The sequence below is a fragment of the Anabrus simplex genome, chromosome 1 (genome assembly GCF_040414725.1).
Source record: "Anabrus simplex isolate iqAnaSimp1 chromosome 1, ASM4041472v1, whole genome shotgun sequence".
NCBI lineage: Eukaryota > Metazoa > Arthropoda > Insecta > Orthoptera > Tettigoniidae > Anabrus > Anabrus simplex.
In genome coordinates, this window is record NC_090265.1 from 785,325,035 (window position 1) to 785,613,392 (window position 288,358).

The 288,358-nt window shown below is 39.6% G+C and overlaps 1 protein-coding gene across 1 annotated transcript; it reads right to left on the reverse strand.

Moving 5' to 3' along the window:
* Nucleotides 1-54,316: 54,316 nt before the first annotated feature.
* On the reverse strand, nucleotides 54,317-222,811 carry LOC137500885 (brachyurin-like). The gene is made up of 7 exons (XM_068227558.1): nucleotides 222,741-222,811; nucleotides 211,522-211,604; nucleotides 143,278-143,375; nucleotides 143,047-143,176; nucleotides 119,944-120,057; nucleotides 108,113-108,259; nucleotides 54,317-54,582 (listed from the first exon to the last, which is right to left on the reverse strand). The coding sequence occupies exons 1-7, from the start codon at nucleotides 222,808-222,810 to the stop codon at nucleotides 54,424-54,426; spliced, it is 801 nt and encodes a 266-aa protein (XP_068083659.1). The 5' UTR covers nucleotide 222,811; the 3' UTR covers nucleotides 54,317-54,423.
* Nucleotides 222,812-288,358: the final 65,547 nt, after the last annotated feature.

Sequence of the window (288,358 nt, forward strand, 5' to 3'; positions counted from 1 at the left end):
ACAGACTAAACACCTGCCTACATTTCCAGCGATTACCCTCACCTAAGTCATTCTTCTGTAGTATATAGCCGATCGAGTAGCTATATCAGTATAGATTATATTCCAACATTCTCCCCTCCTTAGGGTGTTAACTCCGCCTCTAGATGTAGATCCGGTCTCAAGTTCGGATAAAGAGAGGAGATGCACTCTAGCCCATTAGCCCTTTATCCCTAGGAGGAGGGCGCGGTAAGGAGGAGGTGGAAGAGTCTTTTCGTCCTTTTGCCCCTTTCTAGTCTTGTAAACGTTACAGTATAACCATGAAATAACTCTAGTGTTTAAATCAGTATTCATAAAATGTTTCAATCAGACAATCAGAGTTCTAAACACAAAAGCACCTGTTGTGTCAGCATTCCAACCTACTATGTGGTACTTTATGAGGCTGAGGGTTCGATTCGTAGAAGTAAATCCTTCGAGGTTACATACGTTCAAAACACCTGTAGACTTAAAAATGGAATAGAATAGAATATATTTATTTATCACCTACAGGATGTCCCAATTACAGATGATGTAATAGAAAAATGAAATAAAAATTTAATAAAAAAATTAAATAATTAAATAAAAAATAAATTAAATAATATACATACAAATATACATAAGCTGTATATACAAACATATAAATCTTCACATTTTTTTTACAGATTATTTACATAATTTACAAAATTATCACTTTCCATCCTTGAGAAGAACTTTCTGAATTGCAGTGGAAAGGTGGTGAAAATGTCGAGTGACCCTTCCATCTGATTCATGAGCCAAGAATTCTCATGTGCAACCGTCGTACATTTGGTCACGTGGAATGTACATTTCGTTGTTCGTCTGCTTGGAATATGAAGTGGGATCAACCCCAGTATAGCCGGGCAGTCCACTTTATTCTTTAAGCATTTAATCGCTAACATTGCGTTCGCACATTTTCGGCGCGTTGCCAGCGTATTCATTCCAAGAATGTTTACAAATTCTGTGCTTGAAGAGAGTGGCATGCCCAGGAATCCGAAACTAATCCACTTCATGAACGTTATTTGTACTCTCTCGAGATGGTGTATGTGGCCTTTCTGATACGGGAGCCACACCTCACAACCATACTCGATACATCGTCTCACCAGGGAACAAAAAGAGTTTTTACACATGCAATATTACTGAAATCTTTACAATTCCTTTTGACAAACCCCAGGAGTCTGAAAGATTTCTTTATAATACCATCGATGTGTTTCTAAAAGGATAAGCCATTCCTGTTACTAAGAATTACGCCTAGATCATTAAACTCCTTCACACGATTTAAACTTCTCCACTGATTTTATAACTGTAAAATACAGGTGTTAATTTCCGAGTAAATGACATGACACCACACTCGAATTTATTTACTTTAAGGGACAACTTATCACACCACTCGCATATTTGCTTCAGATCCTCTTGTAGATAATCGCCATCACTGTCTTCTTCTATGATTGTGTTTAGTTTCAAGTCATCAGCGTACAAGAGACATTCACTGCTCTGAACAACTGTAGTAATATCATTTAGGAAGTCAAGTAGCTCTTTAGCCACTCGAAAATACTCCCGGTCACTCCATACGCTAACACCTTTCTGAACAAGGCTTCGTGTTGTAAAGAGTCGAAGGCTTTGGAGAAATCAGTATATATCACATCAACCTGTTTACCTTTGTCCAATGCATCGGAAACTGAAGATAAATAAACGGCCAGATTGGTAACAGTTGACCTGCCTTTAACAAATCCTTGCTTTGATGGGTCTATGTTACAACCATTCTATTGTTATGGATGTCCTAGTAGAGAGTCTAAAATTCTTATCCGATTTGTCTTTAAAATCAAATTTTATGTACTGCCTTTTTCTTTTTTTTTACATGTAGGATATTAGTTTTAAGAATTTACTCCTTTTTATATCTGATATTTAATCTTAATTTAATCTGAATTTATTCATTTAATCTTAATTCATTTCATCTTAATGTAATCTCACCATTCTTGTATTATTATTAATTTAATTTGTATTAGATCTAGTTATTGTAAGTAATACAATGCAATATATGTATATTTCAGTTTCTGGTTAGATGGAAGAGAAGGCCTGAAGGCCTTAATCTTGCCAGAAAAAATAAAACATAAACATTACTATGTACTGACTGAAAGAATCATACAGGCGATTTTAAATGACTTTCTCTGCCACCTTCGATAAAAGTGAGAGCAGCATTACTGGTCTATAATTATCGAACAACTCCTTATCACATTTCTTAAAGATAGGGATGACGTAACACTTTTTCCACTCAGCTGGAAAACACACACACTTAAATGATTTATTTATAATTTCACATAGTGGAATTGCCAGTTGGGAAGCACATTCACGGAAGACGATGTCAGGTATCTCAACAGGGCTACATGATTTGTTGATATCCACCGATGACAAGATCTGTCTCACTTCTACCACAGAACTTTGAATAGACACTGGATCAATGGAAAATGGGGAAGAAAAAGTTGAATTGCAGGGCTCGGAAGGAGAATGGTACTTCGCGAAAGTTTGCGCAAATGTGTTTAGAAGTTTATATTTTTCGTGGATTTCAGTTCCGTTTATTAGCATAGTGGGAGGCAGACGGGAAGATTTTATTTTATTAATGAAATTCCAAAAGCGCTTAGGGCGTGTGATGACGTCATCTTCTACCGACCTGACGTAGTCCCTGTACTTAACACGCTGCCGTTTTTTACATTCACTTCGTAATGTGGAAAACTGCACATAGTCGCACTCTTGGCCTGATCTTTTGTATTTCCTTCTCACCCTTTCTTTTTCCTTCAGTTTCTGGATTAGTTCTGAGTCGTACCAAGAAGGATATTTTCTGATGTTAATTTTTCGAAATGGTGCGCTGTCTTTTATGAACACATACAGTAAGTCATAAAAAGTGCTCATAGCTTCATCCACAGAGTGGGACTCTTTAATCATATCCCAGAGGCACAGGGATAAAAGGTCCCTCATTAAAGAAAAAACAGCTTTCTTCCATACAAATATGACTTGGTTTGAGTTTTGAAGCGAAATGTCCTTGGTATAGGCAGGAAGATTTCGATGGCTTGGTGATCAGAGTGAATTATATTTTCAGTTTTGACGCACTCTCCACTCCGAGGTAATTCGTTTGAGACTAAAATTAAGTCTAGAAAATTATCATTCCTAGTAGGGAAATCACAAATCTGTCTGAGATCGAATTCATTAATAATTTCTAGAAATAAGAATACCTCCTCGATTCTCTGTTTGATAATGTGTTGTACTTTCGACGACTCATCAGTCGCGTAAGTAGTCGTCCCTAAAATCAAGGTAAGTTAACAGTATACATTTCCGATCCTCTTACAACTCATTTTATCTGCACAATAGTAGCGATTATTGATTTAAGAGGAAGTACACTTCTATTCCTCTCCCTTGTAAACAAAGTTTCAATCCTGTAATTTTTATTGTGTTAAAACAGGGTTTGAATCCACGATTTTTCTCCTTAACACAATATGATGTAGGACAAAGGTATCCCCTGCTAAGTAGTAAAAATTTTTTATCTGCACAGTAGTATAATATTTTATTTTGTTACAGTAACTGATTTTTTCTCTGCTGCATATGTTTGAATCCCGCAATATTATCTCCTTAGGACAAAGGTATCCCCTGCTAAGTAGCAACTAAATTTTTTTACTGCAGTGAATAAGAAGAAGTATGTCGAATAGAGACATACAACATTTGCAATTCTATGTGTGCGCGCTGATTGCATAGACGTGCGTTTGTAACAACAGAGAGATTAATCTTATAATGTTTTGAGTTATAAGTGTTTCTGTTCTGAACACTAATAGCCAACATGTTTTGTCTTGTTCTACAATCAATTCTAGTGTGTACTAATTGTAACTGGTCCTGACGAATAGAAACATACAGCACATGAACGTAAAAAGTTTTTCTGTTTAATTGTCAACATTTTTGTCTTGTTGGATAAAGACATACAGCATTGGCTTATTCTACAATCAATTCTAGTGTGTGCTAATTGTGACAGGATTGAACCTCTTTTGCCTTGTCGAATAGAGACATACAGCACAGTAGCGTTAAATTTTTTTCTGTTTAATAGTTAATGTGCTTTGTCTTGTCGGATAAAGACATACAGCATTAGATTATTCTACGATCAATTATAGAGTGTGCTAATTGTATCATGAATGAACCTGTTCATTCTCGTCGAATAGAGACATACAGCACAGTAGCGATAACTTTTTCTGTTTAATAGTCAACATGTTTTGTCTTGTCGGATAAAAATATTCAGCATGTCAATTCTATATATTAGCAATTGCATTCTGTTACTAGATTGAACCCATTTTGCCTAGTCGGATACAGCATTTGCTTATCCTACAATATTTTTGCGTTCTGATTGTAATTGGAAACAGTGTTACCTTCTCCTTACCGCATCGTCCTCCTACCGCTCCTTCCTCAATTGAAAAACTAATATGACGAGGACACCGCTACATAACGTAAGTATATTTGTTTGTGATGTAACGTTCAATTCAGGAAGGCATCTGTCCGTAGGAGGAGGGATTGAACTAACCTCAGTAACTGTAAGGAGGAGTCCTTTTGCCCTTTTTCCAGGAAGAGGAGGAACCCTTTTTCCAGGAGGAGGAGGAGGAGGAGGAGGAGGAGAAGCCATTTTGCCAGGAAGAGGAGCCCTTTTGCCCTTTTGCCATACGGATAAGGAGGAGCCCCTTTGCCCTTTTGCCCGGAAGAGGAGCCATTTTGCCCTTTTGCTAGGAGGAGGTGCCCTTTTGCAAAACGGACAAGGAGAAGCTCTTTGGCCCTTTTGCCAGGAACAGGAGCCCTTTTGCCCTTTTGCTATACAGATGAGGAGGAGGAGGAGGTGGAGGAGGGCGGCTGTCCCATCGGAGGAGGAAGAGGCCTGAAAACCTATGTATAGCCACCATCTTGCGCAGTAGCCCCTAGACCAGCTTTCTTCATAAGAGCTTGTGTATAGCTGCCATCTTGCGCAAGCGCCCCTAGGCCGTCTCATAAGAACTTATGTATAGCCACTATCTTGTACAGTAAACTCTGGAATTAGTCTCATAAGAGCCTGTGTATAGCCGCCATCTTGTGCAATCGCCCATGTCCGTCATCTTTCTCCATAAGAGCCCGTGTATAGCCGTCTACTTGTGCGATCGCCCATAGTCGTCATCTTTCTCCATAAGAGCCCGTATATAGCAGCCATCTTGTACAACCGCCCATTGACGTCATCAATCTCCGTAGGAGTCTATGTGTAGCCGCCATCTTGTGCACTCGCCCTTGGTCGGAATGTTTCTAAATAAGAGCCTGTGTATAGCCACCATCTTGCGCAAGCACTCCTAGGCCGTCTCATAAGAGCCTGTGAATAGCCGCCATCTTGTACAATCGCCATGGCCATTATCTTTCTCGATAAGAGCCCGTGCGTAGCCACCATCATGTGCAATCGCCCATGGCCGTCAACTTTCTCTATAAGAGGCCGTGTATAGCCCTTATCTTGCGCAATCGCCGATGCCCGTTATCTTTCTGCATAAGAGTCCATGGATAGCCGCCATCTTGTGCAATCACCCATACCGGTCATCTTTCTCCATAAGAGCCTACGTATAGCCACCGTATTGCGCAAGCGCCCCTAGGCCGTCTCATAAGAGCAACCACCATCTTGCGCAAGCGCCCCCAGGCCATCTCATGAGAGCAACCGCCATCTTGCGCAAGCGCTCCTGGGCCGTCTCATAATAGCCTATATATAGCTGCCAGTTTGTGCAAGCGCCCCTAGGCCCTCTCATAAAAGTCTATGTATAGCCGCCATCTTACGCAATCGCCCTTATGGGTCTTTGAATAGCCGCCATTATGCGCAAGCGCCCCTGGGCCGTCTCGTAAGAGCAGCCGCCATCTTGCGCAAGCGCTTCTAGGCTGTCACATAAGGGCCTATGTATAGTCGCCATATTGCGGAAGCGCCCCTAGGACGTCTCATAAGAGCCTGTGTATAGTCGCCATCTTGTGCAATCGCCCACAGACGCTATCTTTCTCTATAAGAGCATACGTATAGCCGCCATCTTGCGCAAGCGCCCCTAGGCCGTCTGATAAGAGCAGTCGTCATCTTGCGCAAGCGCCCCTAGGTCCTATCATAAGAGCAGCCGCCATCTTGCCCAAGCGCTCCTAGGCTGTCTCACAAGAGCAACCCCCATCTTGCGCAAGCGCCCTTAGGCCGTCTCATAAGAGGTACCGCCATCTTGCGGAAGCGCTCCTAGGCCGCCTCATAAGAGCCTATGTATAGCCGCCATCTTGCGCAATCGCCCTTAAGCCTTCTTTGTATAAGCGCCATCTTGTGCAAGCGCCCTTCGGCTGTCTCATAAGAGCCTATGTGTAGCCGCCACCTTGCGCAAGCGCTGCTAGGCCGTCTCATTAGAGCCTATGTATAGCCGCCATCTTGCGCAAGCGCCCCTTGGCCGTCTCGTAAGAGCAGCCGCCATCTTGCGCAAGTGCTCCTAGGCCGTGTCATAAGAGCCTATGTGTAGCCGCCAACTTGCGCAAGCGCCCCTAGGCCGTCAAATGATTGCCTATGTATAGCCGCCATATTGAGCAAGCGCCCTTAGGCTGTCTTTGTATAGCCGCCATCTTGCGCAAGCGCCCATCGTCCGTCTCATAAGAGCCTATGTATAGCCGCCATCTTTCGCAAGCGCCCCTAGGCCGTCTCATAAGGAGCTGTGTATAGCCGCTATCTTGTGCAATTGCATCGGGAAAGGCATCTTGCCGTTAAAGAAAGGTTTAGCCTTCAGGCTGGCGGATGCGATGTTAGGCTCACTCTCTTAAGCGTCGGGAAGGGCAACTAGCCGTTAAAGTGAGGTTAGGCCCCTCTCGATAGCGACACTAAGGTTAGGCTCGCTCTCTTATGCAAAATCCGCAAATCGATATTTCACACCTATTGTACTAGGGGTCAATGACCTCGAGTCAGAACCCGCATTGCTAAACTACTAGACCTCGTGTGCTGATTCAGTAAAGAAAATGCTGACTAAGGATTTGGAATCCCCACTGCTCTACTACTGATTCGCAAGCAGCGTTGAGCTCCACGCCAAGTACAATATGAATCCGGTAGCCGCTAGTACAAGGGCAGAAGCTGAAGAATATCCTCACATCTGTATGTCTTCGGTTCATGGTCATATAGGATTTGATGGAAATGAAAGAGCAGGTTCTTTAGCAAAATTAGCCGCCACATCAAACATCGGAATTACAATGACCTCCCGTGTTCTATGTTAAGCGACAAATCAAGAAATATATTATACATTGATGGAACAATAGCTGGACTTCTAGCTTGAAAGGATCTGTTACAAGAGAACTATTCTTCCCGGAAGTTAAAGATTAACTTCAGAGTTAAGTATTAGTGCCTAACTTTGTCCTAACACAATTTCTGTCGGGACATTGAAGATTTAAATCTTACCGAGAGAGATTTAAAATCCAAATTACAGATGGATGTTTATGATTTTGTGGTTCTGCTTAGCCGGTGGATCATCCGCTTTTCTCCTGCCCCGTGTCTTTTGACTTATATTTGAGTACCACCTGAACAGATGTCTATCTATACTAATATTATAAAGAGGAAAAATTTGTTTGTTTGTAACGAATAGTCTCAAAAACGACTGAACCGATTTTAAAGATTTCTTCACCTATAGAAAGCTACATTGCGAGTAACATGAGCTGTATTTTATTTTCAACAAAATTCGAAGTGGGGGGCACGGGGTGGTGGGGAGATATAAAATACTAGACTAATATAGGCAAAATATCGAATTTGTTGTATAAGGACGAGACAAAGCTCAATTTAATCCTCTTGAGGCAAAGAACAAAACTCGGTAAGCCCTACGTCCCGAAAACCATGTTTTAAGGCCCTAAAACCAGCCGTTACGGAGATATTGGCACCAATCTACCCCTGCTATAGGAATCGGATAGTCGTATAATTGGATGGTTCTGGCGCCACCACCTCTTCCGGGCTCCCAGGGCTCCCTCCACAACCCGCGGGAAATTTGAATTTTGGCGGGAAATTTGAATTTTGGCGCGAGATTTGAATTTGTAAACAAAGCCACGTGCTTTTTGACAGAGGTCATCGACAACAACGCATCGCTAACCTCACTGCTGCCATCGTGACGGGCCTAAACCTCAGTGGTACCAACTTAACCTAACTAGCGCGAGGTAAACAAAGCCACGTGTTTTTTGACAGCCACGTGCTTTTTGACAGACAACAACGCATCGCTAACCTCAGTACTGCCATCTTGACTGGCCTAAAACTCAGTAGTACCAACTTAACCTCACTAGCGCGAGATAAACAAAGCCACGTGCTTTTTTGACAGCTGTCATCCGCCATCTTTAAACTACAGAGCACCGTGCTGCCCTCTTTATCGCAGTAGCTGCGAATTCGTCACCTGTCATCGGCAGTGCTGCTATCTTGGCGGGCCTAAACCTCAGTGCCACCAACTTAACCTCACTAGCGTGAGATAAACAAATCCACGTGCTTTTTTGACAACTGTCATCCGCCATCTTTATTCCATAGAGCACAGTGCTGCCCTCTTTAGCTACTTACCTTTGAAATGTGGTACGTCACAGCTGTCATCCGCCATCTTGCATCGCAAACCTCAGTGCTGCACTCTTTAGCTAGATACCTTTGAAATGTAGTGGCGGCAATTTCAGAAATTCTTTATGCTCTTGTCTGGAAACAAAGCCACGTGCTTTTTTGACAGCTGTCATCCGCCATCTTTAATCCAGAGAGCACCGTGCTGCCCTCTTTAGCTACTTACCTTTGAAATAAAGTACGTCACAGCTGTCATCCGCCATCTTGCATCGCAAACCTCAGTGCTGCACTCTTTAGCTAGATACCTTTGAAATGTAGTGGGGGCAATTTGAAAAATTCTTTATGTTCTTGTTTGGAAAGAAAGCCACGTGCTTTTTTGACAGCTGTCATCTGCCATCTTTAATCCAGAGAGCACCGTGCTGCCCTCTTTAGCTACTTACCTTTGAAGATACCTTTGAAATGTAGTGGCGACAATTTGAAAAATTCTTTATGCTCTTGTTTGGAAACAAACCTATGCGCTTTCTTGTCAGCTATCATCCGCCATCTTTAATCCAGAGAGCACGGTGCTGCCCTCTATGTGGTGGTAGTAAATTCTACACGCTCTTGTTTGGAAACAAACCCATGTGCTTTTCTGACAGCAGTCAGAGAGCACCGTGCTGCCCTCTTTGTACCGGTGGCAAATTCCACGTGCATTACAAACTCACGTGCTTTTTGACAGCTGTCATCCGCCATCTTGCATCACAAACCTCAGTGCTGTACTCTTTAGCTAGATACCTTTGAAATGTGGTGGCGGCAAATTCCACGTGCTCTTGTTTGGAAACAAAGCCACGTGCTTTTTTGATAGCTGTCATCCGCCATCTTTAATCAATAGAGCACTGTGCTGCGGGTAATTTCGTCAGCTGTCATCCGCCATCTTTAATCCACAGAGCACCGTGCTGCTCTCTGTAGTAGCGGGTAATTTGAAAAGTTCTCTTAGCTGTCATCCACCATCTTTAATCAAGAGAGCACCGTGCTGCCATCTTTAGCTAGATACCTTTGAAATGTGGTGGCGGCAAATTCCACGTGCTCTTGTTTAGTAAACAAAGCCACGTGCTTTTTTGACAGCTACCATCCGCCATCTTTAATCAACAGAGCACTGTGCTGCTATCATGCGGGTAATTTCGTCAGCTGTCATCTGCCATCTTTAATCTACAGAGCGCCGTGCTGCTCTCTGTAGTAGCGGGCAATTTGAAAAGTTCTGTTACTTGTCATCCGTCATCTTTAATCAACAAAGCATCGTACTGCTATCTTTAGCTACATACATTTAACATGTGGTGGCGGATAATTTGAAAAAAAACTTCCGTTAGCTATCATCCACCATCTTTATTCAACAGAGCATCGTGCTGCTATCTCTAGCTACATACATTTAACATGTGGTGGCGGCAATTTGGAATTCTATCTAGATCCCATCTTTAATCAACAGAGCACCGTGCTGCTACCCCTTTGAATTGTGGTGACGGATAATTTGAAATTCCGTTAGCTATCATCATTAAAAATTAGTGCATTCGCTAACCTAACCTCTCATCTACTATCTTGAAGGAGACCATACGACACCTCCTCTACCTCCTGCTCTTCCCCCACCTCCTCCTCCCCTACTACCTCCCCCTCCTCCTCCTCCTCCTCCTCTGTCAAGGCATAGCTTTATCGAACACGCATCGCGAAGGCAAGAGTGTGCAGCGATATGCATGTTTAGAGTCGCGGATTACGAAAGAAACATAACAAGACTTGAATCGAACACCGCACTCGATGTCGTTAACTTCAACATGTGATTAAAACATTGTCTGGTGTGTTCAGAACACTACATAAGTAGAATCGAACCCTGTACTTAATACAACATGTTAGGGGATACCTTTGTTCTAAGAAGATCAGATTGAAACATAACAAGACTAGAATTGAACACTGCACTCGATGTCGTTAACCTTAACATATGATCAGAACATTGATTGACGTGTTCAGATCACTAAACAAGTAGAACCGAACACTGTACTCGATACAACATGTTAGGGGATACCTTTGTTCTAAGAAAATTAGATTGAAACATAACAAGACTAGAATCGAACACTGCACTCGATGTCGTTAACCTTAACATGTGATCAGAACATTGATTGATGTGTTCAGATCACTAAACAAGTAGAACCGAACACTGTACAACATGTCAGGGGATACCTTCGTTCTAAGAAAATTAGATTGAAACATAACAAGACTAGAACCAAACACTGTACTCGATACAACATGTTAGGGGATACCTTTGTTCTAAGAAAATTAGATTGAAACATAACAAGACTAGAATCGAACACTGCACTCGATGTCGTTAACCTTAACATGTGATCAGAACATTGATTGATGTGTTCAGATCACTAAACAAGTAGAACCGAACACTGTACAACATGTCAGGGGATACCTTTGTTCTAAGAAAATTAGATTGAAACATAACAAGACTAGAATCGAACACTCGATGTCGTTAACCTTAATATGTGATCCGATACAACATGTTAGGGGATACCTTTGTTCTGAGAACATTAGATTGAAACATAGCAAGACTAGAATCGAACACTGTAAGAACATTGTTTGATGCGTTCAGAGCAAAAGTACAACTTCAATGATTTACCTAGCGTAAAAATCAAAAACACACACTGTGCACATATCGCATAGCTATCTCGCCTATCACTTGCCTAGTACGAAAATCAAAAACACACTGTGCACATATCGCATAGCTAACTCGGCAACACTTCAAATGATTTGCTTAGTGCGAAAATAAAAAAATCTATACCGCGTAGCTAACTCGTTCACCGCACTGCTAAGACGCTTAGTAATTGCAAATACACTGATATATGTCATGCGAAAATCAAGAAAGCACACTGAGTAGCCAACTCGCTCGGTCACTCGCTTAGTAATTGCAACACGACTAGAACACTGATACACGTTACTCTTTTTTTTCTCGAAAAACACACACACACACACACACACACACACACACACACGCGCGGATAAGAATGTTGTGAGATACTACATACTTACATGTTTTTTTACAAAAATAGGGGGATGAAAGATCATAAATTATATGTACACATGTCGTCTCCTCCAAGTTGTAAGACGAAATAGATGCAGTACTGCGAGTTTCCGCTATAGCTGGCGAACGGAAGTAGCATGATATCTCAGCCAAAAATTTACGCGTGAGCTTGCATACACGCAAGTCAGACACAATGATGTATACCGCGATTCAAATCCTGGCAACTTATGTCGTCAGGAAGGGCATCCGGCTAGATCATGTTATGACGATCGTGCAGGTCCCTCGCCTAGCATTTGCTATTTTTTACGGCTTCCGACAGTGTGAGTATAAGATGTTGATGGTGATTCATTTGTCGGATGGAGGTGATAAGCCTTGAGCAGGCTTCTTCGGTAGGAGTAGGCTATGTGCTGGTACCGGGACATCTAGTTATAAAACCCGCTAAAAACTGATTTGTCGCGTATACTGCGATTTAAAATCCTAGTCAGGAAGGGTAACCGGCTGTAAAACTATGGTGTATGATCTAAGAGGCGGGGTGTGCAAAAAAGCCAGCATTAAGTAAGGGCTGTTGATAGGCGGCGTTAAACCTTGTGCAGACTCCTTCGAAAATGATTGTGAGTACAAGACGTTGATGGTGATTCATCTGTCGGATGGAGGCAATAAGCCTTGTGTAGGCTTCTTCGGTAGGAGTAGGCTATGTACCGGTACCGGGATATCTAGTTATAAAACCCGCTATAACAAATTTATCGCGTATACTGCGATTTAAACTCCTAGTCAGGAAGGGTAACCGGTCGTAAAACTATGGTGTATGATCTAAGAGGCGGGGTGTGCAAAAAACACGCATTAAGTAAGGGCTGTTGATGGGGGGGGGGGCGTTAAACCTTGTGCAGGCTTCCCCGAAGCTGATTGTGAGTACAAGATGTTGAGGGTGATTCATCTGTCGGATGGAGGCGTTTAGCTGTATGCAGGCTTCTTCGGTAGGAGTAGGCTATGTGCCGGTACCTGGATATCTAGTTATAAAACCGGCTATAAAAAAATTTATCGCGTATACTGCGATTTAAAATCCTAGTCAGGAATTGTAACCGGTCGTAAAACTATGGTGTATGATCTAAGAGGCGGGGTGTGCAAAAAGCCAGCATTAAGTAAGGGCTGTTGATGGGGGGGGGGGTGTTAAACCTTGTGCAGGCTTCCCCGAAACTGATTGTGATTACAAGATGTTGAGGGTCATTCATCTGTCGGATGGAGGCGTTAAGCTGTGTGCAGGCTTCTTCGGTAGGAGTAGGCTATGTGCTGGTACCGAGTTTTACCCTCTCCCTACGGTAGTATATTACATTCTTAGGCAGTTTCGAGGGTGTGCGAAAAAGCCAGTATTAAGTAAGGGCTGTTGATGGCGGGTGTTATACCTTGTACAGGCTCCTTCAACAGGAGAAGCCTACATGCCGGCGCCGTGCAGGCTCTTTCGATAGGAGTGGGCTATATGCTGGTACTGTGTTTTAACCTCTCCGTACAATCATAATATTTTATGTTAGGTACTTACACGAGCTAAATGGTACACAGCTAAGAAGACGTTCTGTGAGTTACAAGTGACTTATCAGCACGCAGTGTCCCCGTTCAAGGTTAGTGCAGCCGGAAGATGCGTGTACAATTTCAGTCAACACATGCATTCCGCACCTCGCTCTGAATGACTGCGCCGATACAACTTCAAAGATAGTGTTCGATGCGGTAGAACAAAAAATGTAACCCATAGCATGCTACTAAAGCTTAACACTGTAAATGTTTGGAGCTCCTCTTTTACAGCTACATGTAGTTCCTAACGTAACAGGACCGGGATTAACAAATATGTTTTACAGCCGAGTACCCCCTTCCATAACATGAGATTTTAAATCGCAAGTATCTGTTTTACGGCCGGTTGCCCTTCCTGACGTGAGATTTTAAATCACAAGAATCTGTTTTTACAACTGGATGCCCTTCTAGGATTTAAAAAAGCAGTATCTAGCCTCTTACATCATACACTATTGTTTTACGGTCGGTTGCCCTTCCTGACGTGAGATTTTAAATCACAAGGATCTGTTTTACAACTGAATGCCCTTCTAGGATTTTAAATAGCAGTATCTAGCCTCTTACATCATACGCTATTGTTTTCGACCGGTTGCCCTTCCTGACGTCAAAGAACTGGGATTAAGAATCTGTTTTACAACTAGTTGCTCTTTTTAACACGAGAATCGGGGTTTTACAGCTAGATGCTCAAAGCAGTATCTAGCCTCTTACATCATACACTATTGTTTCACGGTATGGCCGGTTGCCCTTCCTGACGCGAGAATCTGCTTTGCAACTGAATGCCCTTCTAGGATTTTAAATAGCGGTATCTAGCCTCTTACATCATACACTATTGTTTTCGACCGGATGCCCTTCCTGACGTCAAAGAACTGGGATTAAGAATCTGTTTTACAACTTGTTGCCCTTTCTAACACGAGAATCGGGGTTTTACAGCTAGATGCTCAAAGCAGTATCTAGCCTCTTACATCATACACTATTGTTTCACGGTATGGCCGGTTGCCCTTCCTGACGCGAGAATCTGTTTTACGACTGGTTACCCTTCCTGACGCAAAACTGGCAGTATCTAGCCTCTTACATCATACACTATTGTTTTCGACCGGTTGCCTTTCCTGACGTGAAAGAACTGGGATTAAGAATCTGTTTTACAACTAGATGCTCTTTTTAACACGAGAATCGGGGTTTTACAGCTAGGTGCACTTCTTAGATTTTAAATCGCAGTATCTAGTGTTACACTTCACAAGAATCTGTTTTACGACTGGTTGCCCTTCCTGACACAAAACTGGCAGTATCTAGCCTCTTACATCATACACTATTGTTTTCGACCGGGTGCCCTTCCTGACGTCAAAGAACTGGGATTAAGAATCTGTTTTACAACTAGATGCTCTTTTTAACACGAGAATCGGGGTTTTACAGCTAGGTGCACTTCTTAGATTTTAAATCGCAGTATCTAGTGTTACACTTCACAAGAATCTGTTTTACGACTGGTTGCCCTTCCTGACACCAAACTAGCAGTATCTAGCCTCTTACATCATACACTATTGTTTTCGACCGGTTGCCCTTCCTGACGTCAAAGAACTGGGATTAAGAATCTGTTTTACAACTAGATGCTCTTTTTAACACGAGAATCGGGGTTTTACAGCTAGATGCACTTCGTAGATTTTAAATCGCAGTATCTAGTGTTACACTTCACAAGAATCTGTTTTACGACTGGTTGCCCTTCCTGACACCAAACTAGCAGTATTTAGCCTCTTACATCATACACTATGGTTTTCGACCGGTTGCCCTTCCTGACGTCAAAGAACTGGGATTAAGAATCTGTTTTACAACTAGATGCTCTTTTTAACACGAGAATCGGGGTTTTACAGCAAGATGCACTTCTTAGATTTTAAATCGCTGTATACAGTGTTACACTTCACAAGAATCTGTTTTACGACTGGTTGCCCTTCCTGACACCAAACTAGCAGTATCTAGCCTCTTACATCATACACTATTGTTTTCGACCGGTTGCCCTTCCTGACGTCAAAGAACTGGGATTAAGAATCTGTTTTACAACTAGATGCTCTTTTTAACACGAGAATCGGGGTTTTACAGCTAGATGCACTTCGTAGATTTTAAATCGCAGTATCTAGTGTTACACTTCACAAGAATCTGTTTTACGACTGGTTGCCCTTCCTGACACCAAACTAGCAGTATTTAGCCTCTTACATCATACACTATGGTTTTCGACCGGTTGCCCTTCCTGACGTCAAAGAACTGGGATTAAGAATCTGTTTTACAACTAGATGCTCTTTTTAACACGAGAATCGGGGTTTTACAGCAAGATGCACTTCTTAGATTTTAAATCGCTGTATACAGTGTTACACTTCACAAGAATCTGTTTTACGACTGGTTGCCCTTCCTGACACCAAACTAGCAGTATCTAGCCTCTTACATCATACACTATTGTTTTCGACCGGTTGCCCTTCCTGACGTCAAAGAACTGGGATTAAGAATCTGTTTTACAACTAGATGCTCTTTTTAACTCGAGAATCGGGGTTTTACAGCTAGATGCACTTCTTAGATTTTAAATCACAGTATCTAGTGTTACACTTCACAAGAATCTGTTTTACGACTGGTTGCCCTTCCTGACACAAAACTAGCAGTATTTATCCTCATACATCATACACTATTGTTTTACGGTCGGTTGCCCTTCCTGACGTCAAAGAACTGGGATTAAGAATCTGTTTTACAACTAGTTACCCTTTCTAACACCAGAATCGGGGTTTTGCAGCTAGATGCTCTTCTTGGAGCAGGAACTAAGATTTTAAATCGCTGTATCACGAACTATTGTTTTACGGCCGTATGTCCTTCCTGACGCGAGATTTTAAATCGCAAGTGTTTGTTTTAAAACTAGGTACCCTTCGTGATGCGAGAAATAAGGTTTTAAATTACAGTATCTTGCCTCTTACATCATACACCATAGTTTTACGGCTATTTACCCTCCTTGACGCTAGGACTAAGATTTTAACTCGCGATAATCTGTTTTACTGCTAGATACCCTTCCTAACGCGAGAACTAAAATTTTAAATCACGAGAATTAATTTTACAGCTGGTTGTTATTTTTGATGAGAGAAACAAGATTTTAAATTGTGTCCCACACCACAAACTATTGTTTAATAGCTAGATGCCCTTCTTGACGCATAAACTATTAGTATCTAGCCTCTTACATCATACACCATAGTTTTACAGCCGGTTACCCTTCCTGACTAGGATTTTAAATCGCAGTATACGCGACAAATCAGTTTTTAGCGGGTTTTATAACTAGATGTCCCGGTACCGGCACATAGCCTACTCCTACTGAAGAAGCCTGCACAAGGCTTATCACCTCCATCCGACAAATGAATCACCATCAACATCTTATACTCACACTGTCGGAAGCCGTAAAAAATAGCAAATGCTAGGCGAGGGACCTGCACGATCGTCATAACATGATCTAGCCGGATGCCCTTCCTGACGACATAAGTTGCCAGGATTTGAATCGCGGTATCCATCATTGTGTCTGACTTGCGTGTATGCAAGCTCACGCGTAAATTTTTTGCTGAGATATCATGCTACTTCCGTTCGCCAGCTATAGCGGAAACTCGCAGTACTGCGTCTATTTCGTCTTACAACTTGGAGGAGACGACATGTGTACATATAATTTATGATCTTTCATCCCCCTATTTTTGTAAAAAAACATGTAAGTATGTAGTATCTCACAACATTCTTATCCGCGTGTGTGTGTGTGTGTTTCGAGAAAAAAAAGAGTAACGTTGCAACGTTCCAGACGTTACAGTGTGATTATGTTAATTTTATTATGTGTAATTAATTCAGGAAGTTAACGTCATGATATTTATTTTGGTATGTAATTGTATTATAATTCATGTTTAATCATTTGCTCACTATCATTTCATTACTTTGTAACTACGACCTGTAAACGAGGGCTGAATATCCTAATATTCACTTAGATTCTTGCGACAGTTGGTTAAAATTAACTTGCAGTAGATTTCAGTTATCTTGCCACATCACCGAGGAGGAAGGGAGGACAAATTTAGACATCAAGTTCTGGGAAAGCGAGCACGTGTTCACGCGTCCTAACGAAAGCTACCGTATTTCGACCAGAATTATTCGAACTGATCAACGCCTATATTTTCAAAGGAGCGTCATGTTGCCATGGATACTGAGTGAAAGGACGAATAGAAGAACAGTTGATATCATGGTTTTGGCCCGTCAACTCTAATATCTGGAGTGGGGAGAGACGTGTCATCTGATTGGACCACGTGTAAGCGACCTGTAATTAGCGCGAGAGAAGGTTATAAAAGGACGTGTTGGAGCTCGTGGCATCACTTATTCATTCTTATTCGCTCTCTACATTATTCTACGAGTTATTCTACAGCTTCTACTTGATTTTCTACTTGATTCTTCGTCTCGATACTTAGAAATTCTGAATGAGGGGTGTATAGCCACTCTTATCAGGAAGTACGTACAGCACGGCTATAAGACCGGTTTGAACCAGTCTAAGTCAATAGATAGTTTTAATCTAGATAGAAATGAAACTTCAGAGAACATTTTCAGTAAAGTTGGAAGGATTCTTAATTGAGTATCCTCTCCATATAACCCAAGGTGGTTCTTCTAACTATGACTTAGGGCTTATCTCCAATATATGGGATAGAGCATAATAGGGAGTGTTAGTTTTGAAGTCATCTTCCAATTAGTGGTGGGTGCAATTGGCAAGGCAGGAATGGTACTGAGCTGCAGATGAAGAGATCTCAAAGACGAACGGTGATGTTCCCGCTACAAGGAGGGAAGCTTTCCAAGGACCAGCAGAACAAGACGACATGGTGAGCAAGCGAGTTAAAGATATTGCAAGTTTTCGCGAAGTAGAGTCATTCAATTTTCTGTTAAATTCATTTTTTAATTTAAATTCAGTTCTCGTTACACCGTCGTCATTTATATTAAATATAATAAATAGTATTTTTCTAGTTTACTTTAATCAATTTGCCTTAATTAGCCTTTTAATTTCTAATTCTCCTGCTTAATGATTAGTGCACTATCACCCCACCCCTGTGATAAGAGTCTGTCCAAGCTTGATTATAAATTTTATCTTTAAGTCCTCAACTTAAAGAATGGCGCCCTTTGCTTGCTTGGTTGCATTTCTCATTTGATGATTGTTCTCCGAGAGGGGAAGTCACATAAATGCCGCTCCAACGTGTGGCGAGAAAATCATTAAGTACGGAGCAGTTAATAACAGTAACAATATCAGAATTCGTATTATGGGCAAAATTTGGATATCCACGTTTCATTAAGAGTGTTTGATTGTGGGAAGGGTCATGGCTGATCAGACGAAAGAGGAGAGGATGTTGCGCAGTGGACGGGCGATAAAAGGCAATAATGTATTGAGTTCAGAGGAAGAGCTGTGTAGTCTTGTAGAGGAAATTGAAGATAGAAGTGTAAGTAGTATGGAGAGTGAAGGCAAGCAGAAAGAAGTCAGTATGGAGTCAGATGATAGTAGGATGGGGGGCGAAGCGGAAGTGAACACTAACAATAAAAGTAATAATAATGATCAGTTAATGGGAATGATGCAATTAATGTTAAGTAAGATAGAGGACAGTAAAACTGAAATAAAAAGTGAATTGGAACAAACTAAATCTGAGCTTAAAGGTGAATTAGAACAAACTAAATCTGAACTTAAAGAACAATTAGAGCAAACTAAAGCTGAATTAAGTAGGGAGATGAAGGAAAATAAGGAGGAAGCGAATCGGAGAATGGACGAACACAGTAGGCAGTTACGCGATCTGGTGGTAAAAAATGAACATTTTAATAAGCGATTAGAGGACCAGAAATGTGAATATGTACGACAAGGGAAAGAGGTAGAAGAAAAGTTTGCGGAACAGAGAAGTGAATTCTTGGAATTAATGGGGAAGGAAAACAACTCTACTAGGGAGGAAGTAATGAGGCAGGTCACTAGTATTGATAAGAGAGTTGAGACTCAAAGAGGGGAAATACGGATATTTAAAGACCACGTCCAACAAGAGATTGACACGGTAAAGCTTAGAATAGAAGATGAGACCCGGGCAAGTGAAGAAAGGTTTGCGATAGCTGAAGAGAATAAGATTGAAATTAGGACATTGAAAGAGAAGCAGGTTAATTTGGAGAGAGAAATTGATAGGAGAGACAGAGATGTAGAATGCCGGATGGAGAAAGCAGAAAATAAGTTAAAACAGGTGGCAAAGGATAAACAGGTTTTCACGGGAAGGCAATGTCTAGGAACTAGCTACATTAGGGAAATTGAACTACCTAAATTTAATGGGAAACAAACGAACCCGCTAGATTTCCTTAAGATGATAGAGAAACGGTTTGAAAAGCGTCTAGAGGAAGGGTCTATGGACTGGGAAGACGTTATGGAAAATATTGACCATGCTTTTGTAGGAGAAACTCGGTCTTGGTTCATGGTATATAGGCAGACGATGACGAACCTGAAAGAATTCAGAAATAAATTTAGAGATAAATTCTGGAATGAAGCGATACAAGCTAGGGAGAGAGAAAGGGTGGTATTTGGGAGGTACAAACAGCATGAGGGAGTTACTATGACCGAGTACTTCCTGGCACATGTCATGATTTGTCAGAACTTAGATGGTATAACCGAGGGGTCTGATGTAGTAAGACTACTTTTGAGACATTTTCCGGACAGGGTGAGAGAAGCGGCCTGTATGCAAAAAGTTGGTACTATTCAGGAGATGGAGAACCTACTAGGCAGTTTTGATGCGTTAGGTAACCTTAGGAGTAGAACGGAGAATATTCAGAACTTTAGTCATCACAACGGAATGAGACATAACGGTAGTACACAGAATCACGAAACTCGCAATCAGTTCAGACCTCAGCAGAACAGCAGGAGAGGAGCATCTGAATATAGGACAGGAAATTCCCAACGGAGGCCAGAGCAATGTACTAATGAGTCCAACGTCAATACACAAAGGGAACCTTTAAACTAACGAGAGGCTGTAATGTTAGGTCAGAATTCCAGCCTAGTAAGAAGGTAGCGAAGTGTCTTGCCATGAAAGTGTTACCATATGACCTCGATGTTAGAGACGATTTGTTGTATGAACCCGAGCAGAATAATGGAGATTCAAGTAATAAAGTAGTCAATCCCGTGGTTAAATTGAAAGTTTGGGGGGCGTGGGTTAAAGTTTTGATTGATTCTGGTAGCCAAATATCATGTATTAGTTCTCAGTGGTATGAGTCATTAGTGAAACAGGGTATTCAGTTGGAGGAAATGCCTGTTAAGTCTACTTTCATCATTACGGCTGTTGGAAAGAGGTCTAAGCAAATTTGTAAACAAGTAGCTGTCCCGATCTGCATTAATAATTCTATTAGCGTTCAGATATGTTTGGTAATTCCGCATTTGATATTTGATCTTATCTTGGGATCTGACTGGTTAACGTTAAAATTGGCTCAGTTAAATTACAATGATCTTGTGCTAAATTTGAGGTGGAATAATGAGGATATCAAAGTCAAGTTTGAGGAGGAAATTCAGAGGAAAACGGAAGTTAGTACAGTGTGGAGAATGAAAGAGGTTTCTAAAGTAAATGAAGAGGCTAGTGAGGGCTTGAAGTTGTGTCAGTTGTGGATTCATGAGGATAAAATATGTGGCTTGAAAGAAGCCGTAAGTAGAAATGAGTTGAATGAAGTCCAGAAGGACAAGTTATTTGAAGTGTTATGTGAACACGTGGAGATTTTCTCCGAGAAACCTGGTGTTACCCATCTGTATGAACATTCTTTTTCTGTGCTGGATAAGACTCCATTCAGCGGACCGCGGTATCCGATACCACACAAATATGCAAAAGCTGTAGAGGATCAAATTCAAGCTATGTTAGCAGACGATGTGATTGAATTATCAAACAGTCAATATGTTAATCCCTTAATTGTCGTGCCTAAGTCTGATGGATCAATACGTTTGTGTATTGATGGCAGGGAGATGAACAGACGCATTGGTGCTGATCAGTTGAGATCACAAACCATTGAAGAGTTGATACAGAGTTTTCAGGGTAAGAGTTGGTTTTCTACGTTAGATCTTAGGAGTAGTTTTTGGCAGATACCTTTAAGATCAGAAGACAGGCCTCTTACTGCTTTCAGCTATAAGCATAGTTTGTACCAATTTAGGCGTGTTCCTTTTGGGACCCGTACGAGTTCGGCAGCTCTTATTCGCGCACTTAGTATTGCCTTGGGAGATGATACTGGAGATTATGCTACTATTTATATCGATGATTTGGTTATAGGATCTAGTACCTTTGAAGAGCACTTGGACCACTTGGAGAGGGTTTTTTCTAAATTAGAGTATGCTGGTTTTACTCTGAAACTTGACAAATGTGTTTTCAGTAGACGAGAGGTGACTTTTTTGGGGCACCGTGTATCGGCAATGGGAGTGACGCCTGAGAGCACAAGAATTGAAAAAATATTGAATACTACGACACCTAGAAATATTAAGGAGCTCAGATCGTATATTGGTGTATGTAATTTTTTCAGACGATTCGTAGTGAGAGTGTTAGGTTTGCCTGAAGAACCACCTCGTAATGCTGAATTTTACGTCCGACTGGCACGGGAGAACCTGATTAAATCTGGAGAGAAACGTAAGAGGCAACAGAAACGTAATGTACTGGATAACTTTGAGGTAGGTGAGATGGTTTTGGTGAGAGTTCCCATGTTGTCAAACAGTGAGGATAAGGTAACTAAGAAATTTTTTCTGTTATATCAAGGCCCTTATAAAGTACATCGTAAACTAGGACCCTGTGCTTACAAGTTAGCGGATGGTGAGAGCGTAATGAATGGTTCGTATAACATTAGTAATTTACGGAGATACCTGTCGTGTGAGGTGGCTGAACCGGATTGTGAGATATAGGTCAGTAACTCGGGGAAGTTGCTACTTGTTATGTCAGACTACGAGTGGATGTGTTGACGTCTCAATTGTGGTGGTATTTCCTAGTTGTGTTTGTAAACAAGGGAGATGTTTTGTGTGGCGGTAGATTTACGCTCGTTCATTGACGATAGATCATCTGTTTTCCGTATGTGAGGCCATGAAATTTTATATATATTTGTTTTCTGAGATGTTACAGAAGGCTAATTAAAGCTGACGACGGCAAATAATTAATTTTCCCGTATGTGCATTTCTAACTTGCAATAATTTTACCGTGAGCTTAAATCACGTGTGTATTCGAGTGAAGTGTATTACATCCTGCTTCAAGATAAGGTTGAAACATTCGAAAGAGTGATAAAAGTGTAAATTGTTTGTATCATATGTTTTCCATTTTTTTAAATGTAAAAGATTAGAAGAGAACGTGTTATTGCTATCTAGCAAAGAATGTCTGAGAGATGGGGAGTAAAAGGACAGATAGACACTCGGCAGAGTCTATAATCTGAAATTGTATATATTATGTTATATTCTCTAGGATAATCTTGTTTTTTTTTTACAAAAGTGAAAAGTTGCTTATGATGGGCATAATTTAGCATCTAAACCTCAAGATGAACTGAAATAACAGACAGTCGCAATGGGAAGCAGTCTAAGAGAGATATGGAAAGAGTGAGATATAATTAATTGTATGAAAATAATGTCGCTCGTTATGGGCAAATAATAGAGGTATTTCAAGTCAATGTGGGAGTAAGTGTGTGAGTTCTCAACTCATGTGATATTTGTTAAGAACTCATGGGGGCGTATGTAACGTTCCAGACGTTACAGTGTGATTATGTTAATTTTATTATGTGTAATTAATTCAGGAAGTTAACGTCATGATATTTATTTTGGTATGTAATTGTATTATAATTCATGTTTAATCATTTGCTCACTATCATTTCATTACTTTGTAACTACGACCTGTAAACGAGGGCTGAATATCCTAATATTCACTTAGATTCTTGCGACAGTTGGTTAAAATTAACTTGCAGTAGATTTCAGTTATCTTGCCACATCACCGAGGAGGAAGGGAGGACAAATTTAGACATCAAGTTCTGGGAAAGCGAGCACGTGTTCACGCGTCCTAACGAAAGCTACCGTATTTCGACCAGAATTATTCGAACTGATCAACGCCTATATTTTCAAAGGAGCGTCATGTTGCCATGGATACTGAGTGAAAGGACGAATAGAAGAACAGTTGATATCATGGTTTTGGCCCGTCAACTCTAATATCTGGAGTGGGGAGAGACGTGTCATCTGATTGGACCACGTGTAAGCGACCTGTAATTAGCGCGAGAGAAGGTTATAAAAGGACGTGTTGGAGCTCGTGGCATCACTTATTCATTCTTATTCGCTCTCTACATTATTCTACGAGTTATTCTACAGCTTCTACTTGATTTTCTACTTGATTCTTCGTCTCGATACTTAGAAATTCTGAATGAGGGGTGTATAGCCACTCTTATCAGGAAGTACGTACAGCACGGCTATAAGACCGGTTTGAACCAGTCTAAGTCAATAGATAGTTTTAATCTAGATAGAAATGAAACTTCAGAGAACATTTTCAGTAAAGTTGGAAGGATTCTTAATTGAGTATCCTCTCCATATAACCCAAGGTGGTTCTTCTAACTATGACTTAGGGCTTATCTCCAATATATGGGATAGAGCATAATAGGGAGTGTTAGTTTTGAAGTCATCTTCCAATTAGTGGTGGGTGCAATTGGCAAGGCAGGAATGGTACTGAGCTGCAGATGAAGAGATCTCAAAGACGAACGGTGATGTTCCCGCTACAAGGAGGGAAGCTTTCCAAGGACCAGCAGAACAAGACGACATGGTGAGCAAGCGAGTTAAAGATATTGCAAGTTTTCGCGAAGTAGAGTCATTCAATTTTCTGTTAAATTCATTTTTTAATTTAAATTCAGTTCTCGTTACACCGTCGTCATTTATATTAAATATAATAAATAGTATTTTTCTAGTTTACTTTAATCAATTTGCCTTAATTAGCCTTTTAATTTCTAATTCTCCTGCTTAATGATTAGTGCACTATCACCCCACCCCTGTGATAAGAGTCTGTCCAAGCTTGATTATAAATTTTATCTTTAAGTCCTCAACTTAAAGAATGGCGCCCTTTGCTTGCTTGGTTGCATTTCTCATTTGATGATTGTTCTCCGAGAGGGGAAGTCACAACGTGTATCAGTGTTCTAGTCGTGTTGCAATTACTAAGCGAGTGACCGAGCGAGTTGGCTACGCAGTGTGCTTTCTTGATTTTCGCATGACATATATCAGTGTATTTGCAATTACTAAGCGTCTTAGCAGTGCGGTGAACGAGTTAGCTACGCGGTATAGATTTTTTTATTTTCGCACTAAGCAAATCATTTGAAGTGTTGCCGAGTTAGCTATGCGATATGTGCACAGTGTGTTTTTGATTTTCGTACTAGGCAAGTGATAGGCGAGATAGCTATGCGATATGTGCACAGTGTGTGTTTTTGATTTTTACGCTAGGTAAATCATTGAAGTTGTACTTTTGCTCTGAACGCATCAAACAATGTTCTTACAGTGTTCGATTCTAGTCTTGCTATGTTTCAATCTAATGTTCTCAGAACAAAGGTATCCCCTAACATGTTGTATCGGATCACATGTTAAGGTTAACGACATCGAGTGCAGTGTTCGATTCTAGTCTTGTTATGTTTCAATCTAATTTTCTTAGAACAAAGGTATCCCCTAACATGTTGTATCGAGTACAGTGTTTGGTTCTAGTCTTGTTATGTTTCAATCTAATTTTCTTAGAACGAAGGTATCCCCTGACATGTTGTACAGTGTTCGGTTCTACTTGTTTAGTGATCTGAACACATCAATCAATGTTCTGATCACATGTTAAGGTTAACGACATCGAGTGCAGTGTTCGATTCTAGTCTTGTTATGTTTCAATCTAATTTTCTTAGAACAAAGGTATCCCCTAACATGTTGTATCGAGTACAGTGTTCGGTTCTACTTGTTTAGTGATCTGAACACGTCAATCAATGTTCTGATCATATGTTAAGGTTAACGACATCGAGTGCAGTGTTCAATTCTAGTCTTGTTATGTTTCAATCTGATCTTCTTAGAACAAAGGTATCCCCTAACATGTTGTATTAAGTACAGGGTTCGATTCTACTTATGTAGTGTTCTGAACACACCAGACAATGTTTTAATCACATGTTGAAGTTAACGACATCGAGTGCGGTGTTCGATTCAAGTCTTGTTATGTTTCTTTCGTAATCCGCGACTCTAAACATGCATATCGCTGCACACTCTTGCCTTCGCGATGCGTGTTCGATAAAGCTATGCCTTGACAGAGGAGGAGGAGGAGGAGGAGGGGGAGGTAGTAGGGGAGGAGGAGGTGGGGGAAGAGCAGGAGGTAGAGGAGGTGTCGTATGGTCTCCTTCAAGATAGTAGATGAGAGGTTAGGTTAGCGAATGCACTAATTTTTAATGATGATAGCTAACGGAATTTCAAATTATCCGTCACCACAATTCAAAGGGGTAGCAGCACGGTGCTCTGTTGATTAAAGATGGGATCTAGATAGAATTTCAAATTGCCGCCACCACATGTTAAATGTATGTAGCTAGAGATAGCAGCACGATGCTCTGTTGAATAAAGATGGTGGATGATAGCTAACGGAAGTTTTTTTTCAAATTATCCGCCACCACATGTTAAATGTATGTAGCTAAAGATAGCAGTACGATGCTTTGTTGATTAAAGATGACGGATGACAAGTAACAGAACTTTTCAAATTGCCCGCTACTACAGAGAGCAGCACGGCGCTCTGTAGATTAAAGATGGCAGATGACAGCTGACGAAATTACCCGCATGATAGCAGCACAGTGCTCTGTTGATTAAAGATGGCGGATGGTAGCTGTCAAAAAAGCACGTGGCTTTGTTTACTAAACAAGAGCACGTGGAATTTGCCGCCACCACATTTCAAAGGTATCTAGCTAAAGATGGCAGCACGGTGCTCTCTTGATTAAAGATGGTGAATGACAGCTAAGAGAACTTTTCAAATTACCCGCTACTACAGAGAGCAGCACGGTGCTCTGTGGATTAAAGGTGGCAGATGACAGCTGACGAAATTACCCGCAGCACAGTGCTCTATTGATTAAAGATGGCGGATGACAGCTATCAAAAAAGCACGTGGCTTTGTTTCCAAACAAGAGCACGTGGAATTTGCCGCCACCACATTTCAAAGGTATCTAGCTAAAGAGTACAGCACTGAGGTTTGTGATGCAGGATGGCGGATGACAGCTGTCAAAAAGCACGTGTGCTTGTAAGGAACGTGGAATTTGCCACCGGTACAAAGAGGGCAGCACGGTGCTCTCTGACAGCTGTCAGAAAAGCACATGTATTTGTTTCCAAACAAGAGCGTGTAGAATTTACTACCACCACATAGAGGGCAGCACGGTGCTCTCTGAATTAAAGATGGCGGATGATAGCTGACAAAAAAAGCGCATAGGTTTGTTTCCAAACAAGAGCATAAAGAATTTTTCAAATTGTCGCCACTACATTTCAAAGGTATCTTCAAAGGTAAGTAGCTAAAGAGGGCAGCACGGTGCTCTCTGGATTAAAGATGGCGGATGACAGCTGTCAAAAAAGCACGTTGCTTTGTTTCCAAACAAGAGCATAACGAATTTCTCAAATTGCCGCCACTACATTTCAAAGGTATCTAGCTAAAGAGTGCAGCACTGAGGTTTGCGATGCAAGATGGCGGATGACAGCTGACGAAATTACCCGCAGTACAGTGCTCTATTGATTAAAGATGGCGGATGACAGCTGTCAAAAAAGCACGTGGCTTTGTTTATCTCGCGCTAGTGAGGTTAAGCTGGTACTACTGAGGTTTAGGCCCGTCAAGATGGCAGTACTGAGGTTAGCGATGCGTTGTGGTCTGTCAAAAAGCACGTGGCTGTCAAAACACACGTGGCTTTGTTTACCTAGCGCTAGTTAGGTTAAGTTGGTACCACTGAGGTTTAGGCCCGTCAAGATGGCAGCAGTGAGGTTAGCGATGCGTTGTTGTCGATGACAGCTGTCAAAAAGCACGTGGCTTTGTTTACAAATTCAAATCTCGCGCCAAAATTCAAATCTCCCGCCGAAATTCAAATTTCCCGCCAAAATTCAAATTTCCCGCGGGTGGTGGAGGGAGCCCTGGGAGCCCGGGGGAGGTGGTGGCGCCAGAACCATCCAATTATACTACTTCGGATAAAGTAATGAACTGCCGTAACCATGGCAACGTCTGCTCCAGGATTCTACAGCAGCAAAATTATCTACAATAAATCACAAAAACTTAACATTTTACATTCATGAAAATTGATATTTGGAATGCTCTTTAAAAACAAAAGAACACAAATATTCGTTTTCAGATAATCCACTTAAGGGGGGGGGGGGTTGAAAGAAAGTGAGGAAGGAGTTGTATTACTTATATGAGGATACATATATCTCAAAAAATAAGATGTTACAGACTTTAAAATTTGTACTTGGAATCTCCTTTAAAAATGAACACACTCTTTTTGGAAAATCCACTTAAGGGGGTGAAAAGAATAAAAAAGCGGGTGATTTTTTTTAAAATGAGTATCTTCCTCTTCTATCGCTTTACCCACACCTGTGAAGTTGCGAGTGCGAACACTGTCGCACATGTAGATTGAACCCTGTTTTACGGTTGGAGGCCCTTCCTGACGGCAACCGTATGCGTAGGGATGTAATTTATACTTCTATACTAATATTATAAAGAGTAAACATTTGTATATTTGTTTGTAACAGATAGACTCAAACACTACTGAACCGATTTTAAAAATTACTTCACCTGTAGAAAGCTACGTTGCCAGTGAGTAATATAGGCTGTATTTTATGTTCAGAACAATTTGAGGGGGAAGGCGACGGGGGAGATATAAAAATATTAAAATAATAGGCTAATACAGGCGAAATCGAATTTGTCGTACAAGGACGGGACAAAGCTCATTTTAAGACCCTTGACGCAAAGAACAAAACTCGGTAAACCCTTTGGATTCGAAAACCATGTTTTAAGGCCCTAAAACCAACCATTATGGAGATATTGTAACCACACTACCCCTGCTCTAGGAATCGGATAAAGGAACGAACGGCCGCAACCATGGCAACGTCAGCTCCAGGATTCTACAGTAGCGAGATTATGCATGTAGGTTTAGACATAGCTGCCAACCATACACATATGACCATACACTGTTGTGTAAGACGCTCATATAACTTCTTTGGGGGGGGGATGGAAAGGGAGTGAAGTATAAAAATAATAGCCCCGGAGATCTCCGTAGTACAGCGACCAGCGGTTGCAGACGGGCCTCCGTTTTTACGTACTGGCTTAGGTTTCAGCATTTTTCGGAGTCTATTACCTATAGTTTAAAGTACTTTCTATCAAATCATGGAGTAGTAGCATCACTGATGTTATTAGGGCCGATATTTTGGTCCACTTTTACGATCATTGTAACGATGAAACCTATATACTGTACACAGTTGTCAAGATGGTGCGCCCATAACTTGAAAAAATTTCTCACCATTTACACTCAGATTCATTATATGATGTGCGACATGAGTGACAAGCCCTGAGAATTATAATTCTCGATAATTATAGTAGTTTCTTTTATGCATCGCGTATTTCCTTTATCATTTGTAATAGTTATGAAATGTCGGATCAAACAATTACATTCAATAATATTTATATTTGTGGTACTATCTCGCGAAAGTATATCTACACTGAACCTGCAGCTTTGTGAAGAGAGCAGGTATATCTAGGTGGGAATTAAGGAAAAACATGGTAGCATAAGATCTTAGAGGTCGACGCTAATTAGGAATTACTATTTAGAGGCCCCATGTAGAAAAGAAGAAGAAGATACACTATAATTCCAAACATGACAAATAATTTCTACGTAGTTAAGTAAATACACCAGTGATATAAATATCTAATGAAGTCAGTCACACCGATAGTATGAGTAACTAAAGCCAGTTTCTGATAACCCGTACGAAGAACGGGTACTTCTGCTAGTGATCTTATATTTTTTAAACCATTGCGTGATATTTTAAAGAAGCCTTGTTGTTATAAGCAATTCTTAACATTCATTTTGCACATCCTTAAAAAAATGGAACTCTTAATCATTCGTTTCAAAATATTTGTGAAACATGGCTCCATACTGTACTGGATTTTCATTATTATTATTATTATTATTATTATTTAGTTAGTTTGTTTCGACCCATAAAGGATCACATAAAGTAAATTATGATTTGTTGTTGTTATTTATCTTGTTCTTCCAGAATTCTTTCCTTGACGTTCTTCAACCCATTTTCTGCTAGATCTGCAGAGCTTATCTTCTGAAGCAACTTCCTAAGTGCAGATCTTATGTCTGAAAGTTTCGCGGTCTTCGATATATGTAGGTGTGATGTTGGTGCTATTGAGATCAGTTTGGACTTGTTTGATCCACGCCGTTGTCCTCTTTAATGTTTGTGAGTACATCAATATTTTCTTTGCTAGTCACTTGTCATCTAGTCTCATAATATGTCCATAAAATTTCAATTGTCGTTTACGGAAATCGGTTTCAAAGTTTGAGTTTTTTTATGTGATCTTGTGCTATTGTAGACGATATACTTCATCTGTAAATTTTGGGCCAAGGATTTTTCGGATGATTTTCTTTTCAGCTTTCTTGATATTTTTGAGATCCCCTTTATAATTGATGTTTAATGTCTCACTGGCATAAAGATGACCGTCGTGTAATATCGAATTTTTGTGTTAATACTCATGCATTTTTTGTTGTAGATGTTTGTCGTTTTTCCATATGCTCTCCGCATTTTCAGTTCACGTGTTTTATGTGCTATTCTTCTGTAAATGTAGGTTCAATGATTTCACCTAAATATTTGAAATGATTAACCTTCTTTATTGTGCCGTATTTTGTTACCAAGGCTTGTGGTTCGTTGTGTTTTGTACCCATGCATGCAGTTTTCGTGAAAGAGATGTGTAAACCAACTTTCCAAGCACATTCCTTGAGGACTTCAAGATGGTGAATTGGCGTCTGCTCATCTCCGGAGGGGATTGCCAAATAATCAGCAAAGGCTAAGCAAGAAACGTTGATATTATTCTGTTTTCTTCCTAACATGGCAGTGTGACGTACACACTATTGCCCAAAGATGTGCGACAATATATGGCGTGGCGGGTCACCTTAATTTTAATAAAAATAAATGCTCGCTCATTTACTTCTCCATAAACAATATCCCATGGGCGCCAACCTTCAAACTTATGGCTTGAAGACGATAGTTGATAATTAATAATAATAACGATAATAATAATGATAATAATACGTAATGAGACTCTAAATACTCCTAGAAGTGGGGTGAAAGAGCACTAAACATTAAGTACACACTAAATTTGAATTTAAGGATGATTAATAAGAATTTCCTGAAAGTTCCAATTAAAATAACAATTTATTAGGATGAAAAACGTGACGGCGTATTTACGAAATCTGAACTTACGGAAATTGAAGAAAAATTGAATGAAATAAAATTTAAGAAAATGAATTGTTATGCGAAGACTTGCAGTAATTTATGCCATTAGCTCACCATATGTAGACTCTGTTATCTGGACACGTTCGATGTAGCAGCTGATGTTTGATGGACCTCTCGTACAGGCGTCGTCATCTCTCATTGTAGGTATCAGTCCTCTTTCTGATTCGTGCATTGCCCACTAATTGGACTACGACTTTCCTGACTTTAACATTTCCTATGATACTCCTTACATAATGTTGTAATGAGCCCTAATTTCAATATCAAAACCACATTGGGTTACGTTCATGGAGAGAATACACTTGTATTCTTCCGTATTACAGAATTGTATTGCAGCGTAACTAAAAACATGACAAAGACATCTCCTGTTCTGGACAATTAAAAACCGGTCTCCCGCTGACTTTATCTCTCGTCATTGGGATAACCAGGTCTCAATGAGAGTAACTTTGAGTAGTGCTCTACTCAGATGCGAAGTGAACTACGCAGTTAAGACCTTCTCCGATATCAAGACTTTCTCCGATGTACAAGAAAGACGTACAGCCCTCATCCGATATAATTATAGAATCACCAGATATATAGACCGATATACGCTCTAAAGCTCTTGTCGTTGATGTGTATAGACTCCAAAATCTCCCTCCACGTACCATTTCACATGGTCCAGTAAGATCCCTTCTCCTATCCATCGCTGTATATCCATTATGTAGTTTCACAACGTTCAATCACATACTGTAGGTGGAACTTCCGCGGGCAAACAAAACTTCATGTAGCGAACTTCGAAAAGTAGGCGTTAACAAGTTGTAACTGTCCGTTTAGCATATGGAGTGGGGTATACAATATTGCAAGCTTGCTGACGTCTTTTCCTGGTAAATGGCTAATATTAGCATGTCGTGTCCGGTCGCCTGACCTCGGCTACTTAAAATTTACTGCAATCTATAAACATGGGTGATGTAATACCTTACTGAAGAATTAGTTCTTTCAAAATAGGTTATTGCCGTGATACAAAGAAATGATAATGTGAAATGGATGACTAAAACCCTATATATATATAAACATAATAATTTAAAATGACCTACCACAAATTAAATACATACATCTTTCTAATTAATTACACAGTTTGATAATTTTGTACATGCTGTTATGTTCAAAACTTTACATTCGCTCCTCTGAACCCGAAACAAGTGGCACTTCAGTTGAGGGCTCACACCTACACTCTGCCCCTTACATTTCACTTATGCCTACGCTTGTGTGCCGGTGTAGGGGTAGCGTGCCTGCCTCCCGCCCGGAGGCCCCGAGTTCGATTCCCGGCCAGGTCAGGGATTTTTCTCTCGACCTGAGAGCTGGTTCGAGGTCCACTCAGCCTATGTGATTAGAATTGAGGAGCTATCTGACGGTGAGATGGCAGCCCCGGTCTCGAAAGCCCAAAATAACGGCCGAGAGGATGCGTCGTGCTGACCACACGACCCCTCATAATCTGCAGACCTTCGAGCTGAGCAGCGGTCGCTGGTCAGGTCAAAGCCTTTTCAAAGGCGTTAAGTGCCGTGGGGTTTTGTTTTTTTTGGTTTCTACGCTTGTGTGTAAAGCAACTCAAAATTCCCTTATTTTACATCATTATACACATGAAACAATATTAAAAAAATACATCTTGGCATCTCCTTCGACTGACTGTTTGTCGTCTTGATGATTCCACATACAACTCAATTACAACAGATAAAATTTAACACTTCAAGCGAGCTTTTGATGTCTCACTTTTCAAAAATGTTGATCATATCTTGCTGATTTCTTGAATCCAATGTTTGCAACACTCGACAATTCAATTTACACCTGTACAAAAATAACATAACAAAATATATTGTATTACTCTTTCAAGTGTTTATAAATTCTTGCTGTGTAACTTCCACTTCACACACGCTAAAACTTTCACGTGGCTTTACCCTAGGGTAATATTATTGCAAGTCTTTAGGATGACTTCATTACGTCTACGGGGAATCTACAAATCTTAATCTCCGATATTAATAATCCTGGTTTTCGCAAATCAAATTCTAGGTTGCATTATACATGGCATTACGTAAGGAAAACGGACGTAACCTTGGTTAATGAACTCGTGTCTAGCGTATACACTCACACTCACATTGCCTGACAGCAAAACAAATATCGGGAAAATCCAGCTTCCAGAGCGCGGCCACTCTTCTCCACGACGGGTACATTATGTAAGAGATAAGAGTAGCGTACCCTACTGATCCACATACCATATCTACGGAAAATCCACCTTACTCGTAATATACTTACGCAGACGCTAATTTGCACGACCCAAGCAAAATGCTATCTTCGTCAGCTAATTTATAAGCACAAGTTTCTAGTTTCATAATCGATAGGGTCCTTAATATGAATTTGTTTACACGATGGTCCTCGAAGATTGGTATAGGTTGATCGGAATCATAACGTACGTTCGGTGTGGGCTCTCTTGGTGAACATCCAATCGAATCAGGCTGTGAATTGAAGTCAATCTTGAATGATGAATCAATGACACATTAATGTGTGATGGTGCTCACAGTAATTGAAAACGTGTAATTATTATTACTCTCAACAGCTTACTGTTCATTCAACACAGTTTCAATGTAGTCATAAATATCATCTACTGAAGGTAGCATTAATACATTCTCATCGTAATAGAACTTGTTTACGCCATCACGCACATTATAGATTTTATTGTAGCTTTGAAACGACACAAGTCCAAGACTATGTGGCTGATGACCGAGTTCGATCGGTGGATTAAAGTAGACAGTTGTTTCAGGTCCTTCTCCACGTACAGCAAACGTTCTTACACTGTTGGTCACCACGTGCATACTGATGCTCTTTGTCTACTGTCTGGGTTTGATATAAGAACGTAAGACATAATCGCCCGCACGTGCATGTATTGAACTTTTGCACACGGTTTTTATTGTAAACAATGTCTGTACTACTTCCGAAATAACGTATGAGCACAAATAGAGGTAAATCTCCATAGCTATCGAAATACCATACTTCAGATTTACGTTTTACGTAGGCAACGTAATGAGTTCCAGGTCCGCGACTGTTGTCTAAGTTAATTACACGATTATCACTTTCACGTGGGCATGCTGGTAGTTGATCGCGCTAATACACACCGCGAAAATAATTAATTCCTTGTTGTTTAGGAAACGTAAAAGCTTCTTCGTGGGTTAGAGCTCGATGTGGCAGTGCATTCAGTAGACTTTTTTTGGTGATATGCATGTGCAAGCCTTTTTTGATGGCGCTATCGTCATGTGTACGCCTTTCGCTCGTAATGCAATTGCCTCCATTGTTTTGTTATGACGTTCATTCCCTTTCAACTGTTTCTTCGCTTCTTTTACAGCCTTAACAGTTCTTGCTACAGCACTAGCACCACCCAGCAAACGCCCTAAAGCTGCTAGTCCAGCAAACAGTGCAGGAAGAAATCCTCCTTATTTTGGTACAGGAATAATTCGTGCACGTTTACAAAATATTGCTCTGCACTTTGTAGGCATTCTCGCTCTTGTTGCGCGTAGTGCCTTAGTAATGGCTACTCGCAGATTGTATTCCCCTCGAGTAGCTTTTCGTGCAGTCTATAGAACTTCTTTCCATCCAACAGTTTTAGTTTTTTCTTCATAACGTTTGGATATCGTTGTTTCACCATTCTGTACACGACTTTACTCGTCAAGAGCGATTTATGAACTGACAGTTACTTGTAGCAATTGAGTCTTTCGCTGCTATCGAAGTCAGTCGGAACCCTTGACAATGCAGTGTTCGGTGAAACGTCGGAACATTCACTCGCTCCTGGACCACGGCCTACACGCCCGGTAAACGCTGACATGATTTGACAGTTACTTGTTGTTCCGTTCGATATATATATACATGCATACCGGTACATGTATTTTACTATGGGCTACTTTATTATTCAGTTACCATGAACATTATAAAGCAGCAAGACTGACTGACTACCTGTTAGTGATATAGTGCCACATTTCTTACCTAGTTCTGGTACAACTACAAAAAGACGTCATGGAACGTTGTTTCCATTTACTATTCGATGTATTATAACAGGCCCATCGGGATGCGGGAAGATAAATCTTTTACTCACACTCATTACCTCTTCGAATGGCATACCCTTCGAGAATATTTACGTTTTCGCAAAGTCACTCTATCAACCACTATATACTATTCTACAAATCGTAATGCGCGATCTGGTTAAAGATGGTTTGAAATGTTTTTAATTTAATGGACATGAGCAAGTACCATCACCGGATGAAGTGCTTCCCAATTCTCTTATGATCTTTGGCGATGTCGCTACAGAGCAGCAAAACGTTATTCGTGGGACGATATAAATAGGTAGAATGAATCTATTTGTCAAACCTATTCTCGTGTGTCTAAGCAATTGATACGCGACAACGCAAGATGAGCGCAACATGCGATATGTGTATGATGATCATGTTAACACTGATATGACATTCAACGACTATAAACGTATGTGAGTTACATGCTGGTCATCATATCGTTGCGGCTTTTTAGTTATTGATAAAGAAAGTGATGTTCATTATGGACGGTATCGCAGTGGTTTTGATCATTATATATATGCATCATCACAGAGTTACAGACTGTCCGACACGTTGGCTGAATGGTCAGCGTACTGGCCTTCAGTTCAGAGGGTCCTGGGTTCGATTCCCGGCCGGGTCGGGGATTTTAATCGCTTCTGATTAATTCTTCTGGCTCGGGGACTGGGTGTATATGTCCGTCCCAACACTCTCCTCATCATATTCAGACAACATACTACACTACCAACCACCACAGAAACACGCAATAGTGCTTACATACCTCCATAGAGGGTTGGCGTCAGGAAGGGCATCCGGCCGTAAAACAGGGCCAAATCCACATGTGCGACGCAGTTCGCACCCGCGACCCCACAGGTGTGGGAAAAGCGGCAGGAAAAGAAGAAGAAGAAGACAGAGTTACAGACTCCACTTGATTGAAAACCGCTATCATGACAACATCCAGCAAAAATATTACATAACATATAATACGAGTTCGAAATAATATTCGACGAAGATTTCAAGAGCTTAAACGTGTCCAAGCAGACACTGACTTATTTTTGAAAACGCAACTAGGTACACTGAAAGAAATTTTTAATTCTACTTCATTGCCCACGTCTACTACAAGTTCTGTATTTATGCAAACATCTCATGATAAAGAGAAGCAAGAACGAGAGAAGCCTGAAGAAGAAGGAGAAGAATAATAAGAAGAAGAGAGGGATGAGGAAGCGGATCAGGAAGAAGAACTTAACGATGCTTCACCATCTAACCGAGTTAAGTTTTTTACTACAGATGTTATTGCTGAAAAAACTACTACAACACAAGATCTACCTTCTTTGTCTGAGGTCATGATCACACCAGAGTATCGTAATCATTTTAAGACTTTTATTCTTAATACCTATTGATCACTCTTTGCTCCGTATGTAGAAAACTCTTTACAGGACAAACTGAAACAACCTACGGTAATCCCTTTGAAAACGACTGCTTCTGGATAGATAATGCAAATGTTACGATTAATGGCAACAGACTCATCGTAAAAGGTGTTACCTATAAACCTACTAAAGGTCTCTTGGAGCTTCTTTCCTTACGAATACCTGACAAGTATATAATTTCACAAGATGATCTTAAAAATATAAAGCAAATCTTTTGCTACTGACGCAACACGATGTAATTTCAAGAGAACAGAATCTGTAAATGCAAATACGAGTCGCAATTATCGAGAGTTTATTTCTAAGCTGTTTCCGTCACATCAATCGACAGCACGTGGTCTTAATGTTATCTACAAGCCTTTGTTGCCGCATGTAGTTTAAAGATACTGAAATGACCCTAACTTACTCGTAGAACGATTACAACTTCTACGAGCTTCGCTGGATGCTGGTCGCACAGGTCACCAATCAGAAATTGTAGAAATAGAGAGAGAATTACGCCATGCGGGTATTATTCAGTAATGGCTCGTCAAGATAAGACCTCACCTGTAAAGATAAGCATCGAACATGAGTTACATAAACCAGCACGTCGCACCTGCTGTCGCAGACGCCTTATTGCACGCGGAAAAGATGATCTCTGGCAAGTAGACTTGATAGAAATGATTCCATATGCCTCTAGCAATAAGGGCTATAAGTGTCTACTTACTTTCATCGATGTGTACTTTGAGCTTGCTTTTCCACACTCTGTGCGTTCTAAGACAGCAGCTCAAGTCAAAGACTCATTTAAACATATTGTTGAACAATCAGAACGCTGCTCAAGGCTTCTTCAAACCGATCAAGGTAAAGAGTTTTACAGTAAGGATTTCTCTACTTACCTCAAGTTACTTGGCATTCATCACTACTCTACGTACGGTAATCTCAAGGCAAGTGTTGTAGAACGCTTTAATCGTACACTCAAAACTATGATGTGGGAAGAATTTACAGCTCAAGGTTCTTATCGTTGGACTGAACTGCTACCTAGACTCGTCTCTACCTACAACGATACACCTCATCGCACTATCAGCACAAAACCACGTCTTGTTACTAAGAATACAGCACGCGTAGATGCCATTCATCTTGTATTCAAAACTGCTGATCCGCGCCGCCATCGCTTTAAAATAGGTGGTTTCGTTCGCATCAGCAAACACAAGTCTATCTTTGCAAGATGACACACACCTAACTGGAGCACATACATTTTCCAAATCAGGAGTGTTAAGCTTACTAATCCAGTTACGTATTTACTTCGCGATCTTTCAGGACAGCCTATTGAAGGAGGTTTATAGATCGAAGAACTGCAGAAAACAAACTATCCTGATCACTATTTAATCGGACGTGTTATTCGGCGTTGTGGTAATTAACTGTATGTCAAATGGCTTGGTTTAAATAACATTTTCAATTCATGGATTAATTAAGAGGATGTACTTTAAAACTTGATTTTTTATTCTAGAACCTCTACCTCTCATTTCTTCTACTGCAAAAGACAAGTTCAAATTTGCAAGTCAACGTTATTATTACTAGTTAATTTAAGACATGGTGTAGGGTAAGATTAATATTAAAAATAAATGAACACCTGCATTATGTTTCACAAATCGATTATATTTTTATTTACATTTTTCTTCAAGTTAATCTGTTCTGTCCTTTCTTACATAGATTATTTCTACTGTCTTCGCTCTTTAATGCCACAACCCAGTAACAGTTTTCCTTTCATTGCACCGGCAGCGGCAAGTGCTGCTATCTTCTCAGCAACTGTAGCATTAGGTGACGACACACGCTGCATTGCGTTACGAAGAAAATTTTCATGGGCTGCACGTGTTAGTTCAGGTTTGTTTTGACGATAACCAATGTCATGCTCTTTGCCGACAGCAACTAACATATTAATACCAGGATCACCATAGGCCAAGCGGACGTCAAGTCGAGTTCCAGGGTCACAGTGCTGGTAACTAGGAAGATGAAGCTCAAAAGGAAGAAGATCAATCACCTTATTGATGAGTCCATTCCCAGCATGCTTTCTAACATTTCTCCCAGCACGTTTCTTCACGTTTTTCTGCAACAGCTTGCTTACTCATTTTCCAGCCGTGATTAGTGTTTATAAGGCAAGACAACTCGTTAGTTTTAGGTCCGTGATGCAGTGTTATGAGTTGACATGTGCGGCACTGTCTCACTGAAGGTTTCCTAGCTACTCACTTGTTCATGATGTAAACTACTCGTCTGAAGCTCTGACAAAACAGGATGTTGAGTCCACTCATGAGGCACCTTATCTCAGTTATTCTGTACAGCATTCGCAGCTACATTGATCAAAATGCCTTTGGTAATGCTTTCAACTCTTATCTAGAAAAGTGTTTAGTTTATTTTTTCATGCATCAAACTTTACGATTGCCTTTTCAACTGCGTTACCCTTAGTATCAGATAGAAATCAGATGTACTGTACAAATGTTTCTTTCACACTGTCGTCATTTCGATACTGCAATTTACATATGTTGTTCACCTCCCGGCATGCACTGCAACACAATCAATCAAAGAGCATGTAAACATGGCGTGAAGACTGTTTAATTGCTCCTCCACTATGCTCCTTGTGAAGAGCTTTAAATGATGGACATCCTAATTCATGTATGTTGATAATTTCACATGTTGATGGTAGATACTCACGCAACCATTCCTTCTTTTCACAACCCTTAATAAAGCAAGATCTGTTCTTGACAAATGAGCGTTCATTATCATAACTAGAAAGCGATAAGGTGTTCCTTTTTCTTCCCACTGCAAACCAAACTTTTTTCTATCAATTGTTTCTGCTTTTTGTCTTCGTCTGTTTGCAAACAGTAAGGGAAAGTTGGGCTAAATTATGAACTGATGTGTTTTGGTGCCCACAACACACTGCAATTCAGCACAGCCACCTCTTTGAACACAAATTTGTTTCCGTTCACTTTAAAGCCTTGTACATTAACTATTAATGTTCTTGTCATGATGGAATAAAGCGCTCTACTCTCTATCACAGTATCTTATAGATTAACGAAAATATTCTCACTTACAGCATATATAAGGGCTTGAGTTTACTAGAGAGTGACGTTGATAACGAAGAAGTCCAAACATGCATAGCGATGTTGACGTGATCGCTGCATGTTAAAACAGTATGTCCTTAGTATGGCACATGCTCAGTCCCGCTATTATAAAACTACGTATAAGTATTGTATCAGGAATGCCTAGGCCCTGGCACATATGGATTAAAATTTTATTTCAGCATACAATTCCCTTCCGATACGTGAACAGCTGAGCGAAGGAACATTCCAGTAACTACCAGACTCCATGAGCAAGCCAGGCAAGGTCAAGTGACGTCACCTGCCGCTTGTAACTTGCCTCCCCTAGAGACGTTTCTCGAAGATTTTTCTTTCATGAAATTTTTAACGCCTTAACCGATTGCAACAGGACCAACGCTAAATTGTAGCAGACGTTATAAAAGTAAAACCCAGCAAATTTCAAGTCAATCTGTCAAGTAGTTTTTGAATTATTACAATTTAAAATTTGAGAAGAATGTGCACTCTCAGTCACATGATTCATAGCGCCACCCCTCCTGGCGGGGATATATATGCCACTATGTCAAGGCCGGCAAGCAGTGTGTGTGTGTGTGTGTGTGTGTGTGTGTGTGTGTGTGTGTGTGTGTGTGTGTGTGACAGAGCAGTCTGACCCTCGTACAGTCTGTCAGTGCAGTCTCGTTCGCGAAGGAAGTACACTCTGTCGCGTTTCGTGAGTCCGTAATTATGGCCATAGTCGATCGCCAGCGAACTTGTAAAAGACGTTGCACCGTGCTTATTCTATCGTGCCGCGACTACGATAAAATTCAGGACATTTTGGAAGATCACACTTGTGAACTTAATGAAGTGAGAAGTCAAGTATTTGATATTCACAGACTAGCGCATGACATGTGAACTTTGTTAATTTCGCATAATAGTGAACTACTACGATATCTCAAACTGTCGTGTGTGATAAACAGAAAGCATCAGTTACGATAATCCTAATTATTCTAGGACTCATTTCTTTTAAAACAGTACATCCTTGAATTGTCTCTCTTTATTTACTCAGTGTTCGTGCCATATCAGGACACGACTTTCTCCAGTAATAAACTTGGTGAATATTAAGAACTTTTTATTAGACAATTCATGCTAATATAATATAATCACGATCAGAAAATCAGTTTTATCTGTTTACAATATTGGTTCAGAGACTGTGATCAGAGACTGTGATAAAAATTATTACACGTTGCATTTTTCAAGTGTTTGAACTGTGTATTTATAGACGTTATCAGTGACGATTTTAAATAGTGTCTTATGCAGCAAGGACTGTAATTATTCACTTAGCATCATAAAATTAGAATACGAGCTAAACTGTGTTTTACGACAGTGAATGATAATATCTGTGATTACTAATCGCGCCAATTGAACTTTCCGTGTTCAAATATCACCTCCCAGAGCAGCGGAAGTCTTGGTGAAATACTTCAAGATCCAGTTACATCAGACATCATTTCATCTATGGTAGCCATCGAGGGACGTCAACGTGGTCTCTTCATGGAACATCGCCGAGTTCGAGTCTCCGTCCGCACTCCGCGGAATGTTCCAACATTTGTAAGCAAAATCTTCTCTTCTAAGTGAGTAGTCATAAACTGACTGACTTTCTTTTCATTAATCCTGAGCAGTGATATTCTCAGTGCTACGTGTGAACAATATTTCATAACTTTTCATCATTACCAAGAAGTTCATATTTAGTGATAGATTTATTTTTCAAATTTAATAACTAATTCATGTTCACATTCCGTAGAACAACTGTAGGGTTTTGAAGTGTTTTATGATCCTTAATTTCAATGCTAACGAACTGAGAAACATTCATACATACATACATACATACATACATTATACATTATCATTATAGACTGTTATGCCTTTCAGCGTTCAGTCTGCAAGCCTCTGAGAATTTACTAAACGCCGCCACAATCCTTGATTTGCAACTAGTGTTGTGGCCTCATTTAGTTCTATACCTCTTATCTTTAAATCGTTAGAAACAGAGTCTAACCATCGTCGTCTTGGTCTCCCTCTACTTCTCTTACCCTCCATAACAGAGTCCATTATTCTCCTAGGTAACCTATCCTCCTCCATTCGCCTCACATGACCCCACCACCGAAGCCGGTTTATGCGTACAGCTTCATCCATCGAGTTCATTCCTAAATTAGCCTTTATCTCCTCATTCCGAGTACCCTCCTGCCATTGTTCCCACCTGTTTGTACCAGCAATCATTCTTGCTACTTTCATGTCTGTTACTTCTAACTTATGAATAAGATATCCTGAATCCACCCAGTTTTCGCTCCCGTAAAGCAAAGTTGGTCTGAAAACAGACCGATGTAAAGATAGTTTCGTCTGGGAGCTGACTTCCTTCTTACAGAATACTGCTGATCGTAACTGCGAGCTCACTGCATTAGCTTTACTACACCTTGATTCAATCTCGCTTACTATATTACCATCCTGGGAAAAAACACAACCTAAATACTTGAAATTATCGACCTGTTCTAGATTTGTATCACCAATCTGACATTCAATTCTGTTGAATTTCTTACCTACTGACATCAATTTAGTCTTCGGGAGGCTAATTTTCATACCATACTCATTGCACCTATTTTCAAGTTCCAAGATGTTAGACTGCAGGCTTTCGGCACAGTCTGCCATTAAGACCAAGTCGTCAGCATAGGCCAAACTACTTAATACATTTCCACCTAACTGAATCCCTCCCTGCCATTTTATACCTTTCAGCATATGATCCATGTAAACTACAAACAGCAAAGGTGAAAGATGACAGCCTTGTCTAACTCCTGTAAGTACCCTGAACCAAGAACTCATTCTACCATCAATTCTCACTGAAGCCCAATTGTCAACATAAATGCCTTTGATTGATTTTAATAATCTACGTTTAATTCCATAGTCCCCCAGTATAGCGAACATCTTTTCCCTCGGTACCCTGTCATATGCTTTCTCTAGATCTACGAAACATAAACACAACTGCCTATTCCTCTCGTAGCATTTTTCAATTACCTGGCGCATACTGAAAATCTGATCCTGACAGCCTCTCTGTGGTCTGAAACCACACTGGTTTTCATCCAACTTCCTCTCAACGACTGATCGCACCCTCCCTTCCAAGATGCCAGTGAATACTTTGCCTGGTATACTAATCAATGAGATACCTCGATAGTTATTGCAATCCTTCCTGTTCCCTTGCTTATAGATAGGTGCAATTACTGCTTTTGTCCAATCTGAAGGTACCTTACCAACACTCCACGCTAATTTTACTACTCTATGAAGCCATTTCATCCCTGCCTTCCCACTATACTTCACCATTTCAGGTTTAATTTCATCTATTCCTGCTGCCTTATGACAATGGAGTTTATTTACTATCCTTTCCACTTCCTCAAGCATAATTTCACCAACATCATTTTCCTCCTCCCCATGAGCTTGGCTGTTTGCAACACCACCATGATGATTTCCTTTTACATTGAGAAGATGTTCAAAATATTCCCTCCACCTCTCCAGTGATTCCCTGGGATCTATTATGAGTTCACCTGAATTACTCAAAACACTGTTCATTTCCTTCTTCCCTCCCTTCCTAAGATTCTTTATTACTGTCCAGAAAGGTTTCCCTGCTGCTTGACCTAGCCTTTCCAGGTTTTTACCAAAATCTTCCCATGACTTCTTTTTGGATTCAACAACTATTTGTTTTGCTCTGTTTCTTTCATCTACGTACAAATCCCTGTCTGCCTCGGCCCTTGTTTGGAGCCATTTCTGATAAGCCTTCTTTTTACGTTTACAGGCTGCTCTCACTTCATCATTCCACTAAGATGTTCGCCTTTTCCCATCTTTACAGACAGTTGTTCCTAGGCATTCCCTTGCTGTTTCTACTACAGCATCCCTGTATGCCACCCATTCACTTTCTATATCCTGAACCTGCTTACTGTCTACTGTTCGAAACTTCTCACTAACCATATCCATGTACTTCTGTCTAATTTCCTCGTCCTGGAGATTTTCTACCCTTATTCGTTTGCAGACAGATTTCACTTTCTCTACCCTAGGCCTAGAGATACTTAGTTCACTACAGATCAGATAGTGGTCTGTATCATCGAAAAATCCCCGAAAAACTCGTACATTCCTAAAAGATTTCCTGAATTCAAAGTCTGTTAAGATATAGTCTATTATGGATCTGGTACCCCTAGCCTCCCATGTGTAACGGTGAATAGCCTTATGCTTGAAGAATGTATTCGTAACAGCTAAACCCATACTAGCACAGAAGTCCAGCAAACGCTTCCCATTTCCATTAGCTTCCATATCTTCCCCACATTTACCAATCACCCTTTCGTATCCTTCAGTTCTATTCCCAACTCTCGCATTGAAATCGCCCATTAGCACTATCCTATCCTTGCTGTTGACCCTGACCACAATGTCACTCAATGCTTCATAAAACTTGTCAACTTCATCCTCATCTGCACCCTCACATGGTGAATACACAGACACAATTCTTGTCCTAATTCCTCCCACTGACAAATCTACCCACATCATTCGCTCATTTACGTGCCTAACCGAAACTATGTTGCGTGCAATGGTATTCCTGATAAAGAGCCCTACCCCAGACTCTGCCCTTCCCTTTCTAACACCCGTCAAGTACACTTTATAATCTCCTATCTCTTCCTCCTTATCTCCCCTTACCCGAATATCACTTACTCCTAGCACATCCAGATGCATCCTCTTTGCTGACTCAGCAAGTTCTACCTTCTTTCTTCCATAAGCCCCATTAATATTGATAGCTCCCCATCGAATTCCATTTCGTTCGCCAAGTTGTTTCCAAGGAGTCCCTCGCCTGTCAAATGGGAGTGGGACTCCATTACTCCCATAGGTCCGAGGCTTGCTTAAAGTGTTCTGAGCTCGGTAAATTCATGAAGCAGGATGCTACCCTACTTGCACATAGTCCAAGTGAGGATCTCTCCTCTAACGTGTTATGGACCACCGGTGAATTGTATAGTCCTAACCGCCTGAGCACAAGGAGGGCCACGACTCAGAATATGTCCGAGATGCCCACTCCCATTCCATAGCAACTGGTATCCCGACTCTCAGGACCACTTACTAGGCCACTCAGCCGTTGCCCATGGTACACGAACTAGGACGTGACTACAGTAACCCACAAAGTGTGTTTATTATTTTGGATTTAATACTTAGAAAGAATCTAGGTTCAAGACAAATACTTAGTGTTTTCATAAAAGTTAAAAAGACTATAGGATCAGTGATATTCATTTATTTTTTCTCGAACTGACTTCAAGAAGATCTTCGTTTAAACCTTTGATTTTGATGAAAGATTTGAGTCCTATATTAATATTGCAAGGCGATGAATCTTTGAACATTATAAATAAATTGTTAACAGAAGTATAACCATCTATTATTCGCCCTGCGGTTCTATCTTGCTCTGTATCGGCTCCAAAAATCATTTTCCACTACCCGAGGTCCTTCTCATGCCCAATACCCAAGAAGGTTTCCTGGTACAGTATGTACAATGTGTTTAATTCGCAGCTTTGTTACGAAATTTGAAAAGTGGTACAAGGCATGAAACGAAGTCAAATCTGGCACAGGTGCTCAACTACAGTAAGTAGAGATGCGTTTTGGGAGGAGGAGGAAGAGGAGGTGGAGTTTTGATAGTTATTTGTCCGTCGGATGGTGCCGTAAAACCTTCAGCAGACTCGACAGGAGAAGCATATGTGCCACTACCGGGATTTACCGTCTCCCTTCCTACTTTCATGTATCATGTCATGTATTGCATATTACTATCTTCCCTGATGAGGTTGGTACCCGGCAGGGTATCCGGTTATAAAAATCGATCTTAACATTTCCAACCCTTGTCTCGATTCTCTACAATGTCGTGTATGGTGAACCTGCAAAGTTTGCGACGGAAGGCCAGCGTCTCAACCGTATGAGCCATTAAGCCTGGTTGGGTAATGTAGGTGGTGCTATACAATTTCTAACTACTAGATTGTGTATCCAAAAAAGCTTTGATTAAATTCCAATCCTGTCAGGAGTGTTCATATGTAGTATAACCTTTCAATGATCTCGAGGTCAAGTGCAAAGGAGCCATTGTAAGTTATAAGTAAAATAGATCAACAGAAACGCGGCATAAGTACAACCAGCCGGAATACGCCCAGTCTATGCGTCCATTTACGTACGTAAACCCAGACAATTCGCTCATTAAAGGACATCTAATGGAATGAAATCAGAAAAATCACTAGCTCAGAACCCCGTGGTATTCGGATGATTGAATTAAGAACATGAGTTGGGATAAAAATGGAGAACAGTAGATGAAATATCGTATTAACAGTTGTGAAGGAGAAATCTCATATGTAACATTCAGGTCCAGAAACGTCACGTGGCGGAGGCCATGGAACAGTTTGGAGCAATGCCAGGTCAATCATCAAGAAGGCGTATACGGAGTGACGGATCGTATGCATTGAGAAAATAAATGAATGGCAGAATGTGTTCCTTTGTGCAGTTCCGTGAATGAAGAGAGTGACTGTGTTAGGCAATGTTCCTCAAATGTCAAAAACATATGTAACGGAGATTACGACATAGTAATTTTAATGTGAATCATAAAATGCGAACCCAAGTATTATTGTGATGCTATTAAAATGAGATTTTGTTTTATGACAATGTATGAAGGAAAAACATCGTAGAAGGTTGATTCGAGAATAGCTCTGATGCATATTGAAAGTAATTGGGGAGATTATAAGAGTTTTTAAGATATTACAAGGTTTAAAAGAGCTCAGTAACCAATTATACAACGTCAATATACGAAGGCGAGTTTAGTAAACGAAATTGAGAATTTTAAACTCTGCTTAGCACTATTCTAATCTGGTCTGTACAAGTTTCAGGGTGGAAGAACAACGAAATTGGTTATGATGAAGGATACAACTAAGACGGAGATGTGTGCCTAAGTCGAAACTGGGATCCTAATGGGCCGGAGTTCTGCTGGAGTGGCCACAACAACATGAAAACAGATGTCCATATCTACCACAACCTAATGGATGGGATGAACAACAGAGTCTTCGGACGTTAAGTACCCAAGCATTGTCACTTTTGTCTAGCGCCTGACATTCAGGAGCCATCATCGGCTAAGTTCGTGCATGGTCGTCGTCGCCCGATATTTAGCCACATCCTCCCTCTGCTTGAGCGTTTCAAAACTAAGGATTAACACTTCCCTCGAACTGAGTGTATTGTGAACAGAATCCAGTTTAAAACGGGTTCTAATGCTACTTGTTATTTCTAACATATTAAGAGAAAATTAGAGGCTAATATTATTATGAAAGGCATACCTATTTACAAAGATCCATATCATATCGTTATGATGGAGGCCCATATAATATTGTAAGGGGAGCGAGCTGATAAAACTTTTAACTTTTCTTTGCTAGGATGAGACGTCTCCCTCTTACAATTGTATATGGACTGTATATATACTGGACAATTATTTATCATAAAAGCAGGCTTACCAAATTCGTTCTACATCTCCAGAAGCGCCTGGAATAAGATTGTTGAAACTCATTTTATAGTTCCTGTCGAACGATCTTTACCACAGTTTCAGCACTTATAGTTTAGTTCCTAATATCACTTGACATATTTTGCACAGATTCTGTAAATAACTTATTGTTTACGCTCAATCCTGTCGAACGACTTATGACCACAGTTTCAACACTTAGAGTTCAATTTTTAATGTCACTTGTCATATTGCACAGATTCTGTAAATAACTTATTGTTCACACTCAAAATGTTAACTAATAAAATACAGTAAACAAAGAAATTTCAATTTATATTATCTGAAAGATGAGAAACATATCAATGTGGAACAAACTAGGGAAGATACAACTACACATATTTATTACATGGCTGTGGTATGTAGTTTAGCGGAGTAATAAATTTGCACAGATTACTTCTTGCCCGTCTACAGTAGGTCTTGACAATGATGAGGCTGTTCTTTGATAAGGTATTTTTTAAGTGGAGAATAGTCTTCTTTGCGGTTCGAAATTTATTCTTTTAGAAGAAGATGGCATGTGTGTAGACGATATGTTGTGTGCCGTCATGGATTTCCGGGCCCGTATTGTAGGTATTATAGGTTGAAGGTGTTTCTGAGCAATTTCAGAATCTTCAATATCCTCAACTTCTGCAAGAATTTGTTCGAACATTTCTCTAAGTTTTCTTTTTCTTTGTTGTACATCGTTATCCGAATTTTTCTTCAGCGGATTGCGAATCTCATTTATGAGTCTTTCTTCTTCCTCTTTAGATGGGAGTTCCTGAATAACAAGGTCATTTTCTGTGCTGGAATTGTCTATAGTTTTTCTTCAGCAGACTGCATTGCTATCAGATGGATATGCTTACACATATTGAATTTGATGGTTGACTCGTGACAGCTACATATATAGGCATGAATGCAGACTTTACATTCACTGCATGTTAAATTACACTTGCAGTCTCTTTCAACTGTTTTCCTAATTTCGTATATTTCATGTCTATTGGCAGATGGTACTCTCCACAAGTCACCATCGTAGATAACATTTTCTGATGAAAGAGACAGTGCGCGTCTTATCTCAGACAGTTTACTTGTTACTTTACCTCTGTGTGAGTAAATGAGACGCTCTCTTATGAACCGCATCAGGATATCGATGGTTATCGGGTTCTTCCCGCCCATATAAATGTGCTTGATAACTCCATGCATTCGCTCCAAATGCATGTTGGTATTGAGACCTGCATGGAGGCGATAGCAATACGCCCAACTAGAAGCACAGTGTTTATAATGCAGCTCGAAATACAGGGCAAATTCCAGAGTGTCCTGGTCACTTTTTAAATCAGTTAATGCCTGATTTAACATCCTCGAAAATGCATCCGAATCTTTCTCTTCTAGCAGAATCCTTAATATCTTGTAAGTTTCAGCCTACTTTTCCCTTCCTTTAATTTTACTAAGATTTTTTCTCCACGCGCGGTCAACATGCCAGGAACAGAAAAGTCGAAACTTGGGAGGAAGCATTACTTTCATCCAGGCATTGTAGAATGATTCCGCCATGTCCGACATGAAAACTTTAGGTTCAAGTTTTTGAGACATAGCCTCTCTCAAAACCGACATGAATATTTCCATGACTGTCGTGTCAGACCTGTTACTGGCATAAAAGCACACGGAAAACCTTGGCATTTTTCGTCGATAACTAGCAGTGTAGTCAGTTCAAATCCATATGAATTCATCCCGTGTGTGCTATCAAGGAAAATGCAGTTAGAACCATATTTTTCAAGCATTTCCCTTTGTGATTCGTTCATAAGAATCAACACGAAATCCTCTATGTTCAACGGAGGATTCGAGGAAGGAATGCTTTGTGCCTTGTAGAAACGCACTACATCTCCTAGTGTATCCACTTCACGTATCCAAGCTTCGACACTCGTGCAGTCATTTCGATGCCGTACTGCCTCAGATTTTAAATTATACTGTTGTTCGATGTTAAACAGGTCTTTCCTGGTGAGAAGATGTATGCGATCTATATCTGAACAGCCTATAGAAAACCGAACATCATCAAGAATTTTATCAAAGGGAATTTTCATGGCTATTTTACTTGCTATATCTTCCCTCTCTTTGTCAGCCTCAGACGACCCAGTTCTGGTTGGTGACCTACATGGGTTTTGCATAAATTAGCAACTGTTTTTCCTGATGAGCTGAATGAAACATCTATTTTCGATGGACAATGGCCGTTTATTTTATTTGTTCCCAAAATTTTATCATGCCGTATGTTCTGCCCCTTAGTCTTAAAATAACCATCGCGATGACAAACAAAAGACATTTTTGTAGAACCATCAGTTTTACTTACATATTTAGAGCGCCGTACTCACAGACATGGTCTTTCTCAGTGTTCGCCTTCCAGCTGTAAAACTCCTCACTACTGGAGAATTCTAGAGTCTCGTGTGAAATAGAAATGTCATGATTGTTCGTATAATGTTGCACCGCACCCGTTCTTGAGTCCAGTAACTCTGAACAAATTGGACATCTTACTTTCACTAATACACTGTCTGTGCGTGGATTTACGTGCTTCGCACTTAGATGACACTTTAAATTGTACTTATTATGAGTGCTGAAACTGCAGAAGTCACATGTAAATTTCACTGCATCACCTGAATGTTTCGTCTGAAAATGACGATTCAAGTTTTTTCTATAATTAAAAGATGTAGAATATACTGAGCACACAAAGTTATTCATGACTACTGACTAGCTTAATAATTTCACTCCAAAATTCTCAAAGAAAAAACTTCAATCCACGTTTTTACAAACTTCATCTGACTAGCGCACGCTACATATTGGGAGCGAGCATCTTTCCGCGCGGGATCTTCGGGAATGCATACACTGCAAGAAAAGACAGAAAGACTTGTGTATAATTATAGAATGTACCGGTAGAAGATACTGCACACACGATGTTATTCATCACTATTTTAGAATTAAATTTCATACACTACCTTAATTAATGACTTGTGACGACACGATATATATTAAATAATACACTAGCCAAATTATTTCACTCAAAGATTTTCAAAGAATGAAAGATGAGCGGGACTTGTGACGACACGATGCGTTCGGCACTACGAGTCGAGTGACACCGAATATAACCGTTGACGGCTCCTGAGTGTCAGGCGCTAGACAAAAGTAGCATTGTCTTCCCTTATTCTATTTGTAGAAGTTTATAGTAGTGTTAGATTTGTCATCATAATGTGGGTGACTTTTTAAGAATACGGCTTGAGTAACCTAACGTGTCTGTCATTATGTATCTATGTGAGGTGTTGATCTAATCGTTGGTAAGAGTGAAATTCGGTCTATCGTCAATATCAAGTAGTAAAGGTATACATTATTATATTTCATCTAATTTCCTGATACTGTCTGAATAATCGTGCGAATCTATTTGCAATGAGATAATATCGAGTGCTGTGTAGGTAAGTTCAGTGAGTGATTGTACGTAATTTATGTCAGTGTTGAGATCTTCTTAGAATAACTTGTGCCGCAGAATAATTTATTGAAGTGCGTATATGCTGTAAATTATATGATGATTTTATATGCGTATAGTTGAGGTTCTTCGATACTTGTGCTTGTATATTTGAATAATGATGTAGACATGGTGCACATTTTTGATGATATATGGTAAATATTTGGGTCGTCGAATGTGTTATGATAAGACAGTGCGATTATTATAAGAATGTAGTTTGTTGAGATTGACGCTACGGTAACGTGGTAAATCTTCGAGAATGTCAATGGACCTAGGGTAGTAATGTTAAGTAAGATGTTCATCATGTGATTTTATAGATTTTGAATAGGCAAGCGGAATAATGTGATGCTAGTATTTTCAAAGGTATCCCGGATAGATTCAATGTTAAGCGAATTTATGGCACAGCGTGAAGGTAAAACGGATATATTAGTGGATGAGTTGTTAGGATCTTCGGGATGACATATCTAAACAATAAAATAAGTTGTTTTATGAGGTTAATGTCAAGGTAATTGCTTGCTGTAGTTATTTAGGCACTAGAATTATTTTCTGGAAACACTGGAGGAGAGCAGATGCACGACAGACCTTCCGATATTATCGTTTCATTAAATATGCCAGTAGTTAGATGTTGTTGATTTCAGGTACGACAAAGCCGAGTGTTCCAGATGAGTGTGACATCACCGTGATTGTTCATTTATTGAATTTATTTGGGTCCATTTGGATGATTGACACATGATAATATTTTCTCTTGCAACGTTAGGGAGACTAACCGTCAGGATATTCAAGTTGTATATTAGATAGCTAGACAGTTAAATGATAAGACAGATAGAACTGGGGAAGGCAGACTAGGGCAAATATTGACTCAGATGAATGAACAAAGTGAATGACTTCATGATTGGCAGATTTTCGGAACTGTTAATAATTTCATTGTTTGTGTAAAATGTTTCAGATATTGTGATGAAGTATTTAAGAGTTTAAAAGTTAACGTCAGGTAATGTTTTAATGGGTTTGCGGAACCAACAAAGATTGATAAGACTTGTAAGTCTCCGTCATGTTGTCTAGTCAGATGATGATGATGATGATGATGATGATTATTATTATCATTATTATAATATTTTTCTTCATGATTACTTAATTAAATGGAATATCCTTCCAAAACTTTATTGCGATCTTTCATTCTTAAATTGTCCAAATCGTTGGCTGAACGGTCAACGTACTGGCCTTCGGTTCAGAGGGTCCCGGATTCGATTCCCGGCCGGGTCGGGGATTTTAACCTTAATTGGTTAATTCCAATGGCACGGGGGCTGGGTGTACGTGTTGTCTTCATCATCATTTCATCCTCATCACGACGCGCAGGTCACCTACGGGTGCCAAATAGAAAGACCTGCACCTGGCGAGCCGAACCCTTCTTGGGATATCCCGGCACTAAAAGAAAGCCATACGGCATTTCATTTCATTCTTAAATTACAATTTAAGAGCCTTTACATAGTTAGGTAGGACGTGGAAATACTCTATTTGAGCTGATGTTGGAAGAGATTTGACCGGTACTCGCCGAATGACCATGCCCATGAGTGGAGTTTCTTGCGAACCGTTGATAATAGCCGAGGTTTAACAGAAGAAAATCATATCATTTCGAACCACCCACATCCACGAATGGCCAAAGTAGATAGGGCATATAACGCTGTTGATGGTTATTTGTCCGTCGGATGCAGGCGTAAAGCCTTGAGAAGATCTCTCGGTGCTATTCGACAGAAGAAAGCTATGTGCCACTACCGGGTTTTACCCTCCCCTTCCTACTATCATATATCATGTCATTCATTTCATCTTATTATCTTCCCTGATGAGGTTGACGTTAGGAAGGGCATGCGGTTATGAAAAATCCATCTTAGCAGATTCATCTGATCACAAACCCAACACTGTAGAGAAATGGGACAAGAAATGGACACACGTTAGGTTATAACGTCATGCACCCTTAGCCAGCAGTCCGCATTTCAAATCACCCACCCTGTGACGTCACAGCTCTGTCAGGGGAAGGCCTGCGCGTTCGGTTGTGTGAAGATAAGCATGCATTTTTAAATCGCCCGGTAACTCACAAAGTCGCCGCGAGAGCGCACTGATATATCTGTGGCGGGATCTGATAGTCTTTTGTCATTCTGTGACGTCACAGCTCTGTGAGGCGAAGGCCTGCGCGTTCGGTTCTGTAAAGATAAGCATGCGTTTTAAAATCGCCCGATCTTATTACGTCACAGCTCCGTCACTACTCCAATGGGGATACGGGCAAAGAGCCTGTGAGTGCGTGAGTAATCCGTTTTACAGTAACTTGCAAACTAACCGTCAAGCTGATGTACATGCGCACATGCGCAATAGCTACTTCCCTCTGTTATGTCTCCAGTGGGATCTAATAGGTATTTGTTTACAGTATCTCACGAAGCCGCGGCTAGAGTGCACTGTTATGTCTCTAGCGGGATCTGATAGTCTTTTGATTACAGTAACTCACGAAGTCGCAGCAAGAGTGCATCTGATCGTCTTTTGTCACGCTGTGACGTCACAGCTCTGTCAGGAGAAGGCGTGCGCTTTCGGTTATATAAAGATAAGCATGCATTTTAAATCCCCCGCGCTTATTAAGTCCAGCTCCGTCAGTACTCCAGGGGGGGGGGGGGGGGAGACGACAAAGAGACTGTGTGATGTTAGGTTACCGTTCGTGGCCAAGGTTAGGTTAACACACGTGTTAAGTTTAGGTTAAAACGTCATAATGGCGTCATAACCGATTTGTGACTCCTCCATGGGCGCCTGATCGATTCGGCTCCTCCAAAGGAGTCCACGACATTTTCAACTCGTCACCTCCAAAGCCGTCGGTGACGTTTCCGACTCGGCTCCTTCAAGGGGGCCCATCCGATTCGGCTCCTCCAAAGTTCCTCGTGAGGTTAGCATTGCCCTCGTACGTAAGGGTCTGACTTCATAAGCTCACCTAGCGGTCAAACACTTCAGGTTGGCCGCTGAGGTTAGCATTGCCCTCGTAGGTATGTGTATTACCTCATAACTTCAGCTAGGGGGATGAAAACACCCCAGATCATTCTCTGACCAATTAGACCCCTCCAGTTGAGTCTGTGAGGTTAGGCTTGCTTTCGTACGCAAGGTTGTAGTGTTATTCTGCCTTCAATGGTTTAGAACCTACATAGCCTTACTATTCAACTAGGGGTCAATGGCCTCGCGTTAGAATGAGCATAGTCTTACTACTCAACTATGGGTCAATGACCTGTTGGGAAAATGCTCTTGGCAGATTCGATCCTGGCTGAGTCCGGTGGTATTTGAAGGTGCTCAAATACGACAGCCTCGTGTCGGTAGATTTACTGGCACGTAAAAGAGCTCCTGCGGGACTAAATCCGGCACCTCGGCGTCTTCGAAGACCGTAAAAGTAGTTAGTGGGACGTAAAGCAAATAACATTATTATTAAAATGCTGACTCAGCACCCATTATTTTAGAACATACATGGCTCATCTACTGATGTGTGAAATACATTCCGTAAAAACGGACCTTTCCTAATGTTGGGGTTCGTTAGAAGGGGGTTTAAATAACATTGTTCTTATGGCGATTTGACTGTCTTACGAAAATCTTCGTTATAAGCAGGAATTCGTTAAAAGCGGGCACGTTAAAACGGGGTTCTGCTGTAGTCCCAGCCATTTTCATGGTATCATGCCTCGTTCCCTACTTCCCGGGTTCGATTAGGGATTACGCCAGAGGTTGGTAGACTGTGTGATAGAACGGGCTGTACTGAGTAGACAAGAATGAACTGAAGTACCCTAGGGAACTCTTCTGAGACTCAGTATGCCCAACTCTGAAACTGAGGTACTGTGGTGAAGTCCCCGACCCAGGCTAAATTCAGAGAGTAGATGATAACAAAAAGTGTTAAAATCTAAAACAGACATGGTCATGAACAGGTCTGTGGCTGTTCACACATTAACACTGCACAACATTCAGCACTTGAGGATTTTGGTGAGACTTATATGCTATTAGGAAATGCATGTGTTGTAAGAGAAGAATTAGAGATGCTCATATTATAATCTTAAACCAAGGCACATTACATTCCTTTTATGATTTTACCAATTGTAATTTGCACACTTTATTCTAATGTTGTCTCTAAAGCTGCTTAGTAGGTGTTTATCTTGGCATCAATCCAGTTTCTGTAGCCAGAAAGACGTATGTCAGTGTGTAAAATCCATTCAAAAGATCCTTGTCTCACTTTCATTGCTTGACTCACAATTCCGATCATTTGTCCGTCCATGTAGATAGGTCCTCCAGAATCACCCTGGAAGAAAAGAACGTTATGGTAAAGGCAAGTGCGCTGAATACTCGAAGATCCCTTAAATTATGTACATGAGTGTAAGTAAATACAAACTGATTCACTGATTTTAACTTAATGGTTATTTTCCAGAACAAGTAATTTTTTTTAGGATATTTCCAGTGTATATAGAAGAAACTGCTAGGTCGGATTGTAGCAGATATCGTCAAGTCTCTCTCGTTCCGATTCTCTCAACATTTTTGGAATATGTGATGCTAATACACATTTATGCATAGTATGTATCTAATAAATAGGGCTCGGAAGTTGAGAAAAAATCCTTTTGTTCTCGATTGTCTGAAGACGAGGTCCAACACAGTATATGTTCATTCTGGGTCACCGGGCGAGGTGGCCGTGCGGTTAGGGGCGCGCGGCTGTGAGCTTGCATCTGGGAGATAGTGGGTTCGAATCCCACTCTCGGCAGCCCTAAAGATGGTTTTCTGTGGTTTCCCATTTTCACACCAAGCAAATACTGGGGCTGTACCTTAATTAAGACCACGGCCGCTTCGTTCCAACTCCTAGGCCTTCCCTACCCCATCGTCGCCATAAGACCTATCTGTGTCGGTGCGACGTAAAGCTGCTAGCAAAAAAAAAAAAAAAAGCTTTATGGGTCAATGTAGGGCAGAAAATCGTGGGTTTTATTTGACCTTTTTTGGCCTTTTCGGTGTTTCATGGCTTATTGGTCCTTTTTAAAGCTTTTTTAGGCCTAACATCTTCTATCGCAACCTCACTTTCTTTTGACTAAATTTTTACTGCCCATTCTCTGTTCGAATCATCATTTCTTTCCAATAAATATAAGAGAGAAAATGAAATTAAATGAAATGAAAAATGAAACTAGTGCTTAAAAACAGGGGTGTCAAATTATATGCAAGGTAAGTGAAATATTGAAAGAAGAAAATTTTGATGCGCGTGTTTTTGAAGATCTCACTTGCTTCAGGTATGAACCCTTAACACCTGTTGATGTGCAGAGGGTTCCTCGAAGTTTTGAAATGTGCTACCTGAAAACCTACGATCCTTTACACCTAAGAATCTGGAGATGATTTTTGAGATATACTGCAAAGCGAACTGATGTAAAGTTTCGGAATTCCAATTTCTGTAACCCTAGTGTGGTTAAGCCAAATATGATTCCAGGTATAGTAATTTCAATTTCTTTCTCCACAATGTCTATTCTGGGTTGGCTGAATTCGTTCTAGGTGAAAAATCCATTCTAAATTCTGCAAATACTTTTCTTAACCAACACGGAATTCCTTTAAAAAAATAAATTCTACCTGAAAGAAAAAGTATTCAACTCATATTTGTGCACTGTGTGTTGTGCATCAAGAGAATGTTGCATTTTTAAACATTATGTTTCAATAAATATGTACCGATAATTAAAACTGAAGCTACTGTATGAATGAATTTCGATCACATTTTACACCTTTTTTCTGTTTTTTATGTCTTTTTGTTCATATTTTACGTTTTTATATAGGTCTTCTTAGACAAAATATAGGTCTTCATCTTCCGAGCCCTACTAAAAAACTTCTATCAAAATCTTAGGATAGCTTTATACCAAGAAAATCAACAATACAATAGTGTACTGGATGATGTTATATATAATGAGTTTTATCTGTACATGCTCAGAATTTGAGAAGAACGTTATTTCTGTATCGGTCATGTCCACAGTAACAAGGAAATGCATTTTTTACTTTTCCGTAACTTCTATCTGTCTGTATGTATTTACATGCATCACAAGAAAACGGCCGAGGAGAACTTAATGAAAATCGGTATGGAAAGTCGGGGGAAGACCCACTACAATCTAGGCTATAAATCATTTCATTCACGCTGAGTGAACTGGTAGTTTAGGGGAAATAAATACTGCTTAACTAAGGTTATATAGAATTATATTTTCGATCATTTATATCTCATAAATTTTTACCGTACTGGCTACGATAACACAGATATTCATGAATTTCGATTTTTGTTACTAAGTCCATATCAACGCCGAGCCACGAGAAAATAGGTTATCACAATTTAATGAAAATGGTGTATAGAGTCAAAGAACAAGAAACTACAGTCTAAGTTGTAAGCAATTCTATTCACCGCGGGGTGAAATCGTAGTTTAGGGAAAGGCGCCTAAAATTTAATTTTTAAATACTTATGTTATTGGTCCTATCGAAAAGTGCTACATAACGAAAGTTATAGAGAATACCATTTCCGATTAATTAGGCCTATGTGTTATTCATTTTTACCGTACTGACTATGATAAGAGTGGTATTTCAGAGTCGGAGGGAAACTAAATGTGAAGGCCTACAATATGGAAAGCGCATAACATTGATCAAGAATAACATTACTTTGACCATTGTTCGTTGTGATGTTCTTTGTCTCTTATTCAACTCAACTCCGATAGATGGGATTACTGCTGCCTACCGCGTATAACAGCCTGACTGAATTTTGGCGGGAAATAACTGGGGAGTTTGAAAACTTTCTTCTTTAGCATGCCATTCCTCTGGCTCGTACATTTTCTCATACTGCTGGTACGTAACACACTGATTCATCATAGTATTCCAGCTATTCGATCCCTAATCTACCGCGCTGTTTTGAATGAGCAGTGTGCACACTTCGACCTAAGGCAGAGGCTTACTTAGTAGTGGTAGTAGTATGACTTGGTGTAGAAGTACAGTTTAGGCCTATTCCAAATTATAGCACCGCAATTCACTAAATAACTCAAAATTTAACCCTGAAAAGAGCCGTTTCGTAAGAAATTCTTATTCATCTTCACTTTTATTAAATTCTACATTAATTTTATTCCTATTTAGCAGTGAAGAGGGGGTTTCTCCTCTGGCTTGGAGGAAAAATTTGCCTCCAAGTCAGATAGATTTTTCCGCCGCCAGTGTAGTGAATTGAGATTTTCTGACTCATCGGGTACTCCTAGGAAACAGATTAGTAAAAGTGCATAGTTTTTGCCCTGGGACTCTCCACTATTCAACCCCTCGGCCGAAAAAGGACGAAGAGTGTTCACGGATCACGGCTGTCTGCAGCCTGGTCATTCCAGCTCTGGAACTTTGGACTGTTATGTCGGCAGCGCTGTACTGTTCGTTAAAAGCGAGAAAATGTGTGGTTTTTGATTTGATCGAGTATTTCATATAAAAGCATTGCTTTTAATCGCGCCATTGCTACTGACGTCATTGTAATGACCTATGTTCATTTCAATCGGGAAAACCACTAATGCAGGATTTAAAAAGGCAGGTGAAAAGTGAGTGCCTGCCATTATAATGAAAACTCCCCTACCTGATTATGACTGATGGTAGGCAAGCGGGCCTGCCATTAAAATGAAAATTCTCTAACACAGTCTTCATATGAGAAAAGACGTTTGGTGATTTCCCCGCCGCGTTTCTAGGGTAACGTTAACAGCTATGCAGTTTAGTACAATCTTGCTCACAACGTGTACACTACCTAACCTATAATTTTGTATACAATGTAGAATTCCGTAGCGAAGCACGGGTACCTCAGCTAGTTCGTTACAGAATGTGTAATTTTAAGGAAGGAAATTACAGTATGTTAAGGTTTCCCTATGTCACCTTAGATTTGTGATTGTCTACCGCAAAATATTCTACTTGATATATTAGTATATTATGGCATTTCTGGAATTAACTGAAAGTTTTAGTTAGGTAAATGGAGCGTCTTCGAAAGAATCTGTGGTGAAAAATGGGGTGCTTTATGGGCCCATCCTTGATTCCTTTCTCTGATCATGATAAATGACTTAGATGAGAATGTACAAAGAAATACTTTCCTATATGCAGACAACTCTATCTGATCTCATGTAAAATTCTTGATGAACTATTGTTGTCCTCTGAACACACATTGGAGGAAACTAAGTCATTGTTTTAAAACATTGTTTTCTCCTTAATGAAGGGAAATTTCAAAACAAGTTTTAACCTCGAAAACCAAGAGGATGAATTAACCCTACGCGAGTGGAAGCGCTGTACGCAGACTGAAAATAGGCCAAACTGAAACTCATCCAGAATTATCGAGCACTAGCTATAAAAGTGCATATGTACGTAAATATTAATCAATTACCTTGAATATTGGATGTACTCCATCGCAGAGGTCCGTACGATATTATCGAATTAATTCGTGGCAGTATGTTAGTGCAAGAAAGGCCTAAGAATCATTCCACAAATCAGTTATTACGCCAGTCTTTGATTCTACATCTTCTAATGGAGGTGTTGCCTGTTCTTCAATCAATCAATCAATCAATCAATCAATCAATCAATCAATCAATCAATCAATCAATCAATCAATCAATCAATCAATCAATCAATCAATCAATCAATCAATCAATCAATCAATCAATCAATCAATCAATCAATCAATCAATCAATCAATCAATCAATCAATCAATCAATCAATCAATCAATCAATCAATCAATCAATCAATCAATCAATCAATCAATCAATCAATCAATCAATCAATCAATCAATCAATCAATCAATCAATCAATCAATCAATCAATCAATCAATCAATCAATCAATCAATCAATCAATCAATCAATCAATCAATCAATCAATCAATCAATCAATCAATCAATCAATCAATCAATCAATCAATCAATCAATCAATCAATCAATCAATCAATCAATCAATCAATCAATCAATACTGATTTGCATTTTGGGTTGTTGCCCAGGTGGTATATTCCCTATCTTTTGTTTTCCTAGCCTTTTCTTAAATGATTGCAAAGAAATTGGAAATTTATTGAACATGTCCCTTGGTAAGTTATTCCAATCCCTAACTGAAAATGAAAACCTACAACCTGTTTTCCAGTCATTGACCGGGTCAGGGATGTAATGAATGAAGCATATGTAGGCTGTTAGTACGATGGGGTCGCCACTCCCAAAGTGATTTATTAATGAATGATAGATGCAATGAAATGAGAATGGAGAGTATTGCTGGAATGAAAGATGAAGGGACAACCGGAGTACCCGGAGAAAAACCTGTCCCGCCTCCGCTTTGTCCAGCACAAATCTCACATGGAGTGACCGGGATTTGAACCACGGTATCCAGCGGTGAGAGGCCGACGCGCTGCCGTCTGAGCTACGGGGGCTCCTCCAATCCCTAACTCCTCTTCCTAAAAGAGAATATTTGCCCCAATTTTTCCTTTCATATTGTGATCTTTCCTACTTTTAAATACACCACTCAAACTTATTCGTCTACTGATGTCATTCCAAGCCATCTCACCACTGACAGCTCGTAATATACCACTTAGTCGAGAAGCTCGTCTCCTTTCTCCCTAGTCTTCCCAGCCCAAAACTTTGCAACATATGTGTAACGCTACTATTTTGTCGAAAATCACCCAGAACAAATCGGGATGCTTTTCTTTGGATTTTTTCCAGTTCTTGATTCAAGTAATCTTGGTGAGGATCCTATACACTGGAACCATACTCTAGTTGGGTCTTACCAGAGACTTATAAGCCCTCTCCTTTGTATCCTTACTTGTTTCCATTTGTTTCCATGAATTACTGTTTCCTGGTGAATTGTGAAAAAATTTCTGTATCAAAAAGTAGTGAAAATTACTCTGTAAGGTCGGTCGCCATGTCAAAATACGAGTGTGAAAAGGTTCCTTGATTAATGTTATATATCGGAATGGTACTTTAATGTACTGGGTCGGGGTTACTCACGTCAGTCCTTCCGTCAGCTCTTTTGCTCTTGCACAGAGAACATTCACTACTTGAATTTCCACCTTCAGACTCTTCAGATGAAAAGTAATTTTCAACTACATCCGTAGAGTCCAATATTAAGGCAATCTATTGCTCACTGACTGTCTTCTTACTGATCATGTCACAAAATAGCTACGGTATATTAACTGCAAAATGCCAATCTCAAAACTCATGACGTACACTTGACTGAACATGGTAGCCTCTCACAGCTTGTAAAATGCTAGCAGGGAGATATTGCAACTCTATTAGAGGATTCCCCTTTCAGCCAGTTTTTCTTTCAGGATATACCAATGTAGCAATTTGTGTGTGTTTTCTTTCTTGAGATCATAATTCAATTTTAGGGAATGTGAATGAGGTAGTAGGTTCATCCAGAATGAGTAAACGTACAGAAGGATGTTAATCTTCAACCACAAGTCATGAATACCTTTAAAAAAAATTCTTATCATATTCAGTTTGGGATTATTTATTGCGTTCATCAGATCAACTGAATAACTATGTTATGCTCACTTATTTAACACATGTATATTTACATTCTAAGACGGAACGTTAGTTTAGGGATCTTTTGTAACACAGCCTTGGGGCACAAAGTCATCTTCATTAATAGTTACATGTATGTATGTTTGCTTGTAATTTGTATTAATTTTATAAAGTGTAGGATCATTTGTGTAGAGTAGTGTTATGAAGGTTAAGATGTTGTTCATATCTTCGTGGAGTCACATAATTTGAGATGTGAGTTGATAATGTAGAGTCTTCGTAATTGATGATAATATGAATGTGCAAGTATAGATGTATGTTGAGAATAGTGTCTTCGTATGAAAAGAGTTATAGGCTGTTATATCGGTGACAAATATGAACGGTATGAATAATAGATTAAATCTTCGATATAAACCCAAGGAAATGAGATAGTGCAGGAAACGATATGTTGATGTTCTGCCAGAGCCTACTTATTTGTAAATTGCAGGTAGTCATGTTTTGTGGCTGCCTGATCCAGAGATTCCGAGATCTACTGTGCTGTTGTGTGTAGATTGGTGCATGGTAGTATTGACAATTTCAGCTTTAAACGAAAGAGTGATGCTGAGGTACCCCGTTATTATGAATGTGACTTTGGAGTTGAATATGATTGTTTTGGGATGCCTTTTTATCCAATCTAGGAAGATGTTGGTTCACGCCACTTGGTTTGATTGTGTTCTGCAGGCATACCGATGGTATGGAGTTTTGTTGTCTTTGTTGATATGGTGATTTCTGCACTCATTTATCTTTGAAATGATTTCGTATGAGATTACGGAATTCATCTTGGTTATTTTGATGTTCATTGATCTGTAACCCTGACTACGAGGCAATTAGAAATCTGTTTCACATTTTGGTAAATTCTTTACGTTGCTACCGTGTATATATTTTAATTTTGTTCCTGTAAGGAAGGCTACTTAATTATTTCCATCACTCATATGTGAAACCGTACGGGAAAAAATGTAAATGGATAATATCTACCAACCTAGTGAAAAATTCCAATTCTAATTTTGTAAACTAACTTTTGGATGGTTTTGAACTGTCATTTAATACTGAAATGGGAATGCCCTGTGAGCATTCGCGTTCATGTATTTCTTGAGGAGAACGCGCTAACACCCGACTGTATGGATTCAAAAAGGGTGCCCAGCGCGCAGGCATCATGGGAGACAGCATGCAAGCGAGCGCTGGTACGGAGTGCCAGCCAAGGCCAAGTGACGTCACACCGAAAGTTCTATTCGATTCGATGGCATTTCATCACGAACAAAAGGTCAGAACGTTATTTGGAGAACGTCTCGTTGTAGGCTTGGACAACAAATGTTAATGGCCAAAATTTCATTAAAATCGGCGGAAGGATGGACGAGATATGCATTTTTTTAAGATGATCATATTTGCAGCCTCGCCGTCCGACCTTGAGCAATATAAGTGGTCGCCAGCATTGAGGAGAACGGTGTGTGAGTGAGTACTTCGTCGTGAACTAGCCACCTCGCTGTCCAGGCCCGCTGATGTGATACATTTCGTTACTCTCTCCGGCTAAGGACCGGCGATTGAAAGTGCGTGATACGAATGTTGAAAGCGTTCTCCGCGGACTTAAACTTCGCCTGTAAGCGGAAAGCTTATTCTCTAATAATATCGGTCTGTCGAGCCGACTAACATTATTTCGTTTTGTGAATTTTACATTGAAGAGACTGTACCGTAATCACTAGATATTCTGAAACTGTGCTTAAAGGACTTAGGGCATAAAGACTGTGCTTTAGTTGTTTCCTCTCCAAGAGACTGTGTTAGGCTATTGCGTGAAATAGTGCCCTAGTGAAAGTACAATTCTTTTAGGGACAGTGTTAATTTGTTTTATAAAGGACAGTGCCAACCTTTTTTTAAAGTCTGTGTTAATTCACTCCGTGAGAAAAACAGTGTCAACATTTCCTTTTCATGAGATTGTGCGAACGTTCGTTTTCAAATGACTGTGTTAATTCACTTCGCAGAACCGTGCTAATTTCTTTCATAAGACTGTGCCGATATTTCCTTTCAAAGCCTGTGCTGATTCGATTCGTGAAATACGGTACCTTTATTTCTTTTCAAGGGACTATGAAAGACTGTGTCTACATTTATTGCCGAGAAGTTGTATTAAGTTACGTGTAATACGGTGCCTCAGGGGAAATATATCTCTGAGAAACTATGCGAATTTTTGTTAAGACTGTGTCGTAATAGAACTTGGTTCTTTTTCACGAGACCGTGTCATAAACCGTTTCTTTTCTGTCTTCGCAGAAACTTTAATTTATTTCTACATGTGCGTGTGCTAGAACATTGCATGTGCTTCTCCGTACTCATTACAAACAGTACAAAGACTGAGTCGTAGGACTTAAGTTATTTTCTTTTCGCACTGAGATTAAGTGAAGTGATAAACCGTTGTATCTCAGAAAGTGGCAGATTATTTTCATTGCCTATCACTTGGAGTTCGACAGTGACTATTGCACGAACAACAGTAATTATTTTCACAGAACTGTGATTTTGAATTCTTCTCTTTTTCCAAAAGTAATGTGCGTCCAACACCATTCACAGTGGAACTTGTTCGGCCAGTAAACAGTGTCTCGCCACAATTTGCAGTGCAGAGCGGTAGAGAAGTGTCGTATCAGATTCTATTGACATTCTGTGCGAAAGTATTACATTTCTCTACTCTCTTCATGGGACTTAGTGGAATACAAAGCTAAACAACTATTCCACGCTGCACCATCATCAGACGACCGCCGCAGGTTCGAGTCTCCTTCAACATCAAGGGCTAACAACCGCCGTGGGACGACGCCGACGACGACGACGTGGGACGACGCCGATGCCTACACCGCAGGACGACGCCTTCTGGACATCTTTGAGGACATTCAAACCATTCGTCTGTAAAGCGTGATGTAATTTCTATGCATTTTTTTTAATAAACTGCAAGTTCCTCTTTAAATATGAACTCATTTCACTAGTCTTCTCTCGTACTCTCTAAAGCATGAACCGTACACGCCTTGGCGTTAATTCATGCTCTCCACAAAGCTGAAGTACTTGCGTTCCTGTTTCAATATATTTACATCGAATATTTTACAGCGGAAAGATGTGATATAACTGATTTTATTGTCAATTCTGTATTTTAAATATGTATATTACGCGATTCAGTCTCTATGGTTCGTTTTCAACTTGAATCTCTGCATTTTATCCCAGGTTGGAGGAATAGGATGATACGTCAGAAGAGGGGCTGGGAGGGTTTAAAAAAATGGAATCTGCGTCAGCATTTCCCACGAGGTCAATGACCCCGGCCAAGGTCACTGACACCATGACGCCATGACTAAGTGACCGTGACGTCCCATTGTTTGTAAACAAAGCCACGTGCTTTTGACAGACCCTAACCTCACTTTTTTGAAACTTACTGCTGCCTTCTTGACAGATCCTAACATCACAGCTGCCATCGTGACCACCTGGGCGCGGAATTCGAATTAGTTACAGCTGTGAAGATGACAGCTGTTATGTTGTCAGACCCTAACCTCACTTTCTGAACAGGAGAACGTCGCTAACCTTACTGCTGCAATCTTAACAAGTCCTAACCGCACTGCTCCATCTTAACGACGTGGGCGCGGAATTTGAATAATTGACAACTGTCAAGATGGTAGAACCTTTCTTTTTGGGCCATCTGGGCGCGGAATTTGAACCAGTGAACGTGGCTAACAAAACTGTTGCCATCTTGACAAGTCCTAACCACGTGTATTTACTTGGCGCGGAATTTGAACAAATGAATGTGGCTAGCGTGACAGCCGTCTTCTTGTCAGGTCCTAACCTCGTGCACTTGTTTTGGCACGGATTTCGAAAAAGTGTGCATGGCTAACCTCACAGCTGTCATCTTGACGGGACTTAGCCACATGCTTTTTATGGCGCGGAATTTTGAACGATCGCTATCATGACAGGGTTATCTTGACGGGACTTAGCCACGTGCTTTTGTGTGGCGCGGAATTTTGAATGACCCTAACCTCAAAGCTGTTATCTTGACGGGACTTAACCATGTCGACTAGGCGCCTAACTACACAGAAAATGGTTTTACGGTTAGATGGCCTTCCCAACGCCATCTTCTCTAGGAGGGGGCGTAACCTTACAGGGTCCTAGTTTTAAGGCTTGATGCCCTTTCCGACACTATCTTGGAGGGGCCTAACCTTAGAGAACCCTAGTTTATAGCTTGCTGCCCTTCTCGACATGCCCCTTCCCTATTTGAGGGGCCTAAGGACCCTATTTCCAAGGCTAGCTGCACTCCTCGTCATGCCCCTTGCCGAAACCAAATTAGAGGGGCCTAAACCCAGATAATTATAGTTTTAAGTCTAGCAGCCCTTCTCGACAGCGTAACGTTACGGAGGTAAGCTGAATCCCTCCTTCTCCTCCGCACAATTCTGTATTCGACAGCGCGACGTCACGGAGGTCAGCACAATCCCTCCTCCTCCTCACAGTTTTACGGACAGGTGCCCTCCTGCACTAGACGGCCTTCCGCCTAAACTATTTTTGGAGGAGGACCATCTACACCATCGCTAAGGCTTTACATCTCCATCCGACACGTGACCTCCCCCCTGAACAAGATAAAACATGTTGTTAATCAATCCTGTTACAGAAGACCGGAAGTGATGTGCCCTTAACAGAAGCAATATATATATATAGTCTGTTGTTATTGTAACGTGTTGTCGGGGTAGATGAATAAATAAATGAGTACAGCAACTGGTAGCGTCCTATTTCTAAGATTTATTAGCACTACAATTACAGATTTACACACACACACACACACATACACACGGAGTCATCGACTATGTACACTACACTCACTCAGCCACTCAGTCACACTCGCTAGCGCTGTCACGGTCCACAGCCTACACATCAGTCTCGCAGGTCAGGATAGTACCCGTTCGCAGTCTACACACGTCGTCACCCAGTGTACCCTTCTTCGCTGCTCCAGAACACCCAAGGTGGTTCTCTAGCAGCCGGCCACAAGGGACTCACACACACACGACGTCAGGGGAACAGGAACGAGTCCTCGGCTCCAACAGGCAGACACTCCATCAGGCTGAACTCTCCCAGGCCATCACTGACTGCGCTCCAGCGAACTCAATCTCGCTCTCACTCACTCTTACTCACTAACTCCGTCTCTCACTGACTGACTGACTCCAAGTTACTCCTCTCCTTATATACCTGCTCTGAGCCTTCCAGAACAGTCCGGATGCTAGATGTATCCAGGAACCTCGCGAGATAGAAGACTCCAGATTAATCTTCCAGTCGTTTCCGTAGTCCTCTGCGGCGGGTTGGCCTAGCACTAAAGTGCTGCACGTGATTGGCGCGGCTGAAGTAAGGGGGTGAGCCGAATACGGTGACGAGGCGGGCCCGTAGCAAGTTGGCATTGCGGACACTATAACCATTACATTATCTTGCAGTAAGGATTTGAATAGTCAGCATATATTCCCATCGTGTTCTGAACACAAAACTTCTCTTGGTTATAAATATATGTTAGAAGGAGGGCGCGTGGTATCTTGTTGACAAAACAAGAGAAATTGACACGCAGGCAGATGGTGATTACATGAAATAAAACTACCTCTCTCTCTATCTCTCTTTCGTTTGCGAATATAACATAAATTTTATGGCCCAAACATAACAGTCACCCTACACAAAATAAAAAATCATGGATTCCAACTCTGATCTCCCTCTGTTCAGCATCAGAATAAAAAGTCTCTAATACTTGCATCACATGGCTTTCGAACCCTGAAAATCATGGATTCGAACCCTCTTCTCTCAGTTCATCGTCAGAATAAAAAATTTCGAATGCAGGCAACGCATGGAATCGAACCCTGTTTTTACTGCTGTAATAAAAAAACCATACACTTAACTACTATAAAAATCTCTCTCTCTATTACTGTGTTGGATTCGAACACTGATCTGTCTGTTGAATGTTAGATTAAAAAGAAAATCTCCAACACATGCAACAGAAAAAATGTGTATTGCAGATATTGGTTCGAACTCTGATTTAGTCACCGTGACAGAATAAAAAAAATCACTGGCACAGTGTGGGATTCTGCCAGCACATCGCTCGCTGTTATAACCGGATGCAACAGCTCAGCATACTCGGTAGTATCTGACCTTGTCGAGAACACTAGTAAGGCAGACCCTCTCTTCCATTAGTATTATTATTATTATTATTATTATTATTATTATTATTATTATTATTATTATTATTATTATTATTATTATTATTATTATTAGAGATTTCTCTCATCGGTTGTGATATCTTCAATGGGTGGCGACAGTGGATTTGAACCTAGCCGCGTGCTGCTAACCGCATGGCGAATGCAATTATTATGATTTTTAAATTATTATTATTGTTATTATTATTATTATTATTTTGGAAGTAACGCTATCTATTGATAGTTGCAATACATAAATCACCGGGCGTGTTGTTTATCCTTAGACGATCTGCGCGTTGTAATGGCAAACTCCATAGAACGTTGCCCCTTGATTAGCCTTACCCCTACCAGGAATTTCGAACAAGGCACACTGCAAGATCCTGCCTTACATTGTTCGCTGATGTGACCGGATGTGATAGCTCAGCAATACACGGGTAGTACCTGACCTTGTCGGGACACTAGCAAGGCAGACCCTCTATTCTATTATCAGAAACCGGGGTCGCTATTTCATTATCAGTAGATAAATCTATTGCTGTGTAGTCACTGTTATGTACTCCTGTGCGACAACATTCCGATACCTCGGATAATAATAATAATAATAATAATAATAATAATAATAATAATAATAATAATAATAATAATAATAATAATAATAATAATTGTACCGGGCGATACACCTCTACGCGACGCAAGTTCATATCTTGCGCCAATTGAAACTTCTCTACTGGAGAAACCCGGAACTTTAACCACCGAACTAACTCTACTAGTTATCAGAAGATGTCACTGAGTGTTTTTGATTTGCTTTTGTTTTTCATTGATCAAGAAGTGTGGACATTCTCTAACAGATGTCTCTACCAAAAACTATGGTAATACACTCTGGCGCAATGGAATGAAATCTCTTGAAGAAATTTTGTATTCATAAGTTTTGTCTTTACTAAATTTTGTTCTGTGGTTTGTGTGTTGGCATATTAATCCTTTCTTTCCGTCTGTTTTGAATTTATCCAATCAGTAATTTCTGTAATTAATTATCCTCCAATCATAGCTTTCTTCTTCAAATTTCCATGTGTAATTCTTTGTCTACCAATAAAAATTGAGGGGGTGTGTCTACTCATTCTTGAAAGGTCTCGAATTTTCCACGAGGGTATAAAAACTGCTGATTTTCTTGTCTCGGGGCCACTAGTATAACATCTAACTCAGTGTGTGAATATGTAGCAGGGGGCGGGAAGCGCCTCGTTCTTCAGACAGCAGTTCTTGAACAAGGTAATGGCCTTTTAACAACTTTATTTCTTGCTAGCTCAGCAGTCTAACTCTCGGGGAGGGTTCGAAACCTTTAATATGTAACCCATCTCTTTAAAATGTAAATTCCTTTTCAGTCTACGTAAAAACTACAAATCTCTTTTACTGTAAAGCTAGGATAGAGAGTGCTTTACCCTCTCGAGCTCCCCTTCATATCTGAAATTGAGGTGACTACGTTTTCATAACCTTTCTTCTCTTCCTTAATGTATTAAAGTTTTCTGATACGAGTCACCTCTCTAGCTTGGGATTAGCCCCTGTGTATCGGCCTAGAGCCACTTAGGTTTTAAAATGTGTATTTAGGAGTGCAAGTTCACGCCTCCAGTCCTCTCTGTAATTGGGGCCAGTAATTTAACCTGTTGTTTTTTTTCTTTTCCTTCATGCGAAGGCCCTGTAGGTTGGGTATTAAATACCCCTGTTTCTTTGTGTGTCTTGAGGGCAGTAGAAGTAAAGTTTGTTGTGGCCTTTGATAGGCTTGTAAAACTGAGAGCAGGTCAGCTCTTTCTGGTATTTTGGAAGGTGCCTCTAGGAGGCTTGGTATTTCTAAGCGGGAGCAAGAGCTCCATGTAATGAAGGGGTTTTCTGCCCTTTGGTAATTTGTGGTTGTGAGCTGTGCGATCGGACTTTGGGGCTCATAGCCCAGAATTTGTAAAGTTGCATTGTACCTGATTTAACTGGTTGTTATTTGTTGTACGCTCAAAATTCTATGTCACCATTGTTAAGTTTTGAAAATATAACCTTTATTGAAATTTTAATTCATCTTTCGAACTCGTAGTTATACCCATTCCAGCCAGCACCTTCTTTCACCTCTGACTTCCACGGATAACTCCATAACAACAACAATAATAATAATAATAATAATAATAATAATAATAATAATAATAATAATAATAATAATGCGAAACCACGGAAAACTATCTTCAGCTGCTGACGACAGTGGGATTCGAATCCACTATCTCCTGGCTGAGGACTACTCAGCCTATGTAATTACAATTAAAGAACTATCCTACTGTAAGACAGAGAACAACAGCCGTAAGGATTTATCATCCTGACCATTGATACTGTTATTATTATTGTTAATATTATTATAATTAATAATAATATTGCATGCCTCTTACCCGGTGGCCATGTCATTAATTAAGGTACAGCCCCTAGCATTTGCCTGGAGGAAACTACAGAAAACTATCTTCAGCTGCTGACGACAGTGGGATTCAAACCCACTATCTCCTCGATAAGGACTACTCAGTCTGCGTAATTACAATTAAAGTACCATCTAACTATAAAATACCAGCCTCGGTCTAGAGAATAACAGCCGTAAGGATTTATCATGCTGACCACACATTACCTTGTAATCTGCAGGCCTTCGGGCTGAGCAACTGGCCCGCTAGTACGAAAATTAATAGTCATTCTAGACCTCGCAAATGTATTATTATTATTATTATTATTATTATTATTATTATTATTGCATGCTTCTTACCCGGTGGACATGTCATTAATTAAGGTACAGCCCCTAGCATTTTCCTGGAGGAAACTACGGAAAATTATCTTCAGCGGCTGCCGGCAGTGGGATTCAAACCTATTATCTCCTGGATGAGGACTACTCAGCCTACGTAATTACAATTAAAGAAATATCTAACTGTAAGATAGAGAATAACAGCCGTAAGGATTTATCATGCTAACTACACATTACCTCATCTGCAGGCCTTCGAGCTGAGCAGCAACGAACAATCCCTTAGATGCAGGTTAAAAATTCTAACCTGGTCGGGAATCGACCACCCGAGCCCTCTAGATAATAATCTCAATCCACTAACTACACGGCCGGTGCTATATTTTTATCTGATTAATTTTATAATTCCCCATTTCTACTTTATGTTAGAAACTGTTACACAGTGAACAAGCAGCGGACTGTAGGCGCTGTCTCCGCAGAAAATTTAAATTTCCTTTCCTGTTGTGGACAGCAGAGAGATACGCGCAAGCAAGGGGTAACGCGCATTTACTTGATAAGACAACGCACACACAAGACCATCTCAATGCAGAGATTACATTTATCATTTCAAAACATGAATAAAACCTTTTTATTTTTACATGTAAGTATATATTATGCTATTATAAGGTAAGGACAAAAAATGTGAACGAAGAGAATGTACAGAAGTAAAATAGGTATATAAAACTATAAAAATGTGTGTATTTTTCCGTTCATTTCTTCACTACGTTAGAAGGTGATTTTACGTAGTCCAATGCGGGTGCTATTGCGTGTGCTATGTAATGTGTTTACTTTATGTGATTATTATTGTTCGTACCGTAAATAGGAGCAAATCCATCTCCTTAACACAATACGACGTAGAAAAACAGTAGAATAATTTTTATTGCACATGACTGTGGTTGTTGCAAATAGCTGCCAGTCACAAGCTGCGTAAGTAAAAGGCTTTTTTATTGCGTAGGCAAAACAGAAGAGGCATACAAAGAAAAATCAGTAAGGTAGTTTCCCTTTGTTTCCTTCGAAGAGAGTTCAAGTTTCTGTGATAGAGATTTTTATTCAAGTTCAGTGGCTATGTTATTGTGTAGACGAAAGATATTTTATACTTATTAGAGAGAGGGAGCGCAGAGCGTTTACAGACAAACGTCCCCAGCAGTTGCATAGTAACATCGCTGATCATTTTACCAGGAGATGGAACAATATTGTCGGGGTGCTGTGTCATACAGTCCTAGCATTTGCTTGGTATTTACTATGGGCTAGTTCGTGAGGCTGCGTTCGATTCCTAGCCAGGTTACCTGCACACAAACAACCCTCTTGCCATTGATTACAGCGTTGTGGCTGCACAACTAAATAAGATACTATTCACGTGTTTGATTCCGAGTCAGAACAGGGATGGTTTTTTAAAATTGCATTTAGTTACGTTGAAAAATAAAATGTCGTATGGCTTTTAGTGCCGGGATATCCCAGGACGGGTTCGGCTCGCCAGGTGCAGGTCTTTCTATTTGACTCCCGCAGGCGACCTGCGTGTCGTGATGAGGATGAAATGATGATGAAGACAACACACACACCCAGCCCCGTGCCGCGGGAATTATCCAATTAAGGTTAAAATCCCCGACCCGGCAGGGAATCGAACCCGGGACCCTCTGAACTGAAGGCCAGTACGCTGACCGTTCAGCCAACGAGTCGGACTCAGTTACGTTAAAAAGTGGAATAATTGTTTAACTGACTAATTCTTTACTGTGACAGAAAATGCTATTTATTGTCTTGTAACAATATTCGTCAGAAGATGGTATGTATCATTACGCAAATAAATAATAAGACAATAGGCTGTTGTGTTCGGCATTTTGAGTGATGGCATGCTATGAAAACTTTCAAGGCCTTGGTTCGAGTCTAACTCCTTGCCACCTTCAAACTGATTAAGATTAATTGATTTTAGTGCTGAACACTTGGTGATGTGGACTGAGCCTAAACATTGTCAAACAGAACTTTCTCAACCTTAGATGATTCTGGAAAACATCTATTGGCAGATCAAACATTCTCCAGCATTACGCAGTCGGAGTTTCCTTTCTTTTCATCCTCACTTATCCTTATTGTACTGATCCTCCTTTTTACCCTACCCTTTTCTCCTTTATTAGGTGTACATGTTTTTTATATTAGGGCGCCCTGGAGGCGTATTCCTTTTTTTGTGGCCAAATATTTCTTGATCTTCATGGTAAAAGTGTACTTGTTCCCTCCAAATTTGATCAGATAATAATATTAATAATTATCACTTGAGGTGATTGTGTGTGTGACACCTCTCTTTTCAAAATAATAATAATAATAATAATAATTGAGAAAACTGGTTTTGTGATCTAGTTCCATCATATGGTCGAGACTCACGCTGACACAGTGTTCTATGTCACGATTTTTTGTAATTTTGTCCAAACTTATCTGTGGGTTAGTCCCCTTTCGAAAACTTTTCCTCTTAAACGGGGACCCGAGCTATTTTGCCTTTATAATCAATGTCTGGGATTTTTGCTCAGACTATATCTTCTTGCTTAACAAGGTGTATATTGTGATAAACTTTATTCACCAATTTTATTGAAGAAAAAGAGCTGTTCTTTCAAAGGTTTTGAAACTCTACTTAAGAAATATATCATCTGAGATGATTATCCGTATAACTTTGGAAAAACTGTTAAAGCACGGACCTTGCATGGCAGTTCCTTTTTAATCTATATATATATAAAGTAGCTTGTCCTGACTGACTGACTGATTCATCATCGCCGAGCCAAAACTACTGGACATAAAGAAATGAAATTTTGGGCATAGATTCATATTAAGATGTAGGTGCTCGCTAAGAGAGGATTTTTGGATATTCCGTCGCTAAGGGGGTGAAAAGGGGGGTGAAATTTTAAAATGAGTGTGTCTATATCTCAAAACTTTAAAAGTTTACAGATGTGCAAAATTGAAATTTAGAATCTTCTTTCAAAATAAGGAAACACGTATTTTTTTGTTTTCAGACAATCCCAATAGGAGGGGTGAAAAAGGGTGAAAAAGGCGTTGAATGCCTTTAATCCGGATACGCTACTTATATATCAGAAACTGAAGATATTACAGACCGCAAAATTGGTACTTTTGATCGCTGTGAAAAATAAAGAAACACAATTTTTTTTGTTTTTGGAAAATCCAATTAATGCGAGGGTGAAAGGGGGGGGGGGTGAATTTTTAAAATGAGTGCATCTATATCTCAAAAGTTTTAAAGTTTAGAGATGTAAAAATTGGTATTTAGAATCTTCATTAAAAATAAAGGAACACGTATTTTTTTTGTTTTCGGAAAATCCCAATAGGAGGGGTGAAAAGGGGTGAAAAATATGTTGAATGACTTTAAAGAGAATACATATATCTCAGAAACTGAAGATATTACAGACCTCAAAATTGGTACTTTTGATCGCTTTCAAAAATAAAGAAACACAAATTTTTTGTTTTTGGAAAATCCAATTAATGCGAGGGTGAAAAGGGGGGTGAATTTTTAAAATGAGTGCATCTATATCTCAAAAGTTTTAAAGTATAGAGATGTAAAAATTGGTATTTAGAATCTTCATTAAAAATAAAGGAACGCGTATTTTTTTGTTTTCGGAAAATCCCAATAGGAGGGGTGAAAAGGGGTGAAAAATCGGTTCGGATGCCTTTAAAGAGAATACTTATATCTTAGAAACTGAATATATTACAGACCTGAAAATTGGTATTTGGGATCTAATTTAAAATAAAGAAACAGGTATTTTTTCGTTTTGGGAAAATCCAAATAATGGGGGGTGAAAAGGGGGATGAAATTTTTAAAATGAGTGTATCTATATCTCAAAACTTTTAAAGTTTATAGATGTAAAATTTGGTATTTAGAAATCTCCTTTAAAAATAAAGAAATACGTACTTTTTTGTTTTCGAAAAATCCTAATAGGAAGGGTGAAAAAGGGTGAAAAATAGGTTGAATGCCTTTAATGAAGCTACTTATATTTCAGAACCTGAAGATATTAAAGACCTGAAAATTGGTATTTGGGATCTACTTTAAAAATAAAGAAACAGGTATTTTTTCGTTTTTGGAAAAACCAAATAATGGGGGGGGGGGGGGGTGAAAAGGGGGGTGAATTTTTAAAATGAGTGTGCCTACATCTTAAAACGTTAAACGTTTACAGATGTAAAAATTGGTGTTTAGAATCTCCCTTAAAAATAAAGGGACACGTATTTCTTTGTTTTCTCTAAATCCCAATAGGAGGGGTGTAAAAGGGTGAATAATTGGTTGAATGCCTTTAATGAGGATACATATATCCCAGAAACTGAAGATATTACAGAACTGAAAATTTGTAAATGGGATATCGTTAAAAAATATAGAAACACGTATATTTTTGCTTTTGGAAAATTCAATTAATGGCGGTTAAACAGGAGTGGCAAATTGGGGTGAATTGTTTGAAAGACTATATCTACAGAATATTTGAGAAGCGTAAAATGTTACAGACGTAAATAGTGGGTATTTGGAATCTCCTGTAAATGTAAAGAAACATAGGTGATTTGTCTTTGGAAACTCCACTTAAGGGGAACTAAAATGGGGTGAAATTTCAAAATGAGAATTTCTACAGTATATCTCAAAAAACTTAACATGTACAGAAGTGAAAAATGGTCATTTTTTTCCTATTAAAAATAAAGAAAAGTGTATTTTTAGTTTTCGGAAATACAACTTGGGTAGTGTGGGGGGGGGGGGGTAAAAGTGACTGAAAATGGTGTTGAATTCTTTTAATTAGGCTACTGATATCTCAAAAATGAAGATGTTACACACGTGAAATTTTATTTTTGGAATCTGCTTTAAAAGTAAACAAACACGTATTGTCGGAAAATCCAATGAAAGGGATTTGGAGTGTTAAAGGATAGAAAAAATTAATTGACTTAATTGTATGAGAATACATACATCTAATAAAAACTAAAGTTGTTACAGACGTGAAAATTGGTATTTTGATCTCCTTTAAAAACAAAGAAAAGCGCGTTTTGGGGGGAAACAATCTTTTGGGGGGAGGGGGGGGAGTGAAGAGGAGTTGAGTTCCTTTCATGAGGACAATTAAATCAAAAACTGAAGAGGTTAGAGTGGTGATAATTGGTATTTAGAAGATCCTTTACTATTAAAGGAACAAGTATTTTTTGCTTTAATATCACTTTGTGAGGGAGGTGGGGGGGGAGTGTGGAAGGAAGTTAAAAACGTGAATTATTATTAAGGGGATACTTATATCTCAAAACTGAAGGTAATAAACGTGAACATTGGTATTTGGAATCTCCTTTAAACATAAAGAAACACGCCTTCTTTTAATTTTTTGGAGGGTGGGGGTAAATAAACTTAACGGCGATGGGGTGTAAAAGGAGGTGAGACCAATGATTTTACTGTTGGTAATGTACTTATAAGGAGCCTCCGTTGCTCAGTAGGCAGCGCGCCGGCCTCTCACAGCTGGGTTCCGTGTTTCAAATCCCGGTCACTCCATGTGACATTCGTGCTGGACAAAATGGAGGCGGACAGGTTTTTCTGCGGATACTCCCGCATTCCCTGTCATCATTCATTCCAGCAACACTGTCCAATATTTCATTTCATTTGTCACTCATCGATCATTGCCCCAGAGGGGAGCTTCGGCAGCCGGCACAATTCCTATTGTCGCCGCTAGATGGGGCTTTATTCATTCCATCACTGATCATGTCGAATGATAGGAAACAGGCTGTAGACTTGCGATGTACTTATTCTGATCATAAACCGATCATTTTTAATCTTTCCTGGGTTCTTTTCCAACAGCCATATTTTCCTTCGGAGAACGTTCTTAGATTAGAGTAGATTCTCCTGGCATATAAATAAAAATTTAAACACATTTGAAATAAACGATAGGAATGAGATTGGCCGTCAAATTGTTCACCTCTATAATAAGGCCAATAACACACGGAGGTATGTCATTCGTATCGCCAGAAATTCCGCACACTTGCCTACGCGCAACAATGGTGCTGGTCACATTGTTAGCAATGACAATGGCAGCAGATGTATTTTACCGCCAAGTAGCGGTCTTGCATATTGCTGTGGGGTCCAGAACATCAATAATAATAATAATAATAATAATAATAATAATAATAATAATAATAATAATAATAATAATAATAATAATAATAATAATAATAATGTCCTGGACCGTCGTCAACATGTGCGGACCGTGCTGGAAACGGGTCCTGGACGGGTAATGACTACGATTGCAGTCCGGCCGCCGGTTTAGTACCGCCAAGGCACCTAAGAGGACACCACGCCGGATCTCCTCAAGGATTTGATCCACATTTAAAATGCTTATAGGAAAGCATGGGTAAGATTTAGGAACCCAACTGACCGGGTGGAATACCTGGACCTAGCCCGGGAAATACGAAATCGATTGCTGGAAAGAAAGATTGAAAAATGGGAGGAACGTTGCCGTAATCTCTCAGTAAACGAGTCAGATCACGAATATCGGCGGGTTGTACATAAAACGATAAGCATTGAATTATAAATTTCAATACATTACCGTAGCGAAGCACGGGTATCTTGCTAGTCTATCTATATATATATAAAGTAGCTTGTCCTGACTGACTGACTGATTCATCATCGCCGAGCCAATACTACTGGACATAAAGAAATGACATTTTGGGGATATATTCATATTAAGATGTAGGTGCTCGCTAAGAGAGGATTTTTGGATATTCCGTCGCTAAGGGGGTGAAAAGGGGGGTGAAATTTTAAAATGAGTGTGTCTATATCTCAAAACTTTAAAAGTTTACAGATGTGAAAATTGGTATTTAGAATCTTCTTTAAAAATAAGGAAACACGTATTTTTTTGTTTTCAGACAATCCCAATAGGAGGGGTGAAAAAGGGTGAAAAAGGGGTTGAATGCCTTTAATCCAGATACGCTACTTATATCTCAGAAACTGAAGATATTACAGACCTCAAAATTGGTACTTTTGATCGCTGTCAAAAATAAAGAAACACATATTTTTTTGTTTTTGGAAAATCCAATTAATGCGAGGGTGAAAGGGGGGTGAATTTTTAAAATGAGTGCATCTATATCTCAAAAGTTTTAAAGTTTAGAGATGTAAAAATTGGTATTTAGAATCTTCATTAAAAATAGAGGAACACGTATTTTTTTTTTTGTTTTCGGAAAATCCCAATAGGAGGGGTAAAATGGGGTGAAAAATGGGTTGAATGCCTTTAAAGAGAATATTTATATCTCAGAAACTGAAGATATTACAGACCTCAAAACTGGTACTTTTGATCGCTTTCAAAAATAAAGTAACACATATTTTTTGTTTTTGGAAAATCCAATTAATGCGAGGGTGAAAAGGGGGGTGAATTTTTAGAATGAGTGCATCTATATCTCAAAAGTTATAAAGTTTAGAGATGTAAAAATTGGTATTTAGAATCTTCATTATAAATCAAGGAATACGTAGTTTTTTGTTTTCGGAAAATCCCAATAGGAGGGGTGAAAAGGGGGTGAAAATTGGGTTGAATGCCTTTAAAGAGAATACTTATATCTTAGAAACTGAATATATTACAGACCTGAAAATTGGTATCTGGGATCTACTTTAAAAATAAAGAAACCGGTATTTTTTTGTTTTGGGAAAATCAAAATAATGGGGGTGAAAAGGGGGATGAAATTTTTAAAATGAGTGTATCTATATTTCAAAACTTTTAAAGTTTATAGATGTAAAATTTGGTATTTAGAATCTCCTTTAAAAATAAAGAAACACGTATTTTTTGTTTTCGGAAAATCCTAATAGGAAGGGTGGAAAAGGGTGAAAAAGAGGTTGAATGCCTTTAATGAGGCTACTTATATTTCAGAACCAGAAGATATTACAGACCTGAAAATTGGTATTTGGGATCTACTTTAAAAATAAAGAAACAGGTATTTTTTCGTTTTTGGTAAATCCAAATAATGGGGGGGTGAAAAGGGGGGTGAATTTTTAAAATGAGTGTGTCTACATCTTAAAACTTTAAACGTTTACGGATGTAAAAATTGGTGTTTAGAATCTCCCTAAAAAATAAAGGGACACGTATTTCTTTGTTTTCTCTAAATCCCAATAGGAGGGGTGTAAAAGGGTGAATAATGGGTTGAATGCCTTTAATGAGGATACCTATATCTCAGAAACTGAAGATATTACGGAACTGAAAATATGTAAATGGGATCTCCTTTAAAAATAAAGAAACACGTATATTTTTGATTTTGGAAAATTCAATTAATGGCGGTTAAACAGGAGTGGCAAATTGGGGTGAATTTTTTGAAAGACTATATCTACAGAATATCTGAGAAGCGTAAAACGTTACAGACGTAAAAAGTGGGTATTTGGAATCTCCTGTAAGTGTAAAGAAACATAGGTGATTTGTCTTTGGAAACTCCACTTAAGGGGAACTAAAAAGGGGTGAAATTTTAAAATGAGAATTTCTACAGTATATCTCAATAAACTTAACATGTTACAGAAGTGAAAAATGGTAATTTTTTAATTCTATTAAAAATAAAGAAACGTGTATTTTTAGTTTTCGGAAATACCACTTGGGAAGTGGGGGGGGGGGTACAAGTGACCGAAAATGGTGTTGAATTCTTTTAATTAGGCTACTGATATCTCAAAAATGAAGATGTTACACACGTGAAATTTGATTTTTGGAATCTCCTTTAAACGTAAACAAACACGTATTCTCGGAATATCCAATGAAGGGGGTTTGGGGGGTTAAAGGATTGAAAAAATTAATTGACTTAATTGTATGAGAATACATACATCTAATAAAAACTAAAGTTGTTACAGACGTGAAAATTGGTATTTTGATCTCTTTTAAAAACAAAGAAAAGCGCGTTTTTGGGGGGGAACAATCTTTGGGGGGGGGCGGGAGTGAAAAGGAGCTGAATTCCTTTCATGAGGACACATACATCAAAAATTAAAGAGGTTAGAGTGGTGATAATTGGTATTTAGAAGATCCTTTACTGTTAAAGGAACAAGTATTTTTTTGCCTTAATATCACTTTGTGAGGGGGGGGGGGAGTGTGAAAGGAAGCTAAAAAAGTGAATTATTTTTAAGGGGATACTTATATCTCAAAACTGAAGGTAATAAACGTGAATATTGGTATTTGGAATCTCCTTTAAACATAAAGAAACATACCTTCTTTTAATTTTTTTGGGGGTGGGGGTAAATAAACTTAACGGCGGTGGGGTGTAAAAGGCGGTGAGACCAATTGATTTTACTGTTCATAATGTACTTATAAGGAGCCTCCGTTGCTCAGGCGGCAGAGCGCCGGCCTCTCACAGCTGGGTTCCGTGTTTCAAATCCCGGCCACTCCATGTGACATTCGTGCTGGACAAAATGGGGCGGGACAGGTTTTTCTCCGGATACTCCGGCTTTCACTGTCACCATTCATTCCAGCAACACTGTTCAATATTTCATTTCATTTGTCACTCATCGATCATTACCCCAGAGGGGAGCTTCGGCAGCCGGCACAATTCATATTGTCGCCGCTAGATGGGGCTTTATTCATTCCATCCCTGATCCTGTCGAATGATAGGAAACAGGCTGTTGACTTTCGATGTACTTATTCTGATCATAAACCGATCATTTTTAATCTTTCCTGGGTTCTTTTTCAACAGCCATCTTTTCCTTCGGAGAACGTTCTTAGATTAGAGTAGATTCTCCTGGCATATAAATAAAAATTTAAACACATTTGAAATAAACGATAGGAATGATATTGACCGTCAAATTGTTCACCTCTATAATAAGGTCAATAATGCACGGAGGTATGTCATTCGTATCACCAGAAATCCCGCACACTTGCCTACGCGCGACAATGGTGCTGGCCACATTGTCAACAATGACAATGGCAGCAGATGTAATTTACCGCCAAGTAGCGGTCTTGCATATTGCTGTGGGGTCCAGAACATATAATAATAATAATAATAATAATAATAATAATAATAATAATAATAATAATAATGTTCTGGACCGTCGTCACATGTGCGGACCCCGCTGGAAACGGGTCCTGGACGGCTAATGACTAAGAATGCAGTCCGGCCGCGGGTTCAGTAGGCTACCGCCAAGGCACCCAAGACGACACCACGACAGATCCGCTGAAAGATTTGATCCATATTAAAAATGCTTATAGGAAAAGATGGCAAAGATTTAGGGACCCAACTAACTGGGTGGAATACCTGGACCTGGCCCGGGAAGTACGAAATCGTTTGCTGGAAAGAAAGATTGAAAAATGGGAGGAAACTTGCCGTAATCTATTAGAAAACGAGTCAGATCGCGAATTTTGGCGGATTCTCGCAGAAAACGGGTCAGATCGCGAATTTCGGCGGATTATATATCTAAAACAATAAGTATTCAATTATAAATTTCAGTATAATACCGTAGCGAAGCACGGGTATCTTGCTAGTCTCATATATATATATTGGTCAATTTAATTCTGTAGGTTTAGCTTAATTATCCCTTTGCTACTTTTCTTAACATGTCCAGGGTATATTTGAGGATCTATTTTGTCCAAAAATGTTAGTGTGCACTGTATTCTCGTTTAAAGCTGCTGTTCCAATACACTTGGTCATCTAAATTTTTTTGAAAGGTGGTGTTCTTTTTTGATGTTTGGTACCTACAACGGTAAACCTCTCCTACTATCCCCCCCAGTACTGGTTCCTCTCACTCTGCTCCTTTCTTGTTTGATGTGATCGACTCCTCGGTGCAGTGTTGCCTATATACAGACATCGTTTGGTAGTTTTTTCTTACAACCGGGATGGAAAGATTAGTTTTGGAGAGAGCTCCTAAGATATCTTAACTACATTGCACAATACGTCACATATGGTAGCAGACATTCCTTTCTTCCCCATTCTCATCATATTCTCTTGTTTAAATTGATACACTTTTTTGGTTTCTCCTTAGATCTTTTCGCATTTCGTTTTGATTGTTCTCGTAACAGTATGGCTTGCTTTTCGAATAATTTTCGCTTGGGCCACGATAGCGATTTATCTCCACCCCCAGTATATCATACTCCGTCTTTACCTGAGGTTTCCACTAGTAACTTAATCTCCTTTTCTGATACTCCAGCATTATCTTCCCGTGTTAATTCTCCCGATTTGCTCACTGATTCAGAGGGCAAGCCCTCATCATTACCTCAACTTCATTCTATGCCTCCCGATCCACATCTTTACCCCTCCCCCTTCACTACCTCAATACACGTCTGTTGATACCTCTCTCAATGTACAGATCATAAAACAATCTTTTGATCAAGTCCCTAAAGTACAATCTACTGATCCCCGTAGTTTGACCGTGTGGCTCTTTTCTGCACGAAAATTTCTAAATATTGGTTTAGCTTCTTTTCCTCAGTTAATGGGATTACTGTCCCCTAAAACTACCGGTTTTTAAACTAAATTTTGGGTTGATAATATGTTAAGTTTTTCCAATTGGTATCAACTTTGGAATGCCATACACAACTCTTTCTTACCTTACGAAATACGTTGTAAGCTAAGCCTTGAATTTATTCGTCGTCATCAACTTCCCACCGAACCTGCTCATGACTATCTTGATTCCATAACGACCTATAGTGGTATTTTAAACATTGCTCACTCTGTCAATGACTTATTTTCTATCGTCAAATTCTACGCTACTCCTTCCTTTCGGCAGCTTTTCGATGTCTTAAATCCTCCTACGTCCATGATTCAGCTTTTTAATTTAGCTCAATCTCACGCCATTCATTCTCTGGGAGATATTTCTTATTACTCATCTATCCCACCTCCTCTCCATTCTCGTCCTTTACCTTCTACATCCGTTTCTTCTGCTAATACTCCTTCTCCTATTATTTGCTTCCGTTGTAAAGGAAAGGGTCCTATATCTCGGAATTGTGCTACTCCCTATTCGGGAAACGTGGCTTACCCGCGTCATTAGACAGTAGGCGTAATAATGGGCAAAATCTGTCTTCTGTTGTTCAGTCCCCCTCTACTCTTGTTTCAAATGTTCGATCTTTGCCGTCTGAATTTTCTTCTCAACTTGTTTTGACGGAAAGTTCGTCATTTGTACCTCCTACTTCTCATATTGTCTTGACTATTAATAATGTCCCCTCAGTCGCTCTTCTTGATTCAGGGGCTGCTGTTTCTTTAATCAGTTTATCTTTCTTTGAATCACTGAAAAAGGTATTTTCTCACCTTCATTTTCTTCCTTCTACTGTCGGTTGTGTTTCGGCTGCTAATCACCCTATTGATGTTCTTGGTCATATTTCTCTCACTGTTAAAATTCAACATTTTTCTTGGCCGTTTATCTTTCTTGTTGTTTCGGAATTATCTTCTCCTCTTATTTTAGGCTATGATTTTTTCCCCACACTGGTCTTATTTTTGATTCCATGAACTCTACGATTTCTTTTCATTTTTCTTCAACGGTTATTCCATTAATTAATATTGCTGATTATCCTTCTTCAACTTCATCTATGTCTCACAGTATCAATTCTATTCATTCTGATCAAATTGATTCTTTGTTAACTGAATTTTCTGATGTCATTACTCCTGTTCTTGGTACGGTCAAAAATTTCAAGGCTCATATTGACTTAATTGATTCTACTCCTGTTCGTTAATCCCCCTATTTTCTTAGCCCTCCTCGCATGAAAATTTTAAATCAATTAATTGATAAAGTGCTTCAGGACAAAACCATAATTCCTTCTTCTTCTAATTATGCTTCCCCTGCCTTTATTGTCGATAAACCCGATGGCTCATCGAGATTCATCGTAGATTATCGTAAATTAAATGGCCGTATACTCTACGATTCCTATCCTATGCCCAAATTGCAGTCCGCTTTTCAACATTTTTCCAACGCCAAATATTACTCCATTTTCGATCTTAATTCTGCATACAATCAAATTCCCCTAGACGAAATTAGCTCCCGTTACACTGCCTTTATTACTCCTAATGGTATTTTTCAGTTTCAAAAAGTTCCTTTCGGACTTAATTTAGGTTCTCAAATTATGCAACGCTTTGTTGATTCACTTTTTTCTGACATAAAATATCAATATTTGTTCCCATTTATTGACGATATTTTGATCTATTGCCCTGATCTTTCCACTCACCTACAGCATGTTCGTGAAGTCTTAACGCGTCTTCGTTCCGTGGGTTTAACGGTTAATCCTTCTAAAGTCTTAATTGCTCAAACTTCGATTAAGTTTTTAGGTCATATTCTCAGTTCTAACGGCGTTGCTGTCGATCCGGATAGGGTTTCTGCCATCCATAAAGTCCCACCTCCAAAGAATTTGAAGCAGTTACGTTCCCTTCTTGGTATGGTTGGATTTTATGGAAAATATATACCTAATTTTCCCCATATTTCCGAACCTCTTAACTTATTGAAACGCAAAGGCGTAAAGTTTCACTGGGGTGACTTACAGCAAAATGCCTTTTCCTGTTTAAAATCCAAACTATCCCAAGCTCCTCTTTTACAAATTCCTGATTTTAACATTACATTTGAGCTTTCTACTGATGCTTCCGATGTCGCCATTGGCGCTGTCTTGCAACAAACCATACAGGGCGAAACCCGCCCTATTGCCTATTATAGTCGTTTACTATCACCTGTGGAACGTAAATATTCCGTTTATGAACGGGAAGCACTTGCTTTAATCCTTTCAATTGAACATTTTTCCGACTATCTCGATCATCGAGAGTTTATCGTGAGCACTGACAACCAAGCACTTTCTTGGTTACTTAATAATGCTCCGAAAATTGGACGTACTGGTCGCTGGTTGCTTCGTTTGTCACGTTTCAAATTCTCTCTGAAATTTATTTCTGGTTTTCAAAATTCGGTCGCTGATGCGTTGTCTCGCCTATTTGACGATCATCATCTTGCTGATTCCGAAATACACCACCTTCCGGTTGCTATGGAAAATTCTATTTCTTCTCTTACTGATTTTCCTTTGTCCTTTCAGTCCTGCCAAGACCATCAAAATCTCGATCCATACTGCCAACAATTGAAAAACGATATTTCTTCTAATGATTATTCTGGGCCTTTTCGCATTGTAAATCAACTCCTTGTCTTTAGACCTACTCCTCGGGCTACTCCTCGTCTGGTTCTCCCCTCCGCATTACGCCCCATGATATTTCAATATTTTCATGGGTCCCCTACTGGTGGACATTTTGGAATGGCGAAATCTTATTCTCGCATTGCCTCTCAGTTTTATTGGCCCCAAATGCGAAAGGATGTTTTCTCTTGGGTCCGATCTTGCGACCTGTGCCAAAAGCATAAACCCCAAAATCATCAACCTTTTGGGACATATGCAGCCTCTACCTCTACTTACCCGGCCGAGAAATTCTATATCGACATTGTCGGTCCTTTGGTCAAATCTTCCAAATCAAACTCCTACATCTTTACTTTATTGGATGGTTTTTCCAAATTTCTTGTTGTACGCCCATTACGTAACATTTCTTCCCAGATTATCATTAATTTACTAACTAATCACGTTTTTCCTCTTATAGGCATTCCTAAAATTCTGGTCTCTGATAATGCGCCAATTTTTACTTCAAACGTTTTTTATAATTTCTGTTTTTCTTATGGTATCAAAAAGGTCTGTACCTCACCCTATCACCCTTAGGCAAATGTTGTTGAACGTTACCACCGGAATCTTAAATCTTTTCTTTCCATTTTTCATTCCCAAGATCAAAAGTCATGGGATACTGAACTCCCTCACTTTTGTCTAGCTTTAAATGCTACTGTTAATGATTCTACCTCCTTTTCTCCCGCCAAACTCTTCTTGGGAAGAGATCTTCATACTCCTTTATCTTTAAACTGGAACCTGCCCTCTTTATTGCTTACCCCTCCTCATTTACTGACTGACTCTCAACTACGGGAAGCTCTTGGTAATTTAAATCATGCCAGGGACCTTTATCGTAAAACATGTAATTCCCGTCTTCGTCCGCCTAAGTTCAAGCTTTTTGATCAGGTTTTGTTAAAAAACCATCCCATTAGTTCTACCGAACATCATATTTCAGCTAAGCTTTCCCCTTTATGGATTGCCCCATACCGAATTCTTTCTTTCCCCTCTTTAGTTACTGCTCAACTGCAGTCTCTCTCCAACCCTCAGGATATTCGGCAGGCCCATTTTTCCGAACTTAAGTAATTTTGCTCCTGAACCTTCTTGCGTACTGAGGGAGAGTTCTTTTATGGTTATTGTCTGGTATTTGGATTTACTTTCTGTTTGCTTTGTTTGTTCTGGTCCACATCTCTGAAAATTTATTTTACTGTTTTTGGCTCACCCAGTCCTTTTTCCCTCCACCCACACACACTTTTGATGTCACTCTCCCATGCCCCTTTCTTGTATTGCACTTGCTTTTTATTTTCATGGGAAACTTCCTGTAATTTTTATATTTGGCCACTTTAAGTCTATTATGCATTGGTCCGGACCGCTATCCATTGTTCCTACTTCCTTTTTCTTTCTTTTTCCCTTTCCCTTTCTTTTCTCTTTCTCTGTTTTCCTTGTTTTGCTTGCTTCTTTGTTTTCCATACTTCTGTTGTTCCTTTTTTTCTTTTTCCGATACTGCGTTTCTTCTGGTCGCCGATCATCGATTCCGGTTAAGGAGCTGCTCTGGGACATCCCTGCTGCTGCTACGCCTACCTGCTTTCGCCCATCCTTCGGATTCCGCCCGGTGACAGGAATATGTAACGTGCTACTGCAATAACCTCTCCATCGACGTTCTACGAGTTTCTGCAAACTTCGTCGCATGTACATCTCCACATACTCTACAATTTTATGTTTCTACAAGACTATATGCTATTACTAGCAAGGTACCCGTGCTTCGCTACGGTATTATACTGAAATTTGTAATTGAATGCTTATTGTTTTAGATATATAATCCGCCGAAATTCGCGATCTGATACGTTTTCAGCGAGAATCCACCAATATTCCCGATCTGACTCGTTTTCTATTAGATTACGCCACGTTTCCTCCCATTTTTCAATCTTCCTTTCCAGCAATCGATTTCGTACTTCCCGGGCTAGGCTCAGGTATTCTTCCCGGTCAGTTGGGTCCGTAAATCTTTGCTAGACCGTATTTTCCTATAATCATTTTTAATCTGGATAAAATCCTTCAGGAGATCCGGCGTGGTGTCATATTGGGTGCCTTGGCGGCACTGAACCCGCGGCCGGACTGCATTCTTAGTCATTACGCGTCCAGGAGCCGTTTCCAGCGCGATCCGCACATTTGACGACGGTCCGGAACATTATTATTATTATTATTATTATTATTATTATTAATGTTATTCTTCTTATTATTATTATTATTACTATTATGTGTTGCTGGGATGAATGATGACAGGGAAAACCGAAGTATCCGGAGAAAAACCTGTCCCGCCTCCGTTTTGTCCAGCACGAATGTCACATGGAGTGACCGGGATTTGAACCACGGAACCCAGCTGTGAGAGGCCGGCACGCTGCCGCCTGAGCAACGGAGGATCCTTATAAGTACATTGACAACAGTAAAATCAATTGGTCTCACCTCCTTTTACACCCCACCGCCGTTAGTTTTTACTGCCAACCCCCCCCCCCCCCCAAATTAAAAGAACGCGTGTTTCTTTATGTTTAAGGGAGATTCCAAACACCAATGTTCACGTCTATTACCTTCAGTTTTGAGATATAAGTATCCCCATAAATATAATTTACTTTTGTCACTTCATTTCAAACTACTTCCCCCCCCCCCCCCTAAGTGAATATTCCCGCAAAAAATACTTGTTTCTTTAATAGTGAAGGATCTTCTAAATACCAATTATCACGACTCTAACTTCTTCACTTTTTGATTTATGTGTCCTCATGAAAGGAATTCAACTCCTTTACACTCCCGCCCCCCAAGATGGTTTCCCCCCAAAACGCGTTTTTCTTCGTTTTTAAAGGAGATCCAAATACGAATTTTCACGTCTGTAACAACTTTAGTTTTTATTAGATGTATATATTCTCATACAATTAAAGTCAATTAATTTTTCAATTCTTTCACCCCCCTCCCCCCGCTTCATTGGATTTTCCGAGAATACGTGTTTCTTTACTTTTAAAGCAGATTGCAGATATCAAATTTCACGTCTGTAACATCTTCATTTTTAAGATATCAGTAGCCTAATTAAAAGAATTCAACACCATGTTCAGTCACTTTCACCCCCCCCCCCTCCACCCAAGTGGTATTTCCGAAAATTAACAATACACGTTTCTTTAGGTTTAATAGAGATAAAAATACCATTTTTCACTTCTGTAACGTTAAGTTTTTTTAGATATACTGTAAAAATTCTCATTTTAAAATTTCACCCTTTTTGGGTTCCCCTTAAATGGAGTTTCCAAAAACAAATCACCTATGTTTCTTTACATTTACAGGAGATTCCAAACACCCACTTTTTACGTCTGTAACATTTTACGTTTCCAAGATAATCTTTCAAAAATTCACCCCAAATTGTCACTTCTGTTTAACCGCCATTAATAGGATTTTCCAAAAACTAAAAAAAATACGTGTTTCTTTATTTTTAAAGGAGATCCCATATACAAATTTTCAGTTCTGTAATATCTTCCGTTTCTGAGATATATGTATCCTCATTAAAGGCATTCAACCCATTTTTCACCCTTTTACACCCCTCCTATTGGGATTTACAGGAAACAAAAAAATACGTGTTCTTTTATTTTTAGAGGAGATTCTAACTACCAATTTTTACATATGTAAATTATAAAGTTTTAAGATGTGGACACATTCATTTTAAAAAATTCACCCCACTTTTCACCCCTCAATATCTGGATTTTCCAAAAACGAAAAAATACGTGTTTCTTTATATATAAAGTAGATCCCAAATACCAATTTTCAGGTCTGTAATATCTTCAGGTTCTGAAATATAAGTAGCCTCATTAAAGGCATTCAACCCATTATTCACCCTTTTACACCCTTCCTATTGGGATTTTCCGAAAACAAAAGAATACCTGTTTCTTTATTTTTAAAGGAGATTCTAAATACCAATTTTTACATCTGCAAACTTTAAAAGTTTGGAGATATAGATTCACTCATTTTAAAAATTCACCCCCTTTTCACCCTCCCATTAATTGGATTTTCCAAAAACAAAAAAATACGTGTTTCTTTATTTTTAAAAGAGATCAAAATTACCAATTTTCAGGTCTGTAATATCTTCAGTTTCTGAGATGTAAGTACTGATATCCTGATTAAGGGCATTCAACCCATTTTCCTCATTTTCACCCCTTTTCACCCCTCCTATTGGGATTTTCTGAAAACACAAAAATACGTGTTTCCTTATTTTTAAAGAAGATTCTAAATACCAATTTTTACATCTGTAAACTTTTAAACTTTCGAGATATAGACACACTCATTTTAAAATTTCACCCCTCTTTTCACCCCCTTAGCGAAGGAATATCCAAAAATCCTCTCTTAGCGAGCACCTACATCTTAATATGAATATATCCCCAAAATTTCATTTCTTTCCGTCCAGTAGTTTTGGCTCTACGATGATGAATCAGTCAGTCAGTCAGTCAGTCAGTCAGGACAAGTTATTTTATATATATAGACTAGCAAGATACCCGTGCTTCGCTACGGTATTATACTGAAATTTATAATTGAATGCTAATTGTTTTAGATATATAATCCGCCGAAATTCGCGATCTGACTCGTTTTCTGCGAGAATCCGCCAAAATTCGCGATCTGACTCGTTTTCTAATAGATTACGGTATGTTTCCTCACATTTTTCAATCTTTCTTTCCAGCAATCGATTTCGTACTTCCCGGGCTAGGTCCAGATATTCCACCCCGTCAGTTGGGTCCCTAAATCTTTGCCATCTTTTCCTATAAGCGTTTTTAATATGGATCAAATCCTTCAGGAGATCCGGCGTGGTGTCGTCTTAGGTGCCTTGGCGGTACTGAACCCGTGGCCGGACTGCATTCTTAGTCATTACCCGTCCAGGACCATTTTCCAGGGGGGGTCCGCACATTTGACAACGGTCCAGAACATTATTATTATTATTATTATTATTATTATTATTATTATTATTATTATTATTAAAAGATGTTATGAACCCCACAGCAAGCTGCAAGATCACTACTTGGCGGTAAATTACATCTCCTGCCAGTGTCATTGTTACAATGTGACCAGCACCATCGTTGCGCGTAGGCAAGTGTGCGGGATTTCTGGCGATACCAATGACATACTTCCGTGCATTGTTGACCTTATTAAAGAGGTGAACAATTTGACGGTCCATCTCATTCCTATCGTTTATTTCAAATGTGTTTAAATTTTTATTTACATGCCAGGAGGATCTACTGTAATCTAAGAACGTTCTCCGAAGGAAAAGATGGCTGTTGAAAACCAGCCCAGGAAAGATTAAAAATGATCGGTTTATGATCAGAATAAGTACATCGAAACTATATAGCCTGTTTCCAGTCATTCGACAGGGTCGGGAATGGAATGAATAAAGCCCCATCTAGCAGCGACAATAGGAATTGTGCCGGCTGCCGAAGCACACCTCTGGGGCAATGATCGTTGAATGACAAATGAAATGAAATATTGGTCAGTGTTGCTGGAATGAATGATGAGAGAGAAAATCGAAGTATCCGGAGAAAAACCTGTCCCGCCTCCGTTTTGTCCAGCACGAATGTCACATGGAGTGACCGGGATTTGAACCACGGAACTCAGCTGCGAGAGGCCGGCGCGCTGCCGCCTGAGCAACGGAGGCTCCTTAAGTACATTATGAACAGTAAAATCAATTGATCTCACCTCCTTTTACACTCCACCGTCGTTAAGTTTATTTACACCCCCCCCCCCAAAAAAATAGAAGACGTGTTTCTTTATGTTTAAAAGATATTCCAAACACCAATGTTCACATCTGTTACATTCAGTTTTGAGATATAAGTATCCCCATAAAAATAATTCACTTTATTTTCACTTCCTTTCACACTCCCCTCCCCCCCCACCCCGTAAGTGAATTTTCCGGCAAAATATACTTGTTTCCTTAATAGTAAAGGATCTTCTAAATAGTAATTATCACGACTCTAACTTCTTCAGTTTTTGATGTATGTGTCTTCATGAAAGGAATTCAACTCCTTTTCACTCCCGCCCCCCAAACGCGTTTTTCTTTGTTTAAGGAGATTCAAATACCAATTTTCACGTCCGTAACAACTTTAGTTTCTATTAGATGTATGTATTCTCATACAATTAATTCAATTAATTTTTCAATTCTTTCACCCCCCCAACCCCCCCTTCATTGGATTTTCTGAGAATACGTGTTTCTTTACTTTTAAAGCAGATTCCAAAGCAGATTTCACGTCTGTAATATCTTCATTTTTGAGATATCAGTAGCCTAATTAAAAGAATTCAACACCATTTTCAGTCACTTTTACCCCCCCCCTTCCACCCAAGTGGTATTTTCGAAAGCTGAAAATACACGTTTCTTTATTTTTAATAGAGATAAAAATACCATTTTTCACTTCTGTAACATGTTAAGTTTTTGAGATATACCGTACTGTGGAAATTCGCTTTTTAAAATTTCACCCCTTTTTATTTCCCCTTACGTGGAGTTTCCGAAAACAAATCACCTATCTTTCTTTACATTTACAGGAGATTCCAAATACCCACTTTTTACGTCTATAACATTTTACGTTTCTCAGATATTCTGTAGATATAGTCTTTCAAAAAATTCACCCCAGTTTGTCAGTCCTGTTTAACCCCCATTAATTGGATTTTCCAAAAACAAAAAACTACGTGTTTCCTTATTTTTAAAGGAGCTCCCATATACAAATTTTCAGTTCCGTAATATTTTCAGTTCCTGAGATATATGTATCCTCATTAAAGGCATTCATCCCATTATTCACCCATTTACACCCCTCCTATTGGGATTTAAAGAAAGCAAAAAATACGTGTTCTTGTATTTTTAAAGAAGATTCTAAATACCATTTTTTTACATCTGTAAACTTTTAAAGTTTTAAGATGTAGACACACTCATTTTAAAAATTCACCCCCCTTTTCACCCTCCATTATTTGGATTTTCCAAAATCAAAAAAATTCCTGTTTCTTTATTTTTAAAGTAAATCCCAAATACCAATTTTCAGGTCTGTAATATCTTCAGGTTCTGAAATATAAGTAGCCTCATTAAAGGCATTCAACCGCTTTTTCACCCTTTTCCACCCTTCCAATTGGGATTTTCCGAAAACAAAAAAGTACGTGTTTCTTTATTTTTAAAGGAGATACTAAATGCCAATTTTTACATCTTTAAACTTTAAAAGTTTTGAGATATAGATAGACTCATTTTAAAAATTCATCCCCTTTTCACCCCCCCTCATTAATTGGATTTTCCAAAAACAAAAAATATGTATTTCTTTATTTTTAAAGGAGATCCTAAACACCAATTTTCAGGTCTGTAATCTCTTCAGTTTCTGAGATATAAATATCCTCATGAAAGTCATTCAACCACGTTTTCACCCCTTTTCACCCCTCCTATTGGGATTTTCCGAAAACAAAAAAATACGTGTTTCTTTGTTTTTAATGAAGATTCTAAGTACCAATTTTTACACCTGTAAACTTTAAGAGTTTTGAGATATAGATGCACCCATTTTAAAAATTCACCCCCTTTTCACCCTCCCATTAATTGGATTTCCCCCAAACAAAAAAATACGTGTTTCTTTATTTTTAAAAGAGATCAAAAGTACCAATTTTCATGTCTGTAATATCTTCACTTTCTGAGATATACGTACCGGTATCCCGATTAAAGGCATTCAACCCCTTTTTCACCCTTTTGTGCCCCTCCTATTGGGATTGTCTCAAAACAAAAAAATACGTGTTTCGTTATTTTTAAAGAAGATTCTAAATACCAATTTTCACATCTATAAACTTTTAAAGTTTTGAGATATAGACACACTCATTTTAAAATTTCACCCCCCTTTTCACCCCCTTAGCGACGGAATATCCAAAAATCCTCTCTTAGCGAGCACCTACATCTTAATATAAATATATCTCCAAAATTTCATTTCTTTATGTCCAGTAGTTTTGGCTCGGCGATGATGAATCAGTCAGTCAGTCAGTCAGTCAGTCAGGACAAGCTACTTTATATATATAGATTATTATCTGCTCTGGTTATCAATACGTCTTCCTATCATCGGAATTACCTTACTTTTTGCTCACCTGTCGTTACCCTCCGACATTTCTACACACACTGACTGCTGTCTTTCTGTCTGCCTCGCACCTACTACGTCATCTGCCACGTCACATGATCTTTCTCGAATGAATTGGTCTTCGCTTCCGGGCGTGTATATATTGGACTGCTTGGCCCGTCTTGGGCAGACTGGCATCATCTTACGTAAATAGTGTGTGTGTGTGTGTGTGTGTGTGTGTGTGTGTGTGTGTGTGTGTGTGTGGAGGGACTACGGACCTCGCACGGCTTGCCGTGTGCTGCGTCATTTTCTTCCCTACCAGCTGATGGAGTTATTCTGAAAGGATTTTGGTGAGTTAAACATATCATTTACTAAACTTGTTTTGCAAACTTTAAACTCGGCCTGTTTCGGCATTTTGAGTGATGGCATGCTATGAAAACTTTCAAGGCCTTGGTTCGAGTCTAATTCCTTGCCACCTTCAAACTGATTAAGATTAATTGATTTTTAGTGCTGAACACTTGGTGATGTGGACTGAGCCTAAACATTGTCAAACAGAACTTTCTCAACCTTAGATGATTCTGGAAAACATCTATTGGCAGATCAAACATTCTCCAGCATTACGCAGTCGGAGTTTCCTTTCTTTTCATCCTCACTTATCCTTATTGTACTGATCCTCCTTTTTACCCTACCCTTTTCTCTTTTATTAGGTGTATATGTTTTTTATATTAGGGCGCCCTGGAGGCGTATTCGTTTTTTTGTGGCCAAATATTTCTTGATCTTCATGGTAAAAGTGTACTTGTTCCCTCCAAATTTGATCAGATAATAATATTAATAATTATCATTTGAGGTGATTGTGTGTGTGTGACACCTCTCTTTTCAAAATAATAATAATAATAATAATAATTGAGAAAACTGGTTTTGTGATCTAGTTCCATCATGTGGTCGAGACTCACGCTGACATAGTGTTCTATGTCACGATTTTTTGTAATTTTGTCCAAACTTATCTGTGGGTTAGTTCCCTTTCGAAAACTTTTCCTCTAAAACGGGGACCCGAGCTATTTTGCCTTTATAATCAATGTCTGGGATTTTTGCTCAGACTATATCTTCTTGCTTAACAAGGTGTATATTGTGATAAACTTTTTTCACCAATTTTATTGAAAAAAAAAGTGTTGTTCTTTCAAAGGTTTTGAAACTCTTCTTAAGAAATATATCATCTGAGATGATTATCCGTATAACTTTGGAAAAACTGTTAAAGCACAGACCTTGCATGGCAGTTCCTTTTTAATCTCATATATATATATATTGGTCAATTTAATCCTGTAGGTTTAGCTTAATTATCCCTTTGCTACTTTTCTTAAAATGTCCAGGGTATATTTGAGGATCTATTTTCTCCAAAAATGTTAGTGTGCACTGTATTCTCGTTTAAAGCTGCTGTTCCAATACACTTGGTCATCTAAATTTTTTTTGAAAGGTGGTGTTCTTTTTTGATGTTTGGTACCTACCACGGTAAACCTCTCCTACTATCCCCCCCCCCAGTACTGCTTCCGCTCACTCTGCTCCTTTCTTGTTTGATGTGATCGACTCCTGGGTGCAGTGTTGCCTATGCACAGACATCGTTTGGTAGTTTTTCTTACAACCGGGATGGAAAGATTAGTTTTGGAGAGAGCTCTCAAGATATCTTAACTACATTGCACAATACGTCACACAACTAAGATAGTATTCACGTGTTCGTTTCCGAGTCAAAACAGGGATGATATTGTTAAAATCGCATTTAGTTATGTTAAAAAGTGGAATAATTCTTTAAATGATTAATTCTTTACTGTGGCAGACGATGCTATTTTGAAAATTGCAATAATTGTTTAACTGACTAATTTTTTACTGTGGCAGAAGATGCTATTTCGAAAGAAGTGTACTAATTGTTTAACTGACTAATTCTTTACTGTGGCAGAATATACTATTTCCTTATTTATTATCTTGTATCAATATTCGTTAGAGGATGGTAAGCATTATCAAGAAGGTCAGCGCTGTCCGAGCCATTCATCGTAACAGAGTAAGTATATACCATTCTGTGTGTGTCATGACCAAATTAAAAAAAATCTTTCCACAGCGAGAGGATGCTGTTCATAGTTATTTGTTTGTTGAATAGAGACGTAAAGCCTTTGTGCTAACCTCACAATGCTATTCGATAGGAGAAGGGGTATATGTTACTACCCTCTCTCTTATAAAATGTCCTTTTTCTCATGTAAGTATCTCAGGTAATCGAAATTAAATACTAAAATTGTACTTGCTATATCTCTGAATGAAGTGTGTGTTGGCGCGTAGTGATGAAATGTACGTGTGTCTGGGCTACCGCACAGCATTTTCTTGTCCTACAATCAATTCCGTATTTTGCGTGTGTTCGGTTTTACGATAGGGAGTGTTGTGTGCGTATAACATCAAAGAAGTAGTGCGTTTGTTATCATGTATAGTCTGTTGGTATCTTACACATCAGAGAGTTTCAGTGTTCGATTCAATGCATGTAATTTTTTTACGGTAACTGTATTATGAATCATGTGCAGACAGCATACGAAATAAGGAGTGAGGTACTTTTTCTAGCATTAATCCAGTGAGAACAGGGTTCGATTCCATGTGTTGCTTGTTTTAAAGATTTTATATTATGATGATGATTTGAGAGAACAGGGTTCGAATCTATGATTTTCAGGGTTCGAAATTCATGTGATGCATGTATTAGAGATTTTTATTCTAATTCTGAACAGAGAGAGTTCAGAGTTCGAATCATGATTTTTATTGTGTTTGCGTCATAAAGTTGATGTATTCGCGAAATAAGGAGAGAGGTAATTTTATTCCATGCAATCATCGTCTGCCTGCGTGACAATTTCTCTTGTTTTTTTTAACACGATACCGTGCGCCCTCCTTCTAACATATATTTATAATCAAGGTAATAATTTCCTGTTCAGAACACGATGGGTAAAGTATGCTGACTATTCAAATCTTTACTGTAAGATAACAACAGTCTTTATATGTTCTAAACAAAAAAGATTCTCCTGGCAGAGGGCACATTATTTTCGGTCCTCTGTAATAGGATTGATTAACAACATGTTTTAACTTGTTCAGGAGGGGAGGTCACGCGTCGGATGGAGACGTAAAGCCTTGGCGACGGAGTAGTTAGGCATCCTCCAAAAATAGTAGAGTGGGAGAGCTATCTAGCGTAGGAGGGATATCTCTCCATAAAACTGTCGGGAGGAGGAGGAGGAGAAGGAGTGAGTGTGCAGACTTCCGTGACGTTACGCTGTCGTATACAGAATTGTGAGGAGGAGGGTTTGAGCTGACCTCCGTAACGTTACGCTGTCGCGAAGGGCAGCTAGCCTTAAAACTAGAGTCCTTAGGCCCACTCTAATATGCTGTTGGGAAAGGGCATGCCGAGTAGGGCAGCTAGCCTTAAACTATGGTCCTTAGTCCCTTCCAAGATAGTAACGGACTGACCTCCGTGACGATACGCTGTCGAGAAGGGCAGGTAGCCTTAAAACTAGAGTCCTTAGACCAACTCTGAGATGGTGTTGGGAAATGGCATGTCGAGACGGGTAGCCAGCCTTAAACTATGGTTCTTAGGCCCCTCCAAGATGGTGACGGGGAGGGTAAGTTGAGAAGGGCAGCTAGCCGTAAAACTATAGTCCTTAGCCCCACTCTAAGACAGTGTCAGGAAAGGGCATGTCGAAAGGGGCAGGTAGCCTTATAACTAAAGTCCTTAGCCCCCTCTAAGATGGTGTCGGGAAGGGGCCATGTCGAGAAGGGCAGCTAACCTTAAAACTAGGGTCTTTAAGCCTCTCCAAGGTGGTGTTGGGAAGGGGGATGTCGAGAAGGGCATCTTGCCTTAAAACAATGGCCCAGTAAAGTTAGACTCCTCCAAGGTGGTGTCGGGAAGGGGCTGTCAAGAAGGGCAGCTAGCTATAAAACTAGGGTTCTCTGAGGTTAGGTCCCTCAAAAATAGTGTCGAAAAGGACATCTAGCGGTAACACTAGGACCCTGCAAGGTTACGCCTCCTCCAAGAGAAGGTGGCGTTGGGAAGGGAATCTAACCGTAAAACTATGTTCTGTGTAGTTAGACCCCTAGTCGACATGGCTAAGTCCCGTCAAGATGACAGCTTTGAGGTTAGGGTCGTTCAAAATTCCGCGCCTCACGGAAGCACGTGGCTAAGTCCCGTCAAGATAACAGCTGTCAATTTAGGGATCGTTCAAAATTCCGCGCCAAACACGAGCACGTGTTTAGGACCTTTCAAGATGACAGCAGTGAGGTTAGCCAAGCACACTAATAGAAAATTCCGCGCCGAAACATTTCCACGATGTTAGGACCTGTCAAGATGACGGCTGTTAGGTTAGCCACGTTCACTTGTTGAAATTCCACACCAGACAAATGCACGTCGTTAGGACCTGTCAAGGTGACAGCAGTGAGAATAGCCATACACACTAATTAAAAATCCGCTCCAAAACAAGTGCATGAGGTTAGAACTTGACAAGATGACGGCTGTCAGGTTAGCCATGTTCACTTGTTCAAATTCCGAGCCCACTGAACCAAAAAATAGGACCTGTCAAGATGGCAGCAGTAAGGTTAGTCACGTTCACCTGTTCAAATTCCGCGCTAAAGAAGTGCACGTGGTTAGGACCTGTCAATATAAAAGCAGTGAGATTAGCCATGCACGCTAATAAAAGATCCGCGCCAAAAGAAGTGCATGAGGTTTGGACCTGTCAAGATGACGGGTGTCAGGTTAGCTACGTTCACTTGTTCAAATTCCGATCCCACGTGACCGAAAAGATAGGACCTCTAAAGATGGCAGCAGAGAAGTTAGCCACTTTCACTTGTTCAAATTCCGCGCCATACAAGTGCACGCGGTTAGGACCTGTCAATATGACAGCAGTGAGGTTATCCAAACACACTAATTCAAAATCCACGCCACGTGGCCCGAGAAGGTAAGGCTAGGACCTGTCAAGGTGGCAGCTGTCATCTTGACAGTTGTCACTTATTCAAATTCCGCGCCCATGTGGTTAAGATGGCTGCAGTGAGGTTAGGACCTGTCAAGATGGCAGTTGTCAAGAGCACGTGGCCTTGTTTGTAAACAATAGCACGTGGCCGCGATTTCACTGTCACGTGGTCATGACGTCATGGGTTAATGACTTTGGCCGGAGTCAATGACCTCGTGGGAAAATGCTGGCGCAGCTCCCATTGTTTTACAACCCGCCCAGCCCCAAGTTTGCTCACACCCTTTGAAATTTGTTACATTTGTAAAAGGAAAGTGAAAAGCATTTCACATTCCATTAAATGGACTATGTTGTGCGTAAAATCACTTTGCGATTGTGGTAATAAAGTCCGTTGGTATTCTCAACCTATGGAAGGAAAGAAACTGGAAGCAAAAGTCCTAATATCATCAGCATTACTGTTGTCAGGCATTCTGTTTGAACCTTTTCGGTGATTCTACAAGTCCATTAACTTACATATGATGTCACGAACTGTATATGATAGAATTATTCATGGAGTAACTGGTCCGATAGTGGAGGGTGCTTGGGATCAAGAAAGGACTAATGTTATTGATTGTTTGAAAAGCAGTGCCAAACTCATTTGGTTAGCCGGAGATGGCCAGTACGATTCTCTCGGCTTTTCAGCCAAATATTTAGTGTATTCACTAATGGATATAAATACAGGCCGCATAGCTCATTTGGGACTTGTTCAGAGAGTGATGGTGAAAGGTGATATTGAAAGGGCTGCATGTGAAATCGCGATGAGGAAGATTGTACTGGAAGAAAATTGTAATATAAAACTCTTCCTTTCCGATAGACACAAAGGAGTAAGGTATTTACTGAAAACGCAGTATCCTGATATTGAACATTAATTTGAGGTATGGCACATATCAAAAAGTCTAATGAAAAAGATGAAAGCTCTCGATAAAAATAATCCAGAAGTTCAAGCGTGGAAGACCAGTATAAATAATCATTTATGGTGGGCACCACAAACATGTAATGGAAACAGTTCTGTGTTAATCGATAAATTTACGCCAATTTTGCAAAATGTAAAAAAAAAAAAAAAAAAAAAAATTAGCATAAGTGGTTAGAAAACGGTGAATGGAAATCCTGTGAGCACGATACATTAACGGAGGAGGAAGAGAGAAAGAAAATGTGGATTAAAGGAAATTCAAGTTCATATGAAGCCTTGAAGAAAATAGTTTTAGACAAATCTTTTCTTTTAAGATGTGGAACATATAAAACACTACGTTCACACCGGAAGCCTAGAAATTTATGACAACCTTCGTTTGAAATACGCTCCTAAACGTGTTCATTTCTCGTACAGAGGCTTAAAGCTCAGGTCAGTGATTGCTGCATTGGACTATAATTGGAACATCAATAAATTGAAAGCTAGTATCAAAACTCAGTACTCAAAATCAACAGGAGCCTGGGTGATAAAACAGAAATATGAGGCGTCAAGCGATGGATGGAAGAAGGAAATAATGAACAAAATAAATCTGGCAAACTAACTATAGTAGAGCCTCACCTGAAGATCAAGCAATGGATCTGTCACTGCCTAAAAACATCGCTCCAGTACCTCGACCTTCCAATGACGACCTGATCAAGAACCACTTCTCATGATTTCACTCGCAACAATAAATGAGGTACCGTACTTCATGTCAAAATAATACATTATCTATATGTATCATACAAACAAGCTTAGGAAACTCTTACATAATTTTACTGTTTTAATTTCATTTTTTCATTTACAGCTTGAAGCCCACATAGGCGCTATCGGGTTCCGGAAATGTGTTCCTTATGGTTCTGTTTTGTTCTGTTCTTTTTACCAATCGCAGTCTATGAATTTACCCACGAAGTGAACTGTTTGTAACAAATAAACTGCCAAGTTCTATTTGATGGATTTAAAGCTGTCAGTAAACGTTTCCTTGCCATGTTCTTTGTTTTCAAAGTTCATGTTATGCATTGTCATTGTCAATACTTCACGGTCTAAAATAAGCATTGTAAACTAGGGATTTCTTGTTATACACATACATTTCTCAGATTTCACTGCTTTTACATTGTCTAATTCACAACAGCATACACTTTCTTCATCCGTATCCATGATGGTACACTCATTACATTTACACCAAATTCGCGTTTCCATGTCAAGTTCGCTATCTGAATGAACATCAGCAAACGTCGTTCGTTCTGGCTCATACTGATACGGACGAATGATATTTACATCCATTATAAATAAAAATAAGCCCACTAACACTGGCAACAGAAGAACACGGCAGTAGCAGATGGAGTGCGAGAAAAGACTGCGCGAGTTTACTCCCAGCGTCAAGGCTGCCAGGTAGACTCTACAGCGCAGTGACGTCACGACCTGTTACTACTTCCGCACATAACTTGAGAATGGTTGGACATACAGGCACCGGATTAACGGCATTGTTATTACATTCCCATAATACATATTTAGCAACGAATAACGAAATATGTGTTTTTGTGTTGTGTTCTCCTTTAAAATCATGATGGTCTCAAAAGACCCGAGGAAAGCTGGGATGGACACCAATGGTTAAAGTCTCAATATTGGAAGATGAGAGGTGTCTTCATCATGAAGCCAACGAACGATAAGTACTCTAAGTCAATGTTTCATTATCCCGCTATGTAGCTGCTTTTAAGTAGAGTAGTATGCTGTTTTAAATGTCAGAATTGTGACATGCTAAAATTACACAACTTGAAGGCAACCGTTTCATTCATCAGTCACTGTCTTACTATGGATAGGAATATTGTAAGTTATGACGCGAATGATCCTGAATTGTGATATATCGTACGCTATGTTGTTTGAATCTAAGCGGTTACAGGCAAACGTTTTGCAGATAGACTTAGGCATGGATTATACCCGTGTTAATATAGTGTCATTATGAAGAAATTCCAGTTTAATTCATGGTTTCGAATATATGTTAGAAGGAGTCGGTAATAACCGGTGCGTGATTTAGAATCATCTACGATTGTATTCGTATATTAAACGTAGTGTTCGCGAATGAAATTGCGATGTTGTCGCGATGATATGGTGTTAATAATGATGTTAAGATGTATAGTCTTCGTAATGTGAAGTGCCTGAGTATATTTTTCTTTAATGAAATGAGAATTCGTGAGCATGACTTATGAGTAGTATGATGAAGGTTTTATTGTGATAGGGTCGTCGAATTATGTAAATGACTATTGTTATATGTATCGTCGTGAATGTTTCATTGGGATTATGCATTTTATACAATGATGCGATGTAGAAGTCCTGATGAGATTTATTGTAGTGGATATTCAATTAGTCGTGCGTACGGATTTGATTTTACTGAAATGAATGGTAATCACTTAGGCATAATATGATAGTTGCAATGATATTCTGAGGCATTTCGAGGACACTGGTAGTATGATTATCTAAAACGTACTAATTAAATACAGTGTAGGTGACTGCGCACAATACTGGAATGACACAAGATCTTCACGAATTAATGATACTACATAGTTGAGAACCATGTCACAAAATGGAATGTGTGATCTTCATTTATATATGGTGAGTAGATTAATTTTTCTTGCTAGCTGAATTTCTTCTTATAGACTATTGAGTTGCCGCTTAGAGCTGATGTAGTTTTTACAGGTCGATTTCACGGAGGACACCAGAGCTGCAGAGTCATCGTAGTTTTGAAACCATTGTAGTTGATGATGATTATGTTTTCAAAAGTCCATTATTTAGGTGCAGATGCCGATGGAGCTCAGAAGAAATCAATTTCATGTCCTATTTGTTCAGTGTTATTATTTGAAGAATTACGATGTTGTCTTATATTATTCGATCATTTTCTTGACCTAAACGGTAATGATGAGCAGAGATTACCGGTGCGTACAAGTTGTTAGATAGATTTTGACAAAATAGGCGATGATATTGTGCCATTTCACTGTTATGAGAAGTTACGACCTTAAGTAGAACAAAGATGGAACCCATGTATCTTGGAATAATTAACGCCGAAAGGTCTGAATCATACCGCATGTGAAGGCGAAAGTACTCACATCAAGTGGGAGAGAAGAAGAAGTAAGATCCAGAAGGCAGTGAAAAGGATCGAACTGGAATATTGTTACTAACAATTATGAAAAAAAAATAGAAAAACGAGATTGGATTGCTACCTAAAATATACGAGTTGAAGACGGAAGTAACTGCACCAGAATTTTAAGGACGGCACAACAAGAAATCAGCTCCGCGGGATAAAGAATGAATTATTAGAAGCTACATAGCGAATTGAACGGGAGACTAATAATTTCATTCAGCCAACTCCAAGAGACGTGAAGAGAGGAAAATAACAGCAACAAGCTTACGTCACTGCAGTCCCTGCTGACGTACTTCACGATATTACCGAAGTGAAGAGTTACAAAAGGGAATCCTGCAATAACTCTAAATTGAGTGAAGAAAGAGAATTAATCATTTCAAATTATAAAATTACATCACCCTGAGGAAAATATTCGACAAGTAAATCAACTCTTTCAGAGGGAACAATCTTCGCATTAGACAGTTTCTCACAGCTATTCACAATGGAAATGCTAATTAATCTCATATGCTATTCTATTCCAACTAGACCACAGATGAACATGAAGCTCTAAGGAGATGATAAGCCAGACTGCCCAAATGGGTGCCGCAGGATGACGTTGCCGACCGAGATGAATGAGCCCAGAGGAGGAATATGCGAATATTTCCCGTCCACCCGGGGAAATAAGTAGCGACGTTTAAATATGTCCTGTCAGCTGGACATATGACGGCGACTGGAGCTGCTGAATTCAGATAAGTCTTACTTTTAAATCAGTGTAATAATGTTTGTATTCAACTGTAAATGTAGTATGATTTATTAATTTGTTCCGTGCGAAGTGATTAAACGACAAGAGTGGTGTTATAAGTTAGGTTAAAGGCGGATAGGTAATCTTCTGATATGCATAACAAATCCTTAGATAGGTAGTCACTCAGTGATGAAAGCCTACGTTCGAAATGTGATCCATGTAGTGTGAAATTCTGAGTTAGTCAAAGTGACAGTAAGTTGTATGATACATAAAAGAGCGATATAGATACGTGTGTACATTGGTTATAGTCAATGAATGTCAAGTTAGGAACCAACAGTAGGATATGCTTGTTAGATAGACAAATCTGTTTATGATAAATGGTGATTATGACTGAATGAAGGTCATAGTATTTGGAAATATGTCCATGAACCGTAATTGAAATAATAAGGGCCACAATGGTAAGAAGTGAACCCGTGTTAGTAAGGAGACAGATTATGGTTTTGAAAGTATAATAATAATATTTTAAGAGAAGTTGATACGTGATTGATGATTTAGAATAATGATAGTTATTGATTCTTCGCGAGGATGAACACGGTGACGTGGCTATGCACTTACGGGTTTTCATGTAGAGTTTTGCTAATTAGGAAATGAACGTGTAGCAATTTCATGTTCTGTTTATCTTACGAGCAAGCATATAGAAATACAAATAAGATCTGAGTGACATCTGTTGGTTAGAACGCTTACTTGGTAGTGTCAACAAAATCTCAGTTAGGAGGACGAACTGAACACATGTGCTGTCACAAATGTTTTCTAATACCAGTCTATTCTCAGACGAGAGGAACGTAGTAATTTCTTAGGCGACATCCCATCAGTGATGACTAAATGGAAATGTAGGAATGATATTCAGCGGTCAAGTCTTCACACCATGCACCACTCTTGATAGCATATTTCAGACGAGACTAGTAGGGTAGTCATTAACAAGTATAATATCGCACCTATGTTTAGCTTAAAATGACGAGAGGATTTGGATCTTTAAATGGTATATGTGTCTTATTGGTTCTGATTGAACTTTTATGAGAACTACATTGATTTGAAAGGGGGACTTATCGGACTTCATGCAGAATAAAAAGGACGCAGACAAAGAAGCATTAATATTCAATATTCAACATTCAACATTCAATATTCAATATTCGATGGTCATTATTCCATATCCAACATTGTGATTTAATTATGTATGGAAACATTAGGGAACTATCCTCCCAGGTTAGTACCCATAGGTATTTATTATTATGTTGAGAAGGATAGGAGGATTCCATGGCACTGAATGAATATGAGCTCCGAGGGAGAGCTAACAGTTAATTCAAACCTGATAAGTAGTAGGGAAAAATTCCAATTCTTGAAATATGGTTATAAGTCTCAAAAATGCGTCCTGGATACCATGAAGAAGACACCCTCAGTCTATATTTTTGCTTATTGGAACTCATGTTGTAAATATTTCTTTTCTTTTTCTTTGCTAGGGTGCACCCAGACAAATAATTTTTTTTCTTGTTACCCAGATAAGTTATTAACTATACAGATAAGTTTTTCTTTAGTTATCCAAGTAAGTTTTTCAATTACTTATACGAATTTTTAATTACCTATGTTAGGAAAGCTTTCACCAATTTAAGTATTCAAACATATTCGACTTCGTTTCAATCCATTAATTGAACGCTTTATTCCAATTTAATTATTGCTTTAAGGGCCTGAGAGGGAGAATTTGACATTTTCTTTTGGACTTATGGGTTTTAATTTGATAATTATGAGCTGGAGCATAATAGTATTCAACTTAATGATGGCCTATTCAGAACTTAATACCTTGCCATACATTGCATTCTGTCCCTGATTTTGAGGGCAAGCATGACCTGAGCACTTAACGTAATGGATTCCAGTAGATCTATTACAGATGATGACGAGATCAAACAACTTTTACTTTAGAATGTATAGTGGGCGCTGGATGTGCCAAATACCAGTAGATTTTCCATGAACATTGCTTACATATATTTTTGCACGATACCGCCCTTTACTTCGATTCTTCTTTCTACCCAGAAATGTGGAAGTGCTGAATAAAGGAGTGATATAGAGCAATTAAAAGAGAAAAGGAAATGAGTAATTAAATATTGAATGGAGAAATAGGTAGACTTATGAGGTTAAGTCCATGTTCCCTAGAAGTAGGCCAAGTGAACAGTCGACCATACAATTTCCTTTACCAGATTTTTCTTCTTGTGGAGGATAGTTCAATATTCGAATTCTGGATTGAAACATTGATATAATAAACAAATATAGAAAATGTTAAACAGTTCTTTCAATGTGTTTGTAGTATAGAGACCTAGATTTAAGTAAATGAGAGCGATAACATCTTGATAACATAAGAATTAGAATAAGCAACATATGAAAGTCGTTTCTATAGGTGATTTAAGTCTTATTGGGCTCCGTATGGTATATCTTTCTCTGATTCGGAACTCAACACCCAAATTATAGAACTGTTTAGTTGGAAAGGTCATAATTAAGCTAGCCTGGATATTATACGTCCTTTCAGGGAGCCGAGAACGGCGCAATATAAACATAATAACGGGAAGTTGAGACATTTATTTGAGTCAGTGAATAGGTGTGCCAAGCCAACAAGAATCAATGATTTTTAACCATCAGTTTGAAGATGAATGTGGTGAATGATGGACTTATTTTAAATTTTAAGCCTTCAGTATTGTGATATTGACTTTACTTTGATTTTTCTGATTAATTTGAAGTTATCATTGATGTTGTGAACGAAATATTAACAAGAGTCAGAAGATTATTTCCTTTTAATTAACATAACTTTCAATCATCTCACGTGCATTTGTGTTGCTTTTTATTTTCTTAGCATTGTAGTTGATATTTTAAATATTCTTTTTAGTCATTAAACGGAAAATCCTTCCATGAAAAGTTACATTTTCGGTTTTCTCATTTGATAGTGTAAGGCACGTCAAGAAGAGAGCCTAGATTAAGATATTAATTAGCAATCGTCTTCTCACGCCAGTCGAATCAACTTAAATCCAACCATACGATTCTGTGACCCAACTCGATGAACCTTCACGTCCCTTGAGTGGAACCTTTTGTATCTCCGCGTGACGCCGGCCGAGGCGTAACTTTAACATCAAAAACCCTGAACTTAGAGATGCGTGAAAGGTCACAATACACACTTACCAGATATAATAATAGGAGTTGAATCATGGCTGAGAAATGATATAATGGATGCAGAAATATTCTCACAGAACTTGAGTGTGTATCGTAGAGATAGGATACGAATGGTAGGAGGGGGAGTATTCATTCTGGTGAAAGAAGAATTTGTAAGATACAAAAAGTCAAGGATGAAAAACATGAAATTCTGGGTGTAAGGCTCTTCTCTAAAGATAACAGGCAACTTGATGTCTTTGGAGTGTACAGACCAGGAAAGGGTAGCGCTGACGCTGATTCAGAATTATTTGATATGATAATCAGCTATGTTGGAAATGATATGGAAAGGAATGTGATAGTAGCAGGTGATCTCAATTTACCAAATGTAAATTGGGAAGGTAATGCGAACGACAGGAAGCATGACCAACAAATGGCAAATAAGTTAATATGGGAAGGGCATCTGATTCAGAAAGTGATGGAACCAATTAGAGAGAAGAATATTTTGGATGTGGTGCTGATAAAACCAGATAAGCTCTATAGAGAAACCGAAGTAATAGATGGTATTAATGATCACGAAGCTATTTTTGTCGTAGTTAAAAATAAGTGTGAAAGAAAGGAAGGTATTAAAATTAGGACTATTATGCAGTACCATATGGCTGATAAAGCAGGCATGAGGGAATTTTTAAAAAGTAACTATGATCGCTGGAAAATGGTAAATAAAAATGTAAACAGATTCTGGGATGGGTTTAAAGCAATTGTTGAGGAATGTGAAAACAGGTTTGTACATTTAAAGGAGGTAAGGAATGGTAAGGATCCACTATATAATAACAGAGAAGTAAAGAGACTAAGAAGGAGGTGCAGACTGGAAAGAAATGGAGTTAGAAATGGTTATGGAAGTAAGGAGAAATTGAAGGAACTTACTAGGAAATTGAATCTAGCAAAGAAGTCAGCTAAGGATAACATGATGGCAAGCATAATTGGTGGTCATACAAATTTTAGTGAAAAGTGGAAGGATATGTATAGGTACTTTAAGACAGAAACAGGTTCAAAGAAGGACATTCCAGGAATCATTAATGAACAAGGGGAGTGTGTATGCAAGAATCTTCGAAAGGCAGAAGTATTCAGTCAGCAGTATGTAAAGATTGTTGGTTACAATGATAATGTCCACATAGAGAAGGCGGCTAATACTAAAGTAGTATTAAAATTTACCTATGATAACAATGACATTTACAATTAGATACAAAAGTTGAAAACAAGAAAAGCGGCTGGAATTGATAAGATTTCTGGGGATATACTAAATGCAATGGTTTGGGATATAGTACCATATCTGAAATACTTATTTGATTATTGTTTATATGAAGGAGCTATACCAAATGAATGGAGAGTTGCTATAGTAGCCCCTGTGTATAAATGAGAGGGTGATACACATAAAGCTGAAAATTACAGGCTGGTCAGTTGGACATGCATTGTATGTAAACTTTGGAAAAGCATTGTTTCTGATTACATTAGACATGTTTGCGAAATGAATAACAGAAGGCAGTTTGGGTTTAGGAAAGGTTATTCGACTGAAGCTCAGCTTGTAGGATTTCAGCAAGTTATAGCAGATATCCCGGATTCAAGTGGCCAAATGGACTGTATTGCGATTGACTTATCTAAGGCATTTAATAGGGTAGATCATGGAAGCCTACTGGAAAAAATGAGTGCAACTGGACTAGAAAAAAGAGTGACTGAATGGGTGGCTATATTTCTAGAAAATAGAACTCAGAGAATTAGAGTAGGCGGAGCTTTATCTGATCCTGAAATAATTAAGAGGGGAATCCCTCAAGGCAGTATTATTGGACCTTTATGTTTTCTTATATATATCAATGATATGTGTAAAGAAGTGGAATCAGAGATAAGGCTGTTTGCAGATGATGTTATTCTGCACAGAGTAATAAATAAGTTACAAGATTGTGAGCGGCTGCAGGGTGACCTCGATAGTGTTGCGAGATGGACGGTGGGCAATGGTATGATGATAAACGGGGTTAAAAGTCAGGTTGTGGGTTTCACAAATAGGAAAAGTCCTCTCAGTTTTAATTACTGCGCTGATGGGGTGAAAGTTCCTTTTGGGGATCATTGTAAGTACCTAAGTGTTAATATAAGAAAAGACCTTCTTTGGGGTAATCACATAAATATAATTGTTAATAAAGGGTACAGATCTCTGCACATGGTTATGAGGGTATTTAGGGGTTGTAGTAAGGATGTAAAGGAGAGGGCGTATATGTCTCTGCTAAGACCCCAACTAGAGTATGGTTCCAGTGTATGGGACCCTCACCAGGATTACTTGATTCAAGAACTGGAAAAAATCCAAAGAAAAGCAGCTCGATTTGTTCTGGGTGATTTCCGAAAAAAGAGTAGTGTTACAAAAATGTTGCAAAGTTTGGCTGGGAATATTTGGGAGAAAGGAGACGAGCTGCTCGATTAAGTGGTATGTTCCGAGCTGTCAGTGGAGAGATGGCGTGAAGGACATCAGTAGACGAATAAGTTTGAGTGGTGTCTTTAAAAGTAGGAAAGATCACAATATGAAGATAAAGTTGGAATTCAAGAGGACAAATTGGGGAAAATATTCGTTTATAGGAAGGGGAGTTAGGGATTGGAATATATTACGAAGGGAATTGTTCAATAATTTTCCAATTTCTTTGCGATCATTTAAGAAAAGTCTTGGAAAACAACAGATAGGGAATCTGCCACCCGGGTGACTGCCCTAAATGCAGATCAGTAGTGACTGACTGACTGATTGATTGATTGATTGATTGATTGATTGATTCAGCCGCTCTAGAATACTGATGTTGATGATGACTGTTGTATTCTAGGGCCTAACAGACTTTAGAATGCCTTGATTCAAGGAAGTATTTTATGCAAATGACAAGGCAAAAGTCTCTATTCATATGATAACTAGGTATGGCATTCATTATTGACAGGTTGGTTTATGTATAACTGCATGTAGCGGAGAAGAGTGGCAGCAGAAGGGAAAAACATCTCAACTGACAACCACAGTCAATTCAATGAGTATAATGTTATTGCTCATAAATTTTAGGGGCTTAGTTCTTAAAACAATACTTACTGGGTGCAAAGTTCCTGTAGCAATAGTGTGTTGTCAATTGGCACAATCCTATTTTGTTACAAGAGGGGAGTTCTAACACAAAAGTATCCAACAGTGTTTAGGTTTTTAAAACAATACTTACTGGACACAAAGTTCCTGTAGCGATAGTGGGATAGAAGCACAGGTTTCGAGTTTCACTGAGTCCCAATTCACTGATGCACCTGCTTTGGTCGAGTGGAACGTAATCCCTTTTCATAAGATGTTTTGGCATAGCTGAGCCATCTGTAGTCTGCAAAGAGAACAAGGAATTAGCCTTTTGACATCTTCTGGTGCTATGTATTGTGTAAACAAGCGACTGGTTCTGACACCCTCATATCACATGTCTTTCTGTTTTGTAATTTCAGGCGCAGGTTCCTATCTCTTCATCGCTCAGCACAAAAATGAAGTAACGTCAAATACACTACAGAGAATGCGTACCACTTTGCGAGATATCACAAGACATTGATTGCCAGCGCACCTAGCGGGACGGCCTTGGAACTGAGTGAAGTAGTGCACTATACACTATGAATTATGCCGAAAGTGTCCAGTTTCAAGTCGTCTTTAATTAATAGTTGTTACAGGAGTTTCCCCATTTCATATCAGATGGTAAAATTATATTATGTGACATTTGCAGTAAAAGGTGAGTGAAACTTGTTTTATATTTCCCCCTAACGAGTTATTATCAATTTTGCAAAATAAACAGTTTTTAATTGACGCCTATTAAAATACGTAAAATTGAAGCTACCTAAAATGTTTTAGAACATATTTGAGTCTATTTTAGGCAGCTAAAATTAAATTAAGCACCTAAAAACTCAGGTCTAGGAATCACTATTGCATGTTTCTGTGACGCTTAGAAGTGTAGTGTGTTGTCTGAACATGAAAAGAAATATTTTGAACAAACACAAACCCCAAGTCGCCTAGCCAGAAGAAATAATTCGACTTCATTAAACTCCTCGATGCAGCCGGGAATCGAATTCGGGTCCTTCTGAACCGAGGGCTTCAACGCTGACCATTCAGCCAAGGATTTGGGCAAAATAAAATCATTATGTCCATTATTTCTATCAGTTTTAGCACGCAACTTTCGTAGTTTCAATCTCACCACCTGATGTTTAAGGTCGAGCCACCAGGTGCTACACAGTTAACATGTCTCTCAGTTTTGTACGGGAGAATACGGTACTATCCAGTATTGTCTATAGTGTATTTGCTGACATCTGACTCTCTGCCTTCCAAAATGACAGCAAGTATTGACCAGAAAACATATTATTTTAGGAAAAAATGAAAATCAGATGGTGTCTGCTTCTTGTTCACTCCTCCGAAAAACATCAAAAATACAGTGGATTCTTTTTAATTCGAACTCCAAGAGGAATCAGAAAAAAATCAAATTATCCATAATTTGAATTAACCAAGAATGTCTATTTTAACAAAGTATAGTACACTATTGTTTAAATACGTAGATCGAGTCATAAGTCATGGCAACTATTTTTTTTTCTCGCGAACAGGAGGCAACACGGAAAATCTAAGATATGCATTTGGAAACGTACGGTATGTACTTGCGTTTGATGTCACTAGATGGTGTATGTAAATAACTGTGTGGATCTAAGAAGTTCAGTGTGTGAGTGAGAGCGTCACAAAATGGAAGTCAACAAGCAGGAGCAACGATCGTATATTAAAACTAGCAAGATACCCGTGCTTCGCTACGGTATTATACTGAAATTTATAATTGAATGCTTACCGTTTCATATATAACCCACCGATATTCGCGATCTGACTCGTTTTCTGAGAGATTCCGCCAAAATTCGCGATCTGACTCGTTTTCTGAGAGATTACGGCGACGTTCCTCCCATTTTTCAATCTTTTCTCCAGCAATCGATTTCGTACTTCCCGGGATAGGTCCAGGTATTCCACCCAGTCAGTTGGGTCCCTAAATCTTTGCCATCTTTTACTATAAGCATTTTTAATGTGGATCAAATCCTTGAGGAGATCCGCGTGGTGTCGTCTTGGGTGCCTTGGCGGTACTGAACCTCTACTTCGCGGTAAATTACATCTGTTGCCGTTGTCATTGATGACAGTATGACCAGCACCATTGGCACCCTTAGGCAAGTGCGCAGGACTTCTGGCGATACGAATGACATAGCCTACTTCCGTGCATTATTGACCTTATTACAGAAGTGAACAATTGCACGGTCAATCATATATCTATCGTTTATTTCAAATATGTTTAAATTTTTGTTTATATGCCAGAAGAATCTACTGTAATCTAAGAAGGTTCTCCAAAGGAAAAGATGGCTCTTGAAAACGAACCCAGGAGAGATTAAAAATGATCAGTTTATGATCAGAATAAGTACATTGAAAATCCACAGCCTGTTTCCAGTCATTCACCGGGCCAGGAATGGAATGAATAAGACCTGCCGAAGCCTGTCGCATTCCACTGAGGCAATGATTAAATGAATGACAAATGAAATGAAATGAAATGATATTGGAGAGCGTTGCTGGAATGAATGATGACGGGGAAAACCGGAGTAACCGGAGAAAATACTGTCCCGCCTCCGCTTTGTCCAGCTTAAATCTCACATGGAGTGACCGGGATTTGAACCACGAAACCCAGCGGTGAGAAGCCAGCGCGCTGCCGCCTGAGCCAGGGAGGCTCCTTATAAGTACATTAAGAACAGTAAAATCAATTGGTCTCACCACCGTTTTCACCACACCGCGGTTAAGATGATTTACCTACCCTCCCCCCCCGCGCAAAAAAAGAAAATGTGTTCCTTTATGTTTAAAGGAGATTCCAAATACCAATGTTCACGTTTGTTACCTTCAGTTTTGAGATATAACTATTCCCATAAAAGGAATTCACTTTTTTCACTTTCACACTCCCCGCCCCCCTTAAGTGAATTTTCCGGCAAAAAATACTTGTTTCATTAATAGTAAAGGATCTTCTAAATACCAATTATCTTCAGTTTTTGAGATATGTGTCCTCATGAAAAGAATTCAACCCCTTTTCACACTTGCCCCCCAAAATGATTCTCCATCCCCTCCCCAAAAAAAACGCGTCGTTTTATTTTTAAAGAAGATCTAAATACCAATTTTCACGTCTGTAACAACTTTAGTTTTTATTAGATGTAAGTATCCTCATACAATTAATTCAATACATTTTTCAATTTTCACCCCCACCCCCAACCTTCATTGGATTTTCCGAGAATACCTGTTTCTTTATTTTAAGAAGAGATTCCAAATACCAATTTTTACGTCTGCAACATTTTACGTTTCTGAGGTATACTGTGGGTATAGTCTTTCTAAAAATTCACCCCAATTTGTCACTCCTGTTTAACCCTCATTAATTAGATTTTCCAAAAAAAAAAAAAATTAAATGTTTCTGTATTATTAAAGGAGATTCCATATACTAACTGTCTGGTCTGTCATATCTTCAGTTTCTGAGATATAAGTATCTTCATTAAAGACATTCAAATACTTATTCACACTTTTCACCCCTCCTATTGGGATTTTCCGAAAAGAAAAAAAATACGTGATTTTATTTTTAAAGGAGATTCTAAATATCAATTTTTATATCTGCAAACTTTTGAAGTTTTGAGATATAGATACACTCATTTTTAAAATACACGCCCCCATTAACCCCCACCCCCCACTATTTGGATTTTCTAAAAATAAAAATTTCGTGTACCTTTATTTATGAAGGAGATCCCAAATACCGATTTTCAGGTTTGTAACATCTTCAGTTTCTGAGAAATAAGGATCCTTATTAAAGGCATTAAACTATTTTTCACCCCTCCTATTAGGATTTTCCAAAAACAAAAAATACATGTTTATTTATTTTTAAAAGAGATTCTAAATAACAATTTTTACATCTGTAAACTTTTAAAGTTTTAATATTTAGACAACTCATTTAAAAAATTCACCCCCCTTTTCACTCCCCCATTATTTGGATTTTCCAAAAACGAAATAATACCTGTTTCTTTATTTTTAAAGTAGATACCAAATACCAATTTTTAGGTCTGTAATATCTTCAGGTTCTGAAATATAAGTAGCCTCATTAAAGGCATTCAACCCATTTTCACCCTTTCCCACCCTTCCTATTGGGATTTTCCGAAAACAAAAAATTACGTGTTTCTTTACTTTTAAAGGAGATTCTAAATACTAAATTTTACCTCTATAAACTTTAAAAGTTTTGAGATATAGATACACTCATTTTCAAAATTCACCCCCTTTTCAACCCCCCATTAATTGGATTTTACAAAAACAAAAGAATACATGTTTCTTTATTTTTGAAGGAGATCCCAAACACCAATTTTCAGGTCTGTAATATTTTCAGTTAATGAAATATAAGTATCGTCATTAAAGGCATTCAACCCATTTTTTACCCCTTTTCACCCCTCCTATTGGGATTTCTCGAAAACAAAAAATACGTGTTTCTTTATTTATAATGAAAATTCTAAATACCAATAATTACATCTGTAAACTTTCTAAGTTTTGAGATACTGATACACTCATTTTAATAATTCACCCCCCTTTTCCCCCTTCCATTAATTGGATTTTCGAAAAACAAAAAAATACATGTTTCTTTATTTTTAAAAGAGATCAAGTGTACCAATTTTCAGGTCTGTAATATCTTCAGTTTCTGAGATATAAGTACCGGTATCCTGATTAAAGGCAATCAACTCCTTTTTCACAGTTTTTCACCCCTCCCATTGGGATTTTCTGAAAACGAAAAAATACGTGTTTCCTTATTTTTAAAGATGATTCCAAATACCAATTTTTACATTTGTAAACTTTTAAAGTTTTGAGATATAGATACACTCATTTTAAAATTTCAACCCCCTTTTCACCCCCTTAGCGACGGAATATCCAAAAATCCTCTCTTAGCGAGCACCTACATCTTAATCTGAATGTATCCACAAAATTTCATTTCTTTATGTCCAGTAGTTTTGGCTCGGCGATGATGAATCAGTCAGTCAGTCAGTCAGTCAGTCAGTCAGTCAGTCAGTCAGGACAAGCTATTTTATATATATAGATAGCAGTTCTCTGCGGCAGAAATGCACGCCAATGCCATGCAGAGCTGCAGGAAGCATTAGGTGTGCATGCCATTACGTGGACAACGGTTTGCTAACAAAGAGGACATCGTAACAGCATTTCGGAGAGAGGTGTCACACGTTAGCGATGCACATGCAGCGAATGGTATTTAGCGCCTGCCCCACCGCTGGCAACGCACAGTGGAAACCTTGGGTGATTATTTTGAAGGTCTGTAACAAGTCGAGACATGTCCTTTGTACGTAGTCTTGAGTATTTGCTGTCTATATCACAATAAAACTTTGTTTGCCAGTGACATGTGTTCTGTCACTTTACGACGATAATCTCCTGGAGTCAGAATTTGTCTTCAGGCAATATGCATAAGGACATGCCCTATATTTCCAAGTGCATATCTTAGATTTTCCGTGTTGTCTCCTGTTCGCGAAAAAAAAAGTTTTTATGACTTATGTCTCGACCCTCGTACATACAATTTAATAAATTCATTGTAATGAATCATTATTACAGTATTGTGTATTCTACCATACGTCAACAGCTGCCGTGTTTTCCTGTACTGAAGATGAATTTTTCACATAAAAATTTACTGTATAAACGCTAGTAAAGCGACAGCATTTGCAACATTAATATACAATTTAGCAAATGTACCTTCTGCTTCTTAATCTGTTTACCCTCCAGGGTTGGTTTTTCCCTCGGTCTCAGCGAGGGATCCCACTTCTACTGCTTCAAGGGCAGTGTCCTGGAGTGTGAGACTTTGGGTCGGGGTTACAACTGGAGAGGAGGACCAGTACCTCACACAGGCGGCCTCAAATGCTATGCTGAACAGCGACCTTGCGGAGGGATGACAAGATTGGAAGGGATAGAGCAGGAAGAGGGAAGAAAGCGGCCGTGGCCTTAAGTTAGGTACCATCCCGGCATTGGCCTGGAGGAGAAGTGGGAAACCACGGAAAACCACTTCGGGATGGCTGAGGGGGGAATCGAACCCCACTCTTCTCAGTTGATCTCCCGCGGCCGAGTGGACCCCATTTCAGTCCTTGTACCACTTTTCAAATTTCGTGGCAGAGACGGGAATTGAACCCGGGCCTCCGGGGGTTTCAGCTAATCACACTAACCACTACACCACAAAGGCGGACCTAGCAGATGTAGCAATACACTAATTCCATTGCTCACTTAAAGGAGTTACGTGATCCTTGTTTGTTTGGATTTGCTTAGTTTTACATGATAGACAAATATCTTCAATTTCAATTAAAGTTTGAAACCTGTCATCATAAATATTTGACTGAGCTTCAGCATATCTTCTTAAACTTCCTACCATTTTCAAAGCTTCTGGCGTGCTCTCTCTTCATCATTAGATGGACTGGAATTTTGTAGCATTTCTTGCAGAATCTCGACATAACTTCCATCTGTCACTACTTCTTGCCATCGCTCAGGTTCCAAGTGCATTTCTAGTTCTTCTGGAACAATTTCTACGTTGATTTCTTTATTTTTGAAACCTACTTTACGAAAACAGTTTGAAATTATTTGCTCACATTCGAAGGGATGGGGATGGGAAAGATTTCCGGTAGTTAAGTGCGGATTCCCGTAGACAAGCGATGGTCGATGTCATGCCGATCCTACACTCATTGACAGTCACAGAGATAAAGGTTAGTTTCTTAACCTGACCAGAACTAGGAAGCTACAATAAAAATAGAGAATTCTTGGGAATTATTTGAAGGCTTCAATTCGTGGGACCGTTACAGAAAGAACTAGCGATCGAATTACATCGAATTATCCAAATTTAAGCTTAAAATACAAATTAGATACACTTTCTTGCATTGATTAGAATATGAATTTCCAGTGGAATGAATTTTTATTCAAATTATCCATTGTCGAACTAACCAGAGTCCACTGTAGTTAGCGAGATGTAGAAACAATAACATTACTATTATTATTATTATTATTATTATTATTGTTTATTTTCACTCAATAACACCTAACCAATTAGGCTGACATTTGGCACACACATAAATCTCAGATGTTTATTTCAAACAGGCCTATTTTAATTTTTTAATAGATAACCATTTCACATATAATTGTCATTTTTACAGGTATTTTAAAGTGTTCTAAGTGTTATGTTTATGTTAGACAGATTGAGAAGCTTATAATTTCCTTTAATAGTGTTGACACTGAAAAAGAATGGCTTCATTCTTAATAAAATAAAAATGATAAAAAACCTAAAATCCATCAGTACAGCCACAGTTCAATTTGATGAAGTTATCAACATTAGGGACTTACGTTTCACTTCAGCTTCGATTTAATCCATGTTTGGAGTTTATGGAAGAAAGAAAGAAAGAAAGAAAGAAAGAAAGAAAGAAAGAAAGAAAGAAGGTAGAACTGGCTGAGTCAGCAAAGAGGGTGCACCCTGGATGTGTTATAATGATATTTGGGTAAGGGGAGATAAGGAGGTAGAGATAGGTGACACAGTGTTCTCAACAGGTGTTCAAAGGAAAGGGCAGAGTGGAGGTAGGATTGTTCATCAGGAGTACTATACACGGAATGTAGTTTCAGTAATAATGATATTGGCTTTACGTCCCACTAACTATTTTTTATGGTTTTTGGAGACGCTGAGGTGCCAGATTTTAATCCCGCAGGAGTTCTTTTACGTGCCAGTAAATTTACTGATACAAGGCTGACGTATTTGAGCACCTTCAAATACCAAAGCACTGAGCTAGGATCGAACCTGTCAGAAAGGCAGGGCTTCAACTGTCTGAGCCACTCAGCCCGGCACATAGTTTCTGTTAGGTATGTAAATGAGTGAAAGATGTTGGTAGATTTAGCAGTTGGAGATATTAGGATGAGAACAGTCTCAGTGCATTTACCATGTGAGGGTGTAGGTGAGGATGAAGTTGACAAGTTTTATGAAGCACTGAGTGACATCGTTGTCGGGGCGAGCAGCAAGGATAGTATAGTGGAAATGGACGACTTCAATGCGAGAGTTGGAAATAGAACTGAAGACAAGAAAGTGATGGGTGATATGGGGAATGGGGATGGAAAGCTTTTCCTGGACTTCTGTGCTAGTATGGGATTAGCAGTTATGAATGAATTCATCACGCATAAGGCTATTCACCGCTACCTATGGGAGAGTAGGGGCCCCAGATCCGTAATAGACTACATCATAACCAACTTTGAATTCAGGAAATCTGTTAGGAATGTACGCAAATTCCAGGGATTTTTTATGGATACAGACCACTACCTGATCTGTAGTGAACTGACAAGTAAACCTTCTCTCTTCTGAAACCAATATATTTTCTGAAAGCTTATGTCACAAGTAGGAAAACTATGACATTTTAGGGGCAGAGGGACAAGCGTTTAAGGGCTATAGGACTCACAAAGTATCAGTAAAGTGTTGGAAACATGACACCAAAAGTTGCTAAAATGCTCGCTTCATGCATTTATATGAACTAATAATATAGTAAGAAGGTGGAGATCTCAATACAAAGGAAGGGGCAACTTGTTGAAATAAACAATATACGCTGGGATGTTGAAAATGTGACTTCTTATTGACTTCAAATGAAATCTATTGCGAGAGACAATCAATGTGCGATTCATCGAATAAACAGTGAGACGGGAAAAAAGAGCTCAGAATGGGCACATTTTACAAAAGCGCACCCATACACTTCGCACACCCATCATTTGTCAATATTAATCATTACGGGAAAATGTACATCTATACACACTTTAATGATATGTTGTGGGTGATGTTGCTGTCAAGTAGGCCTGCTAACGTATTGTATGTCTTCTTCTTACATTGCAGATGGATCCTAAAGTCGTTCTGATTCGGAACAAGCAATCGACCTCCGAACATCCAGGAATCGGAGATGATACAACACATATCTACTCTCCTGGAAAATTATATGGAAATGTTGGAAGAGATCCCGACATTAGGATTTGCTGGAGGCGATGGAGAGGAATGGGATGATGAAATGGACTTCGGAGATGATTGTGTCGATACGGAACAGCAATGCTTGTCGCAGCAGTCGCTTCCCTCTACTTCGAGTTCATCGGCATCCGAGTATGTGCCTTCGCCCAAAAGGCGAAAGCGTGATGGTCCAGCAAATACAACAGAAGGGGACTGGACTGCTTATAAGCAGCGCGCTTTAGTGTACTGGGCCACAGATCCTATGACAGGCGAACCTCCGACGAAACGTCTATCGCATGCGTCAGTAATGAACCAGTTCAAGAAAATTAAGAACATGAACATTCTGTACAATTTGAAAAAAAAAATGAATACTCCGTCGATCCAGAAAACAATCAGGCTGTCCTGCAGAAATTCAAAGAAAAGGAAAAGGAAGAAGCAATTATTCACGACCGGACGTTGCGACTGTTGGTCATGCGACTTAATATAGCGATGGATCCGCAAAATACAATCGATTTTAAAGCTTCTGATTCCTAGTTATATCGCGTCAAGAAGCGGAATAACATTGTTGACAGAGCAATAACCCATAAAGTTTGCAAGAACTGTCAGGATAAGGAGGCAAACTCGTCACAGGCGAGCGAGGATTAAGTTGCGAAGATTCGTAATCTCATCGTTACAGAAAAATTTCCACCGACACAAGTCTTCAATGCTGACCAGAGTAGATTTGACAAAGTGTTACATGGCCATTGAACCTTGCGAACAAGACGAGCAACAGTTGTTCGCACTGTTGTTGGATCAGTCTCTGCAACACAGCACAGTTTAATGATTATGCCTGTGATTTCAATGAAAGGCGCGGCCAACGTATGTGCTTGTATCTGAGCCATCTGGGAAGTGCCCGCAGTCAAAGCCGGCAATACCTACAAATACAAGATCGTATGCTGGTAAAACAGCGAACATGTCGAAAGCAGACCATAAACGGTTCTATCGTGACGTATTTTGGCCAGGTATACCTGCTGACAGGAAGGAAATTCTGCTTTAAGTGGATTCATGGTGTTCTAACAAAGATCATGCATTGTCTGCTTCCGAAGTAGCCTGTGGTAAATTCCTACAAAAAGAACTATTACCTGAAGGATGTACGGAGAAGATCCAGCCTCTGGATATTCATTTTTTATACAATACAAATCTTTTGTTCGTTACATAACGGACACAATCACTATCGAGACACAGGAGCACATTTGGCATCGCAATAGTTTTCTGGCTCTGCAGTCCTTTTCCTTGTATCAATTCAGCGCTCCTCGTTTCAGAACTTGATTAAGTATCCTTTTTATAAGGGCGGATACTTGAACGACGTACCTGGGTTGTGGATTGCGCCAATGGATTACTGCTTCGATTCATTGACAAATGATGCATGTGGAAAATGTGTGGCTATCACTTTTGTAAAATGTGCCCATTGTGAACTTTCTTTCTGCCCGTCTCACTGTTTATTTGATGAATTTTACATTGATTGTCTCGTGTAATAGATTTCGTTTGAAATCAATGAAAAAGTCACATTTTCAATATCTCAAGGTATGTTGTTTCTTTTCAACGAGTTATTTCTTCCTTTATATATAGTGTTTACAGTGCGCTATGTCTTCTGGTATGGGCTAGAGCAATTTTGTTACTTTCATTGATCTGTCTCAGCTTTACCCTTGGCTTTGACAAAATTAAAGTGACTGAGGTAGGAGTGATGCTAGTAATGCCATTCCTTTTGCAGCCAGTCCCTGCTATGAATGATGTGAAAATATTGCTCATAGGGTCGGTTGGTGCATGTATTTAAGTGGGCTTGTCAGACTGATATGTATTAGCAACTTCTGGCTCGGTGAGGAAAGCAACGGGAAACTACCTCACTCCTCATTTCCCCAGTACGCCTCTTCAGTGGTGCCTAGGCCATCTATGACAGCTGATGGCGGAACCGTTGAGGATCCAACCAGCCTTCGGGCTGAGGACTAAAAATACATACATAAATACGTGAAACGAGCATTTTGGAAACTTTTGGTGTCATGTTTCCACCACTTTACTGATACTTTGTGGGTCCTATAGATCTTAAACGCTTGTCCCTCTGCCCCTAAGGTTTCGTAGTTGTTCTACTTGTGACACACTCCAGTTCCGTGAGAAAATTTTGCATCCATTATATCGTTTCTCAGCCATGATTCAACTCCTGTTACAATATATTATTTTTTTGCTCTTTGCTTTACGTCGCACCGACACAGATATGTCTTACGGCGACTATGGGATAGGAAAGGCCATGGAATTGGAAGGAAGCTGCCGTGGCCTTAATTAACGTACAGCCCCAGAATTTGCAGCGAGTGAAAATGGGAAACCACGGGAAACGTTATTCAGTGCTGCCGACGGTTCGAACCCACTATCTCCCGAATGCAAGCAGAGAGCTGCGCGTCCCCAACCCCACGGCCAACTCGCTCAGTGTACAATAATCACTTCTTAATTCCACGAACACCAGTAAAATACTGTATGTACCGTGCTTTATTGTCCACGCTTGGTGTACCTGTGACTGAAATAGGTCTACATCAAAGGAAATGCCCAAGGTAAATCTTCAGGACCATGAAGGAGAGAAAAAAGGAAGGACCTGAATATCAAACTTCAGTGAATCATACACCAGATGGCAACAAAAATGAATTTTCAAGGGCAAAGATAAATAGCTACCAAGAAATCATCACACATGATAAATCTGAAGAAAAGGGAAAATTATCAATCATCTTACTCCGGTTAGTGCAGCAGTGCCTCCGCAAGGAGCGCTCATGTCAGGCGTACAGCCCCTCTATGTTATTCTAGCTAGTTGATGCAGGCAAATTATGTTTCTATTTAAATTGGTGTTTGTGTATAAAGAATAGAGGTAGGATGTGACACTTGTACCTGGAGAGAAACAAAACTACAAAGTAGGTACTTTGTTCAAGGGGTGGGTACATTTAAAGAATCACACATTCAAAGCAACAATGAAGGATACTTACAGAAGTTTTTCCCCATCCAACTATAGTGACTTCGTTGCTCGTCAGGGGCTGATCTTGCGCAGGTAGTGGAATGGTCTTGAAATAGGGGTCAATGGCGGACATTGAAACGGGTAGCTGTGGGCAAAATACAGCACGTTATAGACACATCATATGTTCCTTCCTCTGAGACTGTGACCTCCGTATTCATTAACATAAGACTGGTAAAGTTAATACATACATACATACATACATACATACATACATACATACATACATACATACACTGACTGACAGTGACAATGCAACACCAAGGAGGAGTGGTTCGAAAGGGATGAAAGTTGGGGAAAAAACAGAGACGGCACGGATGAATAATTGATGTTTATTTCAAACCGATATGCAGGTTACACAATGCGCACGGCATCGACTCAGTAGGATGTAGGACCACCGCGAGCGGCGATACACGCAGAAACACGTCGAGGTACAGAGTCAATAAGAGTGCGGATGGTGTCCTGAGGGATGGTTCTCCATTCTCTGTCAACCATTTGCCACAGTTGGTCGTCCGTACGAGGCTGGGGCAGAGTTTGCAAACGGCGTCCAATGAGATCCCACACGTGTTCGATTGGTGAGAGATCCGGAGAGTACGCTGGCCACGGAAGCATCTGTACACCTCGTAGAGCCTGTTGGGAGATGCGAGCAGTGTGTGGGCGGGCATTATCCTGCTGAAACAGAGCATTGGGCAGCCCCTGAAGGTACGGGAGTGCCACCGGCCGCATCACATGCTGCACGTAGCGGTGGGCATTTAACGTGCCTTGAATACGCACTAGAGGTGACGTGGAATCATACGCAATAGCGCCCCAAACCATGATGCCGCGTTGTCTAGCGGTAGGGCGCTCCACAGTTACGGCCGGATTTGACCTTTCTCCACGCCGACGCCACACTCGTCTGCGGTGACTATCACTGACAGAACAGAAGCGTGACTCATCGGAGAACACGACGTTCCGCCATTCCCTCATCCAAGTCGCTCTAGCCCGGCACCATGCCAGACGTGCACGTCTATGCTGTGGAGTCAATGGTAGTCTTCTGAGCGGACGCCGGGAGTGCAGGCCTCCTTCAGCCAATCGACGGGAAATTGTTCTGGTCGATATTGGAACAGCCAGGGTGTCTTGCACATGCTGAAGAATGGCGGTTGACGTGGCGTGCGGGGCTGCCACCGCTTGGCGGCGGATGCGCCGATCCTCGCGTGCTGACGTCACTCGGGCTGCGCCTGGACCCCTCGCACGTGCCACATGTCCCTGCGCCAACCATCTTCGCCACAGGCGCTGCACCGTGGACACATCCCTATGGGTATCGGCTGCGATTTGACGAAGCGACCAACCTGCCCTTCTCAGCCCGATCACCATACCCCTCGTAAAGTCGTCTGTCTGCTGGAAATGCCTTCGTTGACGGCGGCCTGGCATTCTTAGCTATACACGTGTCCTGTGGCACACGACAACACGTTCTACAATGACTGTCGGCTGAGAAATCACGGTACGAAGTGGGCCATTCGCCAACGCCGTGTCCCATTTATCGTTCGCTACGTGCGCAGCACAGCAGCGCATTTCACATCATGAGCATACCTCAGTGACGTCAGTCTACCCTGCAATTGGCATAAAGTTATGACCACTCCTTCTTGGTGTTGCATTTGCTCTGTCAGTCAGTGTATGTGTTGGTTATTTATTAATCATCCTTTTTCTTTTCTCTACAGATTATAATTTAATTTAATTTTTATCCGGATGGTAGGAATTAATTCACATCGTATGTCGAATGGAGACATCCACCGGCAGAGTCTGTTTAATGAGTAATATTTAGAGGAAGTGCCTATAACCTTCTTGGGAACCTACGATATATGAACATATTATTGACTGGATGAATTTCTTTACCTGAGATGCTACCGGTACTTTATCCATACGCTTACTTGCACGTAGATGGGGTGGAGTATGTATGTATGTATGTATTGTACCAGGAAAAGCTGTTGGGCTAAGGAGCATGAGAGACGTCTCAGGTAGTGATCGATTCTTAGGAGCCGGTACAAAGGAAGGAGTTCGCAGAGCGAAATAATAGATGTTATTTTGCTAAATGAAAATCTATTAAAATGTCTAGGCACTCAAATAACCTTCTTATTATCTCACATTTAAAACTGAGAAATGACTTAGAAATATATTCTTTCATGTATATTCAACCAAAATTGAAATTCTGAAAATTCTTTGCTATAAATGAAGTTGAAAAATCAATTTATTTCTTCATGAAATTCGTGAGTTAAGCGTGGTATCATAAGTCTTTAGAATGCTCTGGAATAAACACTTGTTTTCATAAATTACTCTCATATGAAACCTAAAGTCTTTATAAACCAATGCCTAATGCCTTTTTCTAAGTTTCTAAGTTTCTAAGTTTTACACCTCACCTCACTGACGTCACTGAGGTATGCTCATGATGTGAAATGCGCCGCTGTGCTACGTACGTAGCGAACGCTAAATGGGACACGGCGTTGGCGAATGGCCCACTTCGTACCGTGATTTCTCAGCCGACAGTCATTGTAGAACGTGTTTTCGTGTGCCACAGGACACGTGTATAGCTAAGAATGCCAGGCCGCCGTCAACGGAGGCATTTCCAGCAGACAGACGACTTTACGAGGGGTATGGTGATCGGGCTGAGAAGGGCAGGTTGGTCGCTTCGTCAAATCGCAGCCGATACCCATAGGGATGTGTCCACGGTGCAGGGCCTGTGGCGAAGATGGTTGGTGCAGGGACATGTGGCACGTGCGAGGGGTCCAGGCGCAGCCCGAGTGACGTCAGCACGCGAGGATCGGCGCATCCGCCGCCAAGCGGTGGCAGCCCCGCACGCCACGTCAACCGCCATTCTTCAGCATGTGCAAGACACCCTGGCTGTTCCAATATCGACCAGAACAATTTCCCGTCGATTGGTTGAAGGAGGCCTGCACTCCCGGCGTCCGCTCAGAAGACTACCATTGACTCCACAGCATAGACGTGCACGCCTGGCATGGTGCCGGGCTAGAGCGACTTGGATGAGGGAACGGCGAAACGTCGTGTTCTCCGATGAGTCACGCTTCTGTTCTGTCAGTGATAGTCACCGCAGTCGAGTGTGGCGTCGGCGTGGAGAAAGGTCAAATCCGGCCGTAACTGTGGAGCGCCCTACCGCTAGACAACGCGGCATCATGGTTTGGGGCGCTATTGCGTATGATTCCACGTCACCTCTAGTGCGTATTCAAGGCACGTTAAATGCCCACCGCTACGTGCAGCATGTGCTGCGGCCGGTGGCACTCCCGTACCTTCAGGGGCTGCCCAATGCTCTGTTTCAGCAGGATAATCCCCGCCCACACACTGCTCGCATCTCCCAACAGGCTCTACGAGGTGTACAGATGCTTCCGTGGCCAGCGTACTCTCCGGATCTCTCACCAATCGAACACGTGTGGGATCTCATTGGACGCCGTTTGCAAACTCTGCCCCAGCCTCGTACGGACGACCAACTGTGGCAAATGGTTGACAGAGAATGGAGAACCATCCCTCAGGACACCATCCGCACTCTTATTGACTCTGTACCTCGACGTGTTTCTGCGTGTATCGCCGCTCGCGGTGGTCCTACATCCTACTGAGTCGATGCCGTGCGCATTGTGTAACCTGCATATCGGTTTGAAATAAACATCAATTATTCTTCCGTGCCGTCTCTGTTTTTTCCTCAACTTTCATCCCTTTCGAACCACTCCTCCTTGGTGTTGCATTGTCACTGTCAGTCAGTGTATTTACATTGCATTATCGTAATAACATAGCTGAAATTGGGTCTCTCTTCTGCTAATACATTCATTAAATGGCAAAAGCCGCTTCGAATTAATTAATATCATCACACAACTCCCAAACTCATTATTCAACCCAACTGATGAAAAATTAAAACTTTATAATGTGAACCACATGCCTATCGAAAATTAAAAGTCACAAATAGATTAGTAATAATGTAAATTCATAATTGATCTTTGAGTTGTCCCTATACAAGATTTTCATCTTTATTTTTATTCATTATGGGGAAAATTTTATGCTGGGTCTTCTTCTTGTTGACAATCTTGACTTATGAGAGCGGAGATACTCAATAAGTTTCCTTATTATGGCTAATTATTGTTGCCATAACCTTAAAATATTGTTAAAAGGGTATAGTGCGCATTGGTATCACCCAAATATCACTATAAAATTTGTCACAAATGGAACATAATAATTGCTTTTACACATATCAAGTGAAAAATCTTTGGCAAATTAAGAAATATTTGATTTTTGGAGAATATTATGTATACGTACTTTACCACTTTACAAGTACATGTGGTGTTGCGCTCACAGCGACACACGTATGTCTTTTGTCTTACACTTTCAACAATTTCGTGTGTGATATCTGTGTTCACTGAAGTTCTTTGCTTTCGTTTCATTGCTTCACTTGTCAATTACATCATTTCATGAATTGTATCACGATATACAATATTTAATAGGCGACAACATGGTATGGCCGATCTACAAAAGAAAAATTCAGTGGACTGGTGATTTATTGGTCCAGGGATCGAGCTACTTTCGTTCGAACAGAAATTAAAATATTTATTGGTCCAGGGATCATGCTATTTTTCTGTTGACCTCCATTTTGCTGTTTGAACTGGCCACTCTAGTCATATGGACAAAGATAATGAGAATCTACAGACATAGCACTCGCATTCCTCGGTGCTAGCCCTGGACCTCAAGAAAGTAACAAAATACGGCATCAGCAGCGGAATACGACATAAACCAGTCCTGTCTACAAGCCTTAGTATGTTTTCATATTTCTCAAATAACGACGGTATTTCTTAATTTGCCAGAGATTTTTCACTTGATATGTGTAAAAGCAATTGTTATGTTCCATTTGTGACAAATTTTATAGTGATATTTGGGTGATACCTATGCGCATCACACCCCTGTTAAAATTAAAATACTTATTTATCATCACTTTATTAACTTGTTTGCAACACTATAAATCATAAATAGGCCAAATATACCTCTCATTAAACATTCCATTAGTACCGTATATCAACCGAAAAGACGTGTCAAATATTCATATATTATCCTACCATCAGTCATGATTTAATCTTATTTCATATACCGCTGTGCCATTAATTCAAATTAATTCAATACACCTACCTATCGTTTACTTGGGAAAGAATGATTCTCTATAAGACGATAATTCTTGACATAAATCCCTGGTACACCATTAAGCATATGAAGTCCAATAACTCCTCTTATTCTGTTAAAATATGTCACAAATCGACATTGAATCAGCTGGTCTCTTGCTATTACGTTTATCTCAACATGACATAACCTTACGATATTCATTTCAAATACGATCCTCTACCAACATGTGACATACGAATTCGTAACAACTTCTTTCACATAACCTCTCGACGAAATAAACAGTACATCTCAACATCTCTATTAAGACATAATTCGAATCCATCTCTTCTTATTAGGCCTAATCATTATTCACGAATAAGATCTCATTACTCTTCCCTTTAATATCATACTTGTTACGATACAACTTTCCCTCGACGATATCTTTTCTATAATATTCTCATATTCCAAGCAGGATCCATTTCTTCTTAATAATCAAGTATGTGCGGTCATGTCTGTCGATTTGATTTCCTCTTAAAACACAACTATGGTCTTATAAGACATGCATTCTTCCCAATATCTCCCAGTTCATAGCTGATTACACTTTCCGTGTAGATTGGTACGTTAAGTCGATTTATACACTCATTACGTATGTCAACATAACCATGCCACTTCACATTTGAGTATATCTGTTACTTAAATGAATGAGTATTCACGGTTATATGATCAAGACCTACTTCTAACATTTAGAATTTGGCACGGATGGTTCATTAAAAATAAATGTTTCACTCACATAAATTATTTCTGTCAAATACTACAAACATTTCTACACAGGAATCTTATCTTATATCTCGTCTCTCCTCTGGGGACTGCTGGCTTCTGCTTGCTCGTTATGTCATCTCCATGTGGCTGGATTCCACCTCTCGAGACATCTTCTGTGGTCCCACGGCATGGTACTGCTTGACCTCGTTATGGTATCCCAGGTAACCTGCTCCCAACAGTTTAGGCGGATCTCATGATGTCACAGTAGCTCATGAAAGTAGAAAATGACATTATAATGGCAGAATATATAATTGAGTTATTCATTTTTAGCCTCTCAATATATACATATATTATTGTCTCTATGTTGAAACTGCGTCTGTATAATTAATCAAATGTGGCTTCTTTTAATAAATATATCTTTTCCTCAGGCTAATTACGGATTCCAATTGCTACTTTGATTATTCTTCAGTGTTTTAGATTGCTTGTAGCATTGAAATTTGCCCTTTCGCGTTTTCTCTCGGCGGCTCCAATACCTCCCTTCCCTAATATTTTGAATTTAAAGATCTCCGATCCTTTCCGCAACTTGACTTGTTGTTCTGCTATTATGTAGCTCGGAATTCTACTCCAATCTTCTTATTTAATCTGTTATTTTATTCCTGACCGATGATAACTGCCTCTTCTTGCTTCTGAGTTGATTTTTCCGTGCGATCATGTTTCCTTCCAGTATTAAGAATGAATTAATTTCAATAATTTTTAAAACAATACTTCTTCTATCTTGAAGCTCCTTTGCATGGTCGTTATGATTCTGCGCCTTCTAGACTTAGATTGATCTGCATCTCGGTGAGCATTTATATGCATTTGTACTGCTTGAAGCTGCCGCGCGCCATTTTGTCTGCTCCTTTTCCGTTCGTATGAGCGCCTTGAATGTAACATAATACATACATACATACATACATACATACATACATACATACATACATACATACATACATACATACATACATACATACATACATACATACATACATACATACATACATACATACACTACCGGTCAAAAGTTTGCGATCACCTATCACAACTATGGATTTGTGGTTGAAACAGAGATGTAGTTTTAAATAATCTATCATAGCCTTGTTCTGATAATAAAACAAGCATAAACATGTAAAGATGGAACGACTCTGTTGTGTATTTGACCGGTTCTCCGCATGGAAGGTCGCTGACGAGTAACCACAACAACACTGACGTGTCTTTACCCAAGACGTGTCCACTCGAATAGGCCTCATTCTTTCAGCTGTCTGTGTAGCAAGCAGTTCACATTATTTTTCAGTACACTGTGTGCAGCTAGCAGTGTGTTTGTGTATTTGAACAGGTGCATACCATATTACCTCCAAATGGGACGGAAGCAGGAGATTGGAACTGAAAAACGTGCTGTAATTGAAGCTCTGCATCACGAAGGGTATTATAGTAGGACAATAGCAACAAAAGTTGGCGTAGCCCAATCTACAGTGGTGTATACATTGCAGCGGTTCAAGCAAACCGGTGCCAATGCAAGTGTTTCGCGATCTGGAAGACCCCATGTAACATCATACAGGGAAGATCAGTTCATATGTGTACAGAGTAAACGTCAGAGGACTCGTAAGGCACCTGAAATTCGCGAGGAAGTCAATAACATGCGAGCTGCTCCAATCTCTGTCTCAATAGTGCAACTCCGTCTTCGTGAACGAGGTTTAAAGGGGTGCATAGCGGCCAAGAAACCTTTATTACGGACACAAAATAAGGTGAAAGGAATGCAATGGGTACAGCAACATAAAAACTGGAGCGTGCAGCAATGGTCCAAGGTGTTATTCAAGGATGAATTGAAGTTTGAAGTATTTGGGAGCCATCGTCGAATGTTTGTTCGTCGACTTCGTGGAGAATGTATGAAGAGTCAGTGTGTGACACCTAGGGTGAAGCATGGTGGAGTGTCGGTTATGGTGTGGGGATGTTTTGCGGGTGATAAAGTCGGTGATCTAGTGCGAATTAATGGAACATTAAAGAAGGAAGTATATCACAGCATACTGATCAACAATGCAGTTCCATCTGGCAAGAGGCTTATTGGTCGTGGGTTTGTTCTGCAGAAGGACAATGACCCCAAACATTGTTCTAAATTGTGTAGAGGGTATGTCAATAGAAAAGAGAAATGTGGGGGAACTGAAAAATATGATTTGGCCAAGTCATGCACCAGACTTAAATCCCATTGAACTATTATGGGATGAACCTGACAGGGAGGTTCGAAAACTGAGGTCAACTAATGTTGAAGAGCTATGGAATAATTTACAGAGCTGTTGGACTACAATATTTACACAAACACTACAAAATCGTTTTTCCAGAATGCCAAGAGTTTGTGCAGCTATTCGGAGGGCAAAGGGTGGATACTTTGAAGAGGCTAAAATTTAAACTATATTGTATTCTACTTAAGAGAGAGAAAATATATATATTTTTGGTCTATTTAGTTTTTACGATGTGTTTGTACATTGAAATAAAGTATTATGCTTGCTTTCTTTGCATCACGCCAGTTGCTGTGTTATAATAAATGTGTTCCCTTCCTGTTCCTAACTTATGGCTCCAGAGTAAGGAATTCTTTTCATCCTGGGGCGCCCTTCTCGCCCGTCCCCTTTTCTTTCTTTCTTTCTTTCATGCCCCGCTCGCTTGCGCTTACCCCCTCCCGGTTCTCCGAGAGAGGGACAAGCCGAGCAACGCCTCTTCCACGACGGAGCCAACATAAGGAATAATAAGTACGTCGTGATATCACCGCCGCAGTCCATCTTAGACCAGCTACAAGCTAAGCCGGAGTACTTTCCCATCCTCCATGAGCCCCCAATCAACACAATACCACTCCCACTTTTTCCCCTTACCACAACCACTATCACAACCATCACAACTACTGCCAGCACTCTTCCCTCAACTACAACCACCACCAGTACAACCTGCCACACCTCCCTGGTCATGACAACAAACTTCCCCCCATCCAACAACCCCCAGCCCCCACCAGGCAACGACCGTAATGGCCCTAGCAGGTAACACCGCTGATCACGCAACACCGACCCAGCAGCCACCACCTCCCGAGTCAACATACAGCTGTGTACTACGAGGCATCACCCCGGACATCGCTGAAAGGGAAATGATTCAAGAACTTCGTGCCACAGGCGTCCTTGTAAGGAGGGCCATAAGGATACGCAGCAATCACGGCCCAACGTACATGATCCGGCTTCAACTACCGTCAGAACAAGACGTCCAGCAACTCATCACTACAGGAGCCCAAATTTTCGGCGAACATCACCGAATGGAACCCTCCCACTCACAACCCCCATCCACCCGCCATCCATCAGCCACTGCACATCACCGCCCCCGGCCACCCCCCACTCCAATCCCTCGATATCGACAAGCCTTTCCACCTCTCCCTCATTCAAGCCCCCACCTCCCGCCTCCACCCACAGTGGATCTCCTCCACTTCCTTATCACCTCTCTTCACAATTGTACAGCCACCCTACATCTTCTAACCTCACACCTGCTCCCAACCATTCTCCTTCCACCATACCCACAGCCTAGTTATATTCAAAATCACACGTATTGTATTCAAAATCACATGTACTTACAATTGTAACCTTAATGTAAAATCTGTAAGCACAAATGTATATGTAACTGTAAACACTACATAATAAAGCACAGAACAGCTACGCTCCTTAGCCAAGAGGACAAAACCTCACATCTCCTTAAACAATCAATGCTCCCCATTTCCATCTCCCAACACCAACAAACCTCCAAACCCCGCCAAATCTCCTGGCCAGAGAGAAGGCGTTACCTTCTAGGTGGCCCTTGTATGGTCCTTGGAGCGCGTTGACGTAAACCTGGGTCATTCCCCTCCCGCAGAGACTGTTCGCCTCGCTGGGCGGTGGGAACACTCACCTGCTGCACTTTGAGCAGATCGCTTATCTTTCATCGAAGCACAGATGTGTGGGGGCATGGGAGGTAAGATGTTCAGGTTTCCAAAATGTTGGTAGGATGATGGGACGAACTAAGAAATGCTAATATAAAGTCATGTATCTGGCATCTTTGGTTTGTGTGTTGATATCAGCAAGCTTGGTCTTAAGTTATCAATGTAAACCGTACTTTGAAACTAAGTGTACTTTCTTTTAAATCCTATGTTGGTTTTAAAGCTATCATTAGCTATTGGTGGGCATTTGAGCCTTCGTTATCGATGATTTGGCTTGTAGTCACGGTAGGAGCTTTAGAAGTGGCTCAAGGGAATGATATGTAAAGTGCCAGAATGTTCTGGGCGTGCAGTTTCAGAACCGATGTGTTTCGTTTGCAATTGTACCTAAATGGGTTGTCAACCTTATATTGACGTTTAGACGGCGTATTATTTATTTGAGAAGATTTGTGAGCTAGATATCAGCCCAGTAGTGTTATTGTTCGAATATTATCGGATACCAAGCCAAATAGTTTACGTTGATGTTAGTCCTCTTGTAGGAGGAGAGAATTATATTGCTGTTTTATAAGGGGCTGGTCCCCCCTTACAGGTGAATAATGAAAACGGGTCAAAGCCCTCTACGTAAACATGTTAATTCTCAAGCGTTTCCAAACCTGTTCGTTGTTATTAATTTGTAAAAGAAATGTTCTATTCAGGTTGTTTAACCTATTGTCTTGAGCATTGTTGCCTCTGGGTTGGTCCTTACTTTGTTAGTCCAGATCCTTGTCCCACACCCATTTGGGTCGTCCTGCCGGTAGAATTACGGTACACATTACTGGTAGAGCGTGGTTCGATCTGGGCTTTTCTTAAGTTACTTGCGAAATTTGAGCCCTGGGACCTCTCTTGTCTCGGTATTTCTTAATTCTGCCTTGTATCTTGTATCATTTAAACTATGGCTACTCGAGACATCGTTTATCCGGGGGCCTTGCGGTAGGAGGAGCTGCTATATGAGCTAACAATCTATATATACAAAATAACTTGTCCTGGTGGCTGACTGACTGACTGACTGACTGACTGACTGACTGACTGACTGACTGATTCATCATCGCCGAGCCAAAACTACTGGACATAAGAAAAATGAAATTTTGGGGATACGTTCATATTAAGATGTAGGTGCTCGCTAAGAGAGGATTTTCGTATATTCCTTCGCTAAGGGGGTGAAAAGGGGGGGGGTGAAATTTTAAAATGAGTGTACCTATATCTCAAAACTTTAAAAGTTTACAGATGTAAAAATTGGTATTTAAAATCTTGTTTAAAAATAAGGAAACATGTATTTTTTTGTTTTCGGAAATCCCAATAGGAGGGGTGAAAAAGGGTGAAAAATTGGTTGAATGCCTTTAATCAGGATACCGGTACTTATATCTCAGAAACTGAAGATATTACAGTCCTGAAAATTGGTAATTTTGATCATTTTTTAAAATAAAGAAACAGGTATTTTTTGTTTTAGGAAAATCCAAATAATGGGAGGGTGAAAGGGGGGTGAATTTTTAAAATTAGTGTATCTATATCTCAAAACTTTGAAAGTTTATAGATGTAAAAATTGCTATTTAGAATCTCCTTTAAAAATAAAGAAACGCGTACTTTTTGTTTTCGGATAATCCTAATAGGAAGGGTGGAAAAGGGTGAAAAATGGGGTTGAATGCCTTTGATGAGGCTACTTATATTTCAGAACCTGAAGATATTACAGACCTGAAAATTGGTATTTGGGATCTAATTTAAAAATAAAGAAACAGTGTTTTTTTTTTTTTTGGAAAATCCAAATTATGGGGGGTGAATTTTTAAAGTGAGTGTGTCTACATCTTAAAACTCTAAAGGTTTACATACGTAAAAATTGGTATTTAGAATAGCCTTTAATAATTAAGGAACACGTATTTTTTGTTTTCTGTAAATCCTAATAGGATGAGTGTAAAAGGGTGAATAATGGATTGAATGCCTTTAATGAGGATACATATATCTCAGAAACTGAAGATATTACAGAACTGAAAATTTGTGTATGGGATCTCCTTTAAAAATTAAGAAACACACGTATTTTTGGTTTTTAGAAAATCCAATTAATGGCGGTTAAACAGGAGTGACAAATCGGGGTGAATTTTTTGAAAGACTATATCTACAGAATATCTTAGAAACGTAAAATGTTACAGACGTAAAACGTGGGTATTTGGAATCTCCTATAAATGTAAAGAAACATAGGTGATATGTTTTTGGAAACTCCACTTAAGGGGAACTAAAAAGGGGTGAAATTTAAAAATGAGAATTTCTACAGTATATCTAAAAAAACTTAACATGTTACAGAAGTGAAAAATGGTATTTTTCATCTCTATTAAAAATAAATAAACGTGTATTTTTAGTTTTCTGAAATACCACTTGGGTGGAGGGGGGGGGGGGATAAACATGACTGAAAATGGTGTTGAATTCTTTTAATTAGGCTACTGATATCTCAAAAATGGTGATACAGATGTGAAATTCGATATTTGGAATCTGCTTTAAAAGTAAAGAAACACGTATTCTCGGAAAATCCAATGAGCGAGGCCGGGGGGTGGGGGTGGTGGTGAAAGAATTGAAAAATTAATTGAATTATATGAGAATACATACATCTAATAAAAACTAAAGTTGTTACAGACATAAAAATTGGTATTTGTATCTCCTTTAAAAACAAAGAAAAACGCGTTTTGGGGGGAAACCATCTTGGGGGCGGTAGAGAAAAGGAGTTGAATTCCATTCATGAGGATACATAAATCGAAAACTGAAGTAGTTAGAGTCGTGATAATTGGTATTTAGAAGATCCTTTACTATTAAAGAAACAAGTATTTTTTGTCGGAAAATTCACTTGGGGGGGGGGGGGAGTGTGATAGGAAGTGAAAAAAGTTAATTATTTTTATGGGGATATTTATATCTCAAAACTGAAGGTAATAGACGTGAACATTTGTGTTTGTAATCTCCTTTAAACATAAAGAAACGCGCCTTCTTTCATTTTTTTGGGGGGGGGGGGGGGTAAATAAACTTAACGGCGGTGGGGTGTAAAAGGAGGTGAGACCAATTGATTTTACTGTTCATAATGTACTTATAAGGAGCCTCCGTTGCTCAGGCGGCAGAGCGCCGGTCTCTCACAGCTGGGTTCCATTGTTCAAATCCCGGTCACTCCATGTGACATTCGTGCTGGACAAAACGGAGGCGGGACAGGTTTTTCTCCGGATACTCCGGTTTTCGCTGTCATCATTCATTTTCGCAACACTGTCCAATATTTCATTTCATTTGTCATTCATCGATCATTGCCCTAGAGGAATGCTTCGGCAGCCGGTACAGTTCCTACTGTCACCACTAGATGGGGTTTTATTCATTCCATTCCTGACCCTGTCGAATGACTGGAAACAGGCTGTATATTTTCGATATACTTATGCTGATCATAAACCGATCGTTTTTAATCTTTCCTGGGTTTGTTTTCAACAGCCATCTTTTCCTTCGAAGAACGTTCTTAGATTACAGTAGATTCTCCTGACATATAAATAAAAATTTAAACACATTTGAAATAAACGATAGGAATGAGATTGACCGTCAAGTTGTTCACCTCTATAATATGGTCAATAATGCACGTATCGCCAGAAATCCCGCACACTGCCTACGCGCGACAGTGGTGCTGGTCACCTTGTCAACAATGACAATGGCAGGAGATGTAATATACCGCCAAGTAGCGGTCTTGCATCTTGCTGCGGGGACCAGAACATCTACAATAATAATAATAATAATAATAATAATAATAATAATAATAATAATAATAATAATAATAATAATAATAATAATAATAATAATAATAATAATAATAATAATAATTGAGACAATAATTTACGATACCCTCATTTGCTGAACATATGTATTTGTGTGTGGGATTTTATCTGCAATTCTCGGCCATTGTTGAATTGCCGTTAATTTATGTGCCGGTACTGTGGCTATTTAAAATGCATTTAAAATCCATTATTACGTCAATAATTTTGATTTTCCTTATTGGCCCATAAGCTAATCCTTGACTTGAGCATGCGTACTGTCTCTCTTGAACGGAGCGCTCTGCAGTTGTTTTTCTGTCTCGTCAACTAGCGAGCGAGGAGTCTTGTTCTGAGCGAGCTGTGAGATGGACGCCATTAGCCTTGTTCCTTAAAAGACTTTGAAAAGTAACGAAATGGAGCTGGATACTCCCGGTTAGGCGGGAGATACAGTAGGCAATATGCCTAAATACGTTTTCTATCTTATGTTCCTCTAGTGATAGTGATTTGGTATTTTACTGATTCTTTAAATTCTACTATGTGAGTGTTGAGTGTGGGCCTGCGTGCCAAGGCAGGCAGATTACCTGTGAAAACATGTTTCTGGTGTAAGTTTGTGATAAAGGATTACACTAATTTGGATACAAAACCACCAGCATGTAAGTAATATTTATTCAAAAATTATTTTGGAGCAACGTCAACTTCAGTGGATTACTTGGAGGAGACATTGTTTACAACCGTCGTCTTGGAATTTTCAAAAACATTATCTTGTCCGTTTACGAACCAACGTTGTCACTGTTATTTAATTTTAGGCCTACCTCGAGTTATCGCCAATGTAGTGTGAATTGAATCTGAACTCTATACCCGGTATTTGGAAATTTAATAGCCGACTGAAAAATTTAAATCACTATTGATAAAATTCTCATGTAAAAGTGATATGTAAATTTAATTACGAGGCGAATTGGAAACTCCCGGTGAGCATATGAGCATTATGTCATTCCTACCTTGCTGTTATTGAGATTGTTGTACGTTTTTGGTTTTCTGCTCCATATACGGTGTGCGTATTGTTTTTGTTGTTCGTATTGTTATTATTATTATTATTATTATTATTATTATTATTATTATTATTATTATTATTATTATTATTATTATTATTATTATTGCACGGTGTGTTTCTCTCACTGTCTGTTTTCTCTGATTTTGAAATGCGTACTCTGATTGTATCTGATTTCGTGTGATTTTCCAAATTGTGTCTTGTTGCTATGTAATCCCTTTTTTTTTTGCCGATGCCTCCCGCGTTCGGTCTTATCTCATGTGCTGATTGTCGTGGTTCCAAGGCCACCTCGTAGTTAATTTAATAACGACCATCTTGGTCTTTTGTAAAATGATTCCTTATAGGAAATGCCACTTTCTATGAATTTAATCTCATGATACATGTAATTATAATTTTATTGTTATTATTATTATTAGTCATGTCAGTACTCCTCGGTTGTAGAAATCTGAAATTTCTTTGCCCGGTTCATGAACTTCGAGGTGATTAACGCTCACATTCCTTCTTCTTACGTAGTTTTGTTTTCTTCTTGCTTTGTTACGTCACTAGCCTAAATATTTATTATCTGGCGAACGCTAAAGATTTTGGCAGGCTTTGCCTATTATTAAAAAAATTTAATAGCTTGGGTCGTGAGTTGCTAGTGGACCTTTAGCGTGTGTTGTTGTTCTGTTTACATTGTGGAACATAATTTTTTTCCTCCCCTTGTAATATTGTATGAATTTGGGGAATATTTTTCTGGTTCCTAGTTATTAACTTTTGGTTCGTTTCTTTAATTTATTTTGTAATTTTGGTTCTGCTTGCCACATATTTCGGGTTCGTGTGTATGGTGTGTATTGCCTAGTGATTGACAAAAGGAAGATTGAATCCTGGTTGCAACAAGTTAATTATCTATGGCCAGTAATTAATTTACAAAGGTATACCTTAAAGTTTAAAGTCTAATATTAAAATTAAAAATAATATTTTTACAAAAGGCATATAAGATTGTAATCCTCTTCTGTATTATAATTCTGCTACTGGTCTGAGTTAGTACAATTTAGTAATATAATAATAATTTATTTACCTTATTGCTTCTTTAATTATTAAAGTTTTGAAAGTAGGAATCTCTTACTGTAAGTTTTAATGAATTCTGTTCATTTATTTAAATGTTAAGTGTTTTGAAAGAAAGTTATTTACCCTTTATTTTTTTAAAAGAAAGAAAGTATTTATTTAACTATAAATGCTATGAATTGTTTTTTCTTTAAGTAAACATCTTATTTACAATTTTATTTCATCTGTCATTTAGTAGTTAACAATGTTGACCTGCCAACCTGTCAAATGTTAACGTAAGATCCAGCCCTTTTCACTCCCTATTTTGCCCTCCACGCTTCGTATTTGGCGCTACTGCCCTTATGGTAAGTATTGTGTTTTGTTTTCGTTGTTGTTTGGTGCATTTCTTTTGATAAGGTTGCGACAATGGTGCTGGTAACATTGTCAACAATGACAATGGCAGGAGATGTAATATACCGCCAAGTAGCGGTCTTGCATCTTGCTGCGGGGACCAGAACCTGGATGGGTAATGACTAAGAATGTAGTCTGGCCGCGGGTTCAGTACCGCCAAGGCACCCAAGACGACACCAAGCCGTATCTCCTGAAGGATTTGGTCCATATTAAAAATGATTATAGGAAAAGATGGCAAAGATTTAGGGACCCAACTGACCGGGTGGAATACCTGGACCTAGCCCGGGAAGTACGAAATCGATTGCTGGAAAGAAAGATTGAAAAATGGGAGGAAAATTGCCGTAATCTATTAGAAAACGAGCCAGATCGCGAATTTCGGCGGATTACATATCTAAAACAATAAGCATTCAATTATAATTTTCAGTATAATACCGTACCGAAGCACGGGTATCTTGCCAGTACGTAATATAGAATCAAAAGGTACGGTTAAGGCCGATGGAATTTGGTTAAGGAACAATTTACATAGGACTGTTTCAGCGCCCTGTTATACCGAAAGCGAGGTCGTGAGTTCCGTATCCCTTGTCGAGGCTAATCTCTCCGATATCGCCTTAGTGATGGATTTCTTGGAGAGCGACGTATCTTCGCCCCCTCAACTTAAAAGTGTACAGGGTCGTTTGATGCAATACGTTCATCGTGTGGAAGATTTGCTGTCATTAGAATTAAAGAAGGAGGTGTTGAATCAGGTTCAGGATTTAAAGGACAAATCCTCTAAACTTTTAGAGAAAGTTGAGGCTTGGCTAGCTGGCCCGTCTATCAAAACGAAGCCTGTGCTACCTGCCACTGCGCCGGTAGTAGGCGAGTTAAACCAACCTATTCCTGACCTTGGATCTGACAGACAACGAGCTTTCCTCGAAACGCATTTCTTCTCTTTAAATGTTCCTTCAAAACTTCAGTCTATGATTCAACAGCCAACCTTGTTTTCGCAAGTTTCACCCTTTTCGAGTGTTCCTCATCCCTTGAATAGCATGCTGAAAGGCAGCCCTCGCTATTCTGTGAATTCAGCGAGTGATGTGGTTGTGTTTCTCGTTTCTTTGTCGAATTCTTGGATCACGCTCGAGTATTCGGTTTGACTCATGTACAAATTTTACAGGTTGTTTATCCGCATACAGTTGGAGTTCTTCCTGATAAGATAATTAATGCAATATCTGAACAATTGTCGTTACATCAGTTTCGCGCACATTTACTAACTCACTTCATCCCCTCTAGTGCTCTTAATTCTTTTGTGCAACCATTCTATTTTAGAATGCAACGTTTAAACGAGACTTTATCAGAATTAATTTCTGACATTAAATTTTATGCCGGGGTTTTCGCACTTCATTATACGGAGGAGCAGGTGGTTTCTACTATCGTGGAAGGGATTGTTCCATCGTGTCGTTCTTGCTTGTGATTTGTGGCTCAGCCTCGTAACTTTGCCGTGCTGGAAGCCATGGTTGTCTCTGCGGAGGGCATTCGTCATGCCGATTCACTTCGCGTTGCTGATATTCCTTCTTCTGATCGGGGTGTTACTGAGCGTTCGGTTACTCGCAAACCCACTCGGTTAGAAAGGTGTTTTGGCTGCGGCGCTTCTGATCATTTTCGTAATAAGTGCTCTTCTCGATCTTTACAGACAAAAGGGCCTAGCCGTGGTTCGAGTACCGAGATACCGCCTAGGGTTTCGAATGTTGTATGTTTTCGGTGTGGGACCCCTGGTCATGTGGCAAGGTATTGTACGCAAAGGTCGAATAGTAGCTGACTAGACCGGGAAAAGGCCAGGGACGGGCTCATTAATTTGCCGTCGCCTAGTCAAAAGGATTGTATGTCTTCAGGTGGACGTTTATCATCCTGCCCTGCCGAGTGTTTGCAGATAACGACCGAGATTAAGGGTGTGACCCCATTTGTCAAGGCCGAAATTAATAATGAACCGGTGTCGGCACTCTTAGATACTGGAAGTGTCGCTTCCTTTTTAAACGAGAGGTGGTTTTCTTTGCATAAATCTGTGTGCAAATTTCCCGTCATCCACCCGGTTTCCTTTTCCTGCGTGGCTGCTAAGTCTTCTAGAGTTGAAGTTTTGGGAGTTGTGAAGTGTAAGATTCGTGTTGCTAATTTTTCGTGGAAATTCCCTTTGTTTGTGGCCAAAGATTTGCCGTCTCCTATAATTCTTGGATCAGATTTTTTGGCTTACTCAGGGGTTTTGGATATGCACGAAGGGTCCTGCTGGTTAAAATTTTGTCGTTCTGTTAAAAGTCCTGTATTGCGTTCTCACTCTATTTCCTCTTTTGCCGTGGTGCCCCCTCAGGACGAAATGGTCTCCGATCTTAGCCATTTGCCTGAGGACCAGGCCGAGCGCACTAGGGAGTTGTGTGATGCCTTTCCTGAGTTTTTTACTGAGAAATTGGTGATGACTAACTTGTTGGAGTACAAGAAAGGGGTCACGGATTAGATTCCTGTTAGGAGTTCGCCCTACCGCCTTTCTCCCCAAAAAATGCAAGCATTGAAGGTGATAATCAATAAAATGTTGGCTGAGGGAATAATTCGACCTTCTACTTCAGCTTACTCCTCCCCCATATTCTCGTGCCTAAGCGCCAGGGAGGTTACCGTCCGGTTTTGGATTATAGGGCATTAAATAGGAAGGTGATATTGCAATCTGTTCCGCTCCCAGACTTGCATTCTTGTTTCTCATGGTTCGGAAAGGCTAGATATTTTACCGTTCTGGATTTAAACCAGGTCTGTTATCAAATGCCTTTGGCAGAGAACTTCCGTCATTTGACAGCCTTCGCTACCGATTGGAATCTCTATGAAATCTGTCGTCTGCCCTTTGTCATTTCCACAGGCTCTGCTGTCCTCACTAGGCTTCTGGATCAATTGTTTTCAGATTTTAAGTTCAGTTATCTTTATCATTACCTTGACGACGTTGTAATTTATTCGGAAACTTTTGAGGACCACCTTGACCACCTAAGCGAAGTGTTGTCGCGACTACGTAACGCTGGACTGACGGTTAAATTGTCTAAGGTATCTTTTGCGAAGCCACAGATGTCCTTTTTAGGACATATAGTGTCATCAAATGGATTTTCAGTCGACCAGTCTCGCACCCGAGCCATTCGTGAGTTCAGACCCCCGCAGGACGTTAAAGGTGTCGCCCGTTTCGTCGGAATGGTCAAATTTTTCCGTAAGTTTATTCCTAACTTTGCTAAGCGTGCTAGGCCTCTTAACGCCCTTCGTCGTAAAGGGGTTAAGTTTGAATGGGGTACTTCCCAACAAGCTGCCTTTGATGATCTGAAATTGGCAATATCTAATGCTCCGGTACTTGCGATGCCCGATTTCTCAAAAACCTTCATTGTTCAGACCGACGCTCCATCTTCTTCGGTTGCGGCTATCCTACTGCAGGATTCCAATTTGGCAGACGCCCTGTTGCTTACGCTTCCAGGCCCTTGTCTCCCCTCGATAGTAAATACTCAGTCTATGTATTAGAGGATTTGGTTGTGTTGTTTGCCTTGGAGAGGTTTCGAATGTATTTAGAACCAGTAAAATTCGAACTTGAAACATATAACCAAGCGTTAAGCTGAGTCTTGGACAGGCCTAGAAAAACAGGCCGTCTAGCTCGGTGGGCCATAAGAATCTCGGCGTTTCACTTCGATGTTGGGCACATTCGAGGCTGGGACAATGTTGTGGCCGATTCTCTCAGCCGCATATTCTCTGGTCAGCCTTTGAGGATGACGACTCTTCAGACCCTGAGTCCCTAAATCCATTACCCCTTGCTGGAGCGATCTTGTCTGATGCCCCGTCATTATACCATGATCTTGCTAAATTCCAAGTGGAAGATCCCATCTTAGGGCCTATTGTTCAGCAGTTGAATGAAGACAAGATTGTTAATCCATATGTATTAAGGAATGGTGTTCTTTGTTGTCTCTCCCGCCATGATCACAAAATGAAGGTGGTTGTACCATCGGTATTAGTACCTATGATATTGAAATATTTCCATGAAAATCCTTTGGCTGGTCATCAGGGAGTGTTTAAGACCAGGGAAAAGATTCGAGAAAACTTCATTTGGAAGGGGGTTGATGCTGAAGTCCGTGAATTGGTGAAGGCATGTAAAATTTGTAGCATAAGCAAGCCTTCCCTTAATACTCGTGTTGGTCTGTTGTCTTCTACCCAGGCTACGCAACCCATGCAACGTCATTTTACCGATTATGTTGGTGTCCTCCCCAAATGAAGGACGGACGGCAATAGATTCGTCTTCGTTTGTGTCGATGGCTTTACTCGTTTTTCTTGTTTTTCCGACGAAGTTAGCCACGACAGAAACCATTATAAGGTGTTTAAAAACTATATTTTTATCCTTTGGTCCTAGACAGTACGTGGTTTCCGATAATGCTAGGGCGTTCACATCAAATTTATTTAAGAAAATTTGCTTTAGTCTGTCCATTACCCATGTTACAATGTCTCCGTATTACCCTCAACCGTTTTATGCGGAGAGAGTCAACCGTAATTTGCGGTCCGCACTCATCGCTTTCCATTATGACGATGTTCTGAGGTGGGGCACTTCGTTGCCATGGCTTGCTTTCGCATTCAGCTCCACTGTACATGAAGCACATCAGTTTTCTCCTGTATCTCTCATGTTTCCTTTCGTTCCCAACTCTACGTTCAGTAATCTTTGGAACATTAATGAGCTATTACCAGAAAGGATTGGCCCCTTTAACATCAGGGCCATTTGGCATAAGGCCAAGGAAAACCTTAAGGTGTCATATAAGAAGGGAGAGCGTTACTATAAGGAACGCCGTCCTACCGATCTCGCGATTGGAGATAATATTTTTGTTAAGAATTTTGTGCCTTCCGGGAAATTCGCTCCTCGATTCCGCGGACCATATGAAATTATTGATTTCTTGACGCCGGTCACCTTGTTCGTAAAGGATCCCAAGACGGAGAGAACCTTCCGAGTTCATCTTTCGCAGGTTAAGCCTGCTTAGAGTTTTCCTTCTGTGCTGCTGTGTGGCAGTCTGTCTCGGCTACGGGTACCTTGATTTCATGTGGTATGAGGCTTTAACCTGGTTATCTGGGGGGTTTTGACTCAATTTAATTCTCGATTGGGGATGTACCTTCCCCTTAATTAGTTTAAGTTTTTTAAAATCTGGATGCATTTTTTAATGTAAGTCCTCCTGGAGTCCTATCACACCCGTACTGCTCCCATGCCCCCGGTCCGGTTAACTGCACTGCCTTGGCCTCCTGTATTCTGCACCTGTGGATGGATTTTTTCCACACCTTTGCTGGCCTTGTACTTTATTTTACAGTGGACTGGAGTAATCACCTATGCCCGCTGCTCCATGGGAAGGGCCCCTCATGTCTGCGATTCTTGGCGATCATTGACTCCGGCCGCCGTGTCTTATGGCTACCTAGTTCAGAAGAATTGTGGTTTCCAGCGCCCCTCTTGCTTAATTAGGCTCTGAGGCAGTCTACTACTGTAGGCTTCGTTTTGCGGCTGCGTGCCGTGCATGCAGCTCAATTGTCTGTTCGGGTTGCATCCCAGCTATGTGTTTTGCCGGCCCTGGCGGCTCGCCTTTCCCCTGGCGAATGCTGGGGACATCTTCCATTGAATTTAGTCTACGTGTTTTTCTTGCCATATCCTGGGATAATTCTGGCAAGGACTCTCTTCTTTATTCTTATGTGCAGCAAGAATATTGGTCTCTTATATTATTAATTGTAAAGCAAGAATACTATTCTGTATCCAGCAAGTGTTCAAGATGATGAACTTCACAAGGCAGTTTTATGTGTGGAAAACTATTTTCTAACACTGTGTTGGTGTTTAGGGGTGTGGTTCAGTAATTTGTACCGCCAATCTACCGGCAGGACGACCCAAAGGGGTGCGGGCCAAGGATCTGGACTAACAAAGTAAGGACCAACCCAGAGGCAACAATGCTCAAGACAATAGGTTAAACATCTTACCTCCCATGCCCCCACACGGTCTTTGGTTCGATGAAAGACAAGCGATCTGCTCAAAGTGCAGCAGGTGAGTGTTCCCACCGCCCGGCGGCGAGGCGAACAGTCTTGGCGGGAGGGGATTGACCCAGATTTATATCAGCGCGCTCCCTCTCTCGGAGAACCGGGACGGGGTAAGCCCAAGCGAGCGGGGCAAGAAAGAAAGAAAGAAAGAAAAGGGGAGGGGCGAGAAGGGCGCCCCAGGATGGAAAGAATTCCTTACTCTGGCGCCATAAGTTAGGAACAGGGAGAGAACACATTTATTATAACACAGCAACGGGCGTGATGCAAGCATAATTCCATAGATATCAAACAAGCTAACTAGCACAGCAACATACATCAAGGTTTTTGAAAGTGGGTGGGGGTGGTAATAAAATTCACGGCTCAACTAACATGATGATAAATAAGAGACTTAAGGGGTGTTAAAAATAACTGATTCGATTACAGAGACTTCATCGATGCGCAAAGATTAGTGTACGTGGTCAAAGTAGTGTAGTTGTGTAATCAGTTGCTACTTGGATCCTTGCGATAAAGTAGTCCTTTGATGGAACAGGAGTCTTGTACACCATACCCTTGATAGTACCTCAAACAATCACGAATTTTACCATTCTCTGCACCAATGATGTAGTTTCTGTAACCAAGTTGGAGGTCGTCACTTCGAACTCTTTTGTAATTTAATGCATTGTGATACCCTGGCAGTGTGGGTGTAGGTTTCATGTTAAAATGTGGAACGCATGTCCATCACTATACTTGATTTTTTCAAATGTGATCGCCCTAAATCGTGCATTTTTGGATATGGGTCCCTGCTTGAAGTATGATCAGTTTGCCATCCCGCGTACCTTATCTGGTGTTAATCACCTTCATTGTGAACCATCCTGTGTTTAAACGTAATGTAATTGAGCTGATAATCGAAATCTTATTGTATTTCGTACTCACCCTGATAAGGCCGATGTCATTCAATCCTGAAGTACGGTTGTAGTCCTCATGAACTATCACGTCCGTAGATATAATGTAGGCATCATCTCCCTTGGCAGGATAAACCTGAATGTAAAGGTCTTCAGGTTTCCTGAAATATTGAACAAATTTTTCAGAGTTAATTTTATCCTAATAATAATAATGACACCTGTAATTTCATATTATACTTACAAAACCAATGCATATACGTACATAACGCTGCAATGTGCAGCTGTTAGCACCCAGTGGTCGCTGATAAGAGATCCGGCACATGCCAAATACATTGACGAATTGTATTTCCGAAGACGTACCTGAAACGAAAAACCGTGTTTGTTACTCTCAAGTGTACTACTATATTGTCTTCCAAATGAAAATTCCGAAACATGGCGAACGTATCATTAAATACAGACTTTTCTTTGCTTGATATAACTGTACAAATGCGTTAGACATCTGGCAATTGGGGCAGAAGTTACATGGTTTTTGACTTACATAAGCAAACGTGCCAACAGGTACAAAATTACACGGAGGGCATGCTCGTTGCTCAGGCTATATAATTAGGTATCTGTGTTGCCAGATGACAAGCCAGATAATTTAGCTCTCAGTTTAATTCTCAATGAATAAGTAATGTTCATGTGATCAGAACGATTCTGGTGTAAATTTGTATAGAAACAGACTAATGCCTGTTGCTCACGGTAAAATTTTCTGTCAAATTTATTGTACAAGAATGGAATTTTATAAATTTTTGCTGCTCACGGTCAAATTCAAGTTTTATAAAACCTTGGATAAAACTTCTCATAAAATAGGATATGTTCTATTCCGTAAAATTAATTTTACGAAATGAACCAATCAGCGAAGCTGACATTATGATGCTGGCGCTACGTCGTGAGAAGATTGCGAAGCTCGATTGTAAAAAAACAAAATGGCAGGTTCCGGGTGGACTAAGGAAGCTGTTAGTGTTTTACTGGACGAATACCTGAAATATCCTTGTTTGTACGAGGTTAAAACGCCACTTTACCACAACAGAAATGCAAGAAGAGAGGCAGAAAACACAATCGCCGAAATTGTGTCACAAATTCGGCCGAACACAAGCCAGGTTGATGTGAAGGCGAAGATAAACGGGCTTCGAACTCAATTCACTAATGAGAGGTTAGTACTGAATTTGATCAATCGTAATTATTTGAGATTGATTGAATGATTTTTCTTTAAATTTGATATGAAGTTTATAATATGCCACATAGTAAAGCTAGTTCTATTTATGCATTCACTGTTGACTTGGTAACCTGTCAAAATTTAAATGCAGTAATTATTCATGTACAGCCTACTGTGTACCAATAAACAGGTTTTTCTCTTCAGTATATATTAAAACGTGACTGACTTATTTAAATGTGCAAGTTTACTGTAGTAGATTACATTCAATTGTTTGTTTTCAGGAATAAGGTTATGAAATGTTTACACACTGGAATGGGTGGCAATGAAGTATACAAACCAACATTTACTTGGTATGACCGTATGCTGTTCCTTTTTCCACATATTGCTACCAAGAGCAGCAAATCAAATTTGGATTTGAATCCAAATTGTAGCAGTGATGACAGTCAGGTAAATATTATTTCTAAATCTAGATTTCATAGGTTACAAGGTAGTCATGTCACATGTGACCTGTGCAACAACCAAAATTAAATATGAAAGTTAATTTTTTTGTGGGATGAATGTATTCATTTCAATGGAGGATATTGACAGTCACCGGGCGAGTTGGCCGTGCGCGTAGAGGTGCGCGGCTGTGAGCTTGCATCCGGGAGATAGTAGGTTCGAATCCCACTATCGGCAGCCCTGAAGATGGTTTTCCGTGGTTTCCCATTTTCACACCAGGCAAATGCTGGGGCTGTACCTTAATTAAGGCCACGGCCGCTTCCTTCCAACTCCTAGGCCTTTCCCATCCCATCGTCGCCATAAGACCTATCTGTGTCGGTGCAACGTAAAGCCCCTAGCAAAAAAAAAAAAAAAAAGATATTGACAGTCAGAGTTAAATCTTGCCACTACCTCCTACCAAACATCAATAACTTTATCAATGGGGGATGCAAGGTTATGTCTGAATATTTTTGAGAAATGGGATACACACCTCTTGCATCCATGCATATGTAAAATTCAGGGTTAGCCAAATTGTGTTCCTTCATAAGCTGTGAAGGTAGAGAGTATGTGTGCATGGAGTAAGAGGAATATTCTCTATGCAAAGAAGTATATGCCCACCTATCCAATACTTTTATGATTTAATGGTCTCTGTAGATTATTTACATGGGAGGAGGTAACCATTGACCATAATTTAATAGACTCTTTAAATTATTTTAGATGGTAACAGTAACCATGGACCATATTAAATAATCTAAGGATACTATTAAATTATAAATGTATTGAACAGGTGGACATACAGATACTCCTTTTGATCATAATAGTCAATACAGAACCTGTACACGAATTTAATTACTGAATATTCATGTAGGCTCTAATGCAGTAAAGACAACTAGGCCTAGGTGGATTACTTTAAATTATAATTTAATGATAGACAGCACCATAAATTAAAATACCTGTAAACACTCAAAAACTTAAGTTAATGTATAAATTCCTGCACTAATTCAATTTAATACAGCGTGTTGAAACATTCTACAAGGGCTAATACTGGTATATTACAAATTATGTTAATTTATAAGAATAGTAGCTAAATATTTGGCCAACCTTAAGAGAAAAAACTGTGATAAACATCATTCAAAACATACTTGTCTACTTAAAACTGCACCCTTAAAAATTAAAATTAACTAATTTCAAAAGCGGAAAGAAAATTGAATTTAAACATTCACCTCAAAGTATCTATTCAATGTACTATTATGAACTTAAATTATTTTTTAAATGTGAAACTCTACTGTACACCTACATTTATAAGAAGGGACCATTTTAACACAATATTTTAAATGAGAATCACAGAGAAATGCAATTACATGTTTGTTATAACTAGAATCGAAATATGTCCACACAGTGATCTTACCATGATACTTTGCATACACTATTAAAGTAGTCTTTCAATGTGTTCCTGATACTTAGTGGTGTTTGCAAAACTGTGTTTCCACCTTGCTTCTGGATTCCTCCCATGATGAAATCCCTTCTCCACTCCCCTAAATTGCACACTGCCTTCTTGTACATTTTCTTCATCCACAGTGTGAGGTGGCATATAAACTCCCCTGTTCTCTTCCAAAAGGAAGTTGTGCAATACACAGGTAGCCAGGACAATGGATTCCACTTTGTCAACAGAGAGTGTCACTTTACTCAATAATACCCTGAAAATATTTGCCATGATGCCAAATGCATTGAAAACTTTCTGCTCTCTTGTCAGCCCTCTGTACCCAAAAGGCTTCATTAGGTTGGGAGAGAGGGGAAAAGCATCATCATCAATCATTACATACGGCACTTCACACTCAGTTTCAGAAAGTTTGCGAGGAGGAGGAATGTTCAATGTTTGATTGTGGACTAATGCAAATAAGGTGCTGTTTTGGTAGACACCTCCATCACTTGCCCGTCCATTGGTCCCAACATCAATGTATATGAATTTATAATGGGCATTCACCAGACCAAGCAAAACAATGCTGTTATTACCATTATAATTATAACAGTGAGAACCACTTGATCTAGGAGCTGCAAACTGTATGTGCTTCCCATCCAATGCACCCAAACAATAGTGAAATTCCATTTCTCTTCAAATTTATGTGTGATCTCAAGCCATCCAGTCACAGTATCTGGAACCTGAACATTTCTTGTTTGTTTTAAAGGTTACTCTGCCTGATGACTCTGTAAAATTCGATGACAGTGGGATGCTGACTGTATATGAAGAAGAAAATACTGACAATCAGTCATGTACGGTACATCACAGCCCGCAAGAAGTACATCAGGTAACTTATATATGTTTATAGAATGATCAAAGTAATATTTTAAGCAATTTGTTGAGGCAACTAAAATACACTGTAGATAATTGAGTTCAAAAAGAAAATTGACAATCTTCTGGTGATAAATTTTCCTTCTCGACGTTCTAGGAAGTTAATAGTTTCCAGAACTTATTAATGGTATACTGTAGTAGGGTAATTACTCAGATTAAAATATTATGCAGTGACGTTCATTCAGAAACATGCATATTATTTATGCAATCACTGTGAATTAGCTTATTATTATTATTATTATTATTATTATTATTATTATTATTATTATTATTATTTCCAGGCACATCACGAAAACGGAAGAAGAGGTCGATTGAAGACGATGTCCTCCTTCAGGCTTCAAAGGTGCTTCACTCAGTTTCAAATACTGAAGATAGAGACGATGAATTTGGCAAATTTATTGCCTCAGAACTGAGAGCCCTTACCGATACAAAAATCAAAATTCTTACTGAACATAAAATTCAAAAAGCAATAATGGATGCTCAGTTGGAAGTATTAGTCCTACTAAATACATACTAGGAAAGGAGAACACACAGCCTGAAATATGATATTGTACATATTTATGTAATACTATTTTAATAATTATGTTCTTTAAATAAATTCAAATATTTACCTTCATGTACTTTACTTTCAGTGAAGAGTATATTTCCTTACAAGTTTCAGGAATAATACGTGCTAGAGTTCCAAATGGTATTCTAGTTGAGTACACCAAGTTGGTGTAATTTTCTCCAGTGGCCAGAAATCGGAGTGTCACTTGCAGTCTCATTTCAGGAGAAATAGCTTGCCTCATGTTAGTGTCCTGTCGAATAATTTTGGGACCAACAAGACCCAGAAGTTTTTTAAAACTGCCTTCCTGCATTCTTAGAAAATTCTTATATGCATGGTGGTCTTCTAACCTCAACTCATTTTCGACCAAGAACAGCAATCCTCTACCTTCTTCTCTTCTTTTGATCCAATCTCGAGTCCAGCATTTCTTGGCATTTCTTTTCTTCCTTCTTACCACTGTACAACACATTATTGCAGCTAAAGCTGCAAGTTTTGCATTGTTTGTTGGAGCCATACTCTCAAACACACTGTAAGGTGAACAGCTGATTCTTGGTTTAAAAGTTTATCGATAGATGGCAGCACATACACATCTTAGTTCAGAAGTTAATTCATAGATGGCCATACTGATGCTTCCATGGATTTTATAAAAGAATTTTACCGTGAGCAACACAACTTGTTTTCATCAAATTTTTATAAAATTAATTGTACAACAAATTTTACGAAACATTTTACCGTGAGCAACAGGCATAATACAATAAATAAGAAATATAAATGACAAACACACACGGTGCCTTCATAACCATGCAGGTTGCACACATAAAGTTCAAAATGAGAGTTCTGTGGAAAAGCATTTCATAATATTACTAACATGATGATAAATCGACGAGATGAATCCTACTGAAATAATGACCCAGCAACCTCAATCCAGACAGAAGCTATATGGAAAAAACAACAACACTGTTTCCTTTGCGAAAATCAGTGATCATAAATACATCTCTTGGTCTTGCCCCTGGGTGTGGGGTCTGTAGAATAATACCCATGGTGCCCCTTACTTATCGTAAGAGGCGACTAAAAGGCGTCTTAGGTGCTCTTTAATTTGGGAATATGGGTTGATGACTACGGGACCTTAACTGAATCCTGGCATTGCTTCCACCTACTTGTGCCAGGCTCCTTACTTTCACCTATCCTATCCGCACTCCTTTCGTAAATTCTTGTTCTTTTCCAACCTCTTCGGTATTCGAGCATTCGAGGTCTAGGAAGTCTTTTATTTTCGGGCCCGGCGTGGCCTTTGTCTTTCTTTGGCCGATACATTTTTCGAAGTGTCGACCGCTTTCAATTTTTCTCTCTGGTAGTGTTAATATTGGATGGTCATATCTGTTGCTTCTAACTTATGAATAAGACTAGCTGATGTACCCGTGCTTCGCTACGGCATTCTCAGAAAGACTGACTTGGTGGTTTTCCTAACTGAATTCAACATAGGTCATTACGTAAACGTCAGTAGGAATGTAGCGACTGAAAGGAATGTTATCATATAAAATACTCGATCAAATGAAAAACCGCACACTTTCTCACTTTCAACGAACAGTACTACGGTGCCGATCTAAGAGTCCAAAGTTCCAGAGCTGGAATAACCAGGTCGCAGACTGCCGTGAACACTCCTCTGTCATTATTCCGTTAAATATGCACACTACTCATTCCAATCAGTGGCTCCGAGTAGGGATTGTATAACTCGAATACTATGATGAACCAGTGTGTTACGTACCAGATATATCAGAAAATGTATGAACCAGAGGAATGGCATGCTAAAGAAGAAAGTTATCTTACACCCCAGCTACTTCCCACCAATATACAGGCAGGCTGTTACAGTCGGTACGACCAGGCGAGTTGGCCGTGTGGTTAGGGGCACGCAGCTGTGAGCTTGCATCCGGGCGATAGTGAATTCGAACCCCACTGCCGGCAACCCTGAAGATGGTATTCGGGAGATAGTGGGTTCGAGCCCCAATGTCGGCAGCCCTGACGATGGTTTTCCGTGGTTTCCCATTTTCACACCAGGCGAATGTGGGACTGTACCTTAATTAAAGCCACGGCCTCTTCCTTCCACTTCCTAGACCTTTCCTATCCCATCGTCGCCATAAGACATATCTGTGTCGGTGCGAAGTTAAGCAAAAAGATAAAGATGGCATTCCGTGGTTTCCCATTTTCACACCAGTCACACCAGGCTGTAGCTTAAAGCCAAGGCCGCTTCCTTCACACCACTATTCATTTCCTATCCCATAGTCGCCATAAGATCTACCTGTGTCGGTGCGACGTCAAGCAAATTAAAAGAAACTTCGGTACGCTGCAGTAATCCTATCTATCGGGGATGAAAGGAAACAGAAGACAAAAAGCACATCACAACAAACAATGGTGAATGTATTGTAGCCTAGATTGCAGTGGTTCATCACCCGACATTACATATCGATTTTTATTAAATTCTCTTCAGCCGTTTTATCGTGATGCGTGTACAGACAGACAGACAGACAGACAGACAGACAGACAGACAGACAGACAGACAGACAGACAGACAGACAGACAGACAGACAGACAGACAGACAGACAGACAGACAGACAGACAGACAGACAGACAGACAGACAGACAGACAGACAGACAGACAGACAGACAGACAGACAGACAGACAGACATTACGGACAAGTAAAAACTGCATTTCGTCGTTACTGTGGACATGACCGATACAGAAATACCATTATTTTCCAGTTCTGAGTAATGAACAGACAAAACTCTTATTTTATATATAGAGATTTATCGATACGACCACTAATAACATAAATAACTTATTTGAGAATTACATTTCAGGCCTTCCCCTAAACTACCATTTCACTCAGCGTGAATAAAATAATTTATAGCCGAGCTTGTAGTGGTTCATCACCCGACATTACATAACTTACCGATTTTCATTAAATTCCCTTAAGCCGTTTTCTATTGATGCGTGTACAATCATACATACATACGTGCATACATACATACATACATACATACATACATACATACATACATACATACATACATACATACATACATACATACATTTCAGACCTTCCCCTAAACTACAATTTCACTCAGTGTGAATAACATTATTGATAGCCTAGATTATAGCGACCTATTCCCCGACTTCGCATACCAATTTTCGTGAAGATATGACCACTAATGAAATAAATATGTGACAATTAAATTTTAGGCCTTCCCTAAACTACCATTTTTCTTAGCGTGCATAGCCTATATTGTAGCGACTTATTTCCCATCTTTGTCTAGCGATTTTCATTAAGACACGACCACTAATGAGATAAATATTTGAGAATTAAATTTCAGGCCTTCCCCTAAACTACCATTTCACTCAGCGTGATTAAAATAATTTATAGCCTAGATTGTAGCGGTTCATCACCCGACTTTACATTCCGATTTTCATTAAATTCTCTTCAGCCATTTTCTCGTGATGCGTGTTAATACAGACAGACAGACAGACAGACAGACAGACAGACAGACAGACAGACAGACAGACAGACAGACAGACAGACAGACAGACAGACAGACAGACAGAAATTACGGAAAAGTAAAAAATGCATTTTCTTGTTACTGTGGACATGACCGATACAGAAATACCATTCTTTTCAAATTCTGAGCAATGTACAGACAAAACTCTTATTTTATATATATATAGGTATCCTGAGTAAACCCAGCTTTCACTCCCGTAAAACAAAGTTGGACTGGAAACAGACTACAGAATACCGTTGATCGCAACTGCGAGCTCACTGTATTAGATTTACTGCACCTTGATTCAAGAGCTTACTATACTACTATCCTGAGAGAACAAACACCCTAAATACTTGAAATTATCTACCAGTTCCAGCTGTGTATCACCAATCTGGCATTCAATTCTCTTGGATTTCTTGCCTACTGACATCAATTCAGTGTTCGAAAGGCTAATTTTCATACCATACTCATTGCACCTATTTCCAAGTTCCAAGATATTAGACTGCAGGCTTTCGACACAATCTGCCATTAAGACCTAATCATCAGCATAGGCCAGACTGCTTACTACATTTCCACCTAACTGAATCCCTCCCTGTCACTTTATACCTTTCAGCAGATGATCCATATAAACTACGAACAACAAAGGTTTAAGATTACAGCATTGTCTAACACCTGTAAGTACTAAACAAAGAACTCATTCTGCCATCAATTCTCACTGCAGCCTAATTGTCAACATAAACGCCTTTGATTGATTTTAATAATATACACTTACTCCCATAGTTCCCCAGTATGACGAACATCTTTTTCCTCGGTACGCTGTCATATGCATTTCCTAGATCTACGAAATATAAACATAACTGTCTATTCCTCTCATAGCATTTTTCAATTACCTGGCACATACTGAAAATCTGATCCTGACAGCCTCTCTGTGGTCTGAAACCACACTGGTTTTCATCCAACTTCCTGTCGACTACTGATCGTACCCTCCCTTCTAAGATGCCTGGTACACTAATCAATGCTTATTACAATCCTTCCTGTTCCCTTACTTATACAGTAGACAGGTGCAATTACTGCTTTGTCCAATCTGAAGGTGCCTTACCAACACTCCATGCTAATCTTGTTACTCTATGAAGCCATTTCATCCCTGCCTTCCCACAATACTTCACCATTTCATGTCTAATTTCATCTATTCCTGCTGCTTTATGAAAACTGAGTTATTTACCACTCTTTCCACTTCCTCAAGCGTAATTTCACCAACATCATTTTACTCCTCCCCATGAGCTCCGTTGTTCGCGACACCACCATGAAGATTTCCTTTCACGTTGAGAAGATTTTCAAAATATTCCCTCCACTTGTCCAGTGATTCCCTGGGATCTATTATGAGTTCACCTGTTCATTTCCTTTTTCCCTTCCTTCCTAAGATTCTTCATTACTGTCCAGAAAGATTTCCCTGCTGCTTGACCGAGCATTTCCAGGTAATTACCAAAATCTTCTCACGTCTTCTTTTTGGAATCTGCAACTATTTGTTTCGCTCTGTTTCTTTCATCTATGTACTATTCCCTGTCCGCATCATTCCTTGTTTGGAGCCATTTCTGATAAGCCTTCATTTTAGGTTTACAGGCTGTTCTCACTCCATCATTCCATCATTATGTTCGCCTTTTCCATCCTTACACACAGTTGTTCCTAGCTATTCCCTTGCTGTTGCTACTACAGCATCCATGTATGCCACCCATTCTTCTTCTGTAGCCCGAACCTGCTTACTGTCCACTGTTTGGAACTTTTCACTAATCATATCCATGTACTTCTGTCTAATTTCCTCGTTCTGGAGATTTTCTACACTTATCCGTCTACAGATAAATTTCACTTTCTCTGTCCTAGGCCTAGAGATACTTAAATCGCTACATATCAAATAGTGGTCTGTATCATCAAAAATACCCGGAGTACCCTCACATTCGTTTTTTTGCTAGTTGCTTTACGTCGCGCCGACACAGATAGATCTTATGACGACGATGGGACGGGAAAGAGCTAGGAGTTGGAAGGAAGCAGCCGTGGCCTTAATTAAGGTACATCCCCAGCATTTGCCTGGTGTGAAAATGGGAAACCACGGAAAACCATTTTCAGGGCTGCCGACAGTGGGGTTCGAACCTACTATCTCCCGAATACTGGATACTGTCCGCACTTAAGCGACTGCAGCTATCGAGCTTGGTCCTCACATTCCTAAGAGATTTCCTGAGTTCGAAGTCGGTTGAGATATAGACTGTTGTTGATCTGGAACCCCTGCCTGGTTCCATGTTTAACACATACTGGCTTCATTTATTTTGGAGGTTTCATGTCCACTACCTGTTTTCTCTCTTTGACTTTTCTATGCTCCTTCACTTGTAATATTCTTCCGGTTCCTTAGAAGGACAGCAAGGCTCCGTAATTCGTAACTGCTAACCCCATACTAGCAAATAAGTCCAGCAAACGCTTTCAATTCCTATAGCTTTCATATCTTCTCCACATTTACCAATCACCCTTTCGTATCCTTCAGTTCGATTTCCAACTCTCGCATTGAAATCGCCCTATCCTTGCTGTTGACCCTGAATACGATGTCACGATCCTTATTGATGACTGACTGACTGGCATATTTATATCGAAACTTATTTATTTATTGACTTATTTTATATGGCGTGGCTCAGGCTATGAAGCCTGCTGTTATGCCAAACCATCTCATATGTACTGCATTATACAAACTACAGAGTATTAAGATTTCTAGTTACATATAATTAATTATAAAATTAAACCTAAATAATAGTTATAAACAAAAGGTTAATTTCTGAGAGTCACTATTAAAAAAACATTAAATACTAATTTCTTAAGTCTATGTACCATTTATAACATGTTTTTTAAATACATTTTTACTATATATGTCTCTAATAACAGCCGGAAGGGAATTCCAAGAGCGTATGGTTGCAGGTATGAATGAGTTGCCGTAACCGGTCGTGCGGTAAATTGGGAAGCTCAGCAGGGAAGAGGTTTCTGACCTTGTAGGTATACTGTTTGGAGATGACAAGTATTTAAGATCCATTCTCAGATAACTTGGCGTGTCTGTACGGAGAATGTTGTGAACAAGCGAAACAGAGTGAAGGTTTCTTCTCTCCGCCAAATATAACCACGACAGCTGTTCAAGACAAGGCGATATATGACAATACCTGGGCATATTTAATACGAAACGGATGCATATATTATAAGCCCGCTGAAGTTTAGCGTTAAGTGTGGTGTTTAGGTTGTTGTATATTACGTCACCATAATCGAAGATGGGTAGAATTAAGCTTTGAACAAGTAACTTTCTCGTATTTAGAGGAAGGAGATCCCGTAAACGTTTAAGAGAGTGCAAAGAAAAGAATACTCGTTGGCATATTTTCGTCGTGTGCTCCGTTCAGTTTAAGTACTTATCAAAAATGAGGCCGAGGTTTTTTACAGTTTCGTTTATTTGTATTGGTGTTGCGTGGAATAGGATTGGGGGAATGTTAACACTTTTCAGTTTGGTATGATTACTTTTGGATCCAATTATGATTGCTTGCGATTTGAATGGATTGACTTTAAGAGAATTATTTTTAGTCCAGTCTTTTATATTTTCCAGGTCATCGTTTAGTTTGTTAATGTCTAGTTGGATGTCGTTCGGGTTTGTTTATATATAAAGTTGAATATCGTCTGCGTAGAAATGGTATTTACACGTTTTTATATGTTCTGGTAGGTCATTTAAGTACAGTGAAAATAGCAGTGACGCTAGAACACTGCCCTGAACTACGCCAACTTCAGTTTGTTGCCAGTGTGATACTTTCGTACCTGCTGAAACGCACTGCTGCCGCCCAATTAAATAAGAGTGCAGCCACGTCAGTGCGCTTGAAGAAAATTTTTGTGCTTGTAGCTTAGCTAATAATATTTCCCTGTCCACACAGTCAAATGCTTTACTTAGGCCTAAAAGTACAAGGATAGTCATTTGTCCGTTATCCATGCCTGCTTGAATGTCATTTGTAACTTTTAGTAGTGCTGTGGTTGTGCTGTGGTTAGGTCTAAATCCTGACTGGTATTTGTCGAGTAAATTGTGTTTGTTAAGGTAATTTGTTATCTGCTTGTGAACGACCTTTTCTAATATTTTACTAAGACAAGGAAGTATGCAAATTGGTCGAAAGTCTTCGGGTTTTGTTGGTTTATCGATTTTTCTTATCGGTCGTATTATGGCACTTTTCCATATATTGGGAAAGATTCCTGTCATGAGTGAGGTATTTATTATGTGTGTAATTGTTGGGAGAACAATTTCAGTGAGTCTTTTAATTAATGTCAAATTTATTCCGTCACATCCTGTAGCCTCTGACTTTATTTCATGAATTGCTTCTCTGGCGTCATTAAGAGTTACATGTGAAAAATAAAATTCTTCTCCATCGTGTTTTGTTTTCGTATGTAGTCTGTCGATTGTTTCCCTTTTAGTTCGTTCGTCTGTATGCGAATTTTGTGAGCAGAAAAATGTATTTAATTCGTCAAATGGCAAGTCAGTGTTGTTTTCGTCGGTTTTATTTTTTGTCAAACCAATGTTCCGAAGAATTTTCCAAACATTGCCAGAATTGTTATTTTTTAAGATTTCATGTGTGTGGCGTATCTTAGCATTTCTGATGGTCTGAGTTGTTGTGTTACGCAATTGTTTGTACTTTTCGAAATTGACTGCGGTTGGATTTTTTCTATAATATTTGTAAGCTGCATTTCTTTCCTCCATTTTTAACCGTATGTCTTGCGTCAGCCAAGGTGATGGTTTTCGTTTCACTCGTGCTGTCCGTATGGGGGCGTGTTTGTCATACAGTCCTAAAAGTAGTTTGTTAAACAAGGTTATTTTGTCGTTAATGTCATGTACGAGCTGTATGTTATGCCACGGTGTTTTGAGTGCGTCATCAATGAACGCTTCTTCGTTTAGGCTTTTGAAGTCTCGATAGGAAATTAATTTAGGCTCATATTTGGGACATTTCAAAGAGTAAGTTGCGTAAATAAAGTCATGTTGGGAAAGTCCGGGAGCTGGCTGTTGTCCGTAAGTCTGCATTCTATCAGTATTGTTTGTAATAATTAAATCCAGTAGTGTATGGGAAGTTGCTGTGTGGTGTGTAGGATTTAGGGGAAGGATCGTCAAATTGAGTGAGGTAAGCATGCTTTTGAGTCGTCTAGATTCAGCAGAGTCACATTTCATCATGTCAGAATTAAAGTCGCCCATTAAAATAGCATTCTCATACCTGGGTAATAGGTCCTGTAGTGCTTCCTCCAGGTCTTCGATATATCTCGTCTTCGGTGCACGATACACAACACCCAGTAAACACTTAACACTGCGAATTTGTAATTCAATAAATAGGAACTCCGGCCCGTTGTGAAATTCACTTGGTGTTTTGCGTAATTCTTTGAATTTCATATCCTTGCGCAGATATATCCCTACGCCTCCTCCACCTTTTCCTACTCTATCGTTTTTTATCAGCGTGTAACCCTCCATATGTACTAGTGAAGACAGGATACTTGGTTTCAACCACGACTCGGATATTAATATGGCATGGAAGTTGTTGTTAGAGAATATGTCTGAGAATTCAGTGAAATGGGAAAGAAGGCTCTGTGTGTTCACGTGGCCCACCTGCAGAGAGCTTGGTGGTACAGGAGGAGTGTCGCTGGGGCAGCCAGCAGTGGTCTGGGAAGGGGTGGTTGTAGTTTGACCGGTCTGCGTTTGGGGAGGGGAGGTTTGCAGGCTGTAATTAGAGACATGTGTTTCCTTTAACCTAAGAAAAGCCAACTTGACAGTTTCTAAATGCTAACTGAACTTAGAGACTCCACATTGCTGTGCAACGCGGACGTGGTGATTTTATTATTATCACTCACCTCACCACGTGACGGGAAGAAAGACCTTATTAATTATCACTTATTTAGACTCACAAAGCGCGCTGATGCTATGAGGAATATTGAACACATAATGCTTCATAAAAACTTGTCAACTTCATCCTCATCTGCACCCTCACATGGGGAATACACTGATACAATTCTCGTTCTAATCCTCAAACTGTCAAATCTACCCACATCATTCGCTCATTTACGTACCTAACAGAATAGTACCGCTATTCCTGATAAACAGCCCTACCAAACACTCTGCCCTTCCCTTTTTAACATCCGTCAGGTACTCCTTAAAATCTCGTACCTCTTCCTCGTTATCGCCCCTTACCCGAATATCATTAACCCCTAATACATCTTTGCTGACTCAACCAGTTCTATTTTCTTTCTTCCATAATCCCCATTAATAATGATAGCTTCCTATCGAATTCCATTTCGTCCGCCAAGTTGTTTCCAAGGAATCCCTCGTCTGTCGAATGGGGGTGGGACTACCTTTCTCCTAGAGTTCTGAGGCTAGCTTAAAACGTTCTGAGCGTGCTGGATGAAAAATTCTGTGAAGCAGGATGTTATCCTTACTTACGCATAGTCCAAGTGAGGATCTCTCCTGTAAGGGGTTAGCGACCACCGGTGGATTGCATAGCCCTAGCCGCCTAAGCACAAGGAGGGCCGTAATTCAGAATATGCCAGAGATGCCGAATCCCATTCCATAGCAACTGGTATCCCGACTCTTAGGACCTCTTACTAGGCCACTCAGCCGTTGCCCATGGTTCACGAACTAGGACGTGACTACAGTAACCCACACCATGAACCATCAAAATTTAAGCATCAAAAATTACAATTCATAGTAAAACATGGCGAACAGTAAAACATCAAATCTCCAAACAATGGGAAAATACTGACTAATGATTGAGTGGGGGGTCCCACAGGGCAGTATTATTGGATTCTTATATTTTCCTATAGGCCTATATGTAAATGACATGAGTTAAAAGCTGGAATCACAAATAAGGCTATTTGCGGATGATGTTATGATGTATAGAGAAGTAAATGAGTTTGAGGACTGTAAGTGACTGCAGGGGGATTTAAACAATGTTGTGAGATGGACAGCAGACAATGGTATGAATGTAAGTGGAATGAAAATTCAAGTTTTATTGTGTTGATGGAGTGATAGTACCTCATGGGGAATACTGTAAGAACCTAGGTGTTAATACAATAAGGAATGATCATCATTGGAGAAATAATATTGATAAGAAAGGTTACAGATCTCTTCACATGATTATGAGGGTATTTATGGGTTGTAGTAAGGATATAAAGGAGAGAGCGTATAAGTCCCTGGTAAGACCGCAGTTAGAGTATGATTCTAGTGTATGGGACCCTCACCAGGACTAATTGAGAAGTGATGAACTTCATTATTAAGTACTGAACCGAACGTTGGTTCACTATTCCATGTTTTACACATACTGACCTCATTTTCTTTGGAGATTTTGTTCATATCCACTACCTGTTTTCTCTCTTTGACTTCTCTATGCTCGTTCACTTGTAATACTCTTCCGGTTCACTAGAGGGACAGCAAGGCTCCGGTCTCTGGCATTATTTTATTTTCCTTGTCCTTTCTTGATTATCATTCTCTGGAGAAGTTGTTGTGCCCTAACTCTGTTAAGATACATTTTTTGGGCGTGTGGCATTCTGCCTTTATTTCCATATTTTTTGGAGTTTCAAAACACCTTTCTATGAAAGCTACCACGAGCTACGAATCCTTGCGCCTGCACTGTGGCTGGTAATATCGTAAGTAGCAATATGAACGGTCGGTGGTTGCAGAGCGGGCTTCGGCTGGTACGACGGCTCTGCACTCCGACCGACAAACCGAGCAGGGGTGGGGTGGCTGCTGCTCTACGCCTTTACATTCGGGAGATGGAGAGGGGCTGGTCCCCACCGTCGGCTGTCCTGAGAATGGTTTTCCTTGGTTTTCCATTCTCCTGAAGTAAGGCGAATGCCGGCATATTTCGTTGTATAGGCCACGGCCGTCAACTCTCTCACCTTCTCCGCACATCTCCTTCATTGTAACAAATCTCCTAGCCTGAGAGACGGCGTCACGGTCTAGGACGCCCACCTTCCCATTCAGGGCAGGAATAAAACATTTTAGTAGTAGTAGCAAATGCACTATAGACATTACTGGACACTTCTGTATCAGACTGTACTAAACCGAGAGACATGTTGACAGTGGCGCACCTTGCGGCCCGACCTTAAACATCAAGCGGCAAGATTGAAACTGCATGTTAAAATTGATAGAAAACATGAAAATAATTATTTTTGCTTTGTTCTACTAAGACTGTTAATACTGATAGAAATAATGAAACTCAATAATGATTTCGTTTTTTCCGATTCCCGGATTCGATTTTCGGCGGGATCGGGGATTTTAATTGCGTATAATTAGTTATTATGACTCGGGAACTGGGTGTTTATGTTTGTTGCAACACTTTTCTCTTCTTATTCAGACAACACACTACACGTCTAAGTACCACAGAAACATGCAATAGTGGTTAATAGACCTCGGATTTTTAGGCGCTTAAATGTTATTTAACTGCCTAAAATAGGCTCTCAAATATGTTCTAAAATACTTTTAGGCAGCTTCAATTTGAAGTATTTTAATAGGCGTCGATTAAATTACCATCTTTATTTTGCTAAATTGATAATAGCTCTCTAGGGGAAATATAAATCACGTTTCACCCCTCTTTTTGCTACAAACGTCACATTCGATGCGAAATGGGAAAAATCCTGTAACCAATTTTTAGTTACAGACGGCTTGGAACCTGACATAGAATAGAATAGAATAGAATACTCCCGTCCCCCAATTCCGGATCGCCTGGAGCTGGGGAGAGAGCATTCGTTTATTCCAATTCCTTGAATTATGATACATGACTTACAATAAATACCCTCTTACAATTATTGGCTGTTACTGTACTGAATATGAATTATTTTGTCCTAGACATTAACAATATTATATAGTCTAGGACAACATGTATCTTCCCTACCTTATCTTACTAATTGAACGAATTTTTATTTATTACGTTATAACATTAAAAGAAAAGTTAAAATCAAAATGACAAATTTACATTAAATATATACTACATCTAACCTAAATCTGTCTGGTCGCGACATCCCCCCTGGTGAGGAACTCCTACCACCCTTCCCAGGGATGTCACGACCAGACCCGTCTCATGAGGCTCCGAAATCGAAACCTCGTAGACCCCTTAAGTTGTCAATATTGTTTCCTCACCACTCCTTCGTGTGACAGCCCACATGGGTGCGGCTGACCTAGCTGAACATGTAGGCTGTCTCGCCTGTATTCCACTGTCGAGACGGAATCCATAACTCGGCTCATATTTCGCTGACTGATTGACAACTTGTTTCCTCTGATTTAATACTGTTCACACCTTACTCTAATCTACACGTGCAGAAGTACTGAGTCAACACTAGGCTTGAGATAGGTTAGGCCTATCTCCTCCTCTCCCAACTCTACTATACTACAGCAGCCAAAATTAACTAACTAACAATCCCAAAGCAAAATAAAACAGGCTAACAAACAGCAAACAACCTCATTGTAAGGAACACATTACTGCTAACATATTAATGAACTAAATCTACTAATTAGAAATATACAATACCTGCTGTATGAAGGAACACTGAACAATTATAAGAGAAACATAATGCTAAACTTATAACTATTGTCGCCCTTACTTCTTAGCGACTTAAACTCTATAATGTTCTATAAAGTTGTATTATATACTTATATGGTTACAAAATATCGTTCTTATTAACTCATACACATCTGCTATTTCCGAGATCTCTTGTTGTACAGTCATCATATTACCTCTCTGCTGCGCTTGTAACTTACATTGTCATCATGTTTTGCGTTATACATTTTTCTATTTCCATACTACCTCTCATTCCTCTAATAATACATATAGTTAAAAATTACTTGTCTATCCTCATGCTCATCTACATTACATTTACTATCATTTACTAACACTGGCATTACTTTCAGTTATTGCTAATCTCAATTTCTTTCTTCCACATGTTTCTTAGAATACAGAAAAATTTAGCTAGTTTTCCTGGGGTGATCCATTCTTTATTTAACAATTTGGTTATTGTATAAAATTCTGTCTCTCTTTCTACTTTTAATTTATATTCGTCTCCAAGGTATTTGGTTCTCAGTGCATCCGTTCCCTTACATGTTCTCAGTAAATGGGCTTCTCCCATTATGTCGTCACAAAATAAACAATGATTTACGTTATGGTTCTCGCTTAGTCCCTTATTTTTGTATAAAACCAAAAGCCACCACAACACACCTCTTAGTTCCCTATTTGGGATTCTTTTTTTCTTATTGACATGTTTTGGACAATTCCACAAAATTCTACTAATGTCCTTTTAGTTTCACATTCTGCCCATAGCCCCATTCCTATTTTGTCTAGCATACTTTTTACTTTCGATAACCAATAATCCTCATCCAAGTGTCTCATCTGGTGCTGGTAAGCTAGGTTTAATATTTCCCTCCCCTCTCCCCTTTTTAATCTTAACCAATATTTTACTGTTTTCTTACTTATGTCTGCTTGGATGCTGATATCTCTACATATAGTTCTCACTCCACTATTTGCTGAACATTCTGGTAGACCCATTATTATTTTACAGAATTTGTTACTTATGACATCTAGTTCTTTTTTGTCAACTTCTATACCCCATATTTCAACACCATACAGTGCTTTTGATACCACAAGAGCATTAAAACATTTTTATGTAGCTTGTATTCTCCATATTACAGGATCCAGTAACAACTGCAGAAGGGCTGTGGAATGTGACTAAAAACTGGATAGAGTCCTCTTTGAATGAATCTCGAGTACCAAATACTAGAAGGCAACAGTGGATCTCTGACTTGAGCCTTCAGCTTGTAGAAGAAAGAAGGTGCCTTAAAAAATCTGGCATTAACACTAAAGAAAAAAGAGAGCAAATGTCTGATCTTGATAGAAGGATTCAGTCTTCTTGTAGAAGAGATAAGAATAATTTCCTTAGTAACATTTGTTTTGAGATTGAAAAGCATGCAAATCAAAACCATAGCAAGGATCTTTTTGACAAAATTAGAATAATCACTCGAGAATTCAAGCCATATTCCTGGAATATATAGAACTCAAAGTGGGAAGATGTTGTGGATATAGATAATGTTCTGGAAACATGGAGATTGTACTGCCAGGATCTGTACAGTGAACAATGTAATACAAAAGACCAAGTGAAGATAGACAAGCAGTCAGATCCTGAACCTGACATCCTCCGAGATGAAGTAGAAATGGCTTTGAAAATGCTGAGAACTGGAAAAGCGTGTGGACCTGATGGAATAAGTGCAGAAGTCTTGAACGCTACAGATGATGCTGGAATTGAAATGCTGTTGAAAATCTGCCAAGCAATATGGAATTATAGAAGATGGCCCGAGGAATGGGTACAGTCAATCTTTGTCCCAATCCACAAGAAAGGATCATTCCCGAGGAATGGGTACAGTCAATCTTTGTCCCAATCCACAAGAAAGGATCAAGGAAAAAATGTGGAAATTATCGCTTAATTGCTTTGATTTCACATGCCAGTAAAGTTATTCTTCATATCCTGCACAAGAGACTCCGGGCATTTCTAGAGTATGAAATTCCTGAAGTCCAGACTGGATTTATGAAAGGAAAAGGTACTCGAGAACAGATCTTAAGCCTAAGACAAATCATAGAAAAGGCAAGAGAATTCAATGTTCCGGTATAACTGCTTTATTGACTACCAAAAGGCCTTCGATACTGTCAAATGGAACCATCTTTGGAAAATTTTGGATGATGTGGGTTTGCCACTCCATTTGATTGATCTCCTCAAGTCCTTGTATGAGGAAAATACAGCCACTGTGAAGATTCAAAACAAACAGTCTCAGCAGTTTCGTACAAGGGCTGGAGTTCGCCAGGGATGTATCCTGTCACCGTTACTTTTCAATATCTATGGTGAATATGCAATGAGAACTGCATTAGATGGCTGGGACAAAGGGTTTTCCATTGGGGGATGCAAGATCAACAAGATTTGCTGATGACACCACCTTGATAGCATCATCTGAAGAGGAGTTGACAGAGCTGATCAAGAGAGTAGAGGAAGCGAGCCTAGAAACTGGATTACGCCTAAATCGACAGAAAACCAAAGTCATGATTGTTGATCGTAAGAACAACAACAGTCCACATATCAAACAGATTGGAGGGTGTGAAGTTGTACATCAGTATGTATATCTAGGATCCTTACTATCCAATTCTGGTGGTTCCAAAGATGAAATAAAGCGAAGAATGGAAATAGCAAAGGTAGCAATGATTCGTCTGCGGAAGATCTGGAAAGATAACAACATCACCATTAAGACAAAAAAGAAGCTCGTTGAATCTCTAGTCTTCTCAGTCTTCTTGTATGGCGCAGAGACGTGGGCCATCCTCAAACGTGATCGTGAACGGATAGAAAGCTTTGAAATGTGGTGCTGGAGGAAAATGTTAAGGATTCCTTGGACAGATCATCGCACGAACACATCAATCCTGAACCAACTTCAGATAAAAGTTCGTCTTTCGTGTAAGATCTCTCAGCGGATTGTACGCTACTTTGGACATATAATGCGCCGAGATGGTAGTCTTCAAAAGCTGATTGTTGAGGGCAAAGTCCAGGGAACCAGACAACGAGGACGAATACCAACGCGATGGATTGACATGGTGAACGGCCCCCTACAGTGTTCTCTCAGAGTAACCACATTGAAAGCTTTAGGTAGGGAAGAATGGCGGAGTATGGTTCAACGGCTAGAGGGCTGAATATTATGATAGTCACGACGCCTCAGTCCTTAGGCAAAACGAAGAAGAAGAAGAAGTATTCTAAATTAGGCATCTTCTTTTCTAAAGCCTTTACACTTGAGAGGGCGGCCAAACCTTTTATTTTTGCATGGCGTATCTGTTCCTTCCACAACCCATTCGCTGTTAGTATCATTCCTAGATATTCTAATTTATTTACAACTTCTAATTCAACATCTAACCACCATCGCCTTTCATTTCTTTTTAATTTATTTCCTCTTTTACAAACCATTACTTTTGTTTTCTTGGTATTTATTTTCAAATTCCATGCATTACAGTATTCTACCATTTTTTTAAGGTTACTTTGCATACCGACTGTTGTTAGTGAGAGCAGCAGGATGTCGTCTGCGAAGACTAGGCCGGGGATCTCTTTATTGTATAAGCAAGGGCTAGTCCTATCCTCCTTCCCTAGGCATTCTATTACATCATTAATAAAAAGCAAAAACAGTATTGGTGATAGTTTACATCCCTGCTTAAGTCCAATGTTCGAGTGGATCTTGCCTATCATTAAATCTTCTTTAACTTTAATTGAACATATCACTTCGGCATATAATTCTTCTATGGCTTTCATCATTTTAATTGACATTCCAATTCCAGCCAGCTTCACAACGACCGCCCGTCTGCTAACTGAATCAAAAGCTTTTTGTAGGTCTATTGCTGCAATGTATAATCTACCACCTTTCTTTCTTATGTACTTGTCCATTAATGTTTTGATTATAAATATATTGTCTGCAGTTCTCATTCTTTTCCTGAATCCTGATTGGTATACCGAGAGAATAGAGTAATCTTCTGCCCATTTCATAATTCGTTTAGCTAAAATCCCAGTGTAGATTTTACTTAGTGAGTCCAACGATGTAATCCCCCTATAGTTGTTTGTATTCGATCTTTCTCCCTTTCTTTTGTAGATCGGGCAAATTACTCCTTCCTGCCAAGATCTTGAAATTTTTCTTCCCTCAAATATTTTGTTGAATATTTTAGTTATTACTGTATTTCAAGCATCTGACCGTTATTACCTATCTCTTTCCAGAATTCATACGTAATTCCATTAGCAGCACCTGATTTTCCGCCCTTCCCTTTTTTCATTACATAAAGTACTTCGTCTGTGGTTATTATATCGTCTAGTATAGGCAGCGTAAACTCTACATGTCTCAGTGTACCAATTTCATTTTTGTTCTCTTCCCATGTGTCATTACCCCCTAATAACCCCTTGAAATACGTTAACCATTCCTCATTGGATATGTTTACTTGATCACAGCTTTTATAACCTTTACATATTGTATTAATTTTGTTCCATACTTTCTTAGTTTCATTTTCTTTACAGTACTTAAGTAATATTTTTGACTCTTTGTCCTGCCATTTCCTTTTCCTGTCGCTTATTAAATCTTTGTATTCCTTCCTCTGTTTACAAAAATCTTCTCGTAAAACCTGAGATCCCTCATTTCTATACATTTTTAAAGCCTTGATCACTTGATTTTTCTTCTCTTTACACTCCTCTGTATACCATACATTTCTTTTATATTGTCTACTCTTACTCACAACCATTTTTTTACCAGCTACTTCTATTGATCTTTCAAGCATTCTTATTGCTTCATCTAAGTTGTTTTCCTCTATCATATGCTCCATGCCTATTCTCAGAATTTCAAAGGTTTTATCCCTATAGTAATCTCTAAATTGTTCTCTCTTTTCCTCACTCCATCTGTATCTTACTAATTTTCTCTGTTCATGGTTAAAGAATTGTTTGTCTACTTTACTATCTTCCTCTCTCAGTAGCCGAATAACAACTGGGAAATGATGGGATGCTGTCCAATTTTTTTACCTGGATTTCTTTAATAAGAGTTAAAGCCTCTCTAGATGCCAACACTAGGTCTATAACACTCCCTCCTGACTCCACTATATATGTTAGGTTGCCTGATTCATCTCCCAGCCATCCCCCATTTAAGATGTACAATTCCTCTATCGCACATATTTCTAATAATTTATCTCCATTTTTATTACACTCTTTGTCTTTGCTTCTCCTTCTTTCTATTAATATTTCCCCGATTTCTTTATCATATAATGGATTATTTAAGCCAACCCTTGCGTTGAAATCACCCATTATAATTATTCCTGCCTCTTCATTTACTAATTTTATCTGTTTTACTGCATCAACGAGCTCTTCAAAGAAGTTTTTCTTCTCAAACGGGGACCCTGATGGGTGATTGTAACCAAAGCCAATAAACATATCTCTCCTCTTTTGATTTCCTCTTTTAGTTTTGACCCAAATCATTTCCTCACATCCTGATTCCCATATCTCCACTTGCTTGCAAATTTCGTCTTTTACGATAACTGTTATCCCTCCTGGGTGACGCCCTTTCGGACTCCTTTTATATTTTGTTTTACTCCAGACCTTGAATCCCGGTATTTTCACATTTTTGCTAGGCGGCAACCAAGTCTCTACTATCCCTATAATCTCACTCTCTCTCATTAAATCTATACATTCATCATTTCCCAGTTTACTTAATATACCCTCTATGTTGATTAATCCCACTACCCAGTCTAGTTATTTGTTCATAGGTATATCTGATGCTACCAGGGCCTTGCTTCTCGTTATTCGGGCTTTTTCTAATTGTATAATAGATCCACTTGGGGAGCTAATTATTTCCTCCTCTAACCCTCTAGCTTCTTCAGACCTTGTCAATCCTTTCTTTGCCCTTATGTCCTTTAAATTTAACGCTGGCTTACGTTTCTTTTCTTCTTTTCTCCCTGCGGTGTCTTGCTTCCTCTGGACCACTTCTTCTTCTTCTTGGGTTGATCTCCTGGGCTGGTGATGTCTAGTTTCTGTCGTCACAACGTCCAGTTCATTGTCCCTGCTTGGTAGGTTTGCACACGTACCTGTTGACTCAGGAGTGCTGGCGTCACTTACTGGACTGCTGTTCTTCCGCTTAGCTGACGTATCAGGGCAATATCCTAGCTCACGGAGCTGACCAACTGTCCATGTCCTGCTCCACAAATCGGCCGATATTATGAGTCTGTTTCCACGTATAAAGGCTTTTAGTCCCGAATGCCTAGCTTTTCCTTGATGGAAACGTAGTGTTCGTACATTCTCCATTTCTTCCTTGTCGAGATCTTTCTTGATCCATATATTCGTGCCTTTCAGGTTTCTCGTGTTTTCCAAAATTTTTCGAGCCTTCAAACCAGATACCATGCAGACTTTTACTGGTCTTTTACCCATATTTCTTCCTAATCTAAAGGCGTTATCAATATCACTCTCGTTGCACTCTATTTTCAAACTCTCTCTGATTAGAGAAAGTATTCTATCCTTCAAGTCATTAAAGTTCTCTCTTACTGGTTCTGCCAATCCGTAGATTATTATGTTTTTTTCCTCTCTTCTTTCGACCGTGTTTTTCTTTTTCCTCGAGTTTCCGTAATTTTTCTTCTAGCTCCAGTGTTTTCGTCTTCATACCACATATTTCATTTTTATTTTGTGATACACTCTCTTTAATATCCTCCAGTTCTGTTTGTATAAATGATTTCAAGTCTTTGAATTCATTTTTCTGTTCCAGTAACATTTCTTTGGTCTTTTCTGCATGGCATTCTTGCATGTCCTCTTTGATCTTCTCAATATCTTCCCATGTCAGTCCAGGGCCGGGATTCATCTCCACTCCGCCAATCACTAATAGTACCATCACCACCAGTAATGACACTACTGTATAAGTGATGTTGAGATCTTTTTTCACCGTTTGTAACGACTTCACCCTGCTTCGGGCCTGCCATCTGCCTATAGCACATCTGTATTGTTCGATTGTAACTCCCATGTTCGCGCACTCCTATACTTAACCTGACATTTTCGGCATAATTCACGCACTGAACAAACGGGAGTATCGAAATGTTCTCACAGAATGAAACTGATTTTTTTTCTTCCAGCAGGTCAATGGATACTGTCTCCTGCCTGGTGACAGACTACGGGAGTGTTCGCTTCGGAAGTTTCTTAAGGCTTTCCGAGGAGTGTGGTTTACAGCTTTCCGATTTTAATAGTTTATTTAAGATACTAAAAACGAGTCAGCAGTAATTTTATTTTTTCGGAATATATATATTTATATATATTTAAAACCTTATAAATACATGAAATGTGTAAATACAAATTCATTTTATGTTATCTCTCCAAGAACAAAATAAGACTTTCCCTAAAATCCGATGTCTAGTGATTACATCCCTCCATATAGGGTTGGCGTCAGGAAGGGCATCCGGTCATAAAATTAGGACTAAATCCAGTGTACGACACAGCTCGCATTCGCGACCTCACAGATGTGGGAAAAGACAGTAATTCTTGTCACGAAGGAGAAGAAGACAAGAACCACGACATTTAACACGCTTTTTTATCAATTCATTATGATAGTCTTAATTAAAGTGTCCCTTGTCATTTTTATGTATTACTGAGCTGAAGATGTCTCATATAAAGACACGAAACATGTCCTTATAAACTAGTGCCATTCTTTCACAACATAATACATGCACTGAAAGGTGGAAAGTTCTCGATTTTAATTAGAACTACTTGATACGAGAACTGGAAAAAAATCAAAGGAAAGCAGTAATGTTACAAACTTTGAGCTGGGAAGACTTGGGGGAAAGGAGACGAGATGCTCGACTATGTGGTACGTTTCGAGGTGTCAGTGGAGAGATGGAGTTGAAAGACATAAGTAGACGAATATGTTTCAGAGGAGCTTTTTAGTAGTAGGAAAGATCATATTATGAAATTAGAGGACAAATTCATTTATAGGGCGAAGAATAAGGGGCTGGAATAAATTATCAAGGGAGATGATCGCTAAATTTCCAAGTTACTTGAAAACGTTTAAGAAAAAACTAGGTAAACAACTGATAGGGAATCTGCCACCTGGGCGACGGCCCTAAATGCAGATCATTGATGACTGACTGAACGACATATTAAGTTAAGCATGAGTTTATCTACGGTGACTAAAATGCAATTTTCATGGGTCATATAACGTCATATTTTGGCTCCTTTAACGTTTTTTGTCATTTTCCGGTAATATTCATATTATGGTCATATTTTCCCGTGAATTTTCGTGTTCTTGTCATATTTTTTAAATATTGTTGTTCCATTTTCGCATATCAGGTTTCAGTCGTCTAAGAGACGGATTTTTCCCATCTCCTAATTTTCGTCTGTAATTTCTTATTTTATCTTTCATATATATATATATATTTATGTGAATTAGGAGGATAAGCTGTGTAGAAAGAGACAGATGTGTATAAAGCGACAGAAGAGTGAGCCTCACTTGAACTCTAATGATTTGACGTATTTCAAATATGCCCCAATAACATCCTGAGATGTTGAGCGGGTTTTTTTTACCATTACAAGTCAATGTTGCGTAAAAACAGGAGATCGTTCCTAATTGAAAACTTTAAAAAGTTTGCAATTTGTTATTGGAATTCTTTATGATCGCCCATCAAAATGCGACGTTTATTTCATTCTGTGCAGAGTCGAGAATTACCTATGGAATGAGTAATTAAATACAATTTCTTTTTGCTAGTTGCTTTACGTCACACCGACACAGATAGGTCTTATGGCGACGATGGGATAGGGAAGGTCTAGGACTGGGTAGGAAGCGGCCGGGACCCTAATTAAGTTACAGACACAGCATTTGCCTGGTGTGAAAATGGGAAACAACGGAAAACCATCTTCAGGACTGCCGACAGTGGGGTTCGAACCCAGTATCTCCCGGAAGGAAGCTCACAGCCGCTCGCTCCTAACTGCACAGCCAACTCGCCCGGTAATTCAAAATATAATAATATTATTACTTATTTATAATTACTGAATTCTAAGTTTGCAGAAATATTTAAATCACCTTGAGATATTTAAAGTATCGACTTCTCGATTCTACGACTGAGTTCGTAGTGACAATTGGAATGTTTCAAAGTTATTCTCACCGTGATTTATTAGAGTTGAAACCGTAGATTTTGACTCCGCAATATTACATCGTAACTTCCAGCAGTCAACCGTCACTTGTTGGGCTGTGGGATGAGATTGTGTCTATGCCAATATCCTGGCCTTTATTTATACTTATTTCGCCGGTCGCGTCAATGAATTCAGTCATTTCTTCTACCTACAATAACTTCTTTAATCCTCAGCGGATTTTCACGAGGCTTGGTAGTCTTATATGCTATAATCTGTGGCACACGTCGTAAAATAATCTGTGGCACAGGATTATTTTACTCTCGTAATTGTATTTTTATTATTACGCTAGTAATTGATGATAGAAAAATCGAATTTTCGATAGGTGATGTAGTTTAATCTTGAGCAACTGGAAGCCTGATCTCCCCAAGCTTGTCATCACCAGCCGGCTCACTCGCGCACGGCGCGTATATTGAAACTTGAATTACTTCGTGCAGCAACGCTGAACTAGCGTTTCTGGTACATTTCCCTCCTCCTTAGGGAAAAAGAAAATTTGGTCAAGATTTTCTTTTGATAATCTTCTCTCTTGAAGTATTTCTTGGGATTGGCTGAGTTGAATATTCCCTTGGTGTTGGAATTTATCTTGTCCACTTGATGAGCTCCGTTAGGGAGCACTTCGGAAATCCTGTAATGCCCCATGAGGAAAAGACAAGATTTGGCTTATATCTTGAGCTCGCGGTGAGATATGACTGATTTTCGTATTAGAACCAACTTGAAAAGTTCGCCTATAGGCGTGATTTCGTTGCCTCCTTTCTCTAGTCTGCGTGGCATGTCGCAGTTTTCTTTCGTTACGCAGTCTTGGTGGGCAATCACCGCATCCAGAGGAATCGGAACCTTAAATAAGTAAACAAGTTCGCGAATGTCCATGTCTCTCCCCTGCGTCTGAGGCAGATACTGAATTATTCTAAGAAATTCTTCATCCTCTCCACTTATTATCTCTATCGGATATGCCGTGATTACCTCTGCGGGGTTGTGGCTTAAGGCATCGGCCAGTACGTTTTTCCTTCCGGGCTTGTGTATCACAGTAATATTGAGCTGTTACATAAACAGCACCCATCGGGTCACCCTCTCACTGGTCAAATATAATGACATGATGAAAGTAGATGGTTATTGTATACCCGTTGATAAACATTTTCCAACAGAGTAGGAGAGAACAATAGAAATGGCATCTAACTCAATTATGGTATGCGACCTTTCGTGAGCTCTCGAATTCCTAGTCATGAAAAAGATAAATGATGGGTCTATTTGGTATAGGTATAGAGCTGCGTCTATCCTGATAGTGCTGGCATCGCACTCTGTGTAAAACGGCCATTCAAATTTTGGGGTAAGCCGACTTGACGTTGTCTTGTAGCATCTTTCTGGTTGCTGCGAATGATCTCTCACAGTTCTCTGACCAATTCCAGCGGTTTTTCTTCTCCAGTAACTGTTGTAAGGCTACCACAGTCTCAGTATGGTTAGGGCAGTCCGAGAAACTGTCTTATATATTTGATTTTAGCAGGAAAGGAAAACAGTATTATTTATGAGAATTCTGTGAACGCATAAACAAAAAATTATTCTACAAATACATTGCGATTGCCTTAATATACATTTAGCGCTTAAGTCTATTGTTGACATCGGGGCCGATGACCTTCGATGTTATGTCCCTTAAAACAACAAGCATCATCATATTGTTGACATCGTTTTGCGGCAATTAATTTACCAATATTGGGTACAATCGATTTGGCAGTAGACATTCTAAGTACAGCCTCTAACACAGCATCAGACAGAGAAGTTCTAGTTCTACATTTATTTAAATTCAAAATTGAAAACATTTGTTCGCATGTATAAGTTTTACCGAACATTGACGGAAATTTTAAGGCAAGTGCATGAAGTCTGGGAAATTCTTGTGGATGAACACCTTTGTAAAATGTTAAACCACCGTTGTAGTGGTAGTACCTGTCCTTTAGGATTGCGTTGCACTGTAGTTTTATCGGCTCTGTTTGGAAATATGATTGTTTTACCGGACGCGCTGAAAATGGGGTCATACATATTTCAAGTTAAGGTGCCATATCATTCATTTACTGGAATCGGGCATTGAATTCATCGTGCAAAGTCTGTAGCGACGTCTGATATTCTCTAAGATTTTCGTAAGTAGACAAACGCAATGATTTTAATGAAGTAAAATTTTCAAAATTTCCGGCTTCAAGCTGACTTTCAATAACAAACTACGCATTTTGAAAGCCTTAATTCTGTCGCACATAGTGATAATCAATGTGTTTCGCCCTTGAAATTAAATATTTAAAGCATTCAAATGACGTTATATCAGCCAACAAAGTGAGGTCAGCTACCCATTGTTTATTCTGCAAAGTTGGTTGTGGAGACACTTTCATCTCCACGAACAGAGCAATTTCTGCAATTATTGCAAAGAAGGTTACTAGCACTTTCGTGCAACTTAACCAGCTCACAATACAATCAAACGAATGTCGCTACATTCTGCCTCGAGATCTTTAAAAAATTCTTTGAACTGCCGATGGTTCAAACCTTGCTTTCTGCAGAGATTTACACATTTTGACACAGTAGCCTTAACAGTTTTAAAGTTGCGAACGTTTCTTGCACATAATTGTTCTTAATATAAAACAACGTACTGCGTGGATTAAGTGCTCGAGTTAGAAAGGCCTGCTCTAGGGCTCTGATTAGCACCGCGCCGCCTGAATTCTTAACACCAAACGGTAGTCGTGGAATGCATAAGTGACATTGTCGAATATAAATCCTGTGAATCTTCTACTTTCTTCATCCAAAAAATATGAAAGTGTGAAGAAGTCATGTCGATAGCCAAGAAGAGCTTCATCCCACAAAACTTCTTGATGACGTCCCGGAGTAAAGGAAGGTGGTCATACTCCAGAACCAGCCTCTCATTTAAGGCCCGAGCGTCTAGCACAAGCGTAAACTTCCGTTTGGCTTCCTGACAATTGCCAAAGTGTATATAAGGAGTAACGCATTTTGACGTGATACCATCCCTCTCCATTTGCTTGATTAGAGCCCTCGCCTCATCTCGGTACGAGGCAGGTCGTTTTTTATATGGTGAAGTGTCCTTAATATTTAGATGTAATCCAAAACCCTTAATTTCTTCTGGTTTGTCATTAAAGACATCTTCATACTTTAATTGCGAACTATAATTAAAGAAACAAAAAATTAAGTTGTTATCTTGATAATGAAATGACCCGCTGTTAAGAATAAACTCTTTCCTAATGTTTTATTTCTGCCCACGATTTTTTAATTCATCAGTTTTCCCCTTGGTTCCCTGCTTTTACAGTTTGTCAATTTCTTTGGATAGTTTCTTTTGAGACCTTCGTATAATTGTCTGTGAACTATTAGCCAGAATTTTTAAACATTTTTTTATATTTTTGTCAAAGGAACACCACACTTGGACACTTCACTTGAATTATTAACGATACCTTTAAAGGCTAAAATAAGGGATTCTTTCCAGAAAGTTACCAAAAATAAAGACTGTCACTTAGTTCAATACTATTCTACTTCTACTCTATTCACAAGTAGTAAGATGACTTGCCGCAGATTCAAAAGTTGCTCTATGCTAACCAGATATATGAAGACTCCACTTCTTAAACTGACTACATCCTTAATAAACGATTTCGTAAAAATCGCGGAGAGCTATTCACTTCTTTGCTTAATGGTGGCGGAGGCCACCTTTTTCAGTTTTATAGCTGGGTGAAAACACATTTATTATAGTCGTAATTATGAAAATCAAAGCTCGATATTTGCGAAGTTATCAAAGATATTTGGTTGGCTTTAGAATTTTGTAATTGTACAGTGGAATGATAGTATTTTGAAAAAACATTGCAATTTATATTAAAATAGTGTTATAACTACGTACATCCCTGTAAGCGGAAATCATAAACTTGAAATACTGTTATTGTTACCTTAAAAACTGTAAAATATTGCAATAGTTTTGCGAAACTCAAACTATGTTTAGTGACTTCATACTGAATTTTCCTTTGTCATGAATGTTTGAACATTAAATCAAAATTAACACAACAGTTCAAATTCTCAGATCATCGTCCTGTTCAGTGGCATGATGCAAGACAACTACGATACTCAGACTTCAAGGCAGGTTACGATTAGTGGCAATATGCCCATGGGTGCGGGGCATGTATACGTTCAATGCGATCATGAATATCAGTTTAAAGTTAATAATAGTGAAATAAGTATTCCGAGTCTGCTTTTGATCGTAATTCGTGACTTTCAATACTGATAAAGAAGTCGCTAATTGCTTTTACGTCGAAACTTAAAATACCTGTAGGCTATTTATGAATTTCGTGCTTGAATGTGGTCCCACATAGGTTTTGTTGGAATTATTGATAGTGTGTATGAATGTACTGTTCATATAGTAGGTTAACATGGATCGGCCGTGTTGTGTACAGTACGCGAACCTTTTAGTGATACCAGGTTTCACGGGGGTGAAGAGTAAGGAGGGAGCTTGATTCATAGTTTGTGTTTCAAAGGTTGCCAATACGAGTATCGAAGATGACCGAGGTCTATCGGTTCAGCACGAGGGAGCTCAGGTATCACCAAAAGGTTCGCGTACTGTACCTCTCTGCATCTCAAATAATGGCAGTTCTTCGGGTATTTCCGTCCTCACAGAAGGTCAAAGTGTTCGAGAGAAATGGATTCGGTGCGGTGATCGCGACAATTTACTGTAAATAATGACACTGTTTTTTTGCATCAAACATTTCGATTAAGTAGGTTGTCCGCAAATTCTATTTCGCGTTGAGAATAGTGAACCAACTTGCAACCCTAAGAAATTTGTTAAACTGTCACCTGAGACACATCCAACCATATTCCACTATCGTTGCGGTGATCGCGAAAATTTACTGTAAATAATGACACTGTTTTTTTGCGTCAAACATTTCGATTAAGTAGGTTGTCCGCAAAAATCTATTTCGCGTTGAGAATAGTGAACCAACTTGCAACCCTAAGAAATTTGTTAAACTGTCACCTGAGACACATCCAACCATATTCCACTATCAGCCTTCGCATAACAACAATTATTTACCTAGATACAGAAATAAACCTAAAGAGCCTGAACACCAATTACAAGCAAGACGAATAAGCGTTTAAACGTTCGTGTGAAGAAGATCAGATATATAATATTCAGTCATTCACGACAAAATTGTGAAACCATTCAACGTGATTGTGAAATATGACAGCGCTCAAGACCTAGTGCAGATATTCCGTTGATATTAAAGTAACGAATTACCTAGAAATACAGGTGTATTTTAAAAATATTGCTTTACTAGGAGAAAGAAAGTTTGTATTGGGATGTGAGGACAAGACAGTCAGAAGTGTGTCAGATGTAACAAACTTGAAACTCAGGTAAGCCAGCTTAGTAATCATGAACAGAAGAGTATTTAATTGAGTGACAGTCTTTATGTTGGGGAACTTTCTGAAGAAAAGCATCCTTGTTCTTGTGTTATCCCTTGAAGGTAACATTAATTCAAGTGATGCACGCAAGTGTGATGCTCCTTTGACAAAAATAATAAAGAAGTGTGTAAAAATTACGGCCAATGTTTTCATCAACAATTATACGAATGTCTCCGATGGAAAGGAAATCTCCAAAGAAATTGACAAGAGACTTCAAAATTAGAGAACCAAGAGGAGTAGTTTGTTGGATGTGTGCAGTGCTAGTTTTGGTCAACTTAAATATTTGGGTGGAGGATGCATGTTGTGCTAATCTGCATGCTGGCATTGTTAATAACAGGAAAACTGACTTTATCTTTTGCTTGATGTGTCTATTTTTCTTTAGTCGATATTCATATCTTAATGAAGTGAAATTAGTTTGGTATTGGTAATTGATGTTTGGTGTAATGATTTTAAAATCCGCTCAATGCATCTTACTTTCGTAGATAATGTGCACGTAAATTTACCATTGCTCTTTTACGAATCAAATATTATTTTTTGAAAACTTTCTATAAATATTTTCATACTACAAAAATCTCACGACCATTATTATGTTAGTCTTCGCCACGTCAGATTTGGCCTGGTACGGCATCCACACTTTTTCTATATTGTGGTCTGAGTATTGTAGCTGGTCTTGTACGATGTAATACATCCTGTGATACTCATTTGGGTCTGAATTAACCTCCATAGCATCGTTATAGAATGACAAATCATTCACATTCCTCCACTTGGACCCAAAATGTTTCGGCAATAGAGCAATAGAGGGCCCACATCTAAAAGCTTCTCTTTCTCCAAGGATACGTGATTTGAGAGTGTTTCTGGTCTATCTCTCTCTCTCTCGTCATGAATGCTCCTAGATCTGATTTAAATTTACTTCCCGCTTCACAAATACACTTTTATGTAGAAGTTGTTTTCATGAGAATGCGTCATTTTGCGGCAGAAAATTTTAAGTGCCACTGACTACGAGATTTTATTATTATAAATGACAAAATCAGCTCCCAGTTTCTTCACATTAGAACTTTGTCCAATGATATCTCTGTACTCACATGGTGTTATCATGGTTTTATTTTCCTAATAACATAGCATATAGAAGGAAAAGTGTGCGCTCTGCACGAGTTACTGTGGTCCGCGGTACAGATGGTACTCGCGACACTATCGCCATGTCGTGCAGTAAGCAGAGGCATTTACATAGTACTATTGCTTCTATTAACGTAATCAATTGATACACATAAATCACGTTTAAGTATGATTTCAGCAGCTGGACACTTTGGCAGTGGCGTGCGGTGAACACATTCGTTACCCCTGCTGATTTTAAAAAAAGGAATCGCAGCCCCACCTCTCTCTCTAAACCCATTATTACTATTTTATAAACTCACTCGATAACTAAGTGGAGATATAACAAGAAAATAGGTGCGATAATAAATAAATAATATATGAAATCACTTATTTATTATAACTCACTTGAATATTAGAATATTTTCTGCCACATACTTGCACATATTTCCAAATTGTTATCCACGGCAGTGTCATTACCATCATAATTTAAGCTACCTGTACAGCAGATTTAAAAAATGTACTAGAGTTTCACCCACTGACGCTTCGTAATAGTACAGACATGGTTTATAAAGAACTTCTAACTTCTTGTTTTTTAACTTAAAATGTATAACCTAAACTGAATGAGCCAAATTTAGTTATATTCACGAATAATGCCACAGATATCGCGAAAACTTCGCCTATAATCCAAGAGGGACGCTACAGGAATTGACAATATACCACACATCACTGGCAAACCCACTCGTACAGAACAACCAAATACAAAATTATTTCTTTCGCGCTTGGCTCCATGTTCATACTGGACAACCTAAATATTTTTCGCATGTATCGGAAAGCATACTCCACACGTGCCTTCAATAAATCGCTACCAAAAACTTCATACGTGCTGAAATCCAAAAATAAAATAAATACTTGTATTGCAATTGATTTCATAAAATGGCTAATTATATTAGGAAGACTATGTGCAACTGGCTATGCTCTTTTTTATTTTAGCCTCTGGTGTGTGGCGCTGAACACTCACAACTGACATGCACCCAAGCTAGCTGCTCCACCGCCTTAAGATGCTGTTAATCTCGAGCGAGGCCAACTGCCATCACCTCGCCACCTCATGAGAATGAGGCTTGAAGCTCACGAGTCAACCGAGCGATTTGAATTTCGCTGGCGTAGCTTTCTTTCGCGCCAGTAAAGAAACCCAGGTTGCTGGAGAGGCCTGGACTGCGATAAATCAAACGGGTTTATCGATACAGCTGTACTTGCCCGGGCTTAGCTGTTTCCAGTTCATTAACTTGATAAATAAATGTTCCAAGTAATAATAAGAAAATGTAAATACAAAATTATATCACCAGGGATGGTGTTCCAGCTAGCATATATTGCTATGGGTTGGATCCAGTTTACAGAAAGGGAACAAACATGAAAACTAGAAAATGATTTACCAGCTAATCTTTGCTTTCCTTTGAAGTTAATGTTCCTAAATCAACAAAACCGTTCACTTGTAACGAATCCGAGTTAAAGCGAATTCCTTGTCTTAACTTGACCACGTCGAATATCAGCATCCCTAGGCGATCATGCTTCTTCTTCGCACTACAATATAGAGCTATGGCAGCAGCAGCATGATCATTTATACCATACGAACAATTAAGCCCCTTCACCAGTTTTCTCAAATGATCTTCAGATGGCAAGGTCAGCAAGTCATGATTTAAGCAGTGCCGATAACCGTTAGGAGACTTTACTTTTAAAAGAAGATAATCCAAAGGAAATTCATCACTATATTTCATTCCTTTCTTATTTTTACTTTTCTTTAACATTGCATCGAGTATAATTTTCTGCTTTTTGCTGAAAGATGCGAATTGTTTTGATTGTGTGAAACTGGTCTTTGCGTTTATATCTAAAATTTATTTCTTAAGCAAATATGTTTAGCTTTAGCGACATTTAGTTTATTCTGTGTTCTAATGATATTACGTTTCTGATTCTTCAGTCTCAACAAAACAAGTATATTCCTAACATTTGCGGCATCAGGATTATCTTCAACTGCTAAGCATACGGGATAATCACTGACATTTATGTTCTGATTAGTGCTTTTAATAGAGGCATCTGTTCACGTGGATTGCCTCTTCACGGAAGAGTTACGTTTCTTAACTGTCGTAGAGAGATACTTGGGCAGATGAGGAAATATATGGGGGAATGCTTCTGGTTTTAATTCACACCGCTGTCATGGTATCTCTGCTCTTTCACCATTCACCTAAATGAGTCTACATTTAAGAAGTTATCGCAAAAATGAATATCACACAGCGAGCAGTTATGAGTCAGTTTTCTACCTTTTATTCGGACAGCTTCTCCCGATTCAGGAAAACACTAGGGTTGGAAAACTCGGGAATGCTGTTCATGAATGGCGGCACAACAGGTCGAATCACCAGACTGACGTTTTCAGCTGCAGTAAGACTGAGTGGGATAATCACGAGAGTGCTCCTGCTGTCATAGGAAATTGCTCCCCAGACCAGAACTCACGGTGTAGGTCCAGTGTGTCGACGCCGCAGACAGGTGGAATTCAGGCGGTTACCTGGCCTCCTTCTAACCAATACACGATCGTCACTGGCATCAAGGCAGAACCGGCTTTCATCAGAAAATACAACGGATCTAGACTCCATCCTCCAATGAGCTCTCGCTTGACACCACTGAGGTCGCAGACGGCGGTGGTTTGAGGTAAGTGGAATGCACGCCTCAGAGCGTCTGGCTCGGAGCTGTCCTTCAAGTAACCGATTTCGAATAGTTCGTTGCGTCACTGTGGTGCCAATTGCCATCCGAACTGGTACTGAAAACGGGGTCCGCTGCTCCAGAGCCATACCCCTAATACGGCGGCCCCCCCTGTCGGTGGTGCCACGGGGACGTTCGGAACCCGGTCTTCTTGTGAGCGAACCTTCTCGTGACCACTGCTGCCAGCAAGCATGCACAGTGGGGACATTCCTGTCAAGTCGTTCTGCAATAGCGCGGATAAATCCACCTTCACGTAGCTCTATTATGCGGCCTTGTTTAACCAACGCAGTGAGCTGTTGATAATGGCCTCTTCATAGTCGTAAACCCACTCACAGTCACTCCGTCCAATCTCATAGGTAACTAATGCTTTCGCACAGCACAGCCCGTATTTAAAGCAACCCTGATGCGCAACGTCATAGGGCCGCTACGAGCGCCGCGCTAACGCGATTTGCGGGAAATTTGAATGAACGTTAAATCTCAGTTGTATAAACACGCCTACAAACGTTCGTCAATCTAGCATAACTTCTTGGTGTATGGATACTTTTTTCCGCCGGTGTACATAATACATCTCGCACTATTCACTAAATAATACACCAATAATGCAACTGCATTAACCTCTTAACAGTAATAATGGAGATAAATATAAATTCCAATAACTTGACACAAAAAGTAACGCGCACTAATGAAAAGTCTCTTCTGCTGCCGGTAAAGAGCGATTGTGCTGCCACAGATGGAGGGACCACTACTCTATTTAGTACGCCTACCGTTGAAAGTTGAGAAGTGCACTTTTTCCTTCCATACGCTATGCAATAACTTTCCCTATTATTCCGAACTCCCTGTTTGGTGGAAGAAAATAATGACCAACAATGAGGACAATCATGTGTAATACTTTGGTACTGATTCTGTGGAATACAGCCAATACATAACATTCAAATTCTAATTTTATTTTTGTTTTGTACGGGGCATCCATCAGCATACATTTTCAAAACTTCAGCTGCTCCTCGATCTAATGAAATTTGTTTATCATACACCACAAAAGTAATTTAATATAATAGAATCCACCTTTTCAATACATAACTGTTGCACATAGGTTATGTTACAACATTTTAATTATAATGGTACCGGTTTCGACACGTATACAATGTCACCATCTGCCATAGATAAAACCAAGCAAGTGAATAGATTTGCACATAACAACAAGACACACAGACTAGATAAATTTAGTAAAATGTCACATTTAAAATAGTTCTTGTAAAATGTCTGGAGATAGCTACGCTTTTGCGGCGTATCTCTATCTCTATCTTGAGATTCCAAGTATATTCATAAAGGCAGTACTAAAGACTGAAGTCATACCTTTGCTTGTTTTGACAAAATAACCTATAGTAACTGAATGTCCTGGTCGAGTTCCTCGGACGGAACTCCTTTTTGTAGGAATACTTTGAGATGTGTGCTTCAGTATAAATTTATCTTGGACGTCTACCACCTCAAGGGCAGTGTCCTGGAGTGCGAGACTTTGGGTCGGGGATACAACTGGTGAGGATGACGTAACTCGCCCAGGCGGCCTCACCTGCTATGCTGAACAGAGCCCTTGTGAGTGGATGGGAAGATTGGAAGGGAATAGACAAGGAAGAGGGAAGGAAGCGGCCGTGGCCTAAGTTAGGTACTGAACCGTTCTGTTCATGACCCGGGTTTACTCTTATTGTGCAACATAACGCAACAGTGTGCGCTTTTGAAGTAACCATAGCGTCAGTATTATGGTGTAGTTCACAGCCAGACAAAAGGGGAGATGAACCCACGCCAACCATTTCACTTCACGGCTTCTGGTGCCAGCATCTCTGCATGAAATAGCGGAAGAAGTCAGGATGGAGGGAAATAAAACGTGACAGATATCTCTGCCCACAGAAGGAATGTAGAGATTATAAAACGATAGATTTAATGAGGGAAATTTTCTGTGAAATTTGATATGCCGCATGAAGCTATTCATTATCTCTGCGAATTAATGGATATTTGTTTCAAGCACCGTGAGAAAATTTCAGCCCGGGAAGGGAATTCTAGTGGCCCGCGCAGGGAGCATATCGCGTGGCGTGGGCTAGTCACTTCAATAAACACTGCGCTGTTTGATCATTCTCTGGTCTTATTGAATAAATGAATTTTAATTTAACTAGCTGAAGAAGAGAAAGTGCATATTCTTGAAACATGTACTAGACATAATGTTAATGTGAAAGTAAATATTAAAAAATTAACACATAGTATTGACTAGGTGGATCATCCACCTCTCTCTTTATTGTCATTCTCTGAACGCAACGCTGTCTGTGAGGTGTATCTCGTGTGTCAAAGCTCGTCAATAGAACAAAGCCTTCATCTTAGTGATTTGAAGATAGAGGGATTACTTTGTCTGTGTGGCAAGTAAGTAGCAATATAGTAAATGTGCATTTGAACGTTGAACAGTGAGCTGATTTAATGGGTTCAGTTAGAAACATTTCTTTGCCTCAAGTACTCTACGAATAATGAACTACTGTAGTCTGACGCTAACTTGTTCGAAGTCCTAGGCTCAGAGTGAACAGAAGTAATTCAATTGCCTTAAAATAATATAGTACGCAGGAAGTAGTTACAGGAACATTAGGCGAGTAATATATACGCCGTAAACAGTAGAGAAGGTCAAGTTATGTGGTAAACGCGTCAGAATATTGAAACTATAATTTTATTTGTACGTGAAGTTCGTGTGCACTGTTTCACGAATAGCATTTTAGATCTTAGGCAATGTAGCTACAAGGAGTGCATTATAATGCAAGAGAAGGACATGCACATCTAATTAGGTATGCATAATAATACTGCATTTCCTTACAGCTGCCTAATGTCACAAGAATTCACCCGCCAGTGCTAATCGATCACGGCGCGTGTCTGCGGAACGTGTAAGTCAATGTGGATATCCTTCGCAGCAGGAGACGACAATCCAGTACCGAGGGTGGTGGTCATCACGTTCAATCGAGAAGTCACCAGCGGTAGAAGACGACAATCCAGTATCGAGTGGTGTTGGTCAGCACGTTCAATCCAGTCATCCGTACGAGGTTCCAGTGAAGAATGAAGACTATGGTGATGTCGCTGAGAACGAGCCCAGGACCGCTACTTTCTGACATCAGTAGTAACATATATCAGTGACTTTGCTCATGCACTTCCAGAGACAGTTAGCTATATAAATAACCTGGATATAAATATAAAGTTTGTTCTTCAAAATCACTGTGTGTTGTATCTGTAAAGCCATACGCTAAATAAATAAATAAATTAAATAAATAAATAAATAAATAAATAAATAAATAAATAAATAAATAAATAAATAAATAAATAAATAAATAAATAAATAAGCAGTAACATGGGTTACTAAGTTGATGTCCGCTATGGGGAGTCGTTAAGGGTAGCCACAGATAAAGTTCAGACAGATTCCAACTTATAAGCATGAACCATAGGTAGGGTAGCTTCTCAAATTGATAAATAAAATTTAACGCCCATCAAGCGAATCAGAAAATACCATTTTATGCCCGTCAGGCATCTGTAATTATGCTCAGGACAAGTCATGTTTGGTTAGTGTAGCTTAGTGTTTGCTTGTTATATTCTTTGATTACAGCTTCGTTTGTGTCTTATTTTGGGGTGAATAAGGTTATCATTCATGTGAAGTAGGGATTGTTATTGGATCATCAATTGAAAGACTTGCGCAGTCTAAGAATTTTTATAGGTAGACCTTGTGTCTTAGAGCCTAGTTAGAAATGCATGAGGCATGTTTAGACATAAGTTTCTTTGGGTTGTCAGCTATAAAGGCTATAAGATCCTCGCAATATTTCCTTTAACGCATTTCCGAACATTGCACGGGAGTCGAGCAGCCATGCATTCGTATAGAAAGTAAATCACAGGCGAGAAATATTTGTTTAATAAGCCCAGTGATGATAAGATGGAATAGAGTCAAGTTGGTGCGAGTAACGCAAAAATAAGCGTTAATATGATATATAATTGCTTGTAGTAAGGTGTGTCAATGAGAATAGGTGCGTGCAGGAAAATGCACTGGAAATAAGGGTTAGAAATGCCCTAAGTCGAGCTCTATTGATGAATTAATTTGTGTTCCTGGATTCACACAATATCTAATAAGAATACGGGTGATAGTTTCACGTCAGTTTATGTTAATGAGAGGGCATAATAATTAAGTCCCTTTACTAGGGCCTGTATTTGTATGAATGAAGTCTCGCCGTTACCCATGTTTACAACTCACCAGCTGGCTTGTAAATCACTTGGGGAATGCATGATGGTGCTAGGCGACCTCTTTCTGCTGTTCGGTCTTGCAAAAGGAAAAGTGGTCTGACGTCATTTTGTTTGGGGGAGTCTCGTCCCTTTACTGAGCTGACAAGGAGGTCATTGTCTACAACACGAAGTTTTAAACTTATTCAACAGGCTTTTAGAGGCTAAGTATATACGCAATTTCTGTTATACTTTTTATTACCGGTATATGAAGATCCCATATTATTCTGCGCTTTGTCAATTGATTGTTTTATGTTGTGATTTTATTTGAGGTATTGCATGTTTTCCAGAAGAGTCATGCGTTCGTGTCTTGGTTATCTTGCATCGGATGTTGCATGTCTAGTGTTATTTTAAAACGTCCTGCAGTGTAAATAAATAACCATTGTGTAACTATTAGTGTGTGCGAAGTCCTCCCCCTCTGATTAATCTTTCTTTATGTGTGAGTTTAGAGAAATGACATGGTTAGAATTTGTCTGCACCTAGACGAGATATGTGGGAACGTAGACAGCAAACGGATCGGAGGATGAAGATGTAGGATTTTCCTGTGTGAAACTCTGGCAATGATCGAGGATGCCACTTCTTGGCTTCCAATTGATTTGATATTAATATGTATAAATGTAAATTTACCGCCAGTTTAAACATGTGAACTCACATCTCTCAGTTTGTAACGAATTTGTCATTTGGATTTTGAATTTGTGGCAACTCACAACTTTTCTTTTTAATTAGTTTGTAGTAGCTTAATCCTGAACGATTCTTTCCTCTTCTATTTATTTCTTCGAGGCCACATTTTACCTACTATTGTACAACGACTTAGCTAACTGGTGCTGCAGAAGAGGATTTACGGAGTTCAGGTAAGCAATGTGCCAGGATTTACGCCCCGTTTGGTAAGTTTTTCCACTCTAGCGCATCTGGTCGGTTCTCAGCGTCAGCTTGATTGCGATCAGATCGTTGTAGGGCACAGTACCATCCCGGCATTCACCTGGAGGAGATGGAAAATCACGGAAAACCACTTCGAGGGTGGCTGAGGAGCCAATCGAATCCCCTTCTACTCTGTTGACCTCCCGAGGCAGAGTGGACCCAGTTTCAGCCCTCGTAACACTTTTCAAATTTCGTAGCAGAGCCGGGAATCGAACCCTGGCCTCCGGGGTTGGCAGCTAATCACACTAACCACTGCACCACAGAGTCGGACAGTAATATTACTTATATTCTGAATATAATCCATGTAGGGAAAGAGAGAGTTTTGGAGCAGTGCGCATGGAGGAAGGAGAGAGTTTTGAAAATTACTTCATCTTTGAAGCTAATTTACGCAGGGAAAGAGCAAGTTTAGCCATGAAATGGGTAAGAGATTTGTTAAAAGAATTTATTGAGAGATTTAAACCGCCATTACCTCACTTTTTTAAGAAAGTGGAAGGAAGCATAATGATAAACAAACACTTATTCTGTACTGAACTACGTTCAAACACGAAATAATTAACATACACTTCAGGTCGTCTTCTTCTTTACATCCTAATGTACGTCTACCCCTTAGTCCCGTTTCTTGATACGGGGTCGGGAATGAGGTGAAATGAAATTATAGGCATGATTTTACACCAGAATGCCCTTTCTGACGCTAACTTTAGTTGAGGATGTAATGAATGATGGTGAATGAAATTGGGTGAGGAGGTGGAAATAATCGTCTGTGGTCTACGTATAGGAACTGTCCAGGCTTTTGTCTCGAAGTGAAAATGTGAAACCAGAGAAAAGCAATCAGCACGTTCGACTACTACGCTCGGTCTCCACATCCTAATATCAACTTCAATTTTTCTCCTAGTGAAGCAATATTCCAAAATGTAAACTTCTCCCTTTGCGAAAAGCTAATGATCATGAATATGTCTATCAATAAATGGAGCTCAGATACTGATAACGAACGATTTATTTGCATCATTTCACAGTGATTCTACTTCTGATCTAATTGTATAATCTATATAATAAAAGAGTTTACTACAAACAGGTGTTCTACTGGACCGATTTGCTTCATTTCTGTTTTATTCTCTCCGTAATTACCTGCTGGTGAATCCTGAGACAGTGATAGAGCCAGCGTTGAGTAATCATAAGATCAAATCATTAAATGATCACTCCAATAATTGCAGGTGAAGGCTTACCCTAACCCGCAATATATTCTGTACTTAGCAGGTCGCAAAGCGACTAACACTTTCATTTTTGTTCTGATATAATGTGTAATGTGACTGCATGGAGCCATGTTTTGATTATACCTGCCAAGCCGGAGACTATACACTTCCTCTGATCATGGAAGAATATTATTCTGTGTGAAATACTCTTTGATTATCTGACCTGCCTCAGCTTCTAAATGTACTCAACAGATGAAGAACTTTCCTAATAACTCACATGCTGCTAATAGGAAACATCGACGTACGCTCTGACGGGAAGGTGCCAAGTCGACTAGCCTTCTTTATGACCATTACCAGTAATAAAGCGCAGGACCAACCTCTTGAAAAAGTGGGTGTCTACTTACCAGCAACAGAAATGAGTCACGGCCTATTTTATGTTGCACTATCTCGGGAAAGATCGTTTGAAAATGTTAAGATCCAGATACGCCTAAATGGTCGAAGCACAGTGGATACTGTACGGAGAGAAGTGTTATAAACTACATAACAAATGAATCAGTTATTATGTATCGGTAAATGAAATGGCGTATGGCTTTTAGTGCCGGGATTGTCTAAGGACATATTCGGCTCGCCAGGACCAGGTCTTTTGATTTGACACCGGTAGGTGACCTGTGCGACTTGATGAGGATGAATTGATGATGTAGACGACACGTGCACCCGGCCCTCGTGACAGAGAAATGAAGTAATGATGGTTAAAATTTCCGACCCTGCGGGGAATCGAAGCCTGGACTCCTGTGAGCAAAGGCCAGCACGGTAACCATTAAGCCATGGATCCAGGCTATGCAACTGTATTAAATGTTCATAAAACTATTGAAAAGGGCAGGCAAAACAGTACGACTACGACAGGCATATCAAGACGAATTATCTGTCCTGTTCGTAACGAAGGCATATCAAGACGAATTATCTGTCCTGTTTGTAACGAATGCTGCGGATCAAGACGAATTATCTGTCGTGTTTGTAACGAATGCTGCGGAGCAGCACGGGACCTCTAGTCTATATTGTACCAGGAATGCCTATGGCCTGGTACATTGCATTTTTAATTCATAATTTATTTACGAGTTGATAGCTCTAGCATTTGGAGTCAGCGAGCAGAGCGAACATTCGAGACTCAGCTGCTCGCTATGGGAGTGAGAGAGACCGCGCTACGTCACAGGCAGAGAACCGGCCGGGTGACGTAATCGCCACGTGCTGCATACTTACCCGTCTAAAATGTACTCGAACAATTTTTGATATCTACTAAACGCCGTTAACTACAAAATAATGAAGTACACCAGCGTGAATCTCATATTTGAAAATTAAAGTAGCCAAAATGTGAAGGAAATCCACCGGCTAGTTTCCGAGATATTAAGGTGGAGAAGAAACACATTTTTTCTCTTGAAGTAGAGAGCCAGCCAGCTTTCAGTATATAAGAGCCTCGACTCGAGGAGTACAAGCAGTTGCAATCTACAACTCGACCATGTCAGATGGTACTGTCGCAGTGTCGCGTTGCGCGAAGTTGTTCGCTGAAGTTATAAGATTTCTGCCGTGCTAAAAGACTTAGAAAAATCCGGCATGTACGATACTTATAAATTTTCTGCCGTGTTGAGGACTTGTGAAAATCCGGCGTGTATTAATCTGACTCTGTTATTATAATTAAGTTGAAAAATTTCGGCAGTTTTACGGATTTCTAAAAATACTGCGTGTGCTAATTTGAACTCTATTATTATCGGTGCATCTCGGAACTTGGTAAAATTTCTACATGTGCTTAACGTTGGACTGTGACTTCTCATAACTTAGTGTATTTTGAGAATTAGGAACTCAGAAATTATAGTAGCCGAGTGAGCACAATTTTCTTAAATATGACTTGTGTTTAAACGATAATAGCAAACCATTTTTATGAAATAGTAAACCTAGTGAAGCTAAATAACACTGAAAATTTCCTTAAGATTTGTGTTGGTGATGGCCAGAGACAGTTAAACGCATCACGCGCGCGCGCGCGCGTGTGTGGACTGAACTTACACTCAACATTCCAATAAGCGTTGAACATTAACATTCGAACCTGATACAACGTGTTCTGAATGCCAAGAACATTGTGTTATAGTGTAAATAGCTTGAATCATATGAACTGTGGTTTCAAAAAACTCTTATTACTTAAGAAGTGAGAATATTTAAAAACTGTGAAAACTTCGAACTGTGACGTGTGTTTCAAACGCTTCAAACTGTGTTTTAATTCATTTGAAAGCCATAACTATTTCTAATAGTGAGCGTTACTTTGAAGTTATATAACCGACTGTGATTCCAAGTGCACATAACAGACTGTGTTTCAAAGTTCACGTAATATACTGTGATTCCAAGTGCAATTATGAATGCTGTTTATCGTTAACTTGTGAATATTCAACTAACCAGACAGTGCTATTTTTTGACACTCACGATCACTTGTCAATAGAACTTTCTCGCGTGTCTACAACATTATACGACACCAGAAATATTGACCGAGTGTTAATACTCGTATCAACTCAACACCTGACTCGACGTGGGATATAGTACGTGGTACGACGTTGGAGATGGTACATGGTTCGACGTGGTGCTGACAACATCGATAGAGTTCCAGTTGCTGTTGGTGCAACCGCATTCACCAGTTCCAGCCTCCTAAAACCTCTCAGGTGATATGAGTGCATTTAGCATTTTAAAGTGGTAAAAGCAAATGATTATATTAAAAACTATTTATTGCACTAGACAGTTACTGACTTACTGAAGTGGAACTTTTATTATCATTCTATTAAAGTGCTACGTTAAAGTATTTATCTCATTACAAGTGCCAATTGAGTTTCCAGTGAAAGTAAATTTCGAGTGAAAATTAAATTAATTATTTAAACAGACTTTAGGTGCTTCAAAATATTTTAATTTCAAATTCTTTAAACATTAATGTGAAGTGTAAAACTTAGAAAAATACTTTAGGCACTGACTAAAAAAAAACTTTATGTTTCACATGGGAGTAATTATGAAAACAAATGTTTATTCCAGAACATTCTAAAGACTTATGAAACCACGCTTGACTTACGAATTTCATGAAGAAATAACTTTATTTTTCAACTTAATTTTACAACAAAGAATTTTCAGACTTTACATTTTGGTTGAACATATATGAAAGAGTACATTTCCAAGTCATTTCTCAGTTTTAAATGCGCGATAAGAAGGTTATTTATGCGCCTAGACTTTTGAATAAATTTTCATTTAGCAAAATAACATCTATTATTTCGCTCTGCGAACTCCTTTCTCTGTACCGTCTCGTAAGAATCGATCACTACCTGAGACCCTCTCATGCTCCTTAGCCCAACAACTTTTCCTGGCACAATATATTATATTAGTTTACTGAAAACAGCTTTGGAAAATCCATCCGTCTGTTCTACTGGACCGATTTGCTTCATTTCTCTTCTATGCTCTCCGGAATTACCTGCCGGTGAATCATGAGACATTGATAGGTCTCTAAGTTCAGTCAACTTGGAGTAATCATAAAATCAAATCATTAAATGGTCACTCCAATAATTGCAGGCGAAGGCTTACCCTAACCCGTAATACATTCTGCACTTAGCGGGTTGTTAAGCGACTAACACTTTCATTAATAATCTGAGGTGTAAATCTTATCCTTAGTAATATCATTGCATGCAGCCATGTTTGATTACTACCTGTCACTTCCTCTGGTGATGGGAGAAACTATTCTCTACTAGATACTCTTTGATTGTCTGACCTTCCCCACCTTTTAAATACACTCAGTAGATGGCAGAACGTTCCTAATAATTTACACGTTGGAAAGAGAAAACAGTCTATGTACGGGCAAAGGGGACAGCATCAAGTCGACTAGCCTTCTGTATGACCATTAATAAACCGCAGGGACAAACTCTTCAACGTGGGTAGTTTACTTACACGAACCAGTCACTGTCTATTGTATGTTGCACTATCTCCTAACGTTCGAGATACGGCCGAATGGTGGAAGCAGAGAATATTGTATGAACAAACTGCATTACCGGTATTAAATGTTCATTAAACCCCTGAAAAGGTGAGCAAGGTAACGTGACTGCGATAGGCATATCAAGATGCGTTATCTGACCTATTCATAAGGAATGCTGCGCAGCAGCATGGGTCCACTAGCTATTTAATATTTTATTATACGAGACAATCGTCAGCACCCGACAGACAATCTTATAAAAGATGAACTGCAACTACGTGAAAGGAACTTAACTTGTAGCCGTAGCTTCTTTGGGGAACAAGGCCTCAGGTAACGACCAATGTGACATCACTTCCGTGCCACATTTTGCCGCGTTACACAAATTTTTGGATGGCCCCCAATCATATGACATACACTTGTACTTCTACGTCACTCGTCACCTTAAAACTCACTAATATCGATGGATTATCTACACTAGATGTTGTGAACATTTTCAAAATCACGTCGAATGGGCTCAAATTTTTATCGTTAAAATCTGAAAATTATCTGTCTTATCTTCTTCACACCAAAGTTGAAACGCTTCTCCGTTTCTCTGTGGCTCTTTAGGATGCTTTCTTATTCGAGATAAATTAATATTGTTATGCGAAGGCTGATTGTCGAATATGGTTGAATAAGTATCAGGTGACAATTTAAAATATTTCGTTGGAATGCCAATAATTGATTCACTACTCTCAACGGGGAAGAAATATTTGTGGACAATGAAATTAAGAGACAAATGTTTGATGCACAGGGCAGTTTCATTGTCTACAGTAAAATTATTGCGATGAATGCATCGAATACCTTTCTCTCGGAAACCTTATCCTTCTAGGAGGGCAGAAATACCTGAACAGTTTCCGTTTTATGACTTACAGAGAGGCACACAACACGATCAATCCATGCTACCCTAATAGGCTATAATAATAGATTCAATCACAACACACAAACACAATGGTAAAAAACCCACTTAAGCACAAAATAATTAACCGCCAGGTATTTTAAGTTTCCATGTAGAGTAAAAGCACCGAGCGACTCAAATACGTCTTTATCAGTATAAAAAAATCACAAGTACGATCACAAGCAGACTGGAAATAATTATTTCACAATGATTATGGAATTTTAAACTCCTAAACGTGATCACATTGAACCTATACGTAGCCCGAATTCACGGCCATATTGCCGCTAATTGAAACCTGCCTTAAAGTCTGATGCAGAGTTCATCAACCTCGGTCACGACTTCTTCTTCTTCTTCTGGAAATTTATGAACTCTTGACGTGTCACCCAGTCACAAACACATAATTATTAAACAATAGACACATTATAACACAGTCCACTTGGTCTAAAAATATTGAAATACCGATATTCACTCACAGACTTTTCGAGGGCAGTAACATATCCACACCGCTGAGTCAGATAACGTTATCCCATCCAAGAGATACATGTATATATACAAAATACAAGTGGAAGCAGGAGCAATTAGATTACAAGGAAACAAATGCAACTGTAATGCTTACAACGTTAGGCGGGATTCATCAAGAAAACGACTGATTATCTGAATCATTACAGGGCTGGGATCAAGTAATGTACAAGAAACACTGGTTTGGAAAGGGGTGTTTATGCGTGCTAATCGTTCGAAAAATAATCACCGTGCGGGGGAATAAACAGGTCATTGGAAAAGTAGGTGGTTAATGTCACCATCTCGATCTCCACATATGCAGTGCGGTAGGGTGGTGAGATGAAAGCGATATTTATATTGTGGGGTAAGGGCATGATTAAAGTGTAACCGGATTGTGTTGGTAATGTGTCGTCTAGTGTATGAACCTTGTGTGTACCAAGACTTAGTAAGTATGTGAGGTTGAAGTTGATAATAAAATTTTCCTTTATGTAGGGCAGAGTTACACCATTCCTGTTGCCAAGCATGATTGGCTGAGTCATTGAGAAAATTATAATAGTCCGTGTGGGGATGCCCACATTAATAGGGTCTGTGCGAAGATGGGCCGCGTATTTTGCTGTAGAATCCGCCTGTTCATTACCTATGATTCCGGAATGTCTAGGGATCCATACTAAAGTTAAGGTGACTCCAGATTGTTCAAGTTGATAAATAAGATGTTTGACATTGTACAGGTACCAATTAAATGATGATTTACAGGACGTTAGTGATTGTAACACGCTTAAAGCATCGGCATATATGGTTGCCTTCGGAAAGGAGTGGTTTTTAAATATTACGCTTGACGGATCGCGAATAATTCAGCGGAGTAGATGGAGAAATTTTGAGGTAAGTGATAAGGCTTTGTAACAAAGGTGTTGGAAACAAAGAGTGCAGCTCCTACTACCTGTTTAGTTTTGGATCCATCAGTGTAAATGTCAATACCACAATCCGTAAGAGGTACTTTGAGCTTTTTATACCTTGGTGTAATAATATTTTGCGACGAGTGAGAAAGTCCTGGAAAATTCTCCGCAGTGGGTATTATAATGTAGGGTTTATAACAATGACTATCTTTTTTTGCTATTTGTTGTACGTCGCACCGACACAGACAGGTCTTACGGCGACGATGGGACAGGAAAGGGCTAGGAGTGGGAAGGAAGCGGCCGTGGCCTTAATTAAGGTACAGCCCCAGCATTTGCCTGGTGTGAAAATGGGAAACCACGGAAAACCATCTTCAGGGCTGCCGACAGTGGGGTTCGAACCTACTATTTCCCGAATACTGGATACTGGCCTCACTTAAGCGACTGCAGCTATCGAGCTCGGTACAATGACTATCATAGGCAAAGTAATATATAGGCAAAGTAGGAGTTCATACTAAGGAAGTGCGGTAGATATGTAATTCCTTGTATGCAAAATATAGTGCTGGCGCTCACGCATTTCTAGGAGGTCTTGTATTGTAATATTCATTCAAAAGCTGTAGTTTTGGAATGAGTGGGGAATTCAAATGGACGAATTATTTAAGGAGGTACTTTTTGGCTATCATTTGACGTCGAATAAAAAGTGGATGTTCACCCGATTCTACAAGTAATGCGTTAGTAGGTGTAGATCGAAGGGCTCCTAAGGAGATACGTATAGCTTGATACTGTGAAGTATCAAGGTGTTGTAAAGTGAAAATGGGTGCAGTGTCAATTATAGTTGCACTATAATCAAAGTATGCCCTTATGGACGCGCGATATAAGGAAAGAACTGTTATAGGATCTGATCCCCAATTACGTCGTGTGACTGTTTTCAATATTTTGATGTACCCGTTAGCTTTTTGTCATAAATTATTTATATGGATCTTCCAATTAAGATTATGATCAATGGTAATGAATAGGTAGGTATGATGTGTGGTGAAAGGGATTTCATGTCCGTCAAACGTGATAGGGGAGCGGTCATAAGAGCGTTTTGGTGTAAAAAGCATCGCCGCACTTTTCGTAATGGAAAGTGTTAAACCATGTAGGTTGAGCCAGGTTAAGACTTTACTCATGACACTAGATTAATGGTTTTTACACGCATCTATACTATGATGAGAGAAATATAAAGCAAAATCATACGCATATACTAATAATCTAGCAGATTGTAAGATAATTTGTTCGAGGTCACTTATATAAGGGGCAAAAAGTTGTCCACTTAGCCCATCTTGAAGACAGCAATCCAGAGTTTTGGACTTACAAACACTTGGACTGATTCATAATCAAGAAGGCGGGCGGGATGAAATTAAGAGTTTGCTAGTTAAAGGAGCTTCCTATGTCATAAGCTTCTGTTGCAGTGCTGCTTTATCACTTGACAATGTGGGTCCCCTCCCATCCTTTACCGTAAGTCACAGCCGAGAAGCTATCTTTTTATTTAGTTTTAAGAATATCTATCTATCTATCTATCTATCTATCTATCTATCTATCTATCTATCTATCTATCTGTCTATCTATCTATTGTACCCGCTCAAAACCTGAGTCCCAACCAGCATTTATCTCAGGGAGTGTTACGGTCCGAATCTATCGCAACTAATAAACAATAAAATTTAATATGGAGATATAAGATCTCAAACTAAATGTATGGGCGCCATCCAATCAGTACTACAGGGTTGAACGGGACACTGTAATCATTAACTTTAAGGCTCATTATAAAACACACAAATATATTAAAAATCAGATCAAAGGGAAATTATGAAGGCTCCGTCCTAGGAATGGGGACGGATATTTAAACGGTCCCCAAGGGCTTACTATTCTACAAGAACAAGAACCTGTAACTGTTTCCTTGCAAATGCTATAGGAGCATATTTTTAAGTAAAACAAAATAATTATTTTTACACACAATCAAAATCTGTTGATCCTTAATTTGCCGGTATCAGCAAATTATTCCTGAAATTTTTTACACAATATTTGACACTTTTGGCCACCCATCCATTTGGGTGGTGGAATCGTTGATATCTGAAGGTTAACCCTCGTTAACACAATGACCATTGATGGTCAATTACCTATTGGCCAAGTGGGTGCGATCACATGACCCATGCCATCGCCTCCACTATTATTGAGATGAGACCAACCCGGGACGCTACAAACTCTCTCCGGGTTCCTAACCAAGATATGCTAATCGTTAACTGAAGGAAACGACAAAGCGACTCTAACCTAATGGTCCAGATGTAGGAATTTGCCTTCATATTACAAATATTAACTTAACTTATTATTTGCAACAACTTGACATTATTTCGTTATTTCGCCAGCTGATTTCCCTAGTATCATTCATCATCATCATCATCCGAAATAATAATAAAAAAATTAAAAATATTATTATTATTATTAATATTATCATTAACAGTGGAGGTCATGATTATCGTAACCCGTAATCATCCTCGCTCTAATATTTCAACTTCTCACTCTTATTATTATCATCGGAAATTAAAAGTAGATTCTTCTTCTGATCCTTCAAATATTATTTTTATAGTAGTTTGAAAATTTCAATATTTTCATTTCAACTCCCACCATCATTATTATGTTCAAAAATATTTAAAAAATCATCTTCTTCTGCCTCTTCAAATTATTATTATTATTATCATTAATTTTATAATAAATTAATTTCGCTTGTTACACGGCAGTCCACTACTATTAGGTTTAAAGCATAATCCCTTTTACAGTTCCGGTCTAGTTTGGCACTTAATTAATTAAGACATGATTTACTTGGAATATTATTATTATTATTATTATTATTATTATTATTATTATTATTATTATTATTATTATTATTATTATTATTATTTCGAAAATATATATTTTAATTTCAATCTTTAGAACTTAGTCACATATGTTAACTCCCAAATATGAACCACCAAGACCCGATTTCATATCGGTTGGGACATAATAACGGTATTTGAACCCGCAACCTTCCTTATTTTCGTACTGTCGTTAATTCATGGAGACCATGTCCTCCTAAGACAAATCTCAAATCCCATAACATCTCGAAGTGGGCAAATACCTCCAATCTCTGCAAGTGCTAAATCAGTCCTTCCTTTTCCTTTTGAAGGCCATTTATTCACTGGGACTCTTCAAAACATTTAATTAATTAAACCTCGGTGCGTGGACTCTATTCTGCCATTCATAACACCGGTCTCGGCATACGACCACAATATCGGCCTTAAGATCCATCTATTTCTTCATCAACATCAGTACAGTTCACTTTCATCTCGTGCCGGATTTCTGTTCCACACGACTTCCGACCTCAACTTTTGGCTCAAATCACTCTGGGCTTCCAACATAGCGTAACCATCTTATACAAGTGCCTCTATCGTTTCTACAAAATTATGATTATTATGGAGTGCAAAAAACGTTAAATCTACCATTAATGTTAAAATCGGATTTACTGCTGGAATTAAAATATTCACGCCACATGTTACCTCCACATTTTAATTACTTTAATTTGCAATCATTCTATCAAATTAGACCCGCGCCTTTATTCACAAAGCATTATTATTAAACACGCATTTACACATTACCCATATTAATTGATTACTTCGACACTTCTACTGATTATTATTATTTCTGTCCACTGGCGAAACTTCGCGGCAAAATAATCATTGATATTTACAGACAATTCAATGGACTTCATTCCGTCCCACAACCATTAAAGTCACTTGGCAACCCTCTACTTTCGAAAATCTTACAACATGCCTTAATATCTATAAAGTTTCCGATAACTGAAAACCACAGTCGAGCACTTCTAGAATGAATATTAATCTTATCTTTACGTGAAACGTGCTCCATATAATTTCAAACAATTCAAGCACTTGGATAAACAAATCCACCCTATTCTACTCTATTAAATAATCAAAATTATGATGAGTGCTTGGTCTAATTATGTACATATTAATTTGTCCCTTTGTCTATCTATCTCTGAATTTATACGAGCCGGAAACGGTTCGTTTCACAATCAAGTTACCATAATGAAAGAATATGATTTCCTCCCGCTAACGATAGCAATCTACAAATGTATATTAATGGGTACTCATCTCAGCCTGTAGTTTGCTAAACCGGACGAGGAACATAGCCCTCACCCATGTTTAGCATTGCATCTTACTGGTATTCATGCCAGTTGGAAGAGGTAATCCAATGCACTTTTCAGATTTATACGTATTAAATTTCAAGTTTTTAAAATTTTAACAATTTTACACACACTAATATAGAACTGAAACTTTACATTTCTGGCCTTTTATCTAGCCCACTTAATGTAAATATACATTCTTTGTTCCTTTCCCGGACACTAGGAACATGGGATACCTCGGGATCCCCTTTACAACGGCCCGGACGCACACTCGATTTCCCGTCACGCGTTCGCGCAGCTGGCCAGGTATCAGCTGATGATTGACTGATGATTGACTGTTTACTGGGTGAAATACGTCGAACACCCGTGATCGTTCTCACATCACGTACTTCCTAATTTTCTTTTGTAGAATCTCACACTCCTATCCGTAGGTTTTAATTTAATGAGTTCTATAAATATTGGAACTCTTCTTGCTAGCAGACTGTTCAAGACTGTAATATGAACTACTACACGTCACGAATCACTGTGCTACGTAACATTCTAACACTTCGAACACTACTCCACGAGTAAATACACACATGCTCCCTAGCATCGTAACAGCACGGGCAATATTCACAAGTAAGTTACGCACCCCTGGCGTGGTAACAGCTCGAACACATTATCAGAAGTAAGTAAGTCCGTCTCCACGACCCTATATTTATATTCGTCTCCCCTCTTCTCCGAGTTCACGGAAGATCATCTTATGGCATGCAGTTCCAATATCCTCATACCACTATTTGCGGCCCAGTCAGTGGCTTAAACTTGGGATCCACTGATGTAATTATTTTATATTAGCCTCTATGCCAAGTCTCAAATAATAGCGTTCGCTGGTAATAATTGATATAATTGCGAATTTAGCTCTTGTATCCCGGCCTGGGATTTCGCGCCCTTTTGTAGCGTCTCTTGCCTGCAGCCAATCAACGGATAGCATTCATGAATTCTCTGAATTACGCCAATCAATCTCCCTCAGTTAATAACTTTTATTATATGGCTAGGCTTCTAAAATTCACCTTATCCCGAATTTATAACTCACTTCCTTTTATAAATTTAATCCGTCGAGTTAATGTTGCTAGTTCTTCTTACAATACGAAGTTGTCGTGCCTGCTTCCTGGCCTGCGAATTTTTTGATTGGTCCAAGCTTACGCGGGACTGAGAAGTTTCATATTTTTTGCTTCAAGTGCCAACCTTGCTCTCAGCTCCTGCTAGTAACTTGGAGCACTTGGAGCTCCCTTGACTTCTTTTCTAGGAATTTTGCACACGGCTCTTGCGGGGTTGCCACTGAAAATTTAGCTCGCGGCGATGAATCTTTCCACTAACTTGTCAACAACTCACGCCTCTCTCTTTCCCCTTCGTCACCATTTCTGAGAATTCTAATTCTGCTGGCCATCGTATTTCTTAATCTTAGTGGAGACAACAGTCTGTGGCAGGTTGCACAATACCATCTCGGCCTGGTCTGTACTTGCAATATGTAAAGTACGATATTCTTGCTTCTGAAAATGAAATATATATTCCTCAATAATTAATTATAATTGAATGACGCCTATCACACCCCCACCAGGGAGCAATATCTATCTATCTATCTATCTATCTATCTATCTCTCTCTCTCTATCTATCTATCTATCTATCTATCTACCTATCCATCCATTTAACGTATTAATTGATCTAAATATCTATTAGCTCATCTGTCTTCTTATCCTACCACCTGTTGATCGACGTACTCTTTAATCAATTTTCCTAACTGGTTCTAATTTAAGTCAGGCTCCGTATTTACGTCTACATAGATCTAACATCAATACTACGTAGAATAAGCTCCTACTCGAGTTATTCTGTGGGCCTAATCTGCTGCTGCACGTTAATAATAATAATAATAATAATAATAATAATAATAATAATAATAATAATAATAATAATAATAATAGTCAATTTAGCTACCTAAAATACGTAAATTGCTGATTATTCATTGGACGTATTCGCATGTTGTGTTCTACTTCTAGTTAGTTTTCATTTTATCAATTGGCAATGCATACCAGAAACAGCAGTAATCCCTCTGACCATAGCAATACTTTTCCTTGTCACACTTCCCCTTCCCCACCCATCCCTTCAACCCGTCTACCTGCTAGTCCATTGACCCGAACCCCACTCCTTGAAATGACAACACACATTCTCCAGTTAGTCTTAAATAGACATAAAAGCGCACTTCACATATGTCACCTTAATGCCTAGAGTTTAGTTTCTCAAACTCGTATAGATGAACTAAAAGCGATTTTCATTCCACTGTCATTTGATATCATCTTATGCAGTGAAAGTTGGTTGAAAGTCAAACATCAGGTTAAGAATCTTGAATTACCTGTCTACTGCCTTCTTCGCGCTTGAAACCTCGAATTATCTGTCAGTCGCCTCAACAGTACGAGCGTAAACCTGATTACATGCTCATAGAGATACAGGTCGCTACTGTGAAATGCTTGGTAGGTGTTGTATACAAACCGCCTAAAGCTCGCCATCTGAATGTCTTAGGGACTGATCTTAACAGACTGTTACCTATGTACGAACATTTTATAATGATGGGAGACTTCAATACAAACTTTCTAGATCTAGATTTTTCCGAAGCCACCCATCTATTGAATACGTTTCAGGGTGCAGCATGGCGATCCTCCCATTTTCTCCCACTCACCATACTAAAACTTCACATACACTACTGGACCTAATAGTAACGAACAACCCCAACAGAGTATTACATCACGGCCAGACATCTGCTCCCGGACTGTCAGCCCATGACAGTCATTATGACTTACGCACTGCAATGCCCCAAACATAAACCTAACTACGTACTTACCGAGACTATAGCCGTATTGACAACGAAAAATTATTGGAAGACGCTTTTTCGATGCCGTGGCAGGAGTTAACTCATAAAACTAATATTGACGACACGGTCACCACTTTCAATAACATGATACTACATATTTTTGACAAAAACGCCCCTCTACGAACAACACGCGTCTGTAAACACTCTCCCCGTGACTAAATGATGATATTAGAGCAATTGATAGCTAAGCGGGATTCAGCTCATAGGAAATATAAACATTACCCGACAGAGGAAAACTTTATCTATTACAAACGACTACGTAATAAAACTACTCAGACAGTAAGAAACGCTCGACTACGGTACGCCCATGACCTTATAAAACCTGAAGTAAGATTCGCTACTTTATGGAAGTCAGTCCGCCATTTTGGAGTAAATAAACCGGACAAGGTAGACGATTTGGAAGTTTCTCTCGAGGAATTGAATAGTCACTTCATATCCTCCCATGTACAATTAAACGAAGAAGCAAAAGAAAATCTTTTGTATGCAAATTACAACACACCACCCGCAGGAAAAGAGAAATTTTATTTTAGTTATTTCTCACCCTTTCAAGTGAAAGCGGCTATCATGCGAATTAAAACTAAATCCACAAGGGTCGACAATATATGTATCATGATGCTAAATAAAATTATCGACGCTCTCATTCCAGTATTGACATTCATATACAATTTCTCCCTTCAAAATAGTGTATTTCCAACTGTCTGGAAAATGGCCCTGGTACATCCTTTACCGAAGACAAAATCTCCTAGACTAAACAGTGACTACAGACCTATAAATATACTGTCAATAGTAGCTAAGGGACTCGAGCACATTGCGCATAACCAAATTACCAACTATCTCAACGACCACGACATACTAGACCCACACCAGTCAGGTTTCCGACGCAATCACAGTACATGTACTGCCTAAGTAAGCGTGACTGACGATATAAGACAGGCTACTGATGAGCAAAAACTGACAATTCTAGTATTATTGGACTTCAGCAAAGCATTTGACTCTGTAGACCATGAGCTGCTCCAATCCAAACTTTATCACCTAGGGTTCTCTTACAGTACTCTGAGTTGGTTGGGATCTTATTTACACGAACGTCAACAACGTGTCGTCAATCGAGGTACATTTTTTTCGTGGCAATATTTGAAAAGAGGTGTCGCACAAGGGTCAACCCTTGCTCCTCTGCTATTTTCTGTCTATAGTGACGACCTAGCTAAACAGCCGACACATTGTAAACGTCACATCTATGCTGACGACGTACAATTGTACATCCATGCAAAACCAACAGACGTTCCGACAGCAATCGACCAAATTAACATGGGTCTAGAAGCCAGCTTGGACTTATTTTGAACCTCCCCCAAAAAATCACAAACCATAGTAATTTCCCATCCAAGAATTATTTCCAGTAATTACCGCACGTCCATCCCTGACATACGAATTCAAAATCAAGCTTTGCCCTTTTGCAAGAGCGTAACAACTATCGGAGTAACCATTGACCAGCACCTCTCGTGGACGGATCAGATAATATATGTGAGTAGACGAGTTTTTGCCATGTTGCACACATTAAACAATTTAAAATTTACTTTTCCGTTCAGTGTAAAGAAGAATCCTCAGACCGTAATATCAAAAAATGGCGGCCGAAGTAGCCGGATTGCTGGTATTGGCTAATACGAAAATATCACGTACATATTATATAAACGGCGGTAATTTAATATGATAAATGTAAAATCATAGGCAAAATCACTTTGACACGTATGAAAACGCTTCGCCAACAAGAGACCAAAAAGCTGATTATTTGGAAAGTTCAATTCGTCAAATAACGGTTTCTCTTAGATTTCACTTCGCTGGATAGATGAAAATACATGATAAAACTGTTAAAATGATATTTCTAACATCATTTTGAATGTTTCAAAATAAATTAAAGTGTAAATTCCTCGATTTATTCGCTCTCATGAGAACTGTGAAACATAATTTGTTGCCTTAGTTTTGAAGTGGTGGACAATCTCTTAAATTCAGCACCCAATGAATGGAAAGTACACCCGAAGTAATAATGTTATTGGCTTTACGTCCCACTAACTACATTTTTTTACGGTTTTCAGAGACGTCGAAGTGCCGAAACTTAGTCCTGCAGTAGGTTTTTTACGTGCCAGTACATCTACCGACAAGAGGCCGACGTATTTGAGCACCTTCACATACCACCGGACTGAGCCAGGATCGAATCTCCCAACTTGGGGTACAAGTACACCCGAAATTATTATGTTAACCCAATAAACGGCCCTGGTAATGTTAACATAATGTTGACATATGGCATAACAGCACTTCGCACAATGATAGTAAGCTTAGTAATGAAACGTTCAGACACTAAAGATATGATAGGTTTTTACACATTAAAGAACATGAGTGCAAAAACTCTAATGACTAAACAATCACATGGATGGCAGTTCGTCGCAGTCTGCTTGATAACAGATAACCACAGCATGAATCGGAAGGTGCTGGTAGTGTAAAACCCTACGTTACAAGCCCAGCTAATCCCTCTAAGTCACTATTTCTTCTGTGTAACAATATACAGATTGCTCCATCAGTCACACTTATAAGTTTTGTTATACTCCAAGATCGAGCCAAACATTTCCGCAGGCAAAGCAGATTATTGCCAAATATACTTGCATCTAAATCACTCGACACTTTGAAGCACATAGACACTGATGGAATAACGCAATATCAATTACATTCTATCCAAATAAATAGTTTTCGAGGAACACGAACAGTTTGGAAGTAGAGAAATGATGTACGCAAGCTACAGTTTTGTCATGGACTGCAAAATAATCAGGATGTATATTCCTTATCCGTTTCACTCTCAATGTTCTATTACGTAGGAAACTTAAGAATAGTTGTATGAGAGGCATTGCCATAGTTAGACTAAAACCTGGTGCACCTAGTGCACTCATGTTCTTTAACGGGTAAAAACACGATCAAAACAAGCACATTCTCACATTACCGCGCATAATTACAGATCCTATGTGTCCACTGACTGATATAAATACACTCGCACACTTATATTCTACAAAGAAACTACCGTAACATTTATCGTCAACTTTCATAAAATTACACAGACTGCATACGATAACAACAAACCAAAACAAATCCACATTTCCAACAATTCCGGCTACTCGATTCGCCATCTTTGAACGATCGAGAGTAACATTAAGGTCTGAGGATTGGAGTCGGTCTTGTTGAAACCCTCGTTCTTCCAATATTCGATTATTGTGACGTAGTTTACAAAGACGCGAAAACCGAGCTTCGAGATAAACTACAACGTGCATAAAATGCTTGTGTAAGATTTATATGTAATCTGAAATTTTCAGATCATGTTACCTAGTCTTACGTCGATCTCGGATGGCTACGCCTTGAAGACAGACGCAAGCTGTATACCCTGACTTCATTGCACCGAATCCTTACCTTAAAATCCCCATCTTACCTGTATGAACGATTCCATAGCCTTTCTGAACACCATGATAAAAATACCAGAGCGCTGAGGTCGACATTACTCGCTATTCCTAAGCATAAATCCTCAACCTACAACAATCCCTTCATTGTTGTGGCCAGCCGTGAATGGAACTTCCTTCCGCAGGTCAGAGGTATATCAAACCCCGGAAGATTTAAAAGGATGTGCTCAAAATATCTCTATGAAACGAGCTCGTAGTGCGACAGTCTTCTTCTTCTTCTTCTCATTCTCCTCACAGTCCTCCTTCTTCTTCTTATTCATAAATAGTGTTAGAGAGTACTCAGCTGTGGTTTCCTGCATAGTTATCCTTACCCGATCCCCATTTTGTAATGTTTATCACCCACACTAAACACACGAAAACTGTAACATTCGTTAATGTGATATATTTCTGGAATTGGACAAATCAATTGTATATATTAGTAGGTTTATCTATATTATTATTATTATTATGATTATTATTATTATTATTATTATTGTAATTCCTCGTATGTTGTATGTTACTTTCTTCGTAGGAAGCAAACCGTTAATTTATATTGTGTATTATAATACATATTGTTATGTACAGGCCTCCACTCCCTCACTCACACTTAGCACAATCAATAGGTATGTTACAACATACGCACCGGTTATTACACCCACACTTCCGACTTCGTATTGGACCAACCGACTTGTATCGCTGTTCAAAAGAGGATGTAAATATTTATTAACATATTTGTGTTTTATTTGGGAGAATACTTTTTCGCGAATATTTCCAAGATGGCTGCTAACAATCGTATATGATGGTGGTGGTGGTGATTATTGTTTTAAGAGGAAGTACAACTAGGCAACCATCCTCAATCGTATATGACGGTTAGGACTTAACTGTGCTAAGATGGATAGCTCAGATATCGTCAACTCAGGCGTTGCCTACGAGATACACAAGGCCGGGAAATACAGAACACTAGACTCGTCCTCGAGATACTTCCGACAAGTGCCGCTAGAGTTCCCTTTACAGATCTGTCTCGCCCGCTCATTGCAACTATAAACATTCATTAAAACTAGTAATTTCAGAAGATATGAGATCAAAGATAGACCAAGAGCAATTGTTTGACTTATTTTCTACAAGGTATTTCTTACAATATGCTTAAACGAAATAAGTAATTCGCGAAAGAAGCAGAGACATCTGATAGCGAGTTTGTCACTTCTTACCGAATACTTTAATTGTGCCTCAGAGTATTCGATAAGCGGACCGATATTGCCGTCATAAATAACTTCGGGTTTAATCGTCCTTTCACCAATTATCAGCGATCCAATCTTTTCCTCCGCACATCTGATATTTTGACATTCGTATTGAAGCCGCTGTTTGGTGAGCGATGTTATGCCCGTTACGCAAATATTTAGGGTCGTTTCACCGTATTTCTCTTTTTTCTTCCCGTAAAATTAAATTTGTGTTCGCCTCTGTGGTGTAGTGGTTAGTGTGATTAGCTGTCACCCCCGGAGGTCCGGGTTTGATTCCCGGCTCTGCCACGAAATTTGAAAAGTGGTACGAGGGCTGGAACGGGGTCCACTCAGCCTCGGGAGGTCAACTGAGTAGAGGTGGGTTCGATTCTCACCTCAGCCATCCTCGAAGTGGTTTTCCGTGGTTTCCCACTTCTCCTCCAGGAAAATGCCAGGATAGTACCTAACTTAAGGCCACGGCCCCTTCCTTCCCTTTTCCCTGCCTGTCATTTCCAATCTTCCCATCCCTCCACAAGGCCCCTGTTGGCATAGCAGGTGAGGTTGCCTGGGCGAGGTACTGGTCATCCTCCCCAGCTGTATCCCCCGACCCAAAGTCTGGTGCTCCAGGACACTACCCTTGAGGCGGTAGAGGTGGGATCCCTCGCTGAGTCCGAGGGAAAAACCGACCCTTGTGGGTAAACGGACGAAGAAAGAAGAAGAAAATTAAATTCGTTCCAGCAGGAATAAAGCTCCTAAATGACCAATTGTAGCATGCTTTTCAATTTGGTTTGCTTTTGGTCAAGTTCAGATACCGTAAAACCTTTTTTTTCAGATTTCATTACCGTATCCTATTTCTCAATTTACATATTATTTTCTGTAATCTGGTATTTAATTTTCCCATCCGTATATTTTTTAGATTTAACAGAGATACTCGCAGACTTTCCTTGATACAGAAACTATATTTTTACTCCTTTCTAGTTTGTGGCTGACGTATGAAGATATGGTATGTTCATCGTCATCTGAATCGAAACGTTTACTAAATTTTGATGGCAATACATCATTTTTGGGAGCTGGACGCTTCCTGCGTTTGACATTTTCCTGTTTGTGAACAGGGTACGCAATGAATACAGAAGGAAGTTTAATTGATGTGCTTACACTGAAATCTGTTTTATGAGAAGTTTTGCTAGGTACCTAAAGAGATCCTACTATATCACCTTGGGTAGAAATAGTTTGCTTCCATTTCTCCCTTAAACCGCACTCGGAAGGGAAACTATGGAACGTCAATGTTCATGCTTTTTTAGTGTCATCCGAAATACAGAGAGGTACACAACAGTGCACCTTCTTCTCAACCTCACAGACAGAAACAATATTCACAATAAATTGCACAAAATCAACACAGCATCACAATTACTCCACATATCACCATGTTAAAGTCCGCCAAGAACAGAACGGAATCCTGACATCTAGTGGCCAAACCGTGAACACGGTGGGGCCGCTTTTTCAGCGACAAATTAGTAGCTATGTCCCGGCCTTGTAAATCTCGTAAGCAACGACTCAGGGCGAAATGACTTTGGAGCGGGAGCTGTTGAGTTAGGGATGGAGGGAAAGCTCGTGACGTCATGCGAGACAAAACAGGACACTTCCGGATATAAAATGGCAGATAATTCGCAAGTGGCGCTCGTAGCGGTGTGACCCGGAAACTCGTGCCGAATTCAAATATCAATGGCAATTCATACGGAAATGGATAAATAAATTACGTCTAGAAAGAAAGTGTTGTTAAGATATTAACTTCAGAGTTGCCGAAGAAATTCGGGATAAATGAAAGAAGAGTTACTTAGCAAATTATTTAAAGACTGAAATTAGACATATATTCAAGATATGAAATGAATTGCTGTGGAAGGGTTTGATCTTTCATTCGTGCATTACGTTTTTTACTTTAGCATTCCTGCCTGAACGTGTGAGGTTAGTTTTATCTATTCCCTCATTTAAAAACCATTGTATCTTCACATTAAGACACTTGTCAATAAAGAGATCGACGCATTCCTTTATTTTCTCTTGGAAGGTCTACCGCTTTTGGAAGGGGCGGTAGCTATTTGATGTTTCATTTCTTGGGATGCTCTGTGTTGGTGCAGATCCCGGCTTTAATCTGAGTAGGATAAAGGAAATAAAATCATGAAAATGCTATCGATAGACATTTTTTGATGAATATTTACGTTCAATTAAAGTAAGAATATAACATACCATTTGCTGTATAGAAGGGAATTTGTAAAGTCGCTGACCTGGGAATTATCTGAACAGATCTTATAATTCTTATTCAAACGTAACGTCCTTCTTTCTTGTATATATTATCCAATTCACTTCTCTGACATTTGAAAACCCACAGTACACACATACAACAACACATCGGTACTGAAGTACACAATAAAATAAGCTTATTCTGTTTTAAGCCATATTCAACCATAATATGGTTCGCGCAGCTCAGAAGTGTAGAAAGTACTGTGAAAATCTCTTTGTCACTGTAAGAATATACTGCATATGTAACACAATATCTACTTACATTTCCTTGTCACGAAGGAAACGAAAGAAAGACCACGAATTCTTCTGCACTTCATAATTACAGCCAAACACAGAACATATCTTTCCAATCATGATGACAGGAGACATAAGTGAATGGCACACGCTATTATTTACTGATTTTAACTTGCTCGAAAGGCATAAATAACATCAAAAACTGCATAAACTAATGCACGTGCTCCTATGACAGGCTACTTAACTCCAGGTCACAGCGCTAGACAGAGCTCTAATCGCTGTCCCTCGATATCTCGCAGACTGTCCTGTATTGTGTGTACCAAAGCTCAGCGATGACCCACGACACTCTTACACTACAATATATACGTCCTTTTGCTTTGCAGATATTAAGCAAATTACACCCCTTAAAATCGTAATTTGTTTGAAAAACCTCCCACATGCCACGCATATTCTGCAGTCAAGCGGTAACTAAAATATTCCAATGGGATCTTTAGCTCTGGAGCTAATTTTCCAGTGTATTACAATTTCAATCAATCAATCAATCAATCAATCAATCAATCAATCAATCAATCAATCAATCAATCAATCAATCAATCAATCAATCAATCAATCAATCAATCAATCAATCAATCAATCAATCAATCAATCAATCAATCAATCAATCAATCAATCAATCAATCAATCAATCAATCCATCCATCCATCCATCCATCCATCCATCCATCCATCCATCCATCCATCCATCCATCCATCCATCCATCCATCCATCCATCCATCCATCCATCCATCCATCCATCCATCCATCAATCAATCAATCAATCAATCAATCAATCAATCAATCAATCAATCAATCAATCAATCAATCAATCAATCAATCAATCAATCAATCAATCAATCAATCAATCAATCAATCAATCAATCAATCAATCAATCAATCAATCAATCAGTACTGATCTGTATTTAGGACAGTCACCCAGATGGCAGATTTCCTATCTGTTGTTTTCCTAGCCTTTTCTTAAATTATTTCAAGAAATTGGATATTTACCGTATATGCCTTCGTAATGTACAGGCCGTACTGTAGCTCTGATGACGTCACGCGAAGAGGCGAACAGTTTCCTCCGTCCGACCCGCGCAATGCAAGCACATGGTATGACTGTGCTATTCAGTCAAGAAATATTTCAAAATGTAATAATATAACAGGTGAGTTCATTAACACCTGTAATCGTTTAACATATTGTAAGTTAGGTCTATATAATTTTAAGATAATTAGGTTTAAAATGCGATCAAAGTAGTCAATACATAATGAAGAATGTACTCGTCTGTGTTCCCAACAAATCATAATTATTGCTCAATAACAAAAATATAGTGGCAACGAACGTACAAAAATCAACGTAATAATACTTTGTCACGATACCTATAGATGATCATAAATACAGGGCAGCTTTTGTGGGTTGCTTTTCTTAGAACTTTTGGCACTATCCTTTAAGGAATTAAAGCTGTATGCTAGTTACATCTAAATATTGTCTACTAGCAATAGTTTAATTTACATGATTTAAAGTGTATGTATATAAAAAAATCATTTAATAGAAGGTTTGGTTTTATAACTGCATTTAGTTTTACATTTTAGACAGGGTTTTGCTTTTACTTCACACGTTCTCAATATTACCTGATCGAAGAAATAACACAAATGTAGGTTCACCTGGTTACTGATCATCTGGGTTACTTTTAGACTTGTTTTGTATGAACAATAAAATGCACTGCTATACATCTATATAAGAAGAAGAAAGTCAAAAGCAGAACTCGGGAAAACGAGTGAAGCATATTCCCGTATACTACATAATAGTTACATTTCCCGTAAGGATTTTCGTCTTCCATAAATGACTCCTACCCTCATTGGAAGAAAATGAGAATATTGGTATGTAGTCACTTGTACAGTTGGATTTTCGTTGTGGTGCTCACAACTTCTTGGCATTGTGACAAGTTATTTAAATTCCCAACATATTACATTTTCATAAAAATACAGTAACAGTTCATTCAACAAATCTCATTACGTCCCTTAAATTTACTTTACTCTCCACGTGAAAATATAATACCTAACCTAAATTATGAGGTTTCATTATCTCAATAAGAATTTTTTACGTAAACCCGGATGTGATAAATATGGAGAAGAGGCATGCAATATTCCTAAAAATAAAGGTCTGTCGTTGAACAGCCCTAATTATCCAAAGAATGCACTCAGTAACTATGTATTACGTTAACAAGTACAAGTCATAACATTCGTTTAGATCGCCCTAATCGATCAGGAGATGAGCTAGGGGCGCTTTCTACAGTACGGCCTGTACATCACGAAGACACTGTTAGTTGTCACCAGCGGCTGCTTGTGGAGCTTCGTACAGGACACATTATGGTTTAAATACATGCATGGATAATTACAACCTGCTGTACGTCGCACTGACACAGATAGGTCTTTTCACGACGATGTTGGGATAGGAGAGGGCTGGGTGTGGGGAAGGAAGTGGCCGTGGCTTTCATTAAAGTACAACCCCAGCATTTGCCTAGTGTGAATATGGGAACCACGGAAAATCATCTTCAGGGCTGCCGACAGTGGGGTTCGAATCCACTATCTTCCAAATGCAAGCTCACAGCTAAGTGATGCAAACTGCGCATCCACACATCTTTACACATGCAAGTATAAGCATTTAAAGACTATGGGTCAAAACACACCTAATTTCATCTTTATCATTAATTCTTAAGTCAGATCCATTGTTCTTTCTTTATCTGCAGCAAATCTCTCGATCGTAACCTGAGCATTTTTATCTCTCAGTTACCTTTAACTCCCCAGGAATGGTTTTATTCTATGTAATGTGGAATAACACCTTTCTCATGCCACAGTAGCCACTGGTATCGTCATAGGATTACTTTCAACAATCACACTTTCGGAAATACAATTCATAGAACTATGGGCTTTCTTCTCGGTCACCGTTTTCTTGTGACCGAGGTTCTCTCGTTACAGCAGGCCTCTCCTCCAAGAAACATAGCCAGCAGCAGTGTTTGGAGACCGTGTACTTTAAACGTCTCCTCTGCGGTCACATGGAGGTTGTGACCGGGAGCTGACATATACGATTTTATGCTCTACCCTCAAGCCAAATTTATCAGTTTAGAAGTACTAGTCACCTTCCTTATGAGTTTAAAACCAGTATAGTCCTGTGTATAATATACTCGCAAGTAACAATTGAAATATTCCTTTTTATTGGGAGGGTTCGTGACCCCGTGATCTTATGCGCCAGCCACCACTCGTTGTCACGCCAAAACATTTAACCAGTAGCGAAACAGGTATGAGTTCGATTTCATATCCTAGTGTACCGTAAAATGGGCATACTTTGTATCACTTTATATAGTCCGTAATAATAATAATAATAATAATAATAATAATAATAATAATAATAATAATAATAATAATAATAATAATAATAATAATAATAATAATAATAATAATAATCGTATGGCCTCAGCTACCGTATACAGACACTCGAATTTGACGCCATCTGGTTGTCTACTCGTCAGTTTCGACGTTCCATTTTGCTGTAGGCTCACTAGATGGCAGACAGAGTAAACCGAAACTCTCTTGGGCGTCTGTGGCTGAGATTTAATGAATTTTGTCGGGTAAACATCAAATGTGTTACCAGAGATCTTTTACATGGCGACATCGTATGGTATGGACTATCAGATGGTCTTTTTTTCCGTCCCTAAAAATTTCGACTACCTTTGCCGGGTTTGAGATCCGGAGGCCGACACTCTGCCACTGATCCACAGAGGCAGCTTGTCCGTAAGAAGAAACACTATTTCAGAGACGTTACAACGTCAGGAAATACACGAAACTCTTTAAACAGGGTGTGTGGGTTTAGTAGGAATGCGCGGGCGTATAATTTAATTACCTAACAATTCTATTATATATTTCATTATGATCTAAATACTGATGCAAATTAACCCAGATGAACTGGTAACTTCGCATCATTACTTATATTTCCGTATATTTCAATGAATAATATGACCTGATGTCCACTTCTGTGGTGTAGTGGTTAGTCTGATTAGCTGCCACCCCCGGAGGCCCGGGTTCGATTCCCGACTCTGCCACGAAATTTGAAAAGTGATACGAGGGCTGGAACGGGATCCACTCAGCCTCGGGAGGCCAACTGAGTAGAGGTGGGTTCGATTCCCACCTCAGCCATCCTGGAAGTGGTTTTCCGTGGTTTCCCACTTCTCCTCCAGGCAAATGTCGGGATGGTACCTAACGTAAGGCCACGGCCGCTTCATTCCCTCTTCTTTGTCCATCCCTTCCAATCTTCCCATCCCCCACCAAGGCCCCTGTTCAGCACAGCAGGTGAGGCCGCCTGAGCTAGTACTGGCCCTTCTCCCCAGTTGTATCCCCGACTTCATGTCTCACTCTCCAAGACACTGCCCTTGAGGCGGTAGAGTTGTGATCCCTCGCTGAGTCCGAGGGAAAAACCAACCCTGGAGGGTAAACCAATTAAGAAAGAAAGAAAATGACCTGATGCCAAGTTACAGTATGGAATGACCGATTGTATAACAGGAAATAAAGGGAATAACGTTATGGATAATAATATAGGTTTTCGCATGAGAAATAACAAATTTTAAGAAAGAAAGAAAGAAAGAAAGAAAGAAAGAAAGAAAGAAAGAAAGAAAGAAAGAAAGAAAGGAAAGAAAGAAATCCTAATTTTAACGGTATTAAACACTGCCGTTTTAATTCAAATCTTACAAGACTGTAATCAAGAAAATATAATTTACAACAGCAAACACTGTGTACGAAGTTGCACTAACTGGCTGAAGTTTTACAATTTTGCAATTTCCTTTCCAGTTCAGGAAATGAAGACATTCCTCGTTAACCAACCACGTTGGAGGGCCTTTTCCTCCAATAACATCCTTCAATTCGAAACCAAATCAAACCCCATGGCGCAACAGCCAAGAAAGGCCATCGCCTACCAAGCGACCGCTGCTCAGCTCGAAGACCTGCGTTATGTGGTCAGTACGACAAATCCTCTCGGCCGTTATTCTTGACTTTCTAGACCAAACATCCTTCTGATCACAGTGTAGTTTATCACTTTGATGGAGTTTTCCGACTACTTTTTTAACGGCTTATCGTCAAAGGAATGAACACATGAAATCAGAGTAACCAAATTGGTGGGAATATCTACGACAGTTGTTCGAGGCATGCTTTGAAGTTCCACCTACTGGACTATGCCAAACCAACTTAACTTCAGTTAGCTTTCTGTCCAGCAGATATGTAGAGGTAAATCTCTTTTCACTTTTGATTCAAAGTAACCTCTGAAGATGAAAACTATAACCGTTTTACGGTACTCGGAAATTTAGAAAACTTACTATTCCTGGAAAGTCTTCTATATCTGCATATTCCCCTCCAAGTATGCGAGGATTCACCAGACACACGTCTTCTTCATCAGTGCCTGTAGATAGAAATATGTTACATGATTATTAAGGGGTGTCACGACTGAAATTTGGAACTTACTTATCACAACCAAATTTAAAACTCAAGCACGTATCAATATGATATGCCGCCATACAAAACTTGGAGTTGATTGGTTAATTTGTTGCGAAGTTATTAACAATAATTTAAATTTTTATATGTTGCATGGAAAACTTTCCTTGCGTCAAGCGGCGAAGTTTTCAATTTTTTGGTCTATAATTTGATAAACTTGTCAAAACTACTCATGTATTTAATAACAACTCTGGATTTTGCAGTCAAATATAAACTATTGAGATATAATTGTTCAATATTTGATTATTCATAAAATAGGCAAAATCTAGTTATTGCTATTTTAAGAGCAAAATCATGAAGGCAATATTCAACTAATAATACGATTCAGAACTGTCCTGAATTCGTGTACATATTGAAATATTCTCAGAAAATTTCAGGCGAATGCGATAAGAACTCTGTCGCAAGGATAATTTTATAAAAGACAAAGAGCTGAAAAAGTTTAGCTATTGTCTGATAGCGCCAGAAAGGGGCGCGGGCTTGCTCTATTAACGATACAACATCACCCTTTAAATCTGGAATTTAGAGCTTTATGGCAAACCTGATGCCGGGATTTAAAAGAATAATTGGGGGATTTTTAAAGTTAAAATTTAAAAATCCGTTGTGTTGATCAATAATCATTATATTTCCGTTCGTGCATTCCCTAATCTCTGCTGTTAAATTATATGGCGTTCGTGTATTTCCATAATCTCTGGTGATAAATCAAGAACTCGTGACGTTCTTGAATTCCCTAATATCTACTGTTAAATCATGAAGGAATCAACCATCATTATGCTGTTTATGAAAGAAATAGTGAAATCGTGAGTCAAAAGGGTAAACCAATTCACGTTGTGGATAATTATACATTTATTATGCGCCGAATATTGGCATCAGAGCACAGAATCGGGTGGTCGGCGATGTAGAGTGGTTCTCGGTCCACAAGTGGCCATGGCTGGTTCGTGGTCCGAGAGCTCTGCACTCCGACGGGCCAACCAAGCAGAGGATTAGTGACTACGGCTCTACCGTGGCTCTACGCCTCTGCATTTGGGGGACAGAGAGGAGCTGGTCCCCACCGTCAGCTTTTCTGAGAATGGTTTTCTGTCGTTTTCCATTCTCCTGCATTAAGGCGAATGCCGGGAATAGTAATAGAATCGGGTAATGTGTGGACAAACAGTGCAAGGCGACGTTATGGTCCGTTGGTTAGCTTCCCTTATGTCTGATCTGAAATGACCGTTAGTACATGTTCATAGTATATTTTATAATTATAATTTTTTATTCTTGCCCTAAAGGAGAGTGCAATGGAAAAGTTTAACGGCAAGTATCTTTGTGCATAACCGCAACCTGTACTCCATAAACACAATAGTTCGCCTCCATATCACCTCTGTTAAAAAAAGGAAAATTACTGAAGACATAAATGACATACCGACCTGTGACATTAGTTTGCTTTTAATGTTTATATTATTGACTGCATCTTAATACATACTTTGGCATGGGTTATACCATGCAAATTACCTGCTCCTATTTTCCGTTGAACATATACGCAGCCGGCTAGGAACAAATTGTCGCTAAGAGAAACGACAGGGAGGAGATATCGTGGTTGTTATTCTACCGCCCCCACCCACAATAAAGAAGAAACACGACGCTCTCTAGGACGGAGACTGACGACTGCGGATTCTGGCGTCATCTGTGTTGTTCATGATGCAAGTACACTGACTGACAGTGACAATGCAACACCAAGGAGGAGTGGTTCGAAAGGGATGAAAGTTGGGGAAAAAACAGAGACGGCACGGATGAATAATTGATGTTTATTTCAAACCGATATGCAGGTTACACAATGCGCACGGCATCGACTCAGTAGGATGTAGGACCACCGCGAGCGGCGATGCACGCAGAAACACGTCGAGGTACAGAGTCAATAAGAGTGCGGATGGTGTCCTGAGGGATGGTTCTCCATTCTCTGTCAACCATTTGCCACAGTTGGTCGTCCTTACGAGGCTGGGGCAGAGTTTGCAAACGGCGTCCAATGAGATCCCACACGTGTTCGATTGGTGAGAGATCCGGAGAGTACGCTGGCCACGGAAGCATCTGTACACCTCGTAGAGCCTGTTGGGAGATGCGAGCAGTGTGTGGGCGGGCATTATCCTGCTGAAACAGAGCATTGGGCAGCCCCTGAAGGTACGGGAGTGCCACCGGCCGCAGCACATGCTGCACGTAGCGGTGGGCATTTAACGTGCCTTGAATACGCACTAGAGGTGACGTGGAATCATACGCAATAGCGCCCCAAACCATGATGCCGCGTTGTCTAGCGGTAGGGCGCTCCACAGTTACGGCCGGATTTGACCTTTCTCCACGCCGACGCCACACTCGTCTGCGGTGACTATCACTGACAGAACAGAAGCGTGACTCATCGGAGAACACGACGTTCCGCCATTCCCTCATCCAAGTCGCTCTAGCCCGGCACCATGCCAGGCGTGCACGTCTATGCTGTGGAGTCAATAGTAGTCTTCTGAGCGGACGCCGGGAGTGCAGGCCTCCTTCAGCCAATCGACGGGAAATTATTCTGGTCGATATTGGAACAGCCAGGGTGTCTTGCACATGCTGAAGAATGGCGGTTGACGTGGCGTGCGGGGCTGCCACCGCTTGGCGGCGGATGCGCCGATCCTCGCGTGCTGATGTCACTCGGGCTGCGCCTGGACCCCTCGCACGTGCCACATGTCCCTGCGCCAACCATCTTCGCCACAGGCGCTGCACCGTGGACACATCCAAATGGGTATCGGCTGCGATTTGACGAAGCGACCAACCTGCCCTTCTCAGCCCGATCACCATACCCCTCGTAAAGTCGTCTGTCTGCTGGAAATGCCTCCGTTGACGGCGGCCTGGCATTCTTAGCTATACACGTGTCCTGTGGCACACGACAACACGTTCTACAATGACTGTCGGCTGAGAAATCACGGTACGAAGTGGGCCATTTGCCAACGCCGTGTCCCATTTATCGTTCGCTACGTGCGCAGCACAGCGGCGCATTTCACATCATGAGCATACCTCAGTGACGTCAGTCTACCCTTCAATTGCATAAAGTTCTGACCACTCCTTCTTGGTGTTGCATTTGCTCTGTCAGTCAGTGTAGAACAGACTTGTTGTTGGTTGAGACTTAATTTTTTAGTCTGGTTTGATACAGCACTTCGTGCCACCCTATCCTGTGCTAACCTTTTCATTTCTACGTAAGTACTACATCTACTCTAATCTAGTTGTCATATTCACACTTTGGCCTACTCATACCGTTCTTACCGCCTACAGTTCCCTCAACAACCAACTGAACAAGACCTCGGTATCTTAAGATGTGCCCTATCATCGATCTACTCTCAGAGTAAGGAAGGATATATCTATAAACCCTTTTTCTATGTACATGTGATAGGATCCGGTTTAGGCAGCATACTGTTTTTCAAGGGGTCCGGGTGTACATTTTCAACCGAATTGCTTCATATAGGCCTACAGCCCATTTTCTTTCGATGCATGGTCTCCTTTAAGGAACAGTGTGATAATTAGTCTATACGATAACCAAAGGAACCAGCCTCAAACCTGTCAGATTTGAGTTCAGTCGTTCAAGTAGTTTCTGCGTGAACGACTGACAGAAAGTCAATCAATCACTATTGATTTGCATTTAGGGCAGTCGCCCAGGTGGCAGATGCCCTATCTGTTGTTTCCCTAGATTGTTCTTAAATTATTTCAAAGAAATTGGAAATTTATTGAACATCTCCCTCGGTAAGTTATTCCAATCCCAAACTTCACTTGATATAAACGAGTACTTGTTCCGATTTGTCCTCTGAATTTCAACTTTATCTTCCTAGAAACGAATACTAGTTCCTTTTTGTCCTCTGAATTCCAACTTTATCTTCCTATTGTGATCTTTACTACTTTTAAAGACATCACTCAGACTTACTCGTCTACTAATGTCATTCCACGCCATCTCTCACTTAATCCAGCAGCTGGTCTCCTTTCTCCCAAGTCTTCCCAACCCAAACTTTGCAACATTTTTGTAACGCTACTCTTTTGTCGAAAATCATCCAAAACAAATCGAGCTGCTTTTCTTTGGATTTTTTTCCAGTTCTTGAATCAAGTAATCTTGGTGTGGATCCCATACACCGCAACCATACTCTATCTGGGGGTCTTACCAGAGACTAGTACGCCCTATCATTTACATCCTTACTACACCTCTAAACAGCCTCATAACCATTGCAGAGATCTGTACCTTTTATTTACAATCCCATTCATGTGGTTACCCCAACGAAGATCTGTTGTTACATTAACACAGTTACTTACAGTAATCCCAATAAGGAACTGTTACCCCATAAACGCAGTAATTAAATCTGAGGGGACTTTTCCTGTTTGTGAAACTCACAATATGACTTTTAACCCCGTTTATCATTTTACTATTACCTGCTGTCCATCTCACAACGTTATCGAGGTCATTTTGCAGTTGCTCACGATCTTGTAAATTATTTATTACTCTACACAGAATAACATCATCAGCAAAAAGCCTTATCTCTGATTCCACTTCTTTACTCATATCATATACATATATAAGAAATCATAAAGGTCCAATAATAGTGCCTTGAGGAATTTCCCTCTTAATTATTACTATATTTTCAGAAATACAGTAACCCATTCAGTCACTCTTTTGTATAGTCCAATTGCACCCATTTTTACCAGTAGTCTCTCACGATCAACCCTACTAAATGCCTTAGACATATCAATCGCGATACAGCCCATTTAAAGTCTAGAATCCAAGATATCTTTTATATCTGGCTGGAATCCTACAAGTTGAACTTCAGTGGAATAACCTTTCCTAAACACTAACTGCCTTCTGTCGAAGCAGTTATTAATTTCGCAAACATGTCTAATATAATCAGAAAGAATGCTTTCCCAAAGCTTACATGCGTTGCATGTCAAACTGACGGGCCTGTAATTTTCAGATTTATGTCTATCACCCTTTCCTTTATACACAGGGGCTGCTATAGCAACTCTCCATTCGTTTGGTATAGCTGCTTCATGCAAACAATAAACAAACTAGTACTTCATATATGGTACTATATCCCAATCCATTGTCTTTAGTATATACCCAGAAATATGATCAATTCCAGCCGCTTTACTAGTTTTCAAATTTTGTATCTTATTGTAATTGTCATTGTTATCATATGTAAATTTTAATCTTTAATATTAGTCACCACCTCTATCTGGACATTATCCTTGTAACCAACAATCTGTACATACTGCTGACTGAATACTTCTGCCTTATGAAGATCCTACCGAGCTCGATAGCTGCAGTCGCTTAAGTGCGGCCAGTATCCAGTATTCGGGAGATAGTAGGTTCGAACCCCACTGTCGGCAGCCCTGAAAATGTTTTTCTGTGGTTTCCAATTTTCACACGAGGCAAATGCTGGGGCTGTACCGGTACCTTAATTAAGGCCACGGCCGCTTCCTTGCCACTCCTAGCCCTTTCCTGTCCCATCGTCGCCGTAAGACCTATCTGTGTCGGTGCGACGTAAAGCAACTAGCAAACTGAAGATCCTCACAGACAGACAGACAGACATATCGTTGCTTCTGGGACAAAACCTCCTATGTGAAATACACTGACTGACAGTGACAATGCAACACCAAGGAGGAGTGGTTCGAAAGGGATGAAAGTTGGGGAAAAAACAGAGACGGCACGGATGAATAATTGATGTTTATTTCAAACCGATATGCAGGTTACACAATGCGCACGGCATCGACTCAGTAGGATGTAGGACCACCGCGAGCGGCGATGCACGCAGAAACACGTCGAGGTACAGAGTCAATAAGAGTGCGGATGGTGTCCTGAGGGATGGTTCTCCATTCTCTGTCAACCATTTGCCACAGTTGGTCGTCCGTACGAGGCTGGGGCAGAGTTTGCAAACGGCGTCCAATGAGATCCCACACGTGTTCGATTGGTGAGAGATCCGGAGAGTGCGCTGGCCACGGAAGCATCTGTACACCTCGTAGAGCCTGTTGGGAGATGCGAGCAGTGTGTGGGCGGGCATTATCCTGCTGAAACAGAGCATTGGGCAGCCCCTGAAGGTACGGGAGTGCCACCGGCCGCAGCACATGCTGCACGTAGCGGTGGGCATTTAACGTGCCTTGAATACTCACTAGAGGTGACGTGGAATCATACGCAATAGCACCCCAAACCATGATGCCGCGTTGTCTAGCGGTAGGGCGCTCCACAGTTACGGCCGGATTTGACCTTTCTCCACGCCGACGCCACACTCGTCTGCGGTGACTATCACTGACAGAACAGAAGCGTGACTCTTCGGAGAACACGACGTTCCGCCATTCCCTCATCCAAGTCGCTCTAGCCCGGCACCATGCCAGGCGTGCACGTCTATGCTGTGGAGTCAATAGTAGTCTTCTGAGCGGACGCCGGGAGTGCAGGCCTCCTTCAGCCAATCGACGGAAAATTGTTCTGGTCGATATTGGAACAGCCAGGGTGTCTTGCACATGCTGAAGAATGGCGGTTGACGTGGCGTGCGGGGCTGCCACCGCTTGGCGGCGGATGCGCCGATCCTCGCGTGCTGACGTCACTCGGGCTGCGCCTGGACCCCTCGCACGTGCCACATGTCCCTACGCCAACCATCTTCGCCACAGGCGCTGCACCGTGGACACATCCCTATGAGTATCGGCTGCGATTTGACGAAGCGACCAACCTGCCCTTCTCAGCCCGATCACCATACCCCTCGTAAAGTCGTCTGTCTGCTGGAAATGCCTCCGTTGACGGCGACCTGGCATTCTTAGCTATACACGTGTCCTGTGGTACACGACAACACGTTCTACAATGACTGTCGGCTGAGAAATCACGGTACGAAGTGGGCCATTTGCCAACGCCGTGTCCCATTTATCGTTCGCTACGTGCGCAGCACAGCGGCTCATTTCACATCATGAGCATACCTCAGTGACGTCAGTCTACCCTGCAATTGGCATAAAGTTCTGACCACTCCTTCTTGGTGTTGCATTTGCTCTGTCAGTCAGTGTATTTTAGCTCAGAAATTTGGCCGGTAAGGTTCTGTCATCTAAGGTGCAATATTGTGTGAATATTGTCAAGGCATTCTCGCGCTTCATAATGTATGTGCTGCGGGTCAGTATATCTCCAAACATATTACCACATAGGATGTTTTGTCCCGGCAACGACGATATATTTATACACCAGAAAGGCTTAGGATAAGGTAATTAGCGTGTGACACTATTTAATGTATTTGGTAATGGAACATTATGACTCTTACTGAGAAGCATAACTTTAGTCTTCATCATATTCATACTCATAATATATTTCCAGTTCGAATTTGAAGATCTCTGCATGGTGCAGAGATGACTAAATAATTCACCATTATTGTTCAGAGATCGAAAACATTGTTTATATCAGTTGGTAGAAAAGATACTAACTCAAGAACTACTTCAGGTTTATACTTCAAATGCTGCATTCATTTTCCACAATGCACAGAATAAAATCAATCAGTTTCTGAAAGCATACCGTAATCATTAAATTATCATACTCAATACATAGCTGAAAGACTGATTTTTTAAAAATAAATAAGTCTTTGTCATTATTTTGAATTAATCATAAAAGGGATTTTTATTACATATTTTAATAAAATATCATTGATTTACTGCACTAAAATGATATATTTTCACATACAATTTGTCTCCAAAACATGAGGCTCGCAAAATTCAAAGTGTCTTTGTCTTTCCTTAACAATAACATTTCTATTATTTATGTTCAGTTTCTGTTAGTTATTAAAAATATCGCAATGGCTGTCATTTTTTTTTTCTTAATGGAGCCTCAATGTCAACATAAAAATACTTGCACTTCCGCAGCCAAATAACAAGACCGACTCCAATCCTCAGGCCGTAATAAAAAAAAAAAAAAAAAAAAATAACCGGGCGAGTTGGCCGTGCGTGTAGAGGCGCGCGGCTGTGAGCTTGCATCCGGGAGATAGTAGGTTCGAATCCCACTATCGGCAGCCCTGAAAATGGTTTTCCGTGGTTTCCCATTTTCACACCAGGCAAATGCTGGGGCTGTACCTTAATTAAGGCCACGGCCGCTTCCTTCCAACTCCTAGGCCTTTCCTATCCCATCGTCGCCATAAGACCTGTCTGTGTCGGTGCGACGTAAAGCCCCTAGCAAAAAAAAAAAAAAAAAATAAAAATAAAAAAAACCATGGCGGCTGAAGTAGCCGGATTGCTGGTATTGGCTAACATGAAAATATCACGTACATAGTCCGGATACATGGCTAAATGGTTAGATTGTTGGCCTTTGTTCACAGGGGTCCAGGGTTCGATTCCCGACAGTGTCGGGAATTTTAACCATCATTAGTTAATTTCGCTTGCACGGGGGCTGGGTGTACGTGTTGTCTTCATCATTTCATTCTCATCACGACGTGCAGGTCGCCTACGGGAGTCAAATCGAAAGACCTGCACCTGGCGAGCCGAACATGTCCTCGGACACTCCCGGCACTAAAAGTCATACGTCATTTCATTTCATCACGTAGACATCATATAACCGACGGTAATTTAACATGATAAATGTAACATCACAGTGAAAATCACTTTTACACGTATGAAAACGCATCGTCAATATAATCACATATAATCAACTAGTATCACATTTTATATTCTACTAGAAAAGAGACCAACAAGCTCATTATTTAGAAATTTCAATTCGTCAAATAACGTTTTCTCTTAAATTTCACTTCGTTGGGTAGATGACAATACATGATACAACTGTTAAAATGATATTTCTAACATCAGTTTGAATGTTTCAAAATAAATTAAGGTGCGAAATTCCTCGATTTATTCGCTCTCATGAGAGCTATGAAACATAATTTGCTGCCTTAGGTTGCCTTAGTTTTGAGTGGTGGATAATTTCTTAAATTCAGCAACCAATGAAAGGGAAGTACGCCCGAAATAATAATGTTATTGGCTTTACGTCCCACTAACTATATTTTTTACGGTTTTCGGAGACATCGAAGTGCCAGAATTTAGTCCTGCAGTAGTTCTTTTACGTGACAGTAAATCTACCGGCACGAGGCTGACGTATTTGAGCACCTTCAAATACCTCCGGACTGAGCCAGGATCGAATCTGCCAACTTGGGGCACAAGTACACCCGAAATGATTATGCTAACCCAATGAATGGCCCTGGTAATGTTAACATAATGTTAACATATGGCATAACAGCACTTCGCACAATGATAGTAAACTTAGTATTGAAACGTTCAGACACTAAAGATATGATAGGTTTTTACACATTAAAGAACATGAGTGCATAAACTCTAATGACTAAACAATCACATGGATGGCAGTTCGTCGCAGTCTGCTTGATAACAGATAACCACAGCATGAATCGGAAGGTGCTGGTAGTGTAAAACCCTACGTTACAAGCCCAGCTAATCCCTCTAAGTCACTATTTCTTCTGTGTAACAGTACCTACATATTGCTCCATCTGTCACACTTATAAGTTTTGTTATACTCCAAGATCGAGCCAAACATTTCCGCAGGCAAAGCACAGATTATTGTAAAATACACTTGCATGTAAATCACTCGACCCTCTGAAGCACATAGACAATGGCGGAATATCACACTATCAGTTATATTCTATCTAAATTAATATGGTTAGAACACAAATAGTTTGGAAGTAGAGAAATGTCTTTCCAAACCTCAGACTTATTCTCAAAATGATGTATGCACGCTACAGTTTTGTCATGGACTTCAAAATATTCACGATATATATTCCTAATCCATTTCTCTCGTAATGTTCTATTCCGTAGTAAACTTAATAATAGTTGTATGAGAGGCATTGCCATAGTTAGACTAAAACCTGGTCCACCTAGTGCACTCATGTTCTTTAATGGGCAAAAACACGATCAAAACAAGCACATTCTTACATCACTGCGTATAATTACCGATCCTATGTGTCCACTGACTCATATAAATACACTCGTACACTTATATTCTACAAAGAAAATAATATTTTTCGTCAACTTTCATAAAATTACACCGACTACGAACGAAAACAACAAATCAAAACAAACCCACATTTCCAACAATTCCGGCTACTGGATTCGCCATCTTTGAAAGATCGAGAGTAGCATTAAAGTCTGAGGATTGGAGTCGGTCTTGCAAATAATATCCTTTGAAGATCATTTGTTTCTCAAAGGCTTTCGGAAAGAAAGATAAAACTATCCGGAACCAGCATGACTTGACATTAATGCCATCTGGTGATTTACAATTCACCTAAATTTGTCTCTCGGAGAGACGGACCATCGCACTTGTTGATGCAGCACACTGTCTCCCTGGGAGACGGTTGAAAGTTCTGGGGTTAAATGATAAAATATTTGAAAAAGTGATTCAAATACCCTGGTTGCTGGATTGACCATCAACTAAATCTGGATATAGAAATCAAGATAAGGATTGAGTTAGCGAGAAGAGGATATATGCGAATCATACAGTTACTCTGTTATTATTGGCTTAATTTAAATCTACGCCTTAAGTTTGTTAAGCGCTATGTTTGGTCTTTCCTCCTGTATGGAGTAGAATCATGGACTCTCAAAGTCGCTATGAAGCATATACTCGAAACGTTTGAGTTGTGTGTATATCGATGGATGCTGGAAAGACCTTGGACAGCACGGATGGCCAACCAAGAAGTCCTATTCAAAGTAGAATCAAAGATAGAGTTGTTTCACAGCAATGATAAAAAACCCAGCATGTCTTAGTCATATCCTTAGGCATAAATTCCTTACTTCTCTCTTATACTATAGTGTACAACAGCTTGTTAAACAGCTCAGGATAGGAATGGATGAGCTATAAGGATCGCCAAACTTCGTTCAGGAGACTGTACTGCAATAAGAAGATGAAGAAGAAGAAATAGTCGCCACAAGAGCTATCTGAGCCGGTGCGACGTAAAGCAAATTGTAAAAAAAGAGAAGAATTAAAAAGAAAGAACTACTGAGATTTGAATATATAAGTCTCCCTGCAGCTTTCAACCCAAGTCTTACTTACCAAGTAGAACGTGGAGTAGCAGAAGTAATAAGGACTTCATGGTGTGACTGTTGATATTTGGTAGAAACATCTGCTTTATATAGAACTTTTGGAACGATGCAGTGTATTATCATTATTACTGTACTCGTAGAGGACACCTCGTAATTCAGAGAAAGCGTGCTGCACGGTTCAGCCATTCCAGACATCCATTAAGATACCTTGGATTGCATACTTAACCATTTTTATTGTTAGAATGGGGGATTCATAAATAAATAAATAAATAAATAAATAAATAAATAAATAAATAAATAAATAAATAAATAAATAAATAAATAAATAAATAAATAAATAAACAAACAAATAAATAAATAAATAAATAAATAAATAAATAAATAAATAAATAAATAAATAAATAAATAAATAAATAAATAAATAAATAAATAAATAAATAATCTGTTTTGAGGGATTTTCGTCTCATGCTAGTCGATATGATCTAGAAGCATATGCTGTAATATCTCCATGTCATTCTGTCATGTTGGCTAGCAACATCAGTTTAATTTGTTCGAGGGTCTCTCGATCTTTTTTTGCTTACCCACTTAATATTCGCCAGAATGTCAATTATTATATTAAATGCATTATTATACACTGTGTCAGGCTCCATGGCTAAATTGTTACGTGCTGGCCTTTTGTCACAGGGGTCCCGGGTTCGATTCCCGGCGGGGTCGGGAATTTTAACGACCATTGGTTAATTTCGCTGGCACGGGGGCTGGGTGTATGTGTTGTCTTCATCATCATTTCATCCTCATAACCACGCGCAGGTTGCCTACGGGAGTCAAATCGAAAGACCTGCACCTGGCGAGCCGAGCATGTCCTCGAACAGTCCCGACACTAAAAAGCCATACGTCATTTCATTTTTCATTTTCCTCTTTCATTTCATTTAATCTTTTTCCTACTTTCGTTTGCGAGTAGCATATATACACTTAATATTTCCTTTTCATGACAAATAGTTTATGTAAGTCATGTTTGGATATTTTTATACATGTAATATTAAAATATAACAGTAGACCTGGAAACAACAATAAGGAAAAGACGGCTGCAGTTCTATGAACACATGGTCAGAACGGATCCAGCAAGGTTAAATAAACAAATTTTTAATAAAATATACTACTTGAAGAGCCAGGGGGGATAAACCAAGCAGATGAAGGAAGATCTCAAGAGGTTAGGAATTGCAGATGAAGAATGTCATGATAGAGACCAATTCAGGAAAAGACTTTCCAACACAAAAGTTCTTATAGAAGAAAAGAAAGAGTGCAGAGGGGGAAGATGGACTGGAGAGAGAAGAGTGCAACATTCTGAAAGAATGAAGGCACTGTGGAGAAAGAAGAAGAAGGGATGATAAAAAGTAAGTGAAGTGGTACTGGCGTGGTCCTAAGTTTGGCCGATTCGTAAGAAAGAAAGAAAGAAAATATAACAGTATGGCGTCTTAGGGAAGAAAATCTTGACAGAATACTGAGAATAGAAGAAGGTCCGTCAGGCGAGGAGAAGCTAATCTTTCTAGAGCAAACAGCCCCGAATAATAAATCATCTCAGACTAAGAAACTGGACTGTATCTTGAACAGTGACCCATCGCTGTGACCCGAAGAATTATCGTTAACCAAGCTTGGAGAACAATTTCGCTGAATGGTCCACCTCAGCTATTAGAGAAAAATAATGCAACTGGAGAGGACTCCATTCTGGCCGGAATCTGGAAGTGTACGGCAGCAAGACTGTGATTCAGCTCACTGAGGTCTCGGCCACTCCCGTGAAACTCTAATGGAGCTTTCGGTTCGAATCTGTAGCTGGCTTCAGGTTGTTCCAGTCACTTCTTTTAGATTGCGCTGGAGGTCGTTTACAGCGTGTAGATAGTTGTAGGACGGTTCTGTAAATGGTAGGCAAGTAGGCATGAAATGAAATATTTTAATATGTGATTAGAGGATATTCCACTCGAGGTGAAGTATTTCAAAGCCCAACCTCAATCCGTGGTCCCTTCTGACAAAGAATTAGTCATATAACGTCAAGTATTGCAGATATAATAGTGCCGGTTTGGACTGAAACCGACCTTGAACCTTATTTGAACTCACTCATATCGATTTTAAGCGATAGTTCCTTGATGCTATTTGTGTTGTTTGAATTCCATGTGCTTGTGCTATTTGAAATTGTAAACACTGTAAACATTTGCTCCTTGTGCTTGTTTATTAGAAATATAACTTCTCCAGTCCTTCTGAAATCCTGTATTTCCTGTTTTGAGCACACCTTAGGGGCTGGAGGCTGAATGATTCCATTCATGTATTTCTATGTAATTCCAGTCTCAGTGCATTTTATTCTGCTATTTTCATTTTTACGTGGCACTTGGATACTGTTGTGAAGCTGTGCTCTGCTGTCTTGCTCCTGAAGGGATTTATTATTTGTCAAAATAGGTCGGTACAGGCAGGCTGGGTCTCGGCCCACATGTGGGTACGGCTGGTCCGTGGTCCAACAGCTCTGCACTCTGGCCGGTCAACCGAGCAGAGGAGGGGTGGCCACCGCTCTACGCCTCTGCATTCGGGAGACGGGCAGGGTTGGACCTCACGGCTGGCCTCACCCATTGGCTGTCCTGAGAATGATTTACCGAGGTTTTCCATTTTCCTGCACTAAGGCGAATGCCGGGACAGTTCGTAGTATAGGCCACAGCCGCCAACCCCTCACCTTCTCCGAGCATCTCCTTCATCGTAACAAATCTTCCGGCCTGAGAGACGGCTTACCGCCTAAGAGGTCCGCCTCCCCCCTCAGGGGAGGAATGAAAACATTTTAATAGTAGTAGTAGTTGCCATAATGCCAGCTTTGTGTTAATGTGCCATTCATTCATTTCATAATAAAGCTACTTTTTGGTACGAGGTTATGCTCTCAATAACATAGTATCAGATCATTATTTACAACATAGTAGTACTTGAAAATATATGAATTACAGTATAATGTATTAGGAATGGCAATAGTAGAACTGCATTATAATCGCATAGTAAGGGAGGGGGCGGGGTAGGACGGGGGTTGGTGGGGATGGTGTCGGATGGGGGAGGGAGTAGCTGTGGTGAGCATAACCGCATGTGTGTCACTTCAAAAAGCAAAAAGCAAAGCAAAGTCATCTCCCTACAGGCCATGAAGGCCCTTGGAAGGGTTTCTTAAATTTCTGACTTCCTGACGGGGATTCGAACACGCGTCCTTCCGGGCGTACCGAACACGCCTATACCGCCTCGGCCAGGCAGCCCCTTGTGTGTCACTACGCCAGAAGTTAATTCTCTGCGCTATCGGTTGATAAACTCCACCACAGCCGGTCCCAAGCCCGGTTGAGTAAGGAAGAGGGAGCAGCAGTAACACCTCGTTACAAAACTTTAGTTCACCTGGCCCAGGTGATAGTACCTCGTAAGGGCCCCTTGTCAGGGCTACGGCGAAGACCTCAACGGCATTCATAATGGAGAAGATGGACTTTAGAAGAGTGTGGATGACGGAGGTGGCAGCTTTGTATCCGCGACTGATTTGCGCAACTTCGGTACAAATGTCAATGATGAAACCGGGAATCTCCCGGTATAAGGAAACCCCTTTTATCAAGAGCTAACAGCCTCTTTGGAGGGTTGATGAGCAGGTGGAAGGATGAGCACTCTTTTGCCCTATGTGATAAGAAATTGTTCCTAAAGGTGGATGAACTACCAGGTAGTCAACGGCATAGGATGGGGAAGGAAACGGGAAAGCACCTCATTAAAGATCCATATGGATATCCCAAGAATCACCGGTTCAAAATAATGAATGCTTCTTCTGTTAAATGTTCCGGAGGTAAAATATTCCCCTAATCCGATCTCTATAGCGGGTCAACTAAAGAAGCCACTTTCGGGAATAAAAGACGAATCGGTATTTGGAATGTTAAGACATTACTTCAAACTGGAAAGTTAAAGAACTTGATAAGGGAGATGGAAAGATGAGTTTAGGTGTATTAGGTCTAGCAGAAATATCCGCAACCGGGAGACTTTTAGAGTGGAAATTATCAGATCATCCATTCTGATACTGCAACTAATAGACCAGGTAATGGCGGCGTTTATATAATTTTACATATGAATTCAGGAGATAGAGTAAAACGATAGTCAGATAGTCAGATTTTAGTAAAAACTGATACCAAACCAAAAGACACATGGATAGTTCAAGTTTATATGCCGACAACTGATAAAAAGGATGAAGTGGTAGAACATTGTTACGAAGATCTAAAATGAATCAATAAGTAATATCAAAGGAGAAGAAAATTTGATCTTACTTGGAGACTGGAATGCAACTGTTCGTGAAGGAGTTGAATGATATGTTAATGATAAATTTGGACTAGGGAATAGAAATGAGAGAGGTGAAAGATTAATAGAATTTTGTACACAATGGACCGGTTGGTACACCTCTACGCCGCACACTTGAATTTTCCGCCATAAAGTACTCCTCTACAGGAGAAACTCTGAACTTTAACAACTGTATCAACTCATAAGTTTGCTCAGAAGATGTCACTACCGTAAATTTTGTGATTACGAAGTTGTCAGTACTGTGTGGAGTTCAACTTGTTTTGTTTTCTATTGATCAAGAAGTGTGGACATTCTCTGATAGATGTCTCTACACAAAAAACTATGACCATGCACCCTGGTGCGAAGTGGAAGAACTTTATTTGAAGAAATTTTGTATTCATAAGTTTGTTCTTTACTAAATTTCGTTCTATCATTTGTGGGTTGGCAATCTTTTCTTTCCGCCAGTTTTGAACTTAGCCAATCCAGAATTTCTGTAATTAATTATTGACCAATCGTGTCTTCTTCTTCGGTTTGGATGTGTAACTGTAAGCTACCCAATAAACGCCTGTGGGTGTGTCTTAATTATTCATGAAAGGTCTCGAATCTTCCCCGAGAGTATAAAAACTGCTGATTTTCCTGTCTCTCGGCCACTCGAACAACATCTAGCCTAGTGTATGGAAGTGTAGCAAGGGGCGGGTAGTGCCTCTTCCTTCGGGCAGCAGCTCTTCACAAAGGTAATGGCCGTTTAACATCTTTATTTTCTTGCTAGCTCAGCAGTTTTTGCTACTTGCTACTTGCTTTACGTCGCACCGACACAGATAGGTCTTACGGCGATGATGGGATGGGAAAGGCCTAGGAGTTGGAAGGAAGCGGCCGTGGCCTTAATTAAGGTACAGTCCCAGCATTTGCCTGGTGTGAAAATGGTAAACCACGGAAAACCATTTTCAGGGCTGCCGACAGTGGGGCTCGAACCCACGATCTCCCGGATGCAAGCTCACAGCCGCGCGCCTCTACTCGCCCGGTAGCTCAGCAGTTTAACCCTCGGGGAAGGTCCGAAACCTTTTTATTACGTAACCTATCTCTTAAACATGTAAAATTTTGTAAATCTTCATATAACTTTAACTGAAAATCGGGGATAGAGAGTGCTTTACCCTCTCGAGCTCCCTTTCATTTTGAATTCGAGGTGACTACGTTTTCGTAACCGTTCCTCTACTCTTCCGTTATGTATTAAATTTATTCTGTATACGAGTCACCTCCATAGTTTGGGAATAGCCCCTGCTTCATCGGCCTAGTGCCTCTTAGATTTTAAGAAGTTTCGTGTAGAAGTGCAAATTTACGCCTCCATTCAGTTTTGCATTTTGGGCCAATTACTTAACCTATTCTTTTTCAACGAAGGCCCAATATGTTGGGTACAAGATACCCCTGTTTCATTGTAAGTTGTGCCTTAATGGCAATCATGTGTAAAAGTCTGGTATTACCTTTATAAGCTTGAAAAATTGAGAGCGGGTTAGCTCTTTTATTTGTGGTAAAAGTGCCTCAGAGAGGCTTGATATTCGAAGGTGGGAGCAAGTGCTCCATGTTATTAGGGTTTTTCTGCCCTTTGGTAAATATGTGTGTGGGAGCTGAGAGCTCAGAAAATGTAAAGTGAAGGCTTGAAGCCTAAGTTCTGTTATACCACCAAATCTTGTCGTTCCTAGACTTACATTTTGTTACTGGTACCTTATTAGTTGTTGTTATTGGTTAAAGTTGGAAATTCTATATCAAAACTGTTAAGTTTGGCTGTTTTGAAAATATAACCTTTAATGAAATTTTAATTCATTTCTCGGCTTTGTAGTTAGACCCATTCCAGCCCGCACCTTCTTTCACCTCTGCATTCCACGGGTAACCCCGCAACACACGACATAAATTAGTAGTAACAAATACAATAATTCAGCACTACCCTAGAAGGAGATACGCGTAGTGACATACCGGGTGACATAAGAAGAGCTCAAATACATTACATATTAGTAAAATACAGATTTAAGAATCAAGTAAAGGATAGTAAAATTTACCGTGGAGCTGATATCAACAGTAATCATAATCATATGCAGTGCGAACTATAATTTAAAAATTGCAACGGAATGGAAAGAAACAATGATATATTCCTAGATTTATAGATGAGTCTACCAAAATTCTTTATGAACATGAAACAAATAAAATTGAACTAGAAGACGATGAACAACAATTAGGTGTAGAAGAGAACTGCAATAGAATTCTAGAATCAACAGAATCAGTTATAGGAAGAAAGAAAAGAGAAAATAGAAAAGAATTGATCAGTGAGGAGGTTGTAGACGTGATTAATAAAGGAAAGAAGTATAATAACTCTAATAATAAAGAAGACGTGAAGAAATATAATGTCATAAGAAATACGATCATAAGGAAAGTAAAACAAGATAAAGATAAATATTTATTAATTTGTGAAGATATCAACAAAAATATTAAAGCAGGACAAATAGATATTAGGAGGTTTTTGAAATAAGAAATACCCAAAAGAATGAGGAAAAATGTGGGAAAATCATATATTATGATGAATTGATTGCGAAGAGATGGAAAGAATATACAGAAGAATTGCATAAAGGATATAGCAGTAATTACATGTTAGAAGGCCAAGATGAAGTGGAAAAGGATAACTTGGGAGCACCTATTATGAAAGAAGAATTTGAGATGGCTCTACATGACATTAAAAATAAAAAAAGCTCCTGGGATTGATGAAATACCTGGAGAACTATTAAAACAATCAGGAGATAAAAATTACATTTACGAATTAAAATATAATATTTGTAGGACTGGAGAGTTACCTGGTGACTTTATACGTGTATAATAATACCATTACCAAAGCAATCTAATGCAAGATATTGTAAACAATACAGAACAGTGAGTGTAGTGAATCATGCCTCAAAAGTAATCACTAGAATAATATTACGGAGAACAGAAAGCAAAATAACAAAACAGTTATCAGAAAATCAATTTGGTTTTAGAAAAGGAGTGGGAACACGAGAAACAATATTAGTATTAAGGCAAGTGATTGGAAAAAAACATATAAAAAGATGCACTAACGTTTATAGCATTTGCTGATCTGGAGAAAGCGTTTGACAATGCAAATTGGAATGTTTTATTCAGTATTCTTTAACAAATAGGTATCAGCTTTAGATAAAAAAGAACCATATATAACGTCTATAAACAAGAAATAGGAGTAATTCACTGTGATAATGAAGAAGAAACAGGAAACAAATCTGGTGTTAATAACACAACTGATGTTTTGGATTCGTAATGTTAATGTTGACTGTTTGAATAACACAGTTTTCACAGATTATAAACAGTTACATTTCAGCTCTATGTGATGGGAAAGTACATAACAATTCTAGTTTTCGTGAAGGAAAGTCATGTTATAATATAAAAAGAGCAGAACATAATCAAATTTTCTCTGCAGTTTATTAGAGTGCCATACGGAAAAAAAGAGTCAGACAAGGATGTTCCTTATCTCCATATCTATTCAACATATAATTATGTACAAAAAACAGTGGACAGAGTAAGAGAGTAACTAGAAGTTGGAGTAACTATTCACGGGAATAAAGTTCACATGATAAGATTTGCCGATGACATAGCATTAATTATTGCAGAGAGTGAGGAAGATTTATAAATAATTCGTCATATGATGAATAAAATACTGGAAGAAGAATGCAATGCATGACAATAGATAAGGACGAAACACAATATTAGTATGCAGCAGAAGAAAAATAAGACGTACAGAGATAAAATTGGGAAACGAAACATTACAGGAAGTGTCTGAACTTACATACTTAGGAAGTAAAATAACGTGTGATGGAAAAAAGTTGTCGTGAGATCCTGAGTAGGATTGCTGATGTTAAGAAGAAGAACCGTTTACAGCAAAAACTATAAGTCTTAATGTGAAGATACAACTGTTGAAGACCTGCATATGGAGTATTGCTTTATGTGTAAGAGAAACTTGGTCATTGGGTGAAAGGGGAAAAGAGAGACTACTTGCATTAGAAACTTGGTTATAGAAAATTATTAAAAATTAGTTGGAGAGAAATGGTCACGAATGAAGAGCTGTTTAGAAGAGAAGAAGAGAGAAGATGTTTCATGACACAAATAAAAAGAGGTGTGATCATCTAATAGGACATATATTTAGATATAAAGAGTTATTGAAGAAAAAATAGAGGGAAAAATTATACAGGACGACCAAAATTAGAGTACATGACGAAAATATTAGATGACATGAGATGTAATTCCTACTACGAACTGAAAAGGAAATCAGACAAACATGAAGAATGGAGAACTGCTGCCAATCAGCCTCACGGCTGATGACTAGAGAGATCCGTTGATAATAATAGTAAGGAATTGCACACAATGCGCATTGTGGCGCTATCTCTGATTGCGTACTGAAACTACAAGTGACATCTGGCTTGCCAACGAAATTTATTATTGACTTTCATCTCTATCCTATTATATCCTCTTTCGTCTAGGCGTCTGGGACAACGGAGAAGTTGTCCTTTGATTGGATGTCAGCTTTGATCCACCTCCATCACAAGGAAGCAAATTTTAAAGATGTGAATAACTACCGGGCGATCTCTCTCCTCTCAGTGACGCACCAGGTCTTGCTGAAGGCCTTAGTAACAAGGACAGAGAATCAACTGGGCCGTCGACTGGAGGAATGAATACCAGTGAGGCTTCTGGAAGAGCAGGTCCTTTGCTGAGCAAATAATCAACCTGACAACTCCAAGAGTGGTAGTCACTTCGTTGATTTTAGGAAGGTCTAAGACTCAGTAGACAGATAAACCCTTAGTACAATTCTCGAAGAATTAGACTAGACCTGTGGAGGACAGGAAGCGCCGGTGTGATGTCAGGTCGCAGTAACGAGTTCAGCTATGGGAGGTTACCGCTCTCTGCACTACTTTCTCGCAGCCATACGGGAGATGTGTGGGATGCAGCGATTTCGGAGAAACAGGAAACAAATCTGGTGTTAATAACACAACTGATGTTTTGGATTCGTAATGTTAATGTTGACTGTTTGAATAACACAGTTTTCACAGATTATAAACAGTTACATTTCAGCTCTATGTGATGGGAAAGTACATAACAATTCTAGTTTTCGTGAAGGAAAGTCATATTATAATATAAAAAGAGCAGAACATAATCAAATTTTCTCTGCAGTTTAGAAGAGTGCCATACGGAACTATTACGTGGACATTTCCCTGCACTTCCTGTTTCGTTTTCCTTTTACTGGTTTATTAATTTTGGGACGTAATGTCTGGGCGATTTGTAACCAAAAACTTCATGTTAGGTTGTGATACGGAAGGTAGTGATTTTAAATTATTTTCTAATCTTGATTGATCATTTATTTATCATTTACTTGGATAAGGGCACCTCTATTATTGATACTTACATTGAGGTTAGTATGTTGATAGTCATGTCTCGTGATTTCAATATACCTGTATAACTAGTTAAGTAGGCAGCAGTGATGGGCCATTAGAAGAAAAAAAGAGAATAGTGTGGCGGTATTTGCCTTTTAGTGTATAGCCTTACGTGACGAATACTATAATTAGGATAGCACCCTACTTCACAGAAATTTACTGAGCTATGAATATTTTAATTATTCGTCGGAAACTTGAAATAGGGGTTCGATTTCCTTGAGAGCTGAAGGTTACCTCGGAAGGCCTTTAAACATGGGCGACTGACTTAGCGTGACAGATACATTATAGGTGGCACGACTGAACCTGGAATAGTAAGGTAACAAATATTTTATTACTACTTAAGGCAATGTGTCGTGGGGCAGGAAAAGAAATAATGTTTCACTGTGGGCGCACACCTGTATTTGAAACAATTATATGTGAACATCAAGTTTTATCATTAGTTTAAGCGGACGTCGTAAAATATGATTACGTGACTGATTTTGGAGGATAATGTGTGCTGGTAATGGTTATGGGTATATGCCACGTGTTACAGCCATTTACCCAACAGGCACAGAATTTCTATACGAATGACGTAAACTTGACTTTTTAACGTCTGTTGCGTACAATATTTTATTTCAAACTATTCTGTATTTACTTATATTCAATTAAATATTTAACTATAAAAGTTCTGATATGTCGCCACGCAAATCATCCATGTTTGATTCATGCAGTGACATTTCTTTTAATGTTGAAAACGTTTCTTAGCAGACAAAGTTTTGATCCCCTTACTACGAAAAAATGTAAAATTAAGGAATTCCTCAATTGTGCCGAACGTTGAAGGGCTAAGGGCCCGGAAAGGTTTTACATTTTGAGTCTTGAATAGCTCTATCAAACTAAAAAATTCGAAAATCACTTCCGGCCTAAATGCAGTTCCGGAAAAACAGCCTAAAATCGCTTGTTTCTGTACTCGCTTCCTTCTTCATCCAAATCCTATCCAAATTAACTTATTCAGATAATTCTTTCTGTAATGTGTTCCTTAGTTCAACACCCTCAGGCGGTTTTTTTTATATTTGAAGAATGTCCACACCGAATGTAGTTATAAGGACTTCAGTGAAACTGTGCATTGACTGACATTAGCGCTCGTAGTGGTAGAAAAAGGCAAACTGCTAATCTACAATAACAATGATTAAGAAAAGGATTGCAATTTTTAGGAATAAATAAAGAATATATTCTCGTTATTAGATTGTATTTACCTAAAAATCTTAGCTCATTCCTGGGATGTTTTCAACATTGAATCGCTTGCCCGAAGGGCTTGAATATTGTGGATTATTATTTATGTGTTGTTAAGAAAGATAAGAGCGGTGTACGTGGTGTTATGTGGTAATACAAAATCTAAATTAATATTATTTGAATAAGCGAACAGACCAATAAGCTACCGGAGTCGTAAACATGGTCTTCTGGTCCTGGATTAATGAAGGTAATACGAACTTTATAATATACCGTGATATATCCGATATTTATCTGTTGGAAATGGATTAACCTGTTCATCAGTCACTATTGCGAATGTGGCAGATTACTTGAAGTGGGAATGCAGAGACGCCATTTTTGGTGTAGGTGAGTAGGGAATCATGGTGCTGCAATTGGCGGAGAAACCTTTCAACAAGGTTAACCCTAAACTTGGAAAATAGGATACATATAATTTTTCCTCGTATGGCATCTAATATATTGAAGTTTGGCTCCTCTTACTATGCTGAAGTATTTATCTAGCATGTGCTGTCCTCTCAGAACGTGCTGCGGAACTAGATACAATAACAAGACAAGGTGGTTTCCCACAGGAACCGTTCATTGTTTCAGAGGTAAGTAACACTATTTTTGAAAATAGTTGTACATTACAATTTACAAATAAATGCCACAATATAATTTTAAAGAATGAAGCATTTTACCTATTACCTTCATGGAACTCTTCTAATTCATTATAATAATTATTTCTGTCTTCACAAAAAATGGTGTATCTCAGGAGACACATTGCCAAGCCCTGCGAGATTCGTAAATATAACCTCAAATTCTTAATTAGTTCGTTGTGGTGAAAATCTTTGGTGAAAATATGTTTAATGAGTTTGTTTTTACGTATTCTTTCAGGAGAAGATTTTTATAAGTCATGTGCCAGGAATAATTATACTCTCAATGCTGCCGGTTCAAGAGGCAGAATCTGACACAGAAAAAGATTTTGATAGAAATGCAGCCGAAGGAAGTTTATTTCAAAACTCAGAACAGGTATATCGTCCTGATTTTGAACTTCAGGAAGAAGACCTGATATACTCCGAAGATGAAGTAGGCTAAGGGGTGATACTGACATACCCAATGTCTAGAAAATGAAAATTCTTACTATCTCTGTTATCATAGCCGGTACGGTCAAAATGTTTAAGATAAATTATCGGAAATTTAATTCTACATAACTTTAGTTGTGTAGTATAGTAACAAAGATTTTTGTGAATTGAATTTTAGGCCTTCCCCATTACTACCATTTCACTCAGCGTGAATAAAGTTATTTATAGCCTAAATTGTAGTGGCTCATTCCCCGACTCATTCCGATTTTCATTAAGTTATCTTCGGCCATTTTCTCGTGATGCATGTACAGACAGACAGACAGACAGACAGACAGACAGACAGACAGACAGACAGACAGACAGACAGACAGACAGACAGACAGACAGACAGACAGACAGACAGACAGACAGACAGACAGACATGACGGAAAATTAAGAAGCAGGTTTCCTTTTTACTGTGAACACGGCCGATACAGAAATACCATTCATTTATAATTCTGAGCAATGTTCAGACAAAACTCTTTTATACATATAGATTTATTTATTTATTTATTTATTTATTTATTTATTTATTTATTTATTTATTTATTTATTTGATGAAGTTAGGGCTCGTGGCCCTCTCTTACATTTAAGAACGTAAATTACAGGATAATACAAAACTTATATAGGAGAAATATACTATTCTATTATAAATCGAAGATAAATAAGCAAAATAACAGATATGAAGAACATATAATGAAGAGAGAAAGCAAAGCTCAATAAATAAAAGAAATTAAATCAGGATAATAAGTACTTATCTGTTGTCTTCCGTACAAAATGAGTGATATGTTTCCCCAGGGCATATATTTTTATACAGAATTCATTCGTTGTTGAATACATTAATTCTCATCATTTATGTGCTTCAAGATACGTTATATATCATGATAGCAAGTTTAAAAGTAACATAAATCCTTCATTTACGTTTATTTATAGTGGATATTTTTTTACTTGCACGTGGTCCACGATGTAACAGATTCTGGCTTGCTCCTGCTAGGGTTAACCGCGGTGGTGTAATAAAATATTTAATATCAAGACCAGTTACGAGCACTACAACTTTTGAATTTCATTGTACATCACAGCAGTGCCCCACAGCCTCATAGGTTTCAAACAGTTGACGTGTAAAGAAACGGCATTGCCCATGTTCACTTTCAATTCAGATACATGCTAGTGCCAACAGTACACAGTACCAGCACCGGAAAAAACGGAGGGGGCAGAGGGGGCAAATATCCCGCAGGGTGCTCGGGACCGAAAAATGGATTAAAATCAAAAATTAAAGTTTAAATAACTTTAAATGCCAATAAGAATACAAATGTTTTTTTGTTTAAAAGTTTAAAAAAATTCCAAGGTAGCCTGTGTCAGTGTGCAGCAGAGAAGTATGACGTTAGCATTGTTGTTGTTGTTGTTACCCATTTCATACCAATTTTGCACTAGATTCTTTGGGGCTAAATGCGAAAGAATGTGCACTAATTTGCAACGAAGTAGCACAAAGGTTACTGCACAAATGTACCACAATGCTTGCTTTGAAAGATACACCAAAAATACCCCAACATTATGCCAATTTTGAACCATTATATATATGTGGGGTAAATACGAAGAAAATTGCACAAATTTTGCACTAAAATGACACCAAGGGAATTCCACAAATGCATCCAAATCTTTGGTCTAACTTTGGTGCACTTTTGAAGCAAATTTGGTTCACCAGTGGTGTTGACAATAAAGAAGGTTGATGAAAAACGTTGGTGTATTCTTGGCGCGAACTTGGTGCAGAAATTGTCTGATTAATTTAATTAATATTGAGTATAACTTTGGCGTAAAAATGTCACTTCTCTTGCAACAATTTCGTTGGTATAAAAATGGTGTAAGTTATTGTATGTAATTAAGGTGCAGTTTTGGTGCATTTTCATTGGTGTTAAATCGGTGCATTCATTGTCGCTTTTACAACCAATGAGCACCACAAATACACCACGTTTGCACAGATAACAATTTTTCACCAATTTGACACAATTATTACACCACTTTCTGGTGCAAAGTCCGCCGCTAGAGGCTGATAATCAGGTAAGGGTTGGTTAAAAGTAACTTGCAAGTTCACAGTTCTGGTCTAAATTAAGTGAGTGTTGTGGGTGGGGAGTGGGGGCGGGATTTTGGGGTCCTAGAATCCTGTCATCGGACGTTCACAGTACCATTCATTGATTTCTGGTAGTGACGGCTATGTCTGGAAAACGTAAACGAGTAGTGTTTATGATACGGCAGAAACTGGAAACTTGAAAAGGTAGTTCAACACAACATCTACCTTCGATTTATAATGGGGGTGAAACAAGAGTCCAGGATATCTGTAAAACAGAGACAAAATGAAAACATGGCAAATATCTTCTTATGCAAAACTAGCCACGTTGGAATGTTTTTAACGAGCATAAGCCAACAAGCAACTCACGTAATATGTGACAAAGAAGTCCACCGTTTCAAAGTATTGGGGACTGAAGGCATACATAATGCAGTTGATTAACGAGGTTTTAAAGAACCGTTTGATACTGTAACTGTTCCCTATCCTAAGCTTCACACTAGGGGAGACGAAAGTTAGCTGGGGACACATGAATATAAATATAAACTATATGTGGCTTGCCCGCAAATTGCCACGCAAATAGAATATCAATTATCATTCCATGGTTTCCCATTTCTCTATGTATTGTTTGATCGCCATCTTTACAGTTTGAAACAAAACTGTACAGCAAAATTTATATTGAATAGCATAGAGACTTATACTTAAATCACAGGGGTAGGATTTTAAATAAATACCCATTAAGTATCGCTTTGAGAAAGAAAATTAACGCAATATCTGGTCAAATTTATTTAAACAAAAAAAAAAAAATGAGATGAGTCGGAAAAGTTCCTTTTAGCTCGGAGGGAATTAAGAATTTAACGTTACTGTAATTAACTGTTGCTTGCATTATCTAATTGTGGCTCACCAATTGTAGCTACCGTTGAGGTCATCTGTATTCCGTGGTTACTCGTTCCCCTTTTCTCGTTGTAGACTGGCTCCATGGACATCCTTCCTTCCTTCTGAGATATGGTTTTGGCTATCAGGACTAGCACTCTCTAATTTCCTAGTATTTAAATTAGACATTGGCCCTATTCTTGTAAAAATTGATCACCGTTGATCTCAGAAGTAGAAAATTCAGTGTAATGAATTTTTCCATGTTATTAGAAAACTCCATCCAAGTAAGCTATTCTCCTGATACAATACAGACTAGTACCAAGTACCGTAGACGCGAACTAACGTAGTTCTTCGTCCAGAATAATATAGAATATATCACAAGCCGTATACTTGTGTCGTCTCACCCTGATCCGACAGCATCTCAGCAGCTACGTACTGTATCTCGAAGCGACCACTCACTGTCCCGAAAATAATAAATGTGTCTCGAAGCGACAACTCACTGTCCCAAAATAATTATTGTGTCTCTGGATTCCTCCGCGTGGAATAATATGCACGAGCCATCCCCTCCCTAGGTAACTGCTTCATACCAAGTCTCTTTACAACGTAGCATCGGATTCGTTGATATCATCATATCTTCCCTCTCCTCATTCTTCGCAAGAAACCAGTAGGCGTGTCGATGATGTAGTCTCGTAGCTTGCGCTAGCCTTGCGCGAGGGTCGCTGTATAATTCTTTGCTCATGAGCTAAACCCAGTGAGTCATCGTAAATTTCCAGCGTCAAGAATTACTTCTCCGTGTACACAAGTATGACATGAAATGATACAAACTCTGTCTCAACATATTGACCATATTTACAGTACATAATGAATTCCTATCTATAATTTAAATAATAAAAATATGTTCTAACATACATGTAATATGATTCCAAAAGCCTTCTTATTTACAATTGATTGAAGTTAAATTAACATGTCTCAATGAATAATTGCCGATGACAGATAATTTTGATATCGAGTGATATCACATAATTGGATTGTAGAATTACAATTAATATGGCTGGAGAAGCCTGGACGGTTACATACGCCCTCCTGTTATTTACAAATATAACGTATGTGAAAATAACACACTACACCAATGCGGCTGAATCATACATCATTGCCTCTTATAAACACTTAATACAAACATACATAATCAAATCTTGTATCTCACTGTAGAGTGTCTATTCCAATGATACCACATAACACTTATAATAACTCGTGCCGATTTCATTACGAAAGTTTGTCAGCACCACTCACAATATTTTACAATATTACAACAGGTAAATAACACTATCTTTGCACTACACCATCAAAGTGTTCTGCAGTTCTAGGTTATTATAATATATACACCACACACGTCATCACTCGTGGTTTACCTCTCTCAGATGGCAGCAAGCAATTTCTTGTTTTCATTACACAATAAAATTACTACTTAGAAAATTATTGCATTAATTTCCTTCTGCAGTTTCAATTTCATGTTATTCATGGCTTCTACAATAGTGTAAGGTCTGGGTTCACAGCCTGTACATGAATTCACGTTTTCTAACTCAAGTACATTTAGTGTTATCAAAACAACACCTGGGAGACATTACGCTTAATTCTCCGAAATGTATCGTCTCAGGGAGCGAATATTATAAGTGCCCAACATGACATGATCACCATCTTTCTATCTGTATGCACAAGGACCAACCCGACAATGAATCTGGAATGGACCCTGATAGAACAAAAATAATTTCTTCGTCACCTTCTCTTCACTGAACGAGAGCATGGGAACACGTAACAGAACAGAATCTCTTACCTGAAATTCGTCTAATACCTGATGTTTCTGCTGTTTGCTACGCTTCTCAGCTGCTTTAATCAAATTCTCTCTCGCTAATCTGACACATATCTTAGTGTCCCGCTGAGGTCCCTGTGTAATACCTAGTACTTTTGTCAGCTCATTCCTTGGATTTCTGCCAAAGTAAACCTCTAATGGAGTGAATTTCGTATTTTCATGCAGTACCATATTAATCCATTTCTCAATCAAAGCTAAAATACCCACCCACGCAGTGTGCTTGTCATGAACTAAAGATATAAACATCCTACCTAACTCCATCATCGTGCGTTCACACATATTCCCTTGCGGATTCTTAATTGAGGAAAAACATGTGTGATACGTAACTCTGTCATCACAGCCTTCCACTTCTTAGATGTAAATTGAAATCCGCTATCCGATAATAACCCCCTAGGCGTACATAATTCCTGAACATACTTGACACTAATAATCTTACTACAACTAAGACCTGTTGCTTTTCTCATCTGATACAATCTCACTAACTCGGAAAAAGCGTCAATCACCACAAATACGTATTGATAGCCATATTTACCACGAACTACTGGTCCAAATAAATCAATACAAACAAGATCACTAGATTTCTCAGTAATGACCGCTTGCCTAGGTCCTTCGAGATACCTATTGGGAGCTTTACTCCGTTGGCATAAATCCCTTCCCATCTTATCCCACACAAAATTTCTCTGAATCTCATACAACACTTTACTTGCTCCATAATGTCCCAACTCCTTATGAATGAACCAAATTAATTCAGTTCTCAATGACTTAGGTACACATATACGCCAACGATCGTCAACACAATTCTTCGTTAAAAATTGACCAACCATCCTATAAGTGTGCCTACCTTTCTTCACACTTTCCTGATCTCCGTTCTCAAGTTCACTTATCACATCTTTACAATCACTATCCTGAGATTTTTCAAACGCATCTTCTTTAATCTAGCCAAAGCTTCCTTATTGTCTTTATGAAGACATGCACAGATTAAAATTCCTCCTTGAGTCTTAATGACATTACCTTCATTACTCAAATCCCGGTCTCTAGATAGCAAATCGGCTAACACATTGTTCTTGCCCTTAATGTATATCACTTTAAAATCATACTCCTGTATTGCTAAAATCCATGTACTGACCCTGTTGGATGACAATTTGCAAATAGAAATAAAAGATAACGCATGTTGATCGGTCCAGATCTCAAATTTTGTACCCAACACGTACATCTTAAATTTACTTAGATAATATATAATCGTTAAGAACTCTAATTCAGTTACCGTATAGCGTTTCTTAGCTGCACTTAGCCCTCTCGAAGCTAACGAAACAATCCCTAAGTTATACTCATCATCCTCCTGACATAGAACTCCGGCAATACCACAGTGTGATGCACCAGTCATCATAACATACTTCCTATATCCTCTAAGATATTTCAGAATCACAGTTTTCCTAAAACCATCTTTCAGCTCTTCAAATGCCTTCTCATGGTACTCTGTCCACTTCTACTTATTGCCAGCTTTCATCAAATATCTAAACGGCTCTAGCAAGTAGAAAAATCTTACTAAAAATCTTCTAAAAAAAGTTACATACTCCAATGTATGATCTCAAATCTTTTATATTCCTGGGCATTTTTGCATTCAATGTTTTCTCTATTCTCGTGCTTTCTGGAATCACACCTACTGTAGATACACGGTGTCGTAAAAAGATGACTTCGGGCTTACAAAATATGCATTTCTCCAGTTTAAGAGTGAAACCTGCTTGTTCTAACTTGGTGAATACCCTGTCGAAATGTTCTAAATGCTCTTCAAGGCTACTAGACGAAATGACTAAATAATCAATGTAAATAGTGGCATAGTGGTCGGCTTCGTTCCCCAAAGCAATACTCAAAGCAGGAATTAACGCAGAAGAGCTAGTACGAGTACCATATGGGACACGACAGAATTGATACAGATTACTCTTTTGACTAAAAGCTGTTAAAGGTCTATCTTCCTCTCTTAACGGAATCTGCCAAAAACTACTATGTAAATATACAGTTGAAAATCAAACTTTCCCTTGAAAATCCTGTATCAGCTCGTCTACAGTTAACGATTTTAATTGATCTGCCGCAATACGTTTATTCATCTCCCTCGCATCAATATATAAACGGACAGAACCGTCGCTCTTAGGCACGATCAATGAAGGATTGACACACTGACTACTTGAAACTTCAATAATGCTATCCTCTAACATGGCTTCCATTTGATTGTCTACTGCTATTGCATATTTATGTGGTATCGGATATGTCGGTCCAGCGAATATACTTTGATCCAGCACTGAAAATGAGTGTTCATAGAAATGTGTTTTACCAGGTTTCAATGAAAGTACCTCCTTGTGTTTTCTCAACACATACGACAATTGGTCCCTCTGACCTTTTTCCAAATTGCTACTATCTACCGTTTCTCTCGAAGCATCATATTGATTCTCCTCTAAACACACTTCACATACCTTAAAATTTGCTCTTTCTTCTTCATCTTTTGAAACCACATTGACACACCCCATGTTACAAACCTCCACTTTCGTCTGATCTTCGGCATCCCACCTGACTTTAATATCCTCATTATCCCACCTTAAATATACCATCGCCTCATTGTAAACTAACCGAGCTGAGTATAAACTCAGCCAGTCAGATTCCAAGATAACATCAAATATAAGGCTCGGAATAACAAGACATATCTGAATTTTCGACTTCCCGTTATTACAAATAGGTACGGCAACTTGTTTACATATTTGCATGGATCGTTTACCTACAGCAGTAACGATATATGTGGATTTCACAGGCATTTCCTCTATCACAATATTCTCATTTTTTCTGTCCTCATACCACTTCGAATTTACACATGACCTTTGACTGCCTGAGTCTAATAAAACCTGATAATGCGCCCTCCATACTACGATTGTAACAACGGGGTTATCACTTTTACTAGCAACTTCGACTTGATCCAATTCCACCTCCCGTAATATCTCTGACATCGAGATCCTAATTCATGTGCGTCATTACACAATTTCTCGCAACATGTACTGAAGACTGATAATCTGATCTCTCATTACCGTCTACTGTTAGTTTAAATTACTCTGTCTCCTTGTATCCTGATGTCGGCTTGTATCTTCCTCAACATTGCGTTCCCTCTGAACATTCCTATTTTGTTGGTGTGACTGATTACCTATATTTTGTTGACTCGCTTGAAATTGACCACGGTGATTGTGTTCTTGTCTTCTGGGTGGTTTTTGATAGTTTGTGTACTCTCGTGTACTACTACTATTTCCTAACTTGCTAGCAATCTTTCCATTCCTTGAATAGACTCTATCTGTTGCATACAGCTAGCTTCGCGGATTTTGTTAGGAACATATCTGAGTAATAATTTCACAATATCTCTCTCCGCTGACATCCCATCTACTTTTTTACAAATCATAACGTGGGCCAGAAAATATTCTGTCATAGAAACCCCTTTGTGTGGCTTAAATTTCCGAAAGACAATTCGCTCTCTTTCCCTGCTTTGTATAACTTCACTCCAGAATTTCTCCGTGAAATATTTCTGGAATTCCCTTATACTGGTGATGCTGCTCTTATACACCGCAAACCATGATTTTGTTTCCCCAATAAAAACATTGCCAATTATTTCTAACGCTTCTTCCCATTCAATGACTCCTTCTTCTATTCGTTTTTCAAACCGTTTCCTAACAGTGTTAAAAAAATCTAAAGGGTTTGACTGCCTCCCATTGAATTTTGGTAGTTCAGTTTCATATATGAAATTTGTACCTATATGATTTTTCCTATCCGATTTATTTACGTATTTGTGCCTCCGACCTATCAATACGTTCATTCATTCTTTTCACTTAGTTTCTACGTCACTCGCAATGTGTTCCTGTCTTTCCTTGGTGACTTTAATTTCAACCTCATTTTCCTCTGATTTCTTAAACTTTTTATTACATTTTTAAGCATTTATCTCTACCTTACCGCACAGATCATCATATTGTTGTTGTACTTGTTCTCTAACTTCGCTAACTTCTCCTACTTGTTCTTCAATTTTACGTTTAATTCCTGTGATCCGCTGGTCTACTTCGCCCCTAACTTTACAATTTTATTTCTCTACCAACTCCATGACATCGCTTCTATGTTCAGTTAACTCTCTTTCTAACTCTTTCTCATGTTGGCTACGTTTGATCTCCTGTTCTCCTAACTGTTTCTCAAAACGTTTCTGCTGCTCTAGTGCTTCATCTAATCTTCGATTTTAAAAGCATCCATCTTAGTATTAACTTCTCTGCTAATTTCGGTTTTCGTCTGTTCTATCTCCTTTCTATTTTCATTAATTTCTGTCTGCGTTCTCTCTACTTCCTTCCTAATTTCATTCGTTTCCTTCTTAATTTCATCTCTCTCTTTCGTTTCCTTCCTAATTTCATCCGTTTCTTTCCTAATTTCATTCGTTTCCTTCGTAATTTCATCTATCCCTTTCGTTTGCACTAATATCCCTTGCATCATCACAAACAGTTGTTGGATATTCTTTTCAATATGCGTATTACTTTCTTTCTTGGCCTCCATCCTAGCTACATCAGATTCTGTGCTATTTTTCATGCTCCTACCACTCTCTACCGTTTTATCTACTTCAATGCTCTCATCTACAACATCCCCAGAATTCAGCGCCTCGCCTCCCTTTACTAAGTTTCCGCTACGTAATTCCCTGTCCTTTTCACCTTGTGCAGCCATGATTCCCCAAATTCACACATATAAATTATACGGACGCTCACTTTACCCACACAATCACAGAATCTACTTTTACTGCTTTCTTTACACGAATACTGAATGGTTTTCGAGCTCCAGGTTCGTGCGACAAATGTAAGTGCTCCCACTCTAAGCTTCACACTTGGGGAGACGAAAGTTATTAGCTGGGGACACATGGATATAAATACAAACTATATGTGGCTTGCCCGCAAATTGCCACGCAAATAGAATATCAATTATCTTTCCATGGTTTCCCATTTCCCTACGTATTGTTTGAGCGCCAGCTTTACAGTTTAAAACAAAACTCTACAGCAAAATTTATATTGAATAGCGTAGAGACTTATACTTAAATCACAGGGGTAGGATTTTAAATAATTGCCCATTAAGTATCGTTTGAGAAAGAAAATTAACGCAATATCTGGTCAAATGAATTTATTAAACAAAAAATGAGATGAGTCGGAAAAGGTCCTTTTAGCTCTGACCTCTTATTCGGGCCTTTAGTCCCTGATGTCTCGCTGTCCACAGGTGTCTGTTCAAAATCTTCATATTTTAACTTCCTTCCTTTCCCATGTCTCTTTTCACCCCTACTTTCTGGCTCTGTAAATTATTACCGTTTCTAATCACAATTTCTGCCATTAGGGTTGAGAAAATTTTTACCCTAATTGGCCTTCGTCCTTTAGATATTTACCACTCTCCCCACATCATCTATGTTCTCTTCACTGACGTTTATCTTCATCCTATTCGGTATGACCTCTACCACCTTGGATATCAGGTCAATCTTGCCTTCCCTCTCACCTTCCTCCACATCATGTATAAATATGGCTTTTTTCATTCTCTCCTGCCTGTACCCCTCCGCTTCTCTCTTCATCATCATTTTCATCACCTCCTCTTCCAGATGTTTCACTTTCCCTCTTAATAATTCTATTTCCGTCTCATTGTTGCCCACTCTCCTGTTTGATTCATCAGTCTTTGTTTCTAGCTATTTCTTAATGTTCCCTATCTCCATTCTCTGCTTCTCCAACATGTCCTTTATTTCTTGTACCTTATCCCATTGACACTTTTCTTGCATTACTTCACTCACTAGCACCGTAAGTGCTGCCAAGTCCTCCATGCTGAATTTTCCGGTGGTATTTGGGCCTGGGTTTAATTCCCCCCCCCCAATAACCAGCAGCACCGCTACCACTACCAGCACCGCTTCACCCATTTTTTACTCCTTCTTTTCTTAACACCCGTCAGTAGTATAATGGGACAGTTCTGCGGCCTCCTCCTCCTCCCGCGGCGCGGGAAATTTGAATTCTGGCGGGAAATTTGAATTTTGGCGGGAGATTTGAATTTGTAAACAAAGCCACGTGCTTTTTGACAGCTGTCATCGACAACAACGCATCGCTAACCTCACTGCTGCCATCTTGACGGGCCTAAACCTCAGTGGTGCCAACTTAACCTAACTAGCGTGAGGTAAACAAAGCCACGTGTTTTTTGACAGCCACGTGCTTTTTGACAGACAACAACGCATCGCTAACCTCAGTACTGCCATCTTGACGGACCTAAACCTCAGTAGTGCCAACTTAACCTAACTACCATGAGGTAAACAAAGCCACGTGTTTTTTGACAGCCACGTGCTTTTGACAGATTTGTAAACAAAGCCACGTGCTTTTTGATAGACAACAACGCATCGCTAACCTCAGTACTGCCATCTTGACGGGCCTAAACCTTAGTGGTACCAACTTAACCTAACTAGCGTGTGGTAAACAAAGCCACGTGCTTTTTTGACAGCTGTCATCCGCCATCTTTAAACCACAGAGCACTGTGCTGCCCTCTTTATCATAGTAGATGTAAATTCATCACCTGTCACCCGCAGTGCTGCCATCTTGACGGGTCTAAACCTTAGTGCTACCAACTTAACCTCACTAGCGCGAGGTAAACAAAGCCACGTGCAACTGTCATCCGCCATCTTTAATCACAGTGCTGCCCTCTTTAGCTACTTACCTTTGAAATGTAGTACGTCACAGCTGTCATCCGCCATCTTTAATCCAGAGAGAACAGTGCTGCAATCTTTAGTTGAAATGTGGTGGCGGCAAATTCCACGTGCTCTTGTTTGGAAACAAATTCACGTGCTATTTTCTGACAGCTGTCATCCGCCATCTTGCATCACAAACCTCAGTGCTACACTCTTTAGCTAGATAACTTTGAAATGTGGTGGCGGCAAATTCTACATGCTCTTGTTTGGAAACCAACCTATGCGCTTTTTTGATAGCTATCATCCGCCATCTTTAATCCAGAGAGAACCGTGCTGCCATCTTTAGCTAGATACCTTTGAAATGTGGTGGCGGCAAATTCCACGTGCTTTACAAACCCATGTGCTTTTCTGACAGCTGTCATCCACCATCTTTAATCCAGAGAGAACAGTGCTGCACTCTTTAGTTGAAATGTGGTGGTGGCAAATTCCACGTGCTCTTGTTTGGAAACAAACCCGTGTGCTTTTCTGTCATCCACCATCTTTAATCCAGAGAGAACAGTGCCGCACTCTTTAGTTGAAATGTGGTGGCGGTAAATTCCACGTGCTCTTGTTTCGAAACAAATTCTACGCGCTCTTCAGCTGTCATCCACCATCTTTAATCAAGAGAGCACCGTGCTGCCCTCTTTGTGGTGGTGGATAATTTGAAAAATTATTTTCGACAAGCAGCCATCTTTAATCCAGAGAGAACAGTGCTGCCCTCTTTAGCTACTTACCTTTGAGGCGGTTAATTTGAAAAATTCTTTTCGACAAGCAGCCATCTTTAATCCAGAGAGAACAGTGGTGCCCACTTTAGCTACTTACCTTTGAGGCGGCTAATTTGAAAAATTCTTTTCGACAAGCAGCCATCTTTATTCCAGAGAGAACAGTGCTGCCCTCTTTAGCTACTTACCTTTGAAGCGGTTAATTTGAAAAAATTCTATTTAACAAGCTGCCATCTTTAATGAAAAGAGCATCGTGGTGCTATCTTGCGGGTAATTTTTTACATCACAGCTGTCATCCACCATCTTGCATTGCTAACCTTAGTGCTGCCCTCTTTAGCTACTTTGAAAAAAAAATCTATTTGACAAGCTGTCACCCGCCATCTTGCATCGCAAACCTCAGTGCTGCACTCTATGTAGTGGCGGATAATTTGAAAAAATCTTTTTGACAGGCAGCCATCTTTAATCCAGAGAGAACAGTGCTGCCATCTTTAGCTACTGCCATCTTACATCGCTTACCTCGCTGCTGCACTCTTTGTGGTGGCGCTTAATTCGAACAAGTTTAATCACGCATCGGGCAAGCTAGAGTAAGGACGTGCTGCAGTGATGACGTTATTGTGCATGTTTAAACCCGTTCGTTGACTAAAAGCTTTAGTCTTCCAGAAACAGTGATAGAGAGTGGAGTGCAAACATGACGAAAACATTAATAGTTGATGTGCAAGGCTTTAAAGTAAACGGAAACAAATTTGAGTTTAAAGAGGTGGCTGTGTTAGATTGCAGTGTGTTGTGGGCACCAAAACTTGTTAGTTTAGTATTTAGTCCACCGTTCCCTTACTGTTTGCAAACAGATGAAGATAAAAAGCAGACTCAGTGGATTGAAAACAATTTAGGTTTGAAGTGGGAAGAAAAAGGAATACCTTATCGTTTTCTACCTTTAATGATGAATGCACATTTGTCAAGAGCAGATCTTGTTCTTTTAAAGGGTTGTGAAAAGAAAGAATGGTTGCGTGATTTTCTACCATCATCGTGTGAAGTTATCGACATGCATGAATTGGGGTGCCCATCATTTAAAACTCTTCCTAAAGAGCATAGTAGAGAAACAAGTAAACAGTCTTTACAACATGTAGGTATGCTCTTTGATTGGTTGTGTCGCAGTGCATGCCGGGAAGTGAACAACATATGTAAACTGCAGTGTCGAAATAACCTTAGTGTAAAAGAAACATTTCTAGAGTAAAGACATCATGTCATTTCTAACAGATACTAAGTGTAACGCAGTTGAAAATGCGATCGTAAAGTTTTATGCATGCAAAAAGAAACTAAACACTTTTACTGAAGAAGAGTTAAATGCATTACCAAAGGCATTTTTGGTTAATGTAGCTGCGAATGCTGTAAAGAAGATTTGGGATAAGGTGCCTCGTGAGTGGACTCAAGATCCTGTTTTGTCAGAGCTTCAAACGTGTAGTTTACATCATGAACACGTGAGTTTAGCTAGACGACCTTCTGTGAGACAGTGCCGTACATGTCAACTAATTAAACTGTATCACGGACCTAAAACTAACGAGTTGTCTTCGCTTATAAACACTTATCATGGCTGTGGAGAGTAAACAAGAAAAGGTGAAGAAACGTGCTGGGAGAAAGATGAGGAAGCATGTTGGGCGTGGACTCATCAATAGAGTGATTGATCTTCTTTTCTTCGTGCTTCATCTCCCCTGCGGCCCTAGAACACGTTCGCCTGATACGTAGTTACATGCTGCCTGCATAGAGTATGTCGTGTAGCTGTTAAAATCTGCTTCGTAAGGTTATGCTGTGTGTGTATGTGTTATTACCTAGTGCTTTAGCTGCTCAGAAGAATATAGCAGCACTTGTCGTTGTTGGTGCAATAAAACGAAAACTGAGTGATAAAGACCGTAAAATAAACAAAGGATAAAAATGTATGTATATAGTCTAAAATAAATATGAATTGTCAAAACATATTACAGGTGTTGTTTAATCCTACAGCATGTCCTAGTGACTTAGAAGAAAGGAAACGTAGAGGATTAAAAGAAAACACACATAAGATTTAAAGTACATCCTCTTTATTAATCCATGAATTAAAGCTGTTATTAACACCAAGCCATTTAACATACAGTTTATTGCCACGACGTTGAATAACACGTTCAACTAAATAGTGATCAGGATATTTTGTTTTCTGCAGTTCTTCGATGTAGAATCCTCCTTCAATAGGCTGTCCTCTGAGATCGCGAAGTAAATACGTAACTGGATTAGTAAGCTTAACACTTCTGATTTGAAAAATTTCAGTGCTCCAGTTAGGTGTGTATCCTTTTGCAAAGATAGACTTGTGTTTGCTGATGCGAACGAAATCACCTTCTTTAAAGCGATGACGACGTGGATCAGCTGTTTTAATTACAAGATGAATAGCATCTAGACGAGGTGTATTCTTTGTAACAAGACGTGGCTTTGTTCCGATAGTGCGATGAGGTGTATCGTTATAGGTAGATAAAAGTCTAGGTAGCAGATCAATCCAACGATATGAGCCTTGCGCTGTAAATTCTCGCCACGTCATGGTTTTGAGTGTACGATTAAAGCGTTCTACAACACTTGCCTTGAGATTGCTGAACGTAGAGTAGTGTTGAATGCCAAGTAACTTGAGGTAAGAAGAAAAATCCTTGTTGTAAAACTCTTTACCTTGATCAGTTTGAAGAAGCCTTGTTCAGCGTTTCGATTCTTCAATAATATGTTTAAATGCTTCTTTAACTTGAGCTGCTGTTTTAGAACGCACGGGTTGTGCAAAAGCAAACTTTGAGTACACATCGATAACAGTAAGTAGATACTTATACCCCTTATTACTAGAAGCATATGGAATCATTTCTACTAAGTCTGCTTGCCAGAGATCATCTTTTCCTCGTGTAATAACGCGTCTGCGACAGTAGGTGCGACGTGCTGGTTTATGTAACTCATGTGCGATGTTTACCTTTACAGGTGAGATCTTCTCTTGACGAGCCATTACAAAATAATACCGGCATAACGTAGTTCTCTTTCTATTTCTAGAATTTCTGATCCGTAACCAGTGTGACCAGCCTCTTGCGATGCTCTTAAAAGTTGTAATCGTTCAACGAGTAAGTTTGGGTCATTCCAGTATCTTACATCCACATACGGCAACAAAGGCTTGTAGATAACGTCTAGACTACGTGCAGTCGGAAACAGCTTAGGAATAAACTCACCATACTTGTAACTCTTATTCGCATTTACAGCTTCTGTTCTCTTGTAATTACGTCGTGTTGCATCAGTAGCAAAAATATTGCTTTATACTTTTTAAGATCATCTTGTAAAATTATATCCTTGTCAGGTATTCGTGAGAAAAGAAGTTCTAAGAGTCCTTTCGTAGGTTTATAGGTAACACCTTTTACAATGAGTTTGTTGCTATTAATCTTAACATTTGAATTTCCTATCCGGAAACAGTCATCTTCGTAGCGAATACCGTAGGTAGTGTCAGTTTGTCCTGTAAAAAGTTTTTCTATATAAGGTGCAAAGAGAGATCCATAGGTATCTTGAATAAAAGTTCTAAACTGATTGCGATACTCTGGTGTAAACATAATTTCAGACAAAGATGGTAGATTTTGCGTCGATGTAGTAGGTGTTTCAGCAATAACGTCTGTAGTTAAAAACTCAACACGCTTAGATGGTGATGTATCATTAAGTTCTTCTTCTTCTTCTTCCTTATCTTCCTCTTCTTGATCTACATCCTGCTTCTTCTCTTCCGTATCTTCTTCATGCTTTTCTTCTTCATGCTTCTCTTTATGATACGATGTTTGCATAGAAGCAAAACTTGAAGTAGACTGCGGTAATGAAGTAGAATTAAAAATTTATTTCAGTGGTGTACTTAGTTGTGTTCTTAAAAATAAATCCGTGTCTGCTTGAATACGTTTAAGCTCTTTAAATTTCCGTCGAATATTGTTTCGAGCTTGGATGATATGTTTTGTGATCTCCTTGCTAGATGTTAACATGATGATGGTTTTTAATCAAGTAGTTACTGTAATTCAGTGTTAATGCATATAAAATGATCGAAACCCATGCGATATCGTCCATGCTGTACATCACTTTCTTTATCAATAACTAAAAAGCTGTAACGGTGTAATGACCAACATTTAGCACACATACGTTTAAAGTCATCGAATGTCATATCAGTGTTAACATGATCGTTATACACATGTTGCATGTTGCGCTCATCTTGCCGAAAAAGCACAATAACATTTGCGTTGTCGCGTATCAACTGCTTAGGCACACGAGAATAGGTTTGGCACAAATAGATGCAATCAACATATTTATGCCGACACATACTAAAGAATGCACGAATAACGTTTTGCTGTTCTGTTGCGACATCATCAAAGATCATAAGAGAATTAGGAAGCACATCGTCTGGTGATGGTACTTGCTCATGTGAATTAAATTTAAAATATCTTATTCCATCTTTAACTAGATCGTGCATTACAGTTTGTAGAATAGTATATAGCGGCTGATAGAGTGACTTTGCGAAAACGTAAATATTCTTGAAGCGTACACCATTTACAGAAGTAATAAGTGTGAGTAAAAGATTTGTTTTACCACATCCCGATGGACCTGATATAATACATCGAACAGTGAAAGGAAACAACGTTCCATGACGTTTTCTTGTAGTTGTACTAGAACTACGTAAGAGATGTGGTACAATGTCGGTAACAGGTAGCGTGTCTTGCTGCTTTATAATCTTCATGATAACTGAATCATAAAGTACGTAATAGTAATATATATATTAAACGAAACAAGAGGTAACGGTTAGTTTCTGATTTGCTCTTGGCTAGTAAAGTCGTGTCCAGCATGGTGAAACAACGATATCCAAACGACATGAAGAAGAAGAAGAAGAAAGTAAAAACTGTTGGATGGAAAGATGTTATAAAAGCTGCGCAAAAAGCTATTCGAGGGGAATACAATCCTCGTGTAGCTATTACTAAAGCGTTACGCGCAGCAAGAGCGAGAATTTCTCCAAAGTGCAGAGCAATATTTAGTAAACGTGCACGAATTATTCCTGTACCAAAACGAGGAGGATTTCTTCCTGCGCTGTTTGCTGGCTTAGCAGCTTTAGGGTCATTGCTAGGTGGTGCTAGTGCTGTAGCGAGAACTGTCAAAGCTGTAGAAGAAGCGAAACAACAGTTGAAAGAGAGTGAACGTCATAACAAGACGATGGAGGCAATTGCGTTACGAGGCAAAGGTGTGAACATGAAGCTAGCGCCATACAAGAAAGGGCTTGGTATCTACATTTCTCCAAAAAACGTCTACTGAATGCACTGCCATATCGAGCTCTAACGCATGATGAAGTTTTTACGTTTGCTAAACAACTAGGAATTCATTATTTTCGAGGAGTGTATATGCGTGATCAACTACCAGCGCGCCCACGTGAACGTGAAAGTGCCGTAATTAACTTAGACGACAGTCGTGGACCTGGAACTCATTACGTTGCTTATGTAAAACATAAATCTAAAGTATGGTATTTTGATAGCTATGGAGATTTACCTCCTCCTTTTGAGCTCATACGTTATTTCGGAAGCAGTGCAGACATTGTTTACAATAAAAACCGTGTGCAAAACTTTAATACACGCATGTGCGGACGATTATGTCTTATGTTCTTATATCAAACCCAGACAGTAGAGAAAGTGCATTAGTGTCTACGTGATGACGAACAGTGAAAGAACGTTTGCTGTACGTGGAGAAGGACCTGAAACAACCGTCTATTTTAATCCACCAATCGAACTTGGTTATCAGCCGCATAGTCTTGGACTAGTATCGTTTGAAAGCTACAATAAAATCTATAATGTGCGTGATGGTTTAAACAAATTCTATTACGATGAGTATGTGCTAACATTACCCTCAGGTAGTTATACAGTAGATGATATTCACGACTATATTGAAGGTACGTTAATTGATCAGTTTGGGGAAGATAGTTTTAGTAATCATAATTACAAGTTCTCAATCACTATAAGCAACATTACACATAAATGTGTTATTGAATCATCATTTAAGATTGACTTCAAATCACAACCTGATTCGATTGGACCACTGCTTGGATTTTCATCGAGGGAGCTCCTACCGAACGTACGTTATGAGTCTGATCAACCTATAAAACTCTTCGATGATTATAATGCGAACATTACTTGTAATATTATTACAGACTTGAATAGTAATCTACAACCTTCGCACGTCCTGCACGACTTTATTGTTACAGAGGAACGTGGATATACTATTTGTGAGAAACCAGCAGTAGTTCTTTATCATCCTGTGTCTGTAAAACACATTAGCAACATTACTCTTAGACTTGTAAATAAACATAATCAGCTTATTCATTTAGATCAGCACGCGTACGTAGCTTACAAACTACATCTTAAACCAGTATGAAAACCATCTATAAAACACGGTGTACATTCCGAAGACATACTACATGTGTGCAGAGACTCATCGAGTTAACAGATACCCATAAGCAGATACTCCAAGATTTAGGATATACACTACTACAACAGAATGGAAGAAATGCTTGACATTACGAATACAGTAGAAAGTCGTGAAGGTGTAGTACGAAGTGAGCTTCATTCCTATCAACCTTTTACGTTCGGATTAAATAAAAATGATGAAATTCATTTTATTATTAATCAACAAGATGTTTACACCTTACCACACGAAAGCTACCTCTATATTGAAGGACGACTAGAAAAGTCTGATGGAAGTGGGCCAAGCACTTCACAACTAAACAACCATGCTCTAGCTTTTCTCTTTTCAGAAGCGCCGTATGAAGTAAATAATGTTGAAATAGATCGAACGAAGAATGTTGGTATTACAAGTGCAATGAAACTCTACCCTTCTTTCTGTGATGAAGAAAGTAATCTTTTGCGGATGACTGGATGGTGTCCAAAAGCTACTCATAACTGGATGATTAATGAGGATGGAACTTTTACGGGTATGTTATCACTGAAACATATTTTTGGATTCGCAGAAGACTTTACACGTATTATAATCAACGCAAAACAAGAGCTTATTCTAATCCGTGATCGAAGTGATTACAATTCTCTTAAAGCAGTAGAAACACCAGTAGAATCGAAAATAACACTGCATCGTATACTGTGGCGGATTCCACATGTAACTTTATCTGATCGTGAAAAACTTGTATTGCTCAAGATTGTGGAAAATGATACACCATTACCTATACGTATTAGAAGTTGGGAGCTGCATGAATATCCTGTGTTACCACCTACAAACAAGCATAGCTGGGCTGTTAAAACATCACGTTTTACTGAGAAGCCCTTGTACATTATTTTTGGATTTCAAACTAATCGTAAATTCAATCATGAAAAAGATAGCTCACTGTTTGATCACTGTAAATTAAGACACGTTAGACTATATCTCAACGGAATTACGTATCCCTACGAAAACATCGACATTAACTTTGAGAAAAATAAGTTTGGGATGCTCTATGACATGTTTTGTAAATTTCAATCATCGTATTATCAGAAAGAAGATCGACCGCTATTTACACCTCAAGAATTTAAAAATAAAGCACCGATTGTAGTTATAGACTGCTCTTATCATGAAGAATCTATAAAAGAATCTCCAGTTGATATTCGTTTAGAATTTGAAACATCTGAAAACATTCCTGCTAACACAGCAGCCTATTGTCTTACAATTCATATGAGTGATGTTACTTACCATCCGCTAACGAATATTGTTACGAGGCTATAAATAAGAATAGATCTTTATCATTTTCATTAGTGTGTGCTTTGACATCGTACGCCATGGAACAAAACTGTAAATGTGCGTGCTGTTTGCATGCTCATACGCAACATCTTATTTATGTTTCACGAGTGAGTGAGGCTATTAAGATGTTCTATAAACGTAGATCGTCGATGCCGAAACATCTTATTCAATACTTACCACCAGGATTTTTATATACGTACGCTGCCTCTTACGTACATAATTTTTGGGACATCCTTCCTCTACACAGTAAGATGTCGATCGAAGTAGCTTTATGCAGAACTTGTGAACGACATTACAAGCATCGAGGAGAAAATGTTGATGATGATTGGGATGGACCAAATCCGAGGATTGAACACTGTACACAGTGTATGAATGAACTTTCTCTAGTACCTCATGATGATGATGATGATGATTCCGAAAAGGACTAACAGCAAGGTAAGAAGTATATGATCTTCTCTGTAAAGCATAACATACTTAGTACAATATATTTCTAAATGCTTTGTTTAATTTGAATGTTGCAGGAGGCATTTCAGAAGCATACGTTGTTAAGAAGCACACCAACCTTGTCAGCAGCAAAAAAAACGAACACTGTTGTAGTACATTTGTAAATAAATATTTGATCGCATTCAAAAATGTTGTACTTATTGCATTGCTTTACTCCGACTTACTCATAAGAAAAACGATCAGGTCTAATCATGCACAGTGACGTCATCACAACAGCACGTGCTTACTCTAGCTTTCCCGATGCATGTTTAAACTTGTTCGAATTTACCGCTACCACATTCCTTTACATCGACTTACTCTTAAGAAAACGGACAAGTCTAAACATGCATGATGACGTCATCGCTGCAGCACGTCCTTACTCTAGCTTGCCCGATGCGTGATTAAACTTGTTCGAATTAAGCGCCACCACAAAGAGTGCAGCAGCGAGGTAAGCGATGTAAGATGGCAGTAGCTAAAGATGGCAGCACTGTTCTCTCTGGATTAAAGATGGCTGCCTGTCAAAAAGATTTTTTCAAATTATCCGCCACTACATAGAGTGCAGCACTGAGGTTTGCGATGCAAGATGGCGGGTGACAGCTTGTCAAATAGATTTTTTTTCAAAGGTAAGTAGCTAAAGAGGGCAGCACTAAGGTTAGCAATGCAAGATGGTGGATGACAGCTGTGATGTAAAAAATTACCCGCAAGATAGCACCACGATGCTCTTTTCATTAAAGATGGCAGCTTGTTAAATAGAATTTTTTCAAATTAACCGCCTCAAAGGTAAGTAGCTAAAGAGGGCAGCACTGTTCTCTCTGGAATAATGATGGCTGCTTGTCGAAAAGAATTTTTCAAATTAGCCGCCTCAAAGGTAAGTAGCTAAAGAGGGCACCACTGTTCTCTCTGGATTAAAGATGGCTGCTTGTCGAAAAGAATTTTTCAAATTAACCGCCTCAAAGGTAAGTAGCTAAAGAGGGCAGCACTGTTCTCTCTGGATTAAAGATGGCTGCTTGTCGAAAACAATTTTTCAAATTATCCGCCACCACAAAGAGGGCAGCACGGTGCTCTCTTGATTAAAGATGGTGGATGACAGCTGAAGAGCGCGTAGAATTTGTTTCGAAACAAGAGCACGTGGAATTTACCACCACCACATTTCAACTAAAGAGTGCGGCACTGTTCTCTCTGGATTAAAGATGGTGGATGACAGAAAAGCACATGGGTTTGTTTCCAAACAAGAGCACGTGGAATTTGCCACCACCACATTTCAACTAAAGATTGCAGCACTGTTCTCTCTGGATTAAAGATGGCGGATGACAGCTGTGACGTACTACATTTCAAAGGTAAATAGCTAAAGAGGGCAGCACTGTGATTAAAGATGGCGGATGACAGCTGCACGTGGCTTTGTTTACCTCGCGCTAGTGAGGTTAAGTTGGTAGCACTAAGGTTTAGACCCGTCAAGATGGCAGAACTGCGGGTGACAGGTGATGAATTTACATCTACTACGATAAAGAGGGCAGCACAGTGCTCTGTGGTTTAAACGTTTTGATTTAGTATCTAAAGTGCAGTAACCATAATTAAAAGGTCATATCTGTTCAGACAGTTCCCTGAATGTGTGGAGTGCCGTGAAGGAAATTCAGGTGTGAATTACGTCTCGAATCGAACCCCGGAACTTGTGCCAATCTTCGAGACATTCCAGAACGTCGGGACATTCCAGAACGTCGAGACATTTCCAGAACCTCCAGACATTCCAGAACTCCTCATCCGAGCAGGTGTGGTCCCTGCCCAGTCGATGTCCAGCACCATCCCAGGACTTGGAGGTACCCACCGGCCACGACACTTCCACGCTGCTGTACGAAGGTGATATGAAGTTGCTTTTGATGATCAATAAACTCAATTTATCAAAATAATCTCTCAAATTGATAACTATACCTCTGTCTGTACCAGCTCCAATGATAAAGCCACTCCCGTGATTAAGAATCATGCTCGTTCATTTAATATCAAGCGCCTTAAAGATATGAACAAATTTTTACGGGTACAGAGAGGAGGTAGTATACGTGGCGACCAGCGTGGGGCCAGATTTCATTGGAGCTTAACATGAAAGACTTACATACAGCTCAAACTATGGTGACTAAATTCAATCAGAATAGGAGTGTTTTCAAATTTCAGTGGACACTAACTTAACTGAAATATAAGTGCATAATATAAGGGTTTTGGTAGAGGTGATTTGCAAAGACTTGGTTTAATTAATGTGTGTTGAAACATTGGCACTAGGACTTAAGACTTTGAACTTTTGACTGAATGCAAGTTTCGAAAATCTTTCAATTTTTTTTTGAAGTTTGTGAATCATTATTTCTGTACTTGGTACTAGCGTTATATATTTTAATAAAATGGAGGAGATTATGGCAGCGATTGAAGCCCTTAGGCTCAGTATGAAAGTAGCAACTGAAAACTTAGAACACCGACTTACTGAGTCCAGCTCTAATCTTCAACGTCAACTTAATGAATCTAGTTCCAATCTCGAACGCAGATTTAATGAGTCTAGTTCTAATCTTGAACAGTCATTGAGAGAACAATTAAATGAGTCTAATTCTAATCTTGAACATCAACTTAGGGAATCCGTAGTTCAAATTAATGCTGAAGTAGATAAGAAGTTTGTAGAAGCGAATGCCAACCTAGAACAAAGGCTTACTCAGGCTGGTGCTCGCATTGAACAAAAATTTAAAGAGTCCAACGCTAGGGTAGATGAAAAATTTTCCGAAATCAATGACCAATTGAAAAGTAACATGGAGGTCATGAAAGAAGAAATTAAAACCCAAGTTGTAGCTCTTCTTAAAGATGATTTCAAAGCCATTCTCCCCACTTCTCAGGCAATTGCTAAAGAGATGGAAGGCTTAAAAACTCAGTTACAGGAATCACATTCACAATTATCTTTAGCCCAGGTTAAAATAGCCTCTATTCAGGAGAACCTTAGAGATACGCTTAAAAATGACATTCAAAGAGTAAACAATGAAGTCAGTCTTATAAAGAGTAAACAGGGAGAGTTTGATAAAACATTTACATCTCAATTAGATACTACACACACTCAGGTTACGCGTATATGTCGAGACGTATCCGAATTAAAAAAGGATCTCCAAGATTAAGTTAAGGTAGTAGAAGATACTATTAAACAACAGGTGAAGGATGTTAAAACAGAACTACAAGGACAGATAGAAACCCTTGGTAGTAAAGTCTCTAATTTAGAACTGAAGGATACTCCCTTATTTTCTTCTAGTCTATTAAAAACTAATGAAAGCGCAAACATTACCACTATCATCCGAATGACCGATGAAAAACCTGCTAAATTCTCTGGGAAGGAGGAATACACCGCTAGGGAATTTTTACTCAACACTGAAGAATATTTTCAAGAAAATAAAATCAGTCCTGATCGACAGCTTCGTGTCGTTTCCAAGTTACTAGAGGGACGCGCTCTATCATGGTATTCCGCTTTTAAATCTTGCTTTAACACTTATTCTGAATTCAAGGAAGCTCTATTGAAGCGTTTTTGGAATTCGGAGACGCAACATTTAATTAAGTTGCAGTTGTATGCTAAGAAGTACAATACTTCTATAAACACATCCCGTTACTCAGATTATTTCATCGGGAAACTTAAGAAGATGCAATTTTTGGATCCACCATTGCCTGAGCAAGAGCTAACCCAGGCGATCACGTTGCAATTCCCAGCCCAAGTTCAGGAGATTTTGGTAGCTGCTAACATACAATCTTTAGAACAAATGGATGGGATACTTCGTAGATTGGACACAGCCCACGCTCAATGTTTACCGAAAGGGAGTAAGACTAAAGAAATGACTACCAGTCCTGTCGCCATTGTGACACAAGGACGTCCAGATCCGGAAGTACCAGAGGAACGGCCTACATCACGAAACACACCTACCCGATATCGAGGGTATAAAGGACGGCCGGACCGAGGGAAAGTGCCATACTAAAATAGATTAACATGGAAAAAGCCAACAGAGGCCCAACAAGTAGAGGATAGGGTTTCTTATCGAGATGAATTGAATAGACGATGGCGAGATACTCAAGAGTACTTGAAAGAACAGCGAAAGGGCGAGAATCAAGAAGGAGACGCCTCGCTAGAGTATCAGCAAGCCGCTGGTAAGACAAACGAAACACCTGCCCCGAACCCTAACACAACGGGTGCAAAAAAAAACTCCAATGTTTTCTTAAGAAGATTGCCTGAAAATGGAAGGAGGGAAGAGCCGCTCTGCGTAACTCAGGTACATTATTGACACGTAGAGGACTCGGAACTACTCCATGAAAACACGACACCGTCTAGGCCAAGAATCCAACGTAGCCTGCCAGTAATCACCATTAGGTTTGGCAATATTAAAGTTATGTCATTGGTAGATTCAGGAGGTCAAGCCTCACTTATTTCAGCCAGACTATTAGAAGCCATAAAGGAGAGACGTGATGTACTTGTGATGCCTGTTTCCCAACTTAGGATCAAAGGGATTGTTCCAGATAAGTGCATTAAATGTAAACTACAGGCGTTTATGGAATTCGTCGTGGGACATGTTCAATTTGAGCATGTTTTTCTAGTAATCTCTCAGATGAAATTGAATGTTATCCTTGGATCGGATTTTCTCATCGAATATGGAGGAGTGATCGATTACACAGCAAATGTCATTACATTTTATAACGTTGAACCTGTAGAATTACAGCTGATCGAAGGAGACGACGGTCGGATACAAGGGATAGATACCCCGCAAGAAGAATTCGATGGTGGAAATAGCGATGCTGCACCAGTCGGAGATGAAGAGGGTGATCCCGAAGAAGTGGGACCCGTCGAAGATGTACCCCTGATAGATGAGATGTACGACGACGGTCCAGACTATGTCAGCTCCGTAATCAGTGTGATTGAAGACCCAGTGGCCAACAAAGACGTTGCGGATTCAGTCAAGAAAATCTTCGAAACTTATCCAGACGTGTTCAATGATAAACCCGGAGAGATCCGAGATTTTAAATATCATCTGGATGTCAAAGACACTTCCACTACGTCCCTATTCAATAGTATGGAGATGCAGAGCATAAGCAAGAACACACATCATGGAACCGCCGAGGGAATATATAATGCTTCTAGCCTAAAAACATACTTCGAGAGAGAAGCCTAAAGAAAATCCTTGTCGAATTTTCTTTGCCCTAAGAGGGGGGGACATGTACCGGGAACACCGCTACGAGAAAAGTTCGAAGTATGTTTGTTGAACTTCGCGCGAGATGGAAGGTAGGCAGCCCGCCGAACGCAGTGACGTACCCAGCGAGTGACGTGGCCGCCGTAAGCCAGCTATCCGCTACCATATATGGTAATGATCCAGCTCGTCTTCAAAAGTACATTTTTGAGCTAATTTATCGCTATTTTGACATTGCCAACTTAAAAGCCTCTACAATGGACATCATCTTTTCAGATTTCGAGAAAATCCACCGAGTATTATAGAAGTTATAAGGGTAGATAGTACCCGAGTTCTAGACACTTGCATGCGAACGTGTATAAAAGGAGGCCCACCCGACCTACGAATTCAGTGTCTGTCACTCCGCCGTCTCTGTGACACGGGTGACAAGAGAAGTGTTGTGCGTGTCGAACTGCTAGTCGACAGTCTGCGAAATCCAAGTTCGGTATTTTCTCTAAGTGTTGAATCAAGACTTTGTCATATTCTTGAAGTGCCTGAATGGGACTTTGCTTTTGAAAGCATCGTATTGGAACTTAGTCATATTGACACATTGGGACTTTTTTTTTCGTGTGTCGTGATTGGACTTTGATATTTTCTTAAAATGCCATACAAGAACTTTGTTTTTTCCTGAAGCGTCTCATTGGAACTTAGTTACTTTCGCCAAGTGTCGCGATAAGACTTTATTATTTTCTTAAGGTGACGTACTGGAACATTGTCATCGGAACTTTATTTTCTTCGAGTGTCGTGCTGGGACTCCTACATTTCGACACGTTGGAACTTTATTTTCTTCGAGTGTCGTGTTGGGACTTTCACATTTCGACACTTTGGAACTTTATTTTCTTCGAGTGTCGTGTTGGGACTTTAACATTTCGGCACATTGGAACTTTGTTATTTCTACACATTGGAACTTTGTTTTTTTGAGGTGCCACATAAGGACTTACTTATTCGACGACGATTGAATTTCACGTGTGTTGTGTATCGCATTGAACTTACGTTTCGAACTTATTCGAACTTATATTTTTGAATCAATTTCTGGAACATTGAACTTAGGGGACATTCAACATTACGTTTAATTGTGAAATATGCAATGCTTTCCAAGTGCTGCACAGGGACTTATGTTTTGATTCTTAAAGACTGTGACAATTCGGAATACGCATATCGCATTTCCCGAAAGCCTAGAACTTTCCAGTATTTTGAGTGCTCCATAATTTATGAAGTCAGACTTTTTCTTTCAAATATTATTTTTCTTTAATGGCTATTCACTTCGCTTATTAATGCAACAGGACAGTTTCCGAGTGCTACTTATTCAGTGCATTGCCAATATGTTTTAAATCTTCAGAACTATGCATTTAGGACTGCAGTGACAGTAATCCTCTAGAACATTCTGACTTACAGTGGGCTTGCATTATGAACCTGCATTTCTACCAGTACTTGTTCTTCGAGTGATTATTCCAGAACGTTTTGATTTAGTATCTAAAGTGCAGTAACCATAATTAAAAGGTCATATCTGTTCAGACAGTTCCCTGAATGTGTGGAGTGCCGTGCAGGAAATTCAGGTGTGAATTACGTCTCGAATCGAACCCCGGAACTTGTGCCAATCTTCGAGACATTCCAGAACGTCGGGACATTCCAGAACGTCGAGACATTTCCAGAACCTCCAGACATTCCAGAACTCCTCATCCGAGCAGGTGTGGTCCCTGCCCAGTCGATGTCCAGCACCATTCCAGGACTTGGAGGTACCCACCGGCCACGACACTTCCACGCTGCTGTACGAAGGTGATATGAAGTTGCTTTTGATGATCAATAAACTCAATTTATCAAAATAATCTCTCAAATTGATAACTATACCTCTGTCTGTACCAGCTCCAATGATAAAGCCACTCCCGTGATTAAGAATCATGCTCGTTCATTTAATATCAAGCGCCTTAAAGATATGAACACATTTGTACGGGTACAATATAAACCTACAAAATGTCCCTTAGAACTTCCTATCTCACGAATACCTGACAAGGCTATAATTTTACAAGATGATCTTAAAAAATATAAAACAATACTTTTTGCTACTGACGCAACACGACGTAATTACAAGAGGACAGATGCTGTAAATGCAAATCTGAGTCACACATTTCGAGAGTTTATTTCTAAGCTGTTTCCGTCACATCAACCAACAGCATGGGGTTAATGTTATCTGCTAGCCTTTATTGCCGCATGTGGACGTAATATACTGGAATGCGCCTAACTTACTCGTTGAACTATTAAAACTTCTAAGAGCTTCGCAAGATGCTGGTCACACAGGTCACGAATCAGACATTCTAGAAATACAGAGAGAATTACGACATACGGGTATTATTCAGTAATGGCTCGTCAAGATAAGTCCTCGCCTGTAAAGTATCGCACACGAGTTAAAAACACGTGCACCTCGCATCTTCTGTCGCAGACACGTTATTACACGCGGAAAAGATGATGTCTGGCAAGTAGACTTAGTAGAAATGATTCCGTATGCCTCTAGCAATAAGGGGTGTAAGTATCTACTTACTGGCATGGTTGTGTACTCTAAACTTCCTTTTGCACACTCTGTGCGTTCTAAGACAGCAGCTCAAGTCAAAGACGCATTTAAACATATTGTTGAGCAATTAAAACGGTTCCCAAGGCTTCTTCAAACCGATCAAGATGAGGAGTTTTACAAGAAGGATTTTTCTTCATACCTCAAATTACTTGTCATTAGTCACTACTCTACGTACAGCAATCTCAAGGCAAGTGTTGTAGAACGCTTTAATCGTACAATCAAAACTATGAAGTGGCGAGAATTTACATTTGAATGTTCATATCATTGGACTGAACTGCTACCTAGACTCGTGTCTACCTACAACGATACACCTCATCGCGCTATCGGTACAAACCCACATCTTGTTACACGCTTAGATGCTATTCATCTTGTATTCAAAGAGGCTCATCCGCGCCACCATCGCTTTATAAAAGGTGATTTCGTTCGCATCAGCAAACACAAGTCTATCTTTGCAAAAGGATACACCCCTGACGGGAGCACAGAAATGATTCAAATCAGGAGCGTTAAGCTTACTAATGCAGTTACATATTTACTCCGCGAGCTGGATTCTACATCGAAGAACTGCAGAAAACAAAATATCCTGATCACTGTTTAATCGAACGTGTTATTCGACGTTGTGGAAATAAACTGTATGTCAAATGGCTCGGTTTTAATAAAAACTTCAATTCATGGATTAATAAAGATGATGTACTATGGAACTTAAGTTTTTTTATTCTCCAACCCCTAACTCTCCTTTCTTCTATGTCGTAAGACACATTATTACTACTAGTTAATTTAGGACATAGTATAGGGCAGGATTAATATTAAAAAATTAAACAGCATCTGCGATATGTTTCACAATTCTTATTTATTTTAGAATAAATACATTTTTCTTTCTGCAAGTAAATGTGTTCTTACATAGATTACGCAGATTATTTCTACTGTCTTCGCTGTTTAATGCCCCCACCAGTAACAGTTTTCCTTTCATTGCACCACAACGACAATTGCGGATATCTTCTTAGCAATTGTAGCATTGGGTGACGGCACAAGCTGCATAGCTTTACGATTCAAACTTTCGTCAGCTACACGTCTTAGTTCAGGAATGTTTTCATGATAAGCCATGTCATGCTCTTTGCAGGCAGCATCTAATATATTAATACCAGTATCACCACGTGTCAAGCGGACGTCAATCCGAGTTCCAGGGCCGCAGCACTAGTAACTAGGAAGATGAAGCTCAAAAAGTAGAAGATCAATCACTTTATTGATGAGCCCCTGCCCAGCATGATTCCTCATCTTTCTCCCAGCATGTTTCTTCACATTTCTCTGTAACAACTTCCTTACTCTTTTCGTATACATGATAAGCGTTTATGAGCGAAGACAACTCGTTAGTTTTAGGTCCTTGATACAGTTTAATGAGTTGACATATACGACACTGTCTCACTGAAGGTCTCCTAGCTAAACTCACTTGTTCACGATGTAAACTACACGTTTGAAGCTCTGACAACACAGGATCTTAAGGCGACTCACGAGGCACCTTACCCCAGATCTTATTCACAGCATTCGCAGCTACATTAACCAGATATGCCTTTGGTAATGCATTCAATTCCATTAAAAGTGTTTAGTTCCTTTTTGCATGCATAAAACTTTGTAATTGCCTTTTCAAGTGCGTTACACTTAGTAAAAGATCGAAATCACATGGTGTCTTTACGCTTCAAATGTTTCTTCCACACTGACGTCCTTTCCACACTGAAATTTAAATATGTTGTTCACCTCCAGGCATGCACAACTATTCAAAGAGCATGCACAAATGTCGTAAAGACTGTTTCATTGTTTCTCCACTATGCTTCTTGTGAAGAGTTTTATAAAATGGATATCCTAATTCATGCATGTCGATAATTTTACACGTTGATGGCAGATACTCACTCAACCATTAATCCTGCATTGTTGGATGCGCTTGAGAATGGTTGGCTGTTGAGAGAGCTCTTGCATTATTGTAGTGATAAAGTAGTGAAAACCTATTGAAATAGCTTAATTTTGTGTATATCTGATTCATTTAGTGCTGTTTATATAGTGGTGTTTAGTGCTTGTTGGTAGAAATTGGGAGTAGTAATAATTATTTAAATTTTGTAACAAGTAATTCAGTTGGTCTTCAGTAAATTACGTTTTCTAGGTTAAGTAGGCTAGCTAGGTGCACCTTGTTCCGAATTTAGGTTTAGGTAATACTTTAGGTAACAATATTAACTTTAAAAATATTTGTAAATATCTGTAGGTTCGGTGATTGTACTTACAAAGGCAGATTATCATAAGGAATAGTACCGTAACTTCTGCAGCAACTTCTCCGGTATTTCGTATAGATATACGTTCAAACTATCGCGAAGGTAATAATTTACTACATTAAAAAACACGATACGCCTGTAAACTTCCATTTAAAAAGAAGTTAAAGAGATTACACGGTAATAGTTAACAGTCGTATTGTTATTGATTATTGTCGCTCCTCATATTCAAATATTGCATTGTTGGCTACAGTCGTGAACAAAGTGTGTAGTGTAGTCAAGTAAATAGAAATAAAAATCAGCTGACCTTGTATTCCATTCATTTGTACTTCTGAGTAGGTAGTTAGTATCCGTAATTTATATTTCGCTCCCTCGATCTTTCAGTATTTATGAGCGGTTAGCTAATAATAATAAAGTTCATATATCCCAGTAATTGCAGTTCAAGTCCCTGGAGTAGTAGTAGTAGTAGTAGTTTTGACAGAAATATTTGAGAAATTATTGTAGACAACCTCGTATTTTTCAGTAGGCCTAATTAAGGACACTTTTTTTTCTCCGTCCCGTGGAGTAGAGAAAATAATAGTAATGCACCAGCTGTAATAACCACATAACCACATTTCAATCAATCAATCAATCAATCAATCAATCAATCAATCAATCAATCAATCAATCAATCAATCAATCAATCAATCAATCAATCAATCAATCAATCAATCAATCAATCAATCAATCAATCAATCAATCAATCAATCAATCAATCAATCAATCAATCAATCAATCAATCAATCAATCAATCAATCAATCAATCAATCAATCAATCAATACTGATCTGCATTTAGGGCAGTCGCCCAGGTGGCAGATTCCCTATCTCTTGATTTCCTAGCCTTTTCCTAAATGATTTCAAAGAAATTGGAAATTTATTGAACGTCTCCCTTGGAAAGTTATTCCAATCCCTAACTACCCTTCCTATAAATGAATATTTGCCCCAGTTTGTCCTCTTGAATTCCAACTTTATCTTCATATTGTGATCTTTCCTACTTTTATAGACGCCATTCAAACCTATTCGCCTACTAATGTCATTCCACGCCATCTCTCCGCTGACAGCTCGGAACATACCACTTAGTCGAGCAGCTCTTCTTCTTTCTCTCAATTCTTCCCAACCCAAACATTGCAACATTTTTGTAACGCTACTCTTTTGTCGGAAATCACCCAGAACAAATCGAGCTGCTTTTCTTTGGATTTTTTCCAGTTCTTGAATCAGGTAATCCTGGTGAGGGTCCCATACACTGGAACCATACTCTAGTTGGGGTCTTACCAGAGACTTCCTACTTTCAGTAGAATTGTAGTGAAGGTATAATATATTAGATAGTATCTTGCCAGTTATATTCGTGTTTTTCTTCGTGAACGGCAATCCTTTTGATACTTAAGCGTTTAACCAAACGCAGTGTAGTGTAGTGTAGATACATTGTAGTATAGATACAGTACATTTAGATAGTGCCGTATCTTGCCTGCTATATTCGTGTGTTATCTTTCGTGTGTATCTATTAGACCCTAATACTAGTAATAATTTGTCTAAGCATTTAGCTTCGTTGGTAATCTTTGAGTACAGTAGTTCTCGCAAATTTCATTTCTGTTGTGCTTAGTAGTGACATACGGTACGGTACCGGTATCGTAATTAGGATACGTCTGAAAGTAGTTTAAAAATTACTGTAGTGTACTGTACAGTAGTATACGAGAATTAGAATTTAGTGTGCTTATTTTATTATTGTAAAATATTTGTGTAGTACTGGTGTAGTAGAGGTATCCGTAGAAACTCTTACTAAAATATTGTTGAAATTAGGATAGGCTTAATTGCAGTTTGGAATTGTGTAGTTTTTGTGTATTACTTTCGATATTCAGTAATTAATAGCAGTTTTTATCCTGTTAGGGGTTGTAGGATAAAAAAATAGAGCACGACTAAGTAGTATTGTAGTGTAGTCGTATATTAATTACCTTATTGTTGTGTACTATCCCAGACAATATATCCCTCCGTTCATTTATATTTTTGCAAATAAGTTACTTTATTTTTTAATTTAAAATTTTCCCCCCGTAAAGAATGGCTAAGTGGCGAGTGTACTTATTGTGGGTGTGGTGAGGCATTGAGGGGTATGAGGGAGGAGTTGGAAAGTTTGAAGGAGATAATTAGGATTCACACAGAAGACAGGAAGGAAGATAGGACTCCCTCAAACATTGTACAGGTTACAGTAGGTGTACAAGAGGGAGGGGAAGGAAAGGGAGGAGTTGTAGAAGACAGGTGGTCTAATGTTCTAAGGGGAAGGAGATTGCAGGCCAAGGGCTCTATTCACGATCAGAATTCAGGACAGGTGTCTGTGCGAAATCGGTACGAGTCACTCCAGGTAGAACAACAGAGGGAAGATGAGGGACAGGGAACTGTTGCTGAGATGCGTGGAAGTAGGAGGGAGGGAATAGGTAGGAAAACGAAATGTAGAGTAGAGGATAGGAAAAGACAGGTGGAACAGGGTCATGGGAAGGAGAAAAGGGAGGAGGAAGTAGCTTCTGCAGCTATCAGGAAAGATAGGGCTGACCAGGAGGGGAGGGGATCAAATGAGGTGGGTAGGGTTGAGGCTCTGGTCATGGGGGATTCCATCGTTAGACACGTGGGGAAAGTGTGTGGAGGAAAGGGAACCAGGGTAGAGTGTTATCCAGGAATTAGGTTGAGGCAGATGTTGAGGAAAGTAGAAGAGAGGGAGGAGGGGAAGGAGAAGGTGGTAGTGTTTCACGTTGGTACCAACAACGTAAGGCAAGCTGATATAAGTACCAACATAGTTGGAGATGTTTGGGATCTGGTAAATGCAGCACGGGTGAAGTTTAAGAAAGCGGAGATTGTTATTAGTGGAATACTGTGTAGGAGGGATACTGACTGGAGGGTGATTGGGGATTTAAATGAGACTATGGAGTGGGTATGTGGGAAACTGGGAGTGAAATTTCTAGATCCTAATGGGTGGGTAGGAAATAGGGATCTGCGCTCGGATGGCCTTCATTTAAACCGCAGTGGTACGTATAAGTTAGGAAATTTGTTTGGAAGGGTAATAGGGAGGTACATTCAGGGAAACGGGATGGCCTAGGGAGCGGTGATAAGGGAACAGGGAACTGGAAATCAAGTAGGGATGACATAAAATTGTTAGTGTTGAACTGTAGAAGTATTGTAAGGAAAGGAATAGAATTAAGTAATTTAATAGATATATATTTACCAGATATTGTAATAGGAGTTGAATCATGGCTGAGAAATGATATAATGGATGCAGAAATTTTCTCACGGCACTGGAGTGTGTATCGTAGAGATAGGATAGGAAAGGTGGGAGGGGGAGTTTTCATTCTGGTGAAAGAAGAATTTGTAAGCTACGAAAAAGTTAAAGATGAGACACATGAAATTCTAGGTGTAAGGCTCATTTCTAAAGATAATACGCAGCTTGATATATTTGGATTGTACAGATCGGGAAAGGGTAGCACTGATGCGGATTCGGAATTATTTGATAGGATAGTCAGCTATGTGGGAAACGACATGGAAAGAAATGTGATTGTAGCGGGAGATATGAATTTGCCAGATGTAAATTGGGAAGGAAATGCGAACGACAGGAAGCATGACCAACAAATGGCAAATAAGTTAATATGGGAAGGACAGCTGATTCAGAAAGTGATGGAACCAACCAGAGGGAAAAATATCCTGGATGTGGTGCTGATAAAACCAGATGAGCTCTATAGGGAAACTGAAGTAATAGATGGTATTAGTGATCATGAAGCTGTTTTTGTGGTAGTTAAAAATAAATGTGATAGAAAGGAAGGTCTTAAAAGTAGGACTGTTAGGCAGTACCATATGGCTGATAAAGCAGGTATGAGGCAGTTTCTAAAAAGTAACTATGATCGGTGGAAAACGGTAAATAAAAATGTAAACAGACTCTGGGATGGGTTTAAAGAAATTGTTGAGGAATGCGAAAACAGGTTTGTACCTTTAAGGGTGGTTAGGAATGGTAAAGACCCACCTTATTATAATAGAGAAATAAAGAGACTAAGAAGGAGGTGCAGACTGGAAAGAAATAGAGTTAGAAATGGCTGTGGAAGTAAGGAGAAATTGAAGGAACTTACTAGAAAATTGAATCTAGCAAAGAAGGCAGCTAAGGATAAGATGATGGCAAGCATAATTGGCTGTCATACAAATTTTAGTGAAAAATGGAAGGGTATGTATAGGTATTTTAAGGCAGAAACAGGTTCCAAGAAGGACATTCCAGGAATAATTAATGAACAAGGGGAGTGTGTATGTGAGGATCTTCAAAAGGCAGAAGTATTCAGTCAGCAGTATGTAAAGATTGTTGGTTACAAGGATAATGTCGACATAGAGGAAGAGACTAAGGCCAAAGAAGTAATAAAATTTACATATGATAATGACATTTACAATAAGATACAAAAGTTGAAACCTAGAAAAGCGGCTGGAATTGATCAGATTTCTGGGGATATACTAAAGACAATAGGTTGGAATATAGTACCATATCTGAAGTACTTATTTGATTATTGTTTGGTCGAAGGAGCTATACCAGATGAATGGAGAGTTGCTATAGTAGCCCCTGTGTATAAAGGAAAGGGTGATAGACATAAGGCTGAAAATTACAGGCCAGTAAGTTTGACATGCATTGTATGTAAGCTTTGGGAAGGCATTCTTTCTGATTATATTAGACATGTTTGTGAAATTAATAACTGGTTCGATAGAAGGCAATTCGGTTTTAGGAAAGGTTATTCCACTGAAGCTCAACTTGTAGGATTGCAGCAAGAGATAGCAGATATCTTGGATTCTGGAGGTCAAATGGACTGTATCGCGATTGACATGTCTAAAGCATTTGATAGGGTGGATCATGGGAGACTACTGGCAAAAATGAGTGCAATTGGACTAGACAAAAGAGTGACTGAATGGGTTGCTATATTTCTAGAAAATAGATCTCAGAGAGTTAGAGTAGGTGAAGCTTTGTCTGACCCTGTAATAGTTGAGAGGGGAGTTCCTAAGGGCAGTGTTATCGGACCTTTATGTTTTCTTATATATATAAATGATATGAGTAAAGGAGTGGAATCAGAGGTAAGGCTTTTTGCGGATGATGTTATTCTCTATAGAGTGATAAATAAGTTACAAGATTGTGAGCAACTGCAACGTGACCTCGAAAATGTTGTGAGATGGACAGCAGGCAATGGTATGTTGATAATCGGGGCTAAAAGTCAGGTTGTGAGTTTCACAAATAGGAAAAGTCCTCTCAGTTTTAATTACTGCATTGATGGGGTGAAAGTTCCTTTTGGGGATCATTGCAAGTATCTAGGTGTTTATATAAGGAAAGATCTTCACTGGGGTAATCACATAAATGGGATTGTAAATAAAGGGTACCGATCTCTGCACATGGTTATGAGGGTGTTCAGGGGTTGTAGTAAGGATGTAAAGGAGAGTGCATATAAGTCTCTGGTAAGAGCCCAACTAGAGTATGGTTCCAGTGTATGGGACCCTCACCAGGATTACCTGATTCAAGAACTGGAAAAAATCCAAAGAAAAGCAGCTCGATTTGTTCTGGGTGATTTCCGACAAAAGAGTAGCGTTACAAAAATGTTGCAATGTTTGGGTTGGGAAGAATTGAGAGAAAGAAGAAGAGCTGCTCGTCTAAGTGGTATGTTCCGAGCTGTCAGCGGAGAGATGGCGTGGAATGACATTAGTAGACGAATAGGTTTGAATGGCGTTTATAAAAGTAGGAAAGATCACAATATGAAGATAAAGTTGGAATTCAAGAGGACAAACTGGGGCAAATATTCATTTATAGGAAGGGGAGTTAGGGATTGGAATAACTTACCAAGGGAGATGTTCAATAAATTTCCAATTTCTTTGAAATCATTTCGGAAAAGGCTAGGAAAGCAACAGATAGGGAATCTGCCACCTGGGCGACTGCCCTAAATGCAGATCAGTATTGATTGATTGATTCCTTTCCACAACCCTTTCAAAAACAAGATCTTCTTTTGACAAATGAGCGTTCATGATCGTAGCTAGAAAGCGATGAGGATTTCGTTTTCCTTCCCACTGCAGACCTAAATATTTTTGTATCCATTGTGTCTGCTTTTTGTCTTCATTTGTTTGCAAACAGTAACCGAAAGGTGGGCTAAATACTAAGCTGACGAGTTTTGGCGTCCACAACACTGTGCAATCCAGCACGGCCACCTCTTTGAACACAAATTTGTTGCCGTACACTTTGAAGCCTTGTACGTGAACCATTAATGTTCTTTTCATGATGGAATAAAGCACTCTACTCTCTATTGCAGTATCTTGGAGTCTAAAAATGTTCATATTTAGACCATCTATAAGGGCTTGAGTTTACTAGAGATTAACCTTGTTAACGAACTAGTCTAATTTTGCATAACAATAACAACGTAATCTGTGCATGTTGAAACGGAATTTTTAAATCGCCCGCGCTTATTACGTCACATCTCTGTCATTACACCAAGGAGGACTAGGCCATATGAGGAGGGGGAGGAGGAGGAGGGATTGGCATCTGACCGTAAAACTGGACACCAAGATGGCAACTTTGCGATTAGGCTATCCAAAATGGCGACGGGAAGGGTATATGTCCCTAAACTAGGCTAAGGATGGCGAATGTGTAGTTAAGCCCCTCCTAAAATGGCGACGGGAAAGGCATGTATCTGTAAAACTGGATCGCGTGTAGTTAGGCCCCTCCATGCATTTAGGCATGTTCTCTTATGCGAATCCCCCATTGTCCTACTACTGAAGATGGCGTCGGGAAAATCTGCGAATCCCCATATCCCTACTATACATGATGGCATTAGGAAGTGTATCTAACCCTAAAAGTGAGGTTATGTCCCTCCGTGAGGTTAGGCTTACTCTCTCATGCGAATCCACATTGCCCTACTACTCAAAATGGCGTCGCGAGAATCTCCACAGCCCTACTACTCAATATGGTGTTTGGAAGGGCATTCAACCATAAAAGTGAGTTGCGGCCCCCTCCATGAAGTTTGGCTTGGTCTCTTACTTGAATCCACATTGCCCTATTACTCAAGATGGCGTCGGGAAGGGCATCTAGCTATAAAAGTGACGTTAGGCACCTCCAAGGTGGCGACCATTGACGGCGGGAAGGGTCTCTGCCCGTAAAAATAGACCCCATGTTGTTAGGCCCCTCCAAGATTGCGACTGTGAGGTTAGGCTTGGTCTCTTATGCAAAATCCGCCGCGGACAGTATGTATGTATGTATGTATATGTATGTATATGTATGTATGTATGTATGTATGTATGTATGTATGTATGTATGTATGCTAGGTGGTCAATGGCCTTTCGAGGGGTCAATGACCGCGAGCGCTGACTCAGCACAAAAATGCTGATGGCTGTTTGTTTTAGAACATACGTAGCCCTATTACTAACATTAGTAAGGTATTCAAATGACGTTACTTATCAATAACAGAGGCAATCGGTCTATAACATTGTAGCCCTAACAGTACGGTGTCCATGCGTGTCTTTTTGCTTCATTTCTGGCAGCACGTTTGTGAGGTATCTTATTCCATGCTCGTTGGCTGCTTGTATGGCGGGCGAATGCATTGCATTACGTGTCGACGTCTTTGCGTTATTCTATGCTCGTTGGCAACTACCTACAATGAAGCTTCAGACAAGTATTCTTAAAAACAGTCGTGGTCGTGAGAGGTTCATTGTATTTTTCTTTAAAGAAAGATAATGACCTATAACTGGTCCGAATTTCAGCTGTTGAAGCATTCTCGTTTTCTCAATATCGCTGTGAATGACAGACAGAATAGGGATTTTATATATACAGATGGGTCATACTTTTTCTGCAAGTTAACATCACTAGTACTTACAATAAAGGCCTACAAGTCTATCGTTAAATATTTTATCTTATGGAAATTTTCTCTCAAATAAAAAAATCCCTCCAAGTTTAGGAAGTGGTTAAAACTATATTAGTGCAGCGAAATGTTACCTTCTTAAGAAGGGGACGTCCGAGGAACGGATTGGTCGCAATCCTTTGCTAGATTATCGTTAAGCTGTGGCCCACCTGCTGGCCATGATGGTTAAGGCGTCCAGTCTATATAGTGTCGTACTATGGTTGACCGAGTCGACTCCCGTTGACGGAAAGAAGAATATTGGCCTGAAGTTAAGGAGAATTAGCTGATGTGGTTTTATACCATTTCTAATCACTAGATTGCTTTCCACAAGCCTGGATTTAATTACAAACCTCTCCACAGTTCTCATAAAGGGTGACGGCATATTACACTGTTGATGACGAATCGTCCGTCGGATGTAGACACAAAGCCTTCAGCTCACCCTTTGGTGTTATTCGTCAGGAATAGTCTATGTGCCGAAATCCGGTTTCAACCTCTCCGTACGTCATTATCATCACATTATCCCCACACTCAGACACGCAGGTTGCCCATGTACACGAGGCGTGCCGAACATGTCCTCGAGCACACCCGGCATTAAAATCCATACGATAAATAAATAAATAAATAAATAAATAAATAAATAAATAAATAAATAAATAAATAAATAAATAAATAAATAAATAAATAAATAAATAAATAAATAAATAAATAAATAAATAAATAAATAAATAAATAAATAAATAAATAACCGGTAAGCTGTAGCAACGATGACGGGCGTTTGGTTTCTTTAAGTTAGGGCTAAATTATAACGACCATTCCAAAAGAAACAAGCCGGAGGATATAAAATGAGTACTCCACCGTTATTTCAAAAGTATTGCTCAGCACTGTTGAGGCAGTTGTCGCAATGCGACACAAGGCCGTGAATGGCCATCTCATAAAAATCATGGGGCTGCGTTGTGAACCACTTCCGAACGTACTGCTTGACCTCGTCGTCCGAGGTAAGCCGTTTGCCTCTCAGAGTCTTCTTTAGCTCACGTTGGATTATTTTTGTGCTGTAACGATCCCGCATGTCTCTACTAAAGACTTCGCCGTTTGAACTTGTGTTCGAAGTAATGACACCATGTCTCGTCTCCAGCAACCACGTGTCACAGGAACTCATCACCTTCCTTGGCATAGCGCAGCATATGATCGAGAGGGAGGTCCTGTGCTGGTTGAATAGTGTGAGGCACCCAATGGGCGCACTTTTAGGGAAATTTTAATCTGTCCTTAATGATGGCGTGAACACTTCCGGAGTACACTCCAACCTCTGCGTTAATGGCTGCTACCGTAGCTCGCCGATCTTACATAACGAGGGCATCCACCTGCTGGACAATAGCATCAATAATGCGTTGTGGAATCGTCGGACAACACGATGCGTCCTTTCCTGAATCGCTTGTGCCACGCCTTGACGTTTGCAACGGACATGCAGAGTTCTCCGTATACTTGTGCCATTCTTCGATGAATTTTCGTTCCCCTCACTTCTTCTGATGTCAGGGAACGCTCTACACCTCGTCGATCTTCTTTGGAAGCCTCCATTTCACAGTTGTCAGTACGACTTTGTGCAGTGGACGATCAACGGGTGCTCGTGCTCGCTCTGTCCTCACGTGACGTGTACCCATGTCCGTCCAGCGGAGAATTTAGGACTTTCAGCGCTCTTAAAGGGACCGCAACTTCTTCCGCAGGATATTGCATTACGATCCTTTCAGCGGTTTTCATTTTATAGCTACCGGCTCATTTCTTTTTGAATACCCTCATATTACTGAAATACTGTAATCTCATCCTTCGTCAAAGCATACTAACGTTGCTTCGCCGTAATATTTTCCGAAACACTCTTTGTATTTATTTATTTATTTATTTATTTCCTCCAGGTCATACAGCACATGCCCTAATTGATCTGTTAATGAAGAGAAATACATTATCCAGACGTAAACAAGCTCTTTCAAATCATACTCTACCTAAATACACAATCAAATACCACTTAATGAACAAAAACAAACAAACAAACAAACAAACAAACAAACAAACAAACAAACAAACAAACAAACAAACAAACAAACAAACAAACAAACAGACAAACAAACAAACAAACAAAATAAATTACCATAAAATAATCGGTTAAAATAAACGACATGGGAAAATAAACTAAATAATATTATTACATTGCATCTTTTCCGATTGGATCCGGACACTAATCAAGTTGGCATCAAATTAAAATAATCGGCATGAACAAATAAAGGAACAAAACAGAATAAAATGTATTAAAATAACATGATCGTCAATATGGCAATACGGCACATGAAGGTTAATGACCCTCCTTCCTCACCTGACTGGACTCGCAAGCCTTTACACATTCCACACTTCATAGCATGCACTCTCTCGACCTACTGAAGCTTGCTGATCCAGTCATAACATTGCGTCACCTGCTGAGTTGTGTACCCCATACTTCTCATGTTTCAATTTTATAATAGTTCTACTTTCATGTCAGCGGTCGTCATTATCTAACTTATGCATCTTACCAATCACTATTTTTAAGCTATATTAACTTACAATTCCAGCATACTCCACGTTTAAATTGTACCACCACATCTTTCCATTCAGATATTTACCAGCCATACTCCACTGACCTTCCAACTTAACCTTATCGCCTTTCATTAATTACCTTCATTCTTTACATACCTCCAAATCAATCTCTTAATCACAATCAGTCTTAGCAACACTTAGCAACCACCACTACAATCCTAATTCCACATTAAATTATACCACCACGTCTTACAGCTCAAATATTTACCAGCCATACTCCACTACCTCCCTTCCAAATTCATATTTACTAACATTTCAAATATCACATCTTACCATTCAGATATTTACCAGCCATACTCCACTCCACTAAACTTCCAACTACCACTCAAATCTCATTTACCAGCAATAATCACTCTTAACCAAAGTATATCACTTCAACACTCTTAATTCTTAACTACTTTTCATTATCCACATTCTTCTTCTTAGCATGCCTGTCAGCCTCGGGCGTCGACGATCAACATGGCTATTCGGGCTTTATCCGTTGCAATTCGGAACAATTCTGCAGATGATTTGTTGAACCAGGTTTTAAGGTTGTCGAGACAGGAAATTCATCTTCGCACAGGAAATCTTTATCCTTATATTTTTCCTTGCAGGATAAGTTGAAGCAGCTCATATCTTTCTTGATTCATCATAATGTGTCCAAAATATTGTAGTTTACGACACTTGATGGTGTTTATCAGCTCTGGTTTCTTGTTAGAAGCCACTATAATCACTTACAAGCAACTATAATCCTACTATAACTGCTAAACTAATTATACGTTTACCTCCAATTTACAAACAATTACATTCACGATCACTTTTGCATTATATCTTCTAATCTAATTATATTTGCACACAATTCTCCCACTTGCTAACTAACACTAAACTTTTTACTTCTCGTTACTATGCCCTCATCGCTTTTAGCTTTCTTTCCCCACAACTCTCTTTAGACTCATACATACATACATACATACATACATACATACATACATACATACATACATACATACATACATACATACATACATACATACATACATACATACATACATACATACATACATACATACATACATACATACATACATACATACATACATTCATACATACATACATACATACGTACATACATACATACATACGTACATACATACATACATACATTCATACATACATACATACATACATACATACATACATTCATATCTTTATTACCCACCCTAGTGTACACCATCGGCTTACAGGTAATAAAGACAGACAGAGCGAAACAAAAAAAAAACCAACAATAGGCACTACATCTATATATACACTGACTGACAGTGACAATGCAACACCAAGGAGGAGTGGTTCGAAAGGGATGGAAGTTAGGGAAAAAACAGAGACGGCACGGATGAATAACTCATGTTTATTTCAAACCGATATGCAGGTTACACAATGCGCACGGCATCGACTCAGTAGGATGTAGGACCACCGCGAGCGGCGATGCACGCAGAAACACGTCGAGGTACAGAGTCAATAAGAGTGCGGATGGTGTCCTGAGGGATGGTTCTCCATTCTCTGTCAACCATTTGCCACAGTTGGTCGTCCGTACGAGGCTGGGGCAGAGTTTGCAAACGGCGTCCAATGAGATCTCACACGTGTTCGATTGGTGAGAGATCCGGAGAGTACGCTGGCCACGGAAGCATCTGTACACCTCGTAGTGCCTGTTGGGAGATGCGAGCAGTGTGTGGGTGGGCATTATCCTGCTGAAACAGAGCATTGGGCAGCCCCTGAAGGCCGGAGTGCCACCGGCCGCAGCACATGCTGCACGTAGCGGTGGGCATTTAACGTGCCTTGAATACGCACTAGAGGTGACGTGGAATCATACGCAATAGCGCCCCAAACCATGATGCCGCGTTGTCTAGCGGTAGGGCGCTCCACAGTTACTGCCGGATTTGACCTTTCTCCACGCCGACGCCACACTCGTCTGCGGTGACTATCACTGACAGAACAGAAGCGTGACTCATCGGAGAACACGACGTTCCGCCATTCCCTCATCCAAGTCGCTCTAGCCCGGCACCATGCCAGGCGTGCACGTCTATGCTGTGGAGTCAATGGTAGTCTTCTGAGCGGGCGCCGGGAGTGCAGGCCTCCTTCAGCCAATCGACGGGAAATTGTTCTGGTCGATATTGGAACAGCCAGGGTGTCTTGCACATGCTGAAGAATGGTGGTTGACGTGGCGTGCGGGGCTGCCACCGCTTGGCGGCGGATGAGCCGATCCTCGCGTGCTGACGTCACTCGGGCTGCGCCTGGACCCCTCGCACGTGCCACATGTCCCTGCGCCAACCATCTTCGCCACAGGCGCTGCACCGTGGACACATCCCTATGGGTATCGGCTGCAATTTGACGAAGCGACCAACCTGCCCTTCTCAGCCCGATCACCATACCCCTCGTAAAGTCGTCTGTCTGCTGGAAATGCCTCCGTTGACGGCGGCCTGGCATTCTTAGCTATACACGTGTCCTGTGGCACACGACAACACGTTCTACAATGACTGTCGGCTGAGAATTCACGGTACGAAGTGGGCCATTCGCCAACGCCGTGTCCCATTTATCGTTCGCTACGTGCGCAGCACAGCGGCGCATTTCACATCATGAGCATACCTCAGTGACGTCAGTCTACCCTGCAATTGGCATAAAGTTCTGACCACTCCTTCTTGGTGTTGCATTTGCTCTGTCCGTCAGTGTATATAAAATAAGAGTTTTGTCTGTACATTGCTCAGAATTTGAAAAGAATGGTATTTCTGTATCGGTCACGTCCACAGTAACAAGAAAATGCATTTCCCCCCCGTAATTTCTGTCTGTCTGTCTGTCTGTCTGTCTGTCTGTCTGTCTGTCTGTCTGTCTGTCTGTCTGTCTGTCTGTATGTATGTATGTATGTACACGCATCACGAGAAAACGGCTGAAGAGAATTTAATGAAGATCGGAATGTAAAGTCGGGTGATGAACCGCTACAATCTAGGTTATAAATTATTTTAATCACGCTGAGTGAAATGGTAGTTTAGGGGAAGGCCTAAAATTTAATTCTCAAATATTTATGTTATCAGTGGTCGTGTCTTAATGAAAATCGCTAGACAAAGATGGGAAATAATTCGCTACAATATAGGCTATACACGCTGTGAAAAATGGTAGTTTAGGGGAAGGCCTAAAATTTAATTGTCAAATATTTATTTTATTAGTGGTCGTATCTTCTCGAAAATTGGTATGCAAAGTCGGGGAATAGGTCGCTATAATCTAGGCTACCAATAATGTTATTCGCACTGAGTGAAATGGTAGTTTAGGGGAAAGCCTGAAATGTGTTTTGCCTGTGCATTGCTCAGAATTTGAAATGAATGATATTTCTGTATCTGTCATGTCAACAGTAACAAGGAAATGCATGTTTTACTTTTCCGTAATTTCTGTCTGTCTGTCCGTATGTATGTATGTATGTATGTATGTATACTCTTCAATAGAAAACGGCTGAAGAGAATTTAATGAAAATAGGTATGTAATGTCGGGTACTGCAATCTAGGGTACAAATTATTTTATTCACGTTGAGTGAAATGGTAGTTTAGGGGAAGGCTTGAAATGTAATTATCAAATAAGTTATTTATCAATAAATACTACATAACTAACATAACTTTAGTTATGTCGTAAGTTAGTAGTAGTTACGTAAGAAGTTATTACATTTCCGATCACTTACGTCTTATACATTGTTACCGTACCGCATATTATCATAGATATTCATGAATTTGGATTTTTGTTACTAAGTTCATATCAGCACCGAGTCACGAGAAAATGGGTAAACAGAATTTAGTGAAAATCGGTATGTAAAGTCTGAGAATAAGGAACTACAGTCTACGATATAAATAATTTTGTAAGACACCCTAATATCACAGAGTCGAAAGAAAACTAATGTGAAGGCCCGCAATATAGAAAGCTCATAAACTTTATCAACAATAACATTACATTGACCATTGTTTGTTGTGATGTGGTTTCCGTCTTCTGTTTCCTCTCATCCCCGATAGATAGGATTACTGCAGCGTACCGAGGTTTTTTAATTTGCTTGACGTCGCACCGACACAGGTAGGTCTTATGGCGAGGATGGGATAGGAAATGAATAGTGGTGTGAAGGAAGCGGCCTTGGCTTTAAGGTACAGCCTGGTGTGACTGGTGTGAAAATGGGAAACCACTGAATACCATCTTCAGGATTGCCGGCAGTGGGGTTCGAATCCACTATCTTCCGAATGCAAGCTCACAGCTGCGCGCCCCTCACCACACGGGCAACTCGCCTGGTCGTACCGACTGTAACAGCCTGCCTGTATATTGGCGGGAAGTAGCTGGGAAGTAAGATAACTTTCTTCATTAGCATGCCATTCCTCTGGTTCATACATTTTCTGATATATCTGGTACGTAACACACTGGTTCATCACAGTATTCGAGCTATTCAATCCCTACTTTGAGGCACTGATTGGAATGTGTAGTGTGCATATTTAACGGAATAATGACAGAGGAGTGTTCACGGCAGTCTGCGACCTAGTTATTCCAGCTCTGGAACTTTGGACTCTTAGATCGGCACTGTAGTACTGTTCGTTGAAAGTGAGAAAGTGTGCGATTTTTCATTTGATCATTTTATATGATAACATTGCTTTCAATCGCTACATTCCTACTGACGTTTTTGTAATGACCTATGTTGAATTCAGTTAAGAAAACCACCAAGTCAGTCGTTCCGAGAATCCCGTAGCGAAGCACGGGTACATCAGCTAGTCTCTCCTAAAACTACTGAAATAAATTATCTACTTCTACATCCACTCAGTATCCTCCCACATATACGCGGATAGCCAGCATACGTGCAGGAATCCACAGCACTACAAACTACCCGAATACCCTACTCCTACCTACCACCTAAAAAATTAGTAGACTGGTCGTTGCGTCAGCCCTGGTATGGAATACATGCCCACCAACCCGTTGACAGCAGATACCAGCCTCGCCACGTGAGAACTGATCTCATATCTCACCTACACTTGCTGACACTGTATTCCTTCCTTACCATGTGTGACAAGCCAGCTTTGCGGAAACCAGACCCAACACATGGCCTGCCACACACTTCCGCTATGTACGTCACACCTACTCTGTTCCATTGTTACCTCACTACCTTCCCTGTCCTTTTTCTTCCCGTGCAGACATGTTCAAGCCTAACTTCTTTGGGATGGGTCAAGTCCCCATCCCTCCCTCTTCCCTTGATACGTCATCCTCTCCTCTCTCGCACTACTCCCATTCACTAAATCTCACCTTATTAAACTAAGACTTAAGCATCAACTAACAACCATTTATTATCGCTCAACAGCGCACCTAAAACAATTTAACAATTTTTTCCACACCTCACTAACACACAGAGAAACAGTTACATTCCAAGTCCGATAGTTCACGCAGTCTTCTCAATCTACAGCACCACACTTACACACATCAAACCATTAAACATATCCCACTTCTTCCATCTTATTGATAAACGTCAAGAATCGACCATTTTACAACCCTCATCAAGGCAGCTACAACAATTTAACTTTTTTAATATGACCTACTTTCATAATTTCCATACTGCCAACATTTTCTCCTTGACTACAGTCCCACTTAATCTACCTAAATTACTATTACATACACCTTCTTTATCCTTCCTCCTCACACAAATACACTTGAACAATCAATTTTTTTCACACCTCATTTACACACAAGCAGACAGTTATCCATTCCAAGTCCATTAGTTCACTCAATCTTCTCACTACTTTTTTGCTTCCACCTAAGCGTCATTTTAACCATCCACGATAAACTTAAACAATGTACCAGCTTCTTAAATTTACACCACCCTCAGAGCCTACTCAACCTCACTTTTTCTCAACTCCAACCTAATTTCTTTTAGGCTTTCCCTTATTACCAACTCTTCTCGTCAACACATCTACTCTCGTATTCCTCAAGTCATAAATCTACCACATCCTCCCATCCTACTACACCTCGATCTACTTCCCAACAACTTGCCCCAGGCGGATCACCTTTCCACAAGGCAAGGTGCTCTCCCCCCTTCCCCCAACACTACAGGCCCCTCTTCTGATATCATGGTCACCCTAATACCCTTCCCGCATCTGCTCAGGGCAGATATCCATTCCACTGAGCAAAATGCCTTCCCCCTTCTTCCCTCGGCATGAACCACATTATCTGCACAACCTCTGTTATTCCCTCAGTTTCTTTATAAATCTAGCTCTGGCCAATTGAAGAATTTCGCTATATTCGTTCCTTTCTCCCACTCTCTACATAAGCAAGATGTCATCTTATAGCTTTCCCCTACCATATCCAGCTCCTTCTTACTTATTAGTTTAATCTTTATCTCCTCCGAAGCTCGGCATTGATTGAAAACATGTAAGTCCTCCCACCTCTCTCCACATAGCACACATCTCTCACTATTCTCACTAGCTACCCATCCCCTGTTCCTCGGAACTCTCAATATCCACCAATACAAACCTTTCTTATCCGTTCTACCTCAAACTTCGTTTTCGGGTTTATTACTTCCATCAATTTATTTAATACTCATAAAGAGACTCTCTCTCTACATTCCCCTATTAAGCTCTGTCTTTCAATATCTAGTAGTCTTCCCTTTATCCTTTCTCATACCCATTTATTCCTACCTCCCCCCCAGACCTCTCCATATACCCCCAATCCAATCTGTTGTAACAATTTTTTGCACTTATTCACCCAGTAACCTTCATTCGTCATACCTTTCTGAAAACTAAACGTTTCTTGTACTAATGCCCCACCCTCCCCTTCCTCCAATTTATTCCAATACTTGAACACCCTCTTAGCTATTTCAACCTCCATCGATTCTTTGCAGACTAATCTGGCACCGGCATTGGCTGTACAGTTTGGGAGGCCCATCATGATCTTACTAAATTTCCCCACCACCTGATTTAGTTCACCCCTTCCCTCCTCCATTCCCTATACTTCCACCCAAATAGCATTTTGCCCATTATCAGTGCTTTAAACACAGTTTTCTGGATTTTATATTTAAATCTGGAAATTTCTTTTCTAATACCCCCACTGCCGCAAGCGCTCCTCTTCCTTTAAACTTTGCTCTCTTACATTGATTTTTCCAAGAACCATTCTTACTAATCATTACCCCTAGATACTGAAATTTCCCTCCTGGTTTAATTTCTCCATGATCTAGCCTCCAGACTTCCTTTCTTTCTCCCACCCCTTTTCCTACACACCATTATCTGAATCTTTCTCACATTTACTCTGAGAGACCACTTCCTAGTATACTCAACTACCTTGTCCAACCCTTTTTGCAACCCACTTGCCGTCAAAGCGAAGATCAATAGGTCATCCGCGAATAGCAACCCCGGTACCTCCATTTTTCCTATCCAAGAGCATTGCCATGCCTCACCTCCATGACCCTCTAAAATATTATTTATAAATAATATCGGGGATAGCTTACATCTCATCCTGCTCTTCGATTCAAAACACTTACTCATCCTTCCATCCTGCAATTTAATCATCACAAACACTTCCTCATAAATTGTTTCTATTGCCACTCTCATTTTCTTCGACATTCCAACCTCCCTTAATCTAAAAAATAGCGCATCTCTACTGACCGTATCGAAGGCTTTTCCTAAGTCGATCGCCACTACATATAATTTACGCCCTGCTATCCTCACATACTTTGTAATCAAAGTGTCCAGAATCTACACATTATCGACTGTGCTCCTTCCTTTCCTAAAACCATTTAGGAACTCAGATCCTACCGTACTGTTCAGCCCAATTTGTTATCCTATTCGCCAAAACCCCCGTGTACACCTTCGACAACGCGTCTAGGAGTGTAATTCCTCTATATTTGTCAGGATCGCTACTAGCTCCTTTATTCTTTAAATAGGACATAATACCCCCTTCCTCCGTTCCCTAGGAAATTTCCCCGTTTCCAGCAATCTATTAAAGAATTTCACAATTCCCCTCAACATCGGTTCATTTGCCCCCACCTCCTTCCATACACTATTGGAAATACCGTTCACATCTCCTGCAGCCTTAGGTCCAGCATTTTATAATACTCAATGTTACGGGGTTTCCCGTGGAACGCAGAGGTGAAAGAAGGTGCGAAGGGGTGAAGGGGTCTAACTACAATGTCAAGAATAGAATTTAAAACTTAAACTGACGGTTATATTTTCAGAACTTTAAACTTAACAATTTTTTCTTGCCAATATTACAGGTACAAGTAGCAATCATTAAACCAGATTGGGGAAAATCCAAGATTCAGAACCTTAACACTTTGGGCTTTAAGCCCCTAGCTTTACATTTCCTGAGTAACAATCTCAAATTTATAAAGAGCACAAATTTATTCAAGGGCAGAAATCCCCTAATTCATGGAGCACTTGCTCCCAAAATACAATATCTAGCCTTCCAGAGGCACTTGTTACAATCACAAAATTTGAGAAAGAGCCAATAGGCTCTCAGTTTCTTACTGCCTACTCAAGGCAACATTACATCGCTCTCTGGTCTCTCAAACCACCATTTACAAAGTTGAACTTACTTTTAAAGGGGTATTAAATACCCAACCTACTGGGCCTTCGTGGAATAAGAATAACAGGTTAAATTAATGGCCCGAACACAAAATGAATGGAGGCGTATACTTGCACTCCTAGATATGAACAAAAAACTAAGGGGCTCTAGGCCGATGAAACAGGGGCTATTCCCAAGCTACTAAGGTGACTCGTATAGAACTTACATTTCCACAATACAGAATGAAAAACAGTTATGAAACGTAGTCACCTCACACCAAGGTGGAGGGGTACTCGAAAGGGTACATCACCCTCCATCCCCGATTTACAGTTAAAGATTTATGTTTTTACATTTACCGGCAGAAAGTTACATTTTTAGAAAAGAAGGTTACATAGTTAACGATTCGGACCTTTCCCTCCGGTTAAACTGCGTAGTTAGCAAGAAAGAAAGATGTTACGTGGCCATTACCTTGTAGATGTACTGCTGACCGAAGAAAGAGGCCACCCGCCTCCTGCTTTGACACACACACTTAGTAAGATGACGATCAATTGGCCAAGAGACGTGAAAAGCCGCAGTTTATAAACCCTCAGGGAAGGTTCGAGATCATTCAAGATGAATCAGGACACGCCCTCTTGATTTTATTGGTTAAACACAAGGTGAAGAAGAAATACGGGATTGGTTGGAAATTAATTACATAAATTAGGGATTGGCTAGATTCAAAACTGGCGGAAATAAAAGGAAGAATTGCCAACCCAAGAATAAATGAGCATAAATCAGTTACCAAAAACCTAGAAATACAATACATCTTTAAATCGTAAGTTCTTTCACTTCGCACCAGGGTGCATGATCATAGTTTTTGTAGTCGTCTGTGGAAAAAATGTCCAAACTTGTTGATGAATGGCAAACAAAACAAGGAGAAATTCACTCAGGTTATGCAACTGCATAATAACAAAATTACATAATATTTTAGTGGTGACATCTTCTGATTAAAGATCCAAGTTGGTGTAGTTTCAGTTTCACAGTTTCACCAATAGAGGAGTTCATTTAGGCGCTAGTTTTAAATGCACAGCATTGAGGTGTACCTCCCGGTACACTCTAATTACCTCCTGCCTTGTTATCTCCCCGTCCAATATTGGAATTACTACTTCCAATTCCTTTCCTATATATGACTTGTCAATTTCTCTACCCGATTTCCCCTCACCTTCTAAAAGCCCTTTAAAATGCCTAACCCACTCGTTTTCTCATATTTTATCCCACTCCCCCACCGGTTTCGTTCTTCTAATCTTGTTTATTGACTCCTATAACCTCTCAATTTTTTCTCTTTACAATATCCATTTATTTTTTCAGCTTCCGGCTCCTTCCATCCTCTTTTCTCATTCAGTACCTCCTTATATTCCCTTCTCAATTTACAATATTCCTTCCTTTTTTCTTTTTCCCCCTCCTTTCTAAACTCCGCTAGGGCTCTCATTACAACCTCACGTTTTCTCCTGCAGTCTTCATAAAACCTTCCATTCATTTTGTTCTTTTTACCTTCTACCCTTCTCCTCACTTTCTTTCCCACCTTCAATAGAGGATGTTCAATTAATTTTAGCACCCTATCCATATCATTCCCTTCTGCCGCCCTTTCAGTTCCTACCCTTAATATATCTACCTCCTGTTTCAAATCCCGTCTCAATTTCTCTTTAGTATTATCATCCCATACATACTTCCATCCTCCATTCCTATATCTCTCCCTACTTTCCTCCATCTTTCCCTTCTCATCAGCAGCCAAAGTTCTCAATTTTATTTTGATATGCATATGTTCCGTTAACCCACATTCTAAGACCTGAAAGTTTATTATTATCCTTAACGCTACCTCTGAGCTTATTCCTATATCCACTACACTCCCTCCATTAGATGTAATATACGTCAAATCTCCCACACTATCTCTCTTCATCCACCCATTTAAAAGAAATAAATGTTCTATAGCACATAACTCTAATAACCTTTCTCCATAACCATTTAAACCATTATCCTTACTCTTTCTTTGCAGTTTCCCGTCTACTTTCACTTCTTTCCCCTACACCGGTACCCTATTGCTCACTCTTGCATTCCAGTCTCCCAATAAAATCATCCCATCTTCGACATCCATCTCTTTAATTGTGTTTATTTCTTCAATCAATTCGTCAAAAAATGTTTATTTGCATAAACTGAATCGCTTGGATGGTTCTAAAGCAGGGCCAGATAAATTGCTTCCGCTGCTCCCTTCCCCATTTTTACTCTCAGCCACACTACCCCTTCTACCCTAGTCTGTAACGTCTCCACCCATTCAGCTGCCTCAATTCTTATTAAAACTACTATGCCCCCTGGGTTTCGGCCCCTCTTCCCTATGTTTTCCTTAACACGTTAACTACTCTATAACCGTCCCATGTAATTTTAACCCCTTTCCCCAACCACGTCTCCATTAGAGCAATTATCTCAAAATCTTTCACTAAATCCACAATTTCCCTATTCCCTAACTTCCCCATTAACCCCTCAATATTCAACACCCCTATCACCATCTCTACTTATTTATTTCCTCCCCCTCGCTCTCCATTCTTCTGCGTTTCACCACTTCCCCCATACTTCTCGTAATTCTTCCTTTTGGCTCCTCCCCATTCCTCTCCTATTCCCTCCCTTCTTCACCCCCATCCTTCCCCTTTTCCGTGCCATAGATCTTTTAAACTTAACGATCTCCCCTTATTCAACGCCTGATTTCTCTGTAGATTTCTTTCTGCATTTCTCCTATTCGGGGAGTTTGAGTCACTACCCTGACTCCTTTCCCCTCCCATCACCTCTTCACTACCTATACTCACTTCATTTCGGTCTAGTGTCCTACTCGTTGATTCACTCCTTCCTGGGTTGTTCTGATTCACCAAGGACTCTGCTGTCTCCGCCACCTGACCGCTGAAACCGCAGTCCCGTCTTCTCTCTTCCTTCTCCGCACTGATGTCTCCCTGCTCTCGATTTCTGCAATTCATTTTCTCCTCACATTTTTCCATTCTCAGCAGTTTCTCCTGTGCCCACGATCGCGACCAATTTCGGCTTGAAGTCACCAGACACCTCCCCACTATATTGGCTCGCAATGCCTGAGCTCTACCCCGCCACATATGCCGCTTGTAGACATCCATCCGCATCCTGTCTTCTTTCTCTGTCTCAGCCTTCAAATAAATGTTCGATCCTTTCAAATTTCCAGCATTCCTCAGAATTATATCGGCCATCAGGATTGAAATTAATCTTAACTTTACCGGCCTATGTCCCTTGTTCCTTCCTACCCTATATATATCGTCTATATCCACTTCAGAGAAGTTTATCTTAATTTTATTCGACACTATGTCCATCACTTTCAATACTAACTCAACTTTTGATTCTGTTCCTTCTTCAGGTACACCATAGACAAACACATTTTTTCTTGCTGATTCGTTCCTCGCTAACCTCACTTCTCTCTTCATTGTTGTCAATTCCTCTTCCAGTACCAACACCTTCTTTTTCAAGCTCTCCACCTCATTTTCTATCTCCGCTAACTTGTCATTTACCCCTCCAATTTCTTCTTTTATAAAAATGTTTAAGTCCTTCATCTCCTTCATATGGGTTTCCCGGTGTTCCTGCATCATTTCCTTTATTTCTTCTCCTTTGCTCGCTTTTTTCACCACTCTCTTGATCTCTTCAAGCTCCTCCCAACCGAACGGTCCCTGGTTTGGACCCGGGTTATTTTCTATACGTACTACCACCAGCAGCGTCGCAATAACCGTCGCACACAACATAATCTCCAACAGCCCTCTACGACCACTCATTTCTCTCCCTCTCTCAGCTCCATCTTCCTTCCGACACCACCTTGCACCATGCCATCTTCCAATTCTTG

Excerpts from the sequence above, each read along its gene's own strand:
- LOC137500885 (XM_068227558.1), bottom strand. The coding sequence starts at position 222,810 with ATGTTTCTACCAAATATCAACAGTCACACCATGAAGTCCTTATTACTT. Across the intron at positions 143,376-211,521 it reads TAGAAGACTTTCCAGGAATA|GTACGTCTTCGGAAATACAA; the intron begins GTAAGTTTTCTA and ends TTTTCGTTTCAG. Across the intron at positions 120,058-143,046 it reads ATGACATCGGCCTTATCAGG|CTACCCGTTTCAATGTCCGC; the intron begins GTGAGTACGAAA and ends TTTTGCCCACAG.